Genomic DNA, 238,840 nt, shown 5'->3' with positions numbered 1-238,840 from the left:
TGCATACGTGAATAAACAGCAGACACAAGCCTCAGTAAAAGTGCAGCCATCTGCAATGACCACAAAAAGACAGATAATGATCCTCCATGCTGGGAGTGTCAGCTGGGGCTGGTGTAAGAGCTGGAGGGGCTGACCACAGCCGTGTCATGGGCGTTTAGATGGTGTGTTAGAGCGCTCTAATTGCCTAAACTTCATTAAGTGCCCGCAGCTCTCCATCTGAACAGCTAACTTGAATAAAACTCATCTTCTGTCAAAAAACATAACAAGGCGGCTACATTGAACTCAATAATACCTCCCGCAATGGATCCACAGTAAAAGTCATAATTGATAATCTTCAATAGGAGGCTTTCACTGTGAAGCAGCTGCAGGAAATATTGAGCATGAAGGCCATTAACAAGATACATGCGCCATTACCACAAAACTGCTGGCTGCAACTTTTGTTTTTCAGCAGCTTTTTGTCCAGCTGACAGCATGTAGTCTTTTTGCTTTCCTTAAAGGGATAGTTTGGGTGTTTTGAAGTGGGGTTGTATGACTTATCCATAGTGGGTGTATTACTTACAGTAGATGATGGTCGGCGTGCCCCCAGCTTGGAGAAGCAGACAGGAGCACCAGTACCAGAGCAAAGCAATACAATGCAATTCGAATATTTTCACCGCTTTATCTTGCCGTCAGACAGCCCTTTCCTTCTCTTTTACAACAGGGAACTTGACGGAAAGTGAAACTTTGGCTCAGATGACAAACAGTGTAGAAACCTTTTGCCTTCAGCTCAGTTCGCCGTCGGAAAATATTCAAAATATCGCTTACACTTAAACGGATATCAAAGTCTTTCTTCTAGGTGATTCAAAAAATGTTTTTCTGCCGTCCTTGTTCACAATACTGTATTGTTTTTCTCCGGTGTCGGTGCTCCTGTCAGTTTCTCGACGCTGGGGACACAGCCACCATCATCTACTGTAAGTAATATACCCACTATGGATAAGAACCTCATACAACCTCACTTCAAAACACCCGAACCATCCCTTTAAATTTTGTTCTACACAGTTCAGCTGGTTGAACAAAAAAATAAATATGCAGTCCACGTACAGTAATACTGTTGGGCTATACTACTGAAGTGAAAAATTGCAAGCACTCCAAGCAAATTGCAATGACCTGAAATTCCTGATATATTCAGATGAACGTCGCTTTTTCTAGATATCCGATTTTCATCTAGATTTGTTTTTGTCAACACGACAAAACAAAACAGACCTGAAAACACCAGATTGCATGCTTTTACCTGTTTAAATATTCATAGCGCCCACCTGATCTGAATCACATTCAATCATTGTGTCACTTTTACCAGGCAGTGTAAACATCGCCTCATGACCAGACAAACAACAAAACACAACAAAAGCAATGGGCCGAACACACGAGGAAAAAGTGGGCCAAACATGCCATTACAGTCGGTGACCTTGTGGAACCACCTGAAGTGTCTCAGTCCGTCTCTGTCTTCCTCTTAGACTGATTGCTATGCTGCTGCAGCCACATCACTGGACTGATGGGAGTGATGAAGGACTTACTTAACTCCATCCAGCAAGGACAGCAGGAAGGAAACACTATGTCCTAAAAACACCTGAATGACAACTGTAGACCAATGCTGAGCTATGTCGCCCTCTGTTGGTGATTTGGAATACAGAGCAGTGGTTCCAACATTTTGATTTAAAGATGGTCAAAAACGGTCACTATATTGTGACAGTAGTACATGAGATAGGTAATCTGAAAAAAATAATGTGCCTCTGTGTCCTCCGGTGCTCCTAATGGCACCTGCAAGATTTCACACACCGGAGTAAAACAACCAAACAGAGTCGATCTGGAAACTGCCGTCCACCTGCTGTCTATGACAGCCGGCTGTCAATCACTCAGAGCCATGAGGAGGTGCAGAAGTCTAGTTATCTCTCAGCGCACTTGAATTACATTATACTGAAAGGTTATAAAGGAATTATAACCTTTCAATGCACAATGACCCCAAAAATATTTTGCCTATCCCCATTGCAATCAGAAAGAGTACAAAACTCAGACAATGACACAACAATGACCAACAATAAACAAAAAAGGATTATGGTCACCGCAGCAAGTGTAACACACATTGTTAAGCAACATCAATTCATTAATATGACACTTTAACAGCAGAATAAAACATCACCAAGGCAGCGAAACACAGAGAAATGTAAAGATAATACAACTCAACAGCAGCTGCAGCTCACAAACACACAAGCAAAAAAGAGAGCTGCACAGTTTCTGAGTTGTGTGTTGTTGTACTCACCAGTCTGGAGTCTTGTGCATGGCGTAGTCCTCCACAGTCTGCTCCAGGTTCAACTTTATTCTCAAAGCATGGCAGAACCAGTCCACTCAGCCTCTCTGGTCCAAGTAACCAGTCCTGTCAGCCTCTCTGGTCCCAGTAACCAGTCCACTCAGCCTCTCTGGCCCCAATGCGCTCCTCAAAGTTTCCAAACATTTTGAGCTGAATTAGTCACCGCAGTCATATACAGAGCAGTGGTTCCATCATTTTGATTTAGGGACCAGCATTAAGACAACAGCAGTACAAGGACAACTAGAAGAAGTATGACAGACATGTGCAGCCTGTGCATGCAACAGTTTAGCAATTAGAAACAACAACCTTCCTCACTTTATCCTTCCTAGAATTAACCAGAAAGAGAACAAAACTCAGACAGTTACACAACAATGATCAACAATAAACAAAGAGAACTATGGTCAGCTATGGTGTAATAACAACCAAGCAACATCAATTAATTTAATTAATATGACACTTTACCTGCAGAATAAAGCAGCCCAAGTCAGCAACACATAGATTTGTAAAGATAACTCCACAGCAGCTGCAGCCCACAAACACACAATTGCAAAGAGAGTTGCACAGTTTTTTTAAGTTATGTGTTGTTGTACTCACCAGTCTGGACTCTTTGCATGGCAAAGTCCTCCTAAGTCTGCTCCAGGTTTTATTAAACTCATTCATTCTCAAAACATAACATAACCAGTCCACTCAGCTTCTTTGTAAAGGTAGAAGCACATCTCTGGTCCCACTAAGCTCCTCAAAGCTTCAAAACATCAGGGATTATTGTAACAAACAGCAGAAAATCCTCTCACACCTCAGTGAAGCTAAATTCCTGTGCAAATGTAGCAAAACCACCGAGTCCATCATGTGCATTTTAGAGTAGAGCATTTTTGTCAAACCCATCATGCACCTGTAACTTCGTGGGTGTGTTTGATATGAGTCACTGGGCACACCTGTCAGCAATTAAATCAGTGATTAAACAATATGCGACCCTTTTTCACCTATATGCCGAGATACAATCTTAACCATAACCCATAATCAATTACTTTGCCTTGTTTTTTGTAGCCTACTATTCACACAAACAGTTAGCCCCCAGCCTAGATGCGGCTGCAGTCCCTGCACCTCCAGACACTCGGCCAGTGAAGGTAAACATTTCAAACGTACCTCTTCCGGAGAGTCAGCTGCTTTATAATGAGATTTTTGTTTTTATTTTGTAACGGACTTGAAATGTGGCGAAGTACCGTACAAGAGATTATAAAGGCTACTTAAGCACATTTAAAAAAAATAATAATAGTTTTTATTTCGAACTGTCAGTATACAAAGTAACATAATTAAACATTAGAATTACTCACATGAAAACATGAACACAAAGCAGTGTCAAACATAAAAAGAAATTGAAATCCAACATTCAATAACTCAAAAAGAAAAACAGACGAGAGTATGACAATAACTTCTCTTAAAAACTTGCAAACATTCATTGTTTTCATAGCTTTTTTGTTTTGTGAGGAAGAAATGACATATTGTTCCATTTCCTTCATAAATACAAAGAATTTAGGCTTTTTTTTGTTGGTAAATTTACATTTGTGAATGTGGAATTTAGCAAGAATTAAAATTAGATTAATAAGGAAAAATGCATTACCCTCTTTGTCACTGTAATCATAGCATCCAAATATAACAATAATAATAATAATAATAAAAATAATACATTTTATTTATATAGCGCTTTTCTAAAAACTCAACGACACTTTACACAAATAAAAAGATCATAAAAAACAACAACATCATAAAAACATAATATAACATTTCTATACAACAATGCAAAATCTGAGAAAATGTTGTCAAGTATAAAATATCTTTCCACAGCTCATATGTAAATTTACAGTAATAAAATTACATCTATGTCACTCTTTGTAAGAAATGTTTCACTGGATAGAATATGGATCAATTTAAAAGACACCTCTTTTGCCTTATTTGTTAGAAGGAACTGTTGTGGTAAGGACAAAACTCTTTTCCAGTCAATATCACTAACAAAATTACTCCAATAAAATGTCAACATTCTTAAATAACGTATGGGAGGGATCCAAAGGAGGTATTAATTGTAGGGTCAATGCACATGTACAGTAAGATGTGGGCCTACTTATAGTGAGAGTAATACAATGTGTCCAGTAGATGGCAGCAGATTTCTGGTTACATTTTCTCAGCTTCCATCAGTCAGTCAGTCAGTCAGTCAACATTGCGCACAGGCTGTATTGTATTATAGGATGCAAAGGAAGGGGCAGTGCACACCAGACTCTTGGAGAGACAATAAAAGTGGGGTGTGCTGATTTCTCCTTTTTAAAAAAAAAAAATCTGAAGTTTCTGATTGGTTGGTCACTTTTAGAGTATTTTTTTCCCTTACTGAACTTTCCCCTATAAAACCTATGATGATGTGAAAAAAGCTTCATTCTTTTGTGGTGCCCAACAGCTCAATTGATGGACTTAACTGAACTGCCAAGGGGGAAAGTCAACTTTAACACTGGATTAACTTGTACACTGGAATATCAGTTCTAAAGTTAGAGTGTTTTTTTTTTGTTAATTGCTCTCAACTATAAGGTTTCTAACTTTTGGACAAGTGGTCTTCTTTTACGCACAGTTTTTTTTGCGCACCATGGCGAACTCTTGTCTCCAACTGAGCGGTTTACTCATCAGCTGCCTCGGCTGGCTGGGCATCCTGATCGCGACATCCACCAACGACTGGGTGACTATGTGTAAATACGGTTTGAACACATGCAAGAAGATGGATGAGCTGGGAGGCAAGGGACCCTGGGCGGAGTGCGTCATCTCCACTGGACTCTACCACTGCGTCTCCTTAACGCAGATCCTGGAGCTGCCAGGTAGAGATACTGCTCTGTGCACATCCCTGCAACAGCACTGTGGTTGTATTCATTTAGACACATTTATTCTTTTTTTCCTCACCTGATATTATGCAATTTATGTATAAGATTGATTCCACCACTTCTTCTGAAAACAGTTTTTCTTTAATCCCCATCTTCAACAGTTTCTTTCCCTTGACCATACGGACACTGAACAAACAATACATCTGTGCAATATTAATACACTGAATGTAAAATACATTTTTCTGTGCAATATCGTTGATGCAATATACACCTCAAGTGCAACTACCTTTGTTAACATTAATTCATTTATTACATCTACCCTAACCTGTTTTACAAGTGCAATTACCTCTGTTTACATTACATCTATTTTTATATTTTATACTTCTAGTGTAACACTTCTGTTTGTATTTATTTATTACATCTACTTTACCTGTTTTATTTGCTTTATAACTGTGTGTGTTTTACCTGTTATATGTTTTATCTGCCTCGTTTAGTCTTGTCAAGTATTTGTTTCAAAGCACTGACCAGAAGTGGCAACTGTGAATCTCGTTGTATTTAATACAATGACAATAAAGCTTTCTATTCTATTCTATTCTATTCTATTCTATTCTATTGTATTCATGAAAAATACCCATAACTTTAACTCTGTGATGGAAAGTTTTCTTCCTTTTTGACAGTGATATCATATACAGTATATGTTTCTTGTGTGTTTCTATAGCCTACATCCAGACGACTCGTGCCCTGATGATCACCGGTTCGATCCTGGGTCTCCCAGCAGTGGGAATCATCCTGATGTCCATGCCCTGCATCAACCTCGGCAACGAACCCCAGAGCTCCAAGAACAAGCGCACCATCCTGGGAGGAGTGCTGATTCTCATAGTTGGTAAGAGACTCGACTCGACCTTATTCACACATTGCAGCTATAATGAATTAGTGGACAAAGACTGAAAGTCATGGTCAAATTGTTTTGCGCTCACATGCACATACTGTACCAAGAGCCCTTCTAGCCTTTCTGACCGTGACCTCTCTTGACCCCACCTTAAAATGCTCACAAGCTGCTGAGAGCAGAGGATGTTGACCGTCTTCCTCCCAAGGGTGCACACATATGCACACACTCACATTATATATTCCGGTTCCATAGACCCCCTTCCTCTCTAGATCCCATCACATTCCTCTCCTCCACCTACTCTCATCCACACCCAGCTTTTGTCCTGAACCACATGGAAACTCGCTCCCTGATTTGTCCTGTTCACTGTGCTTATAAATATTTGACTGGTGCTGCTGCATTTTCCAACGCCCGCGTCCCTCAAATTAAATTTTAGCACCTGTGTCCGTCGCTTGATTTTTCCACTGCCCACGTTTTTCATAACAAAACCATGTGCCGAGCATCCCCCCGACTCACAAACATCCCTATTACGTCCATGCGAAACAGTTAAAGCCCTGACTTAGTTAATAGATTTTCTATTTCGTCACTGGGAATTGGGAGGATTTGTTTGTGTTTGCATGCTTGTTGCACAGCAGAATAAAAAAATCCACTCACCATATTGCCTCCACACTGGCAGCAAAACCGTCCCCGCAGCTATTAGTTTGAGTCCAACTTTAATTATTTTTGTCAACTGTGTCCTCTGAAGCTTTCAGTCCACTCGTTATTTGTGGATTTGCCCTTTCTAGTGCAGTATATTCAAATTATATTGGGAGGTAAAAGGATTTCTAGCAGTTGTTCTGTGTTAGCCTCGGGTGCATACTGGCACAAATCCAACATATACCAAATGTGTCCCTGTCAGCTGTATAGGGATTTCAATATTTGGATAAGTCTAGATCTCTTCTGTAATTCAAGGCAAAGCTTATAAAACACCATTAAGTCTCGCTGCTAACTAATATTATTGCACACATTCTTTCTTCCAGTCATCCCCTGGTGTCCTGTTTGAGGAATAAATGATAACAAAACTGTAAAAGTCCCACAGTTACTGTGCGCTCACACCAGAATACAACCATTCTGGTAGTGCTCATTCAGAATTTGTGCTTTCAGCTGCACCATTTTGCATCCTGAGTTTAGTTACATTTTCTATTATTCGTTTTCTCCGCAACATTCTACAGGTCATTTGCAATGGAAGCCGGTGACACGGAACTAAAAACTGATGCCCAATACTTGTCGCTGCGTGACGGGCGTGACACGCTACGAATAAAGTTGAGCTGTTCTCAACTTTTTTCAGCGTTCTTATGACGAGGTGAAGCGTCAACCAATCATATGGTTTTGTTTCACCCATGCTGGCCGTTTTGTTGCTAGCAGTGTGAACGTAGCATTAGGCACTCCTCGGTATGATGATGCAGCATGTACATGTATAGCCAGGATTTATGTGCACCATTTTGCATCCCAACTTTTATTATGTAATTTTCCCATTGAAAATAGCACTGTGTGGTCATGCAAGATGTACTGTATGTGTGTACGTATAATATTCAGCAGCATAATTTTGCATTCCCAATTTAGGTACACTTTATGTAGTTTTTACATACAGGTTTTTAATTTAGCTTGTATGTGTTTGTGTGTAGGTTGCTTTCATTTGCACCATTTTGCCTTCCCAGTTATATAACGTAATTTGTCATTCAAAGCTATCCTTGTGTGATGGTACAAGGTGTTTGTCTGTATTTATTAAATTCAGCGGCACCATTTTGCATTCCCAATTCAGTTTACTTTTGAGTGTCTGTTTTTATATAGCTTGTATTGCTTTAATTTGCACCATTTTTGCATCCCCAGTTTTATTATGTAATTTGCCATTTTAACTTACCGCTGTGAAGTAACACGATATGTTTGTGAGTGTTTATCATAATCAGCAGCACCATTTTGCATCCCCAATTTAATTACACTTTGAATCAATTTTTAGTTGTTTTTTTCAAAGTAATCTTTATTTGTGTTACTCTCAGATGCACCATTTATATTCCCAATGTAACTATTTCTGTGTCTGTTTCTCCTCAGCGATGTGCGGTATGGTGTCTACAGTCTGGTTTCCGTTCGGCGCTCACCAGGAGCACGGCCTCATGTCGTTCGGCTTCTCCCTCTACACCGGCTGGGTGGGCACTATCTTCGCCCTGCTGGGCGGGTGCATTCTCACCTGCTGCTCCTCAGATTCCTCCTCCTCATCGCGCTCCTACCAGGACAACAATCGTTTCTACTACTCCAAACAGGGAAGTGGCAACCCGCCAGCAGCCACCTCCGCCACAAATCACGCCAAGAGCGCCCACGTCTGAGAGGGAGGAGAGATCCTGGAGGGGCACTGTAGTTTGTATATAGAGACATATACACTAGCACACACAATCACAGTCACAAGCAAACCTATATACCGGAAGAGAAGGAGACACATAAACACACTCATTCATGTTCAAGAAAAATATTTTCTTGAATGAGCACACAAACATACATAAAAGAGACATTCACACATCCAAACACACAAAGACTGTTTTTGTTGGAGCTCTTTTTCACCGGTGGATTGTTTTTGTGTCGCAGAGCTCGTCTTCCAGCCTCCTCATGTTGGGCGTGGCGTGGACTCTCCCCGCTGTTATATAATTGTACAAACGCCTGCGGTAATCACCCGAGGCCTTGTGGACTGAGATATTGATCTTATACTTCTATTTAGACGCTCCTACAGATGAAATCTTACGAGCGTCTTTGTTGATAAATCTTTTTTTTTTTTTTATCATATAAACCATGATCTGTTGTTTTGATAAGAGCAGGGTATGACAGTATTATTTCTTATGGAATTATGTTCATTAACATTGTTTATGTGCATTGATTTTTCTTTGACAGTATTGTACAACTCTCTAGTGCCTCTTGAGTGATAGACTTGATTAAAAAAAAAAACGCAGCACTGTTTTTCCCAAGATGATGGGAACATAAATTTCACCGGAGAGCTTCAGGCAGTGTTACAGCCTGTATCAGAGCCTTAGTATGTGCACTGATTTGGCACAAATAGATATTAGAGAGAACAAAACCTTAATCTTTTGCTCATTTCTCTGTCATCTGATATTTCATAATCCAAACCTTACACATTTTTATGTAACTAACATGCTTCTAATTTGTGTGTGTGACAAAAAAAGCAGCTTATTCTGTAAAAAAAACAACAGTATTATGTAGATTAGCTTCTCTTGAAGGAATGTGATGACTTGAAATGTTCAATATCTCAAAAAGTGCTCTGAACACAGATGGAAATTTCCTACTCAGATCCACGCAGAAGCAGTATAAGCTGGTTATTTATTGTTTCACTGATGCGCTGTTGTTTGATTTTCTATAATAAAGACAAAAAGAACTAAAAGCGACTTTGTCTCCAGTCTGTCGTGCTGAGTCGATAAGATGTTCTCATCCCACGCATCACTTTCTCTTACACTATCTGGGTGTTGAAGCTTGAATTTGATACGAACAACAGCTGACAGAAAGTTGATGTTGTGATGTGTGTGAATCTGTGTGGTATATGTGTCCGTGTTTGTGTGAATATAAGCTGGGAACAATGAGGAAAACATATTGTTATTAAGGCATCATATCTGTAATGTGATGCAGCGACCTTGAGTTAGGTCAGCCCGTCTCTAAGCCACACACTGTACCGACCCTCCCCTGCCGACCACACAGTATGCAACAAAGAAGCATGATAATTGTGTCCAGTGTGTGTGCTCATATCAAGGTCACCGAGTCACATCATAGATATTACATGATACTTTGGAAACAATATGTGCTATCTCGTTGTCCTCAGCTTATCTTCAAACACACACGCAGACACACACACAACCATCTGTCGTTTCGACACATCATTCTGTCACTTTACGGTGCGTGTATTTCCTGGCACGATCATGTCGGTGTGTGTGTGTGTGTATTCCCTGAAATGTGATGCTGTTCCAGGCGCACAGCCATCCAGTCCACAGTGGGAGGGTAGTGGGCAACCAAGCTGTCCTAGAGTTATGATATGCTATGCTAAAACGTTGCTATCGTAAGTTTCTATCTACCAATAAAACTTTATTGTTGACGAAAGATGGGATTTTGCTCTAGGATATTATCATACACCAACACTGTGATATTCTATCCTTCCTTGCAATTATTTTCTGTATTTATTTGACTTTTCATGCGTATCCACTATCCATCACCCCGGCTTGTCTATTTCAGTTGAAATTTCCGACTCATTTCCCAGAATACCATTCAGCAACACCCAGAGAACAGCCGTGACCTCTTTCCCTTCCGCTGTGTGTTTCTGTGTAGGAGGTGAGAGAACAGAAATCATAGCAATAATGTTACACTGAGTTTTTGCAGCTGAGAGAGGGTGAGAGTCGAGCCCTCTGATCAAAACACAACACGTCGTGTTGCTGAGATGTGCTCTGGTTTATTGAAGCTACGCTGCTTGTGGACGATTGGTTTTTCTGCCTCTGTGGATTTCACACAGTTTGATTGTAGATCATCGCTGCATTGTGAAGAGTCAATAGAAAACCTATGTTCTTTGGCTCTGTGTGAGAGACACTATATAGCTTGAACTTTGAGTTAACAGCATTGCAACTGCACTGCATGTACCATATCTCAAAGTGATGTTACGGTAGATAGTTAACAACAAAATGGACCACGAAAGATACAGCACATAACTCGTAGCTTTTGTTTAAAGGTCAAAACAAAGTTAAAGGGGCCCTGTGGAGTTTTACAATCGGTGTTACCGAGACATATTGTGTGTTTCCTTGAGGTGTAGTAAACATGCTGAATCCATTTTCCTTCCTCATAAAGCATTTGCAAGACTGAATTTTCTTAAAAGTGAATTGAAACCTACATTGTTTACATCCATGTTTAATAGTTTGCAGTCTTCTTCACTGCCTTTGTTGCCGCATTAGTGCGCTTCTTGACTTAATGTGTATCGTTGTCATTCCACAGTTGTAGCAGGCTAACTGCCGTATAAACTAAACCGACATACGTCAATGCGCGGACTCACTGAGGTGAGGTTTTGTTGCAACGGCCAAAATGAGCAGTGGAGTAGTAACGTTACGAAGAATAGAGAGCCAGGTTCAATGTCTGTTCTACTCCCATTCTATTTCTATGGCATCGCGTCACATGCATGAAAACCAACGAAATCGGGGACCCACACATAAACACTTTGTTCAATAGTATTAATAGTGGTCAAAAACTCCACAGGGAACCTTTAATATGCATTGGTGGTGCTAGAAGTTTTGTGGCGTAGTGACTACTCGCAGGGCTATTTTGCAAACTATGGACGTGCCAAGCATACCGCAAACATGCTAGCCAGCCAGGAATATGCTTGGGCCAGTCAGTATCAATACCTCTCCAAGCTAGCTAGACCAGTAAGCTACAGTAGCTAGCTTGGGCACCAACCTAAGTGGATGATGCAACACAACTAATGTTGTTTTGGACGATCTGGCTCTCTGTTCCTTTCAAGATCAGCCCCGTCAAGATGGTCTGCTGTTGGTCAAATGCGTGCATAACCTTCTCAAATGTGTAAATGTGACTGAACCTAATGTATAATAGTCAGAGCAGGAAATGTTCAAAAAAAACGAGCAAACCTCTTTTTGGTATTTGCAATAAATAGCTTTCATTGTTGCATGGAAGCAATATCAACAACTCAGCAAAAAACAGTGCACCCAGGAGCAAAATAACCACACATATGGAAGAAAACCATTAAAAAAATAACATAAAAAACAACTACATTATACAGCTTTGTGCCAAAATATACAGAAGAGTAAAGGAATATCTAGTTTGTTTGCAAGAGAAGCCGATCTCAACAAGTCCGACACACACCGACTGGACACTTGGCCACAGCGAACACAGAGCACAGGAAGAACATGGCACGCCTTCTCCGAGACAAAATAAACAAATAGTAGCTGACTTTAAAAGCAATAGTGGCAATATTTGATTATGCTTGTAGTTTACCCTTTATAGAATTGTATTAAAATAGTTTCTGCATGTTTTTCTGTACTCCTACTCCTAAACCTTCTACGGTCCTATTGACGTCTAGAGCAACCATTTCTAAATCCTTCAAAGGAAAGGATTAAGGTTTATAGAGACTACGGTTGTTAAAAATATATTTTAGCAGTTTCTCCCAGGCCTCCTTGTGATTAAACAAAAAACACAGAAAGTGAAGGCTGATAACTCCACCCAGCTCTTTTGTGCACACCTACCCGAGGAGGGCCTGTGGATGGGAGATAGCTGTAGAAAAATACTTTTCTCCTTCAAATGCTGTACTTTTTCACTGCTGGACAAACTGATCTGCTGTAGTCAACGACGTCTAGACTAATACTTTCAATGAAATACTTAGCAACTAGGATTTTAAAGGGGACATATCATGCTCATTTTCAGGTTCATATTTGTATTTTAGGTTTCTACTATAACATGTTTACATGCTTTATTGTTCAAAAAACACTTTATTTTTCTCATATGGTCTTTCTGAATGTACCTGTATTCACCTTCTGTCTGAAATGCTCTGTTTTAGCGTCTGTCTCTTTAAGAACCCTCCCGAAAAAGCCCAGTCTGTTCAATCACATGTTTTCTGATCCAGGCAGCCCACAAACAACTGACTGGGTCGTCTTATGTCACAGTTTGTGGGTTGGTAGGCACTCCAGATACCCAAATGTATGTGTACAAGCGCTGTAAAAGTGAGTTTTTTATGATATGTCCGCTTTAAGAAAGAAAAAAAAATCAGTCTCCTTGTGATAAACTAACATTAGTAGCTTATTAGCAGAAGAAAAATGGTTAGCTCTGTTGTTCAGTGTTCACTTTGAAGAAACTACGGTCTCCTGTATGTGAAAAGTAAGGAAACATTGTGGACTTTGGCTTGCAGAGAAGGGATATACAGGAAGTAGGCATACTGTAAGTGGTTGAGGGAGGATGAGAGAGGAGTCATCCTGTGTGTTTTGCTACATGTTCTACTCCCTTTTCAAACGGAGCCCTGGTTCCCATACCCGGGTGAGGAGATTAGAAATATCCAGCAGATAATCTTCTTTTAGCTCATAGAATTCATTTAACATAACAGTAAGTTGTAAAGTATAAGAAAGGTTTGGGTTTGAATCTGAATAGAAATGATAGGAAGTCTGCAGTGAATGCAACAGCTTTCAGTTCAGTTCACTGGTAAGGATCCTGAACAATGATGTTTTTGGAGCGGATTCGGTTGTAATACGCCGGTTAAATCCTCTCAGAGCACAGTGGCCAACGCTCCCAGGTATAAGAACTAAGCCTGCGTTTGGTTTGGTTTAGTGTTCTATTATGTCTCGTAGCGATCAGTCACCACATGCAAGTAACAACATTTACAGTCTGGGCCTCGTGCATGAGGGCATGCTACACATTCACCAGACGGTCACATTGAGGCGCAGGCATAGAACACACACACACATGCACTCACGCACTCGTATGCATACACACGCACAGAGCAGATTATATAGAAAGTTGACTGTACAGTCCAGTGTCAAGAGTGGCAACAGCTGAATTCGCCAACTTGTTTTGGCTTTGAATGCAAAACGGCTGGATTCTTTTGGCTGAGTTGGAAGGGGATCTATTTTGGCTGAATAGTAATACAACGGAATATATCTGTTGGATGTGTGTGAGATATCGTGTGCAAATGTTTTAGGATGTGCTGTTTTTTTCCCCAAACACTATCACAAGACAGAACGTTGATAATGGACAATTCTGCAAAACCTCAGATTACGTTCAATGGCAACACTATTTTTTTTTTAAATATCTATTTCTACCACACCCATGCATAGCAGCTACAATGTGGTTAATATCATATTATGGTTTTGGTTATTATCATCCCTCCCCCACTCCCTGCTCTGCTGAGCTTGGTGTTTCCTTATGCCAAACATATTCTAGAGTAGATTCACATAATCCCTTCCTCCATGTGAGTTGGCTGACAGAACTATGGTTAAGGTTAGGCAACTAAAACAAATGAATTAGTAGAGGAAAGATCATGGTTACGCAAAAAAAAAGAAATAATTAAATTGTTGGTTTTAAATTTTGACCAGACACCAAAAAGAAAGTCCATATTATACTTCTCTCGTCAAGTCACATTTTCACTTCACGTCATTTTAAGCCCAACCATGTTGTTTTTTTCCTAAACCTAACTAAGTGGTTTTGTTGCCTGCACCTAAGCAAGTGTTTTTGTTTGATTCACAAAGTTAAGCACAAGTTTACTGTGATCGAAAAGTGACGCCAAGGGGTCTGACAAAGCGTAGGTATGTGATGAGTTGGGTTGAGTACGTGTTGGATATTTTCTGTCAAAGTTTATTTTTGCTACATGAAATATTGAATTCATTATTTACATCTTTTTTTGTTGGCCAAAAGATGTTAAAATTGAAATATATTGAGTTTAAAAATACTAAAATCAGCCTGTAAAATATACAACATGTGCAACTTTCAACTGTAGAATGTACTCCAAGTCAGTATACCATCCAAATTTACAGAAGAGATACAGAGAACACTACAGAAAGGTTCACTATTTCCTGCGTTAGCGAGCTGCAGAATCGTCCAATACAAGCGTTAATTCCTGGTAATAGCGGGGTGTTTTTTGGGTATCACAATCATTTCACTGGACGACACCAAAGGGCACATTACTACATGAAGGAATTTTTTTTGGAGTGTGGATAGATGTAGGAGGAGCAGAGGTAGGGTGGGGGTTTAGCGTGGCATCCTTAGATTTAGTGCATTAGACAAATAAGGCTTCCCTGGAAGGGACAGATGCAGCAACAGGGGCAAGAGGAAAAGAAGGACGATCGGGGCATACAGCAGCAGCTATTGTAGAAGTGCCCCCACCCTCAACATAATAACATAACAGTATGCTATTTGGTGTGTGCCAAAATCCCTTACAGTGCCATGAGTGCATACATTCTTAGTATAGAATCAAACCCCTAACCCTGGCAGCATTAGCTTACATGTCCCACACACTTTGATTTGATTGATTTTCACAATATCTCTTCGGGGTGCAGCAACAGTGTAGATAACATGCAAAGAGTGGGGCTTCAACACTAGCCACATGAAGAGGTAGGGGCAACAGGAAGGTTCACTCAGACTAGTTTGGGCCGGACCACAGGGAGAGGAGTAAACGCTCCGGAGACAAATCAGACGACAGATAGCAGACACCCTGAAGTGAAACTGGAGCTAATGTATAGTCGGGCCACGAACAGATTACTGTTTCAAATCCTGACTGAAAACCAATCCTGGCTCGATCACTTGTGACTTAGAGTGGCAACTCCCTGCTGACATGGATGGATGACTATCGAGAGCCAGGTGAGGTGGGAAATAGATGAAGGAAGAGTTGGCCTGGAAGAGCAAAGGAGTGGTGGAAGTAGAGGATACAAAGATGTAAAGAAAGAAGGATAGGAGTTAAAAGCAAAGGAGGGGAGGAGAAAGGCAGAGACATGGAAGAGGAGGGATTGTATTTCAGTTCACTCAATATACAAGTAAAACTCAAAAATTTAAATTAAATAAGAATCTGGGAGAAGAGAAAATATTAAAGGGGACATATCATGCTCATTTCCAGGTTCATATTTGTATTTTCGGTTTCTACTAGAACATGTTTACATGCTTTAAAGTGTAAAAAAAAAATAGTAAACATTATTTTTCTTATGCTGTTTGTCTGAATATACCTGTATTCACCCTGTATTCAAGAAAAATATGGTGCACCTTTACACCAAGTTACCACTAAGGCAGTTTTCAAGCTGTGGGTGATATATTCTAATGAGCCTGCATGTGACATAGGAAGGGGAGCCAAATCTGATTAGCTTGTTGAATCACATGTTTTCGGATCTAGGCAGCCCACAAAAAAGATTGTTTTTTCTTATTTCAGAGTTTGTGGGTTGGTTGGCACTCCAGATACCCAAATGTATGTGCACAAGCATTGAAAAAAATAGTTTATCATGATATGTCCCCTTTAAATCACCCTCACCCGCTCTCCCGAAAAATGTCAAACTACCATCCAACAATCATCCCTGTTTTCTCACCCCCCTTCCTTAATGATAATCATTTTTATACAGTCCCTAATTGTTTTGTTTTTTTTATATCGAGGAGAAAAGATGCAAACTATGCAGAAAACCCATTTCTTGAATTGAATGAACTGAAAATGAATTCCTTCCCAGCGCTGGTAAACAGCAACAACTGCATCAACGGAGAGACGAGCACAAAAAAAATAAGACATTCATCACAATAAACCATGCAGGTTGTCAATTAGGATTCAACCTGTTCTCCCTCTATCTCTGCTACACCCTCTACTCTCTACCTCTTTTTGGGTACGCCGATGAGCCGACGAGCATTGTGTTACAGTATATTGCACCATGAGCTGCTTTTTTTTGCGGGCGGATTGATTTTGAGCTTCATGCTGGGGCAAAGAGAGGGAAGAACAAAAAAACGGAACAAATACCTACACAGTTAAACAACCTGAAGAACACACTTTATATCTACACACACACACACACAGACATGAATGTAAAAGGTGGAGTTTGATTGCACACACACACCCTCACACACACACATACACAGGCAAAATTAAAGTAGAAAACAGACATAATCAGAAATTCACATACACACACAGTAGATGAAGGCACTATTGCAAGCAAAGTCCAAGTACTATTTGTAACAGAAAACATCAACACCCTCTTCCCAGTCCAGACCTGAATCCCTTGGGCTAGATGTTAGGGGCCAAGGGGACATTTTTTGATTTATAAGCAATTTCTTTGTGTTTATGAGATCATGTGTTTTCCTGTCTGAAAATGAGCAGAGAAAGTCAGACCTGTACAGAGGAAATAGCTTGGGCTTGGCATGCTGTCATCTAACTTTCCTGTCTGTCTGTGTTGAAACAGGAAGAGAGCTGCTGATTCATCTGACTCATCACCTTCTCCTCTCCTATGTCCCATAAATTCTTAGAAATTCAGTTAACAGATAGCTCAGTAAACAATGTTTCATGGTTCACAGTGCAGCTAACCATGAAACATTGTGATCTCCTGCTGCATCCGCACTTTTCTATCTGGCCTTGGTTTTGCGGGGGATTGTTGACTCCACTAAGTAAGTGAGTAACAAGTGACTGTGACAAGACACTTGACCTTGACGTCCTAATTTGCTGTGTGAGCTGAGGAGTCAAGCGTGGTGGAGTAAAGTGAATAACGTTCCACTGCCGAGAAACTATCTAGCCCAAGGGTTAGACACACAAATACACACACGCACACACACATGCAGGCATGCACACACGCACGCCACGCACACAGTCACTCATGCACTCACACTACTGTTCCCCTCCCATTCCCCCCAGGCAGCAGACAAGGCAGTACATTCAGGGTAACACAGAGTCAGTCCCTTCAGAAATCCATCGGATCCTCCTCGGCGAGGCCGTGATTGGCAATGGTCCTGCCTCCGCCTTTCGACGGCGCCCCGTCACTTTCGGGTTTAGCCTCAGGGGGCGGGGTGAGCCCCGACCCCGCCGACGGGGCACCCCAGGCGTCGGTGGTGGGCGGGTAGAAATCGTCGTCGAAGCCGCAGAAGCCCTCGTCCACGCCGTGGTCGTAGCGCTGGTAGGTGGAGGCGTGCACCTCGTTCTCTCTGGCCGTGATCTCCAGCGTGCTGTGCCACATGCCGTAGCCGAAGTAGATGATCACACCTGAAGGGAACACACACAAAAATCAGCATGTACGGACATTCAAACATAACCACAGCTTACAGCACATTATTTTCCAATGTGTCTAAGTGAGCAACGGGGACAAGAGTTTTTTAAATTGGTCCAGTATTGAAGGATAAGGCTGGCGAAACGAGCTGCGAGGGCAAGTGAGCATTGTCAACGTAACGTTACGTTCACTAAAAGTGCTTGTTTTTGCCACTGACAGGCTCAGATTGTTATTATAAGTGTCTGACAGCATTATGAAAAGGATCCTACAGAGAAATAAAATGTTTTTCTTACCTTTCGCTTGAGCCTGTCTGTTTGGTTTTGTGTATAAGTCCCGCTCAAGGAGAAGTCTCGCTGTGAAATCTGAATATCTGTATACTCCATTGTTGAAATCATCTAACTATTCAGTCATGACATAGAAAAACGCTTTCTGTACTCCAACACAACAAACTCTGCCCGGCTGGTACTCGTGTTTCCACCATGGATGTGTTCCACTATTCCACCGTTGTCTTCCGGCAATATGTCACCTCGACAGATTTCAGAACGAGACTTATAATAACAATCAGAGCCTGTCATGGCAAAAACAAGCACTTTTAGTGGACATAAATGACGGTGCCAGCTCCGATGCACCATATTGCAGCCCGTGAGCAACTGCTGTTTACAGCGCTCTCCCTCAATACTGGACCAATTTCAGAAATTGTCTTTATTAGTCAGTTAGCTACAAAAACATGAGAAAATAGGTTGAAAAATACCAAAAACACAAATTTAAAAGCACAGAGAAAGAGTAAACTTTCAACTTTTAAAAACTCATCCCACACTGAGTGAGTCAGAAGAATCCAGTAATCCTACTCATGGCAACAAAAAAGGACAGATGCCCACCAGTTTGTGTACGAACAAAAACAGCTCTGCTGGACATCAGTCTGCATTCATTCTGTCTTTACATAAGCAGCAAAAAATATATGGATGTGACGAAATGGTAAGTTGAACTATATACTCCGAGCATTTCCACACACACAGACACATGCAGATGTACAGACAGATAGAACTGCGGCAGGAAATAAAAGTGAAATGAGACTTCCTTGTTCTTCCATAAAAAAAACAAAGCGAGTAAGTGAGACTAGATTTTACTGGCTCACTCCATTGTTTAAGATCAAAACATGGCGAGACCCCATCTGTCCAGGATGACAGAGACGACACAAATCCTGTCTTAAAATCTGTCAATAAAAGACACAAACTGTCGTTCGGTGAGACGGTGGCTCACTTACCCACGATGCACCAGATTGAAAAGCGTATCCAGGTGATGGCAGACAGTTTAAGCATGAGGTAGATGTTGACCAGCATGGCCGAAACAGGTACAAAGGGCACGCAGGGCGCCATGTAGGGCAGCCGCTTCGGGTTCTCTGGCTGCTGGAGGATGATGATTACGAGCAGGACGAGGAAGAGGATGAAGAAGAATAATAGCAGCAAAGCCCACCAGCTACCCTCCCCAATATAGGTCGCTCCTGAGGAAACAAGAAAAGAAGAAACAATTAATTTGTGGTTACACTGTAATGTAAATACCTGTCTAAATGCGTTCATGTGTTCTCACCGAAAATGATGAAGGAGCAGAAAGCAAACATGGAAATGAAGAGGAGCAGCACACACACGGTAACAGTTTTCCCCGTGGCTGGAGTTGGCCTGTCCATCTTTCCTGGGAGGCCCAGTCGGATCCTCAAGGTGTAGTAGCGCGGTCCGATGAGCTTCTTCAACCGCCGGGACACCCCGCCCTCCGACTCCTCTGCTTCGATGCCGGTGGTCATATCCACGGTGCCGTAGTTTGGGTGGCTGGCGGTGTAGGCCGTTTTATCTGGTTTGCCTATCAGCATCTCGTTGTCGCCCAGCGACGGCAGGTTTTTGGCTCCGCAGGTGTTCGTGGCCGGACCTCCGTACTCCTCTACTTCGCTGGTTGGTGAGCAGGCGTCTTTCTCGCACTCGGCCAGAACGCCCTCCTTTTTCTTGTTGTTCTGTTCCTCGGAGAGGAAGTTCACAAAGCCGTGGATGTCGCTCTCAGGTTGGTAACGCAACAGGAGGACACACAGGCTTACCTGCAGACCAGGAGGGAGAACAATTTGTTTCTTTTAACCCTCTGAGACCTGCATAGACCGATTTTTTTCTTTTTTTTAGGGGGGTACAGGGGTCTTTAGTGGGAGATAGCAGGTCAACAGTAGATTTCACATAGAAGTGGTGTACATCATCTGAAAACTAAGAACCTGAAGATAAATTGGGTCAAATGTGTCAAATTGTTCTTAACGGGTGTATAAGAGCTTAGAGCATTATGATAGAAGTATATGATGGCCATTCCCATGCACTATCACATAAGTTGCTGTAGCAATTTTTGAGTAGATACCACATGTTACACAGATTTGGTGCTAAATTTAACCATTTTTTACCACACGTGAATTGATAAAAATGATCAATAATCCCTCCAAAATACCACATTAAGACACCAAGACCTTGAGGAACACCATAAAAAAAGCCATGCTGTGATTTGGTTTAAAAAACCTTCGACATTTGGAGATTTCTGCAAGAATTGCATTTTTTGACGATTGGATGGTGAGCACTTCTGTTCTGGAAACTGCTCAGAAACCCCCTTATTGTCAATCTACTTAGAAAAGCTGTCCATCCTCTGAATGCCCTAGGTCACTAGTTTGTGGCTGTAAAGTTTCATGAGGCTGTGATTATCCTAGAGGTCACCACAGCTCATTTTATACAGTGAGGTCAAATTTCAAAAAATGGTCTCACAACAATGAAATGGCTACTATGGGGACTAACATCATCACACATGAATACAATTTGGCTCATTGGATCCACAAGAGTCTCAGCTTTACAGTGATACCCAATTTGGCCGAACTTCGGAGCATTATTTAGCCTCCTTCCCGACAACCTAACATGACATGTTTGGAACCGATGGATTTCTTAGGTTTTCTAGTTTCATAAGATACATTCCCTCTAGCTCTCTAGTCGGTCAGATTGCCACGTCTCAGAGGGTTAAAAGCAGAAAGACCCCATTGTCACACAAAAAAAGGTGCTTTTCTTAGTAATCACTTCTTCCCATAAGAAAAGGGATTTGTTCTGAAGAATTTACACACATTTGATTATTTGTATTTTTCTTTAATTATACTGCAGTCACTGAGCATATGGAGCATCGCGTTAGTTCTGACTGCTTATCAGCATTTCATTCATGCATCAGCACCGGTGGCTACCAGCTAAGACCTGCTGTTTATGTATGTTTACAGCTATCTCATAATTCTGTATGATTCATGTGTTTGAAGGATTAGTTTTCCCAGCAAAATCCCTGCTGCTCTGCACAATAATTAAAAGCTCCTTCAAAGAGCAGAGCCTTTTTTGCCAAATCAGACGTACAGTATGCCAAGGAATTAAATTTTTTTGCAAACGTAAGTGTCTCAGAATAAATCTCTGTAGCACATTGAGCTAAATATAGTGAGTCTGCAAGTACCCATATGGTCTATATAGATGTGTCCACCATCATTATCCACTCACCAGGGTATAGGCCAGAAGGGTTCCTATGGACATCATCTCTATGAGGTCTCTGAGGCTGACCAGGAGGGACAGCAGGGCGGCCAGGATGCCCGACACCACGCAGGCGACAGCAGGGGTCTCTGTGTAGGAAGACACATTGGCCAGGAACCTAAACACACACACACACACACACACAAAAACGAGTCAATTAAGACTTAGTTGCACACGACATGAAAAATAATGACCACTAAATAACAGTGTGGACTGACTTAAACAGCAGGCCGTCCCCCGCCATGGCGTAGATGACCCTGGGCAGGGGGAACAGGGACCCCAGGAGGGAAACGGTGAGTCCGGCTATGGAGCCCACTGCCACGATATACTTTGCGAACATACAGCCGTGCAAGGCAAACATCTCCATGAGCGGGGCATCCGTGTCAATCTCATTGTACGGCACCATCAAAGTCAGGATCACAGAAACCTGGATGGAAGAGGGTCGAACACAAACAGAGAGTTTGTTCATTAATGCTAAATATACCCCGTGGTGAGACTGTCTGATCAACCTCATCAGAATAATTTGACTGATGCTGTAATCATATCAACTTTCAGGCTTTAAATACTGACATGTGCTGAGCTACATTCTCACAGTCTAGCGTTACACAGCTAGCGCGTTCAGCATATTGCATCACATGCAAAGCGTTCATTCGTCATGCTTCTCTCTCACTGTGTGTGTGTGTGTCCATGTGTGTGTGCACGTGATTTTGATCCTCACGTCTGACGTGTGAAACCATGCAGGGCCATCTGTCACAGATACCATGCTGCAAAAGAGAGGGATGTGCTTGAACAGATTGCAGGAGGATATTAAAAAAGGCTAACCCTCACAGAGAGGGAAATACAGAGATCATTTCCCCCCTTCTGTAGTAGCCTGATGCCCTTTAACCCTTCGTCCATTATGGGCACAGGCTGGTCGACAGCGTGTGTGAACCAGTCAGAGGGGGCTGTACTAATCTAGAGGGAATCCTAACAACAAATCCTGGTTTGACATATTTGTTTGGGAGAGCAAAGCGGATCCCAAACGGTATCCTACTGCGCCCGTTTTAGCTCACTGTCGGCTAATTTTCAGCTCGCACATTCATGTGACTCCCCACCGGGAATGAGGGTTTCCCAAAAGCATCTCCCACACTGCCCTCTTTAGTGGATATTATGAACCGACGCCCACTTAAGAGCACGGATGTGAGGAAATTCAACATGGAAAAACAGTCAGGGGGGAGCACTGAAGGAAGAACTCTACTAATTTTGACAATTTGGACTCAAGTGAACTGTAAAACCGAAGCCCACCGGAGAAAAGATGCGTCATGTAATGTGCTTAATGATTAAAGTGTTTCTGGATCTTAAACTGCAGCAGCTAGAGGATCCCGATGGGAGCAAAAAAAAGTTATTCCAAGATGTGTACAGAGTGAGACAGATCAAAGAAAGATGGAGATTAAGAGGAGCTGGGAAAATAGATTTTGTCGGGTTATTCGGAGAAAGAGATGCGACTGGGAGACGGAGAGAAAGACGAGCTATTCAAAGAGAAGTAGTTGGAGTTTTGAAGTTGATGCAATCTTTGGCCCCAGGCGATGTCGAAAAAATTCTCCTTCCTGATAGGCTGCCGTTACACGGTAACCATAGCAACAAGCATCCAGCACAAACGTGTCAAAGTCAGAAATCTGGTCTGGTGGGCGAGCTGAATACGTAAAGATCCATTATGAGACACACAGTTGGAGTGCAGCATCTTGATGTTTGATCTCTCCGTCCTTCTGTCAGACACTTCTCAAAATTTGGGGAAACACTTTCAGTCTGTATTCACAAGTACGCTGATAAAGAACTTGAAGGTAACTTATAAAGATGGAGAATGATGAAAATACAAGCATGGACAAATGTTAGCATAGACAAACGTGAACTAAAATTCTGTTTTGTTCTCAATCCAGTGATTCAATTACATTACTTTTGTTTCAAAATGTTTGTAAAATAAAAAACTATGTGGGTGTGTGAATTCTAATCTGTGATTGTAGCCTGCTGTCTCCCCACAGGCAATGTGATCGTATTCATCTGTGAAATAAAAGTTGTATTTTCTAACATTGGCGTCAGTGAGCCAAGTCATTATCTCACCTCATTACCGCACGGTGCATGCCAAAAAAACATTCAAATCAGCCATGAAAGCTGTGTTCAGTTGCTGCGGCGATACTTTGAGCGACAAGATTAAGTGTTTTGCATCCTCGTGCCACTGAATAATAATAAAGGGAACACAAATGAGGCATGTATTGTTTGTGTTTGTGTTTGTGCACGCAGCGTGTCTGTGGTCTTCGAGGTGCAACTCACAGAGACGTAGGCAGTGAGGCAGGTGATGAGTGAGGCAGTGATGGCGTAGGGGATGGAGGTGTTGGGACTCTTGGCCTCTTCTCCTGTTGTAGCAATGATGTCAAATCCAATGAAGGCATAGAAACAGGTGGCTGCACCCTGCATCACCTGGAACACAACAGAAGCAAGAGAAGTTAACATTAGACAATGCCTCGTTTGCTTATTTAAACATTAACATTTCCAAAAACTTGTGATCCAAAAAAATTATTGTCTTAATGTAAGTAATCAACTGGGGGAGTTTCATGGTTAAACAATTTTACCTTATTCACCTGTGGTGGCTTATCAAAAAGTATGACATTTTACAATACATAATCTTTAAAGGCTGTTTTGTCAAAATTATTTTTTTCTCATACTCTGAGCCAGAAATCTCTACTTCGGTAACACTTACATTCACCAAACTTTCCGGTTTCATACCTATCTATATTCTGAAGTTTTTGACAGAGAGGTTTGTTCATATATCATCCATAGCCTGATTTACAGAACATTTTATTCCTAAAAACATGGCGAAAATTGTTTTTTTTGTATGCCTTTTGACAGTATTTTCTGATTTATGGAGCGATTAAAAGAGATATTCTAAATCCCCTTAGTAAAAATCTTTGGCTCTAATATGTCAACAAAATCAAACAAGAATTTTGAACCTGGCTTCATCCAATGTGCAGATTTATGTTCTGGAAATGTATGTAAATTAGCACATATTTCATAAGATAATTCCTAATTTGCATATTTAAACATAACATTTCAGAAAACTTGTAACACAAAAAATAATTGCCTCGCCTGGGGGAAGTTTCATGTTGGTATCTATTAGTTAAATGTTTTACCCAATTCACCTGGGGAGTCTCCCTTTAATCAACTTTTACTTGTGACTCATTAGGTGTGCATGTGCGTTTACATGTGTGCGTGTGTGTGTGTGCGTACCCCCGACCAGCCAAAGGGCAGGAATCTCCCATCGTCCCAGTTCTCTCCGCTGACGAAGAACAGCCCGGCGATCATCATGAACACCCACACGATGAGGTTGATGACGTTCAGCACGTTGTTGAAGCCCACAGAGTTCTTCACTCCCAAAGCGACGATCACCGTCACCAGCAGGGCTATCAGCAGCGCCAGCAGGTCCGGGTACGACTGCTCCCCTTTACCTAAAGGATCAGCACACACATATTATAGTTGTACACGGTGTACCTGTGAAATCTAAGCACCTTGGTGGTGCTGGGTGATGCAAATGTGCTTGCAAAAAAACACAGCTGGCTAAAATAACTGATCTGTGGCTTCAAGTAAGGATAATTTTCTATCTTTAGATTTTTTTTTTATTAATCAATTAATTGTTTATAAAATAATTTATATATATTTCCAAGAGCTTAAGGTGACATCTTAAAATGTCTTGTTTTGTCTGACTAATAGTCCCAAACCTTCAGATATTCACTATGAAATGATGCAAATCAGAGTGAAGCAGCAACTCTTCACATTTGAGAAGCTGCAACCAGTGAATATTTAGCATTTTTGCCTGGTAAATGATCATAAGACTTTCAGCTGTTTTCCATTTATCAACTAAATATTTGCATGACAGAAGAAATCCCCACACACAGTTGTTCTCAAGGCTTTCAAACCACATTTTATGACCTTTCTCAGCAAATGTAGCTGCTCAGTTAAACACTTTTCACACAAAAATGTGTTTGTATATGTGAGTTTTTTTAAACGTGTGAAACCCTCTAAAAATAGGCAATAGACTCATTTCCCATTGCCAGTACGTCTTTCTGTTTTTTTTTTTCCTGGTACGTCATGTTTGACGTCACAAACACGCTGGAAAACTGGGTTAGTAAACAGTAGAAAGTAGTGAAAATGTTACAGTGATTACTTCTTTTTTATATCTGTTACTTATTCAGTCGCTCTTCAAACTTGGTCCAGACTATTTTTGAATGATGTGTGAGCGCTCATTAGACGTAATTTGTGGCTGAGATGACGGAACAGGGCGGAAATTAGCCTGTCCATCACTGACAATGGGAGCTGGAGCCAATAAATAATAGAGCTGCAATGATTGATTAGTTGTCAACTATTAAATTAATCGGCAACTATTTTGACAAACGATCGAGTTAGTTGCCGTTTCATTGAGCAAATTGCAACCGCTGGGGAAGGCCGCAAATTGAAAGCTTCAGAAACAACAAGTTGGACCTTATGTTGATATGTTTTCTGAAGTCAAGAATGAATGTTTAAGCTCAACTAAGTAGACCATTATCGACTACGATGGACCGTCTAAAAAGCCCCTTCAAACTGTGCTCGTACAGTCACTCAGCACAGTGTATGCTAAAGAGTTATAGCAGTGAGCATAAGAATGAATACTTTGGTAAGATAGCCAGGAGGTCATCTTCCCCAAACCCTGGTATTTTCTTGAAACATCAAAAGTGACTTTCTAAGAGTTTTTAATTTGTCTTATCGGTGCCAAAATTGGAAATATACATATTTGCAACATCAGCAAACCTATTTTTGTCAGGTAAACTGTCAACAACACTAAGGCATTACATTTAACACACTGAACAATATCAATAATGACTATTTAACCCAACTCAACAGTGCACATTTTACACAGGAACTCTATAAATACACACAAGTGGCCACACAGAAACTAATGAGTCACATTTTGAGCTAAATTCCACTTTCCCCGGCCGAGGTGTGGAGAAACAGCCGTTTATCTCAAGCAGGAAAAGGAAAACATTAACTTTTCCATTATGGTGTGGAACAGCTGGCCCGTGCTGCTTATCATGTGACCAATACCAACGCTTTGTCATTGTCCGACAGGAAGAGACAGTTAGGGCGGTGTCACCCAGATGGACACAGCTGGCACACACATCAGATATAGTGTTACACCAGATTAGCAGGCATTCCCCTCATGGTGCAGTTTATGACCTGGAACACTGTGTTGCATGAATCATTTAGAAATCCAAGATGCTACTGCCGCCGTTACTTTCCATAATGACGTGATTTCCAAGATAAACAGTGAAACATCGTTTTGGATGCTCCATGGAAAAAAATATCTGATACGGGTTGGATGATTTCCCAGATGGTGTTATTTTCATTTTTTTAAATCAGGGTTTCAAATATGTACTGTCACTCAAATACAGTAGCGCAGTGACACATAAAATCTCTCCGACATGACATTGCGCGTCTGTTACATGGCATTTTTATGATACTGAGGACAAGCATTACAAACATTACAGCAATAATACTGAATGACAGCAAAGATAGAGTTTATTAAATCCGCTTCTCTGGGTCAAAAGGTTGGCGTAGCTGTCATTCAACCCAGGAGAACTCAGGTTCAAGCCACCACACACATAAGTATCTGAACAACAAGAGCTGACTCTGACCCTCTTGTGGAGGGCTGAGCGTAAAAGGGATTTTTTCTCTCTACATGTCACTAGGGTGAATGTCTGTTTATAGTTTTTAAAGCAATCTTTGCTTGACAGTTGACCGTAGCTGTCGACCATCTGCTATCCTGGAAAGACCGCATTGAATCTGTCTGAAAAAGGACAAAATAAAGAATTTATTTTCTCCGTTGCCTTAGGGTCTTTTGGAGCGGGTAGACAAATTATTCTTTTTTTCTTTACTTCTGCATTCATGAGTGTTTTACAGTACATACTAAGGCTGGCTAACAACATCGTCTCTGACCCCAGCCGTGTCCTGAACAGTGAATACAAATTCTTGCCATCAAATCGGAGAAAGAGGGTTCCATGATTTAATAAACTTAGACTGAAGCACTCTTTTGTGCACCGGTCAATCCTAAAATCTAATATGGCGCTTAATCGCAGATCAAATGTACCTTGGAGGGTCCTGTATATTTTGTCTGCGGTGATTGTAATGGTATGTTAAATGTATGAATCCTTGTTTCCTGTCTTCACTTTTTTGTCTGCGCTGATGTTGCAAATGGAGCTGAGATGCAAGAAAAATTTCAGATTTGATCTGACAATGAAGTAATATCATCATCATCATGATCGATAATAATCTGTAGATAGATAGTAGAAGTAAAAGGCTCCAGTTACAGAACAATTCTAGTGCAATCAACAACATAAAAAATGCGCTAATGAGATCATAGTCTCCCTTGTAAATAGAAACATCTTATATTAGCTATAAACTATTGTCCATATATTGTATTTGATTTGTATTAGACATTTCTAAGGAATTCGAGTATTTTTCTCAGCAGGATATACAAAAGAAGAATAGTAAATATCCTCAGTTTTCTTACTTCCCACGCTGACTTTCTTTTATGAAACAGCATGACTTCCTTAAAACATCCCGACTGTATTAGCAACCGCTTCAAGCTTTCTTTCCTCCCGACGTCTGTAACACTACTCAACGAGAAAACAGGTGAATCCTTGTTTTTGTAGTTCACAGGAAGGAGGCTTTTCATATGTATTATGTCTTATGGCTTTTACGATTCTCTCTTGTTTTTTAATGGCTATGTATTTATATATATTTTCTCCTTGGGACAATAAAGTATATCTTATCTTATGTTATTACTGACTGCAGCAATGCATACCAAATATCAGGGTTTACCTCTAATCTCTTATTAATCCAAATCCTGAAACTAAAACTCACAATAACTCAAAATCAGGAGCAAATCTTAATATTTCTATGAGTAAAAACTACAGCTGTCGACAGGCGCATATCCGTCCCCACTCACCCAAGCCGCTGAGTGTCCCGATGTGCGTAATCATAAAGTTGCTGATGCTGTGATTCGCCAGCGAGTCCGCCATGCTGCTGAGAGCCGACGCCCCCGCCGCCGTGCCGATCAGATACTCCAGAATCAGATTCCAGCCGATGAAAAACGCCACGCACTCGCCCACGGTCACGTAGCTGTACGTGTAGGCCGAACCTGTGGTCTTAGGCACCCGCACGCCGAACTCTGCATAACACACTCCTGTGGGACGGAGATAGAGACAGACAACACATTGATACACATATCAGTGCATTAACATCCAAGTGAAAGGCTGAGTTGAAGGTATTGATAGGAGCATTAAGGTAGTACTAAAATATCCCCAGAGTGCCTTTCATATTATAGCTTCGCCCGTATAATGGCTTTGCCCTTGTTCTAATTGTATAGTTATTAAAAGGCGCTTCACATAAATCATATCAGTGTAATAGGGATAAGAATGAAAGTAACCTTTATACTGTGGCCTATACTATGTTACAGTCAACCTTGTGTGTGTGTGTGTAGGAGTGTCAGACAAAAGAGAGTGTTTAAACGAACAGTGTGTAGCATTTCGGGGGAGCTATTAGCAGAAATGGAATATAAAATCACCAGTCTCACCTGACAGTATGGAGGCCACAGCGGCGATTATGAAGGACACAATGACCCCCGGACCGGCCATCTCCTTGGCAACCAGCCCCGAGACCACATACATCCCTGTCCCGACGCAGCTGCCCACGCCCAGCGACACCAGGTCCACCGTAGATAAGACCCGAGCCAGTCTGGTCCCATGCGAGCTGGTGCCCGTCACGGCCGAATCCAACATGGACTCCACAGGTTTGGTCCTCAGGACACGGGATGTAAAGGTGTTCCATTGCGAGCGCCATTGTACCCTCCGAGGGTCTAGCTTCACTGCCAGACTGGTCATACTGGGAGCTAAAGGTCAAGGGTCAACAGTCAAAGGGAAGAAGTTCACAAGGAAGAGTGGGAAGTTCTCTCTTCTTCTTTGTACTATTACTGTTTTCTGGTGAAAACAATCACGCACAGCACCGCGGAAGAAGAGTAATTCCTTATCCGAATGATGGTAGATTCAAAGAAGGTCGGATTTTGTGTTGCTGCCTCTGTTTTCTGCAACCTCTCTCTCTTGTCCTGGTTTAGTGGAATGACATCTTAGTTGTTCTCCGCATGGTGAGAGAGAAAGTTATCTGAAAAACAAGAGGTGGGATGATTTATTTTTGCAGCATTTCACAGCACATTTCATTATGTGATTCCTCTTACACAATGCTTATTCTCATGCATGCCAAGACACAGGAGCCAAACGGTGGAGATGCATTGCACATTCGTCCACCAATGAAGCGTACCTAAATGAGGAAGCAGCTAATTAGCAGGCCTCTCCCTGTAGCCCCGTTGCTATAGTAGCCCAGATCATTAGTGACGACAATGGACGCTAAATCTTTTTTGGTTTGCAAAGGGGGGAGAGGGAGCAATATGTGTAATCGTATGTACTCACAGGTCTACTAAACCTCCACCAAACTGTGTAAAGTGTATTTAAGCACATAAGGATTCAAACTGTCAGAGTTTCAGTCAATTCTACAAAACTGCTTGGCAGCAATGTGATTAATTGTCACAGCTCATATCCGGCTCACGTTATGGATGCATACATGTTGAATCAGCGGTACTGTAATAGTGTAGTACATCTTTGAGGTACTGCTAATTTACTTGAGTATATCCATTTCATGCTCCTTTATACCTTTTCTCATTACATTTAACATTTTACATACAAAACCAGGTAAAGTAAATTACAGAATAATTATCCAGGTAATTTGTCAAACACACACAAAAAAATTGCAACCAAAGAAGTAATAAATTAAAAAGAAATATTACCTCCTACAAAAATAAACATGCAACTAATTGGTGTAATTGTCCTTAAAAAAAAAAGTAAATAATTACCCAGTAATTTGTCCATAAATTAAATGAAATAGCAAACGACTGGACTGAGATTTTCTTTGGATGTCAAAATGATATCATTATTTAATTTGATTTATTTCTGTAATTATTATTAAATTACTGGCCTGCAATTTATATGATTACCCCAAACTCATCATCTTTTACAATATATCATTATTATTATATATTACCCCATCGTAGACAAGTATGAAAAATGTGATGAATTTTTACCAATAACAACACTATATACATTAGTCGAGTAAAATTGACATTACCATAATGAATAATTAATTATAGTATAATCAGTATTATAATAATAATAATTATTATAATAATAATATAACATAATATAACATAATATAGCACTCACAGGGTCAATTTTTCTACATAATGAGTACTTTTTGTTTTTATAGTTTAGGTATATTTTGCTGATAATACTAGATTACTTTTACTATAGATTTTGAAAGCATGACTTTTACTTTTGAGAATCTCTTCCACAACTGTGTATAATCATACTATAGCTACAGTATGAAAAAGCCACTAAATTGTTTCTTTATGTTTAGAAAATATGTCCTCAGCTCCTATTATAGGAAATCCACTACTTGAAAAAGCTTTGTGTGTCAGAAATATGTGGGAAGCACTCTGTTGAACAGAAACACGTAGCTCAATATGAAACTAAGCAATCAGTGAAACAATTACAATCTGAAGATTTTTTCCACAGAATAATCACAACAATTATGTATTATGTTTTAACAATGAACATATGTTCAAACTGCAGAGGCCTTATTGTACTTTTAGTGTCTCTGATGTTATATGAGTAACTGATGTTGAAAGGAGAGCAATTATAGTCATAAACTGTAGCGCAGTCCACCTCCCTCTCTCTCTCTCTCTCTCTCTCTCTTAACAGCGGTGAACTAACACTCACCGTTCATCCACTTTGAACAACAAGTCACTGAACAAACACACACTCACATACTGTACACTCACAGTGCCTCTTAGCTATAATACGAGCCACTCAAATGATGGCTGCAATTACCCAGCTGTTTAACCAGAGTAGGCCGGGGCTGCTATTGTCGCTGCACTTAGTGGGAGTACGAGCATGTGCAGAGGTAAAAGAAACTCAAAAGGTGATTTAATTTGTGTGCGATGGTGAGTGTGAGGTGGGGCCGGGGCTAATAACCCTTCACAAGGCCAACTCACAGGTATCCTGATTACACTGTAATGAAATGGAATTTCACAATTTACTTGTAGAGGGGAGAACATTAGCGAGCCAGCGTGCACAATAGACGAGGTCCTGAAACTGGCCCAACTAAATGCAATGCAGGCATCATTAGTGTTATTAATTCCAACTGTGCTTTTCCTGCTGTGACTTCTTTAAAAAGATTATTTGCAGATTATTCTTCCAAATAAAAATGTGCTCCCACAAGATTTTTTTGTCCCTTTTGTGACCTTCATCAAGAGAACCAGTTTGCTTATCTGTAATTTAAAGGGCTGAAAACACAACTGAATTGTTTAGCACATTCATTAGATTAACAACTCAAAAATAATGTCCCATTTTATTCATTGAGCACATTTCTGAATCAAAATCAAATGTTTAATTGTGATATTCTAAAAGATTAAGACTTGCACTCAACAGTGTGCTTCTGTTTAATTTAGCAGCATCATTCTATCATGATGTTTAACAATTAATCTCAAAGGAAACTAAAAGGGACGTCTCATGAAAAACTCACTTTTTCAGTGCTTGTGCACATACGTTTGGGTATCTGGAGCAGTGGGCAACCTCCGGGTCTGAAAAGTTAAGCCAATACGGAAGTGCCTTAAACTTGCATTCTTTCTAATAGCCAGCAGGGGGCGACTCCTCTGGTTGCAAAAACAAGTCTGATTGTATAGAAGTCTATGAGAAAATGTCTCTACTTCTCACTCGATTTATCACCTCAGTAAACATTGTAAACATGAGTTTATGGTCTCAATCGCTAGTTTCAAGTCTTCTTCAATACAGCATGATGTTCATTTAGTAAATTATGGTCCCATTTAGAGTCAAATAGACCATAAAGCAGGGGATGCTTTAGGGCGTGGCTACCTTGTGATTGACAGGTCGCTACCACGGTGTTGTCCAGTCTGGGTGTAGTCTGTGTTTTTTACTTAGAACTTTAACACTTTCACAGTGTGTTTTCAGTTAATGACAGTTAATTGTAACATTTTGGTCGCCTAGAAATGCCTTATTCAGCACTCGGTTGCACTTAGCTCCACCCTCATGTCACTTCTGGTTGCAAAAATACAAGATGGCGACGGCCAAAAACCAAGACGGCAATAGAGAAAATGCCGATCTCGAGGCTTTAAAATGGCAGTCCACAAACCAATGGGTGACGTAACGGTGACTACGTCCACTTCTTATATCCAGTCTATGATCTGGAGTGCTTACCTACCCACAATTTGTGAAATAAGACAACCCCGTCAGTTTTTTTGTTGGCTGCCTAGATCAGAAAACATGTGATTTAACAAGCCATACAGATTTGGCTCCCCTTCCTACAGTATGTGACATGCAGGCTCATTAGAATATATCACTCACGGCTTGAGAACTAGCTTTGCTAAGGTGCACCATATTGTTCTCACAAGCCAATCAGAGCAGACTGGGCTTTTTCAGGAGGGGGTCTTAAAGAGACAGGCGCTAAAACGGAGCGTTTCAGATAGAAGGTGAATACAGGTAGATTTAGACAGACAGTATGAGAAAAAAATAATGTGTTTTTGAACATTAAAGCATGAAAACATGTTATAGTAGAAACCCAAAATTCAAGTGTGAACCTGACAATGAGCATATGTCCCCTTTAAATGAGACAGTGGCCTATTAGTGAGTTTCCCCGATGACAAGGATGAGCAGACTGGAAAACAGCAGCAGAACTTTGATCCTCCAGTCGGGCTTCATCAATGAATGTGTGTGTTTGTGAGTGTGTGTGTGTGTGTGTGTGTGGAGGGGGGGGGGGGGGGGGGGGGGGGGGGGGGGGGGGGATGTCCAGACAGACCTTAATAGCTGTAATTAAAGACACTGATACCTAAGCACGTATCCAATCACATTCAGGAAAGTTTCCGAAAAAAAGTGGCAGCTTGGGACAAAATGGGCTCCGTTTGAGATTGATGTGTTTATATGAGATGTGTAATGAGTACCACACACGCACACACACGCACACACACACACGCACACACACGCACACACACACACACACACACACACACACACACACAGCCTTTCATCGTTCCATATCACAAATGAAATCATGCGAGCAGCTTGTTTTTCAAAAACATCTGTGACATTTTAATATTCTCTGGCTAGTTTCATTGACAGCGACCACCACCTGCCCCGTGTTGAGTGCGAGCTATTTGAACAGTCGTAGATCAACAAAAGCGAGCTGCACAAAGCGCCGTGGCAGCAGGTGTTCCATCTGCAACGTGCTGGACAGTCCTCCCCAGATAAAGGTTAGTCTAACAGCATTTAACCTTTATAGAAACCAAGGCCCATTTGGCTTTTCCAAAACAAGTTAAAAGGTTTCTACAGTTAAACTACGTCAAAGAATGATTGAACCTGAATGTTAAATCAATGACAAATAAACACCAAACAAACCAAATGTCTTTTACTGTAAATGCACTTTAAAAGGAGGATAAAGGACTTGTTTTTCAGAGGTTATCCCAAGGCTCAGCTACTTCTGGTTTTGATTCTTGAGTTAGGAACTACTCAAAAGAGCTAACCGCAGGCTTTTAGGCTGCAAACTGTCTCATATGATGTTAGGAGGTCAGTATTACAGTCGTCAGGAGCTGAACTCGATGCAGCACAGAGCTGCAGCATATCTGAACAAATGCTAACCTCCTTATGTCCACCAAGGACGTTCTGTTTTCAGTCCAGTGCAGATCCAGACCCAAACCCAGGTACATATTCCAGTGTTTTTCTAAAGCAATTTCTCTACTTCAGTTACTGAATAAAAAAAAGGTGCACATGAATCCCCTGATGTTTTCTCACTGTGTGTAATCTAATTCAGATCATCATCCACAGGAAGATTAAACATTTTTCTATTACTAAAATGAAAACATGAGAATGGTGCAGCCCTGCAGCTCTCTCTGTGTGCTCTCTAGCTTACAATAATATTGCAGTGTCTGGTGCAGACAACCTTTCAATTATACTTTGACATTTTGGACAATATGCTTTGCTCTGTTGCCAAGAGTTAGATTAAAGGATCAATACCACTCCGGAGCTGGAGCCAGGAGGCAAAGAGCTTAGCTTAGCATAAAGACCAAAGGCAGGGGGACACAGAAAGCCTGGTTCTGTCCAAAGTTCTTGAGTCTTGTCATCGAGTCTTGTACTAAGTTATTTTTCATTTTCCAGGCGTTCTCCTACGAATGAAAACTAAAAAACAAAACTACTTAGTTGGGTTTAGGAAAAGATCATGGTTTGGGTGAAAATAAGTATGTTTGTTACATAACTTATGCAGTTAAGCACATAAGTTACATAACAAAAGTAAGGTAAAATAAGTCAACGTTGAATTTTGGTTTCACTTGTGACATGAACAGTAGTCTCCTGGGTGAAAGTCCTGTATTTGTTTGACCCATCCATCCACCGCGACCTCCTCCCTACATGGACTTTGTTGCTCGAAAATACGTCTCTTGACTTCGTTAGCGGCAGCCCTGCACATCCTCAGGATTACATGGGTTATATATGAATTACAGTGCACTACTTTTTGCAAATATAAGTACGAAAAGTGAATGACAACAGCCTGAATGGAGACTGCGTTAGTCATTGTGCTTGCAATTTCTCCCTGCTACTAATCTCTATGCTAAGCTAAGCTATTCACCTCCTGGTTCCAGCTCCATACTTAGTGCACAGACATGAGAGTGGTATCCATCTTCTTACCTAACTCTCAGCAAGGAAGCAATATATTTCACTAAAAAATCAAGCTATTTGACCTTTTCTTGTTGCCGCAGACTAAAAATGTACTTTCACTGCCTGAAATTGATGCACTCTGATCGGTACAGTCCAACGAATGCCAGATCACTACACTCAGTGAGAAAAAAAGAGAACAAAACTCTAATAAAAATCATAAAATCTAACTTATTCTAGTGCTAGAAACTCATAACATTACACAGAGTGTATGCAGGGGCAGGTGGTAGTTCTCCAATGGCAACATCTGCACGGTTCACAGTGCTGTTCTTCTGAGCTTTTATATGGAGCAAAAACTAAAGTGCTAGTGGCGATGTTAGCTGCTGAATTATTGAATATAGTGTGGGCGAAGGCAATACATTTTATATTTAACATCCAGCCATGGAATTACTCATATCGCTCTTGCAATTTCATTACAAGAGAAAGAGCCATTGGAAATACGAGCGTATATGTGAACAAAACAGCATGAAGGAAAACACTGCAAAATAAAGAAAGGCTGTGAGTAAGAGGAATATTTAGAAAATGTCATCTCCCAGCGTGTGAGCAATACGCTGTTGTTGTGTTTACAGCAGCCCTGTTTCACACAGACGCGCAGTGTAATACAATTCCAAACAAGACCTTTCTTCGATATTATATCAGTGAACAAACACCCATTATCTGCTCTGCTGCCGTTTAAAGATCAATAGTTGAATCCCCGTCATCATAATCATCAGCACCACCTCTAGCATCTTAGCATTAGTGTTTCCTCTCCAGATAAGAGAGCTGTCAGAACATCCATGCTTGTGTCTAATCAGCCATGACTAAGCCCGTCTCTGTGTCCGCCCATGCCTGTGTCTGAATTACTGGATGAATAACCTGATTGAGCTCTCATCGTCTTTACAGTAAGAGCTGCAGTGACTTAATTAGGCTGAGAGCCCTTCTGATTCACTCACAGCTAAACCTGGCAACGGGCTCGCGTTGCCCCGGCCCTTATATATCAACCTCAACTGGCAAGTGGCCCTGATGGCCCACAGACAGAACAGGAAGGAGCTAACTCATCACCGTCGGTGCCTGAGTCAGGGAAATTAGTCTTACTTTGTAAATTTGTTTTCCTCTTTTTCTTTCAGTCTTTGTGCCAATTAGTAAATGCTAACACGCTAAACTTAGATGTGGAACATATTGAATATTATGCCTGTTAAACATCAGCATTTTAGCACTGTCATTGTGAGCATGTTGTATGTTTGTGTATATATATATTAGGGCAAGTAGGTCAATTGATAAAAATATTGAATCATGATTAACTGCATGATTGTCCATAGTTAATTGCGATTAATCACAAATTAATCACACATTTTTTATCTGTTTAAAATGTACCTTAAAGGGAGATTTGTCAAGTTTTTAATACACCTATCAATGTGGGAGTGGGTGAATATGCTTGCTTGATGCAAATGTATGTATATATTTATTATTGAAAATCAATTAACAACACAAAACAATAACAAATATTGTCCAGAAACCCTCACAGGTACTGCATTTATATATATGTGTGTGTGTGTGTGTGTGTGTGTGTGTGTGTGTGTGTGTGTGTGTGTGTGTGTGTAGACAGACACTGTAGTGTGAAAAAGAAAAAATGAATATGCATAATTCATGTTAGTGTGCACAGCTCTACTTCAGTGTAAAGATTTACGAGGCCAGCCTCTGTGGCATGATATATGGCTGTGCTTAGAGCACCATGCAGTCTAATATCTTGAACACAATAATGCATTGCTATCAATTAATCACATCCATTTCGTTAGATCCTATATCGTTAAATGTAGTGTGGTCCTGCATGACACTGTGTTCTTTTAGGTCAAAGACCTGACAGTTTCATATCGTTAATATTAAAGAAACAACATGACTCGTCATGACATGACTATGAATACAAATATATTACAGAAAACCATGAAAACACCAGATCCAGCTGAGGAGTCTTACAGATATCTGCAGTAATTGGCTGCTTATAAAGTGTAGATGTGGAGTCCTGAATTCATTTTCCTCTGCTTCACCGACTTTGGTGACTGTCTGGCTGATTCAGTGCCTTGGTTTACTGGACACAGTGCTCCGATCTGACGTGCCTAATGAATCCGATTCCTCATTTGACACAAAAGAGAAATTGCCTCCTGCCAGGTTGATTCCGTCGCCTGACTCATCGGTCACAGTTGAACTATCCCCGTCTGTCTACACTGTCCGGAGACTGAATTTTAAATAAGAACTACAATGTTCCCATCAGTTTCACTGAGATAGCTGCCTGACTGCCACTGTAATTTACTGATGGGTTCTTTGTTTGATTCACTCATGTCAAACTATCTACATGGCCTAACAAACCAGCGGAGTTTGCACCCATAGGCCCACCATGCCAGTGTGCCCTCTGCTCTAGGTTTCTACCCGCTAAACGGGGAGTTTTTCCTGGCCACAGCGCATACCAATGCAATGCTCTCGGGGGATCTCTTGTTGGGTCTCTAAACTATAGATTACGGTCTTGACCTGCTCTATATAAAAAGCGTCTCAAGATAAAAATAAATTGAATTGAATTGAATTATTTTACAGAAACCCCAAATCAGTAGTTAAGCTCTCTTTGTAAACATTGTACATGGAGATTTTAAAAGTTTTCATAATGTGTTAATGTGATCATAGTCAAATGAAACACACTGGAACCCTGGTGTGTTAGAGCCCTTTGAGATTTAATCCCTATAGGAGCCACTGGAGGTCCTAATCAAGTCTAATCTGTCTGGTTCGCATGTACTAATTTAATTTTCCTGCTCATCCATGGCCACTAATCCGCTGCTTATTTCAGAGAGGACTGAAGAAAAACACAAGAAATGTAGCTCCACTTTGTTGAATGATGAGGCTAGTGGGGATGCAAATCCATCCGTCTAAGAGTAAACCAGGAAGATGTACATCAATTGCAAGGTACCATTAAACCCATGGATGTATAAGAACTGGATACTGAATTGCTCACCTGGCGCATACAAGTTTTCTGGCTTCCGGGTTTACTTTCGGGGTTATGCGGCCCACTGAATATGCACAGTAGTGCTTCTCCCGCTCGGCTAGTGGACTTTACATTGCGATGATGTCACGGATGTTTAAATCGCTTTTCTCGGCTTGAGGAAAGTTTTACAAATATAAAACCTCCCATGATCAAAAATTCAAAATAGAAAGAGTCAGAATCGACCTTGTTTGCAGTTTGAGTTGTCCTATCAACAGTTTTAAAGACATCTCTTTTATTATGGTGGTCTATTGGGAAAATGCTTTTTGGGTCACAGGGGGATTTTTAGCTGCAATACTGCGAGTGGCCACTGGAAAATTGGACGCAAGGCTGAGCGGTGTCCAGTTCTTATTCTACATCCATGGCTAAACCAGTAAATGGTGAGTTTGTTTAACTTTAGTTTACATAGTATATAAGCCAGTTAAGCGCATGTTTGTGTTCGTTTTATGCTGTTCTGATGTCACAGAAGTTAATACAATAGGTTTATGTATATTTTTGTAAGTGGACGATGTTAAGATCCTGTTTATATTTGCTATTGTTTTTTCTTTTACTAGTAGAATACAGATACACACACAAACACACATTTCATTTATGACAAGAGATAGCGCTGAAAGGTTGTGAAGTAAAAACGTGTATATAAAAAGTCTAGGAGCAATGCAGTAAACATTTTGGATTGAAACAAGCTTTTTATCGTGTTATATCCTGCAGCGTTGTGCAAATAAGAGTAAACCATCAGGTCATGATGTAAATCTTGGTTAAGAATCACCTGCCATGTTGTTCTGATGTAAAATATTCAAATAAATTCATGAAATTCATTCACTATTCTCCTTGCCTCCTGGTCTTGTGAGTGTACTGAACTGAGAAAATGCCAGCAGACTGTTGAGTGGCGTTGGAACATGGACTACCTTAAAGCAGCCAGGAAAACAGAAATCTGTCCTACAAAGTCTACATTTGGTATAAACAAACTAATGACCGACCACTGATACTATCCAGCATGTCATCCCTAACCATTTAGAGCAATGTGTTGATCGACACTATTGGAACTGGTAATAGGCAAACACAAACAGGGATGTCCCTCCGCTTCACTCCGTTGGCTGTCTGACCAGTTCACTCAAATTCAAATCTGGCTCATATTCTGGTTTACTAATGACTCTGATTCACCATTAAGCTCAAACATGTTGATGTGTACTCTAGATTGATAAGAAATAAGTAAACAGAGAGAAGATATATTGCAGTGAGAAGGTGTATCATCATCCCTATCTGTCAGAAGTTTCCAAGGTGGAAGGTGTTGGTGCCAGGCTAAAGACAAATTGCTCTGCATGACTGACCTGTAAGCCGGCCCGGTTCACTCCCAATTTGGCCTGCCTCATCCCCATCTATCTTGCCCTAATGCAACACAGTGGGAGCCCGAAGCTTAAAGCGCACTGGGCCTGGCTCTAGACTGCAAGATAAATAAAAAACAACAGCGTCACTCCCTTCGGCTCCCTGGCTAACCAGCCATGTCCATGATATCTCTGTCTGTGTGGCCTTGAGTTCTAAAAAACAACAGGGTCATCTCACACTCAGAGAATAAACCCCAACTAATTTGATGCCCGAGTATACACCTCAATTGCAGACATATAGTGTAAAAGAAGCTAATCTGGCCCTAAAAATGGCTCACTGACATCCTGCTGACTAATTCTTCGACGAGGAGCTCCAATGGAGAAAGGAAATATTGCCAGTGGTTGCCAAAAGACATTTCCCCCCTACAGTATTGTCTCTATCGATCTGATTCGCTAATCTCCACCCTTTCTGTGGTCTGTGTTGTCCTTCTTTAGTATCTGAGCAAGCTTTCTATATAGAGTGCTACAGGATTGAGTCCTAAAACCCGGAAATGAGTTAGCATTTTAGCACTTCCGGGTCCCTCGTCTGGAAGTCTGGAATGGGTCGTTAGATGTCTGAAATAAGGTCTGTGGTTAACACAAACATTTTAACGTTTTGTTCTACGACATAAAATACATCAGTAAATATCCCACTTGTGAATTTTGAAGCCTTTATGTGTGTTAAAAAAGGTGGTTGATAAAAAACGGCTAAATGAGACTACTAAACGTCACCACGCCGACTCGTCCGCCTTTACAGCCCCGTAGCGTACACGCGCATTCATGCAACCGTGGTGTAGTTTGTTTATAGCTTAACGTTTTTTACTTCTGTCGATTGCATTCACACTTCAAAAATCATAAAACTGGTGTTCATTTGTGGAGATTATTTGACGTAGCGAAACGTGTAAGTATCATAAATGTGTGTTTGCCACAGAGCTTATTTTCTGCAATAATCCAAAAGCCAATGGAAACATCCCATTGGCTTTTTGTTGAAAGAACCAGGTCGATGCTAACTTCGTGGTTGGCCTACAAACATACGTCATCCCTGCAGCACTTTATTCTCTAACAGAAGGCTTAAAACCTAGCCCTGAAACTGGCCCATTGATATCCTGCTGACTAATTCTTCGACGCGGAGCTCCAATACCATGAAATATTGGTGACACTCAGAGATAATGGAGAAAGGAAATATTACCAGTGGTTTCCAAAAGACATTTCCCCCCACAGTTTTGTCTCTATCGATCCGATTTGCTAATCCCCATCCTTTCCGCTTTCTTTATAGCATCCCTGCATAAAAACGTTTATTTGGCCGGTCTTTTAGGATCGAGAAATCACTATGCCTATCCATCTGTCTTCGGTTTACACTGACTCGAGAAAAATGCATCCGTCAGAGACCATTAGAGCCACAAGAGAATCTGTCTCTCTGCCGTCACTCTCTCCAACCTCGCCACTTCCTCTCTGGTTTCTTCGTCTCTATCCTCTCAGTCAGCTCAGGGACTTGTTTGTCAGCTTATATACCGCTTGCTTGCCAGCAGATGAGTGTAGTCCCCGTTGTGTGCACTCCTCACTATGTTCAAACAGTCCGCTGACAATAGATGGTCCTTTTCCTTTCATCGATTCCACCTTCACCTGTTACCCTCTCTACATTCTCAAGTGTATTTCCTCCCCTTCACTATCTGACTTTTTTATTGTTCTCTGTCTCTTCTCAGAGGCTGGCCTTGGAGCGCTTTACACTTCACCATGGCAACCAAATACTGTAGATACTTTCCCTGAACTCCAGTGTTTGTCCACCTACAAGTTTTTCGATCCAACTACAACTTTGACCTCTGATATAGCGCGCACCAACATGAAGACCACGAGCCTCTGCTTTTTTTTCTCTCCAAGGGTGTGAAAGATAGTTTGGTGAGCATTTTTATCAGTTTATCTATGCAGACATATTTTGTAGTCTGACCGTCAATAATGTCGGGACTGACGTAGGTACGTATGAATCTTGTGAATAAAGCATGTTGTGAGAACACTTTGAGCCTATCTGCGCTGATATCAGAATCTTTTTCTTTCATATTTGTATCACTCACAATGGCAATCTAAGGAAGTTATTTTGTAAAGACATCAAATGTGGATCCAAATGTACAATTAGTTTGAAGTACTTGTTCTTTTTTTATTAGTAAAAGTACAAATATGTTATCCTAGATGCCTTGTTTTGTGGAAAAGGAGGACATCATAGTAACTACTGTCGATTACATGTGCAAGCTGCAGATTTGCAAGATGTAACTGTGTATTCTGTCCACTCTTTTGAAGAAACTAGGGCTGTCAAAGTCAACACGATAATAATATGTTAACGCAACTTGTGATATTGAAGGTTGTAGCAGGCTCAGTTTTAGGTAAACTGGCATCATATGAAACTAGAAAACCTAAGGAATCCATTGGTACCAGCCATGTCAAACTAGCTCGTCGCAAAGGAGGCTAAATAACGCTCCTAACTTACACTACATTTTGGTGAGGAAAAACTGGCATGGCCATTTTCAAAGGAGTTCCTTGACCTCTGACCTCAAGATATGTGAATGAAAATGGGTTCTATGGGTACCCACGAGTCTCCCCTTTACAGACATGCCCACTTTATGATAATCACATGCAGTTTTGGGCAACTCATAGTCAAGTCAGCACACTGACACACTGACAGCTGTTGTTGCCTGTTGTGCTTAAGTTTTCTATGTTATGATTTGAGCATATTTTTACGCTAAATGCAGTACCTGTGAGGGTTTCTGGACACTATGTGTCATTGTTTTGTCTTGTTAACTGATTTCCAATAATAAATATATACATACGTTTGCATAAAGAAAGCATATTTGCCCACTCCCATGTTGATAAGAGTAATAAATAATTGAAAAATCTCCCTTTAAGGTACATTTTGAACAGATGAAAAATGTGCGAATATGTCGCAATCAATTGCGATTAACTATGGACAATCATGTTATTAATCACGATTAAATATTTTAATCGATTGATAGCCCTAGAAGAAACTAATACAATTCTTAGTTTTAAAAAACATAAAAGTGGAGCAAAAACAGAATCCAAAAAAAATATTTTGTCTCAGTGAAATTACAGTAAGCAGTAATGGTTTTATGAGCTTTTAACTAGTGATTAAGTTTCACAATCAACTTTACAAGAAAGGATAATACCAGTGTAATTTCTTCTCCTGTCACACTGATTGACCATTTATGCATTTTACCGCGGTTTGAATTTCCTAATGCCTGTGTTACTAAAAGCTTTGTTGCCTCCTGTATTTCAGCTTTTACTGGTGCCTCGACAAAAGTAATACATCATGCTGAATGCTACATGTCTGGAGGGTTTGTGCGATATGAGTTCTGGAGGAGGTGAAGAAGAGGTAAATACCGGCTTAGTTTTCCACGACCTCTCGTAGCTGTCTTTTTTGAAGGCCACTCTAGGGTAACACTGAAATGAGGGGAAGGAGGCCTATTAGGGGGGATAATTGGGACAAAGCCTCAGAGACATGCAATGATTTCCTCTCAATCAATTTTACTACTGGAACTACTTTGTGCATCTGGAAATTGATTGACTGTGTGTTGTCAATGCAACAGAATGTCTCTATCTCCTATATTAATGGTTGTTATAATGATGGGAGCCTATGACTATTGAAAATGAAGGTAAACATGCACTTTTTATACAAACTGCGTAGTAGAAGGCAAGAGAACAAACACATTCCAGGTATTAACCTAAGATCCATCATAATCATCTGCTCTTTAGGAAGATTTGTGTGTGTCTTAGACACGGCAGCTCAAAGATTATGACATACCCCGACTATCAGTATAATAAAGTGAACATCTTTAAGTGCTCACAACTACAAGAGATGGAGGTAAAAAAAAGCAGAGAAGAGATAAACTACTAATAAACCTGCAGGGAAGAAACCACAGTCACACATTTATAACAGTGATCGGATTACATTGTAATGATAATGATCAAGGCAGCCCCCCCACCCACCTCCCACACACACACTGGCTCTCCAGTCTCTTTCTATCTGTCTCTGTTCGTTTTCTCTTCTTCTATTTTTTCTCTCTTTAGCTCCTGTTGAGCCCATAACCAGAGGTGTGTGTGTGTGTGTGTGTGTGTGTGTGTGTGCGTGTGTGTGTGCGCTGCTGACAGACACAAAGGAAAGGATGAAATGTGTGTCTCCGTGTGTGTGTGAGGTCCTGATTATATTAGCCTTTATGCGCAGGCAGGTTCACTGACGTCAGTGCTGAGCAGCATCTGATGGAGAAAGGGCGGTGGGGGCCAGCCAGCCATTCATAAATATAATGGCTTATTGTTGTGCGTGTGTGTCCTTATACTGCATGAGTCACACCTATATTGTATAATAAGAGTGTACTTTGACGTCTATAAATGTTAAAGGTTCTCTTAACGTATTAATATAGCAGCAAACAACTATTTGCTATGCGAAGACATAGAGGAGTAATGTCTACGTGAGCAGAGAATGAAGTCGCTCTCCGTCTGTGTTTGCTGTAATCCGAGCTTCTCCGCGCTTTGTTGAAATGGCCGAGCCGCCCACGTGTGCATTTTAATGCATGTTAGTGCATGTGAGCGTGCCCCACTGGCTAGCTAAACGTCGATTACAGCTGATAACGCTGTCCCGACCGACGTCCCGGATGTGTTGCAATAGAAATGTTCCCGATCTTGTATTTAGCACCTCTAAGTATTTATCTGCCATAAAGAAATCTTTCATGCGGGATTCTTCCATTCTTCTGAGGCACATAAAGATTACCATCTCTCAAAGAAGCATCAATACTCTTTAGTGTCTGTCTTGTATCTATTACACACACACACACATACACTCATCATCCATCTAATAAAGATGAATGATAGACCAGTAGCACTTCATAAACCCTTCAATTACACAGTGACTGTGTATTTTTGAGCTTTCTCTTCATTGTTTTGGCTTGTGACTTAAATCTAACGTGACTATAATCGACAATTTAATAGTAATAATGTATCAAATGAGAATGCGAAAGCAATGTCACATAGTGTTGGACCTAAAGAGAATCATCACTTTGGCTTTATAGTGAGTTTCATCTCATTGTTTAGCCGTCCGGCTTGAAATTGACTGTTTTGGTTCACTCTCACTGCTCTCGTATGATTTTCAGGCCGAAGCAGGCAGCTGTTTTCAGTGAAAAAGCTCTACAAACCCTCAGCACACCACCTGCTCAACACCAAACAGCAGTCAGACACAGTTAGCGACTAGTTGGTGGACATAGTGGCACAATTAGCAGCTAAAGAGACAGATATTTCCCTCAGGAGTTGGTAGAAAACCAAAAAACAGAGCTACAAACAGAGCTAAAAGAGAGTGAATATTGGATTTACATCAAAATCAATATGAGGTTTATTGAATCATACAATTCAATGGTGTGGACAATTCATCAGGTGGACACCAGCACAACTCCAAATGAATGCTAATGTTGCTCTGTGACTGCTGGACGTTTAAAACAAGTTCATCATGTCAATCTACAAGGTGATGATGTGTCAGTACTGTGTTTGCAAATGGTTTCCGCTGCCTCCAAGTGACCAAAAAAACCAACAGTTATTGTAGGTATAAAGTGAGACTATGTGACTTTTGGTAGAACAAATAGTCCTCTCATTATTTTGTTTCTACAGCGTTACTTGGTCTGGTATGACCAGTTGGCTTATGGTGGCTAATGTTTAGAAGATTAGATGTTTAAAATGTCAGTTTGTGTACTTTTTTAACCCATCTCTATTTGTGTTACTGTCAGGCTAAATTTGAGCATTTGTCATTATTCCGTAATTATTACTTGTAACCAAAGTGTCCACTGTTCAGCAAAAGTTACATAGGCTAGCTATAAAGAGTGGATTGTAAGGTACTGTGTGACATTTTAAAAAATGTTAAACTGCAACACTGGGCAATTGTGGTAAACCCAGCTGGGGACGTTTGTCGCATATTTCTACTTCACTCCCTGTCCTCTCTCCATTATCTCTACCTAACAAAATGTGAAGTTGTATCTTTTGCTGTTTATTCAGAAACTCAACCAAACACTGAACAACTACAACAACTGTTACTTTAATGCTATGGTGAAAAGGCAGTCATGCTATTTGTGTCCACTGTCACTGCTGAAGTGCCCTCGAGCAAGGAACAAGTCACTGCACCTCAGGTTGCTCCAGTGGTGAGGCCCTTCATGTGACTCTGAGTCCTCTGACCTGCATGTCTGCGGGGTATATGTATGTATGTGTGTGTGTGTGTGTGTGTGTGTGTGTGTGTGTGTGTGTGTGTGTGTGTGTGTGTGTGTGTGTATGTGTGTGTGTGTGTGTGTGTGTGTGTGTGTGTGTGTGTGTGTGTGTGTGAGAGAGAGAGAGAGAGGGATGTGCAGGAAGACAAACTTCAGTTGCTAAATTGGTCAGTTATGTAATCGTCTGGTTCTACTTCTTATTTGTTTTCACCCTCCACATCATCATCATCTTCATCATCCTGTTTTTTTTCTTCCTGTTTGGGATCCATTCTTCTGGCAAGAACTGTGAGTACTTCGAAATATTTTTTTAACCTTTAGTACATACTGTAGCTGCCCTTACTGTACTGCTGCATGCAGTACGCGTACAATTGGGACTTACTACTTCATCATAACATTGCGCCTTGACCTTTGACCCTTTCTGCTGAACAGAGGATTGTGGCTCAAAATAGGTTGTTTGGTGTATTTTCAAAATCTAAAGCAACAATCATGTTCTATATTATGATTAGTATTACCTAAATTTAAAAAAATGCCATTAAAAATTGACCAAGCCGAGGACCTGAATTTCAATCACATTTTAATTTGAAGCTATCAAAATTCTATGTTGACGATACAATCCCTTTCCGTGTAATGATGATTATGTCATTTTCAAACAAACCCCCAATCACAACCTCCATCTAAAAGTCACTGAATTAAAAATTGCAACCAACTTTTCTTTATGTCTGTGCGGCTGTCTCTTCTGGTAAGTAATAGGCACCTGTTGAGCTCTGACAGGGCCATTGAGTTTGAGCGTATAATAGCAAAGCGATCTTAGTGATGACTGTTTTCAGCACCACGGACAGCACGTCATCACAACTGAGTGTGAGAGGGATGAGGAAAAAAGAAGTAAGGAGGGAGGGGGAAAAAGAGAGACAAGACCTTATGGTAGATAGATAGATAGATAGAGAGATGGAGAGATAGAGAAAGAGAGAGAGAGATGGCCATGTCATTAGGGATTAGCCCAGTTCCACAGCTTGAGGCTTTCAGTGTTTGAGTGCTCTTGTCCTCACACAGACACACACACACACACACATGCATCCAGCAGCAGCAGCACAGTGTGTTGCCTCACTGTTTGTGTGGGGCAATAGATGAATAGATAAGACAACAAAGAGGCAGACAAGGCTGGGATTCATTTAAAATATTTCTTTTGAAAAAAGCTTATTTCATGATCATATTACACCATACACCTTTATAGAGTATCATCCGGACAACTCTATACCTCTCCATCTCTCTTTTTCCTCTCCTTTCCACAGCATAAAGACAATACGTTTCACCATCTTTGTTTCTGACACACCTAAAACACACACAATCCATAACAAGCACATGCTCTCACCTGCAAAAATCACTTAATTAAAGCGTCCCACCCTCTTTTGAGTGGAGTCTTCCTTCCTGTACTCTCCTCGACCCTCCAAACGGAGCCTGCTGCTGCAGCTCTCTCTATAGTCCCGATGGGAGAAGAGACACCCGCCCTAAAACTCTCTCTTTCTTTCCTTCTATCTCTCTCTCTCTCACGCAAAGACGCACACCGTTATTAAAGGTGAGCTGCATGCGCATACAGGAAGGGACCGACATTTCCGTCCAGCATCACCTCTACGAGCACGCACGTAATGCGCCATCGCTCATGAAAAAAACTGCACAAAGGAAGACAACAATAAAAAAGGGGGAGGAGGAGGAGTGATATGGGAGTTACTGAGGGGTGATCTAGTTGGAGATAAAGAAGGGGATGATGAGAGGGAGAGAGAAAAGTGGTGGAAAAAACACTCACTGTGGCACGGCCGGATTAAAGGATGCCCATGTCGGGATGCTGCAGTCGGTCACCATGCAGCAGGCGCAGCATCAGCATCAGCAGCAGCATCTCCGGGCTGCGCGCTGCATCAGCTGGAGACAGCGCGAGGGAGGGAGGAGGGAGGAGGAGGAGGAGGAGAGGGAGGAGGGTGAGGCTGATGATGTAAAAAGCTTTAAATCATTCAGGAGCCCGCTGCACGACATGTGACCGTCGACATGGTGAATTATCATCCGGTTTATTTCCTGATCGCCCCTCGACCGACCGAGGAGACACCGAGCTGACCAGACGGAGTTGTTCCAGCCCAGCCCCCCCTGTGATTTCCACTGATCCAACCATCACAGGAGGATTAGCACTGCCCCGATCATGTTCTCTTTATATGATGGTCCACCGTACTTATTTTTTACTAGCTTACTGATTCATGCAGTTTTATTATGTTATGTCATACCCATCTAACATTGAATTGAACAAAATGTACTGTATATTAATAAATGCCTATACTTTACAGAAGGGATGTAATTCAGTGAAAGAACAAAATAAACAATTGTTTGTGCCAAATAACACCCAATTCAACCGTTATCAGGCCATTAGATAGGTGTTATCAGTTGCTATATAAGCCCCATAGATGTGGGTCAGTAGGGGCCTACTACGTTGTAAAAGTGGAAGCGAAACTTAAAAGCAACACATTCTTACTCATTGTAAAACTGAATAAAACGTTATGTTTTGAACACAAATGAAAATGCTTCTTTAGGTTTAGGCAACAAAACTACAACTTATTTAGGTTTAGGAAGCAAAACTACAACTTCTTTAGGTTAAGGAAGTAAAACTACAACTTCTTTAGGTTTAGGCAACAAAACTACAACTTATTTAGGTTTAGGAAGTAAAACTACAACTTCTTTAGGTTTAGGAAGCAAAACTACAACTTCTTTAGGTTTCGGCCAACAAAACCACTTCTTTGAGTATAGGGGAAAACATTGTATTTTGGCTTAAAATAACTACGTTTCAAAAGAGAAAGTGAAACTTAACAGTTGTGAACCCAAAAGACAACTACACATTGTTGGTTTCACATGGGATGTGGATCCCGGTGTCCTGGGTGACCCTGTGTGTCCCATCCATAGCCCCCGACCTCCACCCCATATGTTTCATGCTGCCTATACTGTATACAGCGCCTGACTTCCGCTTCTGCTCCTATCATAATTACAACTGTCACTAGAGGTCTTCTGCTCCTGTCATAATTAATACAGACGCTAGACGTCGCTGTCGTCTTCTGCTATACTTTCTTTCAGTGGTCTACTGCGTGAATAGAGTGCTCCAAGGATGACGTATTTTTGTAGGCCAACCGGGAAGTTAGCACCGCTCTGGGTTCCCTCGACAAAAAGCCAAAGGGATTTTACTATCGGGTTTTGGATTATTGCAGGAAATACTTATGATACTTACACGTTTTGTCACGTAAAATAATCTTCACAAATGAGCACCATTTTTTTTATCTTTGAGCCGTGAAAGCAATCGCCAGAAGTAAAAAGCTAATGTTAGGCAATAAACCAACTACACCACGGTCACATGAACACAAGTATACACAACGAGGCTGTAAAGACGGACGAATCGGCATGATGACCTTTAGTAGAGGCAACCGCCTTTTTTAAGACACATAAAGGCTTCAAAAGTGTTCCTGTAGCACTCTATAGATGATAAAAGCTACGAGTGGGTGTAGTAGGCCCCTATTGACCTACATCTATGGTAGATATAGTGACGGATAACGCCTATTTAATAGCCTGACAACGGTCTAATTGGAGAAATATAAGCTATTATGATAACAATTTTTAAAAAGGATTTCACATAGGCTTAACGTGAGAGAAAAAACGGGGTTTAATCATCCTCACCCTTGTTGTAAATACACAAAAAACAACAAAACGATTTATGTTAACAAGCTTTGTGGTTTGTCCTCAGTCACCTTAGCGGTTAAGGTGAGTGGCGAACCACACTTTGCTCTTTTACCGTTTCTCTCGATGTGTTATTCTCCCACCTCTCCATATAATTTGTCTGGTAATTGCTTTACAGTCATGTTGCAGATCAATAGGTTGGGATGCCACACAAAGCTGCAGCTACAAATCATCCTCACCACTGTAAAGTGGATGGTACTATAGGTCACACAGGACATGTCTGTCAAACATAATGATGTCAGATTTAGACAGCTATTGGGCATTTTCTAGGCATGTGACATTTTCCACAGATCCAATGACTTAAGGGGGTCTTGGAACAAGATTGGTGTTTAATATCACAATGGGGGGAATGCATCCCTACAGTCCACCATTCATTTCCAGGCAGAGAGAGTCCGCTAAATTATTAAGCCTGTGCTGGTGTCTGATCAAATATTCAGCAGATGGCCATGTTATTTGCCATAGATAGTATTTATGTCAGCTGCATTGTGACACCACACACATTTTCATCTGTGTGGTTTCAATGCAGTGCTTTATGTGTTCATGTATTCGCTCTGACAGACTGTGCCTTTAATCCAGCATAGAGGTAGACGGTAGACAATTCAGAGGCATTTTATCAAATCCAACCTCTTGCTTTCATATGTCCATTGCAGTAGGGCTATTGCCATAGACTGTATATAAGAAGTGGACATAGTCACCGTGACGTCCCCCATTGGTTTCGGCATTTTGGCCATCGCCATCTTGGTTTTTGACCGTCGTCATCTTGGTTTTTTGCAACCAGAAGTGACACAAGAGGGTGAAGCTAAGTACAACCGAACGTTGACATTTTAGGCGACCAAAATGTTAAAATTATCTTTCATGAACTGAAAACACACTGTGAAAGGGTTAATGTTCTAAGACGAAAACACAGACAACTCCCAGACCAGACAGCACTTTGGTAGCGTCCTGTCAATCACAAGCTATTTGAGTCTAAATGGGACCATAATGTACTAAACGAACATCATGCTGTATTGAAGAAGACTTGAAACTAGCAATTGAGACCATAAACTCATGTTTACAATGTTTACTGAGGTAATAAATCAAGTGAGAAGTAGGGTCATTTTCTAATAGACTTCTATACAATCAAACTTCTTTTTGCAACCAGAGAAGTCGCCCCCTGCTGGCAGTTAGAAAGAATGCAAGTTTAAGGCACTTCCGCATTGGCTTCACTTCTCAGACCCCGGAGTTGTCCGCTGGCTGGAGGCAACATTTTCAAACAACTCATGGAGCTAACGTTAGTGTAATTCTCTAGCTAGCTATTGCTGATAAAAATCTGCCAGTGTCATTTCAGTCTGTAAAATTGCTTTTTCTGCCTCAAGGACCCATTGCTAAAAAAAAATAATTAAGAATTGAGTGGTAAATCTGCCACTGTTATCATTGTTAACTGCATATGGGCCGTGCAAGAATGGAAAGCTTGACAGGCACAGGGAGTGGAGATTTGCACAAGTTCAACTGACGATGAAAGGAATTAATTTTGTTAAAATAACATAAAACAAAGCTCATTTTGTTGCGAGACACGCAAGTGCTGTTTGTACACTGTAAATACAAGTATACATCTACTACTTGCTGTGCTCCCACAGCGGTACGCTGGCGTGTTTGATACCATCATGGCTGCAGCTCTGTTGTTGTTTCTTTTATTCGCCGATTTTTCCATCCATTGCTAAATGTCAGCTACCCCGCAGTCCAGCGGCTGTGGGAGTTTCTGTGAATGTGTGTGTGACTGAGAGATGACTCACTATCTCTGCGCCCTAAGCAGAGAGACAGCCGTGAGACCTGAGTGCCACTACCCATAATTCAACACTGTCTGATGAGGTCAGCGGGCTACAGGGTAGGAGTGACCCCAAATATCTGTCAGATCTGAACCTGCAAGAGTGCACACACAGACACACTCTGCTTCCTCATATGTCAGATGAGAGTAGGGTCAATACCTCTACCACACATATGTAAGTGAGGTTTGACCATTAACACACCGCACCGGTTGTCAACGTGTTGATGGTGGTCTGTGTGCACATTTAGGGACGCACGTGCATCTTAAAAAAGAACATGTGCTGCTACACTTTTCCCTTCCCTATGTGTGAATCTAATAGATTGATTGAATATCATATTTCCACCCTGTAACTAACCTGCCTGCTCATACCTCATCATAATAAATGCTCCGTATTCACATGCTATCAAAACTCTATATCCAACTCAACAGTCTCTCTTCCATCCATGTCAGCCTGCTCGGCTCCGCTCTATAACAGGCATGTATTATTCAACACATGTAGAAGTAGCCTCCCTCCCTCCCTCTCTGCTACTCCCGCTGCCACATCGTTGGTAGAGGAGGATGGTGGGAGGAGAACTGAGGGGGGGGCTTTTCAAAGAAAGGGTTCAAGACAGGAAAAGAGCAAAGGCCAAATGAAGAGAGAAAGCGAGATAAATGGGAAGGTGGTGAGTTAAGAGACAGAGATGAGACGGAGGGAGAGCAGCAGCAACAGAATGATAAAAAAAACGTGTAGAAAGGTTAATAAAGAGGGCAACACAGACAAACACGGATAGATTGAGCAAGGTGTTTTTTTTCTATTTTGAACAAGTTGGTTGTGAAGTTTCTTAAAGGGACAGTGTGTACGATTTGGTGACATCTAGTGGTGTGGATGCAGATTGCAACTGAGTACTCCTCCGCTCACTCCTCCCTTTCAAAGACTGCGGTAACGTGAGCCGCCGAGTGCAAAACCGTGGTAACGCCGTTCGCCTCGCTCAGAGGCCATCCTTACCATAATAACACTACTTTAGGAGCAACGGAAGTCAGATGGTAGCTGGCGGTACCACGGTTTGCCCTCTGTGGCTCATGTTTACCGTAGTTTCGGAGAAATATGCTGGCCGCCAGTGTTTGGTTTGTCCGTTCTCTGCTACTGTAGAAACATGGCAGGGCAACATTGCGGACTCCCTGAGGAGGACACGCTCCCTATATGAAGGGCTCATTCTGAGCTAACGAAAACACAACGATTCTTAGTTTCAGGTGATTAAACACTAATGAAAACATAGTTATGAATATTATATTAAATTTCTGCTGATAGATCCCCTGAAATGTTACACACTGTTCCTTTAAGGTCACTGCAGTCCTGTCTTTCTTTGAGTCCTTCTGTCTTTCTTCAGTCTGCACTGCAGGACCTGATTTAGAAGATGATACCTAAAGATAAACTCAATCTTTCATCCTACAGTGAAACAAAGTAGCTTTCCCCCCCGAGATCTTAAAATGATGCCAAGAGGAGCTTAAAACGGTCTTGTTTTATTTATTTGAATTGAAAGATAAAGTGCCATTATCTAACTGCTGTTTCAGAAGCCTAAGAAATCCAGGAAGACTAAAGTTAATCTTAATGGTCTGATGCTGAATGGATATTGTTGGAGATTTGGGGCAATCTAAGCATAGTCTTTATTAAATTAGCAAAGAAGAGGCCAGACCAATATCCCATTTCCAGAAACCTTATTGATCCCTCAGATATCGCTGCATTGTCCATTTGCTTGTTTACAGACACTAGCTGCTGGTGAATATAGTGGAGCATTTAGTGATATTTCCCTCAGGAGTTGGTAGAGACCAAAAACAGAGCTGAAAGAGAGTGAATATAGGACTTGCATTTGCCAGTTGGCCAGAAACGTGACTCCAAATCAATTGGCAATCTACGGGTCTGAAAAGTGAAGCCAATGAGGCTTCAAAACGGCAGTCCACAAACCAATGGATAACGTCACGGTGACTACGTCCACGTCTTATATACAGTCAATGCTCCAAATTAATGTTAATGTTGCCCTGTAACTTCTGGATGTGTAAATAAGCAACTGTTTGCTAATAAGTTTAGCATATCAATTTAAGGTCAATTATGTGTACAGAACTTGTTTCTGCTGCCGCCAAGTGGCTTTAAAAAATCAGTAATTGCCGGTTTTAGGTTCAATTTTAGATTAGGTTGAATATCAAAAGTTCTGCCATTGGTTCTTTAAACATCGTGTTTCTCAGTGTCTTGTGCTGTCCATCTCCTTTGACACCTAAACAAGCTAAAACTAATCTTGTTAAGCCTGTGCAATTACAATCGGACACAGGCTTGGTCTGCGAAAGGCAAAACCCAGAGAGACCCACACCGCTAATTGGCAGCGCTGTGAGTTAATGCCACGGTTTGTGGAGTCTCTTTGAGGCACCGCGGGTCCCGTCCCATGATCCTCTGCAGCTCTTTTGAGGTCTGCCATTCCCACAAGGCGTTCGCTCCACGGATGGGGTCATTAGCGCCGGCCTCCACCGGTGCTTCGGCTCACCAGCTGCACACCCACCCACACACACACACACACACACACAATAGGGCCAATAAACAGCTTCTGCAGTACAGCAGGAACAGACAAGCAACTCTGTGCAGCTGGAACCAAACCAGCCTGATAGCGTGTATGTGTGTGTGTGTGTGTGTGTGTGTGTGTGTGTGTGTGTGTGTGTGTGTGTGTGTGTGTGTGTTTGTGTGTGTGATACTGTGAATGTGCATCGATTGGAGTGTGTTTAAATGGGTGTATTTGTTTCAGAGGTGATTAACAGCATGATCTGCTTCCACCTCAGGAGCGAGAGAGCTGACTTCAACAGTGCATTTAGACAAATGTCTCCCTGTATGGAGGTAATTCAGCCAAGAGGAAATTGCCGAGCCTGTTCACTCCTTAAAATGTTACAAGGATGGAAGAGAGATGAGGAGAGATTTAGAAATGGAACGTGATGAAGAAGCAAAAACACAAACTTGAAGTATTAGAGAGCATCTTGAACTTTCTTTCGGCAGAATAAAAAAAAAGCATTACTAATTGTCTTTCCTGCAGGTAGAAGCACACACGTGCAACCCTGTGTGCGTACACACTACACACACTTGACAATATCTACTGCAGTATCTGGACTGGATGAACAGATGTTCCTGTTGCAGCTTCCCTGCATCACATTCCTCTCACTTCCCTTTAGCTGTCTCCTCATCATTCTCCATCTCCTATTCTCTCTCTCTCTCACACACACATTATCGATGTACTTTGTACATTTCCCAGCTGATATCTCAGATCTATTCTCATACACCGGGTTCAGCTTCAAATGCAGCGCAGACAGAGCAAGTGTGTGAATTTCTAAAATGAGCTTGCAGCTGCTGAAAACCTTGTATCTCCATGTAGTCGGTTTTTAAGAGGTGAGAAGAGCGGCCTCATTTTCTGACAGATCAGTTTGAGTCCAGACTGGTTTCTAAAGGGATTCAACTAATGTGTGTGTGTGTGTGTGTGAGAGAGAGAGGTCAGGTTCATCCTAATTGCCTTCAGCATTCTGAAATGTAGATGATCTGAGATAACACAGATATCTACAGAGCCCCCTGAGGGGGTAACCATGGTAACTGTGCGTGTGTGTGTGTGTGTGTGTGTGTGTGTGTGTGTGTGTGTGTGTGTGTGTGTGTGTGTGTGTGTGTGTGTGTGTGTTGGCATTGAATACACGTGCAGGTGTGTAGAAGTGTGTCAGCCAGTTACTTGTTGTCCATGGGATGTACCACTTTGGTAATTATGTAATTATCAAATAATAATGATCAACTTTACAAGCTTTAAATCTAGTGTGTGTGTGTGTGATTAACGTACACACATAATCACACACACACACACACGTAAAGAGAAGAAGGTAGAGTATTTATCTTTGTTGTTATACTAAACACATAGTGTCCGATTGGCTGCAGATTTAATCTGGTTTACTGTCGTAGTCTTCTCAGCGTCTGTGTGTGCAGCAAAAATATCTTTACTTTAGACATTTAGTCTAGTTTTGAGCCTTAACATCATTACAAAGTATTTAAAAAGCAATACCGAATCACAATTAGAAATACTTTATTGATCCCCGAAGGGAAATTGGGACGTTACCGTTGCTCTTATATAAAAGCATAAAGAAAATAGAAATAAAGGAGTATGTAACATATAATTGTGTGCATAATGCTATAATATATGTAAAGAATATAAATAAGAATAAGAAATATGTACAAATATGTGCATCAGACACATACAATATATAACCACAGTGTAAATAAGTAAGTACAGGGGTAGAAGTCAAACTGAGTATACTTGCAGTGTGACTATGGTCCATTTATTTTCTACAGAACAGAAAGTGAAGTCAAGTAGAAACATTTTGGAAGGTGCGATATTCAAAGGTTATATTGATAAAAATTTTATGTTGACGAAAAAATAATACATCCACAGAGCTTTTAGAAAGGTGCCGAATAAAAGTATTGCTTTTCCTCAACAAAAAATGATCTGTCATATAATCATTTAAAAAAAAAATTTGGTATCTCTGTGTCGTCAGTGATCAAGTTGCCAGTTAGTGTGGAAAAAAAAGGATAAATGGCTGAGTTTGACACTGGTGTCTCCATCAGGCTGCAGAATAAGTGATTATTTACCGTGAAAACAACTAAACCTAACCAAGTAAACCTAAAAACTAAATAAACCTACATTGGAAGTTCATTTTGAAAAGAGACTATATGCACGTAATGAGCAGAAACTGTACGTTTCCTGTGAACATAGAAGTTTATTTTGAAAAAACATGCATGTAACGAGTGGAAACTGACATCCTGTCACGTCCAAAACTGACGCTAGAGGGGTACCTGGAGCGTAATGGTTTGAAGCGAATAGGGCCACTAACCAAGTGTCGGTATTTGACAAGATGGGAGCGAGAATGTGTTGCAACGGGAGTTCGGGATTGATGAGTGGGTCTAGAAAGTGCGTGATTTCGACACCGAAGACAAGACTTTGTATCCCATCTCCTATTAACAGCCAACCTTAGTTTCTTTTAACCATGAAAGAGATCTTTCCTCTGACCTTACCCACACTAAGTCACATAGTTGCCTTAATTAGAAATACCTTTCCCATAGTTGGTGGCAGATCAGAAACTGTTCTGCACTAACAACATACATCAGTTAGGTATGAAGACTTGATGTTCCTGCAGTATATTCCACTTTTCTGCTCTCCATCTCACACAAACACACACAAAATATGCCAGCGTATGGCTCACTAACACTGCTTCCTTTGGTTTAGGTTTGCTTAGATTGCAAGCAACCAACATACAGTAAGCAGCTCACAATGCAGGTTTAGAGAATATATAACATTTCAAGATTCAATGAATGACGTGTGAGCGTCCATGGGAGCATGACTGTCTGTACACAAGCATACGTGTATGTGTCATATGTGCATTGCATGTTGTATCCATGTACCGTCAAGCATTGCGTTCAATCCCGCCGACACCAGGCTACAGCGTCTTCATAATAAAAGTGTAATTCATTTACAGCCGACTTATCGCCGATATGGGAACGACAGTTTGCTCGTGTGAGAGAAGAGCGAGAAAACAAATGAGAAATTAATATCAGAGAAGCGTTTTAATATCTAGAACTTTGCTGTAATTAAATAAAACCGCAGAGGATGAGAGATCTGTGCTTCAGCATGAGCATCTGTGTGTGTCTGTGTGTGATAATGTGTGTATCCACTGCAGTCATTGTTAGAAGCTGCAGTCAAAGAGCTCCGTCAGAAAGGGGAAACCGTAATTTACCACCTCTACCTCGGGGAAATTGACCATTCTGCTCTCATCCACTGGCTCTTTATTTCTTTCCTTTAACATTTTCTCTCAGTTTTGCTCTCTCTCGCTCTATAGTCTGCCCTCCTCACACACACACACACACACACAGATCACCATGGAGATAGAAGATGGAGGGAGGGGCCGAGTCCTGCTTTATGAAAATGCCTTCCTGGCTCCTCGTTATCATTACCTCCATCTCTCCCTCTGTCACTCTATTCTTCATATTTCTAATATCTTTACAACTCTGTCTGCACAACTTTTTCGTCATTAAATCCCTCTTGTGTCGCGTCCGTCTCTTCATCTCGCTCTCAGATTGTTGTGATAAAGATGAGCGCTGTTCGCCCGTTAATGAAATCCACCCAAGGCCAAGCATGACTCACTCAGTGTTTACCCTGGGTGATGACATAATGTCCTCTACATCCATCATGTGCACACACAAACACGAATATACATATTAGATACACTTCTTCATTAAGAGTGGGTGGTGATGGGTCATTTTAAATACATTTCTATTTTTGGTTAAAATCCTGCACCAACCCTGGCTGGATCTTCTTGTGAAAAGGCGTTGCTTATAGTGCCGAGCCCACCAAGAATTATCAGACAACTTCGCAGCTCTGTCTCTTTTCACCTCTAATCAACCCCGTTCTCCAGCAGCAGCAGGCAACTGATAAAAAGGAAAGTACTGGTATGTCTTTTGGTTACAAAGCTCTTTTAAATTCCACTGTGTAACATAAAGACAACAACCATGTTACATCTATTTTTGCTGCTTTCATCCCGTGCCTCAGCCAGCGGGGAAGCACCACCTTATCTGCTTAGTCAGTTTATATCAGTCCGTTTCATATCCTGTATGGAATGGTGCCGCAAATTTGTGTGCGCTTCAGTGTGCATCCATGCGTGCAGGTTGTGTGTCAGTGTATCATATCCTGGGAACACACGACTGGGATTTATTTACAGTGTGTGCCTGGAGAACATATGTGTGTGTGTACACACCAAGGTAAGCACATTTGCCAGTGCTCAGTTAGAATTTGGATTTGGTCTTTGGTTAGGTAATAAAGTAAAAAATACCACATTTTAACTGCATTGGCATTTTTCTACTACTAGAGGATGGAAAGACTTAGTTATGACTTTCATATCAGCAAAAATCCACTTACTTACACATTTAGCAGACACACAGCAACATGGGTAGCCCCTTTCTTTCCACTTGTCGAATCTCCTTCAATTCCTGAGAAAATATCTGTTTTTTTATTTAAATTTATGACTTTGTTTACTTTGGCTCGATTATTGACAGATATTTTAGTGTAGGCCTTGTGTTTGCCGATACCCTTAACCTCAACCTGAACCCTATTTTCCCATGTTTTTGTATCTAATTGAATAATAGGGACAACAATTTCTGAAATTGTTCAGTAGTGAGACGTAGACGGCAGCCGCTCACAAGCAGCAATATGGTGCCATTGGGGCAAGCTGGCACCGTCATTTACGTCCACTAGAAGTGATTGTTTTTGTCATGACAGGCTCCGATTGTTATTATAAGTGTCTGACATTATGGAAGGAGTCGTTCAAAGAGAAGTTTCCTTCTGAAATCTGGCGAGGTGACATGTTGCCAAAAGACAACGGTGGAATAGTGGAATACAACCATGGTGGAAACGTGAGGCCCAGTTGGGCAGAGTTTGTTGTGTTGGAGAACAGAAAGGCGTAGCTTGGTGTTTTATCTAAAATATTTGCAATGTCACGGCTGAATATTTAGATGATTTCGACAATGTGGATGAGGTTTTTGAATTTGATGGGCCGTCCGTATTTATTTGAGCCAGAGTATACGGATATTCAGATTTCACAACGGTGACTTCTCCTTGAGCAAGACTTGGACACAATAACAAACTACAATTTATCTGTATAGGATCCTTTTCCTAATGTTGTCAGACACTTATAATAACAATCTGAGCCTGTCGGTGGCAAAAACAAGCACTTTTAGTGGACGTAACGTTACGTCACTTGACCTTGCAGCTCATTTCGCTGCTGCCTGTTACAGCGTTATGCCTCAATACTGGACCAATTTCAGAAACTTGTCCCTATGAGTCATTTAGACTCAAAAATAGGGTCCAGGTTGAAAAATACAAAAGTTACCCTTTAAGGGGCGCTCCGTTATAACTCCATGTCGAATAGCATCGCAACCCTCTTAGTGACGGTTGCCTTTAAGCAGGGCGACTTAACTTCCAGATGCTACAATGGAAACTTCTCTGTGAGTGTTCGGTATATTAATTAGTTAATTAGTGTATACAAAATCCTGACATATGTTAATTTAACTTATTACGATTCACTGTGCCATGACCTTATCTAATTTTAATTATTTCATTTAAATCTTAGTTTAATTAGCTACATAGGGTAATAAAAATAGGTAATGAAAGGTAATAAAACGGTTGGATTTAACGATCTCACAGTGAATGTTGGTCCCGCATGCTGCTGTGTGTTTCCTCTGTTTGGCTTAGTTCATTCAGACACACGATGGGGAGCTAATGACAGGTCTGAGACTCAAGCAATTACGCCTTGACATCTCTACGGCCGCACACGCACACATGCTTTGTTTTAACCCCCACAATCACACACAGGTTTTAAAACAGGTTCAACAAGGTTCAAGGACCATTTACTGTGACACAAAGAGAAGGGCTCATTCAACATCTGCCTCTCAGGCCTATATCCACCCCCCACCCAGCCAGGTGCAGAAGGACAGACAAAGAGTTGTCAGGATCTTATTACAAAAAAATAGAGCCAAACAGCGAACACACATTTTCTTAATTTCTGTTTCACCCACTCTTGAGAATCCCTCCCTCAATTTTCTTTATGTCCCTTCTCTGGCTACATGTCTTATTCAGTTTATATTTCTCTTTCGCTTGTTTCAACTCTCAGTGTTCCTCTTCATACACATAGAAACACTATAATTCAACAATACACACAGACAAGCACACAGGCCCTCTGAGACATGATGGAGCTTTAACTATCAGGCCCCAAAATGGGACAACTGGCCAATCAGATCCCAGTGCTGCAAACAGGCCAAGCATAAATAAATGATGCTGAGGAGTTGTTAAACTAGAGCTTGAGAGGAGTTGAAGGAGAACACTATAACTCAGAGAGAAAAAGAAAAAAGGAGGAGTGAAAGTGGAGAATTTACTGCAGGGAAAACGAGAGGTGTGTGCATTCTCTGTCCCAGTATAGCCTCATCTATTCAGTCCATTCATACCGAGCAGGGTGCAGCCTACAAGTCTTGGCTTTCCGTGCTATGAAAGCTAACACAGCAGCTGTCCCTCAACTCAATGTGTCATGTAATGTTGTTGAAGCATGACTGCATATCCATTTTGTCTACTTTAGCTTTGGGGCTTTAGCAGAACTAGAGCCCCAATTACTGTTTAGTCCAAGTAGACAGGAAGAAGACATTTGGGGTCGTCCCTGAGGTCCAGGGAATGAAATGTGGGGGTCAAAGTTTAATTGAGGAGCAAATTGATATGGAGGACAAAAAGTGGTAGATTTAAATTTTTTCTGCTCACTGCCTGAAAAAGACAAATGTTTAAGCTGGACAATATTTAATATGCTCAATTGAATAAAATATTTAATCACGATAAATCGCATGATTGTCCAAAGCTAATTGTGATTAATCGCAAATTAATCACACATTTTTTATCTGTTCAAAATGTAAGAAAAAGGTAATGTATTTAACACTCTTATCAACATGGGAGTGGGCAAATATGTTTGCTTTATACAAATGTATGTATATATTTATTATTGGAAATCAATTAAACAACACAAAACAATGGCAAATATTGTCCAGAAACCCTCACAGGTACTGCATTTAGCATAAAAAATATGCTCAAATCATATCATGGCAAACTGCAGCCCAACAGGCAACAACAGCTGTCTGTGTGTCAGTGTGCTGACTTGACTATGACTTGCCCAAAACTGCATGTGATTATCATAAAGTGGGCATGTCTGTAAAGGGGTGACTCGTGGGTACCAACAAGAATCAATTTTTATTCACATATCTTGAGGTCAGAGGTCAAGGGACCCCTTTGAAAATGGCCGTGACAGTTTTTCCTCGCCAAAATTTTGCGCAAGTTTGGAGCCTTATTTAGCCTCCTTCACAACAAGCTAGTGTGACATGGTTGGTACCAATGGATTCCTTAGGTTTTTCTAGTTTCTATATGATTTTTTTTCGATATGGTATTTGTAAGATTATGGATACCAAATGTACTGAAAAACAAGTTTATGAATTTTTAGAGGCATCTCATCTCATTGAATCTCTTGATGTTGTGTTCTAGTTCCCAAAACGTGGACTCAAGTGCAGCACACAAAACGAGAGTCTTTAAAGTGAACAAAATAATATTTATTTTGCAACAAGCAAAGGTTCCAGGTTGATCCAGGAGCAGAGTGCAGGCGTGAGCAGGCAGGTAGGTAGCAGCCACAGCTGGCAGGTAACAGACCTGAGCACAGAGCAAACAACAAAACACGAGATAAGTCCAAGAATCAAAACACGAGAGCAACAGCAAAGACGAGAGCCAAAATCTAAGGGAGCCTGATTTAGAATACTATACCACTGTGGGTGACGGTACGATCTGGCGATGAGTTGCAGGAAGACCGGGGTAGATATACTGCTGGTGATTGGGATGAATGATTGCAGCTGCTCCTGCCTTGCCTGCCCAGGAGGAGGGGGAGGAGGAAGGCCACACCTCCCGACACACTGACAAACTAGACAAACCAGGGAAAACACACAAGATACAAAAGGGCAGGGAAACAGAGGAAACAAAAGGAAACACTAGCCTACAGGCAGTGCTATCATGACAGTACCCCCCCCTTAATGAGAGCCTCTAGGCGATCTACAAGGTTTCCCAGGATTAGCCTGGTGAAACTCCCTAACCATCCCCGCATCAAGGATGCGGGAACGAGGAACCCAGGAGCGCTCCTCTGGGCCGTATCCCTCCCAGTCCACCAGATACTGAAAGCCGCGGCCTCGCCGTCTAACATCCCGTAATCGTCTGACCGTATACGCTGGGTGGTGGTCAATGATCCGGGCGGGAGGAGGGGGATTGGTCGGAGGGACCAGAGGACTGGTGAGGACCGGTTTTAGCTTAGAAACATGAAACGAAGGATGGATCCTAAGAGACTTAGGCAGGATGAGTCTGACAGTGGTAGGATTAATAATCTTCTCAATTTCAAAAGGTCCAATGAAACGGGGAGACAGTTTTCTGGAGTCAGTCTTCAAAGGTATATCCTTGGAAGATAACCACACTCTCTGACCTGGGATGTAGACGGGAGCCGGGGTCCTGTGACGATCCGCGATCCTTTTGTTCCTCTCAGCTGTCCGAACCAAAGCAGCCATAGTCTCCTTCCAAACCTTGCGGCAGCGTTGAAGGTGGTGTTGCACAGATGGCACAGCCAACTCCTCTTCTTGTGCTGGAAACAGTGGGGGCTGGTAACCTAATGAGGCCTCAAACGGAGATACCCCAGTGGCAGCAGAAGAGAGAATTATGAGCATATTCAATCCAAACTAACTGTGTACTCCAAGAAGAGGGATTAGTAGCAGCAACACAACGTATGGCGGATTCCAAATCCTGATTAGCCCTCTCAGACTGTCCATTTGTCTGAGGATGGAAACCAGAGGACAGGCTGACAGTGGCTCCAAGGGCTTGACAAAAAGACTTCCAAACCTGAGAGATGAACTGAGGACCACGGTCCGAGACGATGTCCACAGGGATACCATGCAGACGAAAAACATGATTAGTCAGGAGTTCAGCTGTCTCATGTGCAGAAGGAAGTTTAGGAAGACCAATGAAATGAACAGCCTTGGAGAACCGATCAACAATGGTGAGTATCACTGTTTTACCATTAGAAGGTGGGAGACCGGTGACAAAGTCCAAGGCGATGTGGGACCACGGGCGACCAGGTATGGGTAATGGGCGGAGCAACCCCACAGGCGGCCGATGAGATGTCTTTCCCCGGGCACAGTCTGTGCAGGCGAGGACGTATTCCTTGACGTCCCTCTCCATTGTGGCCCACCAGAAGTGTCGTCTGAGGAGTGACAAAGTCCTACTCATCCCAGGATGGCAAGCGAACCGGGAAACGTGTCCCCATTGCAGGACCTGGGAGCGAACTGACACAGGAACAAACATTCGATTAGCGGGGCCAGTACCTGGATCCGGTTCTTCACGTTGAGCCTCCCGAACCGCTGACTCAACCTCCCAGGTTAACGTCCCCACCACCAAGGCTGCCGGCAGAATGGTGTCTGAAACACTTGGTGACTCCTCTGATGAAAACTGCCGGGATAACGCGTCAGGCTTGATGTTCTTGGAACCAGGACGGTAAGTAAGGGTGAAGTCGAATCGACCAAAAAATAACGCCCACCGAGCCTGGCGGGAATTCAGTCGTTTGGCTGACTGGATGTAGGCAAGATTCTTGTGATCAGTCCATACAATAAACGGAATCTCCGAACCCTCCAACCAGTGTCTCCATTCCTCCAGAGCCAACTTCACTGCCAACAACTCACGATTTCCCACGTCGTAGTTGCTTTCAGCTGGAGACAGGCGTCGAGAGAAGAACGCACAGGGATGTAGCTTCTTATCGGTCTTGGAGCGTTGGGAGAGGACAGCTCCCACACCAATGTCCGAGGCATCAACCTCCACGACATACTGAAGAGAAGATTCAGGTTGCACCAGGATGGATGCGGACGTAAAGCGGTCCTTTAATACGGCAAACGCCTGATCCGCCTCAGGAGTCCAGCGAAAAGGAACAGCAAGAGATGTGAGCTTGGTCAGTGGAGCAGCAATTCTGCTGTAATCTCGGATGAATCGACAGTAGAAGTTGGCGAATCCAAGAAAGCGCTGCAAGAGCTTCCTGGAGGAAGGTTCAGGCCACTCTGCCACCGCCTTGATCTTGTCCGGATCCGGCCTCACCTGCCCACTCTCAATGATGTAACCGAGGAATCCAACAGAGCTGACGTGAAACTCGCACTTCTCCGCTTTCACAAACAGTTTGTTCTCCAGTAGTCTCTGGAGCACTTGGCGTACATGAAGCTGGTGTTCTGCGAGATCAGAGGAAAAAATCAAAATGTCATCCAGGTAGACAAACACAAACCGGTCCAAAAAATCTCTCAAAACATCATTAACCAGTGCTTGAAACACTGCAGGAGCGTTAGTCAGTCCAAAAGGCATCACTAAATACTCAAAGTGACCCAGTGGTGTGTTGAATGCAGTCTTCCATTCATCTCCCTCTCGAATCCGTACCAAGTGGTACGCGTTCCGCAAATCTAGCTTGCTGAAGACAGTAGCTCCCTGTAGAGGTACAAAAGCAGAGCTGATTAATGGCAGCGGGTATTTGTTCTTCACCGTGATATTGTTTAACCCTCGAAAATCAATACACGGGCGGAGAGTCTTGTCTTTCTTGCTCACAAAAAAGAATCCTGCCCCTAGAGGCGAAGAGGAAGGTCTGATGAGACCTGCAGCTAGAGAGTCATTTATGTAGGTCTCCATAGCACCTCTCTCAGGACGTGACAAGTTGTACAGGCGACTCGAAGGCATAGTGGTACCAGGTAGCAGCTCAATAGCACAATCATACGGACGATGAGGTGGTAAGGATAATGCTCTCTCCTTACTGAACACCTCACCGACCTCATGATATTCAGGGGGCACAGCAGACAAGTCAGGAGGAACACAGGGCGGAGGGGCAACACTGATATCTACAGGTGGTAATGCAGACTGCAGGCACGAGGAATGACAAAAACTACTCCATCCCATAATCCTACTGGTCGACCAGTCGATCTGGGGGTTGTGTAGCTTTAACCACGGGTGTCCGAGAACAAGGAGTCATAGGGGCAGAAAAAACAAAAAATTGTATTAGCTCACGGTGGTTTCCAGACAGAATGAGAGAAAGAGGCTCAGTGCGGTGAGTTACTACTGCTAAGGACTTTCCGTCTAAAGCACAGACTCTGACAGGAGACTCAAGGGGTTCAATGCTGATGCCAGCCTGAGAGACTAACTCAGCATCTAAAAAACTCTGCTCGGCACCGGAATCAATCAACGCTAACAAGGGCAAGGACATGTTACTCATACACAGTTTAGCATGTATTTGAGTACGAGGTCTAGTGTTGATGGGGACATCAGACTTACTCACCAGTATCCCCACAGCTACTGGTGAGCCCGCTCTTTTGGGCGGAGAGGACATGCAGCAAGGAAATGTCCGACTTGACCACAATAGATACACTCACCCGCTCGGATCCGTCTCTGACGTTCAGCGGGAGTGAGATTAGCCCGACCCACCTGCATGGGTTCATCAGAGTGAGCAGAGGGGCTGGGACCGGAGCCGTGAGTCTCTGACGGGCCGGAGGCAACTCTCGCGAGAGTAGGAGTCGCAGCAAAGGGGTTCACGGGAGTGTGGGATTTGTAGTTCTTCTCCCGGCGTCTCTCCCGCATACGGTTGTCCAGTCTTATAGACAGATCAATAAGAGCATCAAGGGAGTTAGTATCATCACGGACAGCAAGTTCATCCTTTAACTGTTCACACAAACCGTGTAGAAAAACTCCTTTTAATGCCTTGTCATTCCATCCAGCCTCCGCAGCTAGAATCCGGAACTCCACAGAATAATCCGCCACACTTCTTAGACTCTGTCGTAGGTTCAGCAAACGTTTAGCAGCATCTCCAATACACACAGGGTGATCAAACACTTTCTTCATCTCACTGATGAAACGATCATAGGACACAAAATTTATCCCTCCTCCTCCCAACATTGCTTCAGCCCAGTCCAGTGCTCTCCCTCTTAATAGTCCCGTAACATACGCTACCTTGGCTTGGTCTGTGGTGAAGGTGACTGGTTGTCGGGAAAAAACCAGAGAACATTGGAGCTGGAATCCCTTGCATCTCCCTAAATCACCGGCATATGGTTCAGGTGTGGGAACAGGTGATTCTCTGAGTGGCTGAGGCGGAGGAAGAGAAGGCAGAGCGGGGAATGGTGCTAATTGGCCTGAAATTGTCTCCAAACATTTTCCCATTTGAGACATCTGGTTACCCAAGGCTTGTTGGGTCTCCAATAAACCCTGAAGCAACTGGTGATGGTGTGACAACAAATCATCATGGCTGGAAACAGCACTCTGCATCGAACTTGTGTCTGCTGAGTCCATCTTGTAGGGCCAGATCGTTCTGTTGTGTTCTAGTTCCCAAAACGTGGACTCAAGTGCAGCACACAAAACGAGAGTCTTTAAAGTGAACAAAATAATATTTATTTTGCAACAAGCAAAGGTTCCAGGTTGATCCAGGAGCAGAGTGCAGGCGTGAGCAGGCAGGTAGGTAGCAGCCACAGCTGGCAGGTAACAGACCTGAGCACAGAGCAAACAACAAAACACGAGATAAGTCCAAGAATCAAAACACGAGAGCAACAGCAAAGACGAGAGCCAAAATCTAAGGGAGCCTGATTTAGAATACTATACCACTGTGGGTGACGGTACGATCTGGCGATGAGTTGCAGGAAGACCGGGGTAGATATACTGCTGGTGATTGGGATGAATGATTGCAGCTGCTCCTGCCTTGCCTGCCCAGGAGGAGGGGGAGGAGGAAGGCCACACCTCCCGACACACTGACAAACTAGACAAACCAGGGAAAACACACAAGATACAAAAGGGCAGGGAAACAGAGGAAACAAAAGGAAACACTAGCCTACAGGCAGTGCTATCATGACACTTGAGTGGCTAAATAAGACTTAGACTCCCAAGCGAAAAAGTGCAAAGCTAAACTTTTCCAAATGGTTCCTCTTGAAGCTGGGAAGATGAAATTTGGAAAAAAATTCCTCTGTAAATTTTACATATATTTCATAAAATGAAAAAAAAAAGAAAACAGGGTTAAGAGTCTGTAATGGAAGCAGTCTTCCACTGAATTGAGTCCAGATCTAATTCTGCTGTTGCTTCCTCGCCATGGACACCAGTCTGACTAATCTAATAAGTCCATGAATTCAACCATTTCATTGGATTATACAGCAGGAAATGATTAACATATTGGGACACGGGGTCAAGCGACAGGAGTGCGCAGGAAATATCTCTATTTCTCTCACTACCGGTGCGAGCGATGAGTTTGTGTGTGTAACGTGCAGCTAGAAAAGCAGTGTGTGAGTGAGTCATATAGGCCTTGGAAGAGTAGAAACACCACAGGGTGAACTTAGATCAAATCAGTCTTGAAATGGGCTCTATCTAAACCAAAACCAGATGACATGGATCAGCTTACACTGATTGAGACATGACTTTCAGCTCAGTGTGTGTGTGTGTGTGTGTGTGTGTGTGTGTGTGTGTGTGTGTGTGTGCATACTATGTGTGTGTCTCTCCGTGCTCTGTGCACACAAATATTGTTGCTTTTGGATCAAAAAGTACAGTATCTGTTGATTTTCACAGGAATGAAAGAAAGAAAGGTTATTTTATGGCTGACATTTATCCTTGATAACAAACAATAAGACTTAGGTCATAATACTTATAAACCAACACTCAATTTTGCGAGAAAATAATTGTGTGTGCTCCTATATTCATGTACATTCCTCCTTTGAGCAGCCTGAGGCGGGGAATAAAGCGAAAATATTGGGGAGCGAAATCCCCCCAAGCCTCAGTCAGTCAGAAATATCTGCGGTGAATACCTTTCCGTGAAACGCCTCCGTGAAGTTCAATTCAGACCAATTAGTGTTGCTAAGTCAACAATTCAAGGAAAAACTCAGCCGGTAGAGAACATCCCCTGAGATGTTATCTGACCTCTCGGTTGAAAGGTCAACGCAGACTGAGGAATGCATCGAGAGCTGGGAACAGAAGCAGTGTGTGTGTGTGTGTGTGTGTGCCCGTCTGTGAGCGTGCATGGTACACTTGTGTGTGCGCAGTACACTAGTGTGTGGGTGTGTGTGAAACCGTATATCTCACAGTTACCATTTTTGCTAGAATAACAGCTCTATTTCTGATCTTTTAGATGCTGGACCGAGCAGCTGCCTGATATACATCGTAAAACCACAGGGGCCAGACTAGCACAACACACACCCTGCCAACATAACCACACACACACACACTTCATGTGCACATAAACCCATGCACACACATATTTATAAGAAAAATGCACAATAACATGAGCCTCCAGAAAAAAATATTCATACACTCTCAGACCAAAATACACACATACAGTATATAAATGGACAAAAAGTCATTAAAATGCACTTGCATGGCAATGATACGCTGAAACACACACGCAGAGGACGAGAATCTGCCAAGTTAAGATGCTATCACCACTGCTGAGTGCTAGATTCCTCACACACACACACTCCTCGGACAAAAGGGGCATTATTAAACTGCAGCAAAGGTCTGGAACTCACTTGCTTATCAGGATCACGGTATAATTTACTGTATTAAGTTAAAGTTGTTGGCCCACTTATATCTTCTGTTGTAAGAGCTCGTAAAGGAATCAAGCACAGTGTATTTTTTGTCTCAACTCTGAGCAAGTTGCACAACCTCAAAGGAGACAAAACCACAGCACTGACATTTACTGTATGGTAGTGGAAGCTGTGGTATTATGTACGGTTTGTGTTTCTAGCTGTGGGGACAAACATGTGTTCGTACAGTCTGTGTTGACAATAAAGCAAGTTAACCATTTGTTTTATTACCACTTTTTATCTGTGTGAATGCTACTCTACGTAATCACAATAGTGAACACATACATTTTCTGTGAGAGTGTGTGTGTTCTCAGACTCAGTGCTGAATGTGCAAATACCTGCCTGCCTCACCGCTGTGATTGCCATGTCTGATTAGAAAGTGGTTGGTTTATTTAAACTGGAGAAGGAAGTGCAGTATTCTTCTTACTGAGAAGAAAATACAACTCTGCAGCCCCCAAAAACCTCACACTGAATACTGGACCACAGAGAGGTGCTGGATATCCACACACACACACACACACACACACACACACACACGCACTGAGACGCATAGAAATATCTAACTATAAAGCAAGGAATCTCTGTCTGTCTGTATGTACGTGTGTGTGTGTCTGTGTGTGTGTCCTTTGCATATCTCGAGAACCGTTCATCCGATCGATCTCACATTTGGCAGGTGTATTGTCGGGGACCCAAGGGCGTGCGGTGTCAAAGTTGGTGCAATTTGGACATGCAACACATTCAATATTAATAAACTTTGAATGAACATGGGAACGGCCCACTGTGCGGCAGCAGGGGCGGGGCTTCAGGGCTCTGCAGACTGAGACGAGCATGCCAAGCATTCGGCCCGCTCCGAATGGACACACCGCCCGACAATGCTGCAAGCAGCAAAAGCGGGGACCAAGCAATCGGCCCGTTCCGCAACAGGCACTGCACTTGTCGAACTATAAAGCAAGGAATCTTGGTCTCTGTGTTCTTGCATGTCTCGAGAACCGTTCATCCGATCTACTTCATACTTCGCAGGTGTATTGCTGGGGACCCAAGAGAGAGCAGTGTCGAATTTGGTGCAATTTGGACACGCGGCACATATTAATAATTTTATTAAACTTTGAATAAACAAGCAAACAGCATTCTGTGTAGCAGATTTATTAGCTGATAATTGCTTACAAAATAATTGAACCATTTCAGGGAAATAAGAAAAATATGGCCAGTTTATTGCAACAATAATCTCATACTTCAAATATTTTTAAGACAGAAAGCAACAACAGAAGCAACAAAAACAGCTCCCGCCTACCTGATCTCCCTCATCCAGGTCTACAGTCCCTCCCGCCCACTACGCTGTGCCAATGAAAGGCGCCTGGTACTCCCATCACAACAGGGCCCTAAATCGCTAGCTAGACTCTTCTCCTCTGTAGTCCTCCGGTGGTGGAATGAGTTACTGAACTCTGTTCGATCCACAGAGTCTCTTTCCACCTTTAGACCCAGCTCTTTCATGAACACATCCACACCTAATGACGTTGATGCTATTGATGATGTTGATGACAGTGATATTGATGATGAGGATTGATGACATTGATGACGTTTTTGATATTGTTAATGATGATGATGACAAAAAAATATATATATATATACATATATATATACACCCTGTGCACTGCCTGTCGGCACCTGTGTCCGATCGGACTTGAAGCTGTTGTTGGCACTTTCTCACGTTGTTCCCTCCTCTCTAGATCCTTGCCTGTGTTGTACGAATTCTCAAATGTACGTCGTTTTGGACAAAAGCGTCTGCTAAATGAAATTGTAGAATTGTTGAAAGTTAACATTAATATTTAAAGCCACTCTAAGTAAATGATTGTATATCACTTCAAATTATTCTGATACATTGTAGAAAATGATGTTGCTTTCAACCTAGGCATCTTGTAAGTCAAATATTCATACTCCTTTAAGCTCTTTTTTGAGATCTCAACCAACTCTTGAGAAAATCAAAGCTGACTCTTTAGCTGCTACATTATTTGTAAATGCTCCACTATGTTCACCAGCTAGTCACTAACTTTGTCTGTCTACCGTTTAGTGCTGGGCAGTTAGTATGCAGTGGGTTGTAGAGCTTTTGAACTGAAAAAAAACCTGCCCGTTTGCATCTGAAATCGGCATGAATGAAGCGTATAATAAGTGTCGGTGTAAACAAAATTGCAAAGATTTTATGCATTCAACCTAGCTGTTTTTAAGTTCACTCTTGGCGTTCCAGGGTCTGGCTTCTTTTTCATTATAAATGACACTGTTGCACCAGTAATGTTACCCATTAAACCAGCTGTATATTTGCTCATATGGGGGTGCAGTGCAGCATTAACACTACTGCAAGATATTATGCAATCCACATTAAAAATTAATACAGCTGCTGTGGGCTTTGGTAGTAAATACGTTTTAAAATTCATATACAGGTATGTGTATGACTGAGTGGGAGCAGCAGGGGTTGTAAGAGACGGCAAGTTTTGAACGTCTGAAGGGATCGAGGAACAGATGGTGAGGATTTGATTAGCCAAAAGGTTTTGTTTTTATAGAGCGAGCCAGAAGTTGGTTTAAGCACGGGGCTAAATACTGTGAGGAGAAAGTGAGGAAATAAAAAAATGAAAGAAAGAAAGTGATGCTAGACATTCTTTACGGTCTCCAGAGAGTCATCACCCACCTGCTGATTAAAAACAAAATACACATCTGGACCAAATCTATCCACCACACCTCAGAACACACATTATGCCCATTTGATTACAAATATTTGGTGTGTGAATGAGTGAATAACTCAAATCAGCCTATAAAGAGCATTTCAAAAGGAGGAGTTTTTGCATATGTATGTGTGTGCATGGCAGACAGAGCGGGTAGTGTTGCACATACTTGTGTTGTGTGGTGTGTGCACAGGGAAGGGTTGAGCCTTTGATTGTTTATAAAAAAGACAGCCAGACGTTGGGGAAGGAGGAGGGAGGATGGACCAAGAGATGGATAACAAAGCAAAGGGATGGAGAGAGGGATAACAAAGAAAGAAACACAGGGGCCAAAGTAAGCAAGACAGACCACTGCTGGATTCTATGATCTAACCGGCAACCAGTGTGTGTGTGTGTGTGTGTGTGTCAGTGCTCTCTGTCCTACTCTCTCTGTAAGCCCAGTACACAGTAGTGAAAAACATGTTTTTGATTTGAGTGTTATGTTCATAGTGAGCGCGTGCACACGCACACACACACACAGAGCGAGATAGAGAGAGAGAGAGAGAGATAGCCCTGCTCCACAAATAAAATCCCTGCAACGAACGCCCTGCATGGAATGATCTCTCAGGTCCAAATCCTGACTCAGTGCAACATTATGTTCTTATGTAAGAAAAAACTGTTTTTCATATTAGTGATGGTCTATTACCAAGCATGCTTCTATCTGGACTGTTGTTACATTTGTCCTTAATATTTTTTTAATATTTTTACATTGACTACGTTTACATGCACACTTATATTCCACTCTTGTTCCAAATATGATCCTGAATTTGGATATTCTGAATTAGGCTTTATTCTGAATGGATCATTTTCTGATTAAGACATGTGGGATATGCTGATATTATTTAGGTTTTAGGAGCATACTTTTTTATGTATATAGCACATTCGGAATACGCATCTAAATTGTTTTTTTTTACGGCAGTTTTTTCGACACATGGGCCCAACGGCCTCTTGCCTGTTTACAGCCAGCTGTGTTGCGTTGTACACAAACCAACTACCTGACAGTTTGCAGAGATGCATGCCCAAAAGAAAAGCCCACATTTCTGGTCGAAGGGGAGAAAACACACCTACTTTTAAACATTAGGAAGGACTTGGATATCAACAGGTTTTTGGATATGCACAAATATCGCAACGCCGACCTTTCCGAGAAGGTGCTTGAAGGAATGAAAGAGGGAGGCTGTCCAACGGTCCAACAATGAGTATGCACGGCTGCATGTAAACAGGAATATTAGTGGAATATTCATGTTCATTAGCCATGTAAACAGCTTAGTAGGAATATTGTCTTTTTTTGGAATAAGGACAAAAACCCAATATTTTGTGCATGTAAACGTAATCAGTGTGTAAATCAGCACTGTTTGCTTACATGTTCACCATATCAACTTTGTAAGGTGATAAGTCAATGTTGTGTTTGCAGCTTGTTGCACTGCCTTTAACGGGCCAACAAAAAAGAAAATCAATTAATGCAGATTTATGTTTTGCTAAAATGTGTTGCTAACAGTTATAACATAAACCCAAAGTAGAACTTCCCCCATGAGTTTATTCAGATCTACACTGTATGAATGGACCTGGTGTTGTGATCCAAAGGGGTTTATAATAACAGCGAGAGGTGGAGGGAAAAGTATATTGTTTGCTCAAAACCACATTCAAAGAATTCCTCTGTTACAGGAAACAATATGATTTGTTAACGGGGATAGAAACAAGAATTCTTCTGTTACAGGATGGTCTTATATGCCCTAAAGAAAAAAAGACAAAAGTAACAAAAAGGGCAAAAAAACACAACTGTTATTTAGACAACAACGAATAAAAATTTAAAATGTGAAACAACAACCCCTTTTATTTTGTCAGCCGTTGGCAGAGGTGGAGTGCAGCAAGAAGAGAGAAAAAAATAACAACCACTTTTTGGATCACTATGTTTCCCTCACACAAAATACTCTCCATGCCTGAAGAGTTTCACTCTAATCCATAAAATACAACCTCAAAACAATCATTGGTTTGCCATATCGGCTCCACTCTCCCACTTGAACTCTTCTCTATAAACTTCTGTTTTCACCACTGTGTCTCATTATATCATTAAAGTAGTTTACCATGAATATCTTGGCATCTGATTACTTTATTAGATAGTGACAGTACAGAGATAACAGGAAATGAGGGGAACATGCAACAAAGGTACACAGCCAAACTTAAACGAGGGATGTTGCGGTTCATGATCGGTGTCTTAATCCCAAAGACACGGGGGTGCCCCAACTTTACCATAAACTACCTTACAATTATATAGCAATAGTCTACAGATCAATATTCTATATCTGGAATAACTGCTCTTTATCTAAACTTATCTTAGCTTTAACATATAATTGAATTTGGGTGTTTCACCCAAGAATATGGCCACTGAGTGCATGTCTTTGTATTGACCAGTATCTGACTCACTGGAACCATCCGGTATCAGGAATCACCCTCATCAGATAGCTTCTTTTGAACTCCAATGCTGCCTCTGGTTTCGCATTACAACATACATCTACTTCAATTTAAACTGAGCCGTGATGGATGTTACAGACAATACAAATAAAAGTAGACTTCCCTAACATAGCTTCCTGTGGCAGATCCAGATGGGGGTTATATGGTTCACATTATGGCTCAGACTTCAGAGAACACCCTCCGAAGAGAGGCATCTTTTGCAGATATTTGTACCATTTAGCATATCATCTCTTTGCATTTTAGCTGAATTTGGGATCAAATGTTTTCTGATACAAACTACTTTCCAATAAAAAATACAGTGTGTTTCTAGAGGACAGCGATCCTCTACTGGTGGTGGTATAACTTCCCGTTCATTTTCCTGTGATGTCGCTTAACTCAATTAGGTCTCTCACACACCAGAAAGCCCCTTGACTTCATTCTCCCATCTTTCCCAATCACGCTCTCACATCTCAGTGCTCTTCTTTTCATCCTCATACTCCAAATCCCCTTACATTGTCTGCAGCACGGTCTCCTCTCACGCTCAGTATCCTAATTCAATTCAGTGGGTGCTTTGTTGGCCCGACATGAGAACTCAATAAACTACTGTTAAAGTAGAAGATATCGAAAATACACTGCGGCTATAGGGGGAATCACAGTCACAAAAGAACCGTTATTCTTCACGCAATACTGCTCTGCCCTTTAATTTGAGAATTTTTGCAGATGCCAGCTATCCAACTTTTCTGGGAACTTTCTTGCTCTCTCTCTCACTTGCCTTGCCCCTCTATTTAATTTTAGATTTCATTTTAAAAAGAAAGCTCTGACCTTTCATTCCTGTCTTGACTTACTTGTGATTCGCCCAACTTTATTGAAGAGCACAACTACATCACTAGAGTACCTGGTAACCACATTGGTTGCCAAATCAACCAGGATTAACATTTTAAGCATTACTAAAACTACTGATTAAGAAGAGTTTCTGAATTCAGAATGAAAACGACAAGATAGTGTATCAAATTGTGAAGATACATAATATGTGTGTTTGTGTATCAGGTTTAATCAGTGATCCCTGTTCCCACGTCTGTAGTTTTCCAGAACTGTGGGAAAGTGGCATAGACGTCATCAGAACACTGACCTGCGTGTGTGTGTGTGCGTCTCAGATGGTTAAAACACCCTCCTTAATGTTTATTGTTGAACACAGAGAAGAAGAGGCTGCGTAGTGACCTCCAGTTCACACAGACACACTCTCACTGATGTTTATTATTGGATGCAGACAGATTGGCAGCTCAACAATAGAGGGGGCAGAGAGCAGCTTCCCAATCAATGTGTAATTTCCACCTTTCCACAGAGCGACATTTTGTATATTAGCATGCTGGTGGTTTATGGCAAACACACACACACACACACACACACACACACACACACACACACATAGACACACAGAGCAAAAGAGGGCAGCAGGTCTTGGTCATCAATAACGTCTCTTGTGTTGGATCTTTCCTTTTCGGAGAACAATGCCCCGGCCTTTGTTTAATAGAAACAAGTTGCTGCCCAACCCTCCCTCCGCCTCTCTCTCTGTTTTCATGTTTTCATGGTTGTCAGGTTTATGTTCTCTGGCGTCGACATCAGGAAATTATTTCAAAAGGAGAGGCAAAGGATATTGTTTGCATTGATTTCCAATGCTGATCAATAAACAAGCCTTTCCCGCTATTCTGTCTCCTCCTAAACAACTCTCACAATGCCTACAGTGAATCACGCCATCATCACTTCATCAATAATGCACCGGTAATCAAATTCAAAGTCATAAAGGAGAGACATCATATTTTAATGTTGGTTTGTGAAGCGTAAAAGCAAACACATACACACACAAAGACGAGCCACGGGGCAGCTCCCTTTTAAGTGCAGATTTATGTGGTTGTATTTTGGTCAGATCCCTTCGTCCTCTCGCTGCCACGGCAACAGGCTTTGGAAACAATTATTCAGAGCTGCTCTGAGGACGATCCAGCCTTTCACACAGACTAGCCAAGACTCCCATACAAACACACACACACACACACACACACACACACACACACACACACACTGTAACACATTACACACACTCATCATTGTATTTGCACACAAAAACAAACTTTTTTTTTTTGCCACGGACAGGAAAATGAACAAGAAGTAAATATGAATCAGGAGGCTATAGTGACAGTGCAACACCTGCAGGGAATTGTAGCTAAGGCAGAGGAGTATGGTTAAATACAGCAACCACTGCCGATGATAATTAGAGAAAACAACAGTCCTTCAGGTTACAGTTTCAAACATCCAAAAACTGGCAACACAGGCTGAAGTGCTCATGTCAATTATGTCAAGTAAAGTCTTTGAAGGCCTCAGTGGAACTAACAACAGCCACGCTATGCTATTCTTTATTACACGGCTGTGTTGAATACTCGATTCCAGACCGTTGAGAATTGTACATTTTGCATCTTGCATTCAAACGTGCACATATTATAGCGAGACGCCGCCGCAGTAACGGCGACTTGTTAACTTCCAGTATTTAACCTGGATTTGTGTATTATGTATACAATAATTTTTAAAGGAACAGTGTGTAGCATTTAGGGGCGCTATTGGCAGAAATGGAATATAATATTGATAAGTATGTTTTCTTTAGTGTATAATCACCAAAAATAGGAATCGTTGCCTTAGAATGAGACATTTATATCTATCTATTACGGAGCAGTAGCCCAGAACGAACAAACCAAACACTGGCTCTAGATAGGGCCATTCATGTTTACAGGTTTTCGCATCGGCCACCACAGTTTTCCTACATTGCTTGGCACATGGGAGAAGTTGGTTGGTTGGTTGCAATGTGCAACTTCACCACTAGATGATGCCAAATCCTACACACTGCACCTTTAAGTCTGTCCCATTTAGTCCTCGCTTACTGTAGCCCAGTTCCCATCATGTACCACAGCTCCTGGTACTGTCAACTTCTACAAGACACAACTAAGTGGGAGCCACGTCCCAGCCGGCCGTTAATAGAGTCACAAATGCAGCAAAGGGCGCGTTCCCTCACTGGCCTCCGACCCATTAACACACAGGCAACCAAACACCAACAACAACACCAACAAGTCTCATTGGTTTTGGGTCTTGAAAAGATCTGTTGTAGGATTTCTCAACCCATGGAGGCTAAATTAGAACATGAAACACCAAAGGAGTTCTAAAGGTATATTCCAGAGACTGTATGTTTACATTCAGGTGACAAAGCCCTCTAGTGGCCGCAAGAATCATGACGCTTGTCTGTTGCCACAAAATCTGCTGCGGGACAAGCTCGGGGTGGTTGGATGGGTCAAGAATATGTCAGACTTTGTAGTTTTTGTGCCTAAAGCTAAACAAACCGTAACCATAGCGCTGTCAGATCAGAAAATGTTTTTTATTTTTGCAACAGCGATTTGTAATGGTTTTGGGAGGTACTGACAAATGATGCTGTTGGTATGTTGCTGCTAAACTGTAACAGACTCTTCACCCTTTACTCCCATATTCTCACTTTTTTAATCTTCAAAGTGTTCATTTGCTTGACTGTGTTCATTTGTATTCTTTTTACATAATTTCTGTTATCAATATATTATGCGTGCACGCTTTACTGCACCCCAATGTTCCCATTTTGGATAATAAAGTCTGAGTGAAACCATAGCTCAAAGGACAGCTCCAGAATCTGCACATTATAACTCATGCAGGTAAATATTTACTTATTAAATGTGGGTTTTTTTGGGGGGTTTTAAACTTCAGAGAGACTGAGGTCTCATGAGAAAACTGACTCCTCATCACGACAGGTGCATCCCAGATGTGAAGAGCTGTAATGTTACTAGAAGGTTTGGAGAACAAAAGAGAAAATGAAAGCCACAGAGAGCATTAGAGAAGACAATGAGGCAGAGTATGGGGGATTTAGTGAGATAGCGACAGAAAGAAGGAAGGGATTATGAGCATCATGTACGTTGATGAAAGACAGAACTGAAACCGAAGGCACAATAGAAAAGATGAAGCACAGAGGCTAGCTTAGGGGCATGTGGGGGAATACTGATATTGCAATATGTGTTAGAGATAAACACTTTAGTTGTCCAGTTTTTTTCGTATTATATGATACGACCTAAAGAGGATATATTTGCAGATAGATCTTAAAGCAGCAGTGGGTAGAATTGGAGCAAATATGATTTTAAAAAGTTATTTTTATAAAATTATCACTATATCCTGACAGTAGTGCATGAGACAGGTAATCGGAAAAAGATCATGTGCCTATGTGTCCTCTTGGTTTCCTCCGCTGTTCCTAACGTCATCTTCAAGACTTCACAGACGGGAGGAGAACAACCAATCGGAGCTGAGCGGGAGTCTGCTGTCTCTGAGCAGCTGTCAATCACTCGCAAACTCCGATCAAACGGTCAAACTAGGCAGCGCTGATCAAATATGAATCAATGTTCTGTTACTGTAATGCCTATTTCTCGCCTCAAATGTTTTCAAAAAACATCTTGTAGTGTACTGTTTAGCTGTGAAATGATAAAGTCTGTGACCCGGCAGCCATGTTGAGATCAGTTGAGGAAAGACCAAGCACCGCCCACCAGCCGGAGCATACTTTCTCATTAGACATTACAGTAACAGATTGCATATTTGATCAGCGCTGCCTAGTTTGACCGTTTGATCGGAGTTCACGAGTGATTGACAGCCAATAGGAACTCTCTCTCTCTCTCTGAAATGACCTGTGATTGGCCAAAGTCTCCCATCACGGGCTAGATTTTTTTAAAGCTTGAAAACAGAGCCATGAGGAGGTACAGAAGTCTAGTTTTCTCTCAGAACACTTGAATTACAATGTGCTGAAAGGTTATTTATTATGGAATTTTTGCCCAATTATGCCAAAAACTATCTGCTTACCCCAGCTTTAAGATACTAAATCAGGAGGATTTGTGATTTGTCAACAAAAGACATCACGTTCCTAAAAGTACCCTAAAATGTTGCCTACTCTTCTTTGACACGATAACAGATGGTTTGTTATGTTTGCTGGTGTGCTGCACATGGTGATCCTTGCCCACTTCTTACACACTGTGGCACCACCTGCTGTATGGAAACAAGACTGCTCCACCATTCTATAATAAATCACCTTTTAAACCCAGCTACTCTGCTATAAGAGTAACATCCTGAAATTCACAAAAGACAACGGGCATTTGGCCTAGTCGGGACGCACTCTCTTCTACTACATATGGAATTGGTTGTGAACAAACACACAACTACGCATATACAAGTAGGAACGTCAGAGGTGATTATAGCGTCATGTTGAAAACAGCTTGTTCTGGTTTACCATGATGTCACTTACTTCCCGCTCATTTGGGGTCAACAAAACATGCATGTATGCATGCACGCACGCACACACGCACGCGCACACGCACGCGCACACACACTCTCTGGGAGTCACTGTCAGGTCTATCCGCTCCCTACAGTGGCCCAGCCTATCCCACAACCCCCTGGGGCTGTAACCTGTGATCCAGGAGAACTGTACTCTGGGTAACGCTGTTTTCATAACCGCTCCCAGTCCTCGGTCCACAAACACAAAGAGCCACAGAACATATGCACCACATTACACACTCATTCAACCTCTCTCACACACACACACACACACATACACCAAAGTGTAATGCAAAAGTGAAACTTAAAATGACTGTTTAGCTAGGTTAGTGCTGTCTAATACACTACTTCAGAAGCTTCTCATGTTACTTCAGAAGAAAGAAACATGCTTCTTATAGTTGTATTAATGCAGGTACACGCATGCACACACTTCATACCCACACATATCAAGATTAATTCTTGGCGGTCTAAATTAGTCTATAGGCAGATAAAATGTTCCCAAATACCACACACAAAGTGAGCTATATAACCTTCGATGAAGTATCATGATGTTATTTTTGAGTGTTTCTTCATCATCATTCTTCGTAGTTTATATCAGTTCAACAACATTGCAAGCGGAGGCTGCCGATTATTTAAGATGGTGCGACTATACGCTGTTAGTCACTGTTTGTTTCACTTCCACGAAGAGCGCTAGGACGTCCGCGTCAGCAACAGCGTACCCGTTTTCTCATGGCATGCTCTTCGGAGACGAGACAAAAAAAACACACTGGCAAATTATCTCTCTCAGGATGTCCTTGAGATTGTTTTCGGGGCACTGTGAGCAGTTGGTGTTTATAATGGAAACCACACCCACACATTCACACAAAAGCTGCAATTGAGCTGCCAACACTATATCAGTTTCAACTATTTTTTTGCGTATATTACTCCTTGTAGTATTTCTCTAGACATGAATACAAACACGTATCGCCAAATAAATATGCACCAAAAATGTGCACATTTTCATTCACTGGCAGTTCCAAACATGATTTCAGAAACATGAGACATGAGAAGTACTGTTTCTTCTTATGTAACGTGTCCAGTTGTCAGAAGTCTATTGGGACCAGCTATGTCCTGGAAATCAATGAGTGGGAGAAAAGCAGACAGACACCTGTTTATCAGTATGATAGCATTGCCTCAGCATTCCTCTGCCACTCCCAAAACCTCCCACAATACATCAGCATGAGTAATAAGACAAAAGCAGACAAACGTTGCTGACTGTTAACATACTACCATGAGCCATCTCACTGAAACTCATTACTGTCAACAATATTATCACTCTTTTCATCATGGTCATCAAGTGTCACATTTGAATTTTTGGCAATAACGAACAATACGGTATTAATAGTTTCACTGTTTATTCAGTGTAATAAATGAACCTAGACTGAAAAAGACTTTATGTATTTGTTTGTTGTCATTTTGTGTCTCTTTGTATTAATTGTGTGCCTCTCTTAATTTAGCTTTTTTTTGTGTGTGATGTGTCTATTTCTGGTTGTTTTGTGTCTCTTTTTAATCATTTTGCGTCTCTTTGCGGTTGTTGTGTGTCTCTTTGTAGTCGTTTTGCATCTTTGTGGTTATTTTGTGTCTCTTCCTAGTCATTTTGTATCCCTTTGTGATCATTTTGTGTCTCTTTGTAGTCCTTTTGAGTCTCTTTGCGGTTGTTGTGTGTCTCTTTGTAGTCGTTTTGCGTCTTTGTGGTTATTTTGTGTCTCTTCGTAGTTGTTTGTGTCTCTTTGTGGTCATTTTGCATCTCTTTTTGGTTATTTTATGTCTCTGATATTATTTTGTGTCTCTTTGTAGTCGTTTTGATTCTCTTTGTAGCCTTTTGCGTCTCTTTGTAGAAATTACGAGTATCTATCTTTGTGGTTGTTTGGCGTCTCTTTGTAGTCATTTCGAGCTTCTTTGTGGTCGTTTTGTGACCACAAGAAGGCAATGGCTGGCTATAACATAGCATCATCAGGCTAATGTAAGCTCCTCCTGGCTACAATGTGTGGGAAAAAATAAATAAACTACCTATTTAGTTACGACAGAGTTTCTTGAAAAGAGTCATGAATCCACAGCTGAAAGTCTTTCCTATACGGAAAATCTTGATATCAAAATTGCGCTTGGCTACCTGATTTTTTAAAATATATTCCCCACTAGTACACTCTCCCCTGATGATTACAAAGCCAAGTGAGATATAATTCTGAATCTTGTTAATGAGACGATTCAAAGATTTAATCATTTTTGGTCCTGAAATATTGACTAATGACTTTCTTGTAACAAAATAAAGGGTGTCAAAAAGAATACAAAGTCCTGTAAAATGAATTGAATAAAGTACAAAAAGTTGTGTTTTATTCCTCAACTATGAGAAGCTATCCTCATCTGGTTTGAATAATGACCCACCCCGGCCCACTTCCCATCAGCTCTTCTTCACGTTCTCTCTCTCTCCCCACCTCCTGCTGGAGTCGACGTCCAGATGTTGGTCACAACCTTTCAACATTCCAACTACTGGTCTACTAACTGCCCTTACAAATATACACACACATACGCTGTAGGTCGCACACACACAAGGAAGTTCAAAGCTGCGCCAGAGGGGAGCAGGTGGCCAGAAACAACATGCCGCATCAGAGGCAACAGCCTGAATGTTCAAACTCATTCATCCAGAGACACTGGCCAGGATAACAGAAGCTCCATAGCCATTCTGTAATAATGTATTTTACATGTGCACTTCTTGTATGTTGCTTTAAACTCTCATTTAATATTGCTGCATATGGCCATACATATAGTTATATTAACATGTTCTTATTTTTAGTTTTGTATTATATTCTATGTTGGTCAGAAGCTCATATCTCATCCCTATTAATCCACATTTTATTAAGCAGTTCTTAATGGAGGCGTCTGTTTGCTTTGTGAAGAGTTTCAAGGAATACTGTTTTCTATAATTCTCACTCATTAATTTATGTCCTGAAATAGTTTGATGCACGTTTTTCAATGGTTGTTGTCCTATTTCCCTATGATGTAATATTATCATAATATCATGTTAATAGTATAACAATTTTTGCTGCACTCTCCCTACCTACCAGCAGTAGGTAGGGAGAGTGCAGCAAGGAAAACGGATAACAGAGGACGGCGGATAATCAAGCTGTTGTTATGATACCTACATGAGCTAAAGCACGACTGTCGACCATTTTCACACCACGTTGTGAAAATGTCTGTGTATTTGAATGATCAGATGAGATGAAGATGAAAAATGATAAGAGCCTTCTGTGTTTTTCCTCTTAACTTTACACGTTGGCTTGCTTTCCTCACGTCCGTTTCTCTTCACGTGCACTGATTCGTTTAAGCTCAACAGCCAATCGGAGGGATTTCTCTAACCGATGGGCGCTGCCCCCGTTTGCAACGCAGACAGACTACAGCCGACGGTGCGGGACACACTGAAAAAACTAGACCGGCGGACGCTCACCGACGTCCCCAAACTGTCGGACCATCGGCTTGGTGTGTCAGGGCCTTAATATCTCGTGAGCTGGCCGAGAGATCCCCAGAGTTGAACTGGAGTTAATTTCCTTGATTGATTTTTTTTCTTTTTGCATTTAGCACCCTAACCATTTTCCAGTAGGAACTATAAACACTTAGTGTTTTGTCACTTATGTGTTTTGCTGGTTATTGAGCAGCATGTGCTGAAAGTCCACATGTGCACACTGAATGTACAATCATTTCAGTTTTTCTACTGAACAAGCAACACCAAGAGGCAATCTTTTGTTCTGTCAAACTCAAACAGTCAAAAAATCTAGTCTACATTGTTCGCCTGTGAACTCATTCACTAATTCTTCCTGTGAGGACAGGAGCGCCTTCCCAGCAGTACGAGTGGACAGAAGGTCGTCAAGCTAAAATAGAAAGTACATGCTGTGAGCCCCGTTCTCAAATGAACACATCTGTTAGCATAACTATTTCTGAAGAAGAAGAACACTCCCCTGCCCTGCTGGTCTTCATCACATTTACGCACAAAACGTGCGCATTCAAAAGACTCACACAGAGACAGACATGCACAACGTCCCCGCTTTTTCCCAGTCAACATTTAGACACAGAATAGATGAGCTTGACCACAGCCTGCATTTATGAGTAAAACATTAAGCTGGGAAGCCCGGATTGAGTGTGAGACTACTTTTTTCCTGTACTTAAATGATGGCAAACATGGACCTGAAGATGAACTTGTATATATAATATCACCATAATCAATTGCTCATAAAAGAGTCACATGCACCAAAAGAAAAACTGCATTTTTTTCTATAATAATAGAAACCTAAAGTCATGGTGGCGCTAGAGGAAAAATCATTACGATTCATCCTATGGGGGTCATTAGTGTCTGTACAAAATTCAATGGCCATCCATCACGTAGTTGTTAAGATATTTCAGTCTAGACCGACATTTCCACACCGCTGGCGTATAGCTAAGAAAAATGATATGTAAACTGATGGATACTTCTGTACATCACAATCCATTCCAACCAAATGGTTGTTGGATTTGTTTTCAATATTCATCCCAGTACCCCCCAATCCACCACACACATACACAAACCTTCCCTACTGCTCCTCTCTCAGCGGGGTTGAGCACATGAAAGGAGGACAAAACACCTCCTTCTGTCCTCCATCAGCCATCCAAATCCTGTCAGAGATGAAGTGCTCTTTCTGCCCATTATTCACTTCAAAATCTGGATTCAATAACTCCGCTGATCTTCAAAAGCACTCCGAGCACCCCCTTACACAGACACACACACACACGTGCACACAAGCTCACACATGTCGGCTATACATGCACAGATACTACACACACTCTAAATAACCACACCGTCGCTCATCCACTGCACATATACACACGCTATGAAATAAGCAAACAAATCTAACCTGAATGTGAAGCGTGTTATAGTATTTTTGAGTAGAGCTGCAATGATTAATTGATTAGATGTCAACTATTGTATTAATCACAAACTGTTTTGATAATCAATTAATCGGTTTGAGTAATTATTTAAGAAACAAAGAGTCAAAATTCTCTGATTCCAGGTCCTTAAATGTGAATATTTTCTGGTTTCTTTACTCCTCTATGACAGTAAACTGGATATATTTAAGTTGTGGACAAAATAAGACATTTGAGGACGTCATCTTGGACTTTGAGAAACGCTGATCGACATTTTTCACTATTTTCTGATATTTTATAAACCAAACAACTAATCGAGAAATGAAGAAAAATAGTCGACAGATTAATCGACAATGAAAATAATTGTTAGTTGCAGCCTTATTTGGAGTATATATTTAATAAAACCCCAAAATTAAATGTTAAATTATAGAGCTCGTCAGAGGTTTCATGATATTTCTTTCTCTCTTTTACCTCATTTCCTTCTGGACTCACAATGCTTAGCTATTTAAAGAATCCACATTTCTGTGTGATACTGATAAGAGTTTGGTGTTTTTCCTGTCTCTTTCAGACATAACTGTTCTGCTCTTTTCACTATAATAAATGTAAAATGATTATGTTTTGTGTCACACCTGCCCTGTATAATATTGCCAAATAAAAAGTACCTGTAGTTATGTGTGGGACTGATAGGAAACAGTTGGAAGAAACTGAAGGTGGCTCTATATTTCCTCTCAACTCTTTGATACACACACACACACACACACAAGCACAGTTAATCCTGTATTCAATAAAAGCACACGGTTCACACTAATGCTTTGATCCCTGCTCCTTCTCCATCTCATGCTGTTTCGAGACATGTAGTTACATAATGGCCCTCCTTTACACTTGGCGCTACCCCAGTGTTGATGTATGTAGCCTATGTGTGTGTTTGGGGTAGTGTTTTCCCTGACTTACAAGAGAAGCCCTCTACCCCCGAAACTCTATCAAATCTCCAATCATTCCAAACCGGTTCATCTCCTCCGAACGTCGGGCAGGAAGCCAACGGCTTCACCGTCTGGATAAACAGCCTTGGAGCGCTGTGGAATGGCCCATGAAACTTCTGCCAATCCCCTCCACAATCCCCGCTTAGATCTCCACACCGAGCCTTGAAAGAGTTCAGACGATCCCAGTAAAACGCTCCAGGAGGAGAGAAACACTGGAGGTTTCTCTGTAATGGCCGTGGAGGGGCCTTAATGGGTTCAGTCTGTGGGGACTGCAAGGTGACTCCACGTGGGATGTGAAGGGAAGCAATGTAGAGTTTCCTCCAAAAAACGTATGCAAATGCATAATTTGTAAGAGGCAAGGCTGAGAGGAGGTGGCCTTGTTTGAAAAGGGGCATTGTGATTATTGACACTGTCCTTTTTAAAGTGAAGTCCTGTATCAGAGTGGACATCCCTCCAGCAAATCATGTGGAGTGCTTCATCGTTGCTAAAAGCCACAAACATGGCATGATCTGCAGGTGCTTAAAGTGGCAGTAGGAAGTCTATTTTTGGCATCATTGGGCAAAAATTCCATAATAACCTTTCAGCATGTTGTAATTCAAGTGTTCTGAGAGAAAACTAGACTTCTGGATCCTCCTCATGGCTCTGTTTTCATGCTTTAGAAAATCTAGCCTGTGATGGGAGACTTTGACCAATCACAGGTCATTTCATTGAGAGAGCGTTCCTATTGGCTGTGCTCCGGAACATGGCGTTCCTTCACCAGATTACACAATGGCGGCGGCGTCACAAACTTTCTAATTTTACAGTTGAACCGTGCACTACAAGATGATTCTGGAAACATTTGAGGCGAGAAATAGGCATTACAGTAACATAATATTGATTAAAATTTGATCAGCGCTGCCTAGATTGACCGTCTGGTCGGAGTTCACGAGTGATTGACAGCCGGCTCTCATAGACAACAGCTGGACAGCGGACCTCAGATCAGCTCTGACTGCTTGTTTTCCTCTGGTATGTGAAATCTTGCAGATGCCGTTAGGAGCACCGGAGGACACAGAGGCACATGATTTTTTTCAGGTTACCTGTTTCATGTACTACAGGATATAGCGGCCGTTTTATAAAAACAACTTTTTTAATCATATTTGCTCCAATCTCGTCTACTTCAGCTTTAAAGGTCACCTATTATGCAAAATGCACTTTTCCATGTCTTTTAAACATCAATATCTGTCCCCAGTGTGTCTACAGGCCACCATAGTATCATAAAAGACCATCCTCTCTCTTTTTCTCCTCCTCCGTTTGTCCGGAAATGGGTGCAGAAAAAAAATTCGCTTTTTTCCTTGTATTCTGACGTCATTAGAGAAATGCAAGCCATGTAAGGGTTTCCTGGTCGAACCAGAGAGAACCTTCAGTAGCTGACCCCGCCCCACAGCGCGTCACTGTCTCTCCTCCTCAACCTAACTTGAGCAAAGTAGCTCCTACAGTTAGTCTGCAAGAACCAGCAGAACAGGCTTCATGTACTCCCATCATCTAAATATAACATGTTCTTTCACAAAGGCTTTATGTAATTACACTGTTTAAACAGGTGATATTTATATATTATATATATTTGATGTCATGCATGTAGAAGAGTACAGGTAGTAAATAGTGACTTGTAAGCAACACAACACATTTCTGTTTCACAGTCAAACTTTATTTGAGTTGACAGATGACAATATTAATTATTCACAGCATTTGTAATCATCTCACCTGTTAGTTAGTTATGTTAACATGGTACAGGAGAAAGTCTTCAGCTCTGGTAAACTATGGTAAGCTAAGCTCCGGTGGTCTGTAGTCATGGTAACACAGAGACAGCTACTACTGTAAATAATATACCATTACTCTGATCTTCCATACATTTATCTTTTAGCAGAAATAATGAACTGACTACTGTTTCACATCTTCTATTTTCCACCCTGATGGTCGCTGTGTTTACACACCGTGTCATAGCGGTAGCATGTAGCTAACCCGTTAGCATGTAGCTACATGCTAACGGGTTAGCTACATGCTAACGGGTTAGCTCTGTATCTCCATGTAAACAGAGCTAACCCGTTAGCATGTAGCTACATGCTAACGGGATAGCTCTGTATCTCCCATCTGCTCTCAGCTGTCTGCTCTCAGCTGTCTGCTCTCCTCTGGGATGATTCTGTCGGTCATTTCTCACAGATGGATCTGTAAAGACAGACGTAAAACAGAGTGTATGTTTACGGTTTACAGAGTTGATGCATGAGGTAAACACTGAGCTAACTAACAGAGATATAAATAGTATTATTTACCTGAGAGAAACCGTCAGGAAAACCTGGAATCTGGACCGCAGATGTTCATCATGTGTCGCCGATTTCTGATCAGATTCCTCCGGTAACGTGCGCTGGGTGAAGTTTCTGGTTTATAAACTTTAAAGTGGTTTATAAGCTCTATTCTAGCTCCTCTCTCTCCCTGCTCTCAGGCCGCGAGGGGGGCGGGGAGGGTGACGCTGTGTTGTTGAGGACGTTTGATTGACAGAAAACGCTGACCAATCAGAGCAGAGTGGGAGGAGACAGAGGCTACAGACACAGAAATCAGCACTTTTGGAAATGGGCTGAAACAGAGGTTATAGAGACATGCTGGAATGCATGATCTGATTGTTTTTTTGAAAAAAAAAACTTCAGAGACATGGTTTGGAGGTGTCTGAGACCTATAATAACTAGTTTAAATGGAGTATAATATGTGACCTTTAAGTCAAATAGTTGAAACATTTATCACTTGTTGCCACAAGTCCGTGTACATTAGGTTTGTTAATGCAATAACACACTGATTCCCAACCCGGGGGTCATGACCCCCACTAAGGGTCACCAAGGCTTCACATGGGGTCGCGAGACCTTCTTGATTTTAAAGGTTGTGAGACAACTTTTTAAAAAATATACCGCTAGCCTATATCTCAGGGTTTCATACATTTCTGTGAAGAAAACTAAATTAAATTGTTAATTTTAAAGTTTGGATTATTTTTTTTTAAATAAACTTAAAACAAATCTCTCAGGATAAGGGCACGGTGAAGTCCTGAACACATTCACTCTCTGCTAAACAGCCTCGTCCTGCGTTAGAAAAGTACGTAGTTAAAACAACCAAAGAGCTAATAGAACAATGGTCAAACGTCAGGGAAAAGAAAACGCTGAATTTGTCAAAAAGAAGCCTCTTAAGTGTGTATGATTGTTAAAAACACACACACACACACACACACACACACAATACAGAGAACTGTATTAAAAGTCTATGTTATTGCAATAGCGATGCAATATTCACAGGAAATAATCTACTTAAAATTCATCCAAATTGCTCATTTTACACAGACTTCCTGAAATTATTGCGTTCACTATTTGGGTTAATTGTACAGTTTATCAGTTGCTCTGTACTGTTATTGTTATGCACTGAATATAATATAAAATATCCATAAAATATTAGTCAGGGGCCGTCAGTTTACTCAATGATAGAAGGGGCCCCTTAAGGAAAAAGGTTAGGAACCACTGCCATAACATGTGCATGGCTTTCTAAACCACTTTCACTATCACTACTGTTCTGACTCTCACTTGTAAAGTTAGATATCCAAGATTTTACTAAACAGACAGACAAACAACCTTTTTTTCAGCTATATAATGTGATGCTTCACTGCCATCTACTGGGCATTTAACATCAATGCATTTTGTGATGAGATACTTTCAGTATTTGGCACATATCAATCTACACAATGCTGCATTGCCATATATGGCTTCAATGACATGTCTGCATGCTCTCCAACACTGAGAAACTAAAGTGGCATATATACTGTATAAATTTGATTATTACAACATGGACCCAGCCCAGCAGCTGGAAGCCAATCTGCAATCCAGAGGACAGATGCAAAAACCAGAATATTACTTAATGTGCTATTTCACATGTCCCATAGTCTAACACAGGTGATAATCCCACTGCGCATCATATCTGTTCTCCTCAAATTGCTATTGCTGCTCAATATCCCTGGTTGAATGCACTGCCATTTTGGGTTGTTTGCCCCAAAAAAGTCTGAAAAAAAAGATCTGAAAAAATGTGAGAAAAAAGATCTGAAAAACTTCCAAAAAAAAGTCTGAAAAAAATTCCAAAAAGGTCTGTAAGATGTCTGAAAAAAAAAGTTGGAAAATAAAAGATCTGAAAAATGTCCGAAATAGAAAGTCTGAAAAATAAGTCTGAAAAATGTCAGACAAAAAAAGTCTGGAAAAAAAAGATCTGAAAAAATGTCAGAGAAAAAATATCTGAAAAATGTCCGAAATAGAAAGTCTGAAAAAATGTCCGAAACAAAAAGTCTGAAAAAATGTCCAAAAAAAGTCTGTAAGATATCTGAAAAAAAAAAATATCTGAAAAATGTCAGAAATAGAGTGAAAAAAAAGATCTGAAGAAATTTCCGAAAAAAAAAATCTGAAAAACTTCCAAAAAAATGTCCAAAAAGGTCTGTAAGATGTCTGAAAAAAAAGTTGGAAAATAAAAGATCTGAAAAATGTCCGAAATAGAAAGTCTGAAAAATAAGTCTGAAAATGTCAGACAAAAAAAGTCTGGAAAGAAAAGTCTGAAAAAAAATGTCCGAAATTTTTTTTTTGAAAAAAAAAATCTGAAAAATGTCTGAAAAAAAGTCTAAGATATCTGAAAAAAAAAAGTTGGAAAAAAAAAAAATATCTGAAAAATGTCAGAAATAGAGTCTGAAAAAAAAGATCTGAAGAAATTTCCGAAAAAAAAGATCTGAAAAACTTCCAAAAAAATGTCTGAAAAAATGTCCAAAAAGGTCTGTAAGATGTCTGAAAAAGAAGTTGGAAAATAAAAGATCTGAAAAATGTCCGAAATAGAAAGTCTGAAAAATAAGTTTGAAAAAAAGTCTGAAAAATGTTGGACAAAAAGTCTGAAAAAAAAGATCTGAAAAAATTCGACATTCGACTTTATTCTCGTAATATTACCATTTTTTTCTTGTAATATGACTTTATTCTAGTTATATTACCACTTTTTCTTTTAAAGTTATGACTTTATTAGTCCAGCGAGGTAATAAAAAAATAGAAACCCTTTGTTGTGATGTGTTACATTGAGCCGTTTGTCATTTAGAAAACCAATGTCGAATGTAGCCAGTAACATCTGAATGCTCTTTATTTTGCTTATACAGTACAGACAGTTGTAATTTTTAGACAGCATCCGTACATTAGTTAGAATAGAGGAACCTTTATGTCCCAGAAGAGGCTAAAGGTCAGATTTCCCCCGAAAAATCAAACATTAAAAGGAAGAAAGAGACCTGCGCCAAGCTGTAGAAATAACCCCTAAAACCCCTTCCCCCTACATACACCGGTAACATAAAGTACAAGACTGAGTAAATCACATATTCCCTATAACACAATACCTGTGGTCTAAACATACAAATAAACCAGTTTCTTGCAAGACAATTGAAATAGCTTTAAAAGAGAAAAAGGAAATGTGAAGCAGACAATGCCTTTGATGAGAGGCACCAGAGAAGATTTGGAGGGGAGGGGGGGGGACAGGAAATGTAACACTCTCCAATACCAGAATAGTATAGACTTGTGACAGATTAATCAAACTGAAAACAATCCTGATAATCTAATTTATTACCCCTCATTGCTGACACCGATAAAGTAACACATCTCTTTTAACACTCTGTTTTGGGGCCCTGAGAGAATCTGCCCTCATGACACTTGCGGTTGTATCCCTAGCAGTCTCTGACCCTAGATCAGCATGTGAAGCCAACGAGGACAGGACAGTGTAAACATTTTTCTCAAATGGAATCAGAGGTCAGTCCTGCGTGGTGGTAATTAGTGCTACATATCGGAGTCCAGCTTAATAATAAGAGGGAACTGAAGATGAGAAAGGAGTCAATTTCCCTGCGTCTGGCATCGGTTATAGACACAACGGGGCACAAATATGGCTTGAGGAAGAATGACATCTTCTGTTAGGGCTGTGGAGGTGGAGGGAATGTGGTTTAGCATAGAAACCTCATACCACATCTATTAAACAGCACTATTGATTGGATATTAGCATTTGGATACTTTTGGAAATCTAGCCATGGATTTAAGGAAGCAGTATTGTACACACTAAACTGGTTTTCGCAGACACGATGGCATATTTGCAACCAAAATAAAAGGACAGAGCACAACGCCACAGTGTGTGTAGGCTCACTGCTTACACAGGTTTACCTTCAGTACAGCTTTTGCTTGCGTTTCCTGTAATTTGCATATAACGAGTTTTGTTTTACACACCCTCTTTGCGCTGATTAATAAAAATCAGGTTTGTGTCGCAGCGGGCTGAAGTTGTGAGAGGATTTATGTGCTTATGAAGGCGAGCAGGGACTTCAAGTTGTCTTGCATGTGCCCCCCCACCCCACTGCTGCCTGCGTTCATTTCCTGGTCAGACACTTTTTTTTTTTTTACTCCTGCTTAAAGAAATGAATACTATGTGAAACGTACCATTAGTACACTACAGTTATGTGGCTTCCAACTTAGGTCCTTGCAGTCCAGAGTACTGTTTTGTACCATAAGTGAAAATTTAGATGACCAGGAGAGTTGAAAGCCACTGGTTGTGATGCCATAGCTCCTAACAGATATTTTTCAGGGAAAACACATTGAACAACTGAATGTTGAGAAGCAAAATTAATGTAGAACTTAATACAACATACAGAGGATTACTTTGGTGCCTTGACAGGAGTAAAAAATACTTAAGCTGGACTGAACAAAAATAACAGACCAGCTGCCGTTGTATAAACTTTAAAGCTGGACCAAATACCTTCCAATATTAATATTACAATCAGCGTTTACACGCATTTAACTAATCTGATTATTGTCAACTTTTGGCAGTAATCCGACATCATAAAATGTCATTAAATCACTTTCCTTACCCAGTGTAAGGGACTAGAGAAATCAATTTCTTGACCATGTATATGCTTAACTGAGTTTATAACTGGGTTTTTTACAAGAGCACATGATAATGACCAAAACTTGAAATTTTGTCAAACTAAAAATCCAAATAAGTGATTTCCACAGTTGAATTGCATGTTATTTGTAAGTTTCTTAACACATGCACTCTTGAAAGACTTCCAGAGTCTGTCCGTCCTCACTTCACCACCGGTGCAAGTGATCTGATCAGGGAAAAAAAGAAAAAACACTCTGGCTGCAGGGCTTCAAATATATTGCTAATACACAAGACTTTTACAGTTGTAATTTTATGGTAGGAGGTAGGGGAGAAAACTGACTACCTGCATGTAAATGCAGATTTCACATCAAACCATGTGAATGCAGTGCATTCTTCTTGCAATTACCCAATGTCTCCCAGCAGTAGTTTTTTGTATGGATGTAAACTTACAAAACCAACCATATTGGCATTTCATAAAAATTCATGTGTGCCACAATCTGTTGTAGAGTGTGAACTCTGCACAAAATGCTTAAAAATCCTAATGAACTGCAAACAGACCTACCACTTTCTACAACTACTTTCCCCCACCCGCACCCAAAAATATAGCTCAATGGTTAACACTTATCTATTCTTTTCTTGGGCACCAAAGCCTCCCATGACAACAAGACTTGCATAACCCACAGCGGAACTACCATCTAGATTAGGCTACCTCGTTTCCACTATTGTGTGCCAAGAATTCTCTTTAGCATTGTGACGTTGCTAATATTTTCTATACATTTGTCAGCTCGTAAAGGCCTCAAGTGAAAGGAAAAAAAAGAAAATGGCCGCACTCAAACACCCGTTGGGCTTCAGAACAGCTTAGACACCCGATTTTACAGAGACCCGGCTAGATGCAAATCTTGTCGTGAGATCTGCAGTTGAAATGCAAAAGTAAACTAAAATTACACTCTGAGAACGCAGACCTCCGCCAACGCGTGACTTTAAAAACAGATCACAGCTCACAGATGGGGGTTACGTGAGGTGGTCGGCTTATTATTAACACGATGTGTTTCAGTGTAACGTATCGGCGGATGCCTCTCATTAAGCAGCCTCGTTATGTCTGTATAATGTTACACTACGTTGTCTGTCATTCTGTCTGTTACAGCTTTGTTCTTTCTCACCGCGGACGGCCAGCAGCTTCCACACATGGATCTCTCTGCTCTCAGGAGGCGGGGTCACGCGTCATCAGTTTCACTGCGCATGTGTTATACCCTGTGGTTTTAATGCTCAGGCTGATCGGAATCTTTAAAAATATTCCTGAATCCAGATCACCACCAAAATCTAATGGATTGTTCATTGTGCCACAGCCCACCCCACCAAAATTTCATTCAAATCCATCGCAGACTTTTGGAGTAATCCTGCTAACGGACAAACAAACATACAAACCAACGGCAGTGAAAACATAACCTCCTTCCTAGTTCGTAGCTAACTGGGATGTGTATACAAGTCAACTGACAATTATAAGTGTGTATTTGAATGCATGGGTTTTAATCGCCAAAAGACAGAAAGGAATGTACCAGCCATCAATGAAGTTATATTTTTAGGCTCTGAGCTGTGTACCAAGTAGAGCTGGAGCTTCTTTGAGATGTCAAATTAGCCAGAAGAGATACAATCCTATAAAAGGGAGACTTTAAGTTGAAAGCAAGATGCAGCATCTCAACTGGAAACAAGCCTTGACATACATGCTCACAACCAACTCAAATGCTCCACATTTCATTCAGAAAAAAAAGGGACAATAAGGATTTAAAAAGTAATGCACACAGAAAAAAAAAAAAAAAAAGTATATCACCCTCAGACTAAAAAGAATGTTAAAATTGCTGGAATGTCATTTGGAATTCCTGGAATAATAGCAGTAGCCATTGGAAAGTTAAGCTGTGATGGCTACAGGTGGATAACTTCATTGATTGAAATGTCAGTCAGTCAGCCCTGACCCCAAGGTAAAGTAGAAGAAGCTGACCCAGTCCAGTTCCCAGACTTCAGTTGACAAGCGGGGAAACTGGTGGGGATGTGGGGTGAAGACCGGTCGCTTTGATGAGGCGTCAAAGCCATACTGGAGAATAGGAGTGTGCGGTTTCAATCCTGATCGTTAGACAATTTACAGCTGACTGCCATTTCCTCATCCATAGCGTTCAGCACACTGATCTGAAAAGGGAGGAGAAAAATAAGATCTGAGACCAGTTGTCTCACAATTAAGTTTTTTTTCTGCAGAGTAATGACCCCTTTATTCTGCCTGAATGTCAATAGTAGGGATGTTAATAATTAACCGACATTAAGAATTTTTGCGGATTAATGCTATCAGTTAAAATATTAAAGATTAAATAAAAAGCGAGCAAAACTCAGGAGCGGCTTGTGACTTAAAGGAGAATAGCTGGTCCACCATAACAGCCCACCTTAAGAGTTTGAGCCAGTGTTGTTGCTTACGCCAGGGCTTACCCCCTTCACTTTAATCAGCAGGCGGCTAGCAAGACACGGGAGCAGTAGCATTTATTCACCGACAAACTGTACACACTGCTACGTTCAAAGATATATCGCCACCAACCCCACACTCACCGCCGCCACACACACTGTCTCCCAACCGAACACTTGCTAAAGGTACGCCGTGCTCACGGAGTACGGCACGCAGACAAACAGCTCGACGCGCTGTTCCTATTTTTTTCTGTCGCACGCGTTGAGGACGCAGCAACATGGACGAGAACAGCTGATTAGTTTAGTTAAACTGAGCCGTCAGGGCTGCTGTCAGTTGGAGAAAACCGGGTCAATTGTCCTGGATGTAGAGGAGGACATTAACTTGATTATTGTCACTTTGAGCACAAGCATTGACGCCTGCAGCTGTATGCATAGTGTCCACCACAGAAAAACTATTACGAGGTACCTGGGGTCAAGAAAAGCACAGCACAAAAGAGACAACTATGGAAAAGGAGCCTTCACTACAGTATCAGTACGAAGCCTCATTTTGATCCGCTCCCATTTGCGTGTTTTTTTAATGTAGCTCAATAGAAAAAACAGAAAGACCTACAAATCGGGTGCATTAAAACGCAGGAGGACAAAGAGAGCAAGAAAAGTAACCCGTTTGGATTATTTTGTTCAGTATTGTGGGATACACAATGGACTAATGTTACACTAAACAGGGACAACAACTGGCGAGTGAAACATCCACATTTAATTTTTATTAACTTAAATTGTGGGTATGAAGAAATCCGTCATAATGTTAGATTAATCTGTTTAATTCCCTGTTTACCGTATCTCAGCACTTGTCTGTGTCACTGCCTGTGCTGTTGTCGCATCCCGGGCACGAGCAGGATGCATGGCGGGCTATATTATATGTAATTTCCAGTAACTATCACAATAGAAAATGTAGATAGCAAGTACTACTAACCCATCTTTTAAGCAGTTACGTCTCCAGTCTGATTATGGAGCACACAGCTGATATTACATGTTTTTTTAATATGTCGTAGGACAGAAGTGCATATTTAACGCATTCAGTGTGGACATAGAGCGCCCGAGCGATAGTTGGACGCTCGCATCCAGTTAGGACACGGTATTAGACCAACTCATAAAAGCTGCATTACGCCAACAGTTTGATTCTTATATGTTAGGGGCAGTTCTGAGACAATGTCAAAGTTTGATAAAATATCAGTGAACACAGCAGATTTCTGGATATTTGCTCTATGACTTTATGGAAACACAACATATAAAAAGAATTAACTGTTTTACAGTTGTTCCAGTTTGGCCATTACCAGTAAGATGATTTTATTTTCATCCTCAAGCAACAGAAACTCACCATCAAATTCTCTCCTTGGTCAAACCGCTTCTGGATTTCTTTGCCCAAGTCACCCGCTGGCAGTTTAAGGTCGTCTCTCATTTCTCCATTGTCATCCATTAACGAAAGGAACTCCTCTTCGATGTTTACCAACTAAATGTGCCATCAGGTAAAGAACAAAAAAAAAAGTTGACAGTTAAAACATTAATATTTAAATGGAGAAATAATGTATAACCAGTGCCAGTCAACCTAATCTTAGGTGGCATTCCAAAGCACAACAGTAGAACATCAATAGTGGCATCACTCTTAGGCTGCATTCACACCAGATCAGGCGGCACGGCAGATTATTATATCATTAAAGTAACTCTCCCACACCGCAGCACAACCCTGCGGCAAACCGCAGCAACGCCTGATCTGGTGTGAATGCAGCCTTAGAGCTAAACCTGGCTTCATGGACAGCTTCATGTTGTGTACAGTATGTAAAGCCCAATCAACATCAGATCACGAAAGAAATACAGTTTGATTCGAAATTTGTCCTCAGGGTCGTTCTGGAACATCTTTTTCACTGCCTGCCACTGTGACACGCAAGTACTTTTCTTTGCCACTCACAAATTTATTATAGAAATAATAAGAGTATTGGGCGATGGTAAATTATAACCCTATCATGATGCGTTCAAATGTCATCTTGTAAAATATCAATTTTGGCGAGAAACTTGAATACAGTTGTTTAAGATGTTAGAATAGATACAGTATAAATAGAGAAGTATGACCTGTTAAACTTCCTAACACAAGCTCTAAGCAGCATATTAGGGATGTTGATAATTAACCGTTTAACCGGCATTAAGATTTTTAACCGATTAACGCCATTGGTGAAAAGAAATTGGCCATAATAGTGCAGCCCTACCATGGTGAGTGTTGCAGAAATATACTTAAGGAAATATGTTATTTACCAGAATCTTTTGCCACATTAAACAATACAACAGAGACCATAAAGCACAAATTCTGTTGAACAAAACTGACCCTAAAAACTAAATCTATCTTCCCACCAATACACCAACCATTGTTTGCGTGTGTTTTTTAGAGAATTGCCATCCCAAAAGAGGCCTCTAAGCAGGGCAGAAGAGACTGCTTGTTGGCCAAGCCAAAACCTGTTTAACCAGTTCAAAACATGTACATCCTTTCACAACTATTGAAGAGACAGCTCAGCTCTAACGCATGTGACACACCCATTTAGCAATCAAGAAAGCATTCATTTTCTCACACCAAACTTGTTCCATGAGGATTAGGTTATATCAAATTCAAAACATAAATGGGAAATGGATGCACTGGTGGGGTCTAAACAAATGCCAAAACACCCAACAATGACCAGGGAAACAATTATTGCCTTCCAGCACAAACTTGTTTTGATGTAATGTTGTTACACCAAGTGATCCAGCAGAGTCATCTCACCGTGAATTCTTTCCTTATAACAGTTGGGACATCCATGTTGTGGGTAGATGGGCAGATATCTTCAATCTTCTTCCCATTAAATATGTCAATTCCTATAAGATGAACCTGGGAAAAACACCATAAGATTAGATTTGGCCTCAGGCCAGGGCAAGCAGGGGGTTACTTGTAAAACTGGGAAGCAAGCTAGGTCACAAACGTGCCTTAAGCTCTGAATTCCAATGGATTCACAAGGAGGTTTTTACCTTGGCATGTCCATGCTTGCCAGTCTTGGAGGTAGTCATTTCAACGATCTTACATGCACGGTTTTTCATCACGACAAAGTGATTCTTCCTGAGTGCAGAGCACTGCATTGGAATTGTGTTGGAGGCCCCAGATTCCCCAGAGACATCATGTTCAGCACCAAAATCGAGGTGTTGGTCCATGATGTGGTCTTTTTCGTTTCAGCAATAATTGCTTCAAAATCAATAACCTGAAATCAGAGGAGGACAAATAAGTGCTTTGCTACACATTGCATCTTTCCAAGCTAACGCCGATACAATTTAACTACAATTTTTATTTTTTTAGTTTATTTGTTTTGCACAATTTAAGACCATACAACACAACAAAAAAATAAATGAATAATATACAGTGCAGGAAGAGGCAAAAAAAACACTGGAATTATCTGAAGCCTCAACCTAGAGACAAGATTAATATAAAGAAATAATATGACTACATAATAGTGATAACAAACATCTAGGACAAGATATATAACAACAACAATACAATATATTAAAAAAAAGACAAGTGTGTGTGTGTCTGTTGTCAGGCAGGGTATGGTTAGTGTTTGTGAGGAGGATATTGAATACATTTCTGTAAAGACTTCTGGGAATATTCCCACCAGAAAGTATCTTATAAATAAAAACACATTTGAGAAATATTGATATAAATAGTAAGAAATCTCGAGTTTCTTAAATAGAGCAGAGATGTGTGACTGATCAAGTTGCAATCCTCACAAAACGTTTTTGGAGAACTCAAATTTTATGAAGGTTTGTAGGAAAAGTACTCACCCAAAGCTATATTACAATATGAAAGATAGGGCTAAATTAGACTATAATAAAGAGTAAGGAGACAGTTTGTGGTGACAAAGAGGACTAACCCTTATTATTCCAATAGATTTGTTTTTTTACTAACCCAGTCAATCTGTTGTCTCCAACTCAAGCACTCAACAATTTCCCACACATTTCTTTACCTTTACAAAACAATTATCCCAAGGTGGAGCAATCATATATATATATATATATATATATATATATATATATATATATATATATGGCTGGCTAACTATCGGAAGAGCTAACGTGACTTGATAATGCGTCGAGTTTGTGCGCCATGTTGCTGTCATCTCACATTTTCTGTCTGGGGGGATATACCCCAAAAGAGTTAGTTAACCATTTTAGCTGCCTTATTAGTTGATTTTTAGTTTCATTGCCTCATGTGCTTGTCGCCTCAGTCATTGGTATGCGTTAATCTACAAAACTCATTCTGGGTTTAGTTCCTTCTTACTTGTCCTCTTTTAAAAAGGAAAACTGGAAGTCATAATCTTCGTTCTATGGACATTTTGCAATTTGCTGTTCCCAAAGTACGGACTAAATTGGGAAAGAACGCTTTTAAGGTTTTCGGCACCTACTACGTGGATTAATGTACAATCTGATCTTCAACTATCAAAACTGTGTCAAGTGTTTTTGTATGAGCAAGTTTTATAATGTTTTTAATTTATGTGTTGACTTTCACTATAACTGTCTTGCTGCTATCTTGAACCAGGTCTCCCTTTGTAAAATATCTTTGATCTCAAATGGGACTAACCTGGTTAAATAAAGGACAATAAAATAAAATTGCCCTAAAAAAAATGTTCCTTCTTACTTGTCTTCTCAAGTTTTATAATGTTTTTAATTTATGTGTTGACTTTCACTATAACTGTCTTGCTGCTATCTTGAACCAGGTCTCCCTTTGTAAAACATCTTTGATCTCAAATGGGACTAACCTGGTTAAATAAAGGACAATAAAATAAAATTGCCCTAACAAAAATGTTCCTTCTTACTTGTCTTCTCAAGTTTTATAATGTTTTTAATTTATGTGTTGACTTTCACTATAACTGTCTTGCTGCTATCTTGAACCAGGTCTCCCTTTGTAAAATGTCTCTGATCTCAAATGGGACTAACCTGGTTAAATAAAGGACAATAAAATAAAATTGCCCTAAAAAAAATGTTCCTTCTTACTTGTCTTCTCAAGTTTTATAATGTTTTTAATTTATGTGTTGACTTTCACTATAACTGTCTTGCTGCTATCTTGAACCAGGTCTCCCTTTGTAAAATGTCTCTGATCTCAAATGGGACTAACCTGGTTAAATAAAGGACAATAAAATAAAATTGCCCTAACAAAAATGTTCCTTCTTACTCGTCTTCTCTTTTAAAAAGGAAAACTGGAAGTCATAATCTTCGTTCTATGGACATTTTGCAATTTGCTGTTCCCAAAGTACGGACTAAATTGGGAAAGAACGCTTTTAAGGTTTTCGGCACCTACTACGTGGATTAATGTACAATCTGATCTTCAACTATCAAAACTGTGTCAAGTGTTTTTGTATGAGCAGTTTTTAATTTGTGTTGACTTTCACTATAACGGTCTTGCTTCTATCTTGGCCAGGTCTCCCTTTGTAAAAGATCTCAAATGGGACTAACCTGGTTAAAATAAAAGGACAATAAAATAAAATTGCCCTAAAAAACGTGTCTTAAGTTAGCGTTAGAATGACTAGGCAGCTACACAACCTTGCAAACACCATTACTAGTTAGCTATGTTAGCTCGTGATGTTACGTGGCAGCTAGGCCAAAATGAGCTAACAAGCTAACGTTAGCTTAACTAGCTTCAGGTTAGCACCTCGTGTGTGTACCGTCATCCTTAGCTACATTAGCTTAGCATGCTAACACGACCCACACCCCATTGTGGCTAACGATGCTAACGTTAGCAGAAAAACAAAGTACGGTGCGAACTTCTTTCAATCGCATTTAGTGGAGTTAACTACCGTTACCAAGGCGACTAAATGTACTCCCAGTTTAATATACATTTAGGTAAAGAAGACCGCGAAACAATAGGTTACTTTAACGTTAGCTATATGGTAGAAATGTTACTTAATAAAGCAGCTACGTTTTGACTTACCTCGAGTCTTGATTAACAACAGGAGAGGGAGGGCTAGCTTTCCTGCGTAGAGCTTTTGTACCGCAGGAGGAGGAGGAGCCACGAGCCAGGAAGTGCGCCGCTCGACCATCCGGATTGTCGTAGTGGCCAAACGGCGGTACTGCAACTTCCGTGTCAGCTCATTTCAGTAGGAGCAAGGATGCCCAAACTTTGGCTGTGACTTTAGTGAAATCAAAATCCCAAACAAAACAATTAGAAATATGTTTAATCACATCTCATACCCTATAATATCTTACAGAAACTCAATTTTACAAATCTATCAGAAAGGAACTATTCACATGTTACGAACTAAATATCTAAAATTCCCCTTAACTCCCAAAGCAAAAGAAATCCATTTTAAAATATTAAACAGAGTGTATCCATCCAGTGATTTGGAATTGAAACCAATAATTGTGTATTTTGTGATGATACTGAAACTACTGATCATTTATTTTTTCATTGTATGTATTCTGGAGCTTTATGGCTTGATATACATGACTGGCTTTCCCCAAAAGTTTCTCAAAAGGACATTGTTTATGGACTTGTCATGGACAACAACAAAGATGACTATCTGGTGAATAACATTCTCATTCTTGGAAAATTTTATTTGCACAAATCCAAGTATATGAAAGTGAAACCTAGGTTTAATGTGTTTCATTCCGAGTTCCTTTCTTACATAAAAGCCCTTAAATTCATGAAAAAAAATGCATTGAAACTTCTTGGTATAATAGAAGAATACGAATTACATGTAAAGCCCTAGCCCTTAATTTAATTTATTATTATTTTCATCTCTTATTTTCATGTATAATTTTACATATTCTATTTGTTCTTATTCTGTATGCACCTTGTCCTTTTTACTTGAATGCAATGATCTATGAGCCATGTTGTTTGTAAATTTGAATTTGTTTAATAAAATATATAAAAAAAAAAAAAAAGGATGCCCAAACTTTTCCCTTGGAGAGACAAAACTGGATGGTTGGCCACGGGCCAAAATTAAACACCTATTGTATTGTATTATTCAAGATTCAAGATTCAAGATTCAAGAGTTTTATTTGTCATTTGCACCTATAAGTACATTGGAATTCTGAGCAGTTTACACCAGAATCAGAATCAGAATCAGAATTGTGTTTATTGCCAGGTGTAAGAGATTTACACTAGGAATTTGCTTTGGTTATGTTGGTGCAAGTCAAACAGTATAATAACAAAATAGATAAAAATGTTAGAATAAAATAGAATTAAAAAAATTGAAATTTTAAGAATATACAATATACAAAATAAGCTTTAAACAAAAATAAACATGATATATACAGATAGTGCAAATATTGCCAGAGTGCAAACAATCAGAGTCAGAGTCAGCTTTAAAGGTCCCATATTATAAAAAAGTGAGATTTTCATGTTTTTTTATTATAAAGCAGGCTGAAGTCCTATATAAATACTGTGAAAGTATCGCAACACTCAATCCACAGAGAAATACACACAGCCCATATTCAGAAACTCGGCATTTAAAACAAGCTGTCAGGATTTCTGCCCATTCGTGATGTCACGAATATACAATATTTAGACTCTATTTTAAATGTAAACATTCTAAATGTGTCCCAGTTTATTTCCTGTTGCAGTGTATGTGAATGTCATCAGCTGGACCCAAGCTGTTCCCTAGCAACGCAATTCTGTTGCAATTCCGTTGAAATGCGCTAAAACGGAGCGTTTCAGACAGAGGGTGAATACAGGTATATTCAGGCTGATAGTATTAGGAAAATAAAGTTTTTTTTTAACATTACAGTATGTAAACATGTTCTAGTAGAAACACAAAATACAAGAATGAACCTGAAAATTAGCACGATATGGGACCTTTAAGAAAGGAAAAAAGAAAGAAAAGGCACAAGGTAATTACAGTACAAAATAAGTAACACATTCAACTCTACACAATAAATAAATAAATTATTAAAATATAAAACGCCCTCAGTGTAGTCAATAAATAAACTAAACTACCCTTTGCATAGGAACGATACCCCAGAATACAAATATACAGTATATATGCTCCATGACCATGTTAAAAGAACTTGTAACTCTCAAAAATATCAAAAATAAAAATAATAATTAATATATTTCAAACAATTACACAGTGGAAGGCAGCATATTGCACAGCATTACAGTCCATTCAGTTCAGGTGTACTGTGTTTCAATAATGGTATGGAGGTGAGGTGTGGGGTATTTGTGTCCCTCTTTAATGTCCTTTGCCACCAGTCTTATTGTAGCTGGGAAGAAGCTGTTGTGAAAGCAGAGGTGCTCTGTGAGTGGAGATGCTCTCTGGCCTGTGGTGCCTCAGGTTGTGTCCTGATTCCCTCCACCTGAACAGAGAGTGAGCTGGGTGGTGTCTCTGTGCCCTCCTCCTGCAGGGCTGGGTGTATATCGTGTCCATGGAGGGGAGGTTAGAGCCAAGGATTTTTTCTCCAGTTTTTATGACTCCCTCTCAGCCTGGGTAGTGTTCCCAAACCACCCCGCGATGCCGCTGGTGAGGATGCTTTCCACCAGTCCTCGATAGGCCAGGGTGAGGGGCTGACGTCTAAGTCCAGCCTTCTTCAGCACTTCTATTAAGATGCAAAATATATATATACATATATATATACATAAATATATATATGTATACTGTATATATACACATATAATAATATATGAATAATAATAAATTGGACTTATATAGCACATACATACATATATAAATATGTATATATGTGTATATATGTGTTTATATATACGTATGTGTATATATATATATACATATACAATATATACGTATGTATATATATATATATATACATATGTATATATACACGTATACACACACACATATCTATATAGATATATATATTATATACACGCAAACACATTGTTATTATTATTACAGTGTGTTATTGCTTTTACTCAAGAGGATCTGAATACTTCTTCCATCCATTTGCCCATCTTTGAAATGGGACAAAAGATAGTTAAAAGTCATCATGTGGTTATAAATTATTTGTTTAATTTTACTCCGAAGAGAAAGAAACATATTTTTGATTTAAGACAAAAAAAGAAATCCAGATTTTCTTATTATATAGGCCTATAGCACCAGAACACAAAACAGCTGTGTGATAACTTTCTGTAGAAAGACAGAAAATGTAATTCTAACAGAGATTCTTTATGGTCTCTTTAGTGCTTGTAATGAGAAATGTGTATAAAGACAACTATGACAATGCAAAATACCGTGCCTCTTTTAAGAGGTTCTTGTTTTTGCTGTTGAAGATGCCCGTTTCCTTTGTTCCTGTGGTATCTCATGACTGTTTAGCTCAGAGCAAAAATGCAGCGTTTACTAGGAAGAGCACAGCCAACTTGTAATTATTTAGTCTGAAACTAGTCCAGGGACGTTGCTGGGGGCTGTGTAAGAGGGACTGTGTCTTTGGGTAAATAGACCTTTCTGAAAGCAGAGTAGCTGCGCTCTGGTATTGGTTAAACAGTCATTGCTACCCATCTGCTCTTTGCTCTCCCTGATTGGTTTTCATGTGGATCTTCTAAAAGCCACTGAGGGTTCCCTAAAACAGTGCACTATTACATTGGTGGATAAAAACACACGTTTTTGTTTACTTAAAGGTTCCATTCAGACATGTGATAAGATGTATAAAAATAATTTGCTTTGAATGATAATTTTTAAAAAAAAGTTTAATTACCTCATTAAAATTTCTCCATTGAAAATTAATGGGAAGCAGATTTTGTGGACCCACAGAATGTTTGTTTTCCTTTTTATTTCCAAATGAGTTTTATTCTACTGTAGTGTTGTCAGTTGTGGAACAGAAAATGTTCCCGTATACTCAGAACATTCCCCAGGGTGCTCTCAGTGTCATCTAGAACATCTCTCCCCATTCATTGTCTATGGAGGAGCTTAACACTTTACACCAGTGGTCTCAAACTCAATTTACCTGGGGGCCGCTGGAGGCAGAGTCTGGGTGAGGCTGGGCCGCATCAGGTATTCCACAAAAAAAGCTTTGTTAAAAAAAACAACAATCTTCTCAAACGTCATTATTAACAGTTCTTTAACTTGAATGGGTTCTTCTGAACATGAACTGTCCTGAACATTAATGGAACATTGAAGAACATGAACGGTTCTTCTGAACATGGCCTCTATTGCGTCTCCCACTTTTCCTGAAATTGTCTGTGCTCGTCACCAACCTTTCTCTTCACTGCAGGCTTTGAAAAAGACATGATTGGGGCTGTGTGACAAGATATATATTCATTCCACTTGGTGTCACTCCGCAATAAAGTTGTGCCTGCTGTGTTTGTGTTGCTCTGCAATTACACCACCAAACCGCTAGTTGGCGGCGGCGTCTCTATGAGTTTCCTTCTTCTTCTTGTACTACAAACAGAAACTGAGCGGAGTTGGAGCTAATAACTGTTGAACCACAGAACTTTTACTGACATTACTGCAACGCCGAAAAGAGAAAATATATCTGAGTGGATTTGTGTGAACAAACATTGAAAAGATGGAGGCAGAGAGAAGTAGAACTTGGTCCTGGCCGCTCAGCATCGCTGAGAGACTGGACCAATCACAGCTGTTGCGGTCTGCGTCGCCGCGACGTGTAGTTACATTTCTGGAGAGGTGCACGTCAGGCTACGGCGTCGATTCAACGCAGAAGTATAAATCAAGCTTTAATCAAGCTTATGCGATGTTACACGGGCGCTGCCACAGTTGTTGTGAAATGTTTCTCTGCTTGCATCAAGCCCGGCCGATTGCCCGTCCCCGGGAGCCATATACCCCACTGTGATTGGTAGGTTCGTTCAGCTCGGGCTCGCGCAACAAAGGGACCTTCCACGGCAAACTGCCATTCACATAAAACTCGTGGGCCGAGGGCGCCTGGTTAGCTCAGTTGGTAGAGCGGGCGCCCATGTAACAAGACTTGGTCCTGACCGCGGCGGCCCGGGTTCGAATCCGGCCTGTGGCCCTTTCAGCATCCACTCTCTCTCTCCCCCCTTTCAAGACTCTATCCACTGTCCTGTCAATAAAAATGAAAAAATGCCCCCAAAAAAAACTTTATAAAAAACTTTATAAAAAAAAAAAAAATTTGCGGGCCGCACTAACATTAAACTTTCATATCAAGGTGGGGGCCACAAAATATCGTCTTGCGGGCCGCAATTGGCCCGCGGGCCGCGAGTTTGAGACCCCTGCTTTACACCCTATATATGACATCACAAGTTTGAGTTTTAGGACTCTAGTTTTTAGATTTGGGAGCGAGTTGTTCATGTTTAATATTTTTAGGACTGTCTTAGACCATAGGAATAACATGTATGAATTTTGAAAAAGACCCAGTTCCCCTTAAAAAATCCATTGTCAGTGTATGTGCACTGGAGGCTTCAAGTTTCCACATCACACTTTTGGCTTCCAAACTGTGATGTCAGAAAGTAATGGTCATGTAAGTCTACCTTAAACTCCGGTTTAAGGTAAATGAAGGTGGGAGATGAATTCGAAAACAGCCTCCTAGTGTCAAAATCAGCACAGGCGTATATACATGAATTTACATGAATACATGAAGTCCAAACATTCAAGTGACGCAACAAAAAGCAAAACACATTTTTTAGGGACGTCAGGCTTATGATTTTATTTCAAGACAAAAACTGGTGGAGTGAGTAATATCCATATGTGGTAACCAAATATCGCTATGACAGACGTAATATTAGAGGAACACTTCTATTTAGAGTTCTGCATTCTGTTTCATTTCCTGGCACACTAATTCCACAGTTCAAATTTTTTTAATGTATTTTTAATGGTAAACCAGCAAAAACAAGCTGCGAACAAAACAGTGACAGACCTGATAGCCAAATGTCGCCTATTTACAAATCCAGCAGACATAGGGCAATGTTAGCATTCATTTGGGGTTGTATTTTTGGCCACCCGATGGATGTAAGCCCAATATTTACTCTCCTTTTAGCTCCTTTGGTCTCTATACTTCCCCTAAATTCCCCTCTATGCTCACCAGCTATTCGTTAACTTTGTCTGACTTCTGTCTGGTGCTGGGCAGCGGGTCTGTGTACAGCAGGTTTTTTTGGAGCTTATTCGCTGAAAACATCTGCCAGCTGTGGCTAAAAACGAAGCTATGAGAGCAGTGGAGGTGAACCAAAACACTGAAGCCTGAAAACCACAACAATAAAAGACGCCATAAAGCTCAGTAGAGCTGCAATCGGGTCATAATTCTCTGTAGGTTCAACAATACAAGATACCCCTCTGACTTACAAATAGTCGTATAATCCAGTATCGGTTATGGACACTTTAACTATCAAGTAACAATGCTGCAATACAAGTTTATATTTGGATTAAATGTAAACACCACTCCATATAACAGAAACGTGATATTGTGAGTCACTGCTGGTTTTTGCTCTCATATTTACATTGTGAAAAAAATGTCATCTAGTGCAAAAAAAAACTTCACCGAGTGATTATTATAATACTACAAGGATGAATGTACATAGACACTTGACATTTGAAATACTGACAGATGGACACTCCCTTGCACACGCATACATATATGACCACGCAAATACACGCCGCCGTTGTTTCAAGCATCTGTGGATGTTTTGAGCTGCTGCAGCTCAGCAGCATCTTTGGGGCCCTGTGCCACATTTTTCCGGCCCTTTTGGAAGATGGCCGAAATCTCCTCGAAAGATTTGCCCTTGGTCTCGGGTACCCGAAAATAAATAAAGACAGTGAAGCCGAGAAGCAGCCCAGCAAACAGGATGAACACATAACAACCCAACCATTTCTGGAAAGAAAAGAAAGAAGACAGGAGTCAGTAGTAATGACAGTGTCTCTGATTGTGTGAGTTTACAGTACATATGTATGTCCGTGTTATTCTGCCCACCTGTATGTATGGAAAGGTCATGGCTATGATGAAGTTGCTGGTCCAGTTGCAGCAGCCAGCTAGAGCGATGGCTGCGGGCCGAGGTCCCTGACTGAACAGTTCGGCGACTATGAACCATGGAATGGGACCAGGACCTATTTCGAAGAAGCTCACGAAGAGGAAGATAGCTGACATGCTGACGTAGCTCATCCATGAGAATTCATCCTGGAGGGAAGAGTACTTCAGTCAGGGTACTTGAAATTGTACCTGTTGGAAACATGTTGCATGCCAATCTGCATGCCATTCTTCGGTCCATTTTGTGCTCTGTTTGTCTTCTTCATGTGTGTGCATCAGAAGCTTTAATAAATATATTCTCAACTCTTTGCCAACCTTACAGTTTTTTTCTCTCTCTGGGCCTCTTTCCCCCCACATTGCCCTGTGTTTAATTACTTTTAAAGCTTCAGTAGGCAACACATTTTTGGAATCATTGGGCAAAAATTCCACAATAACCTTTCAGTATATTGTAATTCTTGTGAACTTCAAACAAACCGTCAAACTAGGCAGCGTTGATCAAATATGAATCACATATTCTGTCACTGTAATGCCTAGTTCTCGCCTCAAATGTTTTCAGAATCATCTTGTAGTGTACTGTTTAGCTGTAAAATGAGAAAGTTTGTGACCCAGCAGCCATGTTGAGATCAGTGGAGGAAATACCAAGCACCACCCCCCAGACGGAGCACAGCCAATAAGAACGCTCAAGAGATAGATTTTTTTGAAGTCTGAAAACAAAGCCATGATGAGGTGCAGAAGTCTAGTTATCTCTCAGAACACTTGAATTACAATTTGCTGAAAAGTTATTATGGAATTTTTTTTCCAAATGATGCCAAAAACATTCGGCCTACTGCAGGTTTAAGCAGATGAAAGGTCAGCACAAGTTGCTGACTGACTAAAGCGCTGACACCTGATTGAACAAACCTGGAATTTGAGGCCCACTGTCATGGCAACTGCACAGCAGCACATCCCTCCCAGACCAACCAGAGTCAGAGTGCGCCTGCCAGCCTTGTCCACCAGTGCAACCTGGAACATACAGTAAACTGTTTATCTATGAGTTTGTGTGCATGTTAAAGTGTGTGTGTTCATGCTTTAATGTCCATATGTGTGTGCATGTGTGCTTTGTATCTGTAGCTACTCACAGACACCATAGTGAAGACTGTGTTGATGACCCCGACTCCTATAGTGGCGTAGACTGGCTGAGCGACACCGGCCCCAGCGAAGATAGACGTAGAGTAATAAAAGATCTTGAAGACAAAACAAGTATAGATTTTCCGTAATTACAAGGTGAAATATAAAGGAGCAGTTTGTGTGTGTTTGCTTTGTTTAGGATGAGTGCCAGGTATTTTAGACTCATACAACAGAGCAATACAGATCTCATGTATTATCCTTTTTTAAGCACAAAAACAAAACCCAGTCACCGCTGATGTGAACATACAGTATGCTCTCTGACAATAAAACCAGGATTTTCCTGCCATCTTATCATGTCATCATAATCACTATAATTTAACTTCAGCAAAGTGAATAAAAGGCAGAAAAGAGTAGAGTTGGCATTAATTTGCCACTCACCGCATTGACGCCAGACAGCTGTTGGGAGAGGTGCATCATGAGGGCAACAAACAGCTGCTGTCTGTACACAGAGGAGCGGATCTAGGAGGAAATACACAACAGTAAATATATTGTCACTGCAATGGTTTTCTAAAGCGCACGACTAAAATGCACATACATTTTTGTTTAGCTGGATCTCTTCTCCTATCTCTCCCGTCCTTCTTCTTTGTTTTAAAATATTGGAGTATGAAAACTAGAGTATAACTACTAGAGCAATTTCAAACCACATCTTGTTTGTTGTCTTGTCTGCTGTCTGCATTTTAATGTGTTTTGCGATTGCAGAAATCTTTTGGTTTCACGTTTTGGAGAATCTGGAAAGATGAGATCTGGAGCACACAGTTATAGTAAGAGCTTTTAATAACATAAAGCATGTCCTCATCTGCGTTACTCTGATATCGAAACATTCTCATCTTTCCAGATCGAGCTTTCATCACCTATTTAACTAATGATTTAACATTACTGAGTCATTACTTGAGATTATCGGTGTACTTTGGTTGCTGATTAATTTAGAAGGTTGAGAGATTGTCTCTGTCTACCCTGAAGAGGAATGTTATGCTGAGTTCATGGGTGTAGGTTTGGTCTCAACATTGGTAGGGACACCAGTGGGTCTTGGAGCGAGTGATTTTAGAGCCTTTTAAACTGGATGCTTTTGTATGTTGCACTTGCATGAAAAATGTGGACATGTTTGCAGAATGAGCAGATTCAGAGCTGCAGGCCATCAGGAGACACTCGTAAACACAGGTAAATATTTGACTTTAGTCAGGTTTAATCCATCCCTTGTCCTGAACTGGCACTACTTAGGCCCTTGGCTGAACTTCTGTTGATTTTTGTTGAGTGTTCTGGTGGCTCAAGGAGTTTATCAGTTATTTTAGTTTAAAGATTATTTTTTTGGGGGCATTTTCAAGCCTTTATTGATAGAATAGTGGATAGTCTAGGAAAGGGGAGAGAAAAAGGGGGCGCCATGCGGAAATGGCCACAGGTCAGATTCAAACCCGAGCCGCAGCGGTTAGGACTCAGCTCTGTTATATCGGCACCCGCTCTTCCAACTGAGCTATCGGGGCACCCCAGTTATTTTATTTTAAAACCTTTGAATCATTTTCTCCAAAATTTGTCAATGGAAAAATTTAAGTAAAATTCACAAGATATACTATTTAGGTAGTTGTGACAATATACTCTTCCTATATAAATGGTAAATTAACTTGCATTTATATAGCGTCTTTCCAGTCTTGACATGTCAGCATTCACCCATTCATACACACATTCATACACAGACGAGTGCCAACCTGCCCATCAGGATCTAATCTAAATACTCATTCACACACCGATGGGAGCAATTTGGGGTTAAGTATCTTGCTCAAGGGTACATCCACATGTGAGGAGGAGCCAGGGATCGACCCGCTCTACCTTTGAGTCGCAGCCGCCAGTGTGTAGAGACTTACCAAATATATAGAGACTTACCAAAGAAAGGATAGAGACCCTGGGCTCCCTGTCTGCCTCCTCTTTCTCTCTCCTCATCTCTTCCAGATCAGGAGTTGGATCATAGGCCCCCTTTAGACGAAGCAGACCTGCAACACAACACGGAGCGAAGGGAGACAAGAGCGAGAGTCTGTATAAATGATTTATAGGCCCTTTTCACAGCAGCCATCTTGACGTGTCATTGCAGGGTAAACACAGGTGTAATTAATAACATTAATTATGGTCCTGTTCCATTTAGGTGGGCCAGGGCCCTGGTGTTGTGCATGCTTGCTTACTGGAATGGCTGTGACACTAAATAGAACGGGGCCGTAATTCATTTGATCAGTTACACCTGTGTACCTGCAAAGGAATATTCCTTTAAGTACATTTTGCTGACAATACTTGCGTATATAGTTCTGCATTTTGAGAAATACGCACATTCGCTGCCAAGAGTTAGATGAAAATATTGATATCACTCTCATGTCTGTACGGTAAATATGAAGCCAGCAGCCAGTTAGCGTAGCTTAGCTTTTAAAACCGGAAACAACTAGCCTGCAACTACCACCTCTAAATTAACAAGTTATATCTTGCAATACAATGCATTTTGCACATTAACAACAAATTGCCACTTCAGTTTCCACAAGATTAAACAAGTAAGGGATAATGTACAGCAAGCCGGTCATTGTTGTGAAATAAACCCCAACAGGGCGATGCGGTGGCCCCCGCCCTGAAGTGGTTTATTTCACAACAATGACCTGCTAGCTCTACATTATCCTGCTTATTACACGGCTACTTACTTAAAATATCAATAATTTGACACAAAAATGGTCTGCCAGAGTCTTACATTAGAACTGCACCCATAGCAACGGTCTGTTATACACAGCAACGGTCTGTTATGAAGAAATAACAGACCGTAGAACGCTGTGATTGACCAATCAGAATTGAGTATTCAACAAAGCCGTGTAATAAATGAGATAACGTGTTCATTAGTGAGCTTTAGAGGTGTTTGTAGAGCATTTTGTTACCAGACAGAGCCAGGCTAGCTGTTTCCCCCCGTTTCCAGTCTTTGTGCTAAGCTAAGCTAACCGTAGTCTTATATTTAGCAGTCAAATGTGAGAGTGGTATTGATATTCTCATCAAACTCTGCAAGAAAGTGCGTATCCCAAATTGCTGAACTATTGAATTAAAGTATATTATGTAGCCTACGGTAAACACTGTATGTCGTGTTTCAATAAGAGAGCACTAGAGAGAGAAAAGGGATGCAAAAGAGAGTTGCTGTGTGTAGCGCTTACTTATTCGAGCCTCTTGCTCCTTGCCCTGTATAATGTAAAGGTACCGTGGGCTCTCGGGGCATAGAGGCAGTAGAAGGGATTGTAATACTGTCGGAGCTCCAGACAGACCAAGCAACAGGGGCCACATATTATCATTACCCAATACGAAGTCCAAGCCTAATACCTACATTCACACAGGAACACATACAGTTTAGGTCATATGATCAGTATGTCATCAAGCAAAGATGATGCGGTGCAGGTGTGTGTGTGAGTGCACCTCACCATGCTGATTAGGATGCCAGTGACAATAGCCAGCTGGTGTAATGTTCCCAGAGCCCCTCTGTAAGCCTTGGGTGCAATCTCTCCGATGTACATAGGCACTAGCCCAGATGTCAACCCTGAAAAACACACATCATGAGGACTTTAAATAAACATTTGCTGATTTTTTTTTCTTGTTAATTTCCTCTTAAATATAAAATAATTAGCTTCCAATATGATCATGAAAGGGAATATTCCTAATGATAAAGAGGACAAATTGCCTTATCTATAATATATAACACACAAACATTGGAACTTAATGACGTGAGCATTAAAGGGGACCTATTATTTATTATTTTTATTTATTTTTCAGGTGCATACTTGTATTTTGAGTTTCTACTAGAACATGTTTACATGGTTAAATGTTCAAAAAACGCTTTACTTTTCTCATACCGGCTGTGCTGCAGCACCACTTTTCACCCTCTGTATGAAACACTCTGTTTGAGCTCCTTAAACAGAGGACTTCAAGCAAGACGTTTCAGGCAGTTCAGGAGCAGTGTTTCCGTGGGGGAGAGTAACTCCCTTTTATGTTTTATGGCTTTTGTAACCTTGCAGACCTTTTACATGCACAAAAAACTACATAACACACTAAAGGAAAGGGAAAACGCTCAAATCCATAATAGGTCCACTTTGATTGAATGTTACTGTACCACAGTAAAAGCCCATAACAGCGCGGCCGGAGATGACCATAATGTGAGGTTTCCACATCTTGCAAAGACCCATCAGCAGTCCAGCAGCTACAGCCAGAACATTGACCATTAACATGCCCTTTACCCTGCAAAACAGACAGAGATAGAGAGGTGGCAAAGGGAGATACAGAGAAAGACAGATGATGGATGAGGGCACGAGTACTACAGCATTATTCCATATTGATGCTGGTTTAACTTCAAGTCTTATCATGCAAACGTTTGCCTCCATCTCTCCTCTCATTACTCTCATCGTTCTCCATACTCTGTATTATTTTATCCTTCCTTTCTCACCTCCCTCTCATGTCTCCCACAAATCCCACCATGAAGGAGGATAGCATGCCACCGATGGAGAAGATTGCCACCGACAATGACCAATACATGACCACGACAGGATGACCAGCCCCTGAGAACTCTTCTTGCTCTGTGCTGTTTTCTGACAGGACCGCGGCCCTCTCTGGCCACACCCCCAGTGAACGTGCATAATGCTTTTCAATGACCTGTGACATAGACATGTTTATGGATCATCAGGAGGTACAATCATGGCTGCACACAGAGACAAAATATGTAAACACACATCCATACGTGGATCCATTCTGCTAAAATCTAATTTATAAATATGCATAGTAGTTATGACATTCATTACATTTGACTATGTCAGTTAAACAAGGACAACAAAAATATCTTTTATTTTGCCAATTTAGTTCAATTCAATTTGATTCGATCAATATCACTTTGTCAATTAAAATAAAATAAATAGCAGAGGCCATCAACAGTGTGATTGGTGGTGAGCTGTGTAGTTTTGGTTTACTTACACTGAGTTGTTTCTAATTTCAGCATACCAACTTGTTTACATCTTGTTTTGAGGAAATTACCAGTCATGTCTGCACAATGTCTTACAAGGTCCTCTAGCTGGACACCATTATAGGAACAGACCAGGGGTCCCAGTGAGTATACTGGTGTTTTCATAGTATCTGACAGCAAGCTAGAGGCTAGATTTAACTTCATTTTGAGTATACTGTCAATCTTACACAACCTCTATTTGGCTTAAGGCGAGACACCCCGGGCAAAAACATCTTATTTCATGCACTAATCAAATTTGAGATTTTGGGCTATTTTGCTTCCATAACATGTCTTCTTTCAGACTTCCAAAATAAACATTTAGATCTTTTTTTTTACTACACTTTGTCTTTTTCATCTGTGGATTTCTCCTAAATTCACCAAGAGTTAGCATTAGATCATGCCACATTTGCATATTTAAAGCAGCAGTAGGTAGAATTGGAGCAAATATGATTAAATTATAAAACAGTCACTATATCCTGAAAGTAGTGCATGAGACAGGTAATCTGAAAAAACTCATGTGCCTCTGTGTCCTTCGGTGCTCCTAATGGCCTATTCACCTGGGGTGTCTCCCCTTAACCAATCATCAAGTTGCCTTAGCCCACTGACATTTACATGCACATACTCCACCAATCAGGAGGGACCTTGTTTAGCCTATGACCATTTGCCCTTGACATATCTTGACATATTTGCCAAGCAAACAGGTCTCAACATTAACACCTCCAAAACACAGGTGGTGTGCATTAATACAACACCTTCAGCACCTGTTTCAATAAATAAGTTTGTGGAGAAATGCATTTGTTTAGGCAGCTTTGATCAGCAAGGACAGCAGGAGACAGACGAGGCAAGATTGGGGAAAGTCCAGGGAGGAAGTCCGAGCATTACAGCCTAAAAAACAAAGGTCTGTCTATAAAACAGATAAAGATAAAATGTTGAAAGCTGATATGAAGAGAATAAAGACATTACACAATGGATGCCTGAGGAGGCTTCGTGGCATCTTGACCCATGGCTGGGTCGTGTGCTTCGAATGCCCCATTTGGATCTGCTGTATGCTCCCTGTCCTGAACAATGTCCACACAAGGTCTAGGCTTTAATTGGCCGATGCTATGCTGTCATAGATGGCTGTCAACAGAGAGGGAAGCCTGTCTCCTGTCTCCCAGAGCTTCGGTCCGAGATGTAATCCACTGTGGGGCCAATAAAGGCAGACTTCAGCACAAATGCAGGACGGTATAGAAAGGGTCTGCAAGGGCAGCGAAAGAGTACAATGCAACCTGAACATAACTGGACTGGAGGATGTCCTCATGGTGAGCAAACTCTTTCGGCAGGGAATGAAGTCGTGCCAACTCTACCGGCAGCTTGCAGCAGAGAGACATCCTGACTTGTTTGCTGCTACAGAAGATGTGTGTTTGGTGGAGAGACACAAAGTCCTACTCATTACAGGCCAGAGAATTTCAAGGTTTCACATGAAACAATTCTCAGTTGGCCACGCAAGAAAACTTTGGGAGAAGTTTGGTGGAAAAGTTGTTTCTCTAGACACTGAGAAAAGGGAAGTCTGTCCTTTGATCTCTACATTATCTCCTGTGCTGCAGAAAAGTGTAAACAGAGAACTTACACTTTGTCTTATGGGGCAAGTGGCCATAGGGTGGAGTACGCTTATCCGAACTGGCTGATTTGCATGCAGATATCAGTATGCTGAGGTAATTAGATGGTCCAGTAAGGTAATATTAAAGTAGAGCCTACCTTCTGGGGTGCGTTGATGACTCCAAGACTGTAACCATACTGCAGGGAGCTCAGAGTTGCTGTGAACACAGCCAGGGCCAATGTACCCGTTAGCTGCTGCAGGAGTGAGAGGTAATCATTTAGATAAGAAGACACACAGACACACACACACACATGAATGCATGAACAAACACACAATCTAACATGTACATGCACACAAGCAAGAACACAAGTCACTAAGCCGTATTCACATAGTGTCACAAATAAATGCATATAATTGCAGAAAAAAAGACTTTATACACATTATTGATGGATTTGTTCCTGCTCTATTTCTGACCATCGCAAGAATGCTTACATACAGAAGTTACATAAGAACGCTTAAATGAAAAGTTTTGCATATTTTTTTTGCTATATTTGCTATAGATATGTTTGATCTTCTTGTGGCAGACACATGAGAATTTAATTCATTACAATCTCCTAAATGCAGAACACACCGGTGATTAAAGAGCTGCCGGCTTCTTCAGGTCCGAGTGGTAAACGTAACCTAAAGCTTCATATATCAGCATTACAGTGAGATCAGCCACCTGTTTGCAAATAATTACGTCCATGATTTAGAATGAAGACGTAGAATATTTAACCATTTTATGTAATACATGGAAAGAATGCATTTGCCCAAGAGCTGTCTTACCTTCTCCGACTCCATGATGGGTTCAGAGTGTCAGCCAGGAGGTTGGTAATGATCAATGGAAGCTGCATGCTCGATCACGCTGTGTCCACTCACTAATCGACAAACACATGCGTGCACACATACACATGGATACACACACAGATACACTGCTGACAGAACTTTTACACATAAATGAAGCAGTGGTCTTATTTACCTTCTATACGCATAATAGATGCATTGCTATTGGAGGGAAGCAATAAAATGATGACCAAACAGTGACACAATCTGGATTCTAGTTGTTGGAAAACACTGGTTTCAGGCTGGTACGTGTGGTGTTTCATACTAGTACATTATGGACAATGATATACCATATATTGCAATTAATAATGAAATGCAAATCTACTGGCAAATAGCACATATTGCTGCTCAGATTCAAAGTTGGGATTCTTTGATAGTAATATTAACAGTGGACACTATTCTCTCTCTGTCTCTCACACACACAGACACCTGCTGTTAATGATCTACTTGAGGGACGGACAAAGTCTGAGGGTCACAGCTGATACAAATGTGCAAACTCGCAAAAAAAAAAGGCAGGCTCTCTCACAAACACATCCACAAAAATAAAAAAATACAACTCCAGTAACATAATGCTCTAGTTTCATTTATTTCTCTCTTACAGTATCTCTTTTACAAAACAAATAAATCCCAAAACAGGACATTAGTAATGCTCTTTCAAAATAAAAGAAAACAGGAAATAAAACAGAATAAAGAAAACAGTGGTTTCGTCTTTGAAAGGAGAGTCCTCAGTGTAATGACCGTCAGCCTTTTCCGATGGGAAGAGTGAATTCCGTGATGGACAAACAATAATAATAATAATAATAATAACAATAATAATAATAATAATAATGCCCCATTCACACTTGCTCATTAATCATACACACAGATGCGCACACACACACACACACACACACACAGGGAAGACAGTGGTTTTCTTCAGCTCGGCTCTTTATTGCTAAAATGTTAGCCTGCTCCTCCCTAACAGAGATCGGTGAACTTGCAGCTGCAGTGTGGATGTGTAAAAAAGTCCTTGAAAATATAAGTGAATTTTTTAAAAATAATTTTAAAATTGATTCAAATGATCATTACATCATTGGGGAATGAGTCTTTCTTTTTGTGTCACCTTGCGTTTGTTAACCATAGGCCAACATGGCAGGCCGAACCTGCAGTACATCCACCAGGAAAAAAAGACTAATCTGCATTACAGTGCTCTCCAATGTGGATGCATGAACTAGTCTGCCCGCGATAGTGTAAAAAAATTAATACAGTATGTATTAATGATTGAGCTGTGCTATTTAGAAAAATGGTTTTATCCTACCATATTCAGTTACTCCTTTCAAAAGAACAAATCTTAAATGTGTTAATCTCCATTAGAAGAGACAAATAACATCAGCAATGTGTTAAAAACACACACAAAAAGAAACAGTGTAAATGAACCGTATTGGCAATAAAAATCATTAATCATAACGTGATAATCTTTTGGCCTCCGTTTTTGTTTTGCTTACATCATGCTAGGCACTGTACAAACAGGTGGGAGCCAAAAATCAGAAGAACCAATCAGGGAAGAGCATGATTCAAAAAGGACGCCACAGCTTTCAACAACATGCACACAGTATTCGGGGTTGTAGCTCGTATTCTGTTGAGGTTGTATTCAGGATGAGCGTCTCCGTGTTCCCTACAGCAGCACGGCTGCGTTTGTGAACAGCCAAAACACTGCTATGTTAAAGGGAACAGAAAAAAAACACTCCAACCACTTATATTGCCTATGTTTAAATGCTTGGCGTTCAGACAAACCAACTCATAAACGTCACGTTAAGAAGATCATAAATCTGCATGTAAACACACTCAATGTTTTTTTGATCGCATTCAGGTCAAAGGTCACGCACAGAATTACTTGACTCTTTTTTTCTGCCTGTTGATTTCAACGTCCCGCTTTGATTCAAACTTGATTTTTTTTCTCAATGGGACTCATTTCAACATCGTCAAAAACACTTATGCACGCACTCACACACACACTAACATACACTCCTGATTTCAGAAACACAGATGTGCTGTACATTTCATCCCGCTCCAAAGACCGACCGACTCAGTCACAGAAAAAAAAAGAACAGAAATTAAAAGAATGAACAGAATGACGCTCTCATTGTTCATTTAATATTACAGTATATCTGATGCAGCACCTTCAGAGTTTAAAGAGTGGGAAGAGTGATGTTGACAGGAGGAGGGAAAGAGGAAATAAGGATGGACCAGTGATTTCATTTTAAAAGGGACACAGACGTCATCTTTGCATACTGTTGTGACAACCCGCCGGTGACAGCAGATTGTCTCGCCGCGTCTCTATCAGCGAAATGCGATCGAACGCTAAATCACAATTCGGTTTACTCGGGGCCCGAGAAGACGGCGAGAGGAGGAAGTGGAGGAGGAGGCGGAGGAGTGACAGAGGAGAAAGAAAATCAATCAGGCTGTCTGCTTTCACCGCCGACACCCGGAGTAGATTTGTCATCCCTCAGCTGCCCTCGCCGCGCTGTCATACTCGGAAGTATATATTTGAATTTATATTAAATCTTATTCATCTATTCTTCCGACCTCTGAGGTGTAAGTTCTCCGGGAGTGAGCCCACACATGGCAGATAGGAGGTGAGGAAAATGGAGGACATGGGTGTCAAAGGATTGAGAAAGTGATGACTAGATCTACCGGGAAGGAGTAGAGGATTAAGAAGAGGGGGGACAAAGGGAAGAAGAAAAGTGTTTTTCTACAGCTGTTGAAAGCACTGGTCCGTTTGGAGAGAAGAGACAGACGAAACAGACAGAGACAGAGGAAGAGGATATTTGGAAAGTCAGTGGCACCAGTTTGCCAGTCAGTTGAGTAACGATGGCTTCTGCATGACCCGACATAATCTATGTCTCTTCATTTAGATCAGGTCTTTGTTGTTTTTCTCTACGATAACTTTTTTTTTCTCTACTACGCGGTTTTTAGTCTCTCCAGTGTTAAAAGAGTTCACTCGTGGCCTCTCGGGTTAATCTGGTTCATTTGTGAGATGTGCCGTCGGGCCAAGGTGTGTCGCCGGGCGGGCCAGTGGCAGAGTGAGGCAGAGTGGACAGTGGGAAGAGCCATCACCAGTTCATCATAGAGTTTCTGTTGAGGGTCATGAAGAAAACCTGGCTGCTACCTCCCGAACGCACCGATGCGAAGAATACCTACAGAGAGAGAGATAATCAAAACAATGCAACAAATTTGCACACTTTGCTAATATATATATATATAATGTTATCCTATGTTTATATGTTATGTTAGTTATAGTAGTTTAGCATATTTATAGTGTATTCTAATATATTCTTTATATTGTATATTCTATAGATATTCTATATATATATATAGTGTTTATGTGTAATCACTGTTCCTGTACAATGCCTGAATAACCTGCTGCAATATTTCCCAATTTAGGAACAGTAAAGAACAGCCATCCATCCAGCTAATATTACAAAAATAAACATTTTCAGTTCTCATTTCTAATAAATAATAATAATATCTAATAAATAAAATCATTTCTCAATAACTACAGTTCACAAATAATTAGGCTTTTCCGAATTGTTATTTTTGTAAGTAAATTACGTTATTTATAATCAATTAAGGCTATTATGTTCGTGCATCTCAGTTAATAAGTGCACTGTAGGTGTCAGCTTTTGCAAACTGCGGATATGCAGTTTCATTATTATGCATTCATTTTTTTTAAATGCATGTTTCTGTGCACACATCTACTCACATTTGGATGGACAAGGTTGTATCTAATAACCCCCCCCCCATTATAAAATAATATATAACTTGATGGACATTGCCTCTTACCTTAGCTGAACTTGAAAATGTGTTACCCAACATAGCATTTAAAGTTTACTTGTTGGTTCTATGGGCCTGTGTAAGATCTATGCAAATTATACCAAACTCCATGCTCACAATCAGCGTTTTAAATAGATCATGTCATTGTACTCCAATCATTTCCAAGCAACAGATAAGAATAACTGAGAATCAAAGACAGTGTTTTTTTTTGTTTTTTTTACCTTGTCGTTCCGCTCACAAAGGAATTTGAGTCTCTGGGCTCTCTTGTGCATAAAGACTCCATCCAGATGACCGGTCTCCACGGAGCGGATCTCTATGGCTTTCTCACCCCAGCCCATAATCTGATTTGAGTGGATATAGGCTGGGAAAGAGGAAACACAAGAGAAGCATAAATGACAATAATAAATATATGTCTATACCATTCAGTTCAGCATCCAAATGCACAGTGTAGAATCCAGATTCATAGTCACTAGCCTAAATAATGCTGGCTTTGCAAATGTTATACCACTGGCTGTCACATGAGGGCAGTAAAGTACTTCCCTATTGAAACAGAGCTCATACATGCATGTACACAGTTCTTTGTTGGACTTTTGATCTCTTGGTTGCCCCCCTCTCCCTGTATTTTATGCTCTCATTTTCCCCTTTACGTTTGCTATTGATCATCTATATCCATTTTCCATCTTTCTCACACTTTTACCCTCCCTCCTCCCTCCCTCATCTTCCTTCGAGGCGGCTCTGGAAGCCTTCCTATGAAGGCTGATGTTATTAACTGATTTTTGAATGCAATTAAACCTCAAATGAACCCCCATAAGTTCAGTTCGCAGAGCACTTTTGATCTGCATTGCACACATACACAGGCAAATGAGTACGAGCATATATCACTGTAGTTATTTAAACCTTTTAACTTCAAGTTTTTGAACTCAGTGTTTCTCTATGATGTTTTAATGACTCCAGTGTTGATAGAAATTCATTTAAAATCAACGAAACACACATCAAAATACAGGTGTGTGTGTGTGACGTACCAACAGAGGTAGGCATCTCTCCCCACTGTAGCACCACGTCCTTAGTGATTCGCCCGTAGGTGTTGACGTAGACGCCCTCGTCCTCGTAACACAGCAGCATCTCCATCCCATCAGTCTTAGGGAGCACCACGATGGCATGGGGCGTCACCTGGCTCTGGATCTATCGCACGCAAACATTACAGAGGCTTTAATTAAATCTGTCAAATTTAATCATAATCTACAGTAGATTAAAATATTACGGAGGTTTCATCACGGCGGTTTAATGCAACACAATTTGGCTGGCTCTTTGGCATTTTTTTGGACCGGCCTGCATACTGTAATCCTCTAAAGAGCAAGTTTGTGGACACTGACAAGGCTGCCAGATATCAGAGGCATCAGTTCATCAAAAGGCTCAGATATTGGCTTGTTGTCTGAGAAGCCTTGTCCTGTATAATAAGTGAAAGGACGAACTAAAGCACTCTTCTCTGACCTTAATAAACAGGAACAACATCAGAAGAGTTGGGAACAGTAGAACACACACATACATGGCTTGGATCTGTGAACTTTACCCAAAGCGTACCCCAGAGAATAACCCCATTCTTTGTGCCAGCAGGGTCTCCTGAGGTGCGACTCAAAGCTACAGTTCAGGAGCACAACAAGGGATCATATCAGTAGAATGAATGAGTGATGAGGTGATGGAGAAACTCATCTTAGCCCACGAGAAACTGCATTTACACAAGAACTATATGCAAAGTGCAATTTACAAATTGTATCAGATATAAAAACAGCAGTGCTGTAACCTAACAAAACCACTCCGAGTACATCATACTGTGGTGTTGTTGGTCGGGTGTCGAGTGTCATCTGACAGAAAGGCATTGAATGAAATTGCAATTTAAAGGGGACATATCATGCTCATTGTCAGGTTCATACTTGTATTTTGGGTTTCTACTAGAACATGTTTTCATGTTTTAATGTTCAAAAAACACATTATTTTTCTCATACTGTCTGTCTGAATCTACCTGTATTCACCCTGTCTGAAACACTCCGTTTTAGTGCCTGTCTCTTTAAGACCCCTCCCGAAAAAGCCCAGTCTGCTCTGCTCTTGGCTTGTGAGAAAAATATGGTGCATCTTTCCAATGGTCACGTCTAGAAGGTAACCCACACTTTGGGAAATTCTTGCGAGATGGTTTAGGCCCTGAGCACACTGAGATGCGTCGCTAAAAACGCATCGGCAGCAAAACCATTGTGTTCCTCACAGAATTCGAGTATTTTTTAGACGCGCACAAAAGTTAAAATATTCTCAACATTTCCACCCCAGGCGCAGGCTATCCTCGTCAATGTCAAACTTGGCCCAGGCAGCCAATCAAATCAAGCAAGGGGCGGGCTTTACTACTTTACCACTTCCTTCCTCTTGTTAGCTCTTAGACTGTGAGAGATATGGAGTATGTGAGACAGAAGGGGGAATTCCCATCTCGTGTTGTGAGGCTAACGTACTGTCTTTCATCACATTTGATCGCCTGGTTAAGCTCACAGCCCCGCTCCACAGACGCCCTTTTGCCAAGGGACGTTTTTGAAGTTGCCGCGCCTGTGGCGTCGCATCTCAATTTGATCGGGGCTTAAGGTTAGGCATTGAACTCAATGGTAAAGACTAGGATAGGTTGTCGGTTAGCGAGTCTCGCAAGAGTTTTTGCAAGTTTTCACAATTTGCAGGTTACCTTCTAGACACAACGCTTTGCAAAGATAGTTGTCAAGCTGTGGGTGGCCACAAAAAACTGAGTGGGTTGTCTTATTTCACAGTTTGTGGGTTAGTTGTCACTCCAGATACCCAAATGTATGTGCACAAGCACTGAAAAAGTGAGTTTTTCTTAATATGTCCCCTTTAAATGAAAAGTAATACTAATTATTCTAATGAATATTTGGAATTAGGCTTTAATTCTGCAATTTTGTGTTGTGACTCCAACATTCGTCTGGTGGTAGTATACTTTACTCTTCTCAGAACCTTTCGGTGTCTCCCGTGGGTAAGATGAATTTATTCATGCAACCTGTTTCTAGCTAAATTTCCATGAATCTCTACTCTAATGAACTGTACTGCACACAGACACACGTAGTACTTGTGTGCATCCACTACGGGGTTTTTACTAAATATCTATTGATCTAGTCTAGCGGGTGGATGGCAGGATGTCACCTTCGTCTGTTTGGCACACTGGAAGAGAAGTTGGCAGGGAAGGAGAGAGAGAGAGGAAGCACGGATTAAAGAGACAATCACCTCAAGAGGAATATTCTCTCATAGCAGGTCTTGTGGCGCGCTCGCTGTAAAGCCCGAACTCAACTGAACACGGGGCTACAATTGCGTGTCCTCACATCTGTATCCAGCGGTTTATATTTACTGAAATATTGCCAATAAGTCAAGAGTTTGGCTGAACTGTGTGCGAACTTGATTTGGATAAGAGAAAGCGATTAGCGAAGCCACCGCGGAACAAACTAATCTGCATGCAAGCATCAAAACTGATTTGCATTCAAGCACGCACATGGACAACTACTGATGGTGAACCTAGCTTCCATGAGTGATTGAGTGACTGGAATATATAACTGACTGCATGCTGCCATGGGAAAAAGAGGTAGTCTAAAAGCATACGCCGGCTTCTTGACAATAACGCTCCTTGGATGACCTTTGTTGCAACAGATAAGCAGCTACTACTTCTTAAATTTCTGTAATGGGAGCACCTCAGTAATTTGAGCTACAGGTCTGAGCCCAATGAACTGTATTTAGCAAACCAAAAAAAGTATCTGATAAAAGAGGTAAAGCACCCATCAATCTTTTACCCGCACGGCAGCAAATCAATCAAAGAGGCAATTTGTCAAGAACAAGTCATTGTATTCCTGGAAGCCGATCCTCGTGAGCTGACCTTGGCACAGGAGGAGATCAGCAGGTAATATAGTAGGATACAAAGTACTGTTATCCCTCTCTGTTGCCTTACATCGTGTGTGTCGCTCTTCGTTCAAATTCACAAGACGTGAGAGAAAAACATGTTTATTGAAGATTTACAAAAAGATACATAGTATACAAGCACAGCCTTGCACTTACATGCGAGGGGATGTAGATGTCGTAAGGGTTGCCCGAGTCCACGTCGACGACATGGAAGCCCACGCTGGAGCCGTAGATGACTTTTAACCTCTGACCTTCCTCCACAGTCAGGTCAACCAGCTGAGGACGGTGCTGCAACTCAGTGAAGGACTGAAAGAGCGGGAGGGAGAAACAGACAGGGCAAGACAGAACGATGTCAGGCCTGTAGTCACACAATATATCCATTCTGCATCTATACATGTGTCTACGTTTGTGAGTGTTAATTGTGTGTTACGTATGTGTAATGTGTGTGCTTCCATACCTTAAAGGCCATGAACTTGTGGTAGGGTTTGGGAGCCCAGGCATAGATTTCCACAGAGTTCTTCAGAGCAATCACCAGGAACTTAATCCGCTCATATTTTACTGGAAACAGAACATGGACACTTTGACGGTGGCAAATAAGAACCGCTGACCTTTTCTACATTAGCAATCTGAGCTAATGTACATAATGTATATTAGGTTTTATGATTTATTATTTAAAATGAGGACTATATTTATCATAAACCATGTCCCCAATCTCCTTACTGATTTTAATATCGTGCATTTGATGTGAAGAAAAACATGAAGGGCAAGAGTCAGGAAAGGTTCTTGGGTTAGATTAACCAGAAAACAATTGTAGTTTAATAAAAATCAAAAGAATAAAAGTCCATATTTTAATCTGTAAAACAATTTCCCTTAATAGCATTAAGTAATCTAATTGGTACCAAATCTGAGTAGCTGGTAGCAAAGGTAAAACAATTAAAACTGTTCCCAAAGCCACTTTATTCTGAAGTTTTACAGCCTACTGTGTTACCTATATATGTTTTACCTCTCTGTGTTAATACTGTAGCTACATAGAATACATGTCACCTGAATATATATTACTTTATTTCCCTTTTTCCCAGCTGGTAAGGGATTTGTTTCTATTTAAAAGAAAATTTCAGCTCAGGCCAAGTCAGAATCCAGCAGAAATATCAGCCTTTGCATGTGTAATTGAAATGATTCATTCATGACATACACACACACACACACACACACACACACACACACACACACACACACACACACATACACAAATGCTTACCAACTTTATAATGCACACAGCCCTCCAGTTCCCCGACTGTAATCCAACCCTGCTTCTTCTCCACTTCCGGGTCGTTGTGTAATATTCTGTTCCTGAGCCAGGACAAGTAGTAGACACGCAACTTATTCTTTTTACCTTGGAGAGGAGGGACGAAGGGAGGGAGAGAAATGAGATTGAATTTAGAGGAATGAAGTGATAAAACCCCAAAATACAATAGAAACCTATTCGGGTGTAAACAGCACACAATGGCAGATTACCGGGTCATTGTGACTGACCCAGATGACTTAGATTTGTACTTTGAGAAGAATGGAAGAAGCACAAGTCTCCAAATATTATTTGATCTTGCTTTCAAAACTGCCCTTGTAACTATTTACCAAATGTATGACACGTGATGGTACACATTCTTGAGAGAATAAAACACATACTACCATGTCTAAAAACACAGAAGATGCATTGAGGGTGGAAAAAAACAAAAAACTATCTGGATGTAGAGATGAGATAGTAACATACTTATGTCACAAATTATGTCATAGTATAGTATGTCATAAAAAAATATAGTATAGTATATCATAAACAATATTTCTAAAAAGTCATAGTACTGTATGTCATAAAAAAGTAATAAAAACTCATAGTATAGTATGTCTTGAAAAATGTCTTAAAAATGTCATAGTATGGTATGTCATAAAATATTTCTAAAAAGTCATAGTACTATATTTCATCAAAAATATCAAAAAAGTAATAGTATAGTATGTCACAAAAAATGTCAAAAAAAGTCATAGTACTGTATGTAATAAAACATAAAAAGTCATAGAATAATATGTCATAAAATGTCATAAAAAGTCATTGGCTGCATTTGAAACCGCATACTATACTAGAAGTACGTACTGATTTGGCCAAAATGTAGCATGCAGTATTCAGTATGCAAACAAAAGCAAAAATCTACAGTATGCCAAAAATACCCGGATGTTGTGATGTATATGCGTATCACAAATATAATACGATATGAGCTACCATCCGTTCAGATACAGTGTAGAAGGGTGCACTTGTGTAGGTGCATACGCTGTGAGTGTGTCTGTGTTAGACCTACCAGATATGGTGACCAGCACATTGAGCCCCTCCAGCACATCCATCTGTAGGAAGCGCCGTCTGGTGATCAGGTTATAGACTTTTCCCTGTCCACTTCGGTCAAGCAGCATAAGACCATTCTCTGTCCCCACCAGCAGGTTCACGCCTGAACACACACACACACACACATAGAGTCAGAGACACAGAAAGATATTCGGGACAGTTCAAACGTTCTTGTTTTATAAAGGAAGACGAAGGATGTTCCCTCCTACCCCAGAGTGCAGCACACAGGATCTCGGAGTTGAAGCGCTTCTTGTATTTGCGGATCTCTGGCGTGTCGCTGTGGGGTCTGATGTTGGTGGGGTTAACGTTGACCACGGAGATCTTTCTGGCTTCGTTTAGTCGGGCCTGCTCCTGCCTCAGCAGCTCATTAGCAAACATGGCTGGGATACCACAGAAGAAAAGGCAGATGAGGAAACAGAGAAAGATAGAACTGATTTGATTTTTTGCACAGCTGTGCAGGCAAAAAATGACCAGTTGTTGAGAATAAAAAAAGGTTGAATATGTAAAACGTGTGCTTTACTTACCTTCCGCTGAGCTATCATCATCATCATCATCGTTTTCACTTGGGGAAGTTTGATAGACACGTGGATCAACGAATGGGGTGAAGGACGCTTTGGACCCGCCCAGACCAAACTGCAAGACAGAAAACAGTGAGGCATTCATTATTATTACACGGCCTTGTTGAATACTCGACTCTGCTTGGTCAATCACAATGTTCTACGTTCTGTTATTACTTTATAGCAGACCGTTGCTATGTATAACAGACCGTTGCTATGGACGCAGTTCTGATCTTGGACTCTGGTAGACCATTTTTGTGTCAAATTATTGATTTCTTAAGTAAGTAGCTGTGTAATAAGCAGGATAATGTAAAGCGAGCGGGTCATTATTGTGAAATAAACTCCTTCAGGGCGATGCAAGACCCCTCAGCGAGCGCTTCGCGTCCTGCATCACCCTGTCGGGGTTTATTTCACAATAATGACCGGCTCTCTGTACATTATCCCTTACTTAACACATTACCTAGAGGTGCTTGAATGCATACTACAATTCCTACTTTTGTTTTGGAGTTCTGGATTTGTTTAATGTCAGACATCAAATATGAAAAGTCATCTATATTCATTTTTAATAATTAATCTGTAGATTTTTATGTTGACAAATATATATATATATATATATTTTTAAATAACACATCCACAGAGCCTTTAGAAAGGTGCCGAACAAAAGTATGGCTTTTCCTGAAAAAAATATTATGATTGTGAATTAATAATTTTAAAAGTTTTGGCGGGTCCAAAATGAATGTTTTGTTTATCTCTGAAGATATCTCACATTTGGTTCCCACTTCTAACCAGGCTTGTGAGCCAATAGTAAAACGACGTTGGTATCACGTTGCGTCTCTGGGTCGTCAGTTAGTGTGGAAAAAACGGATAAATGGCTGAGATTGACGGTAAGTGCCTGGCAACAACTTGTGTGACGGCCCCTGCCTCACTACTGAGATGCCAGTGTGGATTTGGCCATTCATTCTTTCCCTGTGTCCTTGAAGGTATCACGGGAGAGGATGCCTGATGCAGAGCACCTGATGCTGGCGCGTCCTGATTATAAAAGCCCCAATCAAGTGCTGCTCTGCCCCTTTTTTCCTTCACCTGGACTCATCCCTGTCAGAACCTGCCAGGCTGCCTTTGTTTGACTTTTCTTTAGTTTCCACTTACAACACATCACACTTCATCATGCTCACACATCCACATCTACATTACTGATGTTACTGACTGACACACTCCACATTTGTAGTTATTTCTGTATATTCTTAATTTATTTGTAATAAATATCTTTAATTTGCAATCAATCACTGCGTCCTTTCCCGTATTTGTCATGGCCTAGGAGCCGGGCTATGACACTTGTTGTGAAGTGAATGTAATGGAACGGGGGAGGGAGAATGCGACAGCTAGTGGCTGAATGTTATCAGTGTTATCAAAAGCACCTTTAATTTAGACTTAATTTAACTTTATGTTGTATTTACAGCACTATATCCATGAATGAGTGTGTGTGTGTGTGTGTGTGTGTGTGTGTGTGTGTGTGTGTGTGTGTCTGACCTCAGCCATGTCGCCCAGTTCCTGCAGGGCTGAGGTGGGTGTGGCTGAGGGAGAGTTGCTCTGCTGCACCAGGTCAGGGAGGTTACCATGGTTACTGTGATTGCCGAACCCATTACTCTCAGTGTGGCCACCTCTCCTCCTCTCCTCCGCCTGAGAGACGGACAAAAAAAAAGAGAAAATAGTAATGAAACGAAGGAAAGAAGAGATATAATGCTGAGAGGAGGGGTTTACAAGAAAGTGAGGACAGAAGAAGTAAAAGAAAACAAGGCGATAAAGAAGCAGAATGAGCCCAGCTTGATAGTAGAATATAAACAGTTTGTTTTCATTTCCTTCTCTCTAAATCCCTGTGGCTTGTGTGCGTGCACATTCATCACCTCTCTCATCACTAGAGTGCCGTCCTTGGAGCTATTATAGGCCTCTCCCAGAGAGTCCTCTGTCAGCCCTCCATACGACTCACTGCTGCTCTGCACTGCTGGCCTGCAACACACACACACACAAAACACACACCGCACAGACCCGATTATTTACAAAGCAATTCTGCCAAAACTATACTGACAAGCTGCTGGCAAGGCGCATATTCCAAAGACATGCATTTCTCAACACAAATGAATACTGACAAGTCCAGCTTTAAAAACAAACCACAGAGAGAGGGAAAGACAAAAACAGAGGGGACAACTTACATGATGCGGGGGATGTCGCTAACAGCAACTGTCCCATCATGCCCCACCGTCTCCCCGTCGTCATCGCTGCTCTCTGAATCTTCACTAGAGGACGAGTAGTCTGTCACCTTTATTGGAGCGCAAGATGGGGAGACAAAATAAAGAGAATAGGTCAGAAACCCTCTGAGAAACAACACTGTGATAAGACCTATTAAGGTTGTATTTCACATTTTTTTAAATCTTGTTAATGAGTAATGTTTTTATACTGGAATTATTCAAATTAAAAAGGTACTGTACCCTGTGGAGTTTTTGACCACTTTTAGCGCTATGCATTGTTTTCACCAGTGGGTCCTCGTTTTGTTTGTAACACACTCTCACTCCCAATTCGTCAAATATCGCCGCTTTCTCAGTGTCCCTCGGCATCGGATACCAAGACATGGAGGCACCCTTTAGCGACTCCGGGCTTTCAAATAACTCCAATATAAACCCACCCGTGGCGAGAAAGTCTGCTTGAGAAATACTTAACTTTTTTAATAACTTTGTTTGTTTACAAGGAAACTCCCCAGGGCAACTTTAACTACGGTCCCACTTACAAAATTGTGAGGAATTACTCTACCAATTTCTGTATTACAGTTTTATTAGAGGACCTAGAGGACCTATTATGCTTTTGTGCTTTTCCCCCTTTCCTTTAGTGAGTTATAGTTTGTTAAATGTGTGTTAAATGTGAGCAAATTTAAGTCTAGGCCAAAGGACACTGCTCCTGAACTGCCTCGCCTGAAGTCCTGCCTTTTATTCCGTAACGTGGTGATGTCACCAAGTAACCCATTTAATAACAATACCTGCCTCACGGCGAGTTTGACACGCCCTCAGACAAAGCTAGTTAAAGCGGAGCTGGAGCGGAGTCCGAAGAGTTTGGTTCAGTTAACCAATCACAACAGAGTGGGACAGATGACCAATCGGAGCAGACTTGGCTTTATTTGGGGGGTTGAACATTAAAGCATGTAAACATGTTCTTTTAGCTTTGTTGTGTTTTTCTTCTCTGCAATTTTCTATTCTAGGCAATAAAAATAAATATATCTATCTACTCATCATTGTACCTTGACTGGAGGTCTGCTGCCCTCCTCTACCCTCAGTTCTCTGAGTTCCTTAGCCAATGCACTTAGGTCCTATAGAGAGGAACAGAAGAGGAGAAACAGACAAAGTCAGTTAGTTCGTCAGTTCTGTATCTTCAGTTTTAACCTGAGGAGTGAGAGACCGAATCACATACAAGGACAAGGGAAGCAGAGAGGGGCAGAGAGTAGGACAAACCAAACTGATTTGTTGTCACGCAAACATCCGGGCCTGTAACCATAGGTGACCAGGAACAAGAGTGCTCATCTGAGATCACTTTTTCTGCTTAGCCACGCTAAAAGATTTATTTTGAAGTGATCACAGATCAGCACTTTTATTCGCTCACGAGCAATATATCAGCTATGTGCAGACGGGTCATAAGAGGAGACAGATAATCAGGCTTGATGTACTACTGGAGTGCAGCATCAATCTGCACCCCTTCTACCAATCACCCCCATGCCAACTGGCCTCCCCTCCCCATTCAACCCAGCCTATGGATCAGACCAAATCATGCAGACGGGGGAGGGGGAGGGGGGAGGAGGGGGACCGTCATACACGGTGGGCTTACCAGCTCCTCCTGACCAGTAACCGTGACGACAGAGAAACAGGAAAAGAGATTCAGGTGCTTGGCAGTTCAAGTGACACGCACTCACGCATGCATACACACACGCAAACTCGCACAAGCACGCGTCCACATACGCTCTCTCAGGTATGTGTGTAGAAGCACACGTGCACCGCCATCGCCGTTACACTCTGATATCTTAAAGTTAAAAGAAACATCTTCTTGTGAGACGAACTATCTTCACAATGCCAGGGGGGGAAAAAGAGGGGCTCGGAAGGTCGAGGCAAAGTAAAACTGGGATCAAATAAAGGGGACTGGAGTGTCACTAACCTCATCTATGGCTTTCTTATAGCTCTGAAGAATGAAAGGACAAAGAGAGGGAGGCAGAGAAAGACAGAACCAGATGAATAGCAGAAAAAAAGGAGAAGAAGGCCGGTAGAAGATTCCCAGAGAGGAGACCGCTGTGACAGAAAAATGGATGTGTGACTCACTGCAGGTCTGCTGGGTCTCGCTGATTCACGGCCCTCCTCCTGTTTGGGCTTGGCCTCCTGATTGGCTCCTGGAGGGGATCCTTCCTGCTTGGCTTGACCTATCAGAACAAGGAAGTAATTACACATTTCACCTAGGGACTCCCTAAAAACTTAGGGCCTTTCTCAAACCACCCCCTGCACCCTCGCTCTACCTACCTCCACTCCGTTTACATGTTCGCACGGAAGGTCCGCCATATTAAATGCCATCCCAAACCAACTAGCGGGGAGTGGAAGTGGGTTATACAACCCTTCAACAGCGAGCCTGCATCAGTACCGACTTACTGGCCACGTGTAATGGCGTTTTGTGCTCGTCATGGAAATCGCTTCATACAAATGTAAGTTCCGTGCAACTACCTGTACAAACTGCTCAAACTAAGATAGACATTTAATATCGTCACACAGATGTTAACAACATAAGATTGTATTTAGGATCAAATGTCTAGTCTAGAAAACAGCTGACGTGTTCATTTGATTGTAAAGTGTTGTATATTTACAGGAACTGCTGCAAAAACCGAGCAGCTCATTAACATTAGAGTTAAAAACAAGAAGAAGTTTACAAAAAAAGTAAAGAAACGCCACCACAGAGGCATGGGAGTAAGTTATATTTCTAGTTTCTCTGTATATTGCATATTCTTTTTATTACTAATACTGTCAACCTTTTCAACTTTGCACAACCTTGGTTACGAAACCATGGTTACGAAACGTTACGACAGTTTCCGTCGGAGACAGGGAAGTTGGTCCCAAAGCTTGCTGCTGTATTTATACCCTACACCTTAAAGAAAAGCTGCTTCATTCAGCTGTGAGTGTGACTACATGAACTTGAGAAGCTGGACTGAGTGGCAAAGTATGTGCTAGTTTTATTTCTGCAGCTTGGAAAATTAGACACACTAGCAGAATAATACACGCATACAATATGAGATCAGTTTATTTGATGCATGTCAATTATGAAGGCAATATACTAGTCATGTTTTCCTATAATTTTTATATTTGGTCTCACACTTATGGACCTACATAGAAATTGATAGTATGCCTTGTAAACCAGTTTATGCTGGGCATCTATTGATGCAAGATACTACATTGATATCAGAATACAGACCTCATATCTGAGTAGATTTTTGTTGTTGGACATAATTTAGTCCATCTAAATATAATAATAATGATGGTCAATTTGAGAATTTATCAACAGACAGGTAAAAGTTATTTGAAAATCTGCAGTGATGTCTAGTCCTGGTTGCAGCCATGCCAGTACAGGAGCATGAATTTAAGTGTATCTTCAAAAAATCAATGATTCTGGTTGAAATTACAATTAGGCGTGAGGTCTCCTGTACTTTTAATCTTTGGGTTAAGGCAAAGTTTAGGTTAATAAACAACTTTTTATGTTACAGTTTTGCTAGCTTATCCAAAAAGTGACAATACGACCCGATGCAAGCCGATGAGAATGCGCATCAGGCACACAACACAGGAAGTAAGGCGCCGCCCCCAGGTGAAAAAACAAGTTTTAAGGGAGTCCCATTGCACCTACATACACCAAAAAGTTTCCTTTGTATCACCAACATTTTTTAAATATGACAGTATGTTATCACTTTTAAAATACAATTTAACATTCGTATTGTCCGATGTCATTTAAGCTATTTTGTATTTTTCTTACCCTATCTTTATCAGGCCCTTTTTTTTGTTTTTTACATGTCTGCCATATTTACTGTCAACCCCATTGCAAAATAACACCCAACAAACGTGAAGGAAAAGCGATCCTACCATACTTCAACCTGTCTCTCTGCCATGTGTTTGTCAAGGGGAGATCCATGCATATCTTAGATATCCCTCTGGCCTGTTGTCTGACACATCCCTGTACGCCTTTCTCTCTATCTCCCTCCCTCATTTCCTCTCTTCTATCTCTCCGGAGGCTGAGAGCAACAGGGCACATCAGACAGGTTGATCAGAGCAGAACTGCGACTGACATTGTCCTGCTGATAGCCTCTGAAAACTCACTGTGAGTGGGTGTTTGTGTGATCCTGCGTCTGCATTTGCATGTATGCAAGAGCAGGTACATGCACCGGTTCTTAATTGTTTGCATGCAAGCGTGTCTGTGTGTGTTAATTTCATTGCATGTGTGTGTGTTTTTTGTGCGAGTTTTTGTACCTCTCCTCTCGGCTGAGCCTCCCTGAGATGAAGGGGAGGAGGAAGATGACGAGTTGGAGGACGTTCTTTGCAGCATGGCGTCCAGAGAGAGCTCTGAGCGCCGCAGGTCCGGGTTACTGAAACAAGTGGGAAATATTTTCACTCATTTTTAAAAGTTCTTTAAAAGTATACAGCATATTTACATAAAACATATGCATGCATTGTAGAATTGGCATGATTTTATATACTTTAGATAATCTTAGGCAACTCCTGCAGTGTAAAAAACAGCAGTAGTGATGCAGTATGATGGAATTTCTGCAATCAATAGGCTCTGCTCACAATCTAATTTAACAGCTGCAGCACTCTTTGCAAAAGTATATACAGCAGCACTTTCTGTAATGCTATACAAAAAAAAACAAGGAATTAATTAAAAAATCACTAAAGAATAACACAAGAGACTTATTATAGGTAAAAAAAAAAGTCTGTATAAATGTGTTAAGAGGTGGGTTAAAAGGTTATCTAGACCATGAAGGTGACTTTAGAGGTGGACATTGTGCTAGCTTTACCTGGCCCGTATGAGTTGAGAACCAGTGCGAGGGCCCAGACCCACTCCTCCATTAGGGGAGTTCTTCCTGACCAAGGCTGGGGAGATGGAAGTGGTCCTCTGGGGGACCTGGACACATACATGAATACACACAGACAGAAGGTCATCATTGCTGGTACAGCTCGGCTTTTAATCCCCAGTTTAAAGTTTGTATCCAGAATGTTTTTTTTATTATGATATCATTAAAGAGGACCTATTATGCTTATTTTCAGGTGCATACTTGTATTTTGGGTTTCTACTAGAACACTTTTACATGCTTTAATGTTCAAAAAACGCTTTATTTTTCTCATACCGGCTGTGTTGCAGCATCAACATCAGTTCAGTTTCCTCACTTGACTAGAGAGGGCACCACTGTGTCATTGAGTCACACAGCAACCACTTTGTAACCAAACAAATGAGAAATCATCAGCACTGAACTATGATATGCATGATGAGGTTTGTGTTCATCTTGATGCTTTTGATGTTTTCATTACTATGTTAATGCATACTACACTATACTAAACGACATATTCAAAGGTGTAATCTAGGGGTGTCACGATATACCGGCATTGACGGTATACATTAAAAAATGAAATATTGATATCATGTAAATAATACACATATGATAATATTGTTTAAATAATCCAGCGTCTCCTAAATTTTATATATACAGTTATGATTACAGACTCTCTCTCCACCTCCCTACACTCGCATTTTGAGTGCAATTCATTTGCCAAAAAAGAGACAAAACAAACAACAATCAAAGTTTAAGATGAATTTGACAGATTGTCAAATTTGACTGAAAATCTGATATCGTAAAAACCGTAGTGTAAACTAAAATTTATAATTATAATAATCTATACAAAATTCACTACAACATATAAACAGTGCTATGCAACTCTTATATAATACCACTTCATTCATCTAATAAGTTGCGCAAATTAAAACAATAAATAAACATGACATCTGGTAAATGTTTTTGGAACTTTTTAAAAATGGTGACATTGAAGAGGCACAAGAAGTGAGTAAAAATAACTAATCTATTGTGAGGAATGTGTGCTATACTCTGTTTTATGTTTGTGATCATATTCTTAATTCTGTTTATATATTTATTTAATATATATTTATGTTTGTATTTTCTTTTATTTATTTAGTTGTTTTTATTTATTAATTTCATTATATTCTCATTATATTCTTTTTAACTTTATGTTTGGCTATTTATTTTCAAGTAATTTTTATCATTATTATTATTTTATACACTGCCATATGTTCAGTTTGGGGGGAAGGTTCTGTGTTTCATGTATAATCTGTTAAATGCATAAAATCAATAAATAAATGTTTAAAAAAAAATAAAAATGAAACAATGCATTTTAAAATATTTCTTCTACAAGAAAACACATCATCAGTGATTGTCAATCTCCCTTTCTGATTGTAATTCTCTGACCTTGGGTGGGATGTCCTCCTCTCTCAGCCAGGCGGCCCTGTCCCGATCCTTGTCTCTGTCTCGTTCCTCCCTGCCGGTGATGCGCAGCGGGGCTCCGGGGGTGTCAGAAGTGGGGTCCGAGTTCTGGCGGGGCATCTCGGGCCTGGGGGAGCCCGCGCTGACGCCCTCGCTCAGAGCTGAGCCCGACTGTTCCTGCAGAGACTGAGAGCCGGACATGCTGCCAGAGTGGGTCTTCACTGGGACCAGGTGAGCCATCTGTAGGAGGGAGGGAGATAAAGACAGAGGGAGAGGTGAAGGGAGCATGTCAGGAGGGACGGGAGGAAGTTGAAGGGTGGAAGGTGTAGAGGTGAAAAGGTGAAAATGAAGAATTAAAAGGGCAAGAAAGAAAGATTGAGATGAAAAAAAAAGAGAGAAAAGGGAAGAGGGAGGGAGAAATCATAAAGAAGGATTGATTTATATGGAGGCATGAACTTTTTACAGTTTACAAGGAGCGAAGAGATTTGTGATTATTTGTTTTGATATACCGTTCACAAGGAAACCAAACATTCACAACCCTTCCTTTGGCACACACTCGCACACACACCTGTGGTTCGATGGAGCGGTGGATGGGTGGGGTGCGGGCGGGCTGCATGCCACCGCTGCTGAAGGACTCGGAGCGGGGAGGGAGGGAGGGGTCGGAGATGCGGTTGGACACTTTGTGCTGCAGCGCTGGGGAGCTCTGTCTGTTCAGCTTAGATCGATCCTCCACCTGGGACGGGTCACACATACCACTATCACTCACAGCCATGCACTCACGCAGCACAACCTACCACCACGCTCGACCCAATGGGGGTTTCGCTCCACCCGCCGTCCCCCACCATGCAACCCTACAAGCCACCAGACAATCATGTTTTTCTCACATTGCGTGTTGTACTTTCCTTTATCTGTAAACCTGTTTTTATTGTTCATGACTCATGACAAAACTGTTGCTCTGAGAAATTCAGTGGAAGTCTTGGACGTAACTTGTAATCTGCCTCCGGATAATTACACAGTTTAACCAGATCAGACTTCCACAGAAACCCTCAAAGAAAGTATGTGATCCGACAGGTTGCCGTTGCCAATGTTTTGTTTATCTTCTCAGTTTTGTTTTTTCATCTATAATTTCTGTGTATGTGTGTCTCAATGGAACCACATAGAGTTGAAAAGTAAGAGTGTCTGATGGCTGTGGGTAAAGGCCAAGAATTATCCCTAATCTTCTTTAGCAGAATTCAAACCAAAAACATAGATTTGATGTGCAAAGGTAGTGCGTGCGCACACACAAAAACATGTTTGATTTGACACAAGAGCTCGAGCGACTGCTTGCACCGACTTGTGGGAGCACCCGCGAGCGTCTAAGCCAACCGACACCAAATATCTAGAGGTGAGGAAAGCAAAGAGCTCCTCTTGCCAGTGTAATCAGATTATCAGATTATCTGCTGTGCAGTGAGAGAAGGCTCCGAGGAACTCTCCCAGCTGCCCAGATCACACTTTCCCCACTCTAAACAATCTACTCAACGGCTGGCGGAGAGTTGAGTCGTGGCTCAGCAGGGCATAGTGTCAACAGCCCCCAGGTAAACACGGGAACTATCCCCCTTTGGAGGCTTTCAGTAATTCCACATGAGCTCATAATCTAGGAGGATTATTCAAGATTACGACCTGGGTCGGAACAACTATGCAATACTGTGTCATTCCTCGAATCTTTGTTAGTTCCCTGCTAGGGAGTCAACTAAGGTGATATATAATGACGGCAGAAAACATCTCAAATAGTTAGTTGTTCACTTGGGATGAAAAGGCAACTAGTGATTTAGGAAAGAAACAGTAGCTAAATACAAAGACCCATCAGAAAAGAAGTATTTGGTGATTCAGGAGAAGCACTGCTGTGATCCAAGTGGAGTTTAATCTGTGGAGGCGATCAAGGTTAGCATAAACATCAACTGACCTTCAAAAGATAGAGAAATTACTATTAGAAGATCCCTTTACAGAAGAAAAACCTTTTGGGTAGTGCTGCTTAAATCTTCACTCTGTGTGTATCAAGTGTTTGGGTTTATCTCCAGTAAGAGTGTAAGAAAATATCGATACACATAAGTACACTATAGTATACTATGTTGCGCGATACTGTATCGATTCTCCAAAACATATCCATTTTTAATTAACCTCTTAAAAATCTGTCGGGCCCAGACCCGAGCTCAGTTTTAAAGCTAGAGCGAAGGTAGTGGCATCATATGAAACTAGAAAACCGAAGGAATCATTGGTACCAAGCATGTCATACTAGCTTGGCGAGAAGGAGGCGAAATAACGCTCCAAAGTTACGCTAAATTTTGACGAGGAAAAACTTGCCATGGCGATTTTCACAGATCCCATGGGTCCCTTGGCATTTGACCTCACGATATGTAAATGAAAATGGATTCTATCGGTACCCACGAGTCTCCCCTTTACAGATATGCCCACTTTATGCTACTGAATCGTTACCCCTGTATCATGATACGTATCGTATCGCCAGCCCTAATCTCCAGCCTACCACCCAAAAGCCCCTTCTACCATTCTAAGAGGTTAAAACAGAGCATTAGAGGAGGTTAATTGTGCCCACTGCCGCATCTACACTAAGAAAGGACAGAGAAAAAGATTAGGAAGGAGAGCAGATGGAGGACAGAGGGCGTCCTCTGAGGATCCAGGTTTGTTAAAAGGGTCCCACCACCACTTGGCCAGCACCCATCACCACCAAGCCGGGATTTGATCGACCGGTTGACTGACCTAGAAAGAAGTTGGGATGGGTGGGTTTCCCCGATGACATCGACACCAATATGGCGGCTAGGAGCGGGCTTGCAATGGCGTTTTGTGTGGCACCGGGTGGTAAGGGTGATAAGGTGGCTAGCAGAGTGGGGGGGTTGGGTTGGCTGGGCTGTGGTTAACTAAGCTACCACTGGATGAGGGTGATATGAGAAACTGTCCCTGCGTTTCGGCACCTCTCCTCCAGATCTCAGACCCAGTAGAGAATGTTTCCAGTATTAAAAATGTTCAGTATAAACAAACATGTAGTGAAGAATAAAATCTTTGTAGAGATAAATGTAGATATATTTACAGATCCTTAACTTATGTTAATGTGCGTTTGTATGTATGTACATTATGCATGTGTGCTCCTGCACTTCTATCTTTGTGAGGACTAATGTGACTTTTAGACTTTGAGAGTGGGGATGCTTTCTGAAAAGTGAAGACATGTTTGACAAAGGGCAGTTTGAGGGTTGAGACTTGGTTTAAGGGTTAAGTTTAGGATTAGGTTTTGGTTAAGAGGCAGTAGATGTTTTGATTTGTATCCAGGTGGGCACATTTTTCAGACTACAGTTTTAAAGATTCGATTGTAACTTTTCCTTTTGTTATTTAAAAAGGATTTGGCGACATCTCGTGGTCTGGTTGCAAATTGCAACCAAATGAGTGCCCTTCCGCTCACTCCTCCCTTTCCAAGACTGTGGTAACGCCGTTCGCTTCGCTCAGAGGCCATTCTTACCATAATAACACTACTTTAGGAGCAATGGAAGTCAGGCGGCGGCTGGCGGTGCTACGGTTCTGCACTCTGCAGCTCACTTTACCGTCGTTTCACAAGCACATCGGAGAACTACGGGGGCCTTCGGGTAATGTAAAAATGTGAAAGTGTTCGGTTTGTCCGTTCTGGGCTACTGTAGAAACATGGCGGTGCAACATGGCGGACTCAATGAAGAGGACCCGCTCACAATGTAGATATGAAGGGCTCATTTTAAGCTAACGAAAACACAACAATTCTTAGTTTCAGGTGATTAAACACTAATGAAAACATAGTTCTGAATATTAGATTCCATTTCTGCTAATAGATCCCCCGAATTATGTGTACCAACCTCTTAAAGTGGCATCAACCACTACTAAAGGTACAACGATTAGATAAGGGTTGGAGTTCAGCATGCAGTTGTTATGGTTACGGTAAGGATTTGGGGCTAGGTAATGCGTTATTTCAGTCACAAAGATAGAAGTACAAAAACATGTGTGTGTGTTCCTATTCATGTGTGCTTAGGACCAGGGTCTAGCACTCAACAGATCAGATGCAGAGCTGGGTCTGGGATCCGAAGGGAGAGCCGTACGGGGAGCAGTGAGGGGTACAGATTCTGACGGGGAGGGGATAGGAGGCCTGGTTGGGCTGGAGGAGTTGGCCATGGAAAGGTGGAGAAAATCTCCGGGGCTTGTTGTACACGAGGGTGTTGGGAGAGAATTGGGGGGAAAATGTGTCAGAGGACCAATGGCCTGAGGACGAGGGAGAGGTTCGTGGAGAGGTTTGTGGAGAGGTTTGTGGAGAGGTGCGAGGAGAAAGGCCCAGCCAAGCAGCTGGAGTCCTTGAAGAGATGTGTGGCAAGTGGTCAGAAGAGCAACTACTCATTAGTCTGCACTCAGCCAGGTTCTGCCTGAGTATGTCTGACGGGGCAGAAGCACTAAGGTCACACATGCTTGCTCTTCTTCTGTCCCCATCAGAAGTAAGGGAAAGTAAGGGGTGGTTATTAGGGACTTGAAGAAAAGTGCTAGAGGCAGGTGAGTAGGAGCTCCTGTGTCCAGATAGGGCGGAGTGGAGAGCAGTGTAAGGGTAGGATTGAGAGAGGGGGTCAGTTGTGTCAGTTGGGACCTCCCAGTCACCGGGCACCATGAGGTGCTCAGAGCTGACAGCTGACCTCATCTCTAGCCACCACGGTTCTATATCTACGTCTACTCTATTGCAAGGTGAGTGAGACCTGCTGCGACGACTGCAACTAACCAGTTTCACCTCTGGGATGCATACAGGGTTAGATACGGACTGGTGTCTGGACGACTGAGGATGAGGTTGAAGGGCCTTAAGCTCAGGGTCCTGAGACATTAGCCCCTGGATGGCTGCCTGACCGGGGGCAGAGAGAGGCCTGTCTCTGGGCTTCTCTTTTTGGGGCCCCAGAGGATAAAGGTTGTTTGCTGGATTAGACTGGCTGACTGGCCCTGGACCAGAATGACTCATACTAGGTCCCATACTGGGCCCTTGGCCAGGAGCATGGCTGTATTCCTGGATGTGTCCCGGGCTGCGGCTCCTCTGTCTGAGATTCTTAGCCCTGAACTCTCTGACTTGCTGACTTATCTCCTGCTTCAGCCCCGGATCGAGGGGTTCTCCGGGGTCTGGTGAAATACGGATGTCGGGGAGGTGGGTGGGGAGATGCTGGGGACCGTGGGACGCGGTTCGCCTAGGGACCTGAGCTCTGTGCTGGCCGTGAAAGCCAGGGGATGAAGCCGGTTGGTTGAATGACTGGTGGTGTCGTAGTTGGGAGCGGGGCGGGTTACCCTGAACATGCTGCTGCTGCTTCGGGACCTAGGAGTCAGAGTCAGAGGAAGGTGAGCAACAAAACACACACACAAAGCAGACATCGCACTGTGATTATCGAAGCAGCGGCGTCAAACATCTTCAGATTCAAAAAGCGAGGGCCACTGCTTCTAGTAAGACCTGCTGAATGAGACATCAACAACACAAGAAGGCCACTGGGTGTGTTTAATGTACAACAGGGGTTGATTTCCAAAAGGATCATCAAAATACATTTTACTTTTCCTCACTTTACAAAAACAATTTCACAATTGTAGAAAATACCTCATCACCTATTCATGCATGGCTTTCATGCATGTTGTGGCTTACCTCTTTAGCCCAGGCGGGCTTGTCATTAGGATTGATGATATCTTTGTAGTGGTACAGCGGCTTCTTCTCCGCTTGCCTTCCCTCCTGCTGCTGCTGCTGCTGTTGTTGTTGCTGCTGCTGCTGTAGAGACACCAGGTAGGCTCTCTCCTGCTGGAGCTGCCTCTGTAGCCGCTCCGCCTGCCGCTGCTCCTCTATCTGCTTACGTTTGTACTCCTGGAGGGAAAGAAGGGGGGGGGTATGAGAGATGAGAGACAGGAGAGCAAAACAGACAGATGGATATAGAAGGAGAGAGAGGAAGGAAGGTTAAGAGGAGGGCAGAGAAGATGAGGAAGAGAAAGTAGTGATAGACACAGAGGTCAACACTAAAACAGGCGAGTCATTATTGTGCAATTTTCAATCTATCGGTCGTTGCAATTAGTCGTTGCAATACTTCTTATTATTTATTAAAACTTCCCAGATGTGTGCTTTAGGACAACTTGACTGGTTATCCTAAATGGGAAGCTGAGATTATCTGTTATCTGTTTTGTGCGTATGTGCAAATACTATGTGTTAGGGATGCACCGATACCGGATCGGATATCGGTGACAATGGGGCCGATCTATTCAATTCAATTCTATGTTTATATACTATATATGTTATATACTGGAATTTGAATTCCTGATTACGTTTTGACCAATTAGTTGCTGCATTAAAAAGGTTTACATTACAATTTTGAAGATTTCTTTTACCAAGTCGCTGGTGCACGATTTATTAAATAAAGAACAATTAAATAGATGTATATCTGTGTATTTACTGGTCACATTTTGTTTTACAAAGTTAGGAAAGCAATGTTCAAGTGAAGCCTGATGTTGCCTTACACATAAAAGAATGATCCCAGTCACTTCCACACAGTGAGGCATACATCTCATTAATTTAACACTGGTATCAGATCGGTACTCGGTATCGTTATTGGGTATCAGGACTGAAAGTGTTGGATCGGTGCATCCCTACTATGTGTGCAACGAGCCTGTTTCTAAAGTCAGATTGGAGCCATCCGTTAACAAATATTGCAAAACACAACTGACACACACAAATATTGACAACTGGAATCATGTATATGGAACACAAACACACACACCTTGCACAATTATAACCACATTTGTAAGGCTGATGATGGATAAAGGGGACCAGGAACTTACTGGACATGAGGCAAATCTTACAAGACAGGGGAGAGGAAGGTAGGTACTGAGAGGGAAGGAAGGAAGGAAGGAAGGAAGGAAGGATGGCGGTATGAAGGGAAGGGGAAGCTGCCATTTTTCGGGCTTCAACACATCCCTGGGATTTGTTGCTGTGGCCTGTGGAGTTTACATGGGTTGGATCTCAAAAGGTTTCCTTTAATATATTTCTCTTCAAATAGGACGCATGGACAAATACTACGAGACATACTGTGGATACATCGCACTAATAAAATAAAGAACTGTTGCCCCAGATAAGACTGGGGCACTGAGAGAAACCCTCTGAGGGAAACAACAATGTCCTATTTCCTCTCAGTTGTTCTCACGTTGTGTGGGCCAACATGATTTTGGGCAAACCAAACTGTTTTTTCTGCCCCCCCTCTGGGGAATCCTTTGAGATCCAGCCAAGTAAATTCATGCAATCAGTGATCTGAATACATTCAACACGCAATTCATTGTTTCGCTTCCGGTTTTTCCTCAAATGGATGTGGAGCTAACAGGTTTCCTCACTGTAAAGCTGCCACTGGGGTGCATGCAGTGGGGTTATGGGGCTACACAGCACAGATGGGGAGCAGTAGTAGCACTATGGTTACCATCAGTAACGCCTGTTCCTGTAGTAGCTGCTGCTGGAGAATCTCTAACTGCCTCTGTTCCTCCTCCAGCTGTCTACGGATATACTCCTGAGCAGCGTGTCGGCACAAGGAGATAGAAATAGACCGAGAGTAAAAAAATCAGGAAATCTGAACACAGACAGAGAGAGAGAGAAAGAGATGTAGAGAAGATAATCTCCCGAGGAGGCTGTGAATGAGGAGAGAAGATGAGAGAAGATGAAGCTAAGGAGACCGTGCTCTCGAACAATAGTGATGTGTTACAGAGGAAATATGACAAAGAGACAGAGAGGAAAAAGAAGAAGAGGTTTGAATATATCTTTCCAAAACACTTGGAAAGCGTGGGAGGAGAGCAGCGGAGCGATACAGAGGGAGCAGGACACAGACAAAAAATACACATCAGAACAGCAGTAAGTTCAACGAGAGGATGATGGAAAGAAAGCAGAAAGAGGTAGGCTACTGGGGAAGATACAGAACATTTAAAAATGCACACAAGAGCAGAACCAGAAATAGAAAAAGAATCCCAGAAATAGTAGCTTGAGAAGCAAACAGCGCCGATGACTAAACCTGTTACATTTAGATCTCAAAGGCTACAACAGTTTCCAGTCTGACAATATCATACAGGGACCCAAGCTCTGATATATTATATCAAAAACACTGAGCGCATCTTGATGATATGCTATTTGCTCAATATTTGTTTTTTGTGCATCTTTGAAAACATTTAACAAAGTTGTCTATTGACACTTTAAAGGCCTTTACACACCGTTTTTTTTTTAATCGCACGTCAATATATTCTTTCGAACTCTTGTTTTTTTCATGAATGCTTTCACACAGAGTGCAAATATTACTTATGACTCGGCGAAAAAGCGACATGATACCATGATATTCTTACACTAACCCTAACCGATCTCATTCCTCATGCCTAAACCTAACCAATCCAACCAACGAAGGCAAGGAGTACTAGCCAGTCAGAGGCAGAGCAGGGCGGGCCATGCCTTCGCTATAGCAGGATACCAGGACGTCAAACTTTATCACTCCTTTCAATCTTGACAAAGGCAGCGCAGACCAGATCCACTCCTTCTGTTCTCACCTTTCACAATAAAAGCCCTAGGCATATAATATTGGCAGGTGAGTATTTAGCTTTTTTTATGTTGTTTAGTCATCACGCCCCCGGTGTGTAAAGGCCTTTAGATGTGGTAAAAAAAATTTAATCAGAGACAGAAGAAAGTCGTGTTTTTGCATGTAAAGATCCAGGAGGTGATAAGAAGAAAGTGAACTAATAACAAAGCATACTGTAGCGCAACTGCTTCATGGGATATAAAATGTCAGAGTTCTGCGTGTTTGAATCTGAAATCCTGAAAAAAACAAAAAACAATAGGGAAATACGCCACTGAGGTAATTTAAGGAGACAAGTAAAATCAGTGTGACTCAGGAGGACAGAGGAAGACGCTGCCATGAAAAGAAACAGAGAGTTGAAGGGCAAATGAAGGATTCTGGACTCATAGGTCACACATTTCTGTGGCACCATACTGTCTGTCTTCATACAGTAGTATGTGAGTTCACATAATATTACAGTAAGTGTATAAACCTGCTCTCTCTCCGCGTGCCTCCTCTCCTCCTCTCTACGGAGCTGCTCCATTTCCTCGTAGCGCCTCCTCTGTTCCCTCTCATGCTGCTTCCTCAGCTCGCGCTCTCGCTGCTGCTGCTGTCAGGACGACACGAGAAACACACAACGCAATGTTTTCACACGAATTAAGAAATCCTGTCTCAGCAGAGATCCTCACACACACACACACACGCTTTGATATGTGAACTCATTTGATCATCGTTCTTTTTGCAATCTTTACTAAATTTCATTCCTTCCGCAATGTGTCTTTGCTTGTAATAGGGCATTCACACTTGTCACAAAAACATGTCACAGAGTCACAGACACACACTTGGCCTCGAGTGGAAGGGTCATGTTAGTTGAGACGAGTCATGGTGCTTAGCCGTGCGTCGGGAGGCAAACCCTGGTGGGAACCCAGAGAGAGCGCACAGATTATGGGCTAAGGATTTTCTTCTATAAGCCTGCTCTCTGGAACTAAGAGAGGGACACTGGGGAAAGGCTGAGTGTGTGTGTCTGTCTCTGTACCGCTCTCCCTTTCTACTGCAACCTCTACCAAATGGTGAACGAAAGGTTTTTGTAAGTTTGAAGTGCCAGAATGGGACGAATTATGTTTGCAAATAGGCTTTAAAGTGTTTAAAAGACGAGAGCCAAACAGAGGGCTTCCATTGGGGATGTAAATTTGGGCTATGCATGTTAAAAACGTATATACTTGTGTACCTTTTTCAGTAACACTTCATTTTACAGGTCCGCAAATTTCATGGTAATTAGGTGATAATTAGCAAGTAACCTATTTTAAATTTCTTTGGAATTACTGCCAAATTACCCCAATATTTACCTCAAAATGTATCAAAAAATTACTTTATTATAAACATTATTTAATAATTATATGCTAAAATAGCATATAATGGTTAAAATAGGGCCCTTAGGCTTGAGAAGCAGCTGTGCGCTGCTCTTCATCGGAGGTGGAAAACCAAAACTAATAGAAGACACTTCTGATCAGGCACAAATCTCAATATTGTGTGACTTTTTGTCGACACAAATGTAACCTGGTGGCTAATGTAATGATTTGTTTTTTAAGAAATTTCAAAGAAGTTATTTGCTAATTATTATCTATTTATTAGCAGACATGGAAATCAAGCATATCAATTAACTTTGTATTCTTTTTCCTGGAAATATATTAAATAAATTACCAGCTATTGGGAAATAGCGGAATATTATAATAAAAATTATGTTTATAATAAAGTAATTTTCGATACATTTTGAGGTAAATATTGGGATAATTTGTCAGTAATTCCAAAGAAATTTCAAATAGGTTTCTTGCTGATTAGCACTTAAATACCATGAAATTTGCGACCCTGTAAAATTAAGTGTTAACAATTTTTCATATAAGCTGCTTGCATTCAACAAGGTCAAAAGTCATGGCTAGTGCCTCCTCCAGCTAACCTCCTCCACGCGCCTCCTCTGCTCCTTCTGCTCCTCGATGCGTTTTTGTCTCTCAGCCAACAGCAGGCGCTTGTGCTCCTCGTTCTGCTGTTGCTCCAGCTGCTGCTGCCGCCGCTGCGCTTCCGAGCGCTCCTTATTGGCCAGCTGGAGGCGCAGGAAGTCCCGCCTCAGTGTCGACTCTCCGGGGACGTTGATGATGGAGCTGTCAAATGGACCAGTGAGAAGAGCAAGGTGATTTTGAGTTAGTGATAAGATGTCAATGTTTTTTAGGAAAAAAAAGTTGTGTTTATATTAGGGCTGTCAAAGTTAACGTGATAATAACACGTTAACGCAACTTGCGATTTTTAGGTTGTAACGGGCTCAGTTTTAAAGTTTTAAATCTCCCTTTATGGTACATTTTGAACAGATACAAAATGTGCAATTAACTTGTGATTAATCATGATTAACTATGGACAATCACGCGATTAACTATTTGAATCGATTGACAGCTCTAGTTTATATTCGTACAAGTGTGAGGATACTGACCTTGGTTCACCCATGTCTCTTTCTTCATCCTCCTCTTCACTGCCACTGTACTCGTACTCTGTCTCGTCTGATAGAGAGAGAAAGAAAAATTGTAAACAAATAAAAACCATATGAGTAAGGTAATAACCAGCAGAGAGCAAAGCCATTCCACTTCACATTTTTCATTTTTCACTTGAACTACCTTTGCTCATTGCTGAGCTGCTTACGATTCTGGCATTCCCAGATCCACACTCCTTCAAGGCACTTTCTTTTAGCCGCTTTGAATACGAGTATAAATTGTAATTTCACTGTGTGTAGCGAGGTGGGGAACATTAGCTCGGAGCTCTTTCAGTCGAACGGGGCTTTAAAGCATAACGGTTGTAGAGGCGGCGGCTCCGGCTCTTCCTGAGACACGTCCACGCGGACCTGTCCTCCGAAAGTGACAAAGTGACAGCTGGAGGAAGCCACCGTCTCCACAATGACAAGACATTTCTATACATCATCACGACGTCCGCCCCGCAGTCTGTTGTTTCTTGGAGCGGTTAATGTGGTTCTTACTGGCGCAGTCCTGTGTGCGATTGTCAGTCTATCACTCAAACTGTGTGTGTGTGTTTGTCACTGTGACGGCACACGAGTGTGTGGGAGAATTTGCGTCTGTGTGTGTGTCTAAAAGTGTATTACATCTCTTTGTTTTTTATGGGTGCAAAGAGTCGATTGTGTGTTTAAGTGTGTATCTGTGTCACACACTGAATGTAATGGGTGTGTCTGCTGCACTGTGAAGTTATAATCCTTCATTTTCATGAAATCAAACCCTGTGTTTGATCCTATTTATGGTTTTCAGTAATGGCGATTCAACATATATAGATTCTGTAGTTACCTGTCGATATATTAGTTTTCATTGTTAGTGGCGGAGTCCGCCATTCTCACGCTGGATTCACAGGAAACAATGAATGTGTGTAATTCGGCATTACCGTTTTTAATTTCACACACCGACAGCCGTATCAGAGCTGTATTGAGTTATTGATAATGCATAACAACATTCCCTACTGCTGCTGCTTCACATTAAAAGCATTCAATTGGCGAAACACAGGGTGACTTTAATTGTGAAACAGTCACATAAAACATGTATTTGTCATATAGTTTAAATGTGCTAAATGCAAGATTGGGAGCATTTGTATTGCCTCCGCGAGGCTCAACATGGCTACAGCTGAGCCGGCGGCTCGAAGCTATCGGTGCTAACAGCACTAACAGTGAAAACAACGGCAACAAGTAATTGCCGTATGAGAGCAGTGCAGAACGGCAGTCGTGAGCTAGTCATTGGGGCACGCTTACATGCACGAACACACACTCAAAGGCACACACGGCCGGACCGACTATGTCAACAAAGCAAGGAGTAGCTTTGATTACAACACACCCAGACGCAGAGTGACTTCGTTCTCTGCTCAGGTAGACATTACTCCTCTATATCTTTACATAGCAAATAGTTGTTTGCTGCTATATTAATGCTCTGGATATCGAATAGAGCAGTGGACATAATCACTCTAGAAAAAAAATTACAAATCCTCAAACGAAATCCTTGAATAAAGTGATTCAGCGTATTAAATTAGTCTTTTTTACTAAATCAACTTTCTTTAATGAATAGAACTCGTCAATTTTGTCATAAATAAAGTGACGGCGTCTAATTTTGGATTTAGAAGTGAATTTTAGTGTCACATTTAGTGAAACATTTTGAGTAAGTGAACCACTAATATGACACAATTTTGTGATATACAGCATCATCATTGCATCACTGTATACAAAGGAAACTCTCCTTTTAACGTCAGCTAACTCCTGCGGGCATCTATCAAGCGTAACTACTTCATGAATCAGTCGCTCCACCTCCTCCGCCAACATGTGTGTAAATTATGCGTTTACATCTGCGTTTAAATCCATACGTGCACGTCTATAAAACACATGTTCTCCCTCACCCCTCTCTCCTCTCTTCTTCTTGGTGCGGTCGATGTGGTCCTTCAGCTGGATGCGGATCTGCCTCTCGTTGGGCAGTTCTCTGATGAACGGGTGTTTGAGGAGCTGCTCCGTGCTCGGTCTCTGGCTGTGGCTCTTCACCAGACAGCTCTCTATGAACGACTGGAACTTCTTCGACCTGAAACCACAAACACACACCAAAGAAGTAAATAAATAACCCGCAGTGTTTGACTGAACTGATTATCCTGCTCTTGATAGTGTTGCAAGATTCCCACTCACCACTTCTTGGACTTGAGTCTGGGGGCGGGGTTGCGTGGGATGAGGAAGAGGGCTCTCATTGGGTGCATGTCACACAGCGCTAAAGATTCAGATATCAGGTGGGTGAGTTACTGTAGGGTGAATGTTTCTAGCTAATTGTGATGAACATTATCATGGCATATAGTCAAAGCCAGCTGGAGTTAGCCCTCATCTGATCAATACGCTGTCAATACTGATAATAATCTATTAGTGTAACACACACTCTTAGGTCTTGTCGTCTTGAAGAACACCTAGGTTGGTTATCCATCTCACATAATGGGCACTATAACATCTGGTTATTTGGGGTTTTTAATATCCAAACTTCACATTGTCAAACCTAGCCAGGGGTTAACTAGTCTTCAGCTCAAAACGATACCCAGATTAAAAGATGTTTTAATATTTGGGATCATTTTTGTTCACGGCTTTTAGTTCGTCCTATGTGTGCCACGTGACGTGCCACGAGTTTTCAGCAATTGACTCTTCCTAAGTCCCGCCCCTTTTCGCTCTGTGCTCCAATAACATTTGAGCAGGCTTGGAACCTGGCTGAACCTCAACTTTCCCCTTTCCTGTTGGGTTATACATGTACAGTACTATGACATGCTATCTCTGTTCAAATGTAACACTACTATGACTTCTATTACAATAAGGAACTATCGTTTTGTGCAGTCCTGGTTCTGGTTCTCCCGTGCCTCCCTTCTCTCCAGCGGTCCCAACAATACGGCCTGGGTCTCCAGCAGCGTGGGGTCAGTGTTGGCTCATGGCTGGAGGAGGAGCCGCTGCCGCCGGGCGCAGAGCTTTCCACCTCCCGCCGGAGCTCCGACTGCAGGCCGCTGATTTGCATGATTTTGTTTGATTTCGTTATATTATCTCTGCTTTGTGCCGACCCGAAGTATGTTGAAGTATGTTTCTATTTGTCAAGCTTGTCCGACCTAGCAACAGTAAACTAAGGGGGGGCAGGACTGAAGATCGGTCAATTGCTGGCATCCTAATGTGATTAATTTGTGTTTACTGAGTCTAAACCCATATCTTATGTCCAATTTGTGAAGCACACACTGAAATATTCTCATATAGTTGGAGGTCTTCTTCCAAAACAGCATTGTACTCTCCTCGACTACTAGAACTGAACAACCTGGACAAAACTAAATTATGTCCTTCATTATTACAGTCAATTACCGACCGTAGCTCAGGCAGACTCTCACCAGAAGTTATACAAAATTTCAATCATCACAATGACTGTGTGCAACCTCTGGGAATAAGGTAATGAGGGAAAGAAAAGAAAAAAGAAGAAGCAATTTGACAACCAATTGTATAACCGCTCCTTTGCCCTCATTAAAAGTATGGCTAAAGATGAGTTGCATTGGCCTGGACACCCGATTATAGTGATGTGTTGCAGAGGTGTGTGTTTTTGACTGGGTACGTACGTGGTGCTCCTTCAGCCATCTCTATTGCTGTGATTCCCAGCGACCATAAATCACTCTGCAATGACAGAGACACAGTGCATAAGTACTCAGGGTGATCACAAACAGCGTAACGGACAGCGGCCGGGAGGTTGTTGAAGCACCTTGAAGTCGTACGTGGCTTCAGGGTTCTCGTCGCAGGCGATAACCTCTGGCGCCATCCAATATGGCGTCCCGATAAACGTGTTCCTCCTTCCTACTGTTCTGTCCAACTGGGCTGACACGCCAAAGTCCACTACAGGGCAAAAAAAATACAATACTTCAGCATATTGTCTGCAGTTTATTTAAATGGTTGTTTTTCACTGTGTTTCTTTGTGTGTGTGTGTGTGTGTGTGTGTGTGTGTGTGTGTGTGGGCTGACACCAATGGGCTTTACTAAATTCCATAATGGACTCTGAACAGGAACGAATTGCTCAACCTGCAATAGCTCGCCCAATTTACAAACACACACACACACACACTTTATAATCCCCTCCCTACTGGGCTTTAGGGGGAGAGAGAGAGAGAGAGTCCCTTCTTCAGCAGTCTGCACCAGGAACAGTGGCAGAGCTACAGAGAGATGAGTAGGCTGGTATTCAGCATAAAAGAAGAAAGAAAAACCTCACACACACATCTGAGCCATCTGAAACCGTATACCTCCTCCTGCCCTCCCAATCCTAAAGCCGTTTTGTCAAGTGGGGTTCGATGACAGACTGACCTAGTTTGACCTCTGCGTTCTCCGTCAGCAGGACGTTCTGTCCCTTGATGTCTCTGTGGATGACCTTGTGCTGGTGGAGATGAGTCAGACCCTGCAGACAGCAACAGAGACACACAGAGAAGGAACGCCAAGTCATTATTAGTATTATTATTATTATTATTATTGTTATTTAAAGAGCTTATTTCCAAAAGGAATTGTCCTTGAACAGGACTAACAGCTCCAGTTACTACTGTGTAGATGACCATGACCTCTGACCTCCCTGTGCACAAAAAGAGAAAGCTTATTACCTGGGCTGCAACTAACGATTATTTTAATGTCGATAAATCTGTTAGTTGTTTGGTCTATAAAATGTCAAAATATTGTGAAAAATGTTTATTTCTTAAAAAAATTACTAAAACCGATTAATCAATTATCAAAATAGTTGGCGGTTCACTTAATAGTAAACAACTAATCGATAAATAGATTAATCGTTGCAGCTCTACTTTTTAGTAGTGTTACCTGTCTTAGAAGTAGATGTAGTAGCAGCAGTATTTGTACATCAATTTTGGAGCATACTACACCACCTGTTCAACATTTCGTCAGGAAAGTCAACTATTCAATATACTGAGAGAATAAATGTTGAATACAGCTGTGATATCAGGCATTTTGTCTCTAAACGATCAAATAGAATTAGGAAATGAATTGCATGAGATGGTCCCTCTTGCTAGCGTAATTAAATGTACACATATATATAGGATTTTTAGTATATTGAATCCAAGCAAAATACATAAATGTGTCAGGTATTTATGCTCTGAAAGTTTAATATTTATTTTTCTAGTGAAGTGTCTTTCTCTATTCTGTACAGCAACTGAAATAATAAGTAAACGACAGAGAAATGGGTGGGAGGTTGGGAGGGTAGAAATGTGAACAGGGAAGACAGGAAAAGGACGGAAAACAACAAGATAAAAGACAGACAAAGGGGGAGAGGACAGAGAGACTAAATGTAAGGGGACAGAGGCACACAAAGAAACAAGAGCAAGTCACAGCAGGAAGACAGGAAGCAGAGAGACGAGGGGTGAAAGAAGAAATAAAAGTGGATGAAAGGAAATCATTGTTGCCTCAGTTGAGGCGTCTGCGTCTGTTTGAGGCTATCGCCCTAAGCACCAAAAAACAGATAGAGATAAAATGTGGAAAGAACAGGTCAATTACTGTATAAAATACCAATGAAGTGAGAATGAAGAGAAGCTATTACATTATTATGTTAAATGAGAATCCAATGCCTCGAGAACTTCAATCAATATTTGAAAAAAGAATAGAAGTGTAAAAGTTTGAAAGCAGTGAATTAAGGATATTACCATCTTTAAGAAACTGCTGAATACTGAAAAGTTTGTTTTCCTATGTTAGATGTGATGAAATGCTTTAAAATATACTTCTTCTACGCAATAAACCCTGATTTTAATTAAGACAACGGGGAAAAGGCATTATCCTATTTTTCTACTACAGTATACTACAATAGTAGCTATTAGTTTACATTGCACAGGGGACATTTTAAACTAAAAAGAAAATAACACACAGAAGATAAGCTCATTAGTTCAGTATTCTAGTGCTCTAAAAGTGAACTGTGGCCTGAGCTGAAACTGTTAGATCATTCTACTTAATCAGTCGGATTAAGGTATGTTGTACCTGTGCCAGGACAAGGAAGTAGTTAAGGGAACGAAGCATAAATCATCAGAGAATGACAGTTACATAGAAGAAAAACAGGTGTGTAAATGTATTTTTGCACGCCTGTGTTTAAGTGTTGATTATCTAAGCTTCTGCAATGGAGATTCTCTGCTTCAGACATGTCTTGTTCCCTTGGTTTGGAAGGACACAAACTTTAACTGTTTTCTTTCAGAAAACTTTCAGAACTATCATATGAACTTGAAAGGAAAAATGGAAATAAATGAAATGCACATCTGGAATAATCCTTTGTCAGAAGTAATTCTGATAGTTTCAGATGATTCAGTCTGTTTTTTCCTGACCTGCAATGCTACATTTTGGCACAATGAGTTTGAGCATTTGTGAATTATTGTTATTTTACATAAATTATGTCTGATAAACTGCATGCTTTTCTTGTGAACAGCAATAATAAATCATCACACAGATGTTTTTCTTCACACATCTCTCACAGTCGTATTCATGCATTCAGAAGGAAAACATCAAGGATCTCGCTCCGTTTCTTTAAGCTTTGCTTACTCATGGAAGGACGGCTGTTGTAGTGTTGAAACAATGACTCGGTAACATGGACACTCACCCTGAGAATCTCTCGGCAGATGTAGGCGGTCCACTCCTCTTTCAGAGAGTTGCCCTTGGTGTTCTTGATCAAGTCCGTCACCGAGCCGGCTCCACAGAACTCCATGACCAGCTAAACACAAACAGTAAAAAGTTAATTATTGACTGTTCTGCAAAAGGAATCAATCTGGTCTGGGATCTGTTCTAAACAAGCCAGTAACTCCCATAAAGCAACTTAATGAGATAACCAGGGAGCTAGTAAACAATTGTATTTGTTTATTTATGTATGCACAGTACTCTGTGGGCAGATTCATTTCTCTTTTTGTCTTGTGACTGGTCATATTATCAAAGTACTAGAGCCTGACCGATACTATGTGCCGATATCAGATAAATCAGTCAAAGAGGCACTTTCGTTGACTTAACGGCCACAGGTGTCGCTGTTAACAAGCATTTCTGATTCTTACAAACAGTCCCTTTAAGTACCAAAAGTCACGCTCTTGGATGTATTCATTTTTATGGGCCGCTACTGACGCATGAGCGCAGAATAAAAAGTGCTTTCTTTCTTCAAACATGATGCTCCTTATAAGGAATATACACAAAACTCATAATCTGTAACTGAAACAGCATTACTAATACAGACTAGAGAACAACACACAGCATGCACAGACAGTCATGTTACAGACTCCTTCCAGTCACACACTCCACAGCGACCACAGAAACGACCGCATAAACTGACTCAACGGGGTCACGAGATCACATGAATGAATCAAGTCGTGCATCTCTTGACCCCAAAACACAATGTGTCCATTCTGTCCATCCGTCTCTTCTCTCCATCCTTAAGCTGCCTCATGGCTTCATCTCCCCTCTCCCTCTCCCTCTCCCTCTCCCTCTCCCTTTCCCTCTCCCTCTCCCTCTCCCTCTCCCTCTCTCCCATCCGAGGAGATTTGCGGGCAAAGCTTCAGCTGGTCAGTTCTGGCCCCGCTTCAAGCTCCTCTCATGATCATCACTCTGGATAACAGGGAGAGGAAGAGGAAGCTGGCGACTGATGGCCCACCCCTCTCATCCAGGCTGAGCACGTACACTCAGACACGCAAAGACAAAAGAGACATGTATGCATAAACATAAGGGGACACATGTCAAAGTACGCAGCTCGTGCACTTACTAACACACACACCCACGCACACACACACGCAGGGAAAACAGGCAGCTGTTGAGTCAGGAGGAATTATGCGGCCAGTAGATGTGGCTGCTGCTGTGTGTATATGCATATGTGTGTGTGTGTGTGTGTCCTCCCATTGTAGTGTGATGAATGCTACAGGATCAGAGAAGAGAGAGCTCCCTTAGATCGCGTTAACACATGATTTATTGCAGCCAGCCAGCCAGCCAAACACAATAATTCATATCCTTTATATCTTTCACACACGCACGTTAAGTATATATACTGTACATATTCCAGTGCACACAAAACCTGCTAAACAAACTACACACTCTTTCACATAACAGTGAAGAATGGAAAGACTCTTCTTTCTGTTCGGCTCTGTGGCGCTCTACAGCCGTCTTACACTTTCACATACAAACGCGTAGAGTTGCATTAACAGAACTTGATTTTTAGGTTGTAGCGGGCTCGGTTTTAAAGCTAGAGTGAAGATACTGGCATCATATGAAACAATAAAACATAAGGAATCCATTGGTACCAACCATGTTATACTAGCTTGTTGCGAAGGAGGCTAAATAAGGCTACGAATTACACTCAATTTTGGAGACGAAAGACTGGCATGCTCCCTTGACCTCTGACCTCAAGATATGTGAATGAAAATGGGTTCTATGGGTACCCACGAGTCTCCCCTTTACAGACATGCCCACTTTATGATAATCACATGCAGTTTGGGGCAAGTCATAGTCAAGTCATCACACTGACAGCTGTTGTTGTTTATGCTAAATACAGTACCTGTGAGGGTTTCTGGACAGTATTTGTCATCGTTTTGTGTTGTTAGTTGATTTCCAATAATAAATGCATCCATGTATTTGCATAAAACAAGCATATTTGCCCACTCCCATGTTAAAAAGAGATTTAAATACTTGACAAATCTCCTTTTAAGGTACATTTTTATCAGATAAAAAACGTGTGATTAATTTGCGATTAAATATTTTAATTGATTGACAGCCCTAAAAACAATACATGCACAAACACACAGAGATAATTGCGTACCCATAGCTGGTCATCTATGCCAGGGGGGTTCTTCTTGACGAACGCTCCGTAGTAGGTGGCGATGTTCCGATGGTGGCTGTACTTCTTCAGCATGTTAATTTCCGCTTTAATCTCCTCTTCCTCATCCTAGCACACACACACACGGGAAGAGAGAGAGAGAGAGAGAGATTTCAACAGGCGTTAAACCGCAACCTCCATTTGTGACCCCTCAAACATATTAATAGGATGGCGATAGAGCAAAAAGGGATGAAGTCGTAGGATGGATTTGCATTTTGAATCCATTTAAATTCTGTTGCAAAGCACACAGCTGGGCGCTAAATTATCCACAATGGCATTACTTTTTAATTACTTTCGTTTTAGGGGGTTACTGCCACAAAAGCCAAGAAGCAGTTGCTTGAAACAAGTTGTTTGTGGCAGTTGGTTACTTACCGATATAATTCCTTATTCATTATGCACAAAATTACGCCTTGATTACTTCAATTTAGTGTTCATCAGCCGTGAAAACAAAAACATTTGTTGTAGTAAGCTGATTTTTGTACACTAGCGGCTCATTAAGTTAGCAATTTTGTGTTTCATTTAATTTTCTATCATCAATTAATACAGTTGTTTATTTTTATTGTATTTAAGCAGACAGTCATTTATACACAGTTTAATTTATTTGTTTATTCCTTCTATTCCTTTGCTAATTTGCTCATTCATTCATCCCCATACACCTGCTTATGTTCATTTCCTTAGCCAGTCATTCATGCTCCTGTTCATTCATCTGTTCCTTAGTTGCTTCATTCCTGCAGTGCTTTCATTGTTTTGCTGGCAGCCGAGTGCTGACGGGGAGGCGTAGGGTGAGAGGATCTCTAAATAGAACTGAGATTCTCTCCTTCTTTTACAGACACGTCTGAGACCACACTGCTGTCCTAATACCTCCGGCTAATATTACCATGGCAATAGGCCTGTCCTCGTTTCCTCTCCGCCACATCGCACGTGCACGCTCGCACTGACTCATCGCTCATAATTAGATGACACGGTCGACGGCGGCGGTGTAATCACTTGAGATGATTTTTGCTGTGCGCGTGTAGTGTGAGCGCGTGCGTGTAGGTGTGTGTGTCTCACCCCGGTGACATCCATGACCTTGATGGCTGCAAGCTGCCCCGTCTTAACATGGCGACCCTGGTGAAAGGAGGGAAGGAGAGAGACGGTCAGAGATGCAGGGAGACAAATTTAACAGTTTACAGTACATGCATTATATACTGTATCAGGGCATATCAAACACTACATTCAAAAACGTATAGTGAGCATGGCTCCCCAAAGGAGATCCAGTGCAATAAGAAACAAATACAATGTGTGTGACCTTGACTTTTAGAAGATACTTAAACATCATTTTTACTCAATCCAACATAAGTGTCATCCCGTCACCAAAATACTGGATGGTAAACTGCTATTATTCCCAAACTGATTGACAGGTCTTTTAAATACAAGAACCAACAACAGACAACAAACAAAGTTACTAATGTTTGCTGATGCTGCTCAAGCCTCTTGTTTCCAAATCAAGGATTTCTCTAAAACAATAATTCAATATGCATGAGGGGATATTGAAAGCAACAATCAAAGTAAAAAAACTAAAGTAATCTGCTTCTTTAGAACAACATGAGCAAAACAACTCCACAACTCTCATCAGATTTCGATTAAAATATTGCTAAATCCTGAGTGAAGAAAGGATGTTAAACGTGCTTCAACCGTTTCACAAAGAATAGTAGGCCTGTACGGTGCACACAGAGTCCCTGATGAAGATGCAGTTGGTGTGGAAACGTTTGAAATAAAAGTTGATTGCCTTAAATCCGTGTGCTCCAGTGTGCTTTTGGACCTGGTCTCTGAAGTCTCTCCTGTTACAAGATTGCTAAATCCTGATTGGTGACATCACCTTTTTCTAACTTTAAAAGGTTTGCTCACGTGAGTATTGTTTTCAGCAACAACCAGTTGAAAACACACAAAATGTGATTTTATTTTTCACCCTTTATATTAAGTAAAACTTTTCAATTATCTGAACAAACTTTACGTGGTCAAAAATTATGGATTGTTGACAGCAGATGGAAACAAAAAATATGGTGTCCCTGGCCCAAACCAGCCCTAAGCATCGCCGGTATAGGCGAATGCTAGGAGCAACGCCATCCATCCATGCATACGTAGGGGCGCCCCAAAGGAGGGGAGAAAATATTCTAAATGTATATCTCTTACTGTTTGGATACTATTATTTTGGAATATTACAAAAAAGCCCACAACAACACAACTACATAGCCTATTAAATATACCCTATTGTCTGTTTTGATTGGTGGTGAAATTGGCTGTGATGCAACAGGCACCAGCTGCCCTGACCATGACCTTCAAGGACATGACAGCACTTGCATTACATTGCTTGGTCGACATGATACCCCAGTATGTCACTGGGATCTCGCTTGTAGTTGCAAGTTGCAGTTCAATCCAATGTTAATGGTAAAAAAATGGAAAATTGCAGTCAAAAACACAACTGACAGTGTCTCGGTTAGAGCAAGAAAGACAGATAGCAACCTACAGACTTGTCTGTGTTGTGTAATATCGAGGCTAGGCAGATGCCTGGGGGAGCTCGGAGGGCGAGGAACCGGGAGATTGGAAGCTGAGGGGCGTATGGAAGACCCAAGTGGTTCATTTTGCAACAGAGCATCTGTGCCTGTGATTAGCTAATGAAGCTAACAGGACTAGAGACGCTACAAACCACTGACGGCTATTACTTCCACCTGTCTGGTATCAACTGATTAGCACGTTACAGTCTGAGCAGAACAGCTTAGCAGCAACAAACAAACTCATACACACATAGTCAAGGACACACACACACACAGTCAAAACAAGGGCAGGACTGTTTTCTTGGTGGAATTGTTACAGTAGCTATAAACCAGATGGCATTAAGGGTCTGGCTCCGAAACGCCTCCTGAGGGCTTTAATCGAAGGGCCATTCTGATAATGAGCGCTGCAGCCAACACAGAGTCTAGGAATGCTTCAATAACAACAGAAGTACTGGATATGATGGCAAAAGAAAAGTTGGTGGTTTCATTGCTTTGCAATTCATGATTGTGCAGTGGCAGGACAGTCTCTGCACCGTGCCACTGGCCATTAGTCACTCTGCTGCTTTTTAACAGATCAATTGGACCCACAGGCTCACCAAAACTCACTTTACTTGATGAATAGTGAGTCGGAGTTTATTCAATACAGTATATATACAGTTATTTACTGCAAAATAATGCAGGCAGTTCAATAGCTCATTTGTTCCTTCACACTCTAATTTTATAAAGTAGCAAAACTGGTCCGAGGTCAACATAATGATGTGATCACATCTCTATTAGGGACACAAAGGGATGTGTTTGCTCATTAGGTCCCCTACAATACAAATATATAATTATATAAAATATGTTATATGATATAATTAAAAAAAATAAATATTACAAGTACATTCACTTATCATTAACTGCTTCATTGTGCTTTAAAAGGTCACAATAATTTGCTTTAATTTGAGGAAGCAATCACGTTCTCAGAGCAGCAAGTAAGAAGAAAACTACACTTGTACATTCGGTGGGTTCCCGCCATAGACTGTTTATAAAGATGGACAACATGACAGCTCCCCAAAAGGGAAGCCAAAACATCTCCATCGCCCCCTGGTGGCTGGCTGCAGTATAGGTTATAAATCCCGCCCCTTCCATGTTAGGAACATGGGTCAAACTAAAAAGTCAAAGTACACGTCAAATAACTTTTCCCCAAAGATTTTTTTTTTTTTCTTGTCTCGCTGACTTTGAAGCGAAACTGCAGTCGTACTAAGAAAATACCAATAATAGATTTGTTGTTCTAAGGAAAAAAAAAGGCAACACTGACATCACGCTGCTGGTTCACATGGACCGCCAAAATCATATATATATATATAGACGCCCAAATGACGTCAAAATCTCAAGATGGCAACTCCCGTATCAGGGTTATTTTGGCTTCACTTTTGTACAGTGGGAGACCTTTTATATATACGCAGTCTATGTTTCCCACAAGATGACTAGCAATATGTTAACACCAGAAGTCCCTGAATAAGGGGAAATTAAATCCACAAGTTAAATTTCTCATTAAACATCTCCTCTTGAATTAAAAAAAAAAAAACACTTTGAAAACTTGCTGATTTATTGCTAAATGAAAGTTAGGGGGGATTTAATATGATAATTCATTGTGTCACACAATCCAGCACCGCACAATTCAAACTATAAGCACCACTGGATGTCTGAACGCTGTGATCAGTCTCTCTTTTTTCTCACACACAGCGAGTCCAGCAGCTTCTGTGAGAGTAAAAAAGAGCTGGAAAGATTGAACAGGGATTTCTCATTAGGATCAGACTGCCCCAATTCCACCAGCACAAGGACTGGCTTTGTTGGAGACCAACAAAGGAATTACAGCCACTTACAAATCAGAAACTCTCACACACACACACACTTACACACACGAAATACTAAAAGATCTCCCTTTTTCTCCGCTACTCGCACAGACAGAAGAGCTCATGCAAACACCCACACATGTGCACACAGAGAGAGACAAGAGGGAGGGAGAGAGAGGATGATTGAGAGAGTTAGAAAGTGACTAAGCGAGCGAGAGAGAGAGCGAGAGAGAGAGAGAGAGAATGTGTCCGATAGATATTGGACATAAAGATTCATTACTCTCTCCGCCACCTGACAGCCTCCCTCCCTCCCTCCGTCTCTCCTTCCCTCCTAGAGCAGTAATGTCATCCTGCCTTATTAAATGACCAAGTGTGAAAGGAGCAACAGAAAGGAATTAGCAGCTGTCTGTTCATCTTCATCTCTCGCTCTCTCTTTGTCCTCGCCCTGCTCATTTATTTGCAGATTCAAAGAAGGGACGGGGGGGTGTGTCTTTGGTTATATAAATGTGAAGTTAAATAGCCATTTCCAAAGCAGTTAACAGGATCATGTGTCTGTGTAACAATGATACCAAAACAAAGTTGGGAAGACGGATGATAAAATGATTAGCGATGAAACCATCGGTCAATTAATTGTCTCATCAACATGTCATTTATCAAGCCAAATATTTGCTGATTACAGCTTTATTAATGTGAGGATTTGCTTTTTTTTCTCCATTTCATATCATTGCAAATTGAATTAATTTGGGTTTTGGACAGTCGGTCGCACAAAACAAGCAGTTTGAAGACTTTAATTTAAGCTCTGGGAACTTGTGACGGACATATTACACTGTTGTCCAACATTTTAGACCAAACACAACCACATCAATCCAATGACTGACAAACTAATTGACAGATTAAAGTAATACACAGTACAACCCTAAAATGCATATTAAAAATAATAATAATGATAATAAAACAATAATAAGTCATTACTTTTGAAATAGTGACAAATCACAGCAGGTTTATCTATTAAGTGCATTACACATTTTCATTTTATTTTCAAAACTATTCCACAAATTAACTCCTTTGAACATCCTTTTTTTTTTGCATTTGTTCTAATCTTAATTAACATGCAAATTCCTCTTCATTCAGTTCATACTGACTCACTCTAATTTGGAACGACTTCTGGATATAGTCTGGAAAAGCATCAGATTTTTTACTTTTTAATTGTGCCGTTTTAAAGTCCACCAAATCTCTAAATTTGAGAGCATGTCAGTTCAGAAACAATAATGTTGGCTGGTTCGTGATAACCAGCTCTGTTTAAATAATGGAAAAAAAGAGAGGATGTCACACAGTGTTACAATAAAATTGTCATCTTCCTTCTCTCCTTCTCTCTCTCTCCTGAGGATGGCCCACTCTCTCTCTCTCTCTCTCTATGATCCGTCCCATTCAGATTGAGGAGCTTTGAGCCTCACAGGGCTGCTCATCCCTTCCTCCACTCGATTGTTGACTGCTTTGCCTCTCTGACCTAGATCTGCGTTTTCTCCCTTTCTCTCTCTCTGCCTCCCTCTCTTATCCCTCTGATTCTCTCTCTCTGGCTCTCTCTCTCTCTCATTATCTAACCCTCTTAACTCCTCACAATCTCCTCTTTATGCCTCTCATTATTTCTGCCCTCCTCCCTGTAGATGTCTCGCTTACTTTTTCCTGCCCCTTGTATTTTTCTGTCTCCTTCTCTCTCTCTCATGCCTCGCAGCTCCGACCGGCAGCAGCCCGTGTGAACATGACTGAGCCGAACGCTAATGCCAACGTTCAGCTTTGAGCTCGACGAGCAAATATGACACAAGCCGAGTGCTCCCTGCAACCCTTTCACTTTGCGTCTGCTAATGCATCTAGCGCCCTTCTGCAAACCACAATGCACTGACACGGGCCCCCGGGTGTCTCCGCAAAAGCAAAACAAACACGTACTGAACACTTGCGCGCACAAATGCTTTCATCTAATACTTTCATCTAATACTTCCTATCTAGTGAGCATGCTGTGCATTAACTTCAATCATCACAGAGACATTTCCAATGAGGTTTAGGAAATTATCTTTCACATGTGTCCAATCCACCGTTTTCCCCCCTCTTTAATCCTGTAGAAGTATTTTTGACCAAATATGATAGCAAAACATCTGTCACTCACACACACACACACACACACACACACATAAGGAGCTGCGAAGCTGCCTGCATGGCCAGGTGTGTTTGAGCGATAACAGACCAAATTGACTATGTTTGTTCCGCTTGGATGGCCGTGCTGTGATGGAGACAGCCAACTGATACCAAACTGATCTCAAATCAGCCTCGAGGCGGACGCATCATGGTGGAGTCATTACTTGGCGTCCTCCCTGCAGGTCAGTGTTTGGAAACTACTGTATGGAAATGGAGTTTAGGTATTTTTCTGATCGTTCCATCCAGTAAAATAGGAATGTGCTTTCATAAACCAGGATCATTTATTACACATTTAGTTTCATCTGCTGTACATGTGTATAATATGTAATGGTTATTGTTTCATTCTCTTACACAATAAACTAAAAGACAATAGACTCCACTCCCTCAATTTAAAAGACGACTGATTAGATGTTAAATAATCCAGAAGCAATAATGCCTCCGTTTACTCCCAGCACTTTGTGATGATCGGTCCAAAAGAGATGCGTTCATGATTACAGGCCAAAACACAAAAGGTGGACAAAATACCCCAAACACTTGCAATTTTCTGCAATTAAATAAAATCGCCTTGCAATAAATACTACTTTTGTAAGGCTTAAAATGTCAAATGTTCTAAGATTGTGTCCTACAAGGATTAATTTTTTTAAGTGCAAGTTACGGCTGCATCTGCTGATTTTTTGTCATCTGACTTGAGCTGAAAATAACAACCATTTTCATTATCAATTAATCGTGTGATCACTTGGTCAATAAAAAAAACCAGAAAATAATGAAAAATGATGTCATCAAATTGCTTGTTTTGTCAGACGCTGTCAGACTGAACACTCCCAAACCAAAGTTATATTCAATTTATTATCATATAAGACATAGAAAAGCAGCAAATTAGGGATGTTACGATAACAGAAATTTAGTAGTCAATACTAATACCAGTGAAAATCGCCCCCGGGATGACGGGAGTCTCGAATCCTGATCCCAGGTACCTGCGGTACTGTAGAAAAACAAGTACCGTCACGTTTTCATAATTTTGGCACTGACTTGGAAGCGAAGTATTGGTTCTCGTGACATCCCTACAGCAAATCCCCACAATTGAGAGGCTGGAACTTGGGAATATTTGGCATTTTGATTGAGAAATTACTCAAAATCAAAATAGTTAATTATTTGATGTCCTAAAAATACAGTAAAATGAACGTTGCAAGTTCCCAGAGCCAAAACTGACATCTAAAAGTTGCTTGTTTTGTCAAAGCACCTGCCAAATCCGAAAGGTATTCAACTAATCGTCGAATCACTTATCAAAAATGCAGGGGATTAATTTCTGTCAATAGACTTATCGTTTCCGGATTAACACGTACTAATACTCACATGTTCTGTGTGTACACAGAGAGAAGCATTCTTACATATCTTGAGTTCTTTATCGTACAGCACCCAAGCTACTATCAAAAGTAAATACACACTAATCGCGTTCAATCAAGACCTTTTTCAGCGTGCTAAAAATCCTTTTGTAGCTGTCGTCTGTTGAAGAGTAATAACCGCTTATCATGTTGTCTATATAAGCTCATGCTGTATTCAAATCTAAACGGATTTTAGATCCAACATTACGCCGCTTTCTCATCTCTCATCTCATCCGTCCCCCTCCGTGTGCACCATGAGGGAGGCGTCAGACTGACACAAAGTATACCTATTCCAGTAATTATCATCAACACATAATTATGATTAATTGCACCTGCCAAGCGACAGTAAAACACCAGTATAGCCCTTGGTGCGCAGGTACGCAGAGGACTGTGTGTGTGTGTGTCTTAGGATGAAGAAGAGGAGGTTGTGTGTGTGTGTAATGATTCTCTTTTACGATTTTTCTGCCGCTATATGGAGCTGAATGTTGAGGGAATAAACACACACACGAGCACCACAGGCTGCAGAGGGAGGCATCTCTTCATCATTCTCAGCTTGTAGCTTCAGTTAGGCGAGACCAACCTGATCGCCGCTGCCTCAATACAACCTGCTGGTGGATATCATCACACCAAAAGCTTCTGCGTGTGAAAAGAAATGTGTCTACAGCGTGTGTGTATTTTGTTTGTTTGTATGTGTGTGTGTCCATGCCCTTGCCAAGTCAATTACACAGACCCCCCCACCACCACCTCGGACACATTTACTATGCAGGACACTTCCTGTCGTAGCCTAGCAACAGTCTTTGCTGGCCAGAGTACAGTGGGCACGACACTTACAGAAACGTACATGGTCACACACACATACAAAGACAGGGAGAAGACAGGGAACAATAAGAGACTATTATCCTGATGTTGTTATTTAGAAGATTGGGTGAGGAAAGGAGGGAGGAAGAGAGGAAGAGAGGAAGAAGGAGAGATTGTGAAATGAGGGAGGAGATGAGCAGGAGAGTAGTTCAGTGAGATTTCACAGTGCATCTGTCCTCAGTGTGTGCAGCTCGCTGTGTGGCCAAGCTGCAAGGTCAGAGGAAACCATCCACATTTTGCCCCAAAATGGCCGAGTGAACAAGCTTTGTGATTTAAAAATAGACCCTTATTTGATTTGAAGCCTTAATCCTTTACATGAAGCAGGATTTAAACACCTACACCGGTGCTTCTGCATGTTGTAGCCCATTAACTACAAATCTCATTACTGGGGATAATGCCCATCATATTAAGATTGATTTCCGACTTTCTAGAGAGCCATTGCTTTTTATTCATTTCACTAAGATTAAAAAGCAGCTTGCAGAAACTTAATTAAGACATTCATTATGGGAGACTGTTCAAGTTTTATGTTCAACTTTTTAGGTTTTTTTTGTCGGCGTGGTGATGCAGTTGCAAGTAGGACCATTTTAGAAAACTCTACACACTTCCTACACTTTTATGATATATATTCCATATATTTAAAAGGGACAGTGTGTAAGATTAGGTGGCATCAAGTGGTACAGTTTTACATTCTGCAGCTCACGTTACCGTAGTTTCACAAGCGTCAGAGAACTATGTGACCTTCAGGTAACGCAAAAAACCCGAAAGCTGCTCTACCTCTACCACTGAACCACAGCTGCCCCCAATCTGGGTGCGTCAATCTGGGTGGCTCACCACCACTGCCACTTAAAATATGGTCTCCAATAACGTAAAGGAAAGCATATTATTTGATTTAGAATAGATATTTTGCCAGATAGTGGCAAGTAAAGTAAGTAAAACATCTAATTCATCTACATTTTTTATCAATTTTCAAAGCAATAATGTGCATCCACGATGCTACCACCTGCATCAGTCTTCATATGTACCTTGCGTGCAAAAGATACAGGAAGACAAAAGCAAATACACTGTATGCTAAAGCGTAATGCACACACATACACCCACTCACCAAACTAGGAGCAGATTGCCAGATTGTGTTGCCAACTCTTTGTAAAAAAAAAAAAAAGGAAATGGGTCACACCATAATCCTAATCTGTGTGTCATGGTAATCCATGCACACACAGAAACATACACAAAAACCAGGGAAGAATTGACTGAATGGCATCTAAGGATGCTCTCCTGACATAGGGCCTGTCGGCATGGTAACAGTATCATAGGGGAAAAGTGGGCGATGGGGATGTGCCCTTGGGCTTTCAATCTATACATTTTTCTCTATGTCTGTCTGTCTCTCTCTGACAGGCAGGTCCTCGAGGGAGATTGCCCACTGTGCTGTCACACACCCACCCAACTGTAGCCCAGTTGTGTTTTAGGGTCGAAGGATTTCAGACAAGCGGTGTTTCAGTCTGTACCCGCGTATCAACACCCACTGGTTCCAGTCTGTAAGCTTAAAATCCCAGCATGCCCAGCAGGTGCCGGAGCTGCGATGCAGAATTAAAGCTACTTTCAGCTAACAAACGATACAAACACAGTTCTGCTCTGAGGAGCCAAAAGAAATAAGGGGGCAATACTACCAGACACACCTCATTGCAGTTCAAACACCTGCAATCATTCCGCATTCACACACACAAACACACACATACACAAGTATGTGTGCACGCTGTTGTGGAATCAGTGAAGCAGTAAATAAAAGTGACAAAGGCCTCCGTTCCAATCTACTACTGCACTGCCCAGGAAATATAGAAGCACCCCGAGGCTGCTCTCACACTCACACATGAGAAAGCAAGAGAGGGAAAGAGACGGGGAAGAGATTTGAAAAGGAGGGAAGATATAACGAGCCAGTGAGGATGAGGGAAACGTATACAAGCAGAGAGTTTGTGGGAGTAGGAGGTAATAAAGAAAGAGAGGCGGAGGTGATGAAAGAAAGAAAAGAGAAAGATGAGAGGAAGAGAGATGAGAGCAATGATCTGTAGAATAGTCCAGAGGGCTTTTATTGACGAGTAAGACGGGGGGGTTGCAGGAAGGAGATGCTGGATTGTGCGACAGAGAGCGAGTGTTGATTCCACTCTGAATGAACCGGTGTTATCGGCTAAAGCCTACTGGAACAATCTGAAATATAGCCGTTCATTAACCTGCTCGCTCACAGTAAAACAAGCTAATTAACAAAGCCGGTGGACACACAAATGTACGACTAATCTGGGGTCAGGGAAAGGATTTGGCGCGGCGCTACATAATCACGACAAAACGGTTTAAATAAGTCTGCAAACAGGCAAATACACACAAACCACGCGCGGGTTTGATCACAAGCAACAAAAGCACATCTGTCATCTCCCTGTGGTGGTGTGACGGTGCTTGAAACAAATAGACAGGGTGCAACACACAAAGCTGGGTAAATCCAGCGTCATGTGACACGAAATCTGATTTAGTTTCATGTCATGTATGTAAAGAGGATGCATGTGTTTGTGCGTGTGCATATGTCTGAGGCCAGGAAACAGGAGAAGCTTGTCCTCATCATTATACATGCTTTGATGTGATGGAAATAAATCAACCCTAACAGGATAACCACTCGCCGGATGGACGTGTGTGTGTGTGCAAAGCTTATTTATAGTAGAGGCTGACCCAGATTAACTGAAACACAAACTCACACATAAACAGAACGTTTTCAGCTTCATGCTGCTGGGATCCGTCTAACAGCTTCTCCACCAACTAACACATTACCTGATTGATTCACTAGCTCATCTACACAGGTTAAGTCGCTAATGCACTTACTGGCTAATTCACTCTGCTCGCCACTCACCCACTTATCTCTCATTTCAAAATCAAACTGCCAAAATGTCTTCGCGACAGACAGAAAGAAAGACCCTGATGTTACAGCTTCTGCACTACAAACAAGACGCACAACTGGGAAAAAGACAGAGCAATAGAGTGTGCACGAGCGAGGGAACACTACAGAGGAGGAGGAGGGTTGCGGCGAAGAGGCAAAGCAGCAGGTTCAGCACATCGGCATCACGCTCCGGCGGCTCTGGAGGTCAAGCGAACAGTCGGGCTGATTTACTGTATGGCACTGGAGGTGAGAGAGGATGAAAAAAAGCTGAGCGAGAGTGAGAAGATGATGAACAGAAAACGTGAATAAAAGAAGCTGCTCAGATGAAGGAGAGGAGCAGGGATGGAAAACAAAAATGAGAAGTTAATGGCTGTGAAAAAACTAGGGCTGTCAAGCAATTAAAATAGTTAATTATGATTAATTACCCATTTTTTATCTGTTCAAAATGTACCTTAAAGGGAGATTTATCAAGTATTTCATACTCTTATCAACATGGGTGTAGACAAATATGCTGCTTTATGCAAAAATATGTATATATTTATAATAGGAAATCAATTAACAACACAAAACAATGACAAATATTGCCAGAAACCCTCACAGGTACTGCATTTAGTATAAAAAAATATGCTTAATGCTCATAACATTGCAAACTCAAGTCCAACAGATAACAACAGCTGTCAGTGTGTCAGTGTGCTGACTTGACTATGACTTGCCCCAAACTGCATGTGATTATCATAAAGTGGGCATGTCTGTAAAGGGGAGACTCGTGGGTACCCAGAGAACCCATTTACATTCACATATCTTGAAGTCAGAGGTCAAGGGACCCCTTTGAACATGGCTATGACAGTTTTTTCTCGCCAAAATTTAGCATAAGTTTGGAGCGTTATTTAACCTCCTTTGCAACAAGCTATTATAACATGTACCAATACCATATACCAATGGATTCCTTAGGTTTTCTAGTTTTGATGCCAATATCTTCACTCTAGCTTTAAAACTGAGCCCGCTACAACCTAAAAATCGTAAGGTGCGTTATTGCGTTAAAGAATTTAGTGGTGTTAAAACTAATTTGCGTTAACGCGTTATTATCACGTTCACTAGAAGCGGCCCTAGAAAAAACACTTTGAATGAGAGAAAGGAGAGGACAGAGGGAATGGAGAATAATAGAGTCAGAGCTGGTATAGGTTATTGACTGAACTATTGACAAGCAGTAATTCACACTGGGGGAAGAGAAACCGGGACTAAATAGCTCTTTACAGTGCACACTATCAATTAATGAGCGGACTGGAAAACATACAGCAGAGAGAGTGAGTGAGAAAGAAAGAAGAGACGAAGAGAGAACGAGAGATCGCTATTGACATCAGGCACGGCTAATTGACCCCGGTCGGCGTGGCAGGAGTGCATTGTGGGTAAGTGGGGCGTGTGGCCTTGGGGAAGACAGACAGAGAGAGAGAGGATGTAGGCTAATGAACACACACTGCCAGGTGTGAGTGTCGCTGTATGTGGGTGGAACGAGCACATCTGCTGTTCCCACGGTAACAAGCAACATCCACCTCGGTCACGGTTCACAGTTCATTCATGAGGACTCGGGAGATTGAAGTGTGTGTGTAGACGAACGACAAAAAGACAGCAATAGAGAGAGGCAATGACACGGTGTCAGGCTGTAAACGACCGCAACAGTGTCCCGACACCGGGGACACGCACTGACCCACACAATATACACTATATATACTGTATATACACACACTACACTCATAAACACAACCCAAGCCCTATAAAGTCTGCACACACTCCCAGCTGAGACTTCCTGGCAGCGTCCCCATTAGCACTAATGCTACCATATAGTACCACATTCCTTATTCATTTACATCATCACGCTAACTGCAATTCACAGACACAGTGAGCATAACTAGCCTCTACGATTGCTAGGAGAGGCTGGGGATGAGTAATGTACTCCCTGTGTGCAGTAAAGTACCGCAGAGGTGTTGTTGCCAACGGTGAGACTCAAATGACTGCATTTTTGGAGAATGTTTATGTACATACTGTAAAAAGTAATAGTCAAGCAGAAGTGAACTGCTGTGAGCTATGGTGCGGTTTGCAAATAAGTATGATCATAATTCAGATTCATGGCCCCATTAATAAGAATATCTTAGTTGAATTTAATACGCTTTTTTAAGGAGAGTACTCTAAGTTTCATAATAATAATAATAATAATAAATGTATTTATATAGCACTTTTTAAAACAGATGTTAATTCAGAAGACAATAAAAGCAAAGTAAAGTGGTAAAACAAGGTGATAAAAACAAATATATATTCATAAATGTGTATAAATATATACATGCATACACACCTAGACCTTATAAAAACGTCTTCCTACAAAAAAATGTGTATTTAAATGTTTTGTTAAAAGTGGATACAGATGTTTATGATCATATATCTACAGGAAGTGCATTCCAGAGTTTTGGAACCCAGACAGCAAAAGCCTGATTTATGTCTCTAATCATTTCTTAAAAGCAAAGTAAATGTGAAAACTTGACAAAATTATCGTTGCGACTAAATTACTCGTGAGCCTGTTAACTAAACCAAAGTTCAGTTTTACTTTACTACCTGTATTACTTTATTAAACTGTTTGACAGAGGGGTTGATTCAACTGTATGATCATTTTGGAGGCTTTGTGGTAGTGGTGCTGTTGAACTGTATTGCGTTTTACTGACAGGTGTTTCTATTATTTTGTCCACTCCATTTATATTAATGACTAAAGCCGGCCTTTCGTAGTCATGTTTTTATGCTTTTTCATGCTGAATGACTTATGACTTAAACATAATGCTAATCACTGACGTGTCAAGTTACCATTTTAGTATGATCAATGCATACTTTCAAAAGAGACAGTCTCTCTGTATACGCCGGCTTGTTTGATCCTCTTTCCTGCTGAGAAACACGAGCTGGAGGAGTTAGCAACATCAAACAAAGAGGAAACATGACGTCATCTTCCATCCTTTTCCTCGGAGTCTCTTATGCCAGGCTTTCGCACTTCATGCTGCTTCTCTGAGGTGTGTGGAACTGTGTTTGTGTGTGTGTGTGTGTGTGTGTGTGTGTGTGTGTGTGAATGTGTGTGTTTGTGTGAAGGCACGTGAGGCAGGCATACAGAGAAAACAATCTCCCACAGTCCTTTGCAGCGTGACTCCCAGCAGATAAGGAAGATAAAAAAAAACAACTTTGAAGTTTTATTCGGTTCTTAAGAGGGCAGAGGAGGAGGAGGAGGAAGAGGAGGAGGAGGAGGAGGAGGAAGAAGAAAAGAGGTGGGCCGGTGTGCAAAACAGGCAGGGACAATGAAGGTAAAAGCGATAAAGAAACAGAGGGAGAAAAAGAGAGAGAGATGTGATTGGTAAACAAGATGAAACATGCCTTTAAGCTGTTTGTTTATATTCTAAGACCCCGGATTTCCACGGTAACAAGATTATCATGACATCAGCGAACGTGTGAGGTCACAACTGCACATGCCTCCGTTTTGTGTTCTCATCTGTTCATCAATTCTAAAGAAACCAACGATACGACTTTCTCAGGAGCTACACACACACACACACACATATCGCCCTACATGAAAAACTCACAGCGACATGAGAGCATGTCACCACATACATGCTCCTTCAAACCCTCGCTCGCACACATTGGTTTACATACAGATACACCATTGCAGTAAATGGAAGGCACACAGCTGCTCTTTGTACAGAGCGGCTGTCACAGCGGGTGAGCATATAAAAGCCCATACGGCCCGGGTCCCCAACCGTCGCTTTGTGTTTGCCTGTGTGTGTGTGTGTCTCCGAGTGACTGGTGAATATTTAAAGAGTGTGTGTGTGTGTGTGTGTGTGGAGCACTTTGCCCGAGGAGGAGCAGCAGAGTGGATGTGTTCTGTCATCAGAAAGAAAAAGATTGGTCGCCTCCTTTTTGTCTCTCCTCCTCTTCTGCTCCTTCGCTGCATGGCGACAGCAGAGTCACGGCGAAAAAAAAGTGTGTGAACGCGAAACACACACGCGCACACACACACATTCACAAACCCACACAAACACAGGAAATGTTTTGTCGCCGCGAAAGCCGAGGAGACAGTCGATGGGCTGAATGTGTCATCGATGCTGTGTTTGTGTTGTTATGACCGAGATATGATTAGTCGCCCTCTCGACTTGTCCTTGCATCCATTCCCGTGGAAACAGCGAGGAGCTGCGATCAATCAATTAGCCAATCAATAAGTCTGTCAGTCAATAAGTCGTCCTGTCAGTCAGTCAGTCAGTCAGGGAGTGTTTTGGCCAATGGCTGACTAGGGAAGATCCCCGTTCCCGCCTCTGCTGTCCGTAGCACTGTTAGTGTGCGAGGCTTCAGAAGCGCTTCCTCAATTCGGAGAACTGCAATTCCCATAAGCCCCATCAAATATTCACAAGCATCAGAGAGAAAGAGAGAAGGGGGAGACGGTACAGAAACAGAGGCATGATAAAATAAAAAATAAAAAAATGAGTATGGGAAGGAGAGTGGAGAGAGAGATGATGTGACAACAGTTGGAAAGAGAAAGGGAGCTAGGGGAGGAAACAGAGAGAGGACGACGGAGAGGGAGAGAAGTGGAGAGAGAATGCGTTTAATTATTCAGCATTACCCGTGTTCTCTATTTATGGCCCTTTTAGAGCAGCCAGCAGAAGCTATATATACACACACATACTGTAGGCACAGGCCGCTCCCTTAAGTACAGCTCGCCTTGGAAGTTTCAGCCCCAAAAAAACAGAGGGAATGAGAAGAAAACTTACATATTGATAAGAGGGATGAAGAAGAAGAAGAAGAAGTGACGGGGGTGATATAGGACAGAGGAGGGAAAACAAGGAAACAGAATCGCCGTGGAGATGTAAGACGAGAAAGGGAGACAGAGGGAGCTAAAATTATCATTTCGACCGTGGCTACTCGTCTATCACTGTTCGTCTTGGCCAAACTATTTCTGCTGACGGGGGAACTGCAACAAAAACAACAAACCTGAAACAACTTTTTGAGACGTTTTTTTTTAATTGAGATGAGATGTTGGGTGTGCGGGAGAAAGAGAAAAAGAGAGAGATGGAGAGAGGGAGGAAAGAGCACCGTGGAGCAGATCTGTATCATTTAACTAGATGGGGTAATGGAATTGTTGATAAACCTGTTATCTCTCACTCCCAGACCCACAGAACTGCAGCAATGTGGCACATTACTGCCCCCCTAACACCAACATAAAACACAGCGCTGGCCATTACTATCGCACACACACAAAGGGATGCATGCATGGGTACATAAACCTACATATCTCTAGCTTCATTACACATAGTGTACACCGAGTAAAAACCACTGCAGCACAATGCAGCGGGCTGGTTTCAGAGGCATGTTTTTGCTGCAGGATAAACACCAAAGTGTCTGAGTTTAGAAAAGGTTAAACTAAAAAAAAGTTCCATTACTGGTTGTGATGTTTCATGTCATATTTCCGTTGAACTAAATTCTAAATCTAACAAGACGTCAGCTGCTCAGGAAATTAACTGTTTTTAGCTTTTGCTTGATGATTTTAATGAGACTTATTAAAGTTTTAATAAGCCTTGATTTACCGATCCACAGAAATTAATAATTCAGTTTCAGTGAATTGAAAATCAGTAATGTTGCAGTTAGGATGTTATTGTCTAATAACATTGATATGTAATATTAAAGGGATAGTTTGGGTGTTTTTAAGTGGGGTTGTATGAGGTACTTATCTATAGTCAGTGTATTACTACATTCAGTAGATGGCGGTCGCCACGCCCCCAGCAAAATGTATTTTAGCCACCTAAAAGAAAGGCCCAACTACAAAAAATCAATATCCATTAAAGTATATTTAGAATATTTTCAGCGCTTTATCTTGACGTCAGACAGCTCTTTCCGACGGGGAACTGAACTGAAAGTGAAACTCTATGCTCTCTCCAAAGCCACCAGACCTCATTGACAAAAACAGTATAGAGAAGTTTCACTTTCAGTTCAGTTCTCCACATAGACTGTATATAAGAAGTGGACGTAGTCACCGTGACGGCACCCATTGGTTTGTGGACTGCCGTTTTGAAGTTTCAAGTTCGGCATTTTGGCCAGCCTTGGTTCTTTGCAACCAGAAGTGACACGAGAGGGTGGAGCTAAGTACAACCGAACGCTGAACAAGAAATTTTTAGGCGCCCAAAAAGGTCAAAATCACCTTTCATGAAATTAAAACACTGTGAAAGGGTTGAAGTTCTAAGACAAAAACACGGACAACTCCCAGACCGGACAACGCCGTGGTGGCAACCTGTCAATCACAAGGTAGCCACGCCCTAAAGCATCCCCTGCTTTATGGTCTATTTGACTCTAAATAGGACCATAATTTACTAAATGAACATCATGCTTTATGGAAGAAGACTTGAAACTAGCGATTGAGACCATAAACTCATGTTTACAATGTTTATTGAGGTAATAAATCAAGTGAGAAGTAGGCTCATTTTCTCATAGACTTCTATACAATCAGCCTTCTTTTTGCAACCAGAGGAGTCGCCCCCTGCTGGCTATTAGAAAGACATTGGTACATTGGCTTCACTTTTCAGATCCGGAGGTTGCCCACCGGTTCACCATCGGAAAATATTCTAAATATAGCGTACACTTAAATGGAAATTGATTTTTTGCTGCTGCCCCCGTCCACAGCAGTACATTGCTTTGCTCCTGTGCTGGTACTCCTATATGTTGACCATCATCTACTGTATGTAATACACTGACTATGGATAAGTACCTCATACAACCCAACAGCAAAACACCCAAACTATCCCTCCAATCTACATACATTTCTGCAAACAATGAGCAAGAAACAAAATAAAAGATTGCTTGGGTAGAGGAGTTGTGCAGAGATTCTCAATTTTCGAAACTGCCGCAGCGAACATTGGTGTGAAAGAAAATATCAAGGTCCAACTTGTTAACTTGCAGTCTATGATCACAGATACATCAGAGCTAAACTGGCCCCCGGCCACTGAGCAAATTGAATTTATTTTTGGAATCAAAACGCGGAGTAAAATCCTGTTTACAGCCTGCCAGACTCTGATCTTCACATCTGAGCAAAAAGTCCACCTGTGTTCCCTCCACAGCACACAGACCGGCATTCATCGATCCAGATGGGGATACTGCAGTCCAAAGCTATATACGATATATGCTATTCCTATGTGTTATTTTTCTGATATAACAAGTGTCTAAAAATGGTTCAGCGAGAGCCGGAGCAATTCCAGTTCACTAATACCCAGCAGGCTGAAGGTCAATTTATCATCTCGGTGACTCAGAGATTCACCTGCTCACAAGAAGCTGATCCTCTTCAGGCGGCTTGCCTCGGCCGCATGAGGAATTTAAAATAGATGGCATTTTTACTCAAGTGACTCGGCTCCTTATCTGTATGGATGAATCCAATCTTTCCCAGTTTACATCTGTGCCTCTACAGCATTGAAGGGGCAATATTTGAAACAAAGCACTGCATGTTTTCTGCCTTTCGTAGTATTACGTTGTATTGAAGATTTATATTTCTATGACTGGAAACAGATGTTTCTTTTCTCAAATAAATGTTTGGTCTCTAACATGTCAGTAAAGAAACAAAGTAAGAAAATTGTTTTGAAAAGCTGAAGGTGATCTACTGTATATTGCCAAGAAGTGAAAGTCAATTGTTTGATCCATTGAAACATCAGCGCTCGGCAGTAGACTAGACTGAAAGCGACTACCGGATGCCGGTGAAACGTCCGCCTACAAAGTGCTGTACAAAAGTAAAACAAAATGATTTCTATTCTATTGTCATATTCTACAGATATTACCTGTGTTGAACAATAAATATGATAAATATAATAAGCGTTTTCAGTCCAAAATGACGGTGGTGGAGTTTCGTCTCATAGCTTGTATACTTTTTGATCCAACCATCTACGGGAGAAAAATGGAGGGAGGTCTTCAGGAATGTTTTAAGCTGGGCAAGTTTTATTTGTTCTTTCATGTCAGTTAGTATGTTTCATGCTGTCCGGAGACGAAAACAAGCATTCACAGGTTAAGGGAATTACCGAGAAGACGCCGACAGAGGAAACAGCTGATCAGTCATGTGAGTTAAATGTTCGCTACGTCAGAATTTATTCGGCTATTATTAATCTATTTAGCGTCAACTCTTTTTCGACAAAGGCAAAAACCAACTCAAGCGAGCGTAAAAACGAATTTTGCCGTTTCCATACTCACATATGCAAATGCAGATAAAAATATGTGAATGGAACCTTTGAAGTGAAAGTGTGAAGGGGAATGTGTGCAATAGATCTTTAAGGAGCTTTGTAGGCCAACAGTTTATAATATGTAGCACCTAAAGGAAACTGAAAGAATAGTCAAGCACAAACAGGCAATGTAGAAAATGTAATCGACTTAAGGTTTAAAAAGCTCATTAAAAATCTATTGCACACATTCAAAACTTCATACATGTACACACAAAAAAAAAATGAAAGCGAAATATCATTTTTGTTTGTGTCAACCACCAGCAGCAGTAACAGAATCAACTCCACTATAGACTCCAGTGAGTATTATAAACCGTGCGACACCCAGTCACAAACCCGTGTGGATCAGCTGTATGGGCCACAGACCCAACAGGCCGGTGCTGTTGCCATAGGCGCTCTGTGGCTCGGTAATGTATAGGAACAGACTGGCGGAATGTCAGCCGGTAAATGAGCCGTGACTTTCACCAAGACAGCAGAGTCAGCAGCAGCAATACACGGATGCACATAACTCTCCTGTTCTCCATTCCTTTTGTGTTTTTTTCCTCCCTTCTGTCCCTTACACACACACACGTGAGGACGTCAGATAATTTCCAGAAGCGTGGAGAAATATGTCTGACCTCTGTCTGACCTTTCATCTGGTCCAATCAGCTGTAAGATCAGCTCCTCTCCATCACTACCTGACCTTGACTCCCTGCTCCATTAGACACACTCACACACACACAGAAGGCATGATGAACTCACAGGGGCCTTCACATGTCCATGTCTTCACGTATTTGAACAAACACATGTTTATTCCAGCGAGAAGTGACTAAACAAAGTGTCACATGCCGGCGCGACATCCTGCGGTTCGGCAGGATAAAGCGTCAGTTTCAGGAAAAGGAAGCGAGGAGCAGAGAACGGCGGGCCATCATAGAGGGAAGAGGAAGTTCGGTTGACATGGACCGAGAGATAATGTTTAAACGACAGCGGGAAAACAGCTGAGTCCAGCTGACAGCGAAAACCTCAAACCACAGCGCTGTCACAACATCAGACCAACTGAGCACTTCCTGTGTCCCAGAGAAACCCCCCTGAATACCTAATCTAGAAGGGACAAATTATAAACCCCTTGCACAGGTCTAGAAAGTAATGCAAATACAAGCAGCGAAGGAGAGAGAAAGTGAAGAGAAATTCTCCTAAAAGCACTTCAATGTGTCCCAGTTTCTGCTTCTCCTCTCTCCGCATTGAAGTCTCTTTTACATTCGCTCCATTTCTCTAAAGCTTGCGCGCCGTCTTTATCTCCTGTCTTCTCTGTTTCCGTCAGTCACAGTGCACATTTCTATTCTTTATTCCATACAGGCTACTTGGAGAGAATGGAGAACAAAAGCTGATAACAATGGGGAGCGTGCGGTGCTATCACAACGACAGACTAATATGGGTATCAGGGTCTGTTTATGTGTGTATCTTACCTTGTACACCTGCCCGTAGGTGCCGTTTCCCACCAGCTCAACCAGCTCAAAGATGCCAGCGGGATCCTAGAATGACAAAGGAAACATAGTGGGATCATTAGGATGAACAGGACTAATAGAAGCGTTAATACCTCAATGCAACAAGGTACAGCGTATATGTTGAATCAGATTTAGACTGTAAGCCTATATCAGTGTGAACAGATTCCTAAAAAAACGTGAGAAATCCACAATGATAAATACAGTAAGGAGGCAGCTCACTGAGGAGTGATGGCTAAAATCTGTCATTACGGAAACATGCTTGCAGAATACAGTCCTGATTGGCAAGAAATATTAATCAACTTTAACCGGTTTTGACACTATTATGCAGTGTCCTGCTGGCATAAAACGCCTGCAGGTAGAAAAGCCTGTTGAATTGTTTGGTAAGGTAAGGTTAGGTAAGGTTAGGTAAGGTTAGTCACTCTCAAAGAGCCTGAGGCAGAAAACAGATAACCACAGCATTAATAAAGAATGGATTGATAAGTATGCATTTATCTTGCCAATGTTCAAACCTGAATGCCTCATTTGCAATAAAACAATGCTGCAAAAGAATTCAATCTTAGGCGTCACTATTCGATAAGGCATGCAACTTCAGATACCACACAACCCGCATCACATTTATAAAAGATGGGAATTCATTTCAGCTTCACCTATCCTACTGTAGGCTGCTGCTTAGTACACAACTATGAAAACAAGCACAGCTTTGTGAGTGAGGTAGGCCTGACTCCTGCATCGGGTTGTGTAGGTCAGTGGTTCCCAAACTCTTTCATGTCAAGCACCCCTAAACTGACACAAATTAGACCCACGGACCCCCATTTGATAAGATTTTGTCTCCCATCTGGTAGGATTTTGGCTTTTAGATGTTTTATTACCGTAAGTGTATGAAACCCATGACCAAAATAGTCATACATTCTGTCATTGTTACTTATGGATGGAATTATTGTGACAATAAATGATTCCCCTTTTTAATGGGGACCTCCTAGAAGTCCCTTAAGGACCCCTGGGGGTTCCCCGGACCCAACTTTGAAAAGCACTGGTGTTGGCTTCTCGCTAACAATAAGCTGGCAGATTGATTTATAACGTCTTTAGTACCCTCGGAGTAGAACACACATATTTGGGGTTGGTAAATCATTCCTGTTTTTGGGGTTGCGAGATATCCTAAATACCAAAACACATTTTTTTTTTTTCCTCCTCACATTTTCTGAATTCATTAGTAGTCTGAGGGCCGACGGTCACTGTGCTACACTATGATACTGAACATTGTAAACATATACTGCTACATATCAGCATGTTAGCATTGTCATTGTGAGCCTAGTACAGGCACAGAGCCACTAGCATGGCTGTAGACTCTTAGTCCTATAATCCATATTACAACATGTTGCTGTAATATTACATTGTTAAAGATGGATAACTGCATCTTTAACAATGGTGTGAGTTGGACCTCTAACCCACGCAGTGCTGATGTCTTACTCTACCAGCTGAGCTCTCTGAGTGTTGACACATTGGGTCTGAAATGCAGCGCTGGATTGTTTTAGGCTTGTGTCCAGACTGGCTAATAACTTAAGCCAACAGTCGCTAGGTTGCCAACACGGAACCCGACGCATCTCTGACAAGGAGCAACTTGAACAGAGCATAGAACCCATTGACCCCCGAACACACACACACACACACACACCTCCCCCTTCCTCTCTGCGATGTGTTGCTACGGCATTCCAACAATAGCTGGTATTCACCCTCTCCTTCCTTCTCTCTCTCTCTCTCTCTCTCTTTTCACACTCTCTCTGCTCCACCAGCTTCTGTTCTCCAACCAGCCGAAGTCCATCTATGTCTCTCTCACTCTTTTATCTACACATGCTTTCTTTCTCTCCTTCATTCCTGACCATGTCCAGGACGAGTCCCTCTTTTCAACGCTCATTCCAGCAGAAACACAGAGGCCCTTTTTACCAGCTTCTATAACTGTATGTCTCTTTTCTCCCTGTGCATCCTGCTCGCTATTAAAAAGGAGGAGGTGTAAATCATGAGTTTCATCGCGATACGATATTATATCGATTCTTTGGACAACAAACGATATTTGCTGATCTCACAAAGTCTGCCACAATACGATTTTGATTCCAAAATCAACATGCTCACTTTATGATAATCACATGCAGTTTGGGGCAAGTCATAGTCAAGTCAGCACACTGACAGCTGTTGTTGCCTGTTGGGCTGCAGTTTGCCATGTTATGATTTGAGCATATTTTTTATGCTAAATGCAGTACCTGTGAGGGTTTCTGGACAATATTTGTCATCATTTTGTGTTGTTAATTGATTTCCAATAATAAATATGTACATACATTTGCATAAAGCAAGCATATCTGTCCACTCCCATGTTGATACGAGTATTAAATACAATAAATATGGCAAATCTCTCTTTAAGGTGAACAGATAAAATTTTTTTAGTAATTTGCGATCAATCGTGATTAATCATGGACAATCACGCGATTAATCGCGATCAAATATTTTAATCGATTGACAGCCCTAGTATCGATGTTTTCACTATGCATCGATATATTGGATCGTTGACCATTGAAACGATAAATATCGATCCAGGCCGATGTATCGTTAAATCCCTATTAAAAAGTTTTGTATTCATTTTGGGTTTTAACCGTCCGCACTTTGTACCTCTTCTTTTCTGTGGAGACGTCAGAGCTAACGTTGGGCCCTCATGTACTCAAGAATTACATAATCAAAATGTCTATTATCAGCAATCCTACACTGTAATGATCTAATAACCAGTGTGAGGATTTGTAAGGCTCTATCTCTGTGGATTCCCTTGAGCTTACAGCCAATTCTACTGGGCCGGTTAAAAATAGACCAATATCCAAGGTCAGTTCTGTCATTTCCCCCCCCCTTTTTCTTTTTCGAAAATGTCTCTTCAATATCATCTAGGGACGAGCCAAAGCAGATGTATAAAAACGAGATCTCCTATTGGGGGCAAAGCTGGAGGCTTACTTCGTTGCCGATTCACAGAAATAAACTGCGGTATTGTGTAGATCCGCGCCGGGACTCATGCAAACCTCGAGAACAGACGATATTACACGATACCCACTTTTCACAGACAATTCCCCTCTCAATAAAGTGTCTCTTTATTTCCGTTCTGAAAAGCCACACATGCACCGACTATTTCCATCCCCGTCTCTCTAACCTCGTCATTTTCTCTCTCCTGCGTCTTTCATTCACGGTCTCTCCTCTATTTTTTTTTATTTTTTTTTTTTTATCAGACACTTTGTTGCTTTCTCACTTTCAGCAATTCGCTTTCATGCCATGCGTGTGAATTTGCAGCTGAACTTTCAGCTAACTTTGCTGGCAAAAACACGCAGATCAGTGTGCTGTCACAGTACACAGAGAAGGAAATGACTTTACAAGTGCATTTTGGGGCGCTACTGTATAATACTGTGAACACGCTCAAATCGTCTGAATGCGTATGGTGTTTGTAAAGGCTTCTTTCACTCTTTCCTCTGTTCTTCCTCTCCCTCTCTTTGTCTCCCTCGCTCTTTCTCTATATGTTTGTTTCTGCGGGTCTCAGCAGACCTGTCAACCTGTCAGCTCTTTCTGAAGACAGGCCCTTTTCTTGCTCTCTCCATCCTTTTCCTGTCGTTTTTTTGTTTTTTCACCCTTATTCCTCTGTTGTGTGCAGCAGCAGACACTCACACGCACTTTCCCCTCACATACAAACACACACATTCTCTCACACTCCGTCTCAAGTACATCCTCCCGCTGTCTCGCTCTCTCGCGCTCTCATAACCACACACACACTGTGCCAAAAGCGCACTCCTACACAAGGGCTAGTGTTCAAATGTTCTAACGAGTGTGAGTGGGCTCAAAATGAAGAGTGTGCGTCTAGCTAAACGCGTGTGCGAAAAAAAGAGAGTCAGAGAGAGAGAGAGACTGCGAGCCTCTTTCAGCGGTGCAGACAGCAGCATTCTGCAAGCTCTGCAACTGTTTGCCTTTGCTATCAGGCCTTCAAGCTTATGCAGGTAGATTTTTTCCTCACCTCGCTTCCTTTTTCTCTCTCCAAGTGTGTGTGTTTGTGTGTGTGTGTTTGGCAGCTGTGTGAATTAACTCTCAGAGCTGCATACAAAGTTCTGACAGCAACTCCCAAGACGCATCTGAGGATGCACTCTCTTTCTCTTTTTATACAACAGAAACATTCACACACACAGAATGCTGTAAATGCATATAAGCCCCACAAGCACACAAGAAGACGCATGATGTATAGGCATGCACGTGGTGGAGCCCACGACCTCCATGCACAACATACAGAACGAGTGCTGTGGCTAGAGAAACGGAGCGCTTTTGCTGCTCCAGTTCATACGTGTCCTGAGGCTAGAAAGTATATACAGCACGATATCATTCATATTTTATGGGCCACTTGAGAGAGAATGAGCTCTCGGCGTGCGCTGGGCTTTGTCAGTGCGTCTGCATGTGTGTGTATGCACGTCTGTGTGTCAGATGTTTAGAGCTCCCTATGACTGAGCGCTTTTGACCCCTTCCCCTTTTCTTATTTGGTGTTCTTTCCTTTTTTGAGCGTTTGCCAGCGTCACATGACTGTCACATGACCTCACTGGTGGTGGCCGATGAATCACGGTGTGTGTGCGTGTGTGTGTGTGTGTGTGTGTGTGTTTGTGTCTAAAGCCCCTTTCACACATGTACAGCAACCCTGAACTTATCTAGACGTTACCCGGAGGAGCTGTAAGTGAGATCGCAAATGTCTGAATCATTCGGACGGGACATTAAACAGACTTTACCCCTCCACAGCTCCCCTAGTGCAAAGTCCGTGTAATGTCCGATTGAGCCCGTGTGTGAAAAGAGACGGTCATTGTCCGGAGAATTCACAGCGAGCAAGTGGGCGTGTTGATGACGATTCTATCATGCGGCTGGCGCAAAAAACGAAAGAAAACAAACATTTGAGGGTGAAGAAGAGGGGTCATTTACACAAAGAGGCCAATGAAAATGTGGAGAGACGACGAGATTCGGGAACTTATGTCAGTGAGGTAAGGGACGACGCCGAAATCGTCAGAAAAATTCAAGGAACATAGAGTTACAACAATTAATCAATTAGTTGTCAACTTTTAAATTAACGATTACTCGGTTTGAGTAATTTTTGAAGAAAAAAAAGTCATAATTCTCTGATTCCAGCTTCTTAAATGTGAATATTTTCTGGTTTCTTTCCTCCTCTATGACAGTAAACTTAAAATCTTTGAGTTGTGGACAAAACAAGACATTTGAGAACGTCATTTTGGGCTTTGGGAAACACACATTTTTCAAAATTTTCTGACATTTTATAGGCCACACAACTCATAGATGAATCGGGAAAATAAAATAAATAATTGTTAGTTGCAGCTGTAAAGAAATAGCAAAAGAGACTCGGTTGTTATGAACCAGCTACATAACCGCGCCATGCCCTGCCCCTGCATGCTCTACCCAGGCTTCAACGCCTCACCCAAACCAAACGAAGTATTTCCAGAAGGTAAGAATGGGTCGATAACGGACAATCTCCTGTTGTGTGCTACATGTGTGATTGGGCAACTCAAAAATCAGGTCCGGATATTGTGCATATGAGAGAACGGCTTCCAGGTGCAGTGAGTAGGATCAGGTGGCATCTAGCAGTGAGGTTGCAGATTGCAACCATGACACCTCTCCCGTGTGCCAAGCGTGTAGGGGAACTACGGCCAGCTCCATGAAAAAGACCCGCTCCCTGTATAATATAAATGTCTCATTCTAAGGTAACGAAAACACAACGATTCTTATTTTCAGGTGATTATACACTAAAGAAAACATACTTTTAAATATTATATTCCATTTCTGCCAATAGATCCCCCTAAATATATATTACACAGTGGTCCTTTAAAGAAGTATTTCACTGTGAAGCTGCTGAATAACAGTAACACATTATAAAGAGCTTCTAAAAGTGCTGAGAGAAGTAAGTCTGAGGTTCACACAGACACACATCAGTTCTCCAAAATGTCAAGTTTTGAGAAGAGGTTAACTTAAACCCTGATGACGTGGCGGTTTCTCTTTGTAATCTTCCTTATCGACCAGACATCTGAGAATTTCCCAAACCCACAAAGCAGCGTGACTTCCTTCTATTTCTGTGAGAACAAGTTTAAAGAAAAGTTTGATTTGCGAGGCCTTCACGCAACAACAGCGAGGACATGTTTGTCCTTAAGAAAGGACACGGTCTGCCTGACCTCAATCACCACTTATCTACAAGTCAGAAGAAGTTATCTTGCTACTAGCATTCAGTGCAAAGCATGACATTTATTGGTCATAGACGGCTAATCTCCATTTTAATTCCTTACACACACCTCATACAACCCACTACAAGAAGAGAGCTTTTCTACTGACATCCCTGTACATCTGCAGATAAAAAAATCTGTTGTGGTGCCAATTTCCTTTGCCATTTCTTCACGACAAGGAGAGGGTTGTTTGCCAAAGTAGGATGAAGTAGGATTAACTTTGGGCACGAGGACACCGAGATGGATGCGCCACTGGATCCACTCTTTTCTTTGAATGAACAGGGGATATTGGTCCATTAGAAATAATGGCTTTTAGAGTGCACGGCTGCAGTTCTTGTGAAAGCCACTTTACCACAACATGTGTGAGGACTTTTACTGACTGCGTCCATTCTTTCATTCCTCAACCTGTATCCTTAATCCTCTCTTCTGCATTCATAACCTTCACTCTTACCCAACCCATGAGTTAATCCTCGGTCGAATATTAAAACTAGAACAAACGCCCTCATTAAAATCAGGTGCAAAACACATACAACGCATTTCCTCGTTCCGCGCTGGACCACAACTGCTGAGATGTTATGAAATGTGACTCATCTGCTGATCATCACATACAACAATAGTTCTCAAGGTTTCCTGCGAATAGCTCTGTCTAATCCTGCTGCTATGTTGTGGGTCAATTTGACCTATTTAAGATTTAGAGTTAGAGAAAAGCCGTTCATGAATTCAAATGACGTTTCCTCATTATAGCACATGATCGTGTGTGTGTGTGACAAAGACTCCTGAGTTGAAACATACTGTATATACGTGCCTCGTGCCTTAATAAAAGACTTTCAATGTACATCAGAGTGCCTCGAATGTCTTTGAATTGACGATTAAGGAAATTACTTTGTGAACGAGGAAGCCGAGTGGTAAATGTTAATTATTAATCTGCCGTCACTTGCCAAATTCTGAAGAGCACTTGAGATTATCCCTCCACCTTTCAGCCCTCTTCGTCTTTGTTTTGTCGTCTCTGGCTGACACTCAACTTTTCCAGATAACTCTTCAAAATCAAGTGACAGAAGGACAAACACTTAAAAAGCTGAGTAAACAAACTCGCAAATACAACATCTAGTTTTGTCAGCCAAGTCTTGTCAGCCATGTCAAATTTAATTGTGTAAAGAATACAAATGCTGCTCTATGTTAACAGAGAAAATCACAGGCGGTAACCTGCGGATCAAAGGAGGTTTTATTAGCAGGAAACATCTATTTGCCACAGAGACCTTGGCAAGGTTTGTCTTATCAGCTTAAGGCCAAACATTTCTCTATACAGCCGTCACACAAATACACCCATTGTATCTGTAAATCAACACGTGACATGTGGATTAAGAGGAAATGAAATTTATGTCAATATTTGAACCTGTTTTATGAGTTAAAAACACCGATAGTGCAATAGGTGAATATTAACTTCCATAAAAACGGAAATAAAATCAGTGCAGATATGAGAAGCTGCAATTTCAAAACAAACTGCACTTATTATAGACAAAATAACATTGTTCTTTGTGTTCGTGTAAAGTCATGAAAAGAACAATTTAGACCTACTAACACTTATACCACCAACTACATATCTCCTTGTATACAGTAGGGCTACAGCTTCTTATCAGTTCATCTGTTGAGTCTGTTCTCTGTTGCGTTCCTGCAGCTAAAAAGTTAGACTAAGTACTGAATTTTCCTCGCAGAGGAGTGAAGTTATGACTATGTCAACCAGACCTGAGTTAAACATTTCTATTTATACAGTTGCTTTAGCACACTTACATGCCAGTTACATGGGGTTTGCAACAGAGTGCAGTGCTATAAAGTTAAGATAATTAAAACGGCACTGATCAATAGTTTTATTATGTATAATAGTTTTTATTTTATCTGATGTGAAAGGGGACACACTTAGCATTTTAGCATCTTTCAGCTCATTGTTTTGGTATAATGGTCTGACCGCAACTTTGCTGTTTTGATTCATTATCACTGCACTCTCGTCTATGGAGGACCACCAGTGTCACACAGATAGTAATAAAGCATTTCATTAATTAATAGCTAATTGTACAAAATAAATTCCAATTATGCATATATTTACAAATTCCTTTACTAATATATAAATAAATAGACAAAATTACAAAGTAATTTATTATTTGATATTTTAATGGGCAATAAAAATATTAATGATTGATATATATATATATATATATATATATACTGTATATAATATATATAAAATGTGAATCCATTAATTAATAGTTCAAATTAAAAAGGGAATTAGAAAAACAATATAAAAGTCAATAAGTACATAATTTAAAAATATATCAATGAATTCATAAAAAATAATGGAATTAAAAATACATATTTTAATCAGGCATTTAAAAGGGCAATTTCCTTTCCCATTTGCATTTCCATTTCTCTGCTGCTTTTTGTTTTCCTATTAGCTATTCGATTTGCTTAGTACTTATTGACTGTTTCATGTTGTTTTGGTAAATCCCTTTTTAATTTATACTATTTATTGATGATTAATATTTAATTTGTTAACTATTTTTATAATTCCTCTTCTAATTGTCTATTAAAATATCTAAATTTAAAAATTACTATTTCTGTGACACTTGAAGTCCTCCATACTCATCAACCTAGTTTCCAGCAGGTAGCCGTTTTCCGCAATAAGATCTGACAACCTGACTGTACGCTACCTGCCCGGCACCAAACAACAAACTAGTGAACATAGTGGATCATTAGCAGCGAAATAAAAACCCTCAGATGTAAGTGGCCAGCAAAACAGAGCTAAGAGATAGTGAATATACATTCCTCAGGTGGCTAAAAACAAAACTCCAAATGAATGCTAATGCTGCTCTGTGTCTGGTGGAGTCAGTAATGCAGTAAAATGTCTATACGAGACTCAAAAATGGGGAAAAATGTATTTAGAAAGCAAATAATAAGTCTTTCAAAACTCCCCCTAGCTGGTCCCTCTCCAGATAATGCAGGTCCACTGTAGTGCGCATATAAAGCATATGTTTCTGTGCGCTCGGCAGCAGCCAGGTGAGTGCAGTTAGTGTCTATAGAAAGTGAATTACAGAGAAGTGAGATGGATTGAATTAGAGACCCTAAGAGGATGATAGGAGTCATGCCGGGGCCGGGTCTGTCTCTTATAAAACCACTTACACTTAACAACATGGCTCACCACTGCTTGCTTTTACAAGGAGATGCTGTAATTCCCAGGACGTCTCACCCAGACATGTACAGTACATTAACGGGAGTCAACTCTTAATCACAGATTTACAGCCCCGACAAAGACGACGATGCGCGCCGCAGAGTTTGTCCAACTGTGATGCTAATGAACCCATCCGCCTCCCTCGCCTTCCATCCGTCTCTGCCAAGTTGTCATCTCACACCTTTTGCTGTCATCCCTCTGTCCTTCCCTCCCCTCCTCCCATCATCATTCATCTCTTTTTCTTCATCTCAATTTTTCATCATCGTTTCAAGCCATCTTTCTTGCCTTTCCTGCCCTGGCAGCACCAAGCGAGTCACACACACAACGGAGGGATTCAGCTCCTACTATGGACTTGTTTATGCACATGATTCCTTCAAGCACTTCAGATCAAGTGTACAGTATGTGTAATACTATGTGTGTATGAGAGGAGAGGAAAGGGAAGACAGAGAGAGTCAGGGAGAGTGTGGATCGTGTTTTAATTACTGCTGCCAATCGATTCACAAATGAATCACACATTTTTTATCCGTTCAAACTGTACCTTAAAGAGAGATTTATCAAGTATTTAATACTCTCATCAACATGGAAGTGGAAAAATATGCTTGCTTTATGCAAATTATGTATATACTGGAAATCAATTAACAAAACAATGACAAATATTGTCCAGAAACCCTCACAGGTACTGCATTTAGCAGAAAAGAAATATGCTAAAATCATAACATGGCAAACTGAAGCCAACAGGCAACAACAGCTGTCAGTGTGTCAGTGTGCTGACTTGACTATGACTTGCCCCAAAACTGCATGTGATTATCATAAAGTGGGCATGTCTGTAAAGGGGAGACTCGTGGGTAGCCATAGAACCCATTTTCATTCACGTATCTTGAGGTCAGAAGTCAAGGGACCCCTTTGAAAATGGTCATGGAAGTTTTTCTTCGCCAAAAATTTGCGCAAATTTGGAGGGGTTATTTACTCTCCTTCGTGACATAGATGGTACCAATAGATTCCTTCAGTGTTTTAGTTTCAAATGATGCCAGCTTTAGCTCTAAAACTGAGCTCGCTATAACCTAAAAATCGCAAGATGTGTTAATGTGTTAAAGAAATTAGTAGCATTAAAACAAATTTAATTAACACATTATTATCGCATGTCCTAAAAAGCATGTTGAAACATTATTATTTAAAGTTATGATCTAGAAGATCACAGCTTTGTTAATTTTTTTTATGTTTTGGTATCGTCTTTGCTTGTGGTGTTTTTGTGCTGCACTTCCACAAAATCATTAGGAAATCAGACAGTGTGGCCACTCTGAAGTCTCTTTCTTTGAATTTCAAATCGACTCTATCTGCTCAGAAGCTGTGCTTACACTAACTACAAACCACTGGTGTTTTTGCTGGAAACATGAACGACATCACTTCATGTGCATGAGTGAATATTCCTGGCAAAACCTGTCCTCAACCTGAATGTTTAAGACTGAATCACTAATTTCCTAAATCAGCTGGTGATAGCAGGCATCAAAAAGACGTTTACATAAAAAAATGTCATTGATTACTGATTTAATTTTGCAGATTTTTTGTGCATACAGAGCCAAGTTACATCTTTGTGCTTGTGCAGCAGAGAATTAAAGACTTGGATGTGGCTCCATCAGTGACTTGAGAGGGAGGAGGAGGGAAATAGGTCAACTAGAAGCAGGCTGGCAGAGTGGAAAGGAGGGTGGGAGGGAGAGAGGCATTTCTCAGCGACAGACTGCCATACAGTATATAGACTATTCATGAATAAGCTCTGTGTAAGCCTTGGGCACTGCTGTGGCCCCGTTACTATGGCGGCCGTGGTGAGGGGCCGAGGAATGCGGCCTTACTGGGCAACGGGGATGGAGGAGGGAGGGAGGGAGGGAGGGAGGAGATCTGGAGAGGGGTCTTTGCTTCGGACTACTTTAGTCACTGGTCACATCGCCACCTTTTAGCCCGAGCACAGCCTCTGTCGCTTTCTTCTTCTTCGCTCTGTCTCTCATTGTGCCTCTAAAGTCTCTCTAAGCTCAATTCATCTTCAAATCCCTCGCTGAATCCATCGTTCATCCCTCTCTGCGGTCTTTTTCCTCTCTGTCTTTCTCTGACCGTGTCACCGTTCCTTCATCCTCGCCGGCTCTCTCTTTCATCTCAGATCTCACACCTGAGTCCCTGCACAGCACATTTATGCATCGCCAGTGTGTGTGTGTGTGCACGCGCTAGTGTGAGCGTCTATACTTCCTGCTGGTTCACCATCTGTTGCTCTCGTCAGCTGACTGGATGAACCCGTGCTTCTGACGCCTCTGATCTACACTGTCTGCATAAAAACCACAGCGTTCGACCTGTTTTGGTCGTCATTGTGAGTCACACACACACACAAATAACGCCGGGAACATTTCTACGTCTGACTCTGACTTTGGCCTTTCCCACTAGAGCGAAGCATGCAGCATCCGTACAGGTGCCGGGGGTTGATGTGCGACACCAGTTAAATGTCGCAGCGAGCCGACGAGGCACACCAGAAAAGAGAGCAAGAGAGAAATACAAAGAGAAAAAGTGCAGAGACAGCGAAACATAAAAAGCCACTTCTCTCTACTTCCCACTCAATTCTGCCTGCCTCTTTGTATCAGTGTGTGTGTGTGTGTGTGTGTGTGTGTGTGTGTGTGTGTGTGTGAGAGATGGTCAGTGTGCCCAAGAGGAGCTGAGCAAGACACACACACACACACAATCCCCCATTACCACCACCAATGCCAGTATTATAATCGCCCCCCCTCTCCACCTCGTCAGAGCCAGCTGACCTACTTCCTGTCTAGCCAGTCCAGTGGTTGACTGTACACTCATCTGAGATTGTGTATGTGTGTGTGTGTGTGTGTGTGTGTGTTGGGAGGGGGAGGGGAGTTGGGGGGGTTTCATGATAAGTCAAAATACACGATGGAAAGATGGAAAAATGTGAAGGACGGGAACAGAAGTGGAACAGTGCAGATGGAGAGATAGAGAGAGACGGAGGTAGAGAAAGAGTGTGCGCTGTAACTAGATGCTGTCCAGACATGTTGAGGGATTAATCTTTGGTTCCATCGAAACTTCCACTGTCAAATGATCACTATTGATGAGACTACTCACATAAACACATGATCATGCCATGTAAAAACAAATGGGAGCATTTCTATGTGCGCGTGTGTCCTTGTATCTGCCCGAGTCACAGTGAGAGACGTGTGCGCTTGACATTACGCCTCTGAGACAACAGGACAAGCATGGGCTGACTCCCAATGCACAGACACTTCCTTCCTCTTCCTCATTCCTCTTCATCTCCCTGTCTGTCTGTCTCACTCTCCCTCTCTTCTTCTTCTTTCATGTTCTCCTTTCCATTCTACCTCCAATAACATCCTGGTGAAAACACACCACCACTGCACACGCTGCAGGTTGTAAACCTCAAAAGTAGCATTTGTTATCGACATTTCATCCACCTCAAACCCTGTGTGAACATTACTCTTCATCGGGGAGGTGGGCAGAGAGAGGCAAACGCTAAGAGACAGGGCGGCTGGCAGATATAGACGGGGAGGTGCATTCAGTCAGTCACACGGACAAGACGCTGGGAAAAACGGGCGATAAAACTGATGGACAAAGGATGAGCTAGGTTAGATGGATGAGCAGTTGTGACTCCAGCAGAAACAGAGAGACATGAACAGAGAGAAAGAAAGAGACACAAAAAGCAGACATGGAAACAGGTGAAGCAGACAACAACTGCATTGTGTGTGTGTGTGTGCGTGCAGCAAACAGGTCTTCAGCTGGAGCCCTTTTTCTCATGTGCAGCATCCCTTACTTACCATACATTCAGAATAACACACACCATGCCCAGCGAAGCGAGAACATGGGTATATCCATGCATAAACACAAGCGCAGGAGGCTGTGTGTGTGTGTGTGTCTGTGAGTGTGTGTTGTGGTTTTTGCAGGCACTGGATGAACAAAAGAACTGGCTATTGCAGCATGCAAAAGCTTTGATGGAGACTACAGGTAGGTAGGTAGGTAGGTAGGTAGGTAGGTTGTCACACACACAGACAGAGTAGTATAGCTCCAAAAACAGCAACTAGTTTACCATAAAGGAGGATGGGGGATTCTGGATAAATAAAAAAAATTGCTCTATAACACACAAGTCTGGCAGCAGTGTGTGTGGGTGAACTAGGTTAAATTCCTCTGCTGTCTGAATAGAAATAGGCCTATAATAAAATAAAAAAACAGACACACAACCCTCCTCTAAATCCAGGTCAGCATAATCCCAGCAGCTAAACTCAGCATCACACACACACCATCAAACCTTCCTGTTATACTGACTTGAATGAAGATAGTAATTCTGATTCTGTAATTTTTGCCCTTTGTCTTCGTTTTCAATTGTTATGTTTGTTTGTTTTATGTCTGCAAGCGTGTAACTGTGGTGCTGCCTATCTATCTTGGCCAGGACACTCTTGGAAAAGAGATTTTTAATCTCAATGAGTTAAATAAAGGTTAAATAAATAAAAAATAAAAGATATAAGCATGATGCAGCTGTCAGGTTATTTAATGTCTATATATAATTTGATCTATAATCTGACACATTTGTGGTGGCCTCCCACACATCCTCTTCTTGCAGCCTCTCCTCTGCCTGGGTTGCTATTCAGGGAATCAGGTGCAGGTTTCTCTCACATGTGTAGATGTGTAAAAAAAAAAAAATGTTAAATCTTACCCTCAAAGCAGAGAGGTCGATTTCATCCAGACTCCGAGCCGGAGAGTCAGTCGCCATGATGATGGAGGGCACAAAAAGCCGCTCTCTGTTATCCTGAAACGGCCTCTGCTGTCACGACTGTGTGGTCCCTCTTTCTGCTGCTTCTGTCTCTGTCTCTCTCTATAAAGAATACCAGTGTCCTTCGGGTCAGCAGCAGAGCACAGCTAGAGGAGCTCGGCCGCGGAGAGGATGGGAAGCAGGAGAGCCGCGTGTTTACGCACCTCCAGGTCCATCATGTCTGTCTGTCTGCGGGCTGGAGACGAGGAGGAGCGGAGGAGGAAGGAAGGTGAAGCGCGGTGGAAAAGTGGATTAGTGCTGCTGCTACTACTGCTGCTGCTGCTGCTGCTGCTGCTAGTGCTGCTCGCTTGTCCTGGAAGCTGCTGCTGCTACTGCTGTGTGACAGCCAGTGAATATAGAGGAGGAGGAGGAGGAGGAAGAGCGCACTGCCTACTGCCTCCAAACCACGCCTGCTCTGCTCCAGGGCGGGGTTAGCTGAGGCTGAGAGGAGACAACAGAGGACTCCCAAACTAAACTCTCTCTCCTCCAACGACCCCTCACTTACCTACTGATGATATTATTATTAAATGATGTATGATGTCACCCTGAAGACATTTATTTATTTATTTTATTTTATTACATATATAAAACTGCACAAAATCCAGTCAAAAACAAAACAAGAAATGTGTTAGGAGAGGTCAAGAAGCCACAGGCTTATTTATACAAAGGACCTCCCCCTACCAACTTCAGGAGAAAAAAAACAGTAAAAAAAAAAAAAATCCAAACTAACATAATTTTAAAAATACAACAAAAGTTAAACAACAACAAGAAGTACACAACATTTGCAGAAAAAAGCCTAACCAAACAGTGGAAAACAATCCAATAAAAACAATGAAATACATACAAAAAACAGTACAGAAGAAAAGAAAATATATCTAAACATATAAAAAAATAATTAGACTTCATTAATTAAACATGACACGAGGACGTTTTCAGAAATGTTTTTAAGATACTTATTTATATGTATTGATATTATTGATTTATTTTGAGATAATAGAAATGATCTATCTTTTTATTATGGGTGGAGTTTTGTTTTTTTAATTTAATTTAAGAAACAAATAGAATTTAAGGGGAGACACCCCAAGTGAATAGGGTAAAACATTGAACTAGTAGATATCGCTAGGAAACTTCCCCAGTTGATAAGAAGTATTTTTTGTACCCCAAGTTTTTGGAAACTTTAGAGAGTAATAGAGTTAGAATATATAGAGTTAGAGTTAGAATATATATATATATATATATATAAAGAGAGAGAGAGAGAGAGAGAGAGAGAGAGAGAGAGAGAGAGAGAGAGATATTCATCAATAGTTATACATATATATATATATATATATATATATATATATATATAACTATTGATGAATTTAGGAGAACAAATTTAAATATATATATATATATATATATATATATATATATATAGAGAGAGAGAGAGAGATTCTAACTCTATTTTATATATATATGTATGTATATATACATATATATATATATATATATATATATATATATATATATATATATATATATATGGATAGACATGAAATCCACTTCAGTAAAACAACTACACAATTTATGAGATCAAAAACAACATTTAAGATGACACAGTCAAAATATAATTGTTATGAAAGGTATTGTAAAGCTATTGAATTGGCAACTAAACAACTAGATTTGGTCTTAAAGGTTTACTCCAGCAATTTAGTATTGCACTTTCATAAAGTTGGGGGCAGTAGGGGAAGAAGTATTCAGATATTTTACTGATAAAAAATACTCCATTACAAGTAAAAGTCCTGCATTCAAAATCGTACTTATGTAAAAGTACAAAAGTATTGTCATGAAAATATACTTAAAAGTAAAAGTACTCAATATTCAGAATGGCCCATTTCAGAATAATGTTATATTACTTAATTACAATTATTGATGTATTCATGTGTTCATCACTCTAACGTTGGAGCTGGTAAAAGTGGGGCTAATTTTAATTACCTAATATACTGCTGGGTAGCTTAATCTATAATAATCATAATTTTTTAGTTGATTTATATTTTGTGTTAATAATCTTAATCAGCAAAGTAAGTAGGTAATTTAAGTTATCAAATAAATGTAGTGGAGTAAAAAGTACAATATTTCTCTCCAAAAATGTAGTAGTGTAAAGTTGCATAAAATGGAAATATTCAAGTAAAGTACAAGAACCTCGAATTTGTACTTAAGTACAATACTTGAGTAAATGTATCCAACCACTGGTTGGGTGACTCAGAGACAGAGACAAACATCATTGTTTTCACAGGCTGAGTAATAGTGGAAGTCATTATGAGTGGGAACACATATTTAAAATATTCTTACTCTGTCAAGGATAAAAATAACTTTTGAGGGAACCCTAATCCCCAATTTAGGAGCCACTAAATTTGACGAAATGTAAGCAATGCAACAAGAAACCAGATTTGTTAACTAGTGAGAGACAGTTGAGTTACCTGGTGCAGATGAATACCTGTCTACTTATGTAGAAAACATTAGGCAGCTGACGTGAGAATGTGGTGTTACTGGCACTGCTTGGCAATAACACATCAACTGTCACTAAACAAATGGGACGTTTTCCAAGGAAGGGAAGGACGAACTAAATGAATGACCCAGTTGCATTAAAGACTTAAATTGTATACACACTGGTTGCTCTGCAGGTGTGAGCAGTTTCCCACAGAATTCATCCTTTGACTGGCAAACCTTTCTTTATTTAAGCCTCAAGTGTTTCCCAGGGATTGTCATTCTGTACGTCAGTAATGATGATCGTTAAAAGTATAATTTCCCAGTTCCACCCAGTACTTCAGGTTTGTGGTTTAGGAAATTAAAAAGAAATTCAGATGGCCTGCTTTTGTACGGTCCTGGTTATTTTACATAAGAATTGTCACTGACTGTGGATTCCACGGGAATCAGCAGCTCCATGTGTGTTTGAAAGTGTCCATTGTATGCGATTTAAGCAGCAAAACACAGTAGAAATTCTCCATTACTTTTATATTTTAATACTTGGTTCATTAAACAGAGGGTCTGTTGTACTAATACACAGCCATTGTAAAGTGTTTATGTCCTTTTTAAACTCCTGGTGCATTTGAGAACCTATAGCTAAACTACTAAACTGAAGTTTGTGCCTATTACACAATCACAGCTTTTGTATTTTAGTTTTTTTTTGCATTGATTACATTAAAGTTGAAGAGCTGAAATAAAAGTAGAAGCAAAACATTTGATTTCTCAAAAAAAATTAACTACAATCAAAATATTCAATAAAAAACAATGTTTGTATGTTAATTTGGTTCTCAATTTGCGACTGAAAGAAACAAAAATGTCAAAGATAATTTTATTTGTTAGCCGTTTAAATTATGAGTTACACTGTGTTAAATGAACAGACAGAAATTAGAAATACTTTCAAATGTACAAAAAACATAATGTATTGCATATAAACAGTGGAAGCAAGATCAGCTGAATTTAGGCAAAAGGGATTTACAGATAGTTGACAGAAAAGACTGCTGCATGATGGTTATGATAAAGAAACATTCAGTTACAAATCCACTACCATCCATACAACCATGCCGTACACTAAAAAAAAAAAAAAACATTTTTAAAGAATGTTAAATGATTTATATTTTATAGACAAATACAGCAAGCGTAAACAATACAGTGATGTCAAAATCAGTACAAATTGAAAAGCAAAACTGTGGCGTTTCCAGTCATTATCACTTCAGCGAACATTCATCAATTTCCTGGTCCCATTAAAAAAACAACCAAAAAAAAACATTATTAGATCCCATGCACTGGAAGTTATTATCTACTTCTGTTGAATAAATACCAGTGATTCACATGTCAGGTGTTGATTCACAAGTCAGGTATTTATCACTCAAAGACTTTGTGGGCCTTTCGTGAGAATCCAGAGGAGCTCTGCCAAAGGAAACTGCTGATGTTGATTTACATGACACCTCTTCCCGGCAGCTGCCAGTCCAGCCTTAGTTGTTTTAATAACCTTTGTGTGACCAATTATTTGCTGAGAGTGTCTCTATAACTTCACTTTATCTTGGCCAGGACTCCCTTGAGGAAGAGATTGCTAATCTAAATAAAATATTTAAAAAACATAACCTGCCCTGGTTAAATAAAGGTTAAATAAAATAAAAAAAAGATGTTGGTGATCAAACAAGTGACAAATATTCAAAATTAAAACAAATCAGGTAACATGGAGTCCATACATTCACATATTCAAATATTCAATTAGGACAATTGCCCCATACGGTAGGTCAGTGGTTCTCAACCTGGGGGTCAAGACCCCCAAGGGGGTTGCAAGATCATTTCCAGGGGTTGCGAAGAAAGAAATTAAATGACATTGTAAGTAAAATAACATATTTTAGACTGGGGAATGGTTTATTACATTATATCGCCTGATCCAGTGATATAAATTGCCTAAAAATATATTTTATAGAGTGTGTTTGTGAGAGTCAAAGTTTCTGATGATCAAACGTCAGGGAAGAGAAAAAGTCAAGGAAGGAATAAGAAATCCACAATGCCTGGAGCACATTGGACAACGCCTAGGTACTAGCTGTCATCACAAAGGAAACATTATTTGACAGTTAATCAATCAGAACACTCACAATAATCCCTCAAAATCAGCAGGTGGTGGCGCGTAGAAACAGCTGTTTACGTCAGGTGGGAGGATCGCAAACACCACCCTGATTATTCTTGGGGGGGTCGCGACTTGATAAGGTTGAGAACCACTGCTGTAGGTCAGATACCATAAGAATCCCTAGAAAAAAGTAGTTTCCCCTTGACAGATATACAGGCTGTGTTACATTATAAACATTTTATTTTCACTCTGAGTAAAAAGCTTCATCAAGAAAACCACTAGGAACTGCCAGGAAACGTACAGTAACAAGCGATTTCAAACTGTATCTTCATATGACAGTTCTGCCTCTGGCACCAGTTGCATGCTATATGGAAAATATTGATTTTATGTTCATTGTTTACATCGTTTCAAACACTGTTTTTCTGCACTTTAATACAAAGCCGTCATCATAAAGACTGAGAAAAAAATAGACGGGAGAACTGAAAGGGCCGCTGTACACAAGCTGTATTTTTGAGAAGCTAGCACCATCTGCTGAGCAAATAGGAAATGACTCCTTTGAACGTGTGGGCCGATTGTCTCATCCAACCTCTGGGTTTTACCATTTTACACTGCAGCCTTTAATCGTACACCCTCAGCCATCGTCATTCTCTGAATGTACTGTAGCTTTTGTACCTGGGTCAGCTCAACACAGTTCCACTTTGATTGCAGCAGTTCAGTCTGACAATTATCCGTCACAAAACACCTTCGACAGGAAACATAATGTCTCAGAGATGTGATTGGTACATGCATCATAGCAATCGTGTTAACAAGATTTGAGCACAGTTAGTAAAATCATGCACCACTGTTGAATCGGCGACACTCTCTCTGTGCTGAACAGTAAAAGAGCGATCACATGTTGTTGGATTTGTTTTACAGAAAAGATCCTTAAGACGCATCTGAGATAACCACAGTAGCTCCTCTGGGAGCTCATAAACAGCGTACGTAGCACTAATGCACCTCACGAGCATACAGCCACAAACTCAGTGAATCACATGCACCGCCATCTCTGTCATCGTTTTAAAACTAAGAGCCAAACATTTTACGAGCGCCTCACCCTGGTTCCTTAGAAATCCTCGCTGTCTTACGAGCTTTTCCAACAGTCCAAACGTCTAAGTGTGCAGCGTTGAGTTGATTCCCAAAACCCAAAGTTCACGTGGCTGTTTATCATCTCCACAGCTTGAATGCAGTCTCGAGTGTCATGTCTTTTTTTTCTTCATACATCCCAAAAGTGTTAATGCTGCTTACCCAAATACTGTAAGCTGTACTGTGACTACGGTTTAGTGTTCTTCAGTAGAAAACAGATTTGAGAGATTTGTCAATGCCCGGCAGTCCTATCAATCCAGAGGAGACTCTCATCTCTGGATTAAAGGCCATCTCTCCAATAATCCAATATTAAACATTTGATGACAACTACAATCCAGATACTTCCCTCAAGGAACAGTTAAAAAATTCCGATGTGCAAGTGGCTGGCAGTGGTGGCCCATCCTTTATGTCCAGATCTCAGTTGGTACCATGGACTCCTTCGTTCCAACAGAGGGCATGAGGTTCTCCTCAGATAGGAAGTCCAGAGGAAACTGGACCAGGAAGCCTCGGATTTTGCGCAGCTCCTCCTGAGCACGGGCCAGGTCGGTCTGGGCCAAACCCGGTTTGGATTGGTACTGCTCCAGCTCCGACATGTTCCTCACCAGGGACGACGGGAGGCAACGGAATACCTGCAGAAAAACACACATGTGTTATTGCAAACCGTTTCAACTAGGGCTGTCAAAGTAAAAAAACAAAAAAAAACGTGTTAACGCAAATTCATTTTGATGCCACTAATTTCTTTAACGCATTAACGCAATCGATCTTTCAGAGGTTGTAGCGAGATCAGTTTTAAAGCTAGATGTCATACTAGCTTGTCGCTAAGGAGGTTAAATAACACTCCAAACTTGGTGAGGAAAAACTGTCACGGACATTTGACCTATAAAAATGGGTTCCACTTTATGATAATCACATGCAGTTTGAGGCAAGTCATAGTCAAGGCAGCACACTGACACTCTGACAGCTGCTGTTGAATTTTAATCAATAGACAACCCTAGTTTTAACATTTAATAACTAAACTGGATATGTATTGCACACATCCGTAATTCAATTCTTCCTACTCAAAATGACCATTTTAGATATCCACAACATCACTTTAGCTGATGATGTGTATTGGGCTTTTAAGTTCAGTTATCTACAAAAGCATTGTTTATATCTAATATGAACATTCTGTTCACAAATGTATTGTGGGTCTCTGTGCTGGATACCCAAGAATATAATAAAATGCCAAAATGGCTCACTTCAGTTATGACTACTAGCAATTGGATTGTAGATATCTGAAATGGGAGTTTTTCCGAGTACGAATTATATTGCAGATCAAGAATATTCATTCTAAATATCAAAACTGCAATTCTTGTTAATTTTTCCCAGGAAGAAAAACATTATTGATATCTAAAATGACAATTGTGGATAGAAACATTTTTATTATGGATATCTGAAATGTTCTTTTTGACTAGGAAGAATTAAATTACAGATATCTGCGATAAATATCCAGTCTAGCTATTAAATGTCAAAATGGCCACCTATACGAAGGATTTAAAGATATCATAAATTTAGTTTTGACTAGTACAATCGAAGTTGTAGATATCTTGAAATACATATGTTATTGTGGATATCTTTAATTGCCATTCTGACTAGTGAGAATACAATTTGACTAGGAGAAATCCTCTTATGGATATCTAAAATGTAATTACAGATGGGAATGTGGTTCAATTAAATGTTAAAACGACTTGCCATACACGTACAGTATGTACTGTTAACATACAGCTGTCTTTAACTGAAGCACTAGTCACTCAGTCTTTAGCCAGTCTTGTAGATGTCTCTTGGGACAGTAATGTTGGCCGGGCTGTCATGGTTGATGGTGAAATATCTCATCAACTATTGGACGGACTTCCATAATATTTGGCACCAGTATTCAAGTTTCCCTGAGGACAAATCCCAATGACTTTGGGGAGGAAAACTGAGTCTGAAATGTCCCAAAAAGGCTGCTGCACAGAGGATAAATCCTTGGCAACATTACAAATCACATTTTATTTTTACTTTTCGTACATACTGCAGCTTGCATGAAGTATGCATACAATTGGGACATACAACTTCATCATAACATTGCGCCTTGACCGTCTTGCTTATATATCCGCTGTGCAGAGGATTGTGGGTCAGAATAGCCTGAAAAGCAAGCTGGCTTGCATACTGCAAAATGCATCCGGATGTAGTAGGACATCCTGGTATTTTTGGCAAACTGCATTTGATATACTGTGTATTGGGACATACTACATATTTTTCTGGTGTACTTAATAGTATGGTAGTACGGGTATTGGAAAGCACAGCTTGTGATTTAGTTAACAACATGCCCGTTCCTCTGGCTCCACTAGTGGTAAGGATTTATAGCAACTTCGATTTTCTATTTTTCCAAATTGTTCTTTCGTTTCGTTTTTTTAGTCTTGTTGAATTTTTGAGCACAGGAGGAAATTATTGTGATTGAATATAACAAAATGATCACCACATATATCGTATGCCTGACTCTTCAGTGAATCCTTAAATTTGCTTTCTCAAATTTACCCGCTGACTTGTTATATATATATTTTCTTAAATAGATGACACATGCGATTTATGTCTCAGTTACAGCATCTGTAAAATGCACCATCTGGCACATGTGCTAATTCCTCCTAAAGCCTGATGACTGATGAATGGAAAATGTCCCCCTAAACCATCACACCCGTCCATACTGTACCTTCTCATAGATGGTGTCGTTGCGGCCAGCTGTGCTCATCCACACCTCTTTATAGAAGTGATCGCTGATGGGGTCAGACACGTCAATACTGGTGTCGGTGTGACCTCCAAGGATTGTCCTGTTCAAGAGAGAGAAGATAGATGAGAAATAAAGTACATTCATTAAGAGACTTTAGTTGTTTGTAAATGTTTCAGTCAGATGAAGCCACAAAGACTATACAGTGGTATTTGTATTGGATGCTGTGGGGATGTGGATGGAAAAACAAATCAATTAAAAGATTTCCACTAGATCATAATATGCTCCTTAAACACATCTCTCTTTCTCATTCACACACACAAACACCTGAAGCATTCGATGCGAAGCCGAAGAGCGTAGGGTCCCGCTTCATACTCCTGTCCGTCCATCACCGCAGCGACCTTTTCAGAGTCCTCGATGATCACCGCCACCTCGCTGTCGCGCTTACCCAGCATGCTTCTGTCGTTGATGTTAGCAGAACCTGAGACAAACACGCAAGACAAAGGATAGAAGCTGAATCTCACTGGTAGCATTACATCTTAATAATCTTAATAATAGTGTCTGTATAAATTCTGAGAGAAAAATTACAGTATATGTCTAAAAAAGAAAAAAGAGAAAGGAGAGCATTTATTGTAGGAAACATTTTCAATCTTTTGATTTGTTTATTGTTGTTAGTGAGAGTGAGCTGTAACTTAACAGCTAGCAGAGGGCGCAGCAGAGCTATGTTGCAGCAGTCACTACATTATTTGTATGCACATTGTTTTAGCTGCACACATGGCGAAAGATACAGAAATGGAGCCCGATTTTTTGATTTCTCATATCAATGGTGTCAAGGCAGCGAGGCTAGATGCCTCAAATAGTAGTAGGTGAAAACAACACGAGAGACAGAACGTGAGAGAGCAGACGAGAGACTGACCGATGATGACTGTGTTGTCGTCAGCGATGAGCATCTTGCTGTGGACGTAGATGAGCTCTGTGACCAGGCGTCCCTCCAGCTCAGCGTGAGTCCGCAGGCCAGCGAAGGAGATGTAGTTCATCCAGTGGTCGTCCACTGGGAGAGGAGAGGAGGAGGAGGAGAGGAGAAGAGAGGAGAGAAGAGAAAAAACACAAAAAACAAGATGAAATTAGAAGAATATTTGCACTTTTCCAACTCTAACCTTCATATTAAGTATCAAAACATGTAATGTTATAGTGTATTCTTTTACTTACTCTCGTTTTTCAGCTGAGAGATGATTGAGTAGTCTCCTCTGCTCATGGTTCTGAGGAGGCAGGAGATTAAAGCTCATCAAAAAGTATATAGATATCGCACATCCTATTCACTCATCTTGAAAGAAACATAAAACAATAGAATCCAATGTCACTTCCACATCTGCTCTCTCATTTCCCTTCACTCTTCCTCTTTCAATATAAAACTTGCACTTATTTGAAGTGTCATGTGGTCCACCTGTAGTTGAAGTGCATGACAGCCTGAAGGGCGTTCCCTCCTCCGGTAGTGATGTCCCCCTCAAATCCAGGAAGCAGCGGGGTGACCACGTACACGCGGTACTTCTTACCCTCCCTGCGAGCAAACACACATCGGTTACATAAAGACACAGACTATCAGCGTTAAGATGTGAGAAGCAGAAGTAGAAGTAGAAGAAGAGAGCAGACATATCTTGTAAACTTCCTTCCTATAATCACATGTACTACTAAAATAGACAAATGTTTTCAACAAAAAGGGAAGTACTTGTGTGCTCTGAGGATCCTTTCGATGATGGCATCTCCGATCTTGTTGTAGACCGTCCTGTTGTCGGCACAACTGATGAAGAACTGGTTCTGATGGGAGAGGAGAGAAAGGACGGACGCAAACCCGAAGAGAGACAATTAAAGTGGTTCAGGCTTTGTTTCTAGTACACTGACACAACATTACTGACTCAACCCTCTGATGAATTCACAACAATTTCACATCACAGTATTTGTCTTTTGCTGCACCCGATTTGACTGTTATCAGGCCATTGAATAGGCGTTATCGGTCGCTATAAGCATCATAGATGTGGGTCAGTAGGGGCCTATTACACCTACTACATTGTAAAAGTGAAAGCGAAACTTAAAAGCAACACGTTCTAACACATAAAACTGAATGAAACGTTACGTTTTGAACACAAATAAACAGGCTTCTTTAGGTTTAGGAAAACAAAACTACAACTTCTTTACATTTAGGCAATAAAAACAGTTAAGTTTAGGGAAAAACATTGTGTTTTAGCTTAAAATAACACAAGAAAGTACAAGCGAAACTTACCGCTTGTGAAGACAAAGACAACTACACATTGTCGGTTTCACATGGGATGCCTTTTGGTTGAAAACCCTGTGTTTGAGTGTCCCATCCACCGCCCCCGACCTCCACCCTATATGGAGTTTTACGCTGCAGTGCCTGACATCAACTTCTGCTCCTGTCATAATTATTACGGTCACTAGAGGTCGCTGTCATGTGCTTTTATACCTTCTTTCGGTGATCTACCATATGAATAGATGATAAAAAACCTACTAGTAGGTGTAGTAGGCCCCTAATGACCCACATCTATGGTGCTTATAGCGACTGATAACGCCTATTTAATGGCCTGATAACAATCTAATCGGCTCTTTATGGTGACATCCTGGCCTCACTGCTGGTTTACCTCTATGTAGATGTAGTGTTTGCTCTTAGCGATGACCTGGATGTAGGCATTGTGGATGGACTCCTCGTGGTACTTTATGCCTGCCGACCAATCTGCTGCTGACCGCAACACCTTGCACACACAGACATAGGATTAATATCATAGCAGCAATTCTAAAAAATATGAATGTGTGTGATTAGTCATCTCCATTATAGTATAGATAAATAAGAGCTAAACAGAGAGGAAATGAGCTGACAGCTGGTGTGAGTGTGTCTTTAAGCAAACAAATTGCATGGTTATATGTACCTATATCATAAAAGCATAATAACTACTTATAGTCAGTGATTATAATAAGGTAACTATAAACTATAAACTGTAACCTAAAAACGTATGTGTAATACTACTTACAGCAATAAATAATTAGTGGTAAATAATTTCTGTGAGGACATTAACTTCACTGCAAAAATAAAATCAAAAAATTAAAAAATTAAATAAAACAAAATTAAAATAAAAACAAAAATTTAAATTTAAAAATTAAAATAATAAAATACAGCAAAAGTTGTAAGAGATAAAAAACATTGGTGTGTATTATTAGTGGTTATAGTAGATGGGAGGACATTAACTTCACTGCAAAAATCTAATTAAAAAATTAAATAAAACAAAATTAAAATAAAAACTAAAATTAAAATTAAAATTAAAATTAAAATTAAAATTAAAATTAAAATTAAAATAATAAAATACAGCAAAAGTTGTAAAAGATTAAAAAAATTGGTGTGTATTATTAGTGGTTATAGTAGATACACATGGACAGTTTGAATGAAACACACATGTATAAAACGAGGCTGAGACAACAAAAGAACACTTTCTCTTAAAACAAACATGATGGAGTTGTGATGGGATCTTCGTCCGCTTCTTATTTTAGCATTTCACTCAAAGGTTTGTTCCTTTCGGCTAAAAACCTTTGAGTGTCAATCGCAACTCCAATCCTTTGTAGTTATGTAACTTTTTGGCCCATGGAGAGTTTTAACGCTCACTCTCTTTTATCTTCTTCCAGCAGTGATGCAGACTGGGATGTGGAAAACAGTGTGGCAAAGTGGGAGTTTATACTGTTCTTGTGTTTTCTCTGTAATTTTCTACCAGTGGTTCTTTTTCGGTTTGGTGAACGGCTGGTTTTTGCCCCACTTTCTCATTTTGTATAATTATAAAGAAAGAGAAAGCAACATTTTCCACAACATGTGTTTTATGAGCGCAGTTAATGGTAAAAATGGTACTTAGTGTGTTCAGTTCTCTTACCTGCACTTTGGCGTTGACGCAGTCAGGGACTTGGTATCTGAGTTCATCTGTAGTGGAGTGAGACTTTGGAAGCAGGAATGGATAAGACAGAGAGCGATACTTGGGCTTCATGATCTGTAAGGGAGACAGTTTGGGCAGAGAGAGGGTAAATATAGGGTTAGAGGAGGGATGGAAAAGAGTGAAAACAGGAAAACGGGAGGAAAAAGCTGCTGAGTGTGAGGATTAAGGTATTTCTTTCCACTGTTCCAGCCAGACATTTCCTAAGAATTCGCCAGGTTAGTGTTTATTGTTCTGTTTTATTTTTTTTAAGTCAACAAATCGTGATTTTCCCCACTTAAATTGCATTAGCTACTACTTGCTATGATTACGACTATGAATTACCATTAGGAATAGTCAAATCAAGCAATGACAGTCTAAAAAGTTGTTAAATTCTGCCAACAAACAAGTTTAGCTTTAAGTTTTAATCCTGCTCCACATCCCTGTGTGTGTGTGTTACCGGACCTTAGTGAAGTTCCAGCGCTGGATGAAGTGCCGGGCCACATCCCGCGCAGCTCTGCCATGAACAACGGAGGCGATGTCATGCCAAGGCATTCTGGGAGTGGTGTACCTGTCGATGAAGTCTGCACAGAGCGGAAGCAACCCGATGGAGACAGGAAAAAAAAGTGTGAGATGGAGAGAGGACATAGAAAAATACAGTAGGATGGAATAAAAAGGGGCAGATAGAAGGAGAACAGATGGGAGGAAGAAGAACAGCGGGTTCAGAGAGTTTGGTGCAGAGAGAGGGAGAGAAAACATTGGAACAAAAAAGTGTTTTATGGTACTCGGTTAGCTTTCCAGATGACTATTTGTTTCCATCCAACTGGCATAACAGGAAAAATCATGAGACTCAGATTAATATTAAGTACGGCTTTGTATAATAAAAAGAGTTTTAGACTTAGCAATGGGGGAAAACTTTTCAGAGTAAGATCAAACTAATAGTTTGTGTGTGTGAACCGGACCATCAAAAGGTTTCTCCAGCTGGATCCAGTCCTTGTAGACAAAGTTGCAGTAGTCTTTTCCATGCCAGAAGCGTGTGTTCCCCTGCAACTCTCCAACACCTGTCTTTAGGCTCTGCACTGAACCACTCCCTAAATAACACACACACATACAGAATGAAAATATTATGGCAAATGAACTGCATTACACTTTTACAGCAAAGTTCTTTACAATGTGCCTCTCATTCACCCAATACATACTCCCAACATTCTCACTATATTCTCTTTCTTTTCCTCTCATATGAACCCACCTGCGCTGTCGACACTGCTGACGCTGTCTGCGTGCTGCAGAGTGTGTTTGTGCAGGTGTCTGTACAGACTGAAGCGAGCCTTCCTACTGCGTCCAATCCCCTTCAGCTTGGGCAAGTCCACCTGATCACCGGGCGGCGTCCCTCGTCCGTTGCTCTTGGAGACGAAATCAACGGAGGGCACAACCTTGCTGGACGGAGTGTTAGTGGAGCCAGCCTGGGAGCAGGAAAACAACAGGGGATGGACACTCAGTTGCTAGTTGATTAGCTCAGGTTGTCTAGGCGATTCATAAAGACTCAGCGCCAGCGTTTTTTTGCACCATGCCTCATAAATTGTATGAACATAAAAACAATGTGGGGAGCATCTGCACGGCACGCACGGGTGCTGTAATTTATCAATAAATCCTTTTTGTAAAATAATTAGTGAACTGTTCGTCATGACTTTTTTTTAATTTGTGAACAAATAAAATGAATGAAAATTTAATTGAAAAGTTTTCTGAATCTGCATAACGTAAGTATTTAACTATAGAAAGTTTTGTCTTTAAGCTTTTTGGGTGTTATCTTGATCATAGTAGCCTAATAGTTATGGTCCAAAAATATGCGAAAATGCATAGATTTAGGTGAAAAACATAAAAATGTTCTTGGGGGAAGCCAATATCTCCAAGTTTCTTTTATTAAACTGTTGAAATTCAGACTGTGTCTCTGTATAATATGTAGAAGCATCCTGACTGGGACACTGCTCCTAAAACCTGAATGCATAGCTGACACACCTCAGCTCTACCTGCCTGTCTGACTGGCTGGTGTTGATTCCAGTCTATACACATCCTATAATATATTATAGAGCGATACTATAGGCTACAAATAACACAGGGAAGCACTATTAACTATTAACACTATGAGTAAATATACAAACACACCACCTTAACCCTATAATGTTCCAGTTGGAATATTATTGGAGTATTATAGGCCTACTATAGGAGATGCATAGCCCAAATATAAAAATATATAAATAATAATCATAACTGATTACAGTATAACATGCTTAAAGAAATAATACATAAATAAATCGGAGCAAGAGATTACTAACGTTTGAATAAGGGCACTTATTTTTTTCCACTTCAAGAACTGTATATTCATGCACATGCACTGTCACCACAGGCCATGCAATGCAACCACATGCAATGCTGCCTCTTCACCACCTCCCCGTGCAACTGTGTGAGTTTGAGTGAAATAGATTTCTCCATTTCCTCGCCTCTCCTCCTTCTCATATTTGAGCCGTTTGTCAGGAGGTCAGAGCCACTTTTATTGCCTCTATAACTCCAAAAACTGTAGACAGGGCGTTTTAATTAGTTGTGTGTGTGTAATTTGTGTGTCTGACCTGCTCGAGAGCCACAGAGCGCGTCACACTGCCGACATCCGTCAGCCGGTGCTCTTTGTCATCCCAGCGACCGTAGGCCAGGTCGATCCCGCCCACGAAGGCCACCGATTGGTCAATGACGACAATCTTCTCGTGATGCGCCCACAGGTAGACGGATGAGGAGACGTGGTCGGGATGACGCATCACCTGAGACACAAACGTATGAAATACACATGGATTCACATATACATAGAAGGTATAATATGTAATTGTGTGTTGTCTGGTACCCATAATCCTTCAGTTACCTTGATGTTGGGGTGCAGGTGAGAGAGGGTCCTCTTGCTGTAGCCCGAGTTGATGCCCAAGGCGAGCTCCACCTCCTTATACAACATCACAAAGATGCGCACTCCCTGTTGCTGTAGAGGGACACAAAGGAAGAACAATGTTAAGAACACATTTGACTGTTCATATTTCTTTGGTTTCAAAACATTATGAATCATTTCTGAAGAGGAGTATTGTTATATAATGTAACCTTAATGTTTTTTTATGAGTACTATAGTGCTCAATACTTGGCCTGCAGGTCATTGCTCTCCCATGATACTGGCAATCTAGAGCCTACTTACTGCTTTGCGTTTGAGGGTACAGTCTAGCCTCCACCTGTTTCCCTCCACTACAGGCCTCTTCAGGAAGATCTCTGGACTCAGCCTGGCGAAAAAGAGAGACAGAAACAAGATAGAGAATATTATGTATTTTTGAATGCATCACCATTTCTTAATAAAACATTAAAAGATGGAGAAACTGATGTTTATATTCACCCTTCAGAGTTACCAACACATTTTATACACTTAACATATGACAGGCATGACATAATGATGTAGTCTCATCATGAGTCATTCACATTGGCATCCTGTGCCGACACGTCTACAATGCTATTGGCTCACATTACACAGTCTGACACCTCATTGGTTAAGACCATAAGCCCAGTGATTACTGCCTTGGAACAGAGGGATTTCAGTCACGTCAAACAGTCGCACATTTGGCACCGAGGGGCCTTAAACTATTATATTGGAAATTACACTGGCAGGAATACTGTATCATCAGTAAGTCAGTGGATACAAATACAGCGATTTCCTATTAGAAAACACGATTAAAGGAATAAGGGAAGGACTCCTTAAGGAAAAGTGTATTCAAGCAGTTGAGTATTGATTTTAGATTTGATTTGCATCTTTGAGACACCGATGGCAAGGTTACTGTACCCTCAGGTGTGACCGTCATCTGACAACAAGTTTTCACATGAGACGAATTAGGTTTATATTGGTTTGAACAGAAAATGTTCTTAATTTCAACACATTTCTGTCCCTAAACTTCATTATACACTTGGATTATATGCCTGTTTGAAAAAGGCAAATAGACATGCATACACACGTACAAAGTTCAGACATGGACGGATTACTAAACCTGGCCCAGGGACCGAACAGGTTAGGGGGCACCTGGGCCAGACTTTCTGTTTGAAGTTACTGCAAACATTTCTTGTTGGGAAGTCACAAAGAGATGCAAAACTACCACAGAGACGCAAAACTACCAAAAAAGAGATACAAAACGACTACAAAATGACCAAAAAGAGATGTAAAACTACTACAGAGATGCAAAACTACCAAAAAGAGATGCAAAACAACCAAAAGAGATGCAAAACAACCAAAAGAGATGCAAAACAACTACAAAGAGATGCAAAACAACCAAAAAGAGACGCAAAACGACTACAAAGAGATGCATAACGACCAAAAATAGATGAACAAACGACCAAAAGAGATGCAAAACGACTACAAAGAGATGCAAAACGACCAAAAAGAGACACAAAAGGACCACAAAGAGACACAAAACGACTACAAAGAAACGCAAAATGACCAAAAAGAGATGCAAACGACTATAAAGAGACGCAAAACAACCAAAAAGAGACGCAAAACCACTAAAAAGAGACACAAAACGACTACATATAGATGCAAAACGACCAAAAAGTAATGCAAAAGGACACAACTATACTTTCAGGTCCTCTGACAGGTCACAGGATAAGTCCTTTTGTGAGGAACATGACCCAGACAGTAAATTAAGAAGACAAAGGGGGTGTAGTGGAAGTGTAAACAGATACTATATGGACACCGTCTTCTTGTCAGTGTATTTCTATTCTGAGTGTGTGGTTGAGGCTGTAATTAGAGCCAGCACCATCACACTGCTGGCCAGAGAGCCAGGACTTGTGCGTAATACATAATGTAATGTGTAACAGTGTGTACTACACTAACTGGGTATCAGAGTGTCAAGTTGTTAGATCATTCTTTGGAAGGAGTCTGATGGTGGTCTATGTGTTTACCAAACTACTGAAATAAGACATCACAGCTACTCTATAGCGTTGTCAGGGATTGGAAACATGGGGAAATATCAAGGGGGCTTGACATAGAACAAAAAGGACTCCATGTCATTACACAGCAATGCACCAAGAGAAACAAAGAAGAAGATTCAACATGGACGTAAACAATGCAGGTCTTTTAGAAAAACCTGCTTCGCAAATGTTTCCTGAGGACAGAAATGGACTTGTTTGTTAGATCTCAAGGATACACATGATGTGTTTTGGTGACTCATAACTGAATGCAAACATAACTTTTGTTTATATACAAGCAAAGTGCACCGGGCACCTTTAACTCTGGCTTTCTGGTATCACGAATCCGGTTCACTTTTAAGCAGGGTGCATCACCATGGTTACCTATGCTGCACGGCGAACCCAAGCTTCAGTCAGTCAGTCGATCAGACCTGACCGATCAGATTTATTTACAATAAAGTGACGAATAAAGAGCAGAAGAAACATTCTTGCGCAACCATCTGTCCAGTGAGTTTAAAACAGGACCTTTTAATAAACAGAAGCATAGTTTACCACACTAGCTGCCTAAAGCTTCCTTCACATGATAAGAAACTTGCTCGTCACTCACCGCGAGGTCGGGCGCAGAGTCTTGCAGGGGGCAGGAGGTCAAATATCTCCCCAAAAAGAGCGCAAGGAACGCCATTCATTGTTTCTAGGCAACAACAACAACAACAGTTGCAGCTGTTCTCATTCGTTGCACTCAAAGTTGAAATAATTTGAACTTTGATCGCAACGCTCGGCTTAAGACACGCAAAATTTCAAGAAGCTGGACCTTATCGAGCATTAATTTTTTTCTTCAGCCCTTTTTGGGACAAACTATCTATATTATTCTTCTCTACATCCCGACAGCAATCAATAAATCAAATGCTCTGACAAAAGAAAATGGGTTCTATGGGTACCCACGAGTCTCACCTTTACAGACACTCTCCCCACTTTATGATAATCACATGCAGTTTGGGGCAAGTCATAGTCAAGTCAGCACACCGACACACTGACAGCTGTTGTTGCCTGTCTGGTTTGAGTTTGCCATGTTATGATTTGAGCATATTTTTAATGCTGAATGCAGTACCTGTGAGGGTTTCTGGACAATATTTGTCATTGTTTTGTGTTGTTAATTGATTTCCAATAATAAATATATTCATACATTTGCATAAAGCAAGCATATTTGTCCACTTCCATGTTGATAAGAGTATTAAATACTTGACAAATCTCCCTTTAAGATACATTTTGAACAGATAAAAGATGTGCGATTAAATATTTTAATCGATTGACAGCCCTAATAATAATTCCAAGAGTTAACGGAGTCAGTTGATAACCAGCTTTGTGATGTTAGGCTCTGTGAAGGCAAGTAGCTCAAAGAGAGACAGACTTTGTGATAAAGGCTCCTGGTTGAGTCCACTAATAAGAAAATACTGTGTGTTTTTCTCTTGTTTTGCTTCTCTGGGATTATTATTCTGTCAGGTTTGGGGTAAATTGAGGCTGAACTGGATGCTGCAGTGTTAAAGCAGGACAGATATCACCCACTGAGCTGTTTATTTCTGGGTCCTCACCCTTCAGTGCTGACATCTCAACCAGAATGTTTGACATCATGACAGTGAAACTCACCACCAGTCGGTGATAAAGATCTCTTCTTTAGCCTCCTCCAGAGCGTCAGCCACATCCTCCATGTACGTCTTCCCATTCACATACCTGCAAAGAAAAGAAATTACAGTTTGTCTGAGGAACTTGTGAGAACAGACAACATGCTCACATGTGCTTGTTATGACACGTACAACACACACAAATTTCCCCAACTTTCTTCAACCTTGCAAGCTTCAGGCAACACCCATTGCTGTGTCATCACAACATAACTCTTTTTTTCCATTAGTTCACAGGACCGCAGCGTGTTTTTCCATCAGGCTCCATGCTGAGCACAAAGATAATGTAATGACATTATCAAACAGATGATTCAATATCACAGAATCTGCTCGCTGAGGGGAAGAGAATGCAAAAAAAAAAAAGACCTGGAAGATGGCAAAAGCAGCAAAAAAGACAGTTGACTGCTTCATCTTCACAAAAATGTCCATAGTTACCAGTGAAAGGATAACAGAGGAAGGCAGAGAAAAAATAAGGGTAACACTTTCTATGATGCCATTGTCTATAAACATACTTATAATGAGTTATAATCTGCGTATAGAACTGTTTACTTATAGTTATAAGCACTCATAAATATTCATAATGCTTTATAACAATAATAATAGCAAATTATAAAGCATTTTATAATGATTTATAAGGATTATAAGGATATATCATTGCTGGTCACTCACTGACTTTTTGATCTTGCAAGGATCATAGTGTATTATAATTATCATAGTTGTAATACATTAAAATAATTTAATATTGCATTATAATAACTTTTATAATGTATTATAGTGTGATTATAAGTTACTCTAAGTAGTCATTGTTTGCTTTGAGTAAAATTTAAAAAAAAATAATATTACAATGTTGTTCTTGCATAGTTTTAATTATATTTTATTATTATTATTATTTTTATTTTTCATATTTCTTATATAACTATAATCATACAATGCTATAAGCAGAGTATAACACAATATCCATCCATCCATCTGCAACCGCTTATCCCGTTAGGGGTCGCGGGGGGGCTGGAGCCGATCCCAGCCGACATTGGGCGAAGGCAGGGTACACCCTGGACAGGTCGCCAGTCCATCGCAGTCCATATAACACAATATAACTATGTTTATAATGCAATACAGGCATGGTTGTCATAAAAGGTGTTACTGTACCAAAATGAGATATGTTGAAAACGTGTGTATTTTGAGTATTTTACTCTCCAATGAGCAGCTTTCTTGCAGAGAACATGATTAAATCTACTAAACTTAAATCGTAAATACATATTTTTAATTTTAGTTACTTTTGTAGAGCTGAAAAGCCACAAGTTTAAAAAAAATTGTAAATGATACTACATAGGTCTGTTAGAAAGAAACAAATGTGGACGTTTGAAACCAAACTGTGCTTATTATTTGCTTATTCTGTGTTTTTATTTGCAACTAATGATTATTTTCATTGTCAATTAATCTGTCGAGTATTTTTTTTAATTAATCGATTAGTTGTTTGGTCTAGAAAATGTCAGAAAATTATGAAAAATGTGGATCAGTGTTTCCCAAAGCCCAAGATGACGTCCTCAAATGTCTTGTTTTGTTCACAACTCAAAGATATTCAGTTTACTGTCATAGAGGAGTTAAGAAACCAGAAAATATTCACAAGCTGGAATCAGAGAATTATGACTTTTTTCTTCAAAAATTACTCAAACCGATTAATCGATTATCAAAATAGTTGGCGATTCATTTAATAGTTGACAGCTAATTGATTAATCGTTGCAGCTCTAGTTTTTATTTATATCAAGTGTTTTTTGCTGACATGGCAACATAAGTTCCACCAGTTGTGCTCTCTCCCAGTGTAGTTACCATTTGGCGGCGATGTTTTCCTGCTCCTGTGCAAATGATCCGCAGCGGTGATCTCGGAGGAAAGCCTTCCCATGACTCCTCACGAAGCTCTCGATGCTCTGACCCCACCAGCGCGCATGTCTGTAGCTGCTGCACTTAAACACCAGGGTCCTGTCGGAGATACAGACACAGACACAATGAAACACACGTATTTTATCAGCTCTGGCATGAAACACACATTAGTGCCCCTTAGCTCAACACACAAGCAGCCATTGTGTTTTCCTTTTACGAGATAACATAGCTCTGTAATCATTCCTAAAAATAAAATAAGCCCCAGATTAAGAGTGTTGGAATGAAAAGGAGCTAGAGAAAACAATCCACCGTGTTGCAGCAGACTGTTAACAACAACATTAAGCAATGAAGCTGTGATTTTTGAGCCCATTGGTGATTTTTTTCATTAATTTTTTGGAACACTGGTTGAGATTTGCAGCGCAAGTTGGACAGCAAGTCATCTTATATGTTGTATTCATCTGCGTGTCAACACAGTAGAATCTGCAAACAAATGTGATACGTTTTCAGCAAAGAGAGACACTTTGTTTTTCTCCATTCCTACAATTGCTATAGTCAGAGGTGGAAGAAGTACTCTGCTCTTCTACTTAAGTAAAAGTACTAAAACCACAGTGTAAAAAATACTCTGTTACAAATAAAAGTCCTACATTCTAAAGTGTATTTAGGTAAAAGCACAAAAAGTATCAGCATCAAAATATAGTACTCATAAGTACTCATTATTCAGAATAATCTATATTACATTATTGTATTCTAATTATTGATGCATTAATATGTTCACCATTTTAATGTTGCAGCTCATTTATATACTGCTGGGTAGTTTAATCTAGACTATTACACGGCTTTGTTGAATACTCAATTCTGATTCATCAATCGCGGCGTTCTACGGTCTGTTATAAAGAAATAACAGGCCGTTGCTATGTATAACAGACCGTTGCTATGGGCGCAGTTCTGATGTAGTATTTTTGTGTCAAATTATTGATTTCTTAAGTAAGTAGCCGTATAATAAGTGGGATAATGTACAGCTAACGGGTCATTGTTGTGAAATAAACCCCCCCCCCGGCAACGCCCTATCGGGGTTTATTTCATAACAATGACCGGCTTGCTGTACATTATCCCTGACATAATACATCATCATTTATTAGTTGATAATATTTTGTTTTAATAATCTGAATCTGTAAAGTAAAGTACAAGTACCTCAAAACTGTACTTATGTACAGTACTTGAGTAAATGTACTTAGTTACTTTCCAGCAATGGCTATAGTGTCATTTACGCCTGTTCTTTGGGAGACTGTAGGAAGTCTGAAAGTCTTTTACTGTATAATATATATATAACCGTTTGGAATACATTTAACATCACAAACAGATTTATCTAACTTAATGAGAATCTAAGGGAGGATTTTCTTTTTATCTAATGTTGAAATCCAGAATCCACTGTGAGGCTTTACTCGAAAATATATGTGATAACTCCTTGGGCAGAAATATAACCTGGAGAGGCTGTCAATCCGGACTCCATGTTTGGTCTCTGTTTCTTTGGAGTCCATCTTGATGCTGAACTCTTTATCCACCAGCAGGACGAAGGAGATGGCGCCTGAGTCTGGCTTCATGTAGAGCATGCACGAGTCCTTCACCACCAGCCAGCTACACACACACACACACACACACACATACAGTCATCATCAGGATTTATGATTTGTGTGTCTACGTAAAGTTCTGCAGATCTCGACTCATTGCTGTGGACCATTTCTTATGTTTCTTGATTCCAGGAAAAAGGATGTAGGAAGAGAATCATCATAGGGATGTAGGTGGACGAGCAGAGCGTTTCAAACGTGTGGGATTTTTTTGTGTTGTCTTCAGAAAAACAACAATAAAAAACTGCTCACGTAATAATTTGGCTGTGATAAAGAGAGACAAACAGATGAAGAGAGAGAGGCCAGCATGTGCCAATGCAGCTGGGCTGAAGATGCTACTAAGATTTTGTCAGCAAACTACAAAAAAATGATACCCAAAAAAGAAAAAAAATCACATGATAGCCAAAACTAACACTTATCAAGATATTATCATTGTTATGTTTCTAAATATGCGAATGAGTGGTCACTGTGTTTCAACACCCACGCAATGACAGCTTCCTGCCAGAAAATCGGAGTCTGGAATCTTTAATGTGCCAGTAAAACATAGAAATGAACAAGTAAAAACAGCTAATCCTTCTTCTTGTGTTGTAACACCATAAGACATTAAGGAGTTCCACTCGTAAACTGTAGTAGTAAACTCAAAATGGCAAGAAAGAGAGTCGCTATAAAGAGAAACAATAAAAAACTTTAAATTACCATCCAGTAAATGCTAAATAAATTCAACTATTTGCTTGATTACAAGAAGAAAAACCAGTCAACAACAACAACAACGGTGTACATTATGTTACCATGGCAACTCAAACAATGTGAGGGGACAGCAGAAAAAAAAGAGAGAGCAACAGACGAGCAATAACTCACCGTTTAGACCAGCGGTAGCAGGCCTGGCTGTGACCACAGCAGTTCATGCCAGGGATACGATGTCCACCGGAGCGCTTATAGATCATCCCTTCCCTGGTGGAGACAGAAAAAAAAAGTTAAGTCTTGTCTAAAAAAAGTACTACGGGATGTAAGGAGAGTATAAAACAAAATAGGACACTTGGAAGTGTAAATGAGAACATTTAAAGGAAGTGACATAATAATAATAATAATAATAATAATAATAATAATAATAATAATAATAATAATATTAATAATAATAATAATAATAATAATAATAAATAATAATAATAATAATAATAATAAAACGACACAAGACTAACAGAACTGTTTTACAGATGGGAAGAAAAAGGGACTGAAAGTAGAGAAAATGCTCACAGTCCTTTGGGCCCCAGGTCATGAATGAAAGACAGCTGGCTGATGTCAATGAACTCCATCTGAGAATAGACAGGAAGAGACCACAGGAGGCTTCACACAGTGACTCTTGTACAGACTAAAACCCAGATACACACTGTACTGTATACATCGACATGTGACTGAGCAGGCAGCTGTTACAGTGCATCCACGCACATCATCCACCTGGAGGCAATGTGACTCATCTCAAATTATCTCAACATGTTGTCACCTCAGATATTAGCTTTTAATGCGTCAGGATGATGCATAGTATTAATATTGAAGCACATAACAGGCACAGTGCTATGGCTAAACCTACAGTAGTAATGGTCTGTTTTAAAGGGGACCTATTATGCTTTTGTACTTTTTCTCTTTCCTTTAGTGTGTTATATTGTTTTTTGTGCAAGTAAAAGGTCTGCAAAGTTACAAAACCCAAAGTCCACGCCAAAGGGAGAGAAACACTGCTCCTGAACTGCCTGAAACGCCTTGATTGAAGTCCCGCCTTTTCTTCCGTAACGTGGTGATGTCACCAAGTAACATACTTTGCAAAGCGGCTAGTTTGGCACACCCTCAAACAAAGCTAGTTAGAGTGGAGCTGAAGCGGAATCCAAAAAGTTAGGTTTGGTTGACCAATCACAACAGAGGGTCAGCTGACCAATCAGAGCAGACTGGGCTTTTACAGTACAGCAGTACAGCGTTTTTTGAACATTAAAGCATGTAAACATGTTCTAGTGAAAACCCAAAATACAAGTATGCACCCGAAAATAAGCATAATAGGTCCTCTTTAATGTTGCAGTCGGTAATTTTGAGCAAATATGATAAAAAGTAATTTTTATAAAACAATCACTATATCCTGACAGTAGTGCATGAGGTAATCTGCGAATGAAATCATGCTCCTCTGTGTCCTCCTAGTGCTCATAATGTTTTTTTTGCAAGATATCACCGCACCAGAGGGAAAACAAACAAGACGAGCGGTCTCTGGGAAGCTGTCAATCAATGCTCACGATCAAACGGCCAAACTAAGCAGCGCCTCAGATGTTTTCAGAAACATCTTGTAGTTTACTGATTAGCTGTAAAATGAGCGGTGGGCGGTGCTTGGTCTTGGCTCGACTGTTTTCAACATGGCAGCCAGGTCACAAACTTTCTCATTTTACAGCTAAACAGTACACTACAAGATGTTTCTGAAAACATTTGAGGCGAGAAATAGACATTACAGTAATGTATTTGATCAACGTTGCCTAGTTTGACCGTTTGATCGGAGGTTGGCTCTGATTGGTTGTTTTCCTTCGGGCACATGGAAATCTTGCCGATGCCTTTAGGAGCACTAGGAGGACACATAGGAAGATGTTTTTTTTCACAGGTTATCTGTCTCATGCACTACTGTCAGGATCTAGGACCGTTTTATAAAAATAACTTTTTATCATATATGCTCAAAGTTACCTACTGCAGCTTTAAAGCTCAATCCACCATAAAGGTAAAGTAGGTAAGGGTAAAGGTAAAGTTTAGTATGAGAGTGTACACACTGTGTGTTATAGGCCCGAATATAAGATTGCGCTGACAATAACTCACTCCCTATTTACAATTTTACTATTGTACTGTTTTGTCACATGACATAAAATACAATAAACCAATAGTTTTTTATATGTAATTTACAGAAAACATTGTCTTATGTTTCTTTTGTTCACAGTATTACACAGTATTTTCCTTCAGGGTGTTTAACAGATCTGAAGCCTTCTGCTATAGCTTCAATGTGCTGTTTGTTGAGTGTGTCATCATAAAGCAGACACGGTGCTATGGGTAAACACAATAATGATCCATGTCAACACCCGATGTTCCATCATAAGGGTAGAGCTTAGCTGACAAAAATAAAAATCACTGTTAATCATATTTACTGTTACAGTGCATACAAGGTACCTACAGTAGCTGACATGGCTCGTATCTACAGAAAAGTCCTAATACGCACACAATTAGTATACATTTTAAAAATTCAGGCAGTCATTATGTGGTTATGTCATGGCTTGCAATGCTTAGTATGATTACTCACAGTATGGTGATATTTGCGGTACATGGCCATCCTCAGCAGCTTGTTCAAATAGTCCTCTAATTGTCTCTGTAGAAACACATACACTACATTTTGGCCACTGTGAGTATTTTTATGACAAATCCATGCACACACACACAGTCAGATAGGGTTTTAGAGGATACATGTGCTGGCAAGGAGTTAAGTGCCATGGCAACAAGCGAGTGCCATGAGAGCTCCTTGCCATAAAGTTAAGATATGACAAGAGGGAATTTTCAATGCAGAGAAAAAACAACACACACAGGCTAAAAGGCTGCAGACGCTGCAGCGAAGCGACGTACCCTCCTGCTGGAGACCTGCTCGTCTCGCACCAGCTCGTCCCCTCCTCCCCTCGGCAGGGAGGGCATCTCCCTCACCTCGCTCTTCCTCACTGTCCTCCTCCTCACCGTGTGGCTGAGACAGACAGGGAGAAGATGGAGATGTTTAATTTAAAAGCCAAAGCTATTTGAAGATGCTTTAAAGAACTTGTTAAAACACAGTGTTGCCATACTTTGTCCTTAAAAGTTAGAGGACAACCTTCAGGCCTAAACAACCTTAGGGCAATGCCGTTTCTCTTCCACCATCACCCGAAGCTACAAACCTAGTTTCAGCCGTTGCTTTGAAATGAAAACACTAAATTCCCCTGTGTGCTTTTCTTGCTTAGACAGGCAAATGTAAAAGCCTGAATAAATTGACAGGTTGCAACTTGACTCATTGTTGTGTTACATCAATAAAGCAACACAGAACGGTAAAATGGACTTTTATTTAACTGAAAACAGGGAGGCAAAAGAACAACCACTAATGCAAATGTGAAAATCCATCATGCACCCTTCCTGTAACAAAATGTGGTCAAGATCCCAGACAGGGAGAGAGAAAAGAGGGAGTAGGGCAAAAGTAAATCCTCTTAACATCCAAGGGCAACATTCCTTTGTTTTCAGTTGCGAACATCACCAGAGAGAGACAGAGGGAGGGAGGGAAAGAAGAATAATGGAAAAGAGGAAAACAAAGGAAGTGAGCTGAAATGTCAGAGTACCACTGAAGTGAACAGAACATTATGCAAATGATGATAAAATATTAAAGTAGCAGATTAATATACTGAAAGGAATAGTTTGACATTTTGGGAAATATTTATAGTGTATGAAGGTAGAGCCTGGAGGCGATTAGCTTAGCTTTGCATAAAGACCAGAAGTAGGGGGAAACGGCTAGTTTGGCTCTGTCCAAAGTTTAAAAAAAAAAAGCAAAGAACACACCCACCATCTCTAAATTGTACCAATTAACATGTTGAGTCTTGTTTGTTTAATCTAAACACAAACAGAAATGTAAAAATGACAAGTTGTGGTTTTGGGGGGGAATTAAGTGCTGGAGCCATTTCTGAGCACTGTGACTTCCCGGAGACATCCTGGTTGCCTGGCAACTGTTGCTGCATTTACGCGATGCCGTCAGAATGGGTATAACCAGAGGGCAACTCCAGGGTCTGAAAAGTGAAGCCAATGCTGAAGTGCCTTAAAATTGCACTCTTTCTAATAGCCAGCAGGGGGCGACTCCTCTGGTTGTAAAAAGAAGTCAGATTGTATAGAAGTCTATGAGAAAATGAGCCTACTTCTCACTCGATTTATTACCTCAGTAAACATTGTAAACATGAGTTTATGGTCTCAATCGCAGGTTTCAAGTCTTCTTCAATACAGCATGATGTTCATTTAGTAAATTATGGTCCCATTTAGAGTCAAATAGACCATAAAGCAGGGGATGCTTTAGAGCGTGGCTACCTTGTAATGGACAGGTCGCTACCACGACGTTGTCTAGTCTGGGAGTTGTCCGTGTTTTCGTCTTAGAACTTGAACTCTTTCACAGTGTGTTTTCAGTTCATGAAAGTTAATTAATTACAAGCTTTTGGGCATCTAAAAATGTCTTTCGGTTGTACTTAGCTCCACCCTCTCGTGTCACTACTGACTGCAAAAAAAGCAGAAATGGAGACGGCAAAAATGTCGAAATCCATGCTCCAAAACGTCAGTCAACAAACCAGTGGGTGACGTCACCCCGACTATGTCCACTTCTTATATACAGTCTATAACAGTCTAAAATCTCCCATTATTATACCAAAAATTGTAAAAATAAATTTTATATTTTAATTAGTGAAATTAACAGTAGATGTGCTGACAGATTTCTTTAACTTTGGATAGAGCCAGGCTAGGTGTTTCCCTTTGTTTCCACTCTTTATGCTAAGCTAAGCCGACCATCTCCTGGTTCTAGCTCCATATTTAGTGTATAGACACAAGAGCAGTATTGTTCTTTCTCATTTAACTCACAAGAAAGCGAGTAAGTCTATTTACAAGAAAGCGAGTAAGTGTATTTCCCTAAATGTAACACTATTCTTTTAATATGTTTATCATTTTCAGTGAGTCTATAGACCTGTGTGTGTGTGTTTGTGAGTGTATACATACTGTACTGTACGTGTATTAATCACAGTGTGGGATGAGAATCTGTGCACAATGTAACACTGTGGGGACTCACTTCCCTGTTGGGGACAAAAAGCTGTTTTCCACAAGGTCAATGCAATGTGACAAAAACACGTGTGCATGTGCATTCCTGCGTACATCTTAACTGTTAGTGTTCTCACATGTGCACATCCGTGTGGGAGTGTAAATGTGTGTGTGTGTGTGTGTGTGTGAAGGCACCAACCTGCGTGACGGCAGCGGTATCCTCATGAAGGTCTTGTACGTCCTCAGCTCTCTGTGCAGCTCCATGAAATGTTTCTCCTTCCTCTTCACCACCCAGGTAAACTCACCGTGCTTCAGCTCGATCTTAAACACCGCCGGCAGAGACTGCACACATACACACACATTGGCAGAGAGACAGATGACAAACATTAGGGTTAGAGTCATTTTATTTGCTTAAGAAATGGTTATTTTAGAAGCAAAAATTTTAATTCAAATACATAAAAAATTGCAGCGAACAATAATTATAGTGATTTATAACAACATTTTTATTTAGCTGATGCTTTTATCCAGAGCAACTCACAAAGGGGGGAAAAGAAAGATAGTAACACATTGTGTGCAGTACCTTGTTGACACTCCTTTGGTGCGACAGGTTGAAGCGGTCTTGTGCGGTGGTGAATCTCTCCACCTCCAGTATTTTGGCAGTAATGGGCATGGTGGGAAGGTAGACCTTAGCAATGGCCTCCTTAAAGCCCACCGTAGCATACACCGCCGAAAACGGGATACGACAGTCCCCTAGGAGGAAGAGAGAGGCGGGTGGTTAGCGTGTTTTCTTTTCTTCTTCTGTTTGTGCATGTAGGAGTTTGTTCAGGCTGCTTAGGAGCAAGTAGGATGCATCATGGGAAACTCGGCCTTTGTTCAAGATTTTTACTTTGCCGTGTTAGGTCAAATGTTTCGGTTTGTGCTCCGGTAAAGTTTTTGAGATCTAAATTATGTAAAGGAAACATCCACCCTCATACTCCTGCTCTGTTAGATGCTAGTTTGAAGGCTCACCAGCTGTAGTATTTCTTAGTGTAGTTTTTGTCAATTTTCCACACTGACATACGATGTGAGCCCGATTTCCCTTAGCTGGTCTACTACCCTTCAGTTTTTCAGCATTTCCCAGGGACCCTGAGTTCAACCCTGAGAGGACAGTCCCATACTTCATGCTTTGGGCTTATAAGGACATAAAAATCTTTTTTATGAATGATGAATCTGGTTCATAATCCTGACAAGCGAAGTTTCCTGGAAATTGAATCTCTTGTGGATTTTACATAATCTTAATATCTGAACTGTTCATTACTGGAATATCTGACCTTTGTTATCATCACTGGTGGACTCAGGGGGGACGGGGGGGCGACCGCCACCCTTGGTGACCCCATGTTAAAAAGAAATGCAGCAAAAGTGCCCTCTTGGATGCCCGGATGGTAGATAAAACATGATAAAATGCCCCATAGGATGCACTTCCAATATGGTAAAGTGCTCTCTTGGGCTCCCTTAAATCAAGAAAATGTGATAATGTGCCCTCTTGGGTGCCCTTAAATGGAGAAAACATGATAAAGTGCCCGCTAGAGTGTTCTTCCAGTAGAGAAAATAGGATGCAGTGCCCTCATAGGGTGGCCTTAAAATGGAGAAAACACTATGCAGTGCCCTACATGCTAGAAAACCTTCTGTGCACTGGTGCCCTTTATATTTTTTCCGCCCCTGCCTCTCAGACAGCTTGAATCCGCCACTGGTTATCATTACAGTATATATCTTTTAAGGTGTCATCTTATTCTTGTGTGAAATGATGGTGAAATCACACAACTTGAGACCGACTGGTAATATGTAATCACACACCTAAGTAGCTCCCATCGTAGTCGTTCTCCTCTCCCTCCCCCATGTCCAGCTCTCTGGTATCCAGGCTCTCCACGAGGTCGGCCATCGTGATACCGTCGTGCGCGTCCGGGGCCGCTGTGGCGTCCGACACCTCAGAGTTCACCAGGTTGAGGCTACTAGTAGTGGGCGGAGCTTTACCCAGCATGCTCAGCAATTAGCCCCCAGAGCAGGGCGAGCCTAGAGGGGAGGAGAGATCAAAATATATTAAAAACAAATATTATATACTGTGGAATAAATGTAAACTTGAGAGTGCGTGGGTTCGTATGTCCATGTTGTAAGCTACATTTCCTGAGTGTACATTGACTCCCACACAGACTCATTTGACTTTTAACCTTCCATCATATCCTGATCATGACTTGTTACACAACACACTCATGTTCTATTATAAGAGTCCCATAAGGACCTCAAATATACAAGCTCTTTAACAAACACAGTCACACAGACTTTACATGTAGACACAGCTGGAACAGGTTTCAAGGTCACATGTGGCCACTTCTCCAGACCCAGCAACACTAGGATGATATAATACGCAGAACCAAAAAGTTCAGACCTGAAAATCAACTAGTCAGGTTACAGAAATGAGCCGGTGAACAGATGTCTGGTATCAGAGGTGTAAAACTGGCTTGATCTGGATTTGGTGACTCCTCGTACCCTGTTGGGAAGCATCTGCATGTGTTGTGTTTCTCCACCTGTCTGGATGTTCTTACAGTGTTGATCATTATCCCTGGAGCCATAAACTATTAAAGATAACAGTCTATTCACCATTCTGTCAGTGACATTTTACAATTTTGATATTTAGAAAAATAATGTGAACAAATATAAAATATAATAAAATAATAAAATATATATTTTTCTCAATATTTGCATTTTTTTATTTTTTGTTTTTTTGAGCACTTACAAATATTTGTTTTGAGAATTATTCGTGTTATTATTATTATTAGTCTGAAGAAGGCCAGTATGATGAAGGTCAGAGGCACCAAAACATTGCCGTAAAAAGTGTGACAGCCATGCTTGAGGTGGGAAAACTGAGGAGTGGTACTGGCATTAATCTGTTCTCCCCATGAGACAGAGGTGGACGTCATTCACTTTAGTTTTTAAGTAGCAATTATGACTGAATCAAAATCTTCAGGTAAGGAAGTGAATGATTTACTGAAGTCGCGCCCTCCTCAACCTAATCCCTTCCTTCCTTTGAAGTATTGATACATTTCTTTCGAAATTATAGCTGGATAAAGCCTGTGTTACTCACCACTTCTGTCTGTGACTTCCTAAGACTTAAATCCTGTTAATGGCAAACTACCTGTCTGACTGACTTCAGTTGTTCATTACTGACACACACAATGAATGAATCAGCCGATAGCCTCCTCCCTATCCAAATCATGTGTGTTATCATGAGTTTAATGACTTATTCTCATACTGCAGATGAACATTTTTACTACTTCTTCATAGGAGATACTGAGTAATGATTCGGTCCATTGATGCTGCTGAATTTTTTACCTTGAGGTCATTAGTCAAACAGCCCCATTGTTCTGGTTTCCGTCTGTTACACAGTACACTGGTCTTAGTATCGTGCCAATATGATACCAGAGTTCAGAACAAATACAACAAAAAAAAAGAAAACTTTTTCTTTTCATTTTTTTATACCTTAATGATCCTATTTAAAGTTATCTTCATATAATATGCCTTAAATAAATCCAAAATTCCAATCTAAATATCTAATTAAAGATTATGTGATGTGTTATTAGTGAACAAGACTGAGAGTATTTTTGGAGTTTTTGCGCAACTGACACAAAAAAAGTCAAATTGACTGATGTTTGAGACCCAGTGCAAGACTGATTTTGGCACTAATATCTGATACAGATTTTTTTAGTTCGTGCTGTATCAGTAATATTACATATCCAATAAATAACATGTAATCGTATTTATTGTCTCACCGTGGGTTCTTTGGACCCACAGGACAAGGACCCCCTTTTGGATTTAAACTGGTAACATGTTCTTTATTTGTTTTTTACCATGTACATGTTCGGCATTAAGGGAATACAAATTACATTATCTATAATTTTTGAAGCTAGAAAAGATGAGATTTGCTCTACAAGGACCTAGGGATAATTTTAGCAGCGTTTGGCAACCTTTCATTAAATAACTGCTTGAGCAGCTGTGAGATTGTGTTATGGTTTGTTTTATTCATTTGCTATAGAATTTGTTTACTCTAAACTGCCACACACAGATACAAACATACACTTTGCCTATTATTGTTTTTGTTTGATTTTTTATGTCTGTTTTTATCATTATTATTATTACTATTATTACTACTATTATTATTATTTTAATATGGGGATTATCTTATTATACTTGATTTTTTTTTATTTTGATTGGCTTTTGGTTTCCTTAAAAAAAAAGATGAAAAATGTTTTCCTGTACTTTTGTATACAAAATGCTTTTTTTTAATGTGAAAACTAATAAACAAAGTGGGAAAATAATTGCATCATCCAAAATATGACACAATATTACAGTTAGAATTATTCCAAATAAAGGGAAGGTGTTGCTGTAAACAACAGAATTACTAAATCTTTTCTAAAACGCACTTGTTGACTAAGAACATGACATCATGCACAGCTGTTACAGACACACCCACAGCGTTTCTGCACAGTATAACCTCACTTTCATTTTATTGGCAGCTTCACCAGAGCAGCAGTGGCCTATCTACTGTAATTATCTTGCTCATTAGCACCTTACGAGGTCCCATTTAATCCACTCCTACACCTGGATCTGCTACTCACAGGCTTCTTATACATTTTAGTAGTGAAGTCTCTGCTCTCCCCAAACCTTCAGTCATTGTGACTGCGTTACCAAATATTACTTAAAATGTTTGTGGTTTTCTCGGTGCTGTGTCTGGGACTGACTAACTGCACCCATAAGAGTGGGAGTTGGTGACGAAATAATGTTGCTGATGTTATCTGATTTGTAAAACACCGTGCTGAGACCATGCTGAGACACACATGCATACAGTCAGCTCATATGAATTAACATAGAATACCATACAACTAGCTATAGTGCTCATACATGACACGAAAACACAGTATACATAGAGTCAAAATACTGCAAAGGCAAATAAGCAAATGTCATGGGGTGTTTTTTTGACAAATATTTGCAGCACATAAACATGTTAACACACTGCAGGCTACAGCTGGTCATGTTACTAGATGTTAAACAAAGAACGACAAACAATATTCAGATCTTTGTTTTAGTTTCACTATTACCTCACCAATACACACCGCTGATAACAAAATAAACATTTCCTTAGACGCCGAAAAACCTGCTAAACCTGTTAGGAAAAATCACAATTCTCATGTTTTTGCTACACTACTGATCCAGTTTCATTAAAGCCCCATCTGTAAAATCCTGCATTACAAAGACAGGATACAGCAGGGTGTGGAGAATAACAGCGCTGCAGCTACAATAAATCTTCCATCTTTCAAATGCAGTCAAGTGAAAAACACCGCAAAAGAAAGACACACACACACAAAATACCACCAAGCAGTATGCTTAGTCAGCCGACCGAGACTACCCCTTACACATGAGGCCCATTAACTAACCTCCCTCTGAGATGAAGCAGAAAGAAGACACAGGAGGAGATGGGAAGAAAGGAACGGAGAGAGTGGTTGACTCATCAGAAAGATTCTACATTACTGCTGTACATCACTGTTAATGATATTTCTGTGCTCCATCATGATGAATCCCCCTATTTCCCCTTAATTGTTTTGCTGTCTACTGTATTTCAAGTTAGTTGTAAAACAATGTAACAAAGAAAGGCTAGAAATTGTCTCGGTTGGGATGTAATGAGACAAGATAGCAGGGAGCAGATGGCCCCCCGGTTATCTCATCCCATCTCACAGTGATCCAAAAACTATGTTTTCATATGAAAAGATGAGCAGAAGGTCATTGAAATGTCAACATTTGACAGCCCTCTGATAAGAACAGACAGAAAACAGCCACTGTTAAAATAAACACTCATTTTTGGACAAGAAACACAAGGGTTTACTGGAAAAAATGGCAGAGCAGTCACACAGCCGGGAGGCAGAACAATTAGAAGTATGGTGATGAGTCAGTTTTAAGAAAAACACCAAACAAAGGCAGTGTCTTTTTTTCTACTTAGTTTAAGGTAACCAGGGAGTAGCAGCACAAAAAGGATGACGTTTTGGTGATTCATTCGATTTCTGGAGTGTTTTCTTTGATGTAGGTTGGGATGGGAACAAAACACACACACTTTCACACAAATACACACACAGAGAAAAGTCAATTGTTTCTTTACAGTCAGTGAAGGCAAAAGAAATCAGAGGTTTACGTTTAAAGGAATACTTCACCCCCAAAATGATAATTTGTATATCAATTCCTCAACCCGTGTTATCTTGAAGAAAACGTTGTTTTTCCCCACATACATTCACAGTGAATGAAGAAAAATGGAGAAAAGTCTTGATGAATTGACCCTTCGCTAAGTCCCACCTCTCGAACGCAGGCTGGCCAATCATAGCGTAGCATCAGCCAGCTCTGACCAGGGTCCGACAACTATACGGCTCTGCTCCATAGACTCAATCTTTTCAAATTTTCATCATTTTCAGGCTGTTTTTTTGTGTTTTTCGAACAAGTCATGGTTAAACGTTGTGTCTTGGGGCAGGTGTATTAGTGATATTCGTTACCCAGAGAGGTTGGAAAGAGATATAAGTTTATAAAACGTTACGTTTCTACATAAAAACCTATGGAGCTAACATTAATAGAGTACATTAGCACATCATTTAACTACAGTAGCCTTAACTCACAACTCGTGCAGTATAACTCGTTTACGCGGAAGTGATTTAAATAGTAAGGTTTTAGCGAAGATGCACGTGTTTGGGAAGTAGTGAGCTTACAACTGGATAAACAAGACTAGGATTATACTGCACGAGTTGTGTGAGAGTTTGTAAACGTTTGTTTTGATATGGTTTTGTTAAACGCCGCCCCCATTTACTTCAATTCATCAAGACTTGTCTCCGTTTTCGGAGTCTCTGTACACCGTGGAGGCATGCAAACTAAGTTTTCTTCATCAATTCAAGGTCACGAACTGAGGAATTGATATACAAATGAACATTTTGTAGGTGAAGTATTCCTCTAAGGTCTTTCCACCAACTAGATTACCGACATAAGATACCCATAATGCCCAAATTTAACATTTTTCATATAAAATGGTATCATTATTCTGAACCATTATAACCCAGATTAAGAATACACCCTGCTCAAGTAAGAAACAGGTACATTACAAAGTGCAAAAATCTTCTGTTTGGAGTTAAATACACTCGTGACAAATCGACAACACATGAGCACGTACACCAGCAGAAAACAGCTTGACGGTATTCATTCCCACTCTACTGAACAAGATCCAACACGCTCACAGTCAGTCCCCAGCAGCCACCAGTTGCCTTCAGTCACTGCATGTCTGTGTGCTTCCCGTTGCCCCTGCATTCATTCATCCAATCATTTTCTCATTCTGTTTTCTCCTGAATAAAGTTGCTTATGTAAGATTTAAGTAATGATTCTGATTATTTTTCAGGACTTTATTATAATTAATGGCATTAATTGCTTATTCTATCTCATGGTCAGCATCAATCATTTGGAAAAAAAAACAATCTGCAAGAAAAAAAAGAAACTCTTTTAAACTATTTATAAAAGCAGTGTTTCCACATTCCTAAGCAGAGTATGTGTGTCCATAGCATTGGCACTAAGGAGCTCACTTTGCTTGGTTACATTTTGTACAGAAGGACAACAGTGTAGGAAAGGGTATTTCACACAGCCAAGAATGGTGTGACATCTAAATTCTCCCATCTACTAAGTATAGCGAGTATAGAGCCCATATACTCGGAAGACAATTCAAAAATGTCAATGTAACCTGACCCGGACTGCTTGCAAGTGACACACTGCTATCACGTCACCTCACCTGTTGTTTCTTAGGCTAGGAGGCACATTTACCGAGCTTGTTGGCAGAAGTCGGAGCCCAGGTTGAAATAGTGAAATGGCATCTTTAAAACATGCACAAGGCCAAGATCTTCTATCACGATATAGGTCATTTCATATCTCTATAACGATATACATCACGATAAAGCATGTTCTCTGGTTATTCAATAAATAGTGTATATGAAATGACCACATGGTAAAACCTAGTTTTGTGTACTCCTGTGTGAAATACTTGACAAATGAAAATTACAAAGTATTTTCTCATTTAAGAACTTGAGTGCAAAATGAACATAACAGTTTAAAGTGAAATTATCGCGATAGAAAAATATATACGATAGACATTTTTATATCGTTTTGACGATATATATTGTCATATTGCCCAGCCCTACACTTAAAGATGAGTTGACTGAGAAATATTTGTTCATTGTATTGGAGAAAAGCTGGAGACAAGTGGGCATCATTTTCAATGAGACAGCTGGTCATTGTGAGGAGCAGTAAAACGCCACTACAACAACAACAAACATGGGAAAGAACCACAAGATGGAACCATCTGAAAATGTCATATAAAGCTACCAGCAGAATGATTGTAAAATGAATTGGACAACAAGACTGAGCAGTGGATCATCAGCATTTTAAAATATATGAATATGAATATAATTGTGGTCTCTGTAAACATGCAAGATGTATCAATGTCGTTAAATTCAACAAGGCCTATTGGTTGTTTTGCAATCTTAGATTCCAGAAGTAGTATTTTTCGACAGTGCAGTTATCTCCCTGCTCTAAGAATACCCACAGCCTTGGCCCACTCAGAGGTAAACTGCAGAGGGACCTGGTATGCTGCATGTGGTTTAAATGTCTGCATATGTAGACTCAGATGTCAAACGTAATGCACGCACATATACATGCACAAAAAGCCCCAGTGGTCACGGTATCTGTGTCTACAGTATGCAGTCTGATGGGAAAGCAGAGAGAAGACAAGAATGCAACGGGAGTTTTGCAGGAGTTATCTCTCTCCTCCACTCCAATGGAACGCTGCCTACTTCCTGCTTCCTGTCCTGTTGTCATAGCGATAGTAGCAACAGCCAACTGAGCTGCTCGTATATAAATATCAACAGAAGCAGCTAAGAGCGTCCGCCTCTCCCTTTATGTGCTAGCATCCCTCGTAAATGTCAATTAGTTGGAATCAAGTCGCAGATGAAGAAATGAACGAATGTTGAGTGGGAGAGAGAGAGAGAGAAAGAGAGAGAGAAAAATGAGGCATCATAAAAGCAAAGTGGGAACTCGTCAATCGTTTCTACATGTGACACATGGGAAATTTAGTCTCTCACCCTGCATCACAGAGCCATTAAGGACATATTGCTACGATTCTCATACAGGAACCTTCATTCATTTTAAATAAGACCAAATCCATTACTGGGGGTGTGATAGTTCACTCAAATTTAGAGCAAAGCTTTTAGGATAAAGGTGTGCTGGAGAACTTTGGTACCACTGTCTAATAAGGCAGCCCTTATGAAGGTTTATACGATTTAATTAATGGCTTTATTGACATAATTAATTGATCATTCCCTAATCGTTAATGGGAATTAATTTTGAGATTGTGATTGATGTTTATTCTCCCCCAGCAGGACACTTGTTTTGTTTTTAGCTCTTTAGTCCAAGAAATACAGTAGACTGCTCCAATGGACTGTTTGACCTCTGACGGATGACTGTTGGTAGCCAATTAGCTTAGCTTAGCACAAAACAAACTCTACAAATACTGGAAATATGCTCATCTGCTTTGTTGCTGAGTGTTAAATGAGAAGATTAGTATAAAGTTTAGCATAAAGACTGGAAACGGGGAAACCGATAGCGTCCAAAAATAACAAAATCCACCTAGCAGCACCTCTAAAGCTCACTAATTAACATATTATACATTTTTAAACAAACAAGAAAGAGCCATGCTAGCTTTTTCTCAATGTCTCCAGTCTTTGTGCCAAGTTAAGCTTACTGACTGCTGGCTGTAGCTTCATATTTAACAGACTAACCTTTTTTTCTTTAAGATTATTTTTGGGGTTTTTTTGCCTTTATTCAACAGTGCAGCTGAACACAGGAAACGGGAGCAAGAGAGAGAGAAAGAGGGGTTGACATGCAGCAAAGGGCCGCGGGTCGGACTCGAAACCGGCTTTAACAGACACACATGAGAGCGGTATCAATCTTCTCAAGGTTTCCGCCAGAAAATGAATAAGGATATTTCCCAAAATGTCTAACTATTCCTTTAATATTCACAACTTCATATATGAATATATTTTAAAGAAAAATAATAATGATTACTAAAACTAACTTTTGCTTTTGGCCTATTAGTGAGAAACCTGTGACCTTTATTGGCAATGACTTTTATAAACTGCAGACTTGAAGGTTTATTAGAAAGACTTGACTATTGATAACGAACCAACGTGGCCACCCAAAAGATGTTCTAATTAATAACTTACAGTATAACATCTACAGAGCATTACTTTGTGATTTATCATTAACTTATAACTGAGGGCTTGGTGGTGCGAAAAGTTTAATAATTACCGTAGGTTAAAGAAGGTTAATCCACAAATCAATACTGCATTCAACATACGCTCGATTCATTCATCTCTCACACCCATTTACTCCCATTCATGTCACTCTGACAGCAGGCACGGCGCGGTGAGTTTGTTTGTGTTCAATGTGTGCCCCACATTGGCAGCAATGTTCATTTACAGTTCATATTTTTTATTCCATCTTCCCTCCTGAGATTATCGTAACATAAAACATTTCTGTCTGAGGTTTTGAAATAAAAGAAGATGCCCTAGTTTCTGTTTCTGTAGCACAGTAAGTATCACTGTTGCTGTAGCAGTGCAAGGACCCGAGAGGGATACATGGGAACAAAGATGAGGTCACCCTGGCCGTATCTACTGGCAGAAAAATTAAATATGCATCCCTCGTCAGTTGCTTAACTGTTGTCCAAAATTAACTTTAGTCAGGAAGTTGTGTCTTGCGACATAAAGTCTGATTAACTGCCAAACTTCTGTGATGCGTGTGGGAAGACACTGCCATTGGTCCACATGTAACACGATCATACATATTGTAGTCGTGTCTTTTCTGAAGCTGTGTTCCTTATCACTACTCTTGTACTCTCACACAAAGCAGGCAGCACGATGGTGTCAGTAATCGGATCTAGTCTGAAAGGTGGGAACTCGCCATGATGCGGCTACCGCTGGGAGTTGAGTTGCGCTCACTGCATGAGACCTTAACCGAATCCTCAATGCTTTGAACAGGGAAACAGTTGGATTGTCCTCATCCAGAGCTGGGTGGAGAATGTTTTGTATTTCCAATACGCTAAAAGAAAAAGATTTTCCTCTGCTGCTTTGGGGCATCCTGGTGATGGAGGAGTCTTAAGGTGGACAGCACATACAGATTGTTTTCACATTCCACTCTCACTCTTTGCACGGCATCTCCTTTTTCTCCCTCTGTTAAGGTTATGATCAAGATTTTTTAGGATATAATAGTATAAATGGCAGAAAATCAAGCCTTTTACACTTTAAGAAACAGTTATTGGTGACATAGCTGGCATTGGTGTTTGCACCATGTAAATGTGTGGTTCATTTTGTCATTCCCTTCCTTGGCCAAACAAAGACAATGTGAATTTTCCCAGTGCAGCTACCATAAATTTGTTTTGGCAACACCAATAGTAAATCATATTCAGACAGTTTTAAAGAGGACATATTATGCTCTTTCACTTCCCTTTAGTGTGTAGTATAGTCTTTTGTGCATGTAAAAGGTCTGCAAAGTTACAAAACCCATGCCAAAGGGAGTTACTCTCCCCCACAGAAACACTGCTCCTGAACTTCCTGAAATGCCTTTCTCTGAGTCCTGCCTTTTCTTTTGTAACGTGGTGATGTCACCAAGTAACACATTTGCATAATACCTGACACGCCCTCAAACAAAGCTAATTAGAGCGGAGCTGGAGCAGAGTATAAAGAGTTTGGTTTGGTTGACCAATCACAACAGAGTGGGCCAGCTGACCAATCAGAGCAGACTGGGCTTTTCAGAGGGGTGGAGGAGGAGCGTTTCAGAGGGAGGGTGAAAAGAGGTGTTGCCACACAGCCGGTATGAGAAAAATAAAGTGTTTTTTGAACATTAAAGCATGTAAACATGTTCTAGTAGAAACCCAAAATATAAGTATGCACCTGAAAATGAGCACAATAGGTCCTCTTTAAAGAGTTTAATCTATGTAATGGCACATCAATGCAACACAATTCATTGTTTTGAACATCAGTTTGATTATTTTGTACGAGTGAATTTGCATACATTTGCCATATTGTGTTATAAAATCAACTTTGGTCTTTCAGGGAAAATGGGAAATCACTGGCTCATGACAGGTTGAGAAAAAAAAACAGGTTACGGCATTTCATCACAAAGTTGTGGAATACACTGAACATCATTGTCAACAGTTTAAGCACACTTTTCATTTCTCATTGTGACCCACAATGACCAATAATTAGTCAGCAAGAATGACCGCCATCATCACCACTTATTTTAAGTTAAACTGTCCTAAATGCTTTCCATCACCTCTGAGCCAGACTTCTATATCATCTTAATTATTACATCTGTATCGGTGTAGTACTAACATTTGTCATCGCTGCTTCTTTCATCCATAAAGTGTCATAAACTGTACGTCTGCTGCCTATTTTAAATGGCAGCGGATGCTCTTACTATTGTCCCTCTACACTTGGTTTGCTTGCAATGTGTCACATTGTTGAAGAGAACACTGGAGGCGGGCTGAGCATCTACAGTATGTCAATATCAGCGGAGGTGCTGTCACTGGTTACCCATTGAGTGTTCGGAAAAATAGATGACTTGGGAGATGCATCATCTATTCCTGGACGTGTGATAACACGCTTGACATTTAAAAAGTACTGTGGCAAACAGTGAATGATTTAGAATCATTGTAAAGATACCGTACATACATGTAAACACCAACTCGACATCACTCACACGCATGCACACATACATACGATAAAGTCAACATAAATCCAGCTTGGCGTTCACAGATCGTTTGGTGCCAAGCTCCTCGTGGCGCAGATGGTACAAAGAGAGAGAGAGAGAGAGAAGATGGAGGGAGGAAGAGAGAGGGAAGCAAAGAGAGAGGTCTGTAACACCTCTCTGTCTCTGCCCACACTAAAGCTGCCTATTATCTAATCCTTCACACCATGGATAGGGGGGATAGGGATGGTCCGAGAGGCAGAGAAAGCAAGACATACAGTAGATGCCAGAAAAAGAGAGGGCGCAAGTCATCATCGCCAGAGTGGCGTTCTGCTGGCCGTAACACAAGGCATCATTGTACTGAAGGAGTGATGGAACTGCTCTCTCTCTTTCTTTCTTTCTCTCCTTCAGCCAAGCCTGACTCAGTCCCGCCAGGGCAGCCAAGTCAGAGCCTGGAAATTACCAAACTATAACTTGTGTACTGACCACTAAAGTCACAGACCATGATTATAGTAGCAGGGCAGAAAGTATAGAGGACATTTGGGCTCTTGACTGAAAGGCTTGTTCCACCCAGATTACCATCTCCAGCGGAATCTAGCCATGAAGATCATTTTGGTTTTGTTTGCCCATGTGTTGAGATAGTCCTTAAGATTTATGCCGCCACCCCCAATACAATGGAGCTGGCTGGAATTCCACTTGTGATGCCAACAGCAATGAAAAAGAAATTACGTTTGAAAATTTCAACAGCTACTTGTTGTTGTTGTCCAGAATCAATAAAGAGGACTCACTGGAACTACTTTTTAACTAACAAATAGTCCCTATTAAAACTGTTGACAGTGTGTTCTGTGGATTATTCAGAGTAATGAAAACATTGTTTCTGGAAAAAAAGACATCACTGTTGAATATGTTTTTTTTAATCAAGTGAACACCACCAACAAAATCCATTTATTTCCATTGTATGGCTGTGTATTGGCAATAATCTATTAATACGATACGCATCATTATACAGGTACGATTCAATATATTGCGATACTGTAAGCAAGGCGATATATTGCGATATTTTAAATCTAATTTTAGAAAAACTGTCATAGTATAAAGAACAAACCGTCCCTTTAGCATCCAACATCAGAGCACTACTTTGAGAGGGTGTGTCTCTTTGACAATGAAATAAAGTACCTTCTGAGTTCATCTTTGCATGATAGCTATTAATCAAAAATCAATAGGGTTTTTGAGAATCGATACAGTATCACAAAACATTATATTGCGATACTTGATATTTTTTATATTTTCTTACACCCCTACTAAGGGATAAAATATGAGTTTTAGAATCAGGTGAACTAACTTACTGTCACCTGATTGTCCTGGACCTCAATACCTGCAAATTCCTAACACAGGACATGAATCAGACGTGCATATGGGGGGTCAAAAATAAGCTATTCTGATTCAAAAATAGAGACAAGGAGCTAATAAATACATTTCTATTTTCCTACATTTCTTTATGTTTATACAAGAGAAACTGTAACGCCCAAATTGCCCCCTGGGGATCAATAAAGTATTTCTGATTGCCAAATGGCACAGTGACATTTCTCACCGTGTAAATAAATCCCTTCTTTTATCTTCTGCAGTTTATCTTCAGCAGTAAAGCAATGCTGTCAGCGTAACTTCAGCTAGATTTAAACCTGTAATCTACTGTATAGCGGTATCATTGAGAAAGTATGACCCACATACAGTGGTGAGCCAATACCTTACAGTATTAGCTATGAACAGTCTTATGATGCAGAGAAACAAACAGTGTCTGATTACACACATTTAGATCATCCACAAATGATCATTTTTACGACTGTGGTTGGAAACTCAAAACAGGGTTTGTGGTTTTTTGACAGGGGTTCACCATATGGCAGGAGCCTACGAGACTGTAGTCCACATCTGGAATAAATGTACAGTAGTACTGAATCTGCCAGCCAAGCTAAAAATATTCCAAATCCTTCCAATCCTTCCTGAGAAGAAGAAGAAGAAGAACACTGCAACAACTTCACAACTCTTTAACTAAAGAACAGTAGGTGGTTGTGGACAAACATTCTCCCACTGTCCAGATTAATGATTGATATGTAGGATATCACAAAACTAGGTAGCATCACATGGAACGGGTCGATACAGTTAAAACACACATTTAAAGCCCGAGGCAGCACAATAACAGTAGCAAAGTGTACCGTATGTGTGTGTGTGTGTGTGTGTGTGTGTATGCTGCTGGCAACACAACAGAGTAAAGTATTGAGGTCACGGTTGTGGTACTGCCTGCATGTGCAGAAGGAAGACGAGGTGAATGTCAGAGGTCACTATCATGTGTATTCAGTTGCAAAGACAACAGAAGAAGAGAGAGAGAGGAGGACAGGACAGGATAGGAGAGTGGAGTGGGGGGGTTTGATACAGGCGAGCAGCAGTGGAGAAAGAAAGAAAAGCAAAATATCTCCAGTGTTCCCATGACATTCCAGCTGCAGCACCTAACTTCCACAACAGGGTGTGAGAGAAGGGGGGTAGCAGGACCACACACACACACCTGTGCAGGATTAAACAGCAGGTAACACACACAACTTGTTGAAGTATTTCATAACTCATCTCCACGCCCACCTAGACAAGGATCTCCACACAAAGATTAACAGACACTTGGTCATGTTGAATACACATTTGCTATGCAGCATGATGCAAACACACAGGAGCAGTAACCATGATGGCAAACATACTGTGCATGCTTCTACATGATCTGGACCCAAGGAGTGTCACAGAGACACATATCTCCCCCCCAAGCCCATGGACACAAATAGCCCAAAGCAGACATGGAGACAAGCAGAGAGAGAGAGACATTACCAACCTGCTCTCTCTGTGGGCGTGCAGCCCACATGTTGGTTAGAGCTGATCAATCCACTTGGCTTCAATGGATGGACGACAACAACACTCAGACACACTCTCCCAGCTGAGCAGACAAAGAAGTGAACAGCAGCAGACAGCTAGTCCTATGCTCCTTCTGCTCTGTATAACTCAGTAAGAGTGGCTGAGAGAAAACTAAGAGGGAACTCACTCCAACTCCTCAGGAAGGGAGGGGTCTGTGAAACTCTAGACCAATCACAGGAGCCGGTTCCTCCCACAGGCTTCTCTCATTGGGTGAAAAAAAGTTCTGGACTTCTGGTGAAGTAGGAGGAGTTCTCTCTAGGGAGACAAATACTGACACACTGGTTCTGCCTACTACAATATCTCACCTTTTCTCACTCTGTTACTTTCTCTTTGTATGTGTTTTCTTTGCCTTTTCTATCCACATTTTCTGTGTGTGTGTTACCATGTTTGTTTATGGCTTTATGTTTGATAGATAGATAGATAGATAGTAACTTTATTGATCCCAAGGGAAATTCAAGTTTGTGTTAGGGTTGTCAATTGATTAAAATATTTAATCGCGATTAATCGCAAATTCATTGCACATTTTTTATTTGTTCAAAATGTACCTGAAAGAGAGATTTGTCACGTATTTAATACTCTTATCAACATGGGAGTGGGCAAATATGCTTGCTTTATTTAAATGTATGTATAATGACAAATATTGTCCCTCACAGCTACTGCATTTGGCAAACTGCAGCCCAACAGGAAACAACAGCTGTCAGTGTGTCAGTGTGCTGACTTGACTATGACTTTCCCCAAAACTGCATGTGATTATCATAAAGTGGGCGTGTCTGTAAAGGGGAGACTCCTGGGTACCCATAGAACACATTTTCATTCACATATGTCGAGGTCAGAGGCCATGCCAGTTTTTCCTCGCCAAAATTTAGCGTAAGTTTGGAGCGTTATGTAACCTCCTTCACGACAAGTTAGTATGACATGGGTAGTACCAATGGGTTCTTTAGGTTTTGTAGTTTCATATGATGCCAGTATCTTCACTCTAGCTTTAAAACTGAGCCTGCGCCGATCCTAAAATAGCAAGTTGCGTTAATGCGTTAGAGAAATTGGTGGTGTTAAAACAAATTATTTTTAATGCGTTATTATCGTGTTAACTGTGACAGCCCTGATTTGTGTCTATATGTGTGTTTGTCTATCCACATCTGTGCATTTCTGTTTAACTGCCTGTGCCTTTGCATGCATGTGTGTTTAGTATTTTAAGCCTTTATTGATCTGCATAAGTACCAAAACAACCAAACACTTAAAAGATAAGTGGTAAAAGCTCTCATCTAATAAAATACGCCCTCATCACACTAATAGCACAAACCATTCATTAGTCTGGCACTCATTCACATCCACAGGTTCAAGTACAAAATGAAATGAGATCTCTTCCTCCATCTTGTGGATGAAGAGATGTCCTGCGCCCCTCACAGAAGCAAACACACTCATATGCATTGCTGCCAAATGCGAGTGTTATGACAGGGACTTTACCCTGTACTCTACCACCACACCCTGGAATCAGTTCAGACAAAATCACACCCAAAACTCTCCCCAATACATGACCAACTTTACCGTGGTAGTCCAGAACCACATGAACCATAAACTGTGTATTGCATGGTACAGAACACACAGCAATAAAATCATAAAAAGATCAAACATGGAGATGAACTCCAGAAAGCTATGTTTCATATACATAACACACAGTTCACAGCCATAAAAAGACCAAACAGAAAAAGCTCTCCTGACACTAAAATAGACTAGAGCCGTGACATTTGAAAATGTTGCCGTCATTACCTCCTGTTGTCACAGAAACAGTCCAATTTTACCATTTTGTCTGTGTAAACTGAGGTAATTTCAGCTTGTTGTTGGTCTATTATCAGCATTACCACAGTTATGAGCACAAGGCCCACTGAAATGTAGTTAGATTACACAATACAGATGTCAGAGGTTTTAGTTTGTCCCTGAACATCACAAAAATGTGAAATACACACTCGCATGCGCAAACACACACATACATTACAATCAGGACACACGTACACATTGTATGACCCCCAGTCAGATACATACCAGATGTGATGAAAAGGTCTCACAGAAGCTGTGAAAGACAAAACTGTCCTGACAAGTGTTCTTCTCTTCGTGTTCTTTCCACTATTAGGATCCCTCCCGTTCTCTCTTTCTCTATTTATTTCTCTCTCACTCTTTCTCTTTCTCTCTCTCTCTCTCTCTCATATCAGGATTCAGTGGTCATAAACATATCTGGTGGTAAACACAGCGCAAAGGGCAAGGAGATAATATTTGAAGCATGAGGAGAATCACATCTGTGCAGTAAAAGTAGAAATATATTGCAACTCTAATGGTGAGGAAATTCACATTTGTGTTGAAATTGGTCACCGGTTACGCCTCCAGCAAGCTGTCTATTCAGCCATTAAGGAAATAGGCAACAATGTTTGTTATTCTCATATGTTGGTTGCAATCTGCAACCACACAACTAGATGCCCCCGAATCCTACACACTGTACCTTTAAAGATTCAGAACAATATCAAAGAAACAAGACCATACGTTGGACATACGGTACTACAGTTCCCCTGCATCTTTGACATTGTCCAAACATTGAATGCATCTAAATGTAGTTTTTTTAAAGTCAGTGACAAATAATAATCAGCCAAAAAAGGCATGAAATTAAAGTTTTACAAGCTATTGTTATGTTACACTATTTGGCTGAGAGCCTTCAAAGTTCAAACCCTTTTTTTTTTTCAACTTACTGTAGTTACTGTTCACTGCCTTTGGCAGATTAGCCAATCATCTTGCCACTTATTATGGGGGTGATATATTCTATATTCTAATGGTAGTTACTAAAGTGACTCTGCTTTAGGCTCATTATACAGTATGCAACAGTTTTAATCTGGCTGAAGCGTGGATATTCTCCATATACTGTGTCATATAACACAGTTTATGTGACTACACCTGCATGAAATGTTCTTTGCAAATAAAACTCTACAGCAGGTGGAACTTGACACATGTTGCTAATTTGCAAAACACCAGGAATGGTGCACACTCATAAATGCCAGATTATGGCCCCTGTTCTTATTCCGCAGAGGGGCAAATTGGAGCCTTGAATTTAATCAGGGCATCAGACCGACTATAATGCAATTGAAGTCTTTGTGGCAATGGAATAATGTGATTTTATTTGGGCTGAGTGCAGTTCTGAGATATTGAGCATCAAAAGATTTGAACCCAGCAGGCAAAACTGTACTTTCTAAACCTGAACCCCAAATGGCCTTTAAAGGGACTGTTTGTAACTTTCAGAAATGCTTGTCAACAGCGACACCTGTGACCGTTAAGTCAACGAAAGTCAGCGTCGGGCCCGCGCTTGCTCGCTCTAAATAGACATGAACGAGCATCACTCAAAACAGTGAGGCGACGGCGTCAGCTAAAACCACAATATCACTCTATATTTCAGCTGCTTGGCAGTAATGTTAGCTGACCAGACGAAGGTCTCTCCATGAGTCACTGCTGATCCTAGTGTTGGCTGAAGCAGGAAAATAAACGTTATCGTCTCCCTCCGGCACCCGGTCGGAGGGAGACAATAACGTTTCTCGCTGCGGATCCCCGTCACTTCACAAGACATGTAAAACCTCTGTTGG

The 238,840-nt window shown here is 40.9% G+C and overlaps 6 protein-coding genes across 29 annotated transcripts; 1 reads left to right on the top strand and 5 right to left on the bottom strand.

The window, feature by feature from the left end:
• Window positions 1–4,764: 4,764 nt before the first annotated feature.
• On the top strand, window positions 4,765–9,506 carry cldn11a (claudin 11a). Its single transcript, XM_074660753.1, has 3 exons — window positions 4,765–5,196; window positions 5,918–6,082; window positions 8,174–9,506. The coding sequence occupies exons 1-3, from the start codon at window positions 4,971–4,973 to the stop codon at window positions 8,443–8,445; spliced, it is 663 nt and encodes a 220-aa protein (XP_074516854.1). The 5' UTR covers window positions 4,765–4,970; the 3' UTR covers window positions 8,446–9,506.
• A 1,878-nt stretch (window positions 9,507–11,384) lies between these two features.
• Window positions 11,385–48,064, bottom strand: slc7a14a (solute carrier family 7 member 14a). Of its 2 annotated transcripts, none has more exons than XM_074660746.1 (10): window positions 47,249–48,064; window positions 29,020–29,603; window positions 28,393–28,629; window positions 24,642–24,859; window positions 23,688–23,834; window positions 21,599–21,807; window positions 21,351–21,498; window positions 19,399–19,894; window positions 19,076–19,312; window positions 11,385–17,807 (listed from the first exon to the last, which is right to left on the bottom strand). In XM_074660746.1, exons 2-10 carry the CDS (start codon window positions 29,324–29,326, stop codon window positions 17,509–17,511), a joined length of 2,298 nt encoding a protein of 765 aa, XP_074516847.1. In that variant the 5' UTR covers window positions 29,327–29,603; window positions 47,249–48,064; the 3' UTR covers window positions 11,385–17,508. The 2 variants fall into 2 exon arrangements, with proteins under 2 accessions (XP_074516847.1, XP_074516849.1); XM_074660748.1 differs by lacking the exon at window positions 47,249–48,064 and adding an exon at window positions 39,602–39,620.
• A 42,233-nt stretch (window positions 48,065–90,297) lies between these two features.
• LOC141783566 (eukaryotic translation initiation factor 5A-1-like) lies at window positions 90,298–100,639 on the bottom strand. The gene is made up of 5 exons (XM_074660940.1): window positions 100,520–100,639; window positions 97,573–97,799; window positions 97,331–97,435; window positions 95,903–96,034; window positions 90,298–94,263 (listed from the first exon to the last, which is right to left on the bottom strand). Exons 2-5 carry the CDS (start codon window positions 97,750–97,752, stop codon window positions 94,195–94,197), a joined length of 486 nt encoding a protein of 161 aa, XP_074517041.1. The 5' UTR covers window positions 97,753–97,799; window positions 100,520–100,639; the 3' UTR covers window positions 90,298–94,194.
• Window positions 100,640–106,133: 5,494 nt separating this feature from the next.
• On the bottom strand, window positions 106,134–116,163 carry slc2a2 (solute carrier family 2 member 2). Of its 2 annotated transcripts, XM_074660370.1 has the most exons (12): window positions 116,034–116,163; window positions 115,367–115,462; window positions 113,081–113,286; window positions 112,751–112,875; window positions 112,065–112,180; window positions 111,804–111,966; window positions 110,515–110,621; window positions 109,018–109,098; window positions 108,591–108,695; window positions 108,373–108,474; window positions 107,419–107,622; window positions 106,134–107,319 (listed from the first exon to the last, which is right to left on the bottom strand). In XM_074660370.1, exons 1-12 carry the CDS (start codon window positions 116,046–116,048, stop codon window positions 107,116–107,118), a joined length of 1,524 nt encoding a protein of 507 aa, XP_074516471.1. In that variant the 5' UTR covers window positions 116,049–116,163; the 3' UTR covers window positions 106,134–107,115. The 2 variants fall into 2 exon arrangements, with proteins under 2 accessions (XP_074516471.1, XP_074516472.1); XM_074660371.1 differs by lacking the exons at window positions 112,751–112,875; window positions 113,081–113,286 and having other exon boundaries at window positions 116,034–116,052.
• Window positions 116,164–116,657: 494 nt separating this feature from the next.
• On the bottom strand, window positions 116,658–191,415 carry LOC141783213 (traf2 and NCK-interacting protein kinase-like). Of its 21 annotated transcripts, none has more exons than XM_074660348.1 (36): window positions 190,963–191,156; window positions 176,721–176,786; window positions 156,346–156,402; window positions 155,239–155,364; window positions 153,052–153,162; window positions 150,780–150,870; window positions 150,188–150,318; window positions 150,048–150,102; window positions 148,609–148,687; window positions 148,332–148,507; window positions 146,386–146,452; window positions 145,861–146,062; window positions 144,400–144,516; window positions 142,797–142,883; window positions 140,990–141,202; window positions 140,096–140,671; window positions 135,893–136,057; window positions 135,310–135,564; window positions 133,849–133,955; window positions 133,304–133,419; window positions 131,126–131,223; window positions 130,965–130,988; window positions 130,060–130,128; window positions 128,984–129,090; window positions 128,678–128,780; window positions 128,304–128,453; window positions 126,744–126,852; window positions 126,429–126,599; window positions 126,179–126,322; window positions 125,092–125,226; window positions 124,291–124,391; window positions 123,990–124,139; window positions 123,090–123,107; window positions 120,926–121,085; window positions 120,125–120,264; window positions 119,041–119,266 (listed from the first exon to the last, which is right to left on the bottom strand). In XM_074660348.1, exons 1-36 carry the CDS (start codon window positions 191,017–191,019, stop codon window positions 119,183–119,185), a joined length of 4,617 nt encoding a protein of 1,538 aa, XP_074516449.1. In that variant the 5' UTR covers window positions 191,020–191,156; the 3' UTR covers window positions 119,041–119,182. The 21 variants fall into 21 exon arrangements, with proteins under 21 accessions (XP_074516451.1, XP_074516453.1, XP_074516458.1 ...); XM_074660349.1 differs by having other exon boundaries at window positions 144,400–144,513; XM_074660350.1 differs by lacking the exon at window positions 123,090–123,107 and having other exon boundaries at window positions 116,658–119,266.
• A 2,625-nt stretch (window positions 191,416–194,040) lies between these two features.
• pld1a (phospholipase D1a) lies at window positions 194,041–237,384 on the bottom strand. 2 transcript variants are annotated; one of them, XM_074660347.1, is made up of 26 exons: window positions 237,264–237,384; window positions 221,265–221,480; window positions 220,012–220,181; window positions 219,631–219,773; window positions 217,254–217,365; window positions 216,937–217,002; window positions 214,878–214,936; window positions 214,482–214,574; window positions 213,481–213,633; window positions 211,948–212,097; window positions 210,089–210,172; window positions 206,697–206,778; window positions 206,379–206,489; window positions 206,095–206,280; window positions 204,720–204,933; window positions 204,433–204,561; window positions 203,936–204,054; window positions 203,435–203,548; window positions 202,163–202,273; window positions 201,235–201,323; window positions 200,953–201,066; window positions 200,718–200,767; window positions 200,425–200,559; window positions 199,836–199,989; window positions 199,494–199,611; window positions 194,041–197,394 (listed from the first exon to the last, which is right to left on the bottom strand). In XM_074660347.1, the coding sequence occupies exons 2-26, from the start codon at window positions 221,446–221,448 to the stop codon at window positions 197,170–197,172; spliced, it is 3,165 nt and encodes a 1,054-aa protein (XP_074516448.1). In that variant the 5' UTR covers window positions 221,449–221,480; window positions 237,264–237,384; the 3' UTR covers window positions 194,041–197,169. The 2 variants fall into 2 exon arrangements, with proteins under 2 accessions (XP_074516448.1, XP_074516447.1); XM_074660346.1 differs by lacking the exon at window positions 237,264–237,384 and adding an exon at window positions 235,144–235,321 and having other exon boundaries at window positions 194,379–197,394.
• Between the last annotated feature and the right edge of the window lie 1,456 nt (window positions 237,385–238,840).

This window comes from Sebastes fasciatus, chromosome 15 (genome assembly GCF_043250625.1).
Source record: "Sebastes fasciatus isolate fSebFas1 chromosome 15, fSebFas1.pri, whole genome shotgun sequence".
NCBI classification, from domain to species: domain Eukaryota; kingdom Metazoa; phylum Chordata; class Actinopteri; order Perciformes; family Sebastidae; genus Sebastes; species Sebastes fasciatus.
This window is presented reverse-complemented; position numbering and strand designations above follow the sequence as displayed.

Excerpts from the sequence above, each read along its gene's own strand:
- slc2a2 (XM_074660370.1), bottom strand. Across the intron at positions 113,287-115,366 it reads TCATCAACGCACCCCAGAAG|GTCATTGAAAAGCATTATGC; the intron begins GTAGGCTCTACT and ends TCTATGTCACAG. Across the intron at positions 108,696-109,017 it reads AGCTGTCTGGCGTCAATGCG|ATCTTTTATTACTCTACGTC; the intron begins GTGAGTGGCAAA and ends TTTGTCTTCAAG.
- pld1a (XM_074660347.1), bottom strand. The coding sequence starts at position 221,448 with ATGCTGGGTAAAGCTCCGCCCACTACTAGTAGCCTCAACCTGGTGAAC. Across the intron at positions 220,182-221,264 it reads CTACGATGGGAGCTACTTAG|GGGACTGTCGTATCCCGTTT; the intron begins GTGTGTGATTAC and ends TCTTCCTCCTAG. Across the intron at positions 217,003-217,253 it reads AGCAGGTCTCCAGCAGGAGG|AGACAATTAGAGGACTATTT; the intron begins GTACGTCGCTTC and ends GTGTTTCTACAG.
- slc7a14a (XM_074660746.1), bottom strand. The coding sequence starts at position 29,326 with ATGACCAGTCTGGCAGTGAAGCTAGACCCTCGGAGGGTACAATGGCGC. Across the intron at positions 21,499-21,598 it reads GGGGACGGCCTGCTGTTTAA|GTTCCTGGCCAATGTGTCTT; the intron begins GTCAGTCCACAC and ends GTGTGTGTTTAG. Across the intron at positions 17,808-19,075 it reads TTCAATCTGGTGCATCGTGG|GTGTGATCATCTACTTCGGC; the intron begins GTAAGTGAGCCA and ends TGTTCCCTTCAG.
- LOC141783566 (XM_074660940.1), bottom strand. The coding sequence starts at position 97,752 with ATGGACCAACACCTCGATTTTGGTGCTGAACATGATGTCTCTGGGGAA. Across the intron at positions 96,035-97,330 it reads TTATAAGGAAAGAATTCACG|TTGGTAAACATCGAAGAGGA; the intron begins GTGAGATGACTC and ends TGGCACATTTAG. Across the intron at positions 94,264-95,902 it reads ACCAAGGAGAGAATTTGATG|ATCAGTGTGCTGAACGCTAT; the intron begins GTGAGTTTCTGT and ends CTCCCTTTTCAG.
- cldn11a (XM_074660753.1), top strand. The coding sequence starts at position 4,971 with ATGGCGAACTCTTGTCTCCAACTGAGCGGTTTACTCATCAGCTGCCTC. Across the intron at positions 5,197-5,917 it reads GCAGATCCTGGAGCTGCCAG|CCTACATCCAGACGACTCGT; the intron begins GTAGAGATACTG and ends GTGTTTCTATAG. Across the intron at positions 6,083-8,173 it reads AGTGCTGATTCTCATAGTTG|CGATGTGCGGTATGGTGTCT; the intron begins GTAAGAGACTCG and ends GTTTCTCCTCAG.
- LOC141783213 (XM_074660348.1), bottom strand. The coding sequence starts at position 191,019 with ATGGCGACTGACTCTCCGGCTCGGAGTCTGGATGAAATCGACCTCTCT. Across the intron at positions 148,508-148,608 it reads AGACTCAAGTCCAAGAAGTG|GTCGAAGAAGTTCCAGTCGT; the intron begins GTGAGTGGGAAT and ends TTGTGGTTTCAG. Across the intron at positions 119,267-120,124 it reads TTTGTGAGCGGAACGACAAG|GTATTCTTCGCATCGGTGCG; the intron begins GTAAAAAAAACA and ends CTCTCTCTGTAG.